The 281,771-nt window shown below is 42.1% G+C and overlaps 16 protein-coding genes across 21 annotated transcripts; 9 read left to right on the top strand and 7 right to left on the bottom strand.

Moving 5' to 3' along the window:
- Nucleotides 1-8,533: 8,533 nt before the first annotated feature.
- On the top strand, nucleotides 8,534-28,914 carry FNDC4 (fibronectin type III domain containing 4). Its single transcript, XM_032214941.1, has 6 exons — nucleotides 8,534-8,612; nucleotides 14,596-14,711; nucleotides 14,995-15,199; nucleotides 15,741-15,830; nucleotides 22,611-22,744; nucleotides 28,879-28,914. The coding sequence occupies exons 1-6, from the start codon at nucleotides 8,534-8,536 to the stop codon at nucleotides 28,912-28,914; spliced, it is 660 nt and encodes a 219-aa protein (XP_032070832.1).
- A 2,956-nt stretch (nucleotides 28,915-31,870) lies between these two features.
- On the bottom strand, nucleotides 31,871-38,970 carry LOC116508154 (low density lipoprotein receptor adapter protein 1-like). The gene is made up of 8 exons (XM_032216664.1): nucleotides 38,844-38,970; nucleotides 36,898-37,040; nucleotides 35,413-35,525; nucleotides 34,034-34,148; nucleotides 33,764-33,836; nucleotides 33,410-33,519; nucleotides 33,179-33,222; nucleotides 31,871-33,013 (listed from the first exon to the last, which is right to left on the bottom strand). Exons 1-8 carry the CDS (start codon nucleotides 38,938-38,940, stop codon nucleotides 32,962-32,964), a joined length of 747 nt encoding a protein of 248 aa, XP_032072555.1. The 5' UTR covers nucleotides 38,941-38,970; the 3' UTR covers nucleotides 31,871-32,961.
- Nucleotides 38,971-43,044: 4,074 nt separating this feature from the next.
- Nucleotides 43,045-78,596, top strand: IFT172 (intraflagellar transport 172). 2 transcript variants are annotated; one of them, XM_032215554.1, is made up of 48 exons: nucleotides 43,045-43,131; nucleotides 43,366-43,509; nucleotides 45,652-45,764; nucleotides 46,086-46,125; nucleotides 46,519-46,584; nucleotides 46,796-46,875; nucleotides 47,450-47,537; nucleotides 48,717-48,931; nucleotides 49,017-49,140; nucleotides 49,278-49,373; nucleotides 50,479-50,640; nucleotides 51,786-51,839; nucleotides 52,041-52,144; nucleotides 52,246-52,331; nucleotides 52,428-52,540; nucleotides 52,675-52,842; nucleotides 53,036-53,172; nucleotides 53,442-53,549; nucleotides 54,595-54,679; nucleotides 55,152-55,244; nucleotides 55,340-55,417; nucleotides 55,499-55,747; nucleotides 57,295-57,373; nucleotides 58,414-58,534; nucleotides 58,957-59,101; nucleotides 59,177-59,266; nucleotides 60,627-60,724; nucleotides 60,980-61,115; nucleotides 61,185-61,301; nucleotides 62,392-62,534; nucleotides 62,865-62,958; nucleotides 63,041-63,105; nucleotides 63,192-63,372; nucleotides 65,725-65,834; nucleotides 66,119-66,248; nucleotides 66,741-66,839; nucleotides 67,636-67,745; nucleotides 67,915-67,978; nucleotides 68,383-68,469; nucleotides 69,485-69,601; nucleotides 70,075-70,185; nucleotides 70,521-70,640; nucleotides 71,695-71,790; nucleotides 73,136-73,195; nucleotides 73,280-73,378; nucleotides 73,584-73,737; nucleotides 75,271-75,362; nucleotides 75,510-78,596. In XM_032215554.1, the coding sequence occupies exons 1-48, from the start codon at nucleotides 43,093-43,095 to the stop codon at nucleotides 75,597-75,599; spliced, it is 5,250 nt and encodes a 1,749-aa protein (XP_032071445.1). In that variant the 5' UTR covers nucleotides 43,045-43,092; the 3' UTR covers nucleotides 75,600-78,596. The 2 variants fall into 2 exon arrangements, with proteins under 2 accessions (XP_032071445.1, XP_032071446.1); XM_032215555.1 differs by lacking the exon at nucleotides 75,510-78,596 and having other exon boundaries at nucleotides 73,588-73,737; nucleotides 75,271-75,321.
- On the bottom strand, nucleotides 78,153-100,473 carry NRBP1 (nuclear receptor binding protein 1). Its single transcript, XM_032215557.1, has 18 exons — nucleotides 99,773-100,473; nucleotides 99,254-99,493; nucleotides 92,783-92,905; nucleotides 92,347-92,448; nucleotides 92,170-92,259; nucleotides 91,781-91,821; nucleotides 91,243-91,337; nucleotides 82,655-82,738; nucleotides 82,485-82,543; nucleotides 81,070-81,168; nucleotides 80,840-80,972; nucleotides 80,107-80,209; nucleotides 79,852-79,902; nucleotides 79,564-79,699; nucleotides 79,429-79,482; nucleotides 79,214-79,277; nucleotides 79,082-79,137; nucleotides 78,153-78,967 (listed from the first exon to the last, which is right to left on the bottom strand). The coding sequence occupies exons 2-18, from the start codon at nucleotides 99,470-99,472 to the stop codon at nucleotides 78,869-78,871; spliced, it is 1,608 nt and encodes a 535-aa protein (XP_032071448.1). The 5' UTR covers nucleotides 99,473-99,493; nucleotides 99,773-100,473; the 3' UTR covers nucleotides 78,153-78,868.
- Nucleotides 100,474-101,826: 1,353 nt separating this feature from the next.
- On the top strand, nucleotides 101,827-109,017 carry PPM1G (protein phosphatase, Mg2+/Mn2+ dependent 1G). The gene is made up of 10 exons (XM_032215556.1): nucleotides 101,827-102,056; nucleotides 102,403-102,472; nucleotides 103,326-103,411; nucleotides 103,821-103,956; nucleotides 104,512-104,960; nucleotides 105,157-105,273; nucleotides 105,429-105,663; nucleotides 106,922-107,051; nucleotides 107,670-107,772; nucleotides 108,300-109,017. The coding sequence occupies exons 1-10, from the start codon at nucleotides 101,937-101,939 to the stop codon at nucleotides 108,492-108,494; spliced, it is 1,641 nt and encodes a 546-aa protein (XP_032071447.1). The 5' UTR covers nucleotides 101,827-101,936; the 3' UTR covers nucleotides 108,495-109,017.
- On the bottom strand, nucleotides 108,983-119,084 carry LOC116507436 (E3 ubiquitin-protein ligase RNF19A-like). 2 transcript variants are annotated; one of them, XM_032215558.1, is made up of 8 exons: nucleotides 118,188-119,084; nucleotides 114,686-114,894; nucleotides 114,374-114,521; nucleotides 113,184-113,346; nucleotides 112,906-113,020; nucleotides 112,596-112,748; nucleotides 111,311-111,494; nucleotides 108,983-110,921 (listed from the first exon to the last, which is right to left on the bottom strand). In XM_032215558.1, the coding sequence occupies exons 1-8, from the start codon at nucleotides 118,652-118,654 to the stop codon at nucleotides 110,759-110,761; spliced, it is 1,602 nt and encodes a 533-aa protein (XP_032071449.1). In that variant the 5' UTR covers nucleotides 118,655-119,084; the 3' UTR covers nucleotides 108,983-110,758. The 2 variants fall into 2 exon arrangements, with proteins under 2 accessions (XP_032071449.1, XP_032071450.1); XM_032215559.1 differs by having other exon boundaries at nucleotides 112,596-112,733; nucleotides 118,188-119,083.
- Nucleotides 119,085-131,401: 12,317 nt separating this feature from the next.
- Nucleotides 131,402-135,141, top strand: ZNF513 (zinc finger protein 513). The gene is made up of 4 exons (XM_032215876.1): nucleotides 131,402-131,526; nucleotides 131,926-132,075; nucleotides 132,681-133,262; nucleotides 133,706-135,141. Exons 1-4 carry the CDS (start codon nucleotides 131,487-131,489, stop codon nucleotides 134,356-134,358), a joined length of 1,425 nt encoding a protein of 474 aa, XP_032071767.1. The 5' UTR covers nucleotides 131,402-131,486; the 3' UTR covers nucleotides 134,359-135,141.
- Nucleotides 135,041-140,456, bottom strand: SNX17 (sorting nexin 17). Its single transcript, XM_032215877.1, has 15 exons — nucleotides 140,255-140,456; nucleotides 138,887-138,961; nucleotides 138,336-138,453; nucleotides 138,128-138,192; nucleotides 137,941-138,051; nucleotides 137,599-137,689; nucleotides 137,366-137,453; nucleotides 137,181-137,250; nucleotides 136,992-137,084; nucleotides 136,653-136,856; nucleotides 136,315-136,437; nucleotides 135,911-135,988; nucleotides 135,712-135,786; nucleotides 135,588-135,629; nucleotides 135,041-135,496 (listed from the first exon to the last, which is right to left on the bottom strand). Exons 1-15 carry the CDS (start codon nucleotides 140,318-140,320, stop codon nucleotides 135,377-135,379), a joined length of 1,419 nt encoding a protein of 472 aa, XP_032071768.1. The 5' UTR covers nucleotides 140,321-140,456; the 3' UTR covers nucleotides 135,041-135,376.
- Nucleotides 140,457-142,054: 1,598 nt separating this feature from the next.
- On the top strand, nucleotides 142,055-149,469 carry EIF2B4 (eukaryotic translation initiation factor 2B subunit delta). Its single transcript, XM_032216894.1, has 12 exons — nucleotides 142,055-142,385; nucleotides 142,507-142,648; nucleotides 142,814-143,020; nucleotides 143,106-143,188; nucleotides 143,501-143,592; nucleotides 144,138-144,252; nucleotides 145,711-145,787; nucleotides 145,876-145,978; nucleotides 146,458-146,585; nucleotides 147,441-147,618; nucleotides 148,400-148,580; nucleotides 149,234-149,469. Exons 1-12 carry the CDS (start codon nucleotides 142,344-142,346, stop codon nucleotides 149,431-149,433), a joined length of 1,548 nt encoding a protein of 515 aa, XP_032072785.1. The 5' UTR covers nucleotides 142,055-142,343; the 3' UTR covers nucleotides 149,434-149,469.
- A 3,415-nt stretch (nucleotides 149,470-152,884) lies between these two features.
- On the top strand, nucleotides 152,885-171,286 carry GTF3C2 (general transcription factor IIIC subunit 2). The gene is made up of 19 exons (XM_032215908.1): nucleotides 152,885-152,987; nucleotides 156,103-156,506; nucleotides 157,200-157,569; nucleotides 158,069-158,348; nucleotides 158,542-158,636; nucleotides 160,051-160,128; nucleotides 160,730-160,828; nucleotides 161,178-161,405; nucleotides 161,883-161,994; nucleotides 163,049-163,166; nucleotides 165,359-165,390; nucleotides 166,086-166,215; nucleotides 166,318-166,462; nucleotides 166,743-166,904; nucleotides 168,298-168,385; nucleotides 168,485-168,613; nucleotides 169,596-169,742; nucleotides 170,180-170,284; nucleotides 170,488-171,286. The coding sequence occupies exons 2-19, from the start codon at nucleotides 156,161-156,163 to the stop codon at nucleotides 170,701-170,703; spliced, it is 2,880 nt and encodes a 959-aa protein (XP_032071799.1). The 5' UTR covers nucleotides 152,885-152,987; nucleotides 156,103-156,160; the 3' UTR covers nucleotides 170,704-171,286.
- A 2,802-nt stretch (nucleotides 171,287-174,088) lies between these two features.
- On the bottom strand, nucleotides 174,089-182,225 carry SLC30A3 (solute carrier family 30 member 3). The gene is made up of 7 exons (XM_032216940.1): nucleotides 182,075-182,225; nucleotides 181,624-181,770; nucleotides 179,119-179,272; nucleotides 178,095-178,299; nucleotides 177,332-177,437; nucleotides 174,893-175,027; nucleotides 174,089-174,234 (listed from the first exon to the last, which is right to left on the bottom strand). The coding sequence occupies exons 1-7, from the start codon at nucleotides 182,223-182,225 to the stop codon at nucleotides 174,089-174,091; spliced, it is 1,044 nt and encodes a 347-aa protein (XP_032072831.1).
- Nucleotides 182,226-199,752: 17,527 nt separating this feature from the next.
- Nucleotides 199,753-211,727, top strand: LOC116507877 (uridine-cytidine kinase-like 1). 2 transcript variants are annotated; one of them, XM_032216250.1, is made up of 15 exons: nucleotides 199,753-199,831; nucleotides 199,977-200,403; nucleotides 200,968-201,074; nucleotides 201,236-201,406; nucleotides 204,389-204,460; nucleotides 204,677-204,866; nucleotides 205,673-205,734; nucleotides 206,155-206,171; nucleotides 207,406-207,504; nucleotides 207,765-207,858; nucleotides 208,082-208,144; nucleotides 209,308-209,430; nucleotides 209,537-209,644; nucleotides 209,893-210,049; nucleotides 210,689-211,727. In XM_032216250.1, exons 2-15 carry the CDS (start codon nucleotides 200,076-200,078, stop codon nucleotides 210,760-210,762), a joined length of 1,665 nt encoding a protein of 554 aa, XP_032072141.1. In that variant the 5' UTR covers nucleotides 199,753-199,831; nucleotides 199,977-200,075; the 3' UTR covers nucleotides 210,763-211,727. The 2 variants fall into 2 exon arrangements, with proteins under 2 accessions (XP_032072141.1, XP_032072142.1); XM_032216251.1 differs by lacking the exons at nucleotides 199,753-199,831; nucleotides 200,968-201,074 and having other exon boundaries at nucleotides 200,231-200,403.
- A 3,076-nt stretch (nucleotides 211,728-214,803) lies between these two features.
- On the top strand, nucleotides 214,804-234,854 carry DNAJC5G (DnaJ heat shock protein family (Hsp40) member C5 gamma). Of its 2 annotated transcripts, none has more exons than XM_032216183.1 (6): nucleotides 214,804-214,902; nucleotides 218,790-218,908; nucleotides 221,149-221,362; nucleotides 221,507-221,660; nucleotides 225,775-225,858; nucleotides 232,820-234,854. In XM_032216183.1, exons 2-5 carry the CDS (start codon nucleotides 218,796-218,798, stop codon nucleotides 225,852-225,854), a joined length of 561 nt encoding a protein of 186 aa, XP_032072074.1. In that variant the 5' UTR covers nucleotides 214,804-214,902; nucleotides 218,790-218,795; the 3' UTR covers nucleotides 225,855-225,858; nucleotides 232,820-234,854. The 2 variants fall into 2 exon arrangements, with proteins under 2 accessions (XP_032072074.1, XP_032072076.1); XM_032216185.1 differs by lacking the exon at nucleotides 214,804-214,902 and adding an exon at nucleotides 214,938-215,296.
- A 1,982-nt stretch (nucleotides 234,855-236,836) lies between these two features.
- On the top strand, nucleotides 236,837-258,357 carry TRIM54 (tripartite motif containing 54). The gene is made up of 10 exons (XM_032217145.1): nucleotides 236,837-237,682; nucleotides 245,770-245,942; nucleotides 250,088-250,259; nucleotides 251,690-251,785; nucleotides 252,468-252,701; nucleotides 252,932-252,954; nucleotides 254,356-254,480; nucleotides 255,796-255,903; nucleotides 256,337-256,390; nucleotides 258,138-258,357. The coding sequence occupies exons 1-10, from the start codon at nucleotides 237,515-237,517 to the stop codon at nucleotides 258,146-258,148; spliced, it is 1,164 nt and encodes a 387-aa protein (XP_032073036.1). The 5' UTR covers nucleotides 236,837-237,514; the 3' UTR covers nucleotides 258,149-258,357.
- Nucleotides 258,358-260,598: 2,241 nt separating this feature from the next.
- UCN (urocortin) lies at nucleotides 260,599-261,009 on the bottom strand. The gene has a single exon (XM_032215365.1). It carries the CDS (start codon nucleotides 261,007-261,009, stop codon nucleotides 260,599-260,601), a length of 411 nt encoding a protein of 136 aa, XP_032071256.1.
- Nucleotides 261,010-267,374: 6,365 nt separating this feature from the next.
- MPV17 (mitochondrial inner membrane protein MPV17) lies at nucleotides 267,375-278,066 on the bottom strand. Of its 2 annotated transcripts, XM_032217072.1 has the most exons (8): nucleotides 277,956-278,066; nucleotides 276,811-276,900; nucleotides 271,814-271,929; nucleotides 271,503-271,595; nucleotides 270,958-271,053; nucleotides 267,991-268,023; nucleotides 267,660-267,712; nucleotides 267,375-267,531 (listed from the first exon to the last, which is right to left on the bottom strand). In XM_032217072.1, the coding sequence occupies exons 2-8, from the start codon at nucleotides 276,881-276,883 to the stop codon at nucleotides 267,462-267,464; spliced, it is 534 nt and encodes a 177-aa protein (XP_032072963.1). In that variant the 5' UTR covers nucleotides 276,884-276,900; nucleotides 277,956-278,066; the 3' UTR covers nucleotides 267,375-267,461. The 2 variants fall into 2 exon arrangements, with proteins under 2 accessions (XP_032072963.1, XP_032072964.1); XM_032217073.1 differs by lacking the exons at nucleotides 276,811-276,900; nucleotides 277,956-278,066 and adding an exon at nucleotides 273,086-273,385.
- Nucleotides 278,067-281,771: the final 3,705 nt, after the last annotated feature.

The following is a 281,771-nucleotide window of genomic DNA, read 5'->3' as shown; positions in this document are numbered from 1 at the left end:
TTTATACCTTCTTTGGGCTTTGCATTTGAGGTTCCTGTTCCTATGCAAGAACATGTCCTTTAATATTCTATTGGCTGTTGTTAGATTCCTATGGGGTCATGGCTGGCTCTATAGCAGTGATGGCAAACCTTTTATCCATCAAATGCCCAAACTGTGTCCATGTGCATGCCCAAACTGAAAGGTGCGAATGCATGCATGCACAAACATGCATGCATGCATGTGCAAACATGTGTGCATGCACAGCAGAAACCTGAAGACCAGTGGGCTGATGGGAAGGAGGGCATCCCAACCCCGCCGCAGGAGGCAAGATTTTTTTCTTTCGTGAGTTTTGTTTTGTCATTTGCAGAGAAACCGAAAGAAACACCACGGAGATCTGACGTGGAGCAGCGAGGGCTCTGTGTGCCACCTCTGGCACATGAGCTATAGGTTCGCCATCACAGTTCTACAGGCAAAAGGGGAAATGCAAATCCTAGGTGCTTGTCTGAGCTAATTTTGTCAACCTTTTGTTTGTTGCTTATCTGAGTTTCTGTCTTGACTCCGTTTTTCTGAACGGACTACCCAATCTGCATTTCTAAAAGCTGGCCTCCTCAGTTTCTGCTTGGGGGAGGGAAACTGGGGCTGGCTTCTGCCTCCCTTAATATTTTTTTTATTTCTCCCTTTAAAGTAAAGATTTTATCCTGCTTTTTAATGTTTCCCAAAATATTTCATTCCTTGGGGGTGGGACACTTCCTACAAGAGAAAGCAGAGAGAGGAAACTTGACCGAGATTACCTTCAGAGAAAGGAAGGACAAGGGCATGTGCTCCAACCACCTCGGGAGGCCAGATCAGCCTAAGGCTCCACCTCATGCAGAAATCCTTTTCTACTTTCTGTGGGACTCAAGCTCAGCAGTGGAAAAGCTGGGCCAGGCAGAACTAAAGGGATTCTAAAGATGGGAAAAGATATGAGTGGAAATCCAGAGGGCTTCATGCAGTAGCTTATGAAGGAGGCAGTAAGCGTGAAGGAGGTGATATGGAAGGGGTTTTTTTTTGCTGTAGGAGGGAGGGAGGAAACTCAACAAAAAAGTGTGTAGGGAGCCTACCTGAAAGTTCTTTTGCAGCTTTGAACAAATCCCGTGTGTGTTTTCTTGTTGCTTAGTGCCCGGGAGTGGGTGGAGCCAGGGGGAGGAGGGAAGAGTGGCTTTCTTTCATACCCATCTGGTGACTCGCGAGCTGAGACTGAAAATTCAGCCTTCCAAGCTGTCTGGCTCACTGCAGCAGCTGCTCCTAAGCTGAGGTGTTGCATGACAATACATTGCTGTACATACACAATAGATATTCAGCCCGGCCAGCTCTTACTGCTACAGCAACATTGAGGATGAAGGCTTCATGTTCTTCTTGAAGACTCTCCATTTGAGTGGTCTCTGAGCTTGGTTGCTTTCATGCAGAGGTTTCGTTGTCTAAATTACCGTAGGTAAAATTGTCAGTGCTGCACTGCACTGCACAGCCCTGATGATGTTACCTAGTTTGGGTAATGAAATGCCTCCAAGAAAACAACCAAGGGCCCCTCATTTCAGCTCTGAGCTACCAATATCCTCCTTTATAGGCTTCTCCATCTGTTCAGCCTTTTGTTGGAAGGTGGAGTGAAAATCTCCAGTTTTAGTAATCTTTGATGAGGTGTTGGCAATGAGAGTGAGTGCTTTGATTATATACTGTATTTAACCAGATCAACTTACACATATGCATGATCCCCCTCTCTCCCTCTCCATCTCTTTCCCTTCCCCTTATCTCTCTGTCTCTCTCATATCTCTCTGTGGGTTTCTGTCTCCCTCTGTGTGTATGTGTGTATGTGTGTGTGTGTGTGTGTGTATCTCTTTCTCCTTCTCCCTCTCTTTCCCTTCTCTCTCTCTCATCTCTCTGTCTCTCCCAGCTCTCTGTGTGCGTTTCTGTCTCCCTCTCTCTGTCTGTCTCTCTTTCTCCTCCTTCTCCCTCTCCTCTCCCTCTTTTTCCCTTCCCCTCTCTCTTATCTCTATGTCTCTGTCTCTCTCATCTCTGTGTGTGTGTGTCTTCTTCTCGCACAAACGGCTTCAGTAACAACAGCTCTTTATTGCAAGTCAAGTAAACATCCGGCTGAGGAATGATCGGGCAGCATCACCTTTTAAAGGGATCTGTCAGACCCTTTGACCAATGGGATTAAACCTCTCTTCCCACAGGAAAAGAGGACCTTGGTGGAAACCTCTGTCAGTGGGGGAGGGGAATATCTAACACCCCTCCCCTCTAGGATGGAACAATCTAACTGGTTAGAAGTAGTGGGTCTTCAGTGTTTGTTGTAGTGCGGACCAGGACACTGCTTGTAGTGGGGGGGTCAGTTCCGAGAGGTTTTTCACCCTCTTGAACACTTCCCGGCCACAGTAACCGAGGAACAAGTTCTTTTGGGGGGCTTCTGGAACGCCCGTGAGATCGTTCGCTTCCAAGAAAACTCGAATCGTAGCATGTACGATTCCCAGTGTTCGGTAGCTGGGTTGGTGGGGTGTGCATAGCCATTCCAGTTCTCTCTTGTTGTTCCAGGATGGCTTGTCTGATGCCTCACAGAATGCTCCGGGCTGGAAGTACTTACAAGGCTTCGCTCTCTTTGTTTGCCTAGTTGCCTTCCCATCCCATCCTCATCACCAGTGTTAGATCGGGTAAAGGAGACACAAAAGGCTTCAGTAAACAACAGCTCTTTATTGCAAGTCAAGTAAACATCTGGCTGAGGAATGGTTGGGCAGCATCCCCTTTTAAAGGGATCTGTCAGACCTCTTAGCCAATGGGATTCAACCTCTGTTCCCAGTGGAACAGAGGACCTTGGTGGAAACCTCTCTCAGTGGTGGGGGGGGTATCTAACACCCTCTTCTCTCCCTCTCTCTCTTTCCCTTCCCCTCTCATCTGTCTCTGTCTCTCTCATCTCTGTGTGTGTTTCTGTCTCCCTCTCTCATATATCTCTCTCTGCCTCTCTCTTTCTCCTTCTCCCACTCCTCTCCCTCTCTTTTCCTTCCTCCTCATCTCTCTCTCTCTGTTTCTGTCTCCCTCTCTCATTTCTCTCTCTCTCTGTGTCTCTCCCTCCCCCCCCCTCTGTCTTTCTATCTCTCTGCTTCTGGGAGTTGTTGAGAGTAGAGTTTAAGGCCCTCTTGCTTTCAAGAGGTACTCTATGTTGCAGGATCTTTTTAAATATTGATATTTAAGACTCCCATGAATATTTAGGGTTCAAATGACTACTGGAAAGAAAATTGTAAGCCCCCGTGACTATGGAATAAAGACTTGTGCAAAGTTGACAAAGGGATTTGAAGGGCACCATCTGTCACAATAGGTAGTGGATAAATCAATATAATCCTTCCAGCTTTGACATTTACAGTCTTGGATTGCAGTGTGTTTTTCCTTTTTACTAAAGTGCTGGAGTCCGGCTCCCTGTAGGCTGGCAGAAGAAATATTCCATTTGCAAATTGCAATTATTCTAGCACCAGGTGATAATTCTTATAGTTAATTTATATTCCTGTTCTAATTCATTCTTAACAGCAGATTAAGGTAGGATTCCTTTTTCCCCTTTATTCTGTTCATTAAGAGCTTTGGCATTTTCTTGAGCTTGTTAGCAACATTATCTGATTAATATTTGATGTAATTTTATCTAAGCCTCTTTCGTGGTGGTTTTAAATAATCTCCAGCTACTCAGGAGAAATGTCAGTCTTTTAACTCTCCTTTTCTTTCTTTTGAAGCAAGTACTTTAAGAAGTTCCTTCTATGATTAGCAATCACATTAATCATGGCTGGTTCCACCATGGGGTGGCAAAGATTTCTTCTAGTAGAAATACTTAAACAATTCCACTATCAGCTGATGTAGCCATCAAAGACCCTCCTGCCAAAACTTCCATCTGCTGTTTCAGAAGAAACTAGGTGTCCAGAATGAGCTTCAGGTTACATACAAACTCCTTCTGGGCAACACTTCCCCCATTACCTACACTACAAACTTCATCAGAAAAGAGATATTGGAAACTAGATGGAAAGTGGTCAGGAATGGCTGAGTTCATGTAGGGTTCTTCAGGAGGTATGCTACTTTCCTCTTCAAGGCAAACAATGTTATTCAAAGAAGCATGAACAGCCTCCTGAATCCAGCTTACCCACAGTCTACCTGGAAGAGACAAGAAAGGCAGGAGTCAAGCCAAGTGGAATGTGGCAACATTGAAACCATAGGAGAACCTCTCCACTTCTTCTGATACTTCATGCTCAAAAGAACCACAGATGATTCTACAGGACATTGTTCCATGCATCACAGGAGACTCTGTCCAGCTTGTTTCCAAATGAGAGCGGATATGAGCATCTTTATCTGCTAAGAAACCAGCAACATTAACTGTGGTTTGGAATTGTGGTTCGCTCATCCTTTTCCAGAAGGGTCTGGGGTTTCATGGAACAGGTTTGTGGGTCCAGAGTCTGTGGATGCAATAAGTGCAAAGAATTGATATTTTTTGCTCTTATTCTACTTTATAGATTCAGACATGAGCTCTTACCAGTGTTCAGTGTCCACTTCTGGTTGTAAAGAACCAGAACCACTTCTGGTGGTACAGTAGTGGTTGCAATGTAGTACTGCAGGCTACTTCTGCTAACTTCTGACTGCCAGCAGTTTGGAAGTTCAATTCTCACCAAGCTCAAGGTGGTCTCAGCCTTCCATCCTTTCGAGGTGTGTAAAATTAGGACCCAGATTGTTTGGGGCAATAGGCCGACTCTGTAGACCACTTAGAGAGGGCTGTAGAAGCACTGTGAAGCGGTATATAAGTCTAAGTGCTATTGCTATTGCTACATTTGGTTTGATGTCCACCTTCAAAAATCTAAAATTGCCCAATAACTTACCAAAGTCACATTTTAAAAGAAGCCCTTTTGCTTAGAGCTTAATAGCCCGTACCATTCTGGATTCCCTTTGCATAAATTTGCAGTAATGTTCAGGCTTTTTAATCAAGAGGCATACAAAGGAGGCTTAAAATACTCTCAGACTCACTCTCTCTCCTCTGCAAGGAATAAAACAATTTATGTGTAATCTGTATTCAGGGAATTCTAGTAAATGAATAGCTTATTAATAAGGTATTTGTCACATCTGAAATGTAAACTCAGAACTGACTCGGGACATTTTTATGCCTGACAGAGTGGTAAATAGTGTCTCTATCCCTCCAACATTAAAGTAACTAGTAACTATAAAGTTACTTAATATAATATATACTGAAAGAAATTATTATATTTAGCATCTTTACAGTTTACAATAATACTGAGAAACAAAGAAAGCTATCCAATAATTTTAATGCTAAAAGCAACTAATCTTATGTTTTGTTATTTATAATTCTAAGTTGTAATTGTGCTATACATAATAAATAAATAAATAAATGAATATTAAATGCTTAGCCAATTTTATCATGATGAGTTTGCAACAAAGCAAAGCACCACAAGCCCATTACAAGGGAATCTGGTACTGCTACTGGACAATCACCACCACATGGTGCCCTGATTCCATAATGCACCAAGAGGTGATTTGAGGCAAACAGCATATTATAGAAATTGGGACTTCACACAGACATGGAAGGGTTGTGTAAATATAGAAAACTCAGTAGGCATTTTTGCCTTTTAAATTAAGTATAATTGTTACAGTCATAATTAACAATTTGCTGTCTTTTATCTGTTAGGTCTTTCATTAGGTAAAGTTGTCGTTTTAATGTGTCAGAAGAGGGGGGAAATATTAAATACTTGTGGAGTATATTAACTGTATTAAGAGAGCCTGAAATCCATGGAGCCTGAAATAACTTATAGCTTTGTTAACCTTCTTAAAGCTTTCGTTGATCACTAACAGATGCTGAGACAACAGCTCTCCCAATCATTCTTTGCATTGAACTCTCCAAGGTCCTGAAAGTGTTGCCTTCTGCTGAATTTAAGATACTCTGTGGCTGGGTTCACGTATATTACATCCTAAAACTGGCTGAATGAAACATTTTATCTGTGTCAATATAACATACTAAGCCACCCCCTAAATAATTGTAATAGTGGTTTGATATATACAGTATGACAAGGTAACTGCTGGATTCTCACAGCATATTGAATCATGAACTACCCAAACCTATTTCAGCTTAGTCTCATGTGCGGTGTAAATCCATAATGCGAGAATCCAAATTATTGATAGCTGAGATTCCTCTGACTCCTCAGCCACGCCAGGCTGTTATTTCTTAATGACGTCTCTGCACCAGCTTGCTAATATAACTATTTGTTGTTGTTGTTGTCACCAGAGGGCGCAATACACCCAAAATTACTGTTTATCCAAAAGGATAGGCTTGATCAAGAAAGAAAATGAAAATGATTTGAGCAACCAGAGATCTACCCTGCTAGCTTAAGCAAGAAAATAGAAAAATTCTCCTAAGTAAGTAACAAAGGAAGAAAGAAGGAAGGAAGGAAGGAAGGAAGGAAAAGAAGAAAGAAAGAAAGAAAAAGGAAGACGGAAAGAAAGAAAGAAAGAAAAAAGAAAAAAGAAGAAAGAAGAAAGAAGAAAGAAGAAAGAAGAAAGAAGAAAGAAGAAAGAAGAAAGAAGAAAGAAAAAGGAAGAAGAAAGAAGAAAGAAAGAATAGAACTGTCATCATATCAGTCTTTGCAGGGCAAAGCATTTCCCTACCTCCAGTCAGCTGACCAAGGGGATAAAGGATCATATCACTAAGCCACTTCTTGGTTAATCATTGATGCTTTGAAAGATACTGATCAGAAATCATGCCCTTTCAGCTGCTGCTTAAAGGAGGATTGGGCAACTGAGAAGACCTGTGGAAGACAGACTAAATAAGACAATGGCTTTTAAATGTCTGATTTATTGCCTGCCTGCCTGCCTGCCTGCCTTAATTTGCTTTAGCCTAATAGTTATTAGAGACATAATATCAGTTGCTGAAACTTCCTTAGCAGCTCAATTGCCTCTTAGCAAGAAATAAACTGTACTGATGGAGACCTCAAAAATCATGTAATAGTTTACATAGGTGGGGAAATGTATACATGTACAATATCCAGGAGGATAATTGCTGGAGGTGTACTACATTCTGACAAGAAGCACAGATACATAACACATTCGTGTACATGTGTACATACACCACACCACCTTCACACAAATGCACATATAAAATTTTGGAAAGATGTGTATATGTGTAGGCAACAGCTTTTAAAAATAAAGTTGCTATAAAATGGGTAGAGAAAGATATAAAGCTGTCAAATGTAACAAAGAACAGGGTTCTTCATTGAGAAGATTGTCAGAAAAGACAAATGTGTTTTCATGAAGCTTTTCACTTACAGTATATGTCTTGAATTGTTAGGATAACTTGCGTAAGGTTATTTCATTACTGGATATAAATGCTTTATCTGTTACACTACTTTGCATGGTTTTTCTTTTTGCTGATTTCATTTCTCAAATAATGCTATTTTATTTTATTTCTTCACATGTTTGTGTCCATGTGTGCAATTGTTTTTTTTAATCCTCTATAGTTCTTTGGCATCCAGTGTGAAATCAATAGAGAACATGTGTAGCTCAGTGCAAGGTCCTATGGGCTCTCTGAGCTTGGTTGTTTACTTGCAGATGTTTCATAACCCAACTAGGTAACACGGTGTAAATCTTTGGTGTTAAGCAAACCTGTGCCTTGCTTTAACAGTTTCCATGTGACACCTCCCACTGGCTGATAACAGCTTCAGAGAAGGCAGAAGCAGATGGTAGGGCATCAAGGTAAAGACAGACACTCTGCCCCTTTTGTCCCCTCCGGGCATCTTTGCCTTCCAGAGTGCAGGTCTCAACAAGTGAGTCTCCCCTGACACTTCTCTCATCTCAAACGACGCTCAGGATTTCTCCCCATTCCCGACGCCTACTCCAGATGTGCCCTGCTGCAAAACAAAATACTCCAAGAACACCTCAGACATGAACTGCAGGGGTCGCTTTGCTCCATAGGCGGCGTCTTCTTCAGTGCAGCCCAGCCTAGCCCAGCCCTGCTTGTCAGGGACGGGCTCCTGCCGCCTGGGTCTCCCGCAGACTTAGACCAACCATTCATTCCCGAGAGGCGAGGGCGGAGCGCCGGCGCGAAGCCAGGAGGAAGAGGGGGCGTCCAAAACGACAGCATTCAGCGGTTCATGACTCGGCGTGGCTGGCAAGAGCGGCGGAGTTGAATCGACGACGTCTCCTCCACAGACCTTGTAGCGGATTTGGGTTGCAACAGCAGCATCAACAGCAGCAGCATCGCGGAGCTCCGCGGAGATTCCCGGCGGTGTTGGGCCCGCCTGATGGAGCCGCCAAGCGGCGGCGGAGCAGGTGGCGGTTCGGCGCCGAGCTCCGGAGCCGCTGCTGACTGGGGGAGCGTGACGCTCGTCCCTGCGGCGGACACTGCGGTTCCCTCCGCGCGTCCCTCGCCACCTTGAGCGTCCCGGAGACGGCCGTCCAGACCCTTTTGTCGCGGGAAGGGGGCTCCCGACGAACCCGAAGCCGCGCCGACACCCCCGCTCGACTCGATGAGCAGCTGCTGCATCTGGCCGCGGTCATGGCTCCGATTCCCACGTACCTCAATCCGGCCGCCGTCCTGGTCCTGGTCAGCTGCGACCTGTGCCTTGTGCGCGCAAGTAAGTGTAGGGGATGGAGATGGGGGTGGAAGAATCTCCCCAGTGGATCCAGACCGAGATCCCCACCCTGAGATTCCCCTCCCTCCCCCAAGGGCCACTTCTTCCAAAGCTTCCCCTTTCGGCGCCCTTTCAGACCAGCCCACTTCTCAGTCACTGGCCTTGGTGCTGAAGTAGGTCTCCCGTGCCTTCCTGCTTCAGGGACCAATTGTACAGTGTGACTCTGGTTTAGGGAGAGGGGCTCAGGCCTATTGGCCTGCCCGTGTTTCTACAGTGGCATGGTGAAAGACAGCTGTGTCACTGGACAAAAGAACAAAGTCCCTTTGGGACAATTCAATTGTGTGAGGTTTGAAAGCAAGAAAGACTCTCAATGCTTGAGTTGCATTGTTCTCTTCTCAGAACTTCCCCACACCACCTTTCCTTTTGCCCAACATCAAAATCCCAGCCAATTTCATTAGAATAAAAGCTTGACTCAAGGTTGTTGCCATTTGGCCTTGCTAGGTCTTCTCTGAGGTCCTTGTCCAAGTGCTCTTGCTCTGCCAGCTGCAAAGTTGTTTTTTTAAGAAGTATGTACTTGGCACCTTGCAACAAACACCAAAGCCCATTCCCCCATTCATTTCAATTCTTGAGCCACACAGAGTAAGAGAATCTGGCACTTGATAGAAAGGAAGCAGTCATTTGCTCCACTACACTAGCCTGAGATGCTAGCTCAAGGCCCCCATGAATCACAACCTCACTCACATACATAGTAGTACATATTATTGGTGCTGATTAACTTGTATTTTTTATAGATGAAATGCTATTTGCTGCCTTTAAAAGGTGGGGATGGGATGGGAAAACAGAAGTATGTGCTAAGTTAACAGTTCAGGCAGTGGAGGGAAAAAATGTCTAGATGGTATATCAATGCATTCTCCCTATGTAGGGACATAGAGGCTGAGGCCAAAGTCCTGGCTCTGTCAATCATGCATAGCCTTTTATATCTCAGAGCAGCATTTGGGTTAAAGGGTGCCCACTCCCATTCAAACAAATATATTCTGGAGTTATTCTTCTTGCTTGTTCTGTGCTCATTGCCAAATATATCTTCTTGATAGTGTTAACATTTTTATGAATGCAAACAAGGTAAAGTAGCACTATTCATATGGGTTTATAGCTTACAATAAACCATATGCAATCTGCTAGGAAGCTAGCAGATTTTGGTTTTCTAGCATAGCCATGTTAGATACACGGGATACACTCAAACTTAGATAAAATTGCAAAGCATCTACATTAGCAAAGCAATTATACCCCTGCCTGCTGCCAGCCAGGAACCTAGTACAATTTTCAGGATTTCTGGTCCACCTTAACTGCCCAAAAACTCTGGAAGTTTTAGTAATACACATCTGGAGATCACAATGTTGTAGAAATAACTGGATTGACAGTAAAAACCTAAGAAATCTAATTCCCAATTATTTATTTTGTAAATCATCATGTTGTAGAAATAACTGAATTGACAATAATAAGTTAACAATTCCCAGGTATTAATTTTTGGATAGTTATATTCTAATTGGTGTCTTCAAATGCTTTCTATTTATAAAAATAGAGTTAAAAACCAGACATTTACAAGCCTTGCAAATTTGGCCAGCTAAGCCAGGGATTCAATGAAAATGACCACATGGTGAGATTGAGAAATTCAGATGGACAGGAGCTGGTAACTTAAGTGATCAAGTAGGAATAGGACAAGGACCAGCAAAGGGACAAAGCCGGACAGAATAGTGGTGCAAATAGCTTCGTTAATGAAACGTGTGAAATATGAGAGTGTAGCAGAGTTCAAGTAACAGAGCTGATGGGTGTGTTGCCCCATTTGTCAGAAAATCAGCAACAGACAATAAAGTGAAAACAGCTGATGCAGTATACGTGCTACAGGCCAAATTTGCAAGGTTCTTGGTGTTAGTATATTTCCATTAGGAGATCTGGAAAGAATCCAAACTAAGAAGCAGATGAAAAAAGGCATTTCTAACCAACATATTGGATCTCTCTCACACACAGACAAAACACACACACACAAGCAGTGTGAAGCCTTTATATAGTTTCCTCCCAGCATTTCCTTCCTTAGCTTTCACTTCCCTCTAAAGAATGTTGACATCTGCTGCATTTGGTTACTCTTTCTGTCTTTCCAAGCAAATGAATTAGAAAACTGAATGAATTAGAAAACAAAAAGCTGCTAGAAACATTTTGATATTTGGGATTCAATGATACAATGTGATTCATAGGATAAAATTTTGAAGGATACTCTTAAAAAGGCTGTTCTGATCCAGGGTTCAAATCAGACAGATAGTCAAGCTCCCGTTCACCCACCCACCCTGTGCCCACCAATCTATTCACATTCAGGTTTTCAAACTCATACTGAACAATATGGTTACTAAGCACATTCAATGCTCATCGTTTTTTATGAATTTAGAATTTAGGAAGAAAGGATTTCTATCCATTTCTGCTCTCAATAGACAATGTTCCTGCTTAGCTTCTATGTTTCTAAACATTCATCACATTAATCTACTATTAAAGGGATATATTTAAATAATGTGATTTGCTTTTAAAGAAAAAAAAAGTGCTGTTAAATGTATATCCTGGGTTTCACAGTCATAAAGCAGCCTTCCTTGTGACAAAAGAAACCTTTTTTATTGAGGGTCTGCCCTCTGGAATGTTCTCTCCCACCATCACCCCAAATAGGCTTTTAAAAAAGATTAAAAACTCCGGTTTTCCCTTGGTGTTGGGGCAAGGTTGATTGGAGATACTGCTGGAAGGATGTAATGTATCTTCTGGGTTTCTGATTACCTATTAATTACAGGTGAGATTTTAACTACATTTGTTTGGCTTCTTGTACATTTCCCAGAGTTACAGTTGTCCAAGTTGACTAGCCATATAAATCCCTTAAAAAATGTAACTCGAAAAACAAAAAGAAAATGTCTTCCAAAAGAAGGAAATCAATTCCATCAGGTTTTGCCTTTCCCTCGGAAGTTCCTTTGTGGGCCCTGGCAGAGGATACTCCATTACCTTGCTTTTAAGGCAGTTTGATCAGACTTTGCTGCTTCTCCTCTCCAAACTCCATCTGTCTTTGACAAGGAGGTGTCAGAGGAAGAGATACAATCAGAAGTGGTATTCAGCCGGTTCAGACCAGTTTGCCTGAACTGGTAATGGAAATCACGGGTCCATTTGCCCACCTGCCCTGGGTCTATGCCGTCCTATTTAGGCACGTTTTCAAACTGCACTCATGCATGCAAGTCACTCGCGTGGTCAAAGCGCATGTACGGAAGGCCAAGCACATGCATCGATGCATGCACGCTCACATTTGCGAACCGGTAGGGAAAGTAAGTTAATACCACCCCTGGATACAATTCATTGAGACATTAAGAAAGGGCACCCGCACATTTTTTGCGAGCCTCACAGAAGCCTCTCTGGCAGAAGGGTAGGAAAACAAATGTGGCAAATAAATAGAAACTACCCTATTTTTCGGAGTGTAAGATGCACTGGAGTATAAGACGCACCCAGATTTTGAAGAGGTAAATTTTTTTTAAAAAGTTTTTGCACTCTGCAGACGTCCCAAACAATCTGCACGCCTCATTTTTTGTGAAAAATGGGGCATGTAGAGAGTTTGAGAGGCCTGCAAAGTGCTCCTGTAGGCTGGGGGAGGCAAAAACAAGCAAAAAAAGGCCTGTTTTTTGTGAAAACAGGCCCATTTTTTGCAAAACAAAAGGACATGTGTAGCCTTTAGGAGGCTTGTAGAATGCTCCTGCGGGCTGGGAGGACCAAAACACAGCCCATTTTTGCTCTTTTTTGCCCTCCCAAACCCTCTGCGTGTCCATTTTTGTGAAGGAGGAGGGGTTTCGGGAGGCCAAAAATGCTGTATTCAGTGTATAACATGCACCCAGATTTTCATCCTCTTTTTTGGGGGGGAAACTGCATCTTATACTCCGAAAAATAAGGTACATACTCAGTATGACAATACGAGATGCAGTATCATTTATTGACATTCATAATCAATTCCCGTCAATGCTATTGCCAGGCGGGCAATATTTCTGGAACTCAGCTTCACGCCTGCTCAAATGGTAGAAGCTCCTGAGAATGCCTGGGTGAGTGACATCTAAGAAAGGCATCCCTGTTCCCCATGGAAACAAGGGTGGGGCACCCTCCTCTGTCCTGGATTGGCTAGTGAAGGGAGGCCCAAAGTTTTCTTCTTCTGGGAGCTTGGAAGGGTCCAGACATTCACCAGTAGCCTTACTTCAGATTCTCAAGGTCAGCAGTGCCATGTCCTGAGAAGCTTTAGCATTCTTTCAGTGAAGAAAAATCTCCTTCTCCTTTGCTCCAGCCACAGCATCTTTCTCATCTGAAAAGAGGGTAGAGAAGGAACAGCCACCCAAGTCCAATGAAGGCTGTTGGTACAAGTTGGCTGCTGGCACTGCTGCATCCCTGGCTGGTACACCATATGCTGCTGCCAGCCTCCCATTAGCAAATTAACACTTGCTGGAGAATAGAGTTGACCCCCACCTATGTCCTTGGCTTGGCAGGCTTGCACTGGCTGCTATGGGCTCCTAGACAGGCTGATGGCTCTTGGCCATGTGCAGAAAAGCTGAATGCCATGAATATCAAGTAACTTTGATAGTAGCTGGATGGGTGGGATCTTTAAAAACTTTCCTTAAGGAACCATGAGGCCGGCTCTTACTTCTGGATCAGTTCAAGAAGGCTGTGTTTGCGCATCTTGCAAAAGTTGGCTAGTGTTAGCCTTGGTTAGGCTTTCTAGTGGCTTATTGTGTGGTGCAAACCCACCCTGATTCTTTACTTTATAATTGTGCAAATCTAGAAACTGGGTTAATCCAATAACCAGGTTAAGCATGCTATGTGGAGTTGCTTGGGGCAGAAAGGAAATTGCATCTCTGCTCAGACTGCAGCATTCTGAAGTTAAGTAGAGCCATGGTGGCTCAGTGGTTAGAGGGCAGTACTGCAGGCTACTTCTGCTGACTGCTCGCTGACTGCAATTTGGCAGTTTGAATCTCACCAGGCTCAAGGTTGACTCAGACTTCCATCCAGAGGTGGTATTCAGCTGGTTCAGACTGGTTTGGGCAAACTGGTAGCGGAGATCGCAGGTAGGCCTGCCCACCCACCCCGGCTCTATGCCATCCTCTTTAGCCAAATTTCTGAGACTGGGTGCATGTGCAGAAGGTGCGCATGCAAGCAAAATAGATGGGCAGAAGGCACGCATGTGCACAAACCGAGCATGAACGCATGCGGTGAACGAGTGGTAAAAATAAAGGAAACCCACTGCTGCTTCCATCCTTCCGAAATCGATAAAATGAGGAGCCAGATTGTTGGGAGCAATATGTTGACTCTGTAAACCGCTTAGAGTGGGCTGGAAAATGCTGTAAAGCGGCATATACCCTGCTTCCCTGAAAATAAGACCTCCTGAATAATAAGCCCAATTGGGCTTTTGAGTGCATGCGCTAAAATAAGCCCCCATCCCAAAAAAATAAGCCCTCCCCTAAAATATTTAACTGCATGCGCAGCCAGTCCCTGCCATTTCCTGGGGGGGGAAGGTGCGGGACATGCCTCATGTGCCCCACATGTACCTGCCATCCATGTGGAATGGCCATACGGAGGCTGCTCTTGCAAACCCTAGCTACCGCACCCCTTCTCTTAGTGGCGGCCGCAAAAAGAACGGCAGGCCAGCAACACTAGGGCTGGCAAGAGTGTGCCAGAAACAGAGACAGAATGTCCGGCCCTCTCTGGATCAGCTGATCCGCAGGCAGAAGGCTGAGGTTAAGGGGCCTTCTGCACCACAAAAATAATAAGACTTCCCCAAAAAGTAAGGCCAAGTGCTTATTTTGGGAGTCCAAAGAAAATAAGACTCTGTCTTATTTTTGGGGAAACATGGTAAGTGCTATTGCTATTCATTATGAGCAATGGAAGGGAGCAGCCAGTAAGGGTTCTCCACCCATCACTTTCTTGCATCCCACAGATCGGCCCCCATCTCCCGTCAACGTGACTGTTACACAGCTCAAGGCAAACTCGGCCACCGTCTCCTGGGATGTGCCAGAAGGAGACGTCATCATCGGCTATGCTATTTCACAGCAGGTGAGCTTGCGTTGAGGCGCTCCTGGAAGAAAGCCTGTCAGGGGACCAAGTAGCATCAAACCTTTACGCCCCAACCCAGCCGGGGCCTCCCATTTCTAACCCCTCTGTGGGCTGTCCCTTGCTTCCGTTCAGATGCCTCCCTCCCAGATTAGGACTAAACCGTCCCTTAGCGTAGCAGTAACTCTCCTTAAGCCGCCTGGTGGAAGTAGGCAAGGTGAGCCTGAGGGCTTGTCCCACAGCCTGGCTGGCCTCCAGCTTTTAACAACCTTCCTGGTTCTGGCAGCGACAAGATGGGCAAATGCAACGATTCATCCGGGAGGTGAACACCACAAACAGGGCCTGTGTGCTCTGGGATCTGGCAGAGGATGCAGACTACATCATCCAGGTCCAGAGCATTGGCCTCCACGGAGAGAGTCAGGCTAGCAAGAGAGTCCATTTTCGCACGTTAAAGCAAAGCGACCGACTTCCATCCAACAGCTCAAACCAAGGTAAGCGAGACCCTTTTGTTCATTAGTTTGGTGTCATCAAACCCAGGCTTTGCTCGTTGTAAACAACTGTTTGCTGTATCAAACGTAGTGCAGCAACACCTCCTATCTTATCCAAGGATATGTTGGCAATTTCTTTCATTCCCATCTGTCCACTTTATCCGTTGTCATCTTCTTTTTCTGCTGGCTTCAACTTGCTTAGCTTTTTTTATGTCAATCATTTGCTAAAGTTGGCCATGGGGGCCAGATTCTCTCACTAGCGTCCAGCTCATCCCAATGAGAAACAAAGCCCAGCAATGTCAACCCATCGCCTCCATTGGCTACCTTGCAAAGTTCTCCTCCTCAGTCCCCAGTTGCGTATCCATAATTCTTACAAGCCAAAGGCTAGTTAGTGAAAGATGGTCTTTCCTAGCTCCCTGTCACTCCAGAGAGCTGACCTGCTCGAAATGTGAAACAAAGCAACCCTGGAGGTGCTGAGGAATTCTCGTCTGACTTAGTAACATGAATGATCCCCTTGCCAAGTTCCAGCCTTGTGTTTCTACAGGAGACATCACAATGGAGGGGCTGGACAAAGAGCGGCAGCTGCAGACCGGGGAGATAATTATCATTGTGGTTGTGCTGCTTATGTGGGCAGGTGAGTTCTCTTGGGTTCTCTGGATTTAGGCAGGATTGTGGCTGGAAGACTTGGCCTGCACAAAAAAGGTACTTTTCTGCAGTGTGTCTTTAGGATTGGCTATTGGCTTTTGGAGCAGCAAAAGAAATGTCTTCTATGAGTTCCTGAGGGCAAATGTTTGCAAAATTATTAAGGTATTTGATGTTCAGTACATGTAGGCCTTAAATGATGACCAAAATTGAGCTCAAAATTTCTATCGCTAAGCAAGACAATGGTTAAGTGAGCTTTGCCCTATTTTATCCCCTTTCTTGCCACAGTTGTTAAGCGAATCCCTGTCGTTGTTAATTAGTAATTACGTCAGTTACAGCCCTACCTGAACCGGGAGGCTCTCACAACAGTCACTCGAGCCCTTGTGATCTCTAGGCTGGAATACTGCAATGTGCTCTGCATGGGGTTGCCCTTGAAGTGCATCCGGCGACTGCAGTTAGTTCAGAATGCAGCCGCGCGAGTGATAGCGGGCGCACCGCGGTTCGCCCACATAACACCCATCCTCCGCGAGCTGCACTGGCTACCTGTTGATCTCCGGGTGCGCTTCAGGGTATTGATGACCACCTTCAAAGCACTCCATGGTAGTGGATCTGGGTACTTGAGAGACCGCCTTCTGCCGATTACCTCCCTCCGACCGATTAGATCGCACAGACTGGGCCTCCTCCGAATCCCATCTGCCAGTCAATGCCGACTGGCGACTACACGGAGGAGAGCCTTTTCTGTTGCAGCTCCGACCCTGTGGAACGACCTCCCCGTCGAGATTCGCACCCTCACCACCGTTCAGACCTTCCGCATAGCCCTTAAGACCTGGCTATCCCATCAGGCCTGGGGATAGGTTCCCAATTTACCCGCCCGAGTATTGACTGCTGAATGCAAGTTGTGTCTTATCATTTTATTTTGTTCACATATTGTTTGTTTTTGTATTGCACCCCCTTCCCTACGATTGTAAGCCGCCCTGAGTCCCCTCAGGGAAAAGGGCAGCCTATAAATCCCAATAAAATGGAAAAAAAAAAAAAAGTAATGCACTAAAGCGAATCTGACTTTGCTTGTCAGAAGGTTGCAAAAGGTGATCACATGACCTCAGGCGATTGCAACCATGATAAGTCCATGCCAGTTGCCAAGCGTCCGAGTTTTGATCATGTGACCATGGGGCTGCTATAACTTTCATGTGAAAAACAGACATAAGTCATTTTTTTCATTGGTACTGTAGTTTCAAATGGCTACTAAATGAATGGTTGTAAGTTGAGGACTAACCATATCTGTTAACTCCTAAAGTTGTCATGGTGAGGAAATGGTGGGGGGGGGGGCGTGCATTCCATGCATTCTTTCAGCTAGAGTCGGATCTCAGATTACTGCAGCAGGCTTGGGAAGGTTGCACCTCATTGGGGAATGTGATTCATGATACAGATTGAGGGGAGGGAAGGAACAGGGGTAAAGTTCAGCTATAATTCAACTAAGGCTAAGATCTGACTGCCAAAAGATCTTGCCAAAAATAAATGCTCCTAATAAATGACTAATTTTCTTTTGAAGTTTGGTCGGAGGCTCATGAATCAATTAGGACATATTTTGGAAACCTGACAGTGTCAACATTTGATATCTCGTGAATTTTGCTCAAACTGCCAACATTACACATTTATCATTGCTATGAGTTCTGGCCCATGGACACATTTAAAATCTATAACATACCATAGAAACTTTAGATCAAAAGTATCCGAAGGCTTAGATTATTCACAGCACACTAAGAAAAATTATCACAACTATTAGATGCATTTGACCAATTTAGATGCTAAACCTAGAAATATAAAACCCATTTTTAAAGCACAGAAAACAAAAAGGAGTAGCTGACTGTCAAATTATGAGTTCTTATTGTGTTCTGTACAAATTCCAGCTCTTTTGTAGATTTAATTCTGTCATAATATAGAACAGTGGATGATATTGTTTGTTTGTGTGTGGGTCTCTCTCTGTGTGTGTGTGTGTGTGTATGAGTGAGTGAGTGAGAGAGAGAGAGAGAAAGAGAGAGGGAGGGAGGGAGGGAGAGAGAGAGAGAGAGAATGAGAGGCTTAGAGTACTGCACAAACCAAATCTGCTCAGTTTTATTTGTGGTTTAATGTATTGTGTAAAACCCAGAAAAAATGGGTAAATTCAGTAATGAGGATAAGAACGTTGACAGAGTTGATAAGGAATGTTTTTCCAGGCTGACTACACTGCTTTAATTCAGTGCATTTTTTTTTCAAGGAGTATTTTTCCATAACATTTTTAGATTACTGCTTATTCACGTCCTTAGTTTGCAAATTAAGTAATTTGAATTTTTGAAGCATCTCCGTGTGTTTCTTTTGTTTTCTCTTAGTTGCTTAATTTCCCACCAAACTGCCAGATCCTATTTGAAGAGCATGTTTGTTCTTTTCTCTCTAGTACGTTGTCCTTGTACGGCTTTTTGCATATTTTTACTCTTATTTATTATATACAATTGTCTGTCTTTGAACAATGATTTTACCAGTCATGATCAAACATTATTTAATGCTTATCTGACTTTTACTAAACATTGCAAATGTTATTTTTAAAGCGATTCATTATATTTGCATTTTGAAAGGACATGGGTAATTTGAAGAAATACTATTGAACTTTGGAAATTGCACATGAATCCCCAGATCCATCTTCTATAATTTCTGCATGCTTTTCGTATTATTTCTGCATGCTTTTCATGCATGTTCAGTACTTGCATCCTTGTTCCAAACATTAATCCATTGTTTACATTTGTATTACACATCCTTTAAATGGGCAAATTACTTTTGAGATAGCCGTTAGCAACTCTGTCCAGTATACTACATCATGTTCTGATTTCTTGTGATTGCATCCATATCAAAATAGGCCTTATTTGGTCTCCCCAGTTTTGAAGGGTGACATTTTCCTGTGTCACACAATTCATTCATAGTCCTTATGAAAAGAAGGACTAGGGGGTGACATGATAGCAGTGTTCCAATATCTCAGGAGTTGCCACAAAGAAAAGGGAGTCAAACTATTCTCCAAGGCACCTGAGGGTAGAACAAGAAGCAATGGTTGGAAACTAATCACGGAGAGAAGCAACTTAGAACTAAGGAGAAATTTCCTGTCAATTAGAACAATTAATCAGTGGAACAACTTCCACTTCCTCCAGAAATTGCAAATGTCCAACACTGGAAGTTTTTAAGGAGAGATTAGATAACTATTTGTCTGAAGTGTGTAAGGTTTCCAATCTAAGCAGGTGGTTGGACTAGAAGACATCTAAGGTCCCTTCCAACTCTGTTATTCTATTCTATTCTATTCCATCCCATCCTATTCGTTGCAGACACTTCAAAGGCTGGTTTCTTTTGACAAGTCTGTATCTTTCTCCCTCCCGCCCTCTCTTCCTCTAACTATGTTTCTTAATCCTCTCCCCACCCATAAAAGTCCAATACAATTGGCTATTCTTCCTTGTAAATTGACAGGGAAAGGGCCTCTGTTCAGAACTTTCATTTTAGAATATTTTAGGTAATGGATTAGCCACTCTTGGAATCCAATGCTGTAATAACTAGTGCAGTGATTCTCAAACACTGAACTAGTGGTTCACAGTGATCTAACAAATGTTAATGGGGAGTGAATGATTGGATACTGGTGTGAAAGCCTCCGCTTCAGAAAAAAAAAATCAGCTTCTATTTTTCTGACCTTTTATCTGATTCCAAAAGGAAAGGGTTTTTTTCCCAGCTGTGACTGGTGTCTACAGCATTCATCTTAGGAATGGCCAGTTCATACGTCACTTAATTTCTGGAGATGTTAATATTTATTATAAAAAGAATGGAAGCCAGAATGGAAATGAAAACAATGTATGCTTTTCTTCAGTTGCAAACTCTGCAAATGTAAGGTTAAACAAACATTTCTACATTAATTCAAACCCATTTTTTTCCTTTTCCAAACAGAAATATAATACAGATAGTCCTTGACTTATAACCATTAGCCAATTGACTGTTTAAGTTACAATGGCACTAAAAAAAAGTGATATATGACCGCTTCCGCATGACTGTTGCAGCATCCCATGGTCGAATGTGACCCAAATTCGGCTGGTTAGCTGCTGGCATGTATTTATGACAGTTGCAGTGTCCTGTGGTCATGTGATCATCTGTTGTAACCTTCTGACAAACAAAGTCAATGGGGAAGCCAGATTCATTTAACAACCTTGTTACTAACCGTATTACATTTAACTGCAGTGATTCATTTAGGAAACATTATAAAATTGGGCACTATCTAATAAAATGAAATTCAATGGTGAAAAGAGTAAGGTTCTACATTTACAGTATAGGTGGTACCTTGCTCAATAGTAGTAACTGTGAGAGGGATCTTGGAGTCCTAGTGGACAACCATTTAAATATGAGCCAGCAGTGTGCAGCAGTTGACAAAAAAGCCAACACAGTTCGAGGCTGCATAAACAGGGGGATAGAATCAAGATCACGTGAAGTGTTAATACCACTTTATAATGCCTTGGTAAGGCCAGACTTGGAATACTGCATTCAGTTTTGGTCGCTACGACGTAGAAAAGATGTGGAGACTCTAGAAAGAGTGCAGAGAAGAGCATCAAAGATGATTAGGGGACTGGAGGCTAAAACGTACGAAGAACGGTTGCAGGAACTGGGTATGTCTAGTTTAATGAAAAGAAGGACCAGGGGAGACATGGTGGCAGTGTTCCAATATCTCAGGGGAAGCCACAAAGAAGAGGAAGTCAAACTATTCTCCAAGGCACCTGAGGGAAGAACAAGAAGCAATGGGTGGAAACTAATCAAGGAGAGAAACAACATAGAACTGAGGAGAAATTTCCTGACAGTTAGAACAATTAATCAGTGAAACAGCTTGTGTCTAGAAGTTGTGAATACCCCAACACTGCAAGTCTTTAAGAAGATGTTGGATAGCCATTTGTCTGAAACAGTATAGGGTTTCCTGCCTAGACAGGTGGTTTGACTAGAAGACCTCCAAGGTCCCTTCCAACTCTGCTATTGTATTGTATTGTGTAAATGGGGCAAAACTCACTTAACAACTTTTTTGCTTAACAACAGAAATTTTGGGCTCAATTCTGGTCTTAAGCCGAGGACTACCTGTATGCATCTCATGCTTCTAACGTACAGTACTGCACTCTAAAAGCTTCTTTGTTCTTTAAGTTGTTGTCAACTCATTTCCCAGGTAACAGACAGGGGAAGAGAAAAGCTAGGCTAAAGGTTTTGAACTCGTAACTTGGTAATACATAATGGAAATAAAATTAATATGGATGATAATTCCCCATCTTCTTATTCAAGACCATGCCAATTTTTTACGCTCCAAGATTCTCTTTAAATGAGAAGCTAAACAATTCTCAAGGTCTTTAGAAGCAGATGGATTTTTCTTCTTCTAAAACATTTTCAGTTTAAAAGTGCTTCCACAGAAAGAGGTATGTGATGGGGGAAGTTATTTAACCCCATTCAATTTCTGTTTTCACATCATTTACTCGCTGTTCTGACATAATGCTTGTGTACTTGCCCCTTGAAAGACTAGTTGGTGATGAAGATTGGGGTATTACGCAGACCCATGGTTTGTGTTTCTCTCTGCCCATTTCTAAATAATTATTACAGGATTTTTCAAAAGTGTTTACAATCACGATCACTAACCTCTACATTTCTGTCTAAAAGAAAACTTACGTAGGTGAATAAGCAGTTTTATAAACCTACTAGCTGATAACCCTGCATTGCCTGGGTTGTTATAGATGTCAAAATGTTTGTCTGACAGGGAGCCCATGCGCTCCTCTTTCCCGCCCCGTCTACGATCCTGACTCTCCCATGTGGTCCTCTTCCCCCCCCTCTACGATCCTGACACTTTGCCCCAAAGTTTATTTGATAGGAAGCCATTGAGAAAGGCCTTTCTTCCCCCTACTCCCATGCTCATCATCCCTGCCCTCTCCCTTCTTCCTCCCATGCGCTCCTGTTTCCAGTTTGCTTTGGACAAACTGTTAACATTTTAAAAAGAAGAGTAAAGCAATACTGTACATTCATACAGTATGTGATAAATGAAAGTTCTAGGGAATCAATTATCAGGTTTTGCTCTCTCTATGACATTGTTCTATCAATTAACACCCTGGAGGATTGCACCTACTCTTGACTGGCAACATTTAATAGGAAGAAACATGTGAACTCTCAAAAGAGCTTTCACCATTTCAAATTCCTCACCTGAGACAGGCTCAAGTGTCCGTGTAGATGTCCTTCCATATCACACTAAGCTATAATATTGGCTTTGAACATCTGGAGAACCTGGCCATTGTAGTTGGGACACATTGGATGTGAATGTTAATAAGCCAGGGTTAAAATTATAATTCAGTGTAGTACATGAGTCCAGCCACAGCTTGGCTAACATTTCCCCCTCTTCACTACATGACTCCACCATTTGTCCCCCTCTCCAGGCATTCTTAACAAATCATACACACACCACACAAACATTTGGGGATGAAAGAATTACTCCAAAATTGGGGAGTGTGTTTTTTGTATGTTTGTGTGTGTGTGTGAGAGAGAGAGAGAGACAGACAGACACACACACACACACACACACAAAGAACCAGAGAAACACTAAAATATTTTAAAAGAAAGAGCATAGCTTTTCAAATGAAGAAAATGCTGGAATTTGAGTTTCCCGTGTTCATCTTTCCTTCCTTCGTTCCTTCCTTCCTTCTTTCCTTCCTTCTTTCCTCCCTCCCTCCCTCCGTCCCTCCCTCCCTTCCTTCCTCAGCTGTGATCGCACTCTTCTGCAAGCAATATGACATCATTAAGGACAACGATTCCAACAATAATAAAGAGAAGACCAAGCCTTCCTCAGAACATAGCACTCCAGAGCGGCCCACGGGGGGGCTACTACGTAGCAAGGTAAATACTGTTACTGGGCAAAGGAGGGGTGAGTGAAGGGTACAAGACTGATCTTATTTCAGATGGGTTGAAATTGGCAGGGAGAGATTCCCAAGCACACTGGACCATGAAGAGGACCTGGGACACAAGGTGAAAGGCTTTACTAGAGGTACCAGCATCATTCTTTACTACAATTATTATATGCCACATTCTCAATCCTCACTTAAGCTACAATGCAGTTTTTTCCCTACTTAGGATGTAATATGAACCTTATTGTATAAGGATACAAAGCTTTTAAGGATTAACATTTATTGTCAATTAAATCTGTATAGCCTCCCATCTCCCCAAAAATGATTCTATGCCAATTCAAGATCCACTGCCAGTTGGTGCCTAGAATTTTAAAGAATATAATAATGATAATAAATAATAACATACTCTCAGAACTATTAGAATACCAGCATGGCAATATATTGAATGGAAGTGGACATCACGTAAGACATGAGGGAACGAAATCACTCCATCTTTCTATTATTTGCAAGTAATTGGGCTACATCTAGTAACCAAATATTATCAGGCTCTATTTTATGAACTTAGGATCCGTGTTTCAAGCTCAGCACCAGGAAGCGCTGTTGTGTTCTGCCTTTTCAAGTCAGGCATAGGAGTCCGTTTTTGAAAGACAAAACTGCTGCAGTCAGCTTCATAATAAAAAAATCCACAACAATATTGGACAGCCATTTGTCCAGGATTCAATAAGATCTCCTACCTTGAGCAGTGGATTGGACTAGAAAACCTCCAAGGTCCCTTCTAGCCCTCTGATTCTATAATTCTATGAAATTAACAAGAAAAATTATGTTACCCAGAATTACATATAGTTTGTAATGGTAGATAAAATGGATCATTATGTTTATCAGAGTGTTTACAGCTTGCATACGTCATTTCTTCACAATAAAGCTAGGCTGAAAGGAAAGAATGGCTCAAAATCCCCTAGTGAATTTTCATGGCTCAGGGTGAAACTAAGTTGAACTCAAGTTTTCCAGTCTCTGTTCAATAACATAACAATTATTTTTTCCATACAAAGCCCTGGTTGTCACATTCTTTTTCAAACTCTAAGGAAATCAGAAACTGCATGCCTGAATGCTTGAAAGCATTTTACTCATATTAAAAAGTTCTTCTAAATCTTATGTAAAAATATTAAAATGTAAATATCTGATTATGTGAAATGATACAGGCATTTTAACATCAAATGTGTCAGTAAACAAAACAGGTTGTTGAAAGAATGTTGACGTACATATGTCTATGAGAGTGAGAAAAAGAACACAATGGTTAATGGTCTCATACATTAAAAATGAATTTGAACATTTTTAGTCCTAGGGAGAAATACCTTTAAATGGGCATCCCACCATTAGGAGAAGTGTTAACCTAACCTTGATTCGCAAAACAATTGTAAGGGGGAAAGTTGTTGTTCATTGCGAAGTTGTGTCCGGCCCATCGCAACCCATTGTCCAGCCCATGGACAATGTTCCTCCAGGCCTTCCTGTCCTCTACCATCCCCTGGAGTCCATTTAAGCTCACGCCTATTGCTTCGATGACTCCATCCATCCACCTTATTCTCTGTCGTCCCATTCTTCTTTTGCCCTCAATCGTTCCCAGCATTAGGCTCTTCTCCAGTGAGCTAGTGCAACAATTTAACTTTCTGATCAGCTTAATTTCAATAGAAAAAACTGGTGTGTCTAGAAAATATTTTTCTAAAATGAAGACAAAAGGATTACACAAGATTCCCTTTGGCAGAGAAATTTGGGCCTTTGTAGAAATATAAAAGGGATGTGGTGGCTCAGTGGCTAAGACACTGAGCTTGTCGATCAGAAAGGTTGGCAGTTTTGCAGCTCGAATCCTTAGTGCCGCAAAACAGGGTGAGCTCCTGTTACGTCTCCTATTACTTGTCCCAGCTTCTGCAACCTAGCACGTAAAAAAATGCAAGTAAAAAAATAGGAACCACCTTTGGTAGGAAAGTAACAGCGTTCTGTGTGCCTTTGGCGCTTAGTCATGCCAGCCACATGACCACGGAGACATCTTCGGACAGCACTGGCTCTTCAGCTTTGAAATGGAGATGTGACCGCCCCCTAGAGTCAGCAACAACTAGCACATATGTGTGAGGGGCTCCTTTACTTTTACCTTAGGAGAAATATCTAGCCTGAGCTTAATGCAAACAAAGAGAATTTTGTTCCCTTTCCCCATTCCCTGACATAGGAAACAATTTTTAAGAAGTTGGTTCAATTATTGTTGAGAATCAGCATGCATATTTAATATATTATGATTGACTGCAGGCAACCAGATGTTTAGATTGGGTTTGGCATTTTTGTCCATCTATTGGGTCCTTTCCACAGATTTGGGATAGGCAGATTTTTAATAATATTAAGAGTTGTCATGGGAACCAAGTAAATCTGCCTTTGAAATTGACTGATGATGATTTCATTCAAGTAGTGCCTCAGATGTTTTTGAATTGTACCAACAGCACCTATCCTGTTTCCCTGAAAATAAGACCTCCATAGATAATAAGCCCAGTCAGGCTTTTGAGGGCATGCACTAAAATAAGCCCTCCCCTGAAAATATTGAAACACAGCAGCAGGCATGAGGTGACCACACTCGCCACCTCCTGCACCTCAAAAATAATAAGACCTCCCCAAAAATAAGGCCAAGCACTTGTGGGGGGGACCTTGTCTTATTTTCGGGAAAACATGGTATAACTATTGGTACTACCTTTGTTTTCTTTTGCAACAGTCATTCTATTTCTACCTTTAGATGTTTTGTGATATTTATCTGTGTTTTCTCCAATTCTTTCTCTTCTATTATTATTCAGTTAAAATATGGTATGATATGTTGGAGGAGAGAAAAAGAAATGTTGCCTAAAAATGAACTGTCGGAAAACTTCTCTGGCCAACCATACAACAAGCAATATATGGTTAAATATTATATAATATGCTGGTTTGGAGAGTTAAAAAAAAAGAATATCATATGTTATCAGAGTAATCTACCGAAATACAGGAAATTGTGTTATATCAAGGTAGACTGTTGTGTTGCCATTGTGGTTAAACATCTGAATGGACACTTTTCAGCTTGGATGAGTCCTTCAGTCATTGAGCAACTTGTTCTGACCCAGGCTTCTCCAGCAGCACAAAGCCGAGTCCTCGTCCCAATAAATCCCCTTTATTTAATTTACAGTGAATTGTTCTCCAGCAAAGTCTTTCTTCTCCCACGGTCTTTCAAGATAGTACACAATTACTGACCTTTATCAGGCTTGGAGAGTGGCCAGGCCAATATCTCTCAGCGCCACAAGAATGCAGGAATGAACTAATTGTCTCCTGCAAACACCCATCCCCTTTCTCTCCTCTTTTATTCCCTATGGGAAGGGACATTCACCGTCCACCTGTGGCCTTACTCCCAAGTTGACCCTTGTTCCTTAGCTGTTCCCTTCATCTAGCAACATTGCACATGCGCACACGGGAACAGGCTTCAGCTGTTTGTCTGCCTCACTGATGTCTGACTCTGAAGGCAGCTGATAACTGTCAGATGGCCCTGGCCCCCACTCTGCCTCAAACACAGAGCACTCGTCAGAGCCTTCCCCAGACTCCAGGACTGGCCCATGTCCCTCCCCAACCTCCTCACTGTCCGAATCTGCTGCCAGCTCCACTGGCCACTAGCGGGCCACAACACAACTTTCCCCCACCCAGTTCAGTGTGCCCAGTAATAATAATGGGTGATAAGAGTTGCTCTGAAATGAAATGGGCATAGTGGAAACAACTGAAGAATAGGAAGAGATTTAAAGTAAGAGGAAAGCATGACCCTTAGTATAAACAAGGCAAACATTGGTTTAGTTCTAGGGGAATGTAATAAAGGCTTCTCAGAAAAGATGAATTTTGAGAAGAAATCTGAAAATAGGAAGATAACATTTCCAAAACAATTATGGAGTGAGGTAGAAAGAGTGAAATGTCTCCTGAACCAGTTTCTGGAGTGATTATCCAAACAGCTTCCACAGACTGGCAATAGCAGTATGTTGGAGGAGATGATTTTTAAAAATGTTGGTTGTAAATAATTTACAAGTTTCCCTCCCCATCTACACAATACACAAGAAGTATTTGACTCATCATTATACTGTAACATTAAAAATCACAGTTTAATTAGCCAAATATAATTAATTTTACCAGTATATAAAAAGAAATTAATACTTTACTCAGTTGCATTCTTTCGTTACCTTCTTCCATCTTGGAAATAAGGAGGAAAGAATCTTTTCAATGTAGCTAGAGAGAGAAAAGGACAGCAAGATGGATACTTAAATGTACCAACGGAAGATAAGAAAATGTATTATAGGAAGAAGTGGCAAAGGAGAGGAAAAATAATAAAACTACAAAGGAAACACTTCTTTTAATATTGCAGGATGAGAATGTACTCATAGAGTGGAAAAACTGTTGTTCTTTTCTTATCCATTATTAAACATTCTTCTTCTTAATTCTATCAAGATTGCCTGAAGAGAATCAAGAACCACCAGTATAGGAGAATAAAGGATAAGTTTTTGCTGGCACATGCTTTGCCTTGTACTTATACCTGTGGCCCATGTTCAGCCTTTCAGGTTAAGATAGCCTCTTACCCATACTTTTATACAGTTTTGAAATTTGTGCAGTCACTTTCATTAGTTTTGTATTATCATATATTATCTATTATACCATCTATCATTATCTTTACCAGAGGTGGGTTTCTTCCAGTTCGGCCCGGATAGAACGAAGTGGTAGTGACAGCGGTGGGAAGCTCCACCCACCTGCCCGGAAACTTCTGCGCTTGCGCAGAAGCGTCGCAAGCACATGAACACGAGCAAACTAGTAGTAAAATAAATTGAAACCCACCACTGCTCTTTACCTTATCTTACCCCGTGTTATTTTGTTATTTGAATGCTTTCAAATGGTACAATCATTTTGTATCGGCCCAGAGAATATTAGCTATTGGATGGATAAATAAAATAGCATGAGAGGGACACTGGATCATATTAAGAGCCTTTTGTCCTGCATTATGTTGCCAGAGCAGCCAGGCATATATATGAAATGGATAGCAGAATATGAGGGCAAGCAAACACTCTCTCCCATACATTTGAATATATTGCTTCCCAAACTGGTTGGTTAGGCACAATCCTTAGCAGCCATAGTTTAACATCTATGAATATGTAAAATCAATTTTACAAGTAATCTATGTTGGTAACAAATCGGTTCATATTTGTTTGAAAATTCCATGTTTTCATTTGGTAAGTAATTAGTTAAGATATCACTGAACTGGGCTTGACTTCTGCTAGACATATACACAAACATTCCATATCTCAACTTGCTTTTAGTAACAGCATGCACATGATCCAGGCACAACATTGCAGCAAGCTACAGTCATGTGATCGCCATCTGAAGCCTCCCCTGTCATCTTTTCACAAGGAAAGTCAATGGGGAAGCCGGCAGGGAAGATCATATTGCTCCTATAAGTGACTCCCACCCTTTTTTTCCCCAAGGACACCCACTGTGGAATACAAGATCCCAGGGATTCTCTACCTGTCCACACTCCGTAGCAGCCCCTGCCAGCCAACCTGTATCTGTACGGTCTGGCTGCAGCCTCCACTCCAATGCTCAGATGTGCCCACCTACAGCCCCTTCCAGTCCACTCATGCTTCGCAGTGTCCAGCTACAGCATTCCCACCCATGATCCATTGTCTGTCCATGGCACCCCTTACACACACACACACACACACACCTTACTTGAGACTCCCGCCTTTTCCCACTTTAGCAACCTGAGGTTATGATGGCAACCAGGACTGCCAGCATTGCGGTCACTAAGCAATGAGGTCCCATGTCATTGAGGTTTATGACCGCATCACTTAGCGATGGAAATGCTTGGGTTACAATTGCCATTGTAACCCCAGGACTCCTGCTATTCTGCAGTAAGAGTTTAGGTGGCTTTGACCCTTTGACAGATTCTCTTCATTCCAAACTCTTCTCTTGTTGAGCACAACAGAGGAACGGAATCAAAGAAATCAAATGGACAGAAAGGGAATAGAAAATGGAAGTTTAGAGGAGTTACCACTGCACTCTTTTTTAACTTATTAGTATAAACATCTCTCTCTCGTACAGAAGAAATCACCATCTATCAATATCATTGAAGTATAGCTGTTGCCACACAGGCTCGAAGCACTCCAGAAGGCTGCTGGAACATTGCTGGGCCCTGGGTCTGGCTCTTCACCTGCATGCAAAGAATTAAAGCTTCTTGCCCTGAAGGAGGGATCTGCATGGAGCCAGCTGCCAAGACAAGGTGCATGTAGAAGCTGGCCTCTAACTAATCTCTCGTCCTGAAGTTGTAACAGAAACAAGCCTGGGCCACAAGGAACAGCCAGCTGCAATGCCTTCAAACCAGCAGCAGGAAGTGCCGCAAAGTGCTAACCTGGGAACAGACTTGAGTGAAGATTTCCTCCCTGCTGATGTGGGAAGCAGAATTATACTGGGCCACGTTTTCCTTCAGGCCTGAATGAGAACCTAAAGCATGGCCTGCAGTCTTACAACCCAGGCTCCGTGTCTCCAGCAAGTGGCAGAGAAACAGACTGCATCTTGAAACGAATGGTGGATACAAGGAACCCAAAGGGGTTCAACCTGTCCCAGTAGTCTGCTTTCATCAAGGAGTGGAGAAAAAGATGAACTATAGACTGTACTTATGCCCCCATACCAACCATTAGTGAGTGACTTAATTCCAGAGCCTATTGGGAAAATATCATGTTACTCTGAAGAGCAGAAGAAGAAAGCAGCATCATTGTGAGTTTCTAGAGCAGGGGTCCTCAAACTTGGCCACTTTAAGACTTGTGGACTTCAACTCCTAGATTTCTCCAGACAGCTATGCTTGAAGACCTCTGTTCTAGAGTTACCTTCTTTCAGAGTACCATCTACTGTCAAGAATTGTCGTAAGCTGCTATCAATTCTTTGTAAAGTCTTTTTGCTTCTGTAATCTCCCTTGTGCCAACAACTCTTCCAAGGTGGCGCAGTGGTTAAATGCAGCACTGCAGGCTACTGCTAGATCAGCAGGTCAGCGGTTCAAATCTCACCGGCTCAGGGTTGACTCAGCCTTCCATCCTTCCGAGGTGGGTAAAATGAGGACCCGGATTGTTGGGGGCAATATGCTGACTCTCTGTAAACCGCTTAGAGAGGCCTGAAAGGCCTATGAAGCGGTATATAAGTCTACTGCTATTGCTATAACTCTTCTGCCATCAATGTGCCAAACATCCCCAAATCTATACTCCAATTGAGAAGGCTATTCCCTGTCCCCGTCCCTCTATCCTTCCTCAGAACCACAAAGACAGGTGCTGAAAGAATGTCATCTTATGTACTAGTGGGAGAGCCACGTTGATACAACATTCTCCCCAGCCAGCATTTCCTATCTGTAACAAGCTCTTAGTCAAATTGTTAATGCCAGCGGAGAAGTAGGTCTCATTCCCAAAACCAAGCCTGAAACCAGGAAGTAGCCACATGAATCACCAGTGACAGAGAAATACAAAGCAGCATCCTTTGTCTTCCAAGAATCCTAGCCTGAGTATTGTGCTCTAGAGAGTAGACTCAAGGCATGATTACATAGGAGACCAGAAGAGCTATGGAGCCAACACACATTTATCCATGTATTACTGACTGTAGGGTCAGGAAAATGTGCCATTCTGGTATTCTGCCATAAAAAAGCTACCCAGACACCTGGGGAAAATGAGGCAGAATTACCTTGTACATTGGTAAGAGTGAACATTTTCACTGCTAATGAGTTCTCTGGTAATGGTCATAGCTGAGCTGGTACCCAAAATCACATCAACATTTACATTTGACAAAACTAAGACAGTTGCATTGCTATAACACCCAGAATGACCACACACTGCTTTTTATAGCATTGAAGCCATGGACATACTGTTATGCCTTCCCATCTTCTCTTTTGGCTACAAAATAGTGTGGGGGATTTCTAGTGAATTAAAAACCTAAGAAGTAAAACCCACACCTGTGTTTAAACAACAGACACCAAAAATTACCAACATAATTTCCTCCCAATCATTTATACAAAATCATATGATTAGTTGTGGCTTACCAGGAAGAGCAAACCTTTAAAAAAATGAGGCTGAACCACAGTTTGCTCAATGATGGATGATCATATTCTTAGAACATATTTAATATAGATTCAAATAACTTATTTTCAAAAGGCAGGAGGAACTTTGACTTTGGCTACGAGAGTCTACCTCAAACAAGCCTCAAAACTAGGAAGAAAAAAATATATTTATTATCATGACCATACTTGTGCGCACACACTCCTCTTTAGAAATTGCTGCAAATGGTCCAACTGAAATGTAGTGTGGCAGATGTAGGGGGTGGAATTGCTTGGTCCACAACATTCTCCTTTTAGTTCCAAACAGCTTGACCGAGCATCTCCTTTTCAGCTTCAAGTAATGAATGACTTGAAATCGAGACTTGATAAGGATGTTCATTATCAAACCACATTCATTGTTTTATTGCTTCAAAGTACCCAGTTAACATAGAGCTTATACAATTTCTTGATGATCCCCTCTTGGAAGGAGGCATCCATGCCAAGACTAGAGGATTTATCAGGACTCTGAAAAGACCCCTAGGTTTCCTCTCCTGTAAAGATTCAGAAGACTACTACCTAAAAGGAGCAATTAGAGAGGGACTGTACAAAGAACTCACTGAAGAAGAATCAACTCTGGTTGGAGACACTAACAAAGACCAAACGATTTCATTTCATGTTGACCAAGATACCCATGACACTTGTCAAAGGCCAGATGCTGCTGTTTCCATCAGAATGGTCAAGAGACTAGAGAAGAGGGAATACATCCCTCAAAGTATTTGGTTTAGGGATAGAAAGCAATCTTTGTGATATGGAATATTATGCAGGAATTGACTCCCAGGGGACAGCCTTCCCAACACACACACCCTCTCCCTTGTACATCAATCTAAGATGAAGCAATTGAAAGAAAAAAAATGCCCCAAAATACAATTGTAGAAATATTTATTTACCTTTAAAAATGACATTAAAAATTAAATCTTTTACTACAGTTGTGGTTTGGCAGTGATGAGTAACTGGGGGCAAGGGATCACCCTCGCAAGTAAAACAGAAGCCAGAACTTTTCTACATCCACAAGGCTCCCACCCCCCACCCCCAATTCGACGAGGCAAGAAATGAATTACAAATCTGATTGCTTTTGCTACAAAGCACCTACCTCTGCATTCAGGGCAATGCCCTAGTATAAAAAGTGTATCTATTGCCTTTATCAAGCACAGGAGTTCTGGCATCCTTGTAGAATATAGGTTTTTGAGTAGAACCAATGAAGTCCCTGGAGAACTTTGGGCACCTTGATGCTTTCAGGAGGTATTGACTTATTAAGTTCTGAACAATACAAAGTTATTCAAGGCAAGGGGGTCTGTGGCTGGAGAGGAGGAAACCAGCCTTGTTCTTATGCATTGCAGATGACAAAATGGTGCTGGAGATGAATAGTGATGGCAGCAACAGGTGATTTAGAACAGTGTCCCTGGAGGCAGGCAGTTGCTAGGAGGACTGCATCCCCAGGCTGCCACTGAGTGGAACTGTGTGTCTGGGGAGCTCCCAAAGGTAAAGCTCCCTGAATCTGAAATACAAAGTTAGCAGTAAAACGACTGGAGGGAATGATGCCCTCTTCCAGTTCGGGCATACAGTGGGTAATACAAGGAAGAACAAACTTCAGAAAAAGGGATTAGAGCTCTTTCACTAAAGTCAAGGAAGGCCAATTACGAACATCATGGACACGTCAAAACATAAATGTTAGCAGGTTTCCATACTCCCAATTGTTATAGAACAGTGATGGCGAAATTGTTTGATACCGAGTGCTGAAAAGGTCGTGCGGAAACATCGCATGCACGCTCGTCAGGGCTGCACTCCGGAAAAGCTGAACTTTCGGGTTCTAGCGTGCATGTGCACCCAACGATCAGCTGGCTGGCGCACATGTGCACACCAGTTTTCGGCACTGCCACACACGAGGAGGACAGCTGATCGTCACCCAGGCATGCGTGCCAGAAAGCCGGATGACAAAACAGGCAAGGCCATGCGTGCTGGGTGACATGGCTTCGTGTGCCACTTTGGGCACACGTGCCATAGGTTTGCCATCACGGTTGTAGAAGGTTTCATCTGGGAATGTGGTGACAGCAAAGTTAGACGGAGAGATCATTACCTGCGGTGGGGCAGCCCCCCTCCTCCGTGCAGCTTTGAAGTGGGAAACAAATACATGTTAGGTCTAACCTACCCTTAGCCACCCAGGCCACTTAGCATTGTAGCCACAGGGGATTCCAGTCACGCATTTCCCAGCCATGAGACATCCTGGGCTCTGGCTTCCCAGTCTGACCCTGACATGGGCTTCAAATTGCCTACCTAGAGAAGGTTTCATTAAGATCTCCTTCCTCGTCATCTTCATCCTAGAGAAAAGGATTATTATGAAGCTTGGACTCTTCAATTCTGCCTATGAGGTAAGTCTGACCATGGATCCTTTCCTCTGACGTGCTCACCTGTTTCCAAAGTTGGGAATCTTTCTTGGCCATCATAGCCAATACACTGCATGCAAAATAAGGGGAAAATGAGCTAAGGACATAAACTATACAATACCTCAAAGTCTGTTTTGAACGGGGGGCTGCCCAGAGGTGTCCTGACTGGCTGACAAGTGGTGTCTATAGGGCACGTTGGCCTTGGAAGATGCTTTTCTTCCTCCCTGGAACCTGAAGAGAAAAGAAAGCTTGCAACTAATTTTCATTTCCAACTTAATAATAATACTAAACGTTCCATTGAGGATGTGAAGATTCCCCCTCCTTCTCAACACCGTCCATCCTTTGGCTAGCCAGATCTTACTCCTGCATCTTAATTCCTTCTGCATTAGAGAAAGGCAAGGAGTTCAGTCAAAATGGGGTGCGGGGAGAGAGAGAGAAAATTGTAACTACAGGAATGTGCATCTATCAATCATACCTGCCTGTGTAGCTTGCCAGAGATCCAAGGCCACTTGGAAGGCCTGTGCCACAGTGAGAGTCACTGCCTGGGCCTACAAAGTGAGAAGAGGAGAGAAAGCATGGCAAAAGAAAATACACAGGAGGAGCAGGTCAAGCAGAAACCAACATGAAAATTCCCCCCTCCTGAGGAACAGGCATCCAGAGCTGTCTCCTCAAGACAAACCACAGAATTCGGATGAGCCCGAGAACAAATCCTTCTCCCTCCCCACTTGAAGTCACAGGAACTCACAATCTTCTTCTTAGGTGATAGAAAAGCATGGCATTCAAGGGCACCGCTTTGAGGGTTCTGTGCCACATAGGCAAAAACTTTGTTCTGCAGCTTGTCTGTGGTACAATATGAAATCCTGCAAAAAAGAAAAGGCTTGGGCTGGTTTCTTAAGAGCCTGCACAAAAAGGGTAGAGGCAGTCTATGCCTAAATCAGGAAAGGGCTCAGAGTAAGACATATTTGCTAATGAAGACACAATCAGAATAGGAAGAAAGAACCACATGAATTGACGGGGTATGGATAATTTGCCAATTAAAGGTAAAAATAAAGGTTCCCCTGGCACATATATGCTAGTCGTTTCAAAGCCAAAGAGCCAGCGCTGTCCAAGATGTCTCCGTGGTCATGTGACTGGCATGATTCAATGCCGAAGGTGCATGGAACACTGCTATCCTCCCATCAAAGGTGGTCCCTATTTTTCTACTTGCATTTTTACATGTTTTTGAACTACTAGATTGGCAGAAGATGGGACAAGTAACGAGAGCTCACGCCGTTACATGGCACTAGGGATTCAAACTGCCGAACTGCCAACCTTTCTAATCGACAAGCTCAGCGTCTTAGCCACTGAGCCACCACGTCCCTTTAATTTGCCAGTTAGGCAAGAGCAAAAAGTAGGCTTCCACAACTGACATGAGGCCCAATGGTTTGTGGCAAGACTGTTCTTGAATTGTTACTGAGGTCTTGGGAGCAAACATTTGGGAGGGGGTATTTGTGGCTTTTTAGAAAATACGTTAAAATAGCAACATTCTGAGCCTGTTACGTTTAGCTGTGGCAGAGGTTAATGCCGTGGAAGAGGGTTCTTTAGATTTAAAAAATCTTTTGGTAGAGCCTTGCCTGTTTTTCAGCCCTGGCTTGACCCACTTCTCACAGCGCATCTCCTATTATACCATTTCAACATCAAATACAGCCCTCAGCATAAAAAAAGTAGGTCACTTCTTGCAACAGCAAAGGATTCCTAGCAGAAATGAGCAACAGAAGTTGAAATGCAGGAAGCCCGTGAAAAAAATGGAGAGGAAAATAATTTCCAAGTATGCAGATATAAAAATCATACTTCCTAAATTAGCAATAAGAAAGGTAGTAAGTCCAGCCAATAAGGTCCTCTGCATAGAAATGCATTTTTAAAGGAAAGGATATGCTTGTGGGCAGGCCCAGGAGAGCTTCCAAATTAGCCCCAATTTAGTTTCTTATGCCATGATTCATGTAGTTTCTGCATGAGCTTTAGCCAGTCACTGATGCTTCTTGATACATTGCAGAGGAATAATGAGAACAAATGAGCCATTTAGTCATCTCTCTGTCCATCGGCAGTGTTCTACCAGGAATTCAGTCTTCCTGAATGAACTCATACCTGTAAATGGAGATGGTTTCAATTGTTTCCTTGCTCTCAGCATCTTGCAAAGAGAGGCCCCTAGGCGACACAGTCAGAATCATCTTCTGGAACTTCTTAGGTCCTACCCGAGCCTAAGGATAAGAAGAAGTAGATCAAGAAACAGTTGTGGATGTGAATATAGACCTATCTCTTTCTGGGTCAAATCCAGAATTCAAATCCAGAAAACTGTTATGAAGTCATGCATCCACAAAGCCCATGTCCAGATTTAATTACATTCACAGCTAGTCCCTGACTTGCAACTGATCCTTAGCGACCATTTGAAGTTAAAATGGACCCTGAAAAAGGGACATGATCCAGATTCAAAGTTCTGATGTCCACTCCCCCACTTACCACAGTCATGTGACTACATTTTGGATGTTCAGCAAACAGCCTGCATTTACAGTCATTTGCCACATTCTGCAGCTACATGACCACAATTTATGTTTCCAGCAGAAAGTGCTCCATAGTGAACAATGGATTCACTTAATTACTATTTTGTTCGCTTTACAACCACTACATTCGCTTAACAAGCACCACATCAAAACATAAAATAGGCAAAATCATGTAGTGACCCACTTTACCACTATCATGACTTAATTACAGGCTCAATAATTTATTTATAATATGCATTGGCTGCCCATCTTACCATAAGATAACTCTGGGCAGCATGCAGACATAGAAATACATCTACATTAAAATAAGAGCAAATTAAATTATGATCATAACTCCAGGATTTAAGATTAAGATTAAGATTAAGATTTAGTTTATTTGTATGCCGCCCTTCTCCGGGAGGGACTCAGGGCGGCGAACAACTCAAAAGGGGAAAGGGGATACAAACACAATACACGTAATTAAAATACACAAGAGTCATACAGCCATACAAGTCGAGAGGGGAGGGGAACTCATCAACCCCAGGCCTGCCGGCACAGCCAGGTTTTCACGGCTTTCCGGAAGGCCTGGAGAGAGGTGAGGGTCCGAATCTCCGTGGGGAGTTCATTCCAAAGGGCCGGAGCTGCTACAGAGAAGGCCCTCCCCCGGGTGGTAGCCAGATGGCATTGGCTGGTAGACGGAACCCGGAGGAGGCTGACCCTGTGCGATCTAACGGGTCTATGGGAGGTAATTGGCAGCAGGCGGTCTCTCAAGTACCCAGGTATTCACCGCTACCCTTCAAATTCTATTCATACATTATATGTGAATTCAGATCTGTTTAGCTAAAACAGCTAATATTTTACCTCTAAACTTATGAAGAATTTAAAACATCAAAACATTAATCTACAAAGCTCATAAAAAGAATGGGAGCTGCCACCCATTTTCTCCTTCACAGTTTGAAGAGTCAAGCTTTAATCATCCCACCTCTGAGCACTGCTTGTTTATGAAGTCCTGAGACATACAAGTCTTTGTAGTTCTGCCAGCCTGTATTACAAGAAGAGAAGAACACGACAAGAAGAGGAATTCATCTTTTACCATGGCAATGATCCGGTGGATGGCAGCTGCTGCCATGTCCTCCCCTTTGGGTTTCTCCACCAATGTCATGCCTAGGTACTTCAGGGAAAAACTCATGCCCTCCAAAAGGGGTTCACGCATGTCAGCCCAGGATTCCGGGAGTTCTGCAAAGCAAGGCAAAAATAATTTAGTAGAGATGAAAAAACAAAGCCATGTCAACCTCTCAGTAGCAGCAGGTATTTTATCACGACTCTACCTATAAAATACAGAAGCTTTATCTAGAAGACTTTCTGGGTTTGGCAAACTTTTGGGCCCTTCAATCTTCCTCATATGTAGATGGGGCTACAAACAGAAAAACAATTATATACTTCTTCCACAAATCATGTCAAGTTGGAACTGAAGGCTTCTGTAGAATCCACCATTTTCCTCAAAATAACAAAAGTAGTCTCAGGTTGCAACGTCTAGCTTCCAACATTATGCACAGACAAAATGGATGATGCAGCACATTGATACATGCTGCTTTTGGCATCTGTAAATATCCACCTTGTGAACATCTCTGGTTGGAAATAACTAACAGCTGGACCAAATCAAAAGTATTTTAGGGGCTGTATTTCTATGTTTCCACTACTTGCAGGCCCATTTTCTACTGCCCCTCTCACTATGCAGGGCAGATGAAGAAGCTCAATCAGATATAACTACCGTCCGCAGATGGAAGCACTATCATAAGTTTTAAAAATTAGAAAGCATCTTCCTATCTTTGCTCCTACCTCCCTCATCTGACCCTCCACAGAGTTTGGTTCCACTCTAAAAAAAAGTCTTTTCCTTGGTGCAAGATAAGCATCAAAGTCAGCCTTGATGAAATTTTGAAGGATGCCATTTATTCCACTGTTTGTGGAATCTAGGAATAAATATTAGTGCCTTTTGGATTTTAAAGTCACAAACACAACAAGATAATAAAGTAGGTTGAAGGCAAAGGTTCCCCTCGCACATTGTTCCCAACTCTAGGGGGCGGTGCTCATCTCGGTTTTAAAGCCAAAGAGCCAGCGCTGTCTGAAGACGTCTCCGTGGTCATGTGGCCAGCATGGCTAAACACCAAAGGCACACAGAACGCAATTACCTTCCCACCAAGGTGGTCCCTATTTTTTCTACTTGAATTTACATGCTTTCGAACTGCTAAGTTGGCAGAAGCTGGGACAAGTAACAGGAGCTCACTCCGTTATGCAGCACTAGGGATTCGAACTTTCTTATCAATAAGTTCAGCGTCTTAGCCACTGAGTCACCGCCTGATAGGTTATATTAGTATTAAACTGTTGTTTTCTTTAAAAACAAAAGCTATTGTAGCTCAGGAGGGAAAGTGATCTGAAATCAAAGCTAACCAAACTGTGCCTACTGAGCAAAAGTCCTGACTGATGGTGTCTTGTACAAACCTGGTACAACACTGAGTAGCCCAGCTATCCAGCCCAGGGTACCAAACATTGAATAGGATCGGAAACCCCAGCAACAAGGATAAGCCTTAGTGTGTTGGGGAGGAGTCTGCCTTGGTTCTTCCATTCAGGTGGCCCAAGGGAGGGGAGGAGGGCTTAACGTCGGTAAGTAAAACGCCTCCTCCCTACAATCTCCTTCCCTCGGGGCTGCAGCTCAGCTGGGGAGGCTGGAGCGCCACTAATTAATTTCGCGCTCCAGAAAAAAAGCAGCGCCCTCCCCTCCAACTCCAGTCTCCACCACGAGGTCCTGGCATCGTTCCCCGCCCTTCCAGTCCCGTGGACATTGGCGTCGCCGGGGCAGGCTCTCTACATGCGCGGGGCGGAGAGTCCCCCGAGTATCCCACGAGAAGGGAACCAAGGCAGCGCGGCCGTGGGGGAAGGAGCAGCAGCAGCAGCAGCTTCGTTGCGCGTCCTGCTGTCTCCTAGCAACCGCGGCGCTTGCACCTGCAACGCCCAGCAAGTAAGGCGCTTCCTCGCACTAACCTTGTCTGTGGCGACGGAGGCGGGCAACGCCCAAGCGGTGGCGGGCGAGGCTGGGACTCCGGAGCACCGCTCGTCCCGCAGCCCGGAGCGCATCCATCAGTAGAAAAGAGAGGAGCCTCGGGCTGGGTCTGTGGACGCTCTACTGGCGGTGGGTGGGACTTCTCTTACGCCGATGCACCTTGCCTTCGGGTAGAGCCAGCACGCATGCGCTGCGATCGAGACCAGGCGACACAGATACAGTAGCTGTCTATTAAGAAGCACCTGGGGAAGTTGTAGTTGCAATTTTTTTGGCCCCCCTCCAAGGAGATCGGGAAGTAAAAACTGCATATGCGAATCTTGGGAGCAAAATGACAATTTTTAGTGCTGTGATTCGGTAACAGCGAGCAACCGCAGTCTTACCCCATGGAATTTAAAGAAGAGTATAGCACTCAGAACGTGTATCTTGTTCTTATTAAAAAATACAACACTTCCCAAACTAATAATGCGATTGTTATGAACTGGTTTGCTGCCCCAGAATTGGAACATGTCATTTAGGCCACTATTTCTAAAGCAGGTTAACTTTAATACGAGTGGACTTCAACTTTCAGAACTCCCCAGTCAGCAAATGGATTTAGGTCATCAATTCCAACACCTTACTTTGGACAGGATCCTCCTTAAAGCATACTAAAGAGTAGGAGCATTTTTACTCCATTTGAACAAATCCAATGAAGAGGAGACCATCAATTCTGAATAATAGGTTTCACTATCAAGCTTACTATTGGGATGTTTCCTCCCCCCCCACACATTTAATCAGAATTTGCCTCCTTGTAACTTAACTCTACTTTTCTCTGTCTTGTGCTCCAGAATCAGAGATAACAAATCGTGTCTCTGAGCTTCTTTTATATGATGTCCTTTCAAGTATTTGAAAAATGTTATCGTATCTCTTTCAGTCATCTTTTCCCTAAGCTAAACTGTGTTCAATTTTTCCCCATTCAATAGTTTCCCATATCTTGGCTATCTTCATTTCCCCTTTGAAATGAACCCATTTCAATTTCTCTGAATATAGAACTGGACTCTGTTTCAAGTGGGATCTTACCTAAGTAGAACAGATAGTTGGGGTTAAGGTTTCTTGTGGGAAACAGGGTGGTGTGATAAAGTTGAGGTTAATATAGACTTCAAGAATCACTATATTAGAAGTCTCATGTTGAGAATATGGTACAGATATATATCCATATTGTGCCAAATACTTTTATGGGTTCTCAGCACAAGAAGCATTTTATGTGAAAGAAAATTGTTAACTTATCAAAAGAACAGCAACATGGAGAATATAAGATGAAACCAAAAGAGCAATTTGCTGAGAAGGATTTAGTTTTCAATGGCACACTGTCAATGTCCATATGTATATATGGTTAATAAAATATTTGGAGTTGAACAGAAAACAAAATTTAAAGTTGAACTATGTACAAATGATGAACATCTATACATACAAATGTATAAATTTTTATCAAAATTTGAAATGGAAAAAGTAAAAGATAGTATGAAAAAAATGAGCTAAGAATTAGAGAAGATACATGAATCAACATCTTCAAAGAAATAAAATTCAGAAGGCAAGAAGAAAGCAACATTAACCTTTCTAGATATCCTAATCAGCAGAGGGAATGGCAGCAAATTAGAAACAGAAGTCTGACTCACATTAGCCAAGTGCTCCATGACCAAAGTAACAATCTAACTTCTGACTAGAAGAGCTGTATGTATATTATCTGGACAAGCACAAATACAGTGCAACAGCCAAAAACATCAGAAAAAGTAAACAGACTGCTTATGCAACATCTTCCAACAAAATGGAAGATAATATTTGTAGCTAGGGTTGAACTGTCGGATGCTAGCATTGATGATATTACCTAATTAGGTGATGAAAAGTCTGCAAGAAAAGAACAAAGCTTAGAAAACTTCAAGGACCCCACAACCAATGCAAGCTATGGAAAGGATAACAATATCATGCATCAAAAACATCTCAGAAACAGTAAATAGACTGTTATAACCACACAGCATCACCACAGCACACAAACCAACTAAAGTCCTCAAGAATATCTTAAGTAAATCAAAAGACCAAGTAAAAGAAAAAACAGGAGACATCTATAAAATACAGTGTAAGGACTATAACAATCATTGTGTAGGACACACACATAGAAGGTGATGTGTAGTTATAATCACTAGCAGATGTAGTAGTAGAGTGCATCCATGAACAATTAACAATCAAATATGATAAAGATTTCTTAATTTCTCAATACATGGACAGACAACTATAATTTCAACTGGGAAACTGAGTATCCTAGAATCTCTCTCCCTCTCACCTATGTGGTCTTTTTTCCCAGGACCTCAAACCATTTGGTCCTGTCCAACATTAAACCATCTTTTGAAGCAGTCTCCATGTTTCCAGTGTCTTTCTTCCCACTTGGAGCTGAACCCAGATGGTCATTTCTTCAACACAATGTTCATATTTATCCCTTTTTATTTAGTGTCATGAAAGCTAGGATTTAACTTTCTGGGAAAACTCCACTAGTGATAGAAAAAATATATACTTTATGAATCTTGGAGGGTTCCATCCTGGGCATCTCCAGTATAACTCAAACCCTAGCTAGTTTGGTCAGTGGCAAGCAACTAAGAAATTATTTGAATGGTGTCTGCTCGCTATTCTGAGGGGAGTTGAAAAGGGCTGCTTGGAGACTGGGAGCTGTCATTCAAGGGTGACAATTAGATAAGAACTACAGAATAACAGAATAGTATTGGAAGGGATCAGAGGTCATCTAATCCAACCCCCTGCTTGAACAGGACAATCTAGTAACATTTCAGATAAATGGCTGTCCAATCTCTTCTTGAAAGCCTCCAGTGTTGGGGCACCCATAAATTCTGAAGGCAAGCCATTCTACTGGTTGATTGTTCTCACCATTAGGAAACTACTTCTTAGTTCTAGATTGCTGCTCTCCTTGATTAGTTTCCACCCATATATCTTTGTGTCAACTCCTCAAATATTGGAACACTGCTATATCTCCCCTTGTCATTCTCTTCACTAGATTAGACATACCCAAACCCTATCACCGATTTTCATGTTTTTTTCTCTAGTCCACTAATCATCTTTGTTGCTCTTCTCTGCACTTTTTCCAGAGTCTCAATATTGTTTTTATATTTTAGTGACCAAAACTGGATGCAGTATTCCACATGTGATCTTCTAAGGCTTTGTAGAGTGGTACTAATACATCACATGATCTTGGTTCTATCATTCTATTAATGCAGCCTAGGGTTGCATTGGTTTTTTGGCTCTGCCACAACACTACAGATAGTCCTCAACTTACGACCACAATGGAGTCCAACATTTTCTGTTTTTAAGTGAGACATTTGTTACATGAGTTTTGCCCCATTTTATTACCTTTCTTGCCACAGCTCTTAAGTGAAGCACTGCAGTGGGTAAGCTAATAATACGGTTGTTAAGTGAATCCGGTTTCCCCACTGTCAGAAATTCCCAAAATGTGATCACATGATCTTCAGACACAGCAACAGTCATAAATATGAGTCAGTTGCCAAGCATCTGAATTTTGATCACAGGATCATGGGGATGATGCAAGGTCATAACTGTTAAAAAACGGTCATAAGTCACTTTTTTCAGTGTTATTGTTACTTTGAACAGTTACTAAATGAATTGTTGTAAGTCAAGGACTACCTGTACAAACTCATATTTAAGTGATTGTGCACTTGGACTTCAAGATCCCTCTCAAAGTTACTCGCATTAAGCCAAGTATCACTAGTCTGTACCTGCACAGTTGGTTATACTGAGTATATCTAGCCCAGTCAGTATATAGCAATTATATGTAGCTCAGTATATCTAGCTCAGTACATAGCAATTATATGTAGCTCAGATTATCTAGCTCGGTATATCTAGCACAGTATATAGCAATTATATGTAGCTCAGTATATCTAGTTCAGAATATCTAGCTCAGTATATAGCAATTATAAGTTTTCCGCGAAGTCCTAAAAGGCGAGATGGAGTTGTGCAAACTAAGTTTCCAATGGTTTCTATTATCAGTTTCTCCCCCCGCCCCCCGGCTTCCTCAGTGCAGATTTGAAGACTGCTCCCACAAATAAGTGTCTACTTTGGCGTATCTCTATGGTCCGCGTGGCTCTCCTTTACGTTTCACGCGGAGCCCGTGACGTCATCAGAAGGGGACGTTACTCGGGGTAACAAGAGGAGACGCGGCAATCTCCGGCGGTGGCGATGCAGCTGCGACACGTTCGGACTCTGCTTACTCCGCAGGTTACTTGAGCCGAAGGAAAAACCAGTTTGGGGAAGGAGAAGTTCGAAACCTGGGGAGAAATACCACACCTCCAGTCCCTCGCCCATAGACTGAACCGTAGCATATTTTCCCTTCCCCGGGGAAACATTGGGCTGGCAAAACGGGTCATTAGACCTGAAGAAGTTCTCCTCTGGCTTGGTGGAAGTCTGCCTGCATGTCCTACCTATAACTTTTCTTGCGTTTCTTTCTTCCAGGATGGGGCAGCTAAAGTTACCTGCATGGCCTGGGCCCCAAATAATGCCAAATTTGCTGTTTGCACTGTGGATCGCGTGGTTCTCTTATATGATGAACAGGGCGAGCGTAGGGACAAGTTTTCCACCAAGCCTGCAGATGCTAAGGTAAACTGTTATTTGAGTGGCCGAGCTGTATGAAATCGTATTTCAGAGTTTGTCCAAAGTTAAGGTTTGAAAAAGGGAGTAATAGGTTGTTCATTTGGTATATTAGACTCAACAAAGGGGAAGATTCATTCCCTCTCATTACATGCTGCCCTTCTGGATGTTGTTAGTCATGAAGTCGTGTCCCACCCATTGCGACCCCATGAACAATGTTCTGCCAGGCCTTCCTGTCCTCTGCCATCCTCTGGAGTCCATTTAAGCTGACACCTACTGCTTCAGTGACTCCCTCCAGCCACCTCATTCTCTGTCATCCCCTTCTTTTGCCCTCAGTCTTTCCCAGCACTAGGCTCTTCTCCAATGAGTCTATTCATCCCTCTGGATGAATCAGTGTTAATTATTTAGTACTTCATTGTTGTTGAGAGAGGAAAAATGCACTCTATTCTATGAAGATTTCTCCTAAACCGATCTTCAGAAGTTTTCAAAAATGCATTTACATTGGAATTGCTTGAGTAATGTTTTACAAGATAGTCGTCAGATTATTCTTATACAAAATACTTATTAGAAATGATGAATGCAAACATGAAGGAAAGAGACAAATTTTGTAACTGGCAGCAAGTAGCATAATTCAATATACCAGCATCATTTATGTATTGTGAGTTCTTGTACAGAAGCTCAATTATCTCCCAAGGCTTTAAAAGTACAGTAAAACGAGAAGAAATCATTTCAGGAAATAATTAAAAATCAGTTTCACAATGTTGCAATGAAGCAGAAACCATACTAAACCACAACTAAGGTCCCCCTGAAGGACGGAAATACTACTTGTTCCTTTTAGTCCAGTGGTTCTCAACCTGTGGGTCGGGACTCCTTTGGGGGTCGAACGACCCTTTCACAGGGGTCGCCTAAGACCATCGGAAAACACATATTTTCGATGGTCTTAGGAACCGAGACACCAATTTTATGTGGAACTGTATTAAAGGGTCACGGCATTGGGAAGGTTGAGAACCACTGCTGCCTTTTCAGTAGCAGCTCCGACCCTCTCGAACGATCTCCCCGTGGAGATTCGTACCCTCACCACCCTTCAGACCTTCCGCACAGCCCTCAAGATCTGGCTATCCCGTCAGGCCTGGGGGTAAAGAGTATAATCCGCTCCCACCCAAATGTTGAATGAATGTTGCTCGATTTTAATTATACATTGTGTTATATGTCATTGTATGTTCCCCTTCCCATATAAGTTGTTAGCCGCCCTGAGTCCCCTCAGGGAAAAGGGCGGCCTATAAATAAACTTATTCATATTCATATTCATATTCACTGTTTTAGTCGGAGACCCAGCCATAACTCAAACAAATGTCAATTTCCAATTTCTACAGTTGATTTTTTTTAACTAAAAACACCACTCATTTACATATTTATATATGTCAAAATCACAGTCGCGGAAAAATTATACCTCTTTCTGGATGATGACTCCAAAGCACTACAGTTTCCACACATTTTTATATTTTTTAATGATTTGACCAGTCAATTAAATTGGGCCAGTTTTATTTTGGCATCTATCACAGACCTGGTAATTTTCTACAGAGTGTTGTCTCATTGGTTCTAGAAAATAGCCTTTTTTGTAGGAATTATATAACCCCACAACTTTTGTCCTGAATAAACTATTTCACATTTTTGGCCTAATTTGCTGGATTTCACACATATTCCAGCTTTCATGCATGTCCATAATATATGGCATAAAGCTGCACATTACTAGTGACACATTGGCATCAATATATTGATACATGGTTGACATATTCTGGATATATTCTCAGCCTGTAGTAAATTGTATAATCTCATAGCTTTTTTTGTTGGTCTTGTCTCCTATGTATATTATTGATATTATTTTTTAAATGCCCCAGAAATTTCTTTCATCTCTTATTGTTTGTATTTCTGTTTTGTAAATCTGGGTTTCTTTTTGCCTGCTTTGTTTGCAAAACGCTTCCTGCTCCCTCAATGAAATAACCTTTTCTTCTAATAGTTTTCTTGGTGCACTGATGTGAGTGACTTTTTCAGTCATGATGATACCTCTTGATATACAATTTTTTGGGATTATGATTTTGAATAAGCATCAGGCACATTATGTTACAACCTTTACCTTTCTTCTTTTTCCAGTATGGCAGGAAGAGCTATGTGGTAAAAGGAATGGCATTTTCCCCAGATTCTACTAAGATTGCTGTTGGGCAGTCGGACAACATAATCTTTGTATACAAAATTGGGGAAGAATGGTAAGTGCCTTTGGGAGGATATAATGAAAATGGAAATTCATTCTTTTAAATAACAATAGATTGTGTTGAATTGATAGCCCTTCAGTTGACATCTGGTGTTACTGTGGATATGGATGAAGAGGATTCATTTCCTGCTTCTTGGAGTTCTAAATTGCAAGGACCGTCACATTAACCAGGAGACTATGGGCATACTCTGGGTGCCTGTCCCCTGCTTTACTGGCACTATTCCTATATTACTTCATCCATCTGGATCTCTTAGGGGAGCTTTGTAATATTTGTTGGTCCTTGACAGTAATATTGTCTCTGTTTATTCCTGTCCAGGGGTGACAAAAAAGTGATCTGCAACAAGTTTATTCAGACGGTAAGTGTCCTTGTAATGAGAGACCTTATACATCCTTGCCTACTGTCAGGTCTACTTTTCTTTTTGATTAATACGAGACAGGTGCCTGAACTGAAGTTTGGGAGGGAGGGAGGGAGGGAGGGAGGGAGGGAGGGAAAGAGCTGGATATTGGATTTGCTACGCTGACCAAGATTTGTGAATGGAATAAACAGAAAGGGAAGACAATCAGAATAGCTCTGCCTAATTACTATCATTTTTCACAGTTGCTAAGAGGAAGTTCAGCCGTGGGAGGAGTCAGCATTGCCACTCCAATTTCAGAAACAGACCATTCAGTTGACAGATTTCTTTGTCTTCATGCAGAATAGCTTTTTTTCTTCTGCTCCTGATTATCCTGTTTACTTTGTTCTTTATTAGAGCGCTGTGACGTGTTTGCTATGGCCAGAGGAGAATACCATTGTGTTTGGACTTGTTGAAGGCAAGGTGAGAGAAGCTGAGTCATAGAGTCTTTTTGGGAAAGGAACTGGGGAAAAATACACCCACATCTAGATGCTGCTGCAGATTGATTCATCTTAGATGTCATTGGCTGTCCCCAAAGTCTCCCTAAGCAATACAGATATTGAGGGGTGTCTATTCTGGTTCTCTTCTTGCTCCCTGATTGCTGTGTTGACCTGATTTTTTTTCTTTTCTGAAGATTCGTTTAGCTAACACCAAGACCAACAAATCCTCTACCATTTATGGAACAGATTCCTATGTGGTGTCATTGGCCTCCAAGTAAGTGAGGGGATGGGAGAGGTGCCTTGACTGCTTAGAAGTTGCTAGCTCTGATTCCTCTCCTGGCCAGCTCTGGCCAGGAGCGTAGAGCACAGGTCCCCAATCCCCAGGCCCTGGCCTGTCACTGGGCTGCGGCATGCCAAAAACCAGGCCATGCATGCAAGTGAAGGCCCATTGGCGGGATGCAGGCAGCACACAAAACCATGCCTCCTTCCGGTCTGCAGAAAAACCTCTCTCCACAGAACTGGTCCCTGGTACCCAAAAGGTTAGGGGCTGCTAGCATAGAGTACTAGTTTATTGTAAGTACCTGTTTTTAGGCTGCAGTTTAGGAGTAGATTAGCTACATGATACTTAGCACATCATTGTAACACTGTTGTTACATCATTGTAACCAGTGTTTACAAGCACTGTTGTTACATCATTGTAACCAGTGTTTACAAGCACTGTTGTTACATCATTGTAAACAGAATTACAAATGATTGTGGAGAATCTTTTCTCCACAAAAAGTGGAGTGGCTTAAAGAAATGATTCCCTGCAATGCCATATTGATCACTCCTTATATATCCCCTCTGCAGTGTCTCGGGGAAGGGTATCCTCTCTGGACATGCAGATGGAACCATTGTGCGTTACTTCTTTGATGATGAAGGCTCTGGGGAATCACAGGTACGAAAAAGTTTGTCCTCCTCCTCTAACCCAACTAAGCCTGTAAAGAGGTGAGTGTAAAATGGAAAGCAATTATTCCTTCAAGATACAGTGTTACTCCTGGAGTGGCAGCTTTTTTTTAGCCTTATTTCATTCTTCTGGAAAAGATGGATACTTCCCTAACAAGAATTTCCACTAAACTGGAGAGGTAGTTTAGAATGAGGTGAATGGAGCACCTCTTAGTTGGAGACACGAAGGTTGCTGTGATAGTCTTCTTATATAGAGAGATATTTGTGTGCATACACACACACACACTGTACATTTTCTTTTCTATTTTGTGAAAGATTTTGTATACTGTTCCACATTTTCATATACTTTAAAGGCAGTGGAGTTGTACAGTTCATACAGTCTTCATTTTTTCTACCAACGTCATCTCGTTTCCTGATTTTCTGCCTTTCTTTCAAGTTGATGCACTCTCCCTACTCTTCTTCCCCTGGCGTGTGAAGAAGAAAGTAATTTAAAATATCATGGTATATCCCCACCCCATCTCCTCTACTTTGGCCTTTTCCCTGCAGTACTGGGTAGAATAGGAAAGCAATTTGTGTGTACTACTATACGCAGAAAAGGATATTTGTATGAGGAAATGAAGGAATGATTTCCCCCTGGTATTTTATGTTATGAGCAGGAAGTTCTCCTTAAAAAATGGAAAAGTTATCCTATCCTAATAAGGTTATTCCTTATTGCATCTATCTAGTTTGTTATATTGGCTGTGTTTGTTTTAGAACAAATGTGCACTTGGAGCCCAAGCTAAATTAGGCTGCTGAAGCTCCCCACAGCGGGGCGGGGGGGGGGAACCTATTGCATTTCCTGTGCAGATTAATAAGCTTATACCTGGAATTTAACAGAGAAAACAAGACTGCCTTTTTAGGCGAACCTGGTTGTAGAATTGGTCTTAAGAGGAATTAGTCTGATTAAAATAGTTTTTCAGTATAATGTCTAGGAAAGGATATCTAAAATGCCATTGCGTATCCAGTTAATGGATAGAAGAAAATGTCATGGGTCTTCTCAGCAGCATGATATTTTATGTTAGCTTGTGTTAAGTATTTGCACAACCTTTATTGAGAGCACTGTACAGTATTTGCTGTCTGTTGCCACCTACCTCTTTCACCTCTCTCATTTTTGCTTCTGGATTTTCAACAGGGCAAATTGGTGATGCACCCCTGTCCCCCTTATGCCTTGGCATGGGCATCCAACAGCATTGTGGCTTGCGGCTGTGACAAAAAGATCGTAGCCTATGGGAAAGAAGGGCACGTGATCCAAACCTTTGACTACAGTCGAGATGCTTCAGAGAAGGAGTTCACTGTCGCAGCCGCCAGTCCAGGGGGCCAGTCAGTAGTAATTGGCAGTTTTGACAGGTGTGATGCTCGAAGATGGAACAAGGGAACCGATTGAAGTAGGGCAAACCTCTCCTGGCTACTCACTCTATCTTTGATCTCCCAGGCTGAGAGTGTTGAACTGGAGTCCTCGTCGCAGTGCATGGGAGGAGGCCAAGCCCAAGGAGATTTCTCATCTATATACTATCACAGCCTTGGCCTGGAAACGAGATGGCTCACGACTCTGTGCGGTGTGTTTCCCCTCTCTGTGGATACATGTATCACGCCAATGGATACAATTCCTGGATGGCCTTGTGTTGTGATCTCATGTTCTGGGTTGGAGGGCTGGTACACAAAGGATACCTGAAGGAAACTTTTGTTTGCACAGGGTACCCTGTGTGGTGGAGTGGAACAGTTTGACTGCTGCCTTCGCAGGAGCATTTACAAGAACAAATTTGAAATGACGTATGTGGGGCCAAGCCAGGTATGAGTGTGAAGTTTAGAATACAAGAACCTTTGCTCTTGCTGGCGTCAAATACCAGCAGAACTGGAACTAAAAAATTGTTTTCCAAGTGGTATGGACAGTGATAGTTTGTTAGTCACAAAATTGATGCTATTGCCTTAGTGAATTAATGCATACAGTGTTATAACAACGTATATGTGAATGTTGTATGTGTACCTGTTTTATATATCGCTTCAGAGTGCTTTACAGCTCTTTCTAAGCGGTTTATAGAGCCAGCATATTGCCCCCAACAATCTGAGTCCTCATTTTACTGACCTCAGAAGGATGGAAGGCTGAGTAAACATTGAGCTGGTGAGAATCGAACTGCTGGCAGTTGGCAGAATTAGCTTGCAATTCTGCATTCTAACCACTGCTCCACCACAGCTCTTTTATGCCTAATATGTGCAACACACATTTATGTTGTAGTAATGACAATAGCACTTAGACTTTACAGCACACTCTGGCTGGTTTACAATGTCAGCGTATTGCCCCCAACAATCTCATTTTACTGACCTCAGAAGGATGGAAGGCTGAGTCAACATAATGATATACATAGTGCTACTAAAAGCACATAACAGGACATATCCATTTCCATCCATACCCAGTACTTTTCCCCCTAAAGTCTAAAAATCTTTGATTTCACCTGCCTTATGACACTGGCATATCACTTAATATATTCTGATTCCTACCTTTGATCAGGAAAATACGTTGCCTTTAAAGTATCTCTGGCAAACTAGTGATTTGTGGAGATAAAACTTGAAAATGTATTATTGGAAGGCAGAGGCAGAAATATTAGCATGGTATGAGGCTGTGCTATTGATCTGTATAGTCTTCTTAAAGTTCAATGTAATAGTGAGTGAATACAAAATGACAGAATTTGATGATTGCAACAATTTAGCTAATAATGCTAGGCTGTCTTACCCTCCGGGAAACCAACTTGGCTTTCTTAGGACCAGCTAGTCTCTAATGAGCTGTCCTCATCTTTTTGCTCTACACATAATTCTACAGATCACCCATATACATGTATATAGGTTGGGGGAAAGAGAATGCTGCTTTGCTATGATATCTTTTGATCTATATATGCCAGGTCATCGTGAAGAATTTGTCCACTGGTATGCGAGTAGTTTTGAAATCCCACTATGGCTATGAAATTGATGAGGTGAAAATCCTGGGAAAGGAACGCTACCTTGTTGCCCACACCTCAGATACGCTGCTTCTGGGTGACCTGAGTTCCACCAAACTCAGTGAGGTAACGTGTTTTACATGTAAGATGGTGGGCCAATAGATTTTGGGAGACTGCATAAGGTCTGTTTCTGAATTAGTTGCTGCCCATTGCATTCAGTTAGATACAGTGATTTATTTGTTCAAGCCATAGATTTAGGCTTCACGCATTAAAAAAAAATTCCAAACAGGCAAAGCCTTGATCATACCATTGTGGCTGCCATTTTGACTTTTTTGACCACACTCTGCAGACATCCCTGATTCAGATGTCTTTTTGGATTCCTCCAGCCAGGCTTGTTTCTGTATCTCCAACCATGATTAATGGCAAGAGATCAAAGCTCTCCCTGAGTGCCTTTGGCTGTCCTCAGGCTTTCAATTCCCCTGAGACCTCTGCTGCTTATCACTTTGGCTTGAATTGGCTTTTCTGCAGCTTTTTTGGCTGGAAGGATGGTTGTTCATTCATTTTTGCTGGATAACCTTTAAAGAAATGGATGTGAATCTCTTTTTCCCCACCCGTTCTCTCTTTTTCCAAATGTCAATCTTCAGTGCCTGGGACTTCACCATTTTCCTGTGATTTCCCAGAGAGAGACAATAGTTTATAAAAGTCAGCTTAACCTTTTTGAATACATCTGTCTCTTTTCAGTCATGGCACCTTAAATTACCGGCAGTTGGAATATAAAGCCAGTCCTGACACTGCTTGAACAGGCTGGTTATTTATGGGTGAGAGTCTGCGGACTGGGGCTTGGCTGACAGAACTTAATCACTTTGTAGAAAGTTATAAATGATGTGAGCAGCATGCATGCTGAGAAATGGGTGTCAAACTGGATTTCTTCGAGGGCCGGATCAGCACTGTAGTTCTCTGCAGGTGTGTGTGTGCGTATGTGTGTAGACTGGACAGCAGGAGGCCATCCAAGCCAAAAACAGGGCACGGGGGGCTGAGCATGGGCCCCTGTGCCCTGTTTTGACTGCTAGCAGTACTGTGGGCCAGTCCTTTGCTATTTCCAGGATGACCCTGCAGGCAGATTAAACCTTGCGGGCCTTGAGTTTGACACCCCTGTGCTAGTGGAAGCATATTATGTAAAGAACAATCTTGTCAAATTGTATCAGACAGGTGTGAATGGCGTGAGCAAGGTAAGATTGTCTGATTTCATGCACACTGTCTCTTCTTCTCAGGTGGCCTGGCAGGGATCTGGTGGGAATGAGAAGTTTTTCTTTGACAATGAAAATGTAAGTCTGTATATGCTACCCATTTGAATCTTGCCAGTATTTCTGTTGCTTCACTTTTTGTCTGCAAGAGCATGATCTACTCTTCTGGTTGACACTTCTATAATATTGGAAGAGGAAGAAGTATGAGAAACCATAAGGTTTGAAGGCCCTATGCCCCTTTTCCCTGCCATTCAGGTGGTCATGTTTCCCATCTCACTCTAGGTCTGCATGATCTTCAACGCAGGAGAGTTGACTGTAGTGGAATACGGGAGTAATGAGATTTTGGGTTCTGTGCGCACCGAGTTTATGAACCCCCATCTCATCAGGTGAATAATGAGACCTTTTCCTGCTGTTAGAACTTGAAGAGTAAAAGCACCTGCCCTCCCAACAAGCACATACATGTTCCCATTTTTGTACTTTCTTTTAGTGTCCGACTCAATGAGAGGAGGCAACGAGGCACTGAGGAGAACAAACGCCTAGCTTATTTAGTTGACATTAAGACCATTGCAGCAGGTGAATGACGTTCCTATTTTCTACCCAAGCTTTGACTGCTGGAGGTTGACCTCAACTTTAATTCTCAGCCTTGTACCTTTTTTCCCCTGACTATAGTGGACCTTGTGGCCAGCTATAATATTGGCACGATCAGCCATGACAGCAAGATTGACTGGCTGGAGCTGAATGAAACTGGTCATAAATTGCTTTTCCGGGATAAAAAGATGAAGGTAACAGGAGGAGATAGAAGGGGAGGGAATTATATACCCTAAGTGGAAGGAACAAGGAAGATAGCATGAAAAACATGCCTCTGTTGATGCTGTGTTTCTTTTCTCCCACCCACCTCACCTGTTATAATTCCCAGCTGCATCTCTATGACATTGACAATGCTGTAAAGACCACCATCCTTAGCTACTGTTCCTATGTGCAGTGGGTTCCAGGGAGTGACGTGGTGGTTGCCCAGAATCGAAACAGTCTCTGTGTATGGTATAATATTGATACACCAGAACGAGTGACCATGTTCCCCATGAAGGTAATATTTGCTCTCCACCTGCTGGCATCAGGCCAACAGACTGGCTTAAGTGCTTAGTTGGAAAAGATTAGCTGGAGTTTGTGAGGCTGCAGAGGGTCACAATCTCTCAGCTAGGGAAGGGAAGGGAAGAGCTAGCCTGGCAGATTGTATAGTGTGGGAAAAGAACTAAGTTTTAAAAAATTGGCTCCTGCAGGGTGATATTGTGGACTTGGAGAGGAGCAATGGAAAGACAGAGGTGATTGTGACTGAAGGTGTAAATACCGTGTCCTACACTCTGGATGAGGGGCTCATTGAGTTTGGCACAGCAATTGATGATGGTGACTACCACAGGTGAGAGGCTGAAATGGATTCCAGAGAGGCTTAAATTTCCAACCAGGTGAGCATCTGGAAGCAGCCACCAAGCAACATCCCCAGAAAAGGTGGGGATTCATAAGCAAGCAATGTCGGTCCACCCTTATTCTTGAAGGGAGGAACCTGCCCTTGCATGCGAAGCCTTGATGGAATCTACAAAGAGTTTGAAGAAAATCTGATTTCTTAATCATTTAGTGTCCCATTGTGATGGGTGACTGGTATTGAGCCCCTTTGCTTTCTGCTTTTAGAGCTGTAGCTTTCTTAGAAACATTGGAGATGTCTGCTGAGACAGAAGCCATGTGGAAGACACTAAGTCGACTAGCGTTGGAGGCCAAACAGCTGCATATTGCTGAAAGGTGAGTGATTTGGTACAGCAAGCTCCCTAAAAGTATCTGATAGAGCTGAACTGGCACTGTTAGCCAGAGAATCAGGAACCTGGTTTTAGATAAACACATTTTCTAAAAAGGCACAAGCTTTCGTCAGCTGTATTCCCTTTCAGCTCCTGACATGCATAGTGGCTAGGCTGATGTAGATTGAAATTGGGGTGAAGCAGAGGAGGTGATGGTGAAAGACAAATTGGTTATATGGATGCAGGTTATAAAATAACTTAGTTGGAAAAGATGATGACAGACTCCTGTTTTTTTTGATACCATAGATCAGGGATGTCAAACTCTTATTTCATTGAGGGCCGCATCAGGGTTGTGTTTGACATCCAGGAGGCGGTCTGTGTGTGTGGCCAGCTTGACAGCACTCGTGTCGGGGGCACCTGTGGCGGCGCGAGTGTTTTGCCAGTGAAAATGGGCTCCCAATCTTCTTTCCAGCTGGGATGGCCTCCTACAACCCTCTGCCAGCGAAAATGGAGCTCGGGATAGGAGTCCAATTTCACTGGCAGGGGCACCATAGTCTGGTCCTTCGCTGTTTCCAGGGCAGACCCATGGACCAGAGCTAAGCACCCCGTGGGCCTGATCCAGCCCGCAGGCCTTGAGTTTGACACCCCTGCCATAGATTAACTTAATTCTCCCACAGGGTCACTCGGAGAGCAATCCACTTAAACCAAGGAATTCTTTTTGATTCAGTCTGCCATCTTTCATGAAATACCTTGATTGGATTGTCATTTCTGCTTGTTAACAGTCTTGTTACTTACCTTTTTAATAGTTATATTTTTACGAATTTCCTTTAGCTCAGTTATGAGCTGGAAGACACTTTATTCTGCTTCCTATCCACTTCAGACCACAAAAACCTGCATCCCTTTGAATTTATACATTGATTGTTTGCTGTTTGTATTATTATGTATTTTTGTTGTGCACCACCCAGAATCACCCTGTCTTGAGTTGGGTGTCCTTATCTGGAAACAAATAAAATTGCCAAAATAAAATAAACCCTAATAATATTTTCTTCTAGGTGTTTTGCTGCTCTTGGACAAGTATCCAAGGCTCGATTTCTCCATGAAACAAATGAGATTGCTGACCAAGTGGCCAAGGAATACGTGAGTGAAATGCAGAGCTTGCTTTTGCTCTTTTAATTCTCCTATCTCCTAGGTTTCCCTATCCATATTCCTGCAATTCCCTTTTCCTTCAATCTGGGATTCCTAAATTGAGGAGGTACAGGTAGAGTTCTGGGTAGGCCGAAGAACCTTTTAGTTACATTGCTACCATAAATCCACCTTTCCCAAAGATTCGTTGTATTGTTTATATTGTTCATTTTGGTGTTTGGGTTTTGGGGTGAGGTATATGCATTAAAATTACTTTAAAGGGAGATGTGATGGCAAAAATGTCTAGGAACTCTTGCTTCAAAGGGAAAGAAGAGCCTACTAATCCAGTAGGGCACTTGTCTCATCTGGGTTCTCCTTGCACTTGGTAGTTGCTTAACTTACATGGATGGAGTTGGATGGGGGGGAATCTATTTTTCCCAACAGTTTGAGAATGACATTTCCTCCTCTGTTTAATTGCTGGCTTCAGGGAGGGGATGGCACAGACTATTATCAAGTCCGAGTCCGCCTGGCTATGTTAGAAAAAAACTACAAACTGGCAGAGATGATCTTTCTGGAGCAAGTAAGTCTGGGAGCAGGGATTGCTTATTTTGAACACTTCAGTCCCCTACACCTTTCTGTACCCTAACCCATTATTGTAATTTCCCCCTTTTTTAGAATGCTGTGGAGGAAGCCATGGAGATGTATCAAGAGCTTCACATGTGGGATGAATGCATCTCAGTGGCGGAGGCCAAAGTAAGTGAAGCACTGAAGCCTCGAGTTTCCTGGATAGTGTGGTATCTCTTCTGTTGTCCTCTCTCTCTCTCTCTCTCTTAGAACCATCCTGCACTAGAGAAATTGCGTCAAAGCTATTATGAGTGGCTGCTGCAGACACAGCAGGAGGAGAGGGCTGCTGAGGTGCAGGAGATCCAAGGGGACTTGCAAGCAGCCATTGGCCTCTATCTGAAGGCTGGACTACCGGCTAAAGCAGCACAGCTGACCATGGACCGAGAGGAGCTGCTGGCTAATACCGACCTCATCAATCGTATTGCTACAGCCCTCGTTCGAGGAGAGCTTTTTGAGCAGGTGAGGCATCGATTACATTGCATACAGTAGATACAATATATTTACTGTATTCAGTAGATATACAGCCTCTTTAATTACACTACATTCCTCTTTTGAAGGAGACGTGCATCACCCAGTGGCAGTGGTGGGTATGCTTGTTACCTTCCTTTCATTTTCTTCAGGGCTGTAGTTGATAGCATTTTGGCAGATCTTCCCAGTGTTATTTAGGCCATAGATGATAACCTACACAGCAGTGAGCATAAAGAGTGGTAGGAGTGGCTAGATTGCCAGAGTTGGGAAGGAGATAGGGCTTATACAATAATACAATAGCAGAGTTGGAAGGGACCTTGGAGGTCTTCTAGTCCAACCCCCTGCAGGAAACCCTATACTGTTCCAGACAAATGGCTATCCAACATCTTCTTAAAGACTTCCAGTGTTGGGGCATTCACAACTTCTGGAGGCAACTTCTGTTCCACTGATTAATTGTTCTAACTGTCAGGAAATTTCTCCCCAGCTCTAAGTTGCTTCTCTCCTTGATTAGTTTCCACCCATTGCTTTTTGTCCTGCCCTTGGGTGCTTTGGAGAATAGCTTGACTCCCTCTTCTTTGTGGCAATCTCTTTGTGGCTTGCAATAAACAAGTTCATTGCTTTTAGAGATTGAAAGAAAAGGGATCTATGTGACAATGAAGGTGATGATGGAATAGGAGGAAGGCCTAAGCCAGTAGTCCCAAACCTGAGTGGCCTGGGTGGGTGGGTGGGAGGAGTGGAACTAGCCCGTGCAAGTGGCAGACTGGCCCGTGCTCAAATGCGCACACCTCAGTTCGCATGCAGCTCAACTTAGAAGTGTGTGTGTGTGCATGTATGCATGAGTGCATGCCACCCTGCCACTCATGCAAGTTAAGCTGCACACATATGGGTAAGCCTGCCACTCGCATGGCCCGGTTCGAAATTGGCCATAACCTGGTAGTGGGCCGCAGCCTTGGGGTTGGGGAACCCCGGCCTAGGCTATCGGTTGCTTTTGTGTTCAGCTCATTAATTTCAATATGTTTCTAAGGATTACCCATATTAGTGTCTTTTTGTCTTGAGTGTCTTGAGCTTTGCCTCAAGATGAAAAAAAGAACCTTTACTAAGAGAAAGGAAAGTTCTTCTACAGGTCAGTCTAGAAGTTATACCCTATATTTTAATTCATTAAATCTTGCAATTACTCTCTAAATTTGGTTACTCTTTCTCCCAAAACACCCTTTTTTAAAATTATAAATGGGCTATTAGTATGAGTCCATGTAGTTGTTCAATTTTCAAGGCACTTCAAAGTCTCCGGTTCTGCTGCAGTGATTTTCAATCTAAGGACTTTTGTGAGGCCTTGGGGCAGTGAGATGTCATCGTTCCATGAGAAAAATACAATGATGTAGGGAGTCGGTTGGGTCGTCTGACAGCAGGAGGGAGTTTGATAGACCTCACTTTGCTTACAGAATACTTCCCTGCAGTGGTTCTGCCTTTGAAAATTGGGTATTGTTGGGCAGGTTTTCCTCTGGTAAACTTTCAACCGATGCATTTCTCCCCTTTTTCAGGCCGGGGAGCTCTTTGAAAAAATTCGTAACCCACAAAGAGCTCTGGAGTGCTATCGCAAGGGCAACTCCTTTCTGAAAGGTAAGAGAGGGAGGGAGGCTCCTCTCAGGTTGCATCTTGACTGTAAGTTCTCAGATGTTTTCATTTAATTTTGTATGGAGTTTTTATTGAAAAATGTTAATATTAGAAGGCAGAACAAAGTCATTTACAGGGAATCCTTTTTTAGCAACCACAATTGGAATCAGCAACTCAGGTTACTGAAGCAGTCACTAAGTTAAAATCATGTGATGATTTTGGCGAGCATGCTTGTGATTTCACTTCAGCTTTCCTTGGCTTCTTGCTACGTCCCTCAGCCAAACTGGGCTTCTATCCTCCTTGAGGATATTTTGGTAGGAGATAAATAAGCAAGTGAAAATAAGAGCAGAGAGGCGACATGAAGGTCGTAAATGGGAGGTCACTAGGTTGTTTTAGCATCGTTGTAACTGTGAAGGATCATTAACAAGGCAATTACTAAGTGAGGACTACTTATATAGCAAATCTTGTTTATGGCAAAAAAATATATCTCAAAAAGTAAAAAGGACCAAGGGAAGAGGGTTCACCGACAAAAAGACGAACGACAAAACCGCGCCCAACTAAACCGCGATGACAAAACCGTGTGTTCTAAAGCGCTCCGACGAATGAGCGCTGAATCACGCCGACAACAGCACGGCGACAGAAGCGTGCTGTAAAACTAAACCTAACCCTAAACCTAACCCTAACCCTAAACGTAACGCTAAACCTAACTCCAAACCTAACCCTAAATCTAACCCTAAACCTAACCCTTACCTTAAGTTAAATCGGCTTTCTGTCGACGCGATGTTATAAAGCACCCTTCTGTCTCCGCGCTGTTGCGGGGCATTGATGATGTCGCAGTTTTAGCGACGTGGTTTTGTCGGCGTGCTTTTGTCATGCGCGCTTTTGTCAGGTCATGGGGGAGAGATATTTTAAAAAGGGCATTGTTTCTCCCTCCCATCCTTGGATTGGCAGATTTAGATTCTGCATGCTTCTTAAGAGACTTGCTTGCCCCAGATCTGGTCCTTTTAGTTCCTCTTACATGCTTTTTGTTCTTCCTTTCCCTGCAGCTGTAGAACTTTCTCGTTCAGTTTTTCCAGCAGAAGTGGTAAAGCTGGAGGAGGGCTGGGGAGACCACCTTGTACAACAGAAGCAACTAGACGCAGCTATCAACCACTACATTGAGGCCAGGTCTGTGGTGGCCATACGGACTAGACTCTTTGGGGCTACCTTTCTTGTAGTTACTGGTATCCTGAAAGTTGTATGTTGGACTGGCACTTGGGATCAGGGTGGGTCCTGTTGCAGCTTGCTCTAAGGCCTATGAGCTGGATCCAGCCCGCAGGGCTGCCGTGTAAACAACAAAGGACTGGCCCGCGATGCCTCTGCCAGCGACAATGGGCAACCAAGCTCCGTTTTCAGCTGGGAGAGGGTTGCAGGAGGTCATCCCAGCCGAAAACTGAGATTGGGAGCCTGTTTTTGCTGGCAGAGTATCCAAGCAACCACAGGCGCCCCTGACACGAGTGATGTCAAGCTGGCCATGCCCCCTCCAGATCAAACAACCCTGATGAAATCATGTTTGACACCCCTGCTTTAAGGAATGTGATATTTTCCAGGTGTGCTATCAAGGCCATTGAAGCAGCCATTGGGGCTCGGCAGTGGAAGAAAGCTATATACATTCTTGACATGCAGGATAGGAAAACAGCAGCCAACTATTACCCCAAAATTGCCCAACACTATGCAGCCTTGCAAGAGTATGAGGTAACAATTTTCTTCCTGCACACACTCTCATCCATTGACACGATCGAAAAAGTAACAAGCTGTTTGTCCCTTCAGATAGCAGAGGAGCTGTATGTTAAAGGAGACCACATCAAGGATGCCATTGATATGTACACCCAAGCTGGACATTGGGAAAAGGCACATAAGGTAAGAACATTCCAGGAAAATGCCCTTTTGTGTTCAGTGAATGCCAGAAGAGCATAGTAAACACTTCTCAACCAATTGTTTCTCCCATCAAAAAAACCTTCAAGAAGTTTACCATAGGGACAATTACAGGTAGGCCTTGCTTACCATGGTCATACGTTGAGGCACTCATATGACTGAATCCACTTTTACAACTGTTTGTAGGGTGATTGTTAAGCGAATCACACAGTCCTAAGCCTAATCCATTCTCCCAAATGGCCTTTTTTTTAAACCATAAATTGGCAACAAATTGTGGTCATAGGACCACACGATGTTGCAGCCGGTCATAAATATGAGCCAGTTGCCAAGAGCCTGGAAATAATGGTCATGTGGCAACCTTTTACGTTTTACAACGGCTAGAAGTGCTTCATGATCTGTAATGCACCTTTTCCAAGGCCATCATGACTCCCAATTGGTCATTAAAGGATTTTCTTACTGATGTCATTGCAATATTCTTCATTGCATTTTAAACCTATTGTCTCTTCCCTTTCCCTCTGGAACAGCTGTGAACTATTATGTCCTCCCTCAGTCTTCTCTTCTCCTAGCTAAACAAAAATTAAGGCCTCCAGGCATTGCAGGTAGTCCACAAGTTATTACAGTTCATTCAGTGACCGTTCACTGGTCACTAAATTACAACAGCACTGAAAAAAGTGAGTTGTGACTTTTTTTTCATACTTTTAATGGCTGTAGCATCCCCATGGTCACATGATCAACATTCAGATGCTTGGCAACCAACTCGCACTTATGACACATTGCTGTGTCCCAGAATCATGTGATCCCCTCTTGTGGCCTTCTGACAAGCAAAGTCAATGGGGAAACCAGATTCAATTAACAAACGTGTTACTAATTTAAGAACTGCAATGATTCACTTAACACGCGTTGAGAAAAGTTGTAAAACAGGGTAAAACTCACTTAATAAATTTCTCACTTAGCAACATACATTTGGGCCTCAATTGGGGACGTAAGTTGGGGACTACCTATATTCATACGTTTTTCCTTTCAGGCACCTTATCTGGACACATTCTCACTAAATGCATTTCAGCTTGTCAACTCCTTCCTAAAATGCACCTAGAATCGGATGCAATAATCTACTGTAGGTGTATTCTGGTCAGCCCAGAGCAGAGGGGAATGAGGCATCGAATGGCCATGTGTTCCCAGTTCCAGAAAGTGCATTTCAATAAAGCTTGCAATGGGAGGGTGTGAAGAAATTTGCTTTGGTTATCCAGAAGGGTTCAAAATGGGGTATTGTACATCTCTTGTGGATATTTGGAGAAGGGGAGTTTATCCTTTCATGCCCAGGCCTTGCTCCCACTTCTCCTTGCAGCTGGCATCAAAATGCATGAAGCCAGAGGATGTGTCAGTGTTGTACATTACACAAGCTCAGGAGCTGGAGCGACAGGGAAAGTACAAGGAAGCTGAGAGGTGAGAAGTGTTTGAGTTCTGTATCTTTTAAACCAGAAGAATGGAATTTGTAAGAGAGGCCGGGGGAAGAAAGCGAAGAGAACCTTCCAACTGGTGTAAACAAACTATTAAGTAGAACTCTTGGGGGCATGTCAATGAATCCCACAGACTAATTTTTTTTTTTTTGCTAAGTTATATGTATCAGCACGGTAGTTTTAGGTGGGATCCTTATTTGGGGATGCAACATTTTCAGTGCCAAGTTTATGCTTTTTCCAGGCTCTACATAACTGTGGATGAACCAGACTTGGCCATTACGATGTACAAGAATTGCAAGATGTATGATGAGATGATTCGCCTGCTGGCCAAATACCACAAGGATCTGCTGAGCGATACACATTTGCACTTGGGCAAGGTAAAGCATTTGAGGAGAAGTAACAGGAGAAAAGCAGGTTTGGTGGTGACCTTCTGACTTATTTTTCAGGAACTGGAAGCTGATGGGCATCTGCAGGAGGCGGAATATCACTACCTTGAAGCCAAGGATTGGAAGGCAGCTGTTAACATGTATCGTGTGAACAATATGTGGGATGAGGCCTACAGGGTAAGAGCAGCATATATAATTCCTTTTGGTGCAACAGCTGGGGCATGAGCTCTCCAAGCTGTTCCAGGCTGAGCTTAGGAGCTAAGTATGTGATCCAGAATCACATCACTAGCATACTTCCTACCTGTGTGCTTACTACATAGCCTTAAAGAGTAGAGCATTAGGGGGTGCCAGAGGTATGCATCCACAAAGAAAAGACTGAAGGAAGGACGTACTGTATTTTTCGGAGTATAAGACGGACCTTTTTCCCTCAAAAAAGAGGCTGAAAATCTGGGTGCGTCTTATACACTGAATACAGCATTTTTTGCCTCCCGAAACCCCGCCCCCTTCACCAAAATGGCCGTGCATAGCCTTTAGGAGTCTTGCAGAGTGCTCCTGGGGGCTGGGGATGGAAGAAATGAGCAAAAAATGTGCCATTTTTGTTCAATTGTGCCCCTCCCCCAGCCCCCAGGAGCACTCTATAAGCCTCCTAAAGGCTATGCATGCCCTTTTTTTTATTTGATTTGATTTATTGCATTTCTATGCCGCCCTATTCCCAGAGGGACTCAGGGCAGCTCACAAACCAAAGTAAGGAGGGGGAATACAAACAGGAGGAAAAACAACGGACAAACAACTACAAACAATTTAAAAAAACACTCAACAACCACACAATTCGAGCGGGGGCAGGGAACCCGTCAGCCCCAGGACTGTTGGAACAACCAGGTTTTAAGGGCTTTGCGGAAAGCCTGAGCTTGACAAAAAATGGGCCCATTTTTGTGAAAAACGGGCCATTTTTTGCTCATTTTGGGGGGGCACCCCCCCAGGAGCACTCTATAAGCCTCCTAAAGGCTATTCATGCCCTTTTTTTGAAGAAAAAAAAACGGGCCTGTTTTTGGTAAAAATGGGCCATTTTGGGGAGGTCTGCAAAGTGCAAAAACTTTTTTAAAAAAATTTGCCTCTACAAAACCTTGGTGGGTCTTATACTCCGGTGCATCTTATACTCCAAAAAATATGGTACTCATTAGTCTTGGAAAAGTCACGTTTGATGAGCAGCCACAGTAAGCTGCTTTAGGTTCAATTGCCTTTTCACTTCTGTTTTGATCTGAGACAGGTAGCAAAAGCTCACGGTGGAGCAAATTCTCACAAGCATGTGGCCTTCTTGTGGGCAAAGAGTCTTGGTGGAGAGGCTGCCATGAAACTCCTCAACAAATTTGGACTTCTGGAAATGGCCATTGACCATGCAGCTGACAACAAGTGAGCAGCAAGGAGAGAAAGACTTACTGGTGTATCCAAGTAAGGTCTCCCATTGCAAAGGAGGCAAGATCCGCCAATGCCTTGTCTCATACCAGAGATTCTCAAGGGGTAGAACCTGCCCATAGGTTTCCACAAGGCGTGGGGTTCTGCAATAACTACGGGTGCCCTTTCTTGTGTGGCTTGAGTGGGGTTTGCTTGCTGTGTTTCTTTTGTAATCAGGTTGGTTTTAACCTCATGTGATAGTTGCCCAATAGTTTTCACTGCTGAAATTGAAGTGGTTTGGGATGGGAGACCTAATTCCTCCTTCCACCTCCTTTTCTTCTTCCATAGCATTTTTGATTTTGCCTTTGAGTTGGCTAGACTCTCCCTGAAGCAGAAACTACCTGAGATCCACTTCAAATATGGCTCTTTCCTGGAAGATGAGGTAGAATCCCTTGTGTTCCTTAATGGTTGCTCTCCTTCCTGGAGTAATGCGGTAGTGAATATGTCACTCTTGTTAAATGCAGGGCAAGTTTGAAGAGGCAGAGGTGGAGTTTGTGAAGGCCGGGAAGCCTAAAGAGGCAGTTCTAATGTGAGTGTACCTCCACTCTCCTATGATACTCTTGATTTCTGCCTCTGTCCTATTCCAGTGGTTTCATGTGCTCCCCACTCACTTAGGTATGCTCATGCCCAGAACTGGACTGCTGCCCAGCGAGTAGCTGAAGTCCATGACCCAGAGAGTGTAGTCATTGTGCTAGTTGGTCAAGCTGATGCTGCCTTCAAGCAAAAAGAGTTCCAGAAAGCAGAAGCTTTGTTGCTGCGGGCTCAGCGACTTGACCTTGCTGTGAAACACTACAAGGTAAATAGAAAAAAAACGCCAGGACTGGTCTATTTGACAAAATGTTTTGGTTGGGTTGGGAGATGTTTAGTAAACTCTGGTCCTGCGTGAAATTTACTGTAGATGGCTTTGAAACCCTGATTTGTTATCCAGTTGTTAATTCTATGGCCGTGAGGAAGCCATTCTATTTAGACCAAATACCATCTTATTAAAGCTTATTAAAGGGATTTCCAAAGAAGTTCCATTTGACATTTTCTACAACCAAATTGTGATCGAAACATGATAGCATTTCTTTGGTGATGGGAGCTGTAGATGAAATTGAATTTCAGAGAAGCATGCTAGCTTCTCCTCCTGTTCTCCCTAGCAGTGCCAAAGATGCTGGTGGCCAACAACATGGGACATTGGCTTAGTAAAACAAACTGAATTATTTTGAATAATCAATTCCAAATTAAATATGATCCTTGCAAATTAAATATGGTCTGATATATCCTTCAGTGATCTGGCAAGGCAAATTTCTGCTGCCTTCCCACAACCAATGTAATGGGAAAGCCAGCAGGAAGTTAAAAAGGCTAGGCCAGCAGGCAGGTAAGTAGCTGCTGCTGGGTGGGGGAAGTGAGAGGGTGCATGGGAAAGGCACTACAATAGTTGGGGAAGGTTTGCAAGGGCGTGTGTGAGCACGTGAGTTAGGAAGGGTACATGAGGGTGCAATACAGATCAAGAAGGAAGCATGATGTACAGCACCAGTCCATGAGGAGGTGCAAATGGCTGGCCTTGCATGAGCACAGAGGGGCTGGGAGAGACTGACCAGTGACCAGTGACCTGCAAGCTTCCTGCTGGCTTCCTATTGACTTTCTGGGGAAACTGATAGGGAAGATTGTTAATGATGATCACAGGGCATTGTAACTGGTTGTATATGCAAACTGATTGCCAAGCACCAGATTGTGACCATGATCTACCAAGGATGCCATAACCTGTCACAACTGCTATTCATTCAGTACCATTTGTTAGGTAAGCTCCCTGTTGGGAGAGCGAGTACGTTCAGAGAAGCGTTGTGAGAGTGTTGTTGGAGAACACACAAACCAGCATAGAGAGACACTGCAGTTTAAATAGGCTTTTACTTTCATGGAAATAAGAGATAGAGTCCATCAAACAGTCCAAGTCATACACGCAAAAGACAGTCAGTCATCAATGTCTTTCAGTTAAGGGATAATCCAAATAACATAGTCCAGTATCATATAATCAGTTCGGTATTCAAAGTTTGCTAGCAGTTGCAAAACTTACTGTATATACTCGAGTATAAGCCTAGTTTTTCAGCCCACTTTTTGGGCTGAAAAAAGCCGCCTCGGCTTATACTCGAGTCAGTGAAAAATTTGCCCGAAATGGAGGAGAAAAAGGGGCGGGGCCATGCCGCTGGGTGACACTCGTGAATGGCCCAGTGCCCCTGTGAGTTTCCCCTCCCTCTGTGTCAGTTTGCCGCGCAGCGCGCACCGCACCATCCCCCCTCCTCACGTTCTAATGTAATGCAGGGCTGTCTTACGATTCCCCTTCCTCCCCCTCCTGCCGCTCTGCAACGATGTCCCACCTCCTCCTTGTTATGGCAAGCAGCCACATAGCGATGTCCCACCTCCTCTGGTACAGTGATCCAATGATAGGAATCACTGTGCCGTGTGTCATAGGAGGCGGGACATCGCTCCCGCGGCTGCACGGGACATCATCATCACAGCGGGACATCAGCATCATGAGGTGAGTGAAGTATTTCATTGAATACACCGCTAGTTTACTGTTTTTCTTTGAAATAAATATTCAAAAACATTATTGGTATCTATTTTTATTTTTGAAATTTACCGGTAGCTGCTGCATTTCCCACCCTAGGCTTATACTCGAGTCAATAACTTTTCCAGTTTTTTGTGGTAAAATTAGGTGCCTCGGCTTATATTCGGGTCGGCCTATACTCGAGTATATACGGTACAATAGCTCATGGCACTTCCAGCTTCCAAAAACATCAGATCAGATCAGCCCAGTATCTAACAAACAGAGAGAGCTAACAGTCATTCTGGCTCTCTCTTATGGCCGATTGAGGAAACAACCAATCACATTTTACAGTATGATTTAAAGAAACAGGTATAGCATTGTTACATGATTTATATATTGCCAACCCAACCGTTAGATTATATTCCTAACACCATTGTCACTTTAAACAGTTGCTGAATAAATAATCCTGTCAAGGACTATCTATAGTTCCTAAGGCTGGAAGTTATGACAATTATAATTATTACAATTGTTCTTTTATTTACGGGGAAAAAAAATAAGTAGAGGGGGTTTTCCCTTTCTCCTTTGCCAAGTAAGGATACTTTTCATGATTCTTTTCCCAAGGAAGCTGCTATGTGGACTGATGCTCTCCGAATCTGTAAAGAATTTCTACCTGGAGATCTGGAAGCTCTACAGGAAGAGTATGAACGGGAAGTGGCTAAAAAAGGACCCAGGTATATAGGTCATGAGAGGTATGGGAAAATTGGCTTGCAAAAGTCACTTAGGCAAGTCACTCAGCCCTAAGATTAAGGCCTGATTTTTCAAAGACCTAATCACTTAACCTTCTTTCATTGAGGTTTCTACAACTAATTGCTTCAAAAGACCAGGATCTCCTCTTCAAGCTATCTCTGGGACTATCCTAATTCTATGGGATGGGATAGATTGGAGTTTCCACATCAAGTTGTAGGGAATCTCCTGGTCCTTTTGTGGCATCGACTAATATTCTGTTGATTGGTAGGGGCATCGAGGGCCTCCTGGAGCAGGCACGTGAGTGGGAGCAAGCAGGCGAATATGCCAGAGCTGTGGACTGCTATCTCAAGGTGCGGGACCCCAGCAACAGTGCACTGATGGAAAAATGTTCCATGAAGGTAGGAAATTGCTCGAGGTCCACCTTGCCTTCTCTGTTTATAGAATTTTAGTTCAGTTGGATGCACACAATGTACTTGAAGGAGAGAAATAGAGAAAAGTTGGAAATTGAAAGACGTGTCTGTGGGGGAATTCTTTTGGCAACTGAGACACTGAGCTTGTCGATCAGAAAGATTGGCAGTTGGTGGTTCAAATCCCTTGTATAGGTCTCCTGCATGAGCAGGGGGTTGGACTAGATGACCTCCAAGATCCCTTCCAACTCTGTTACTGTTAAATCAATTGCGCCTCTGCTTCCTTCTTACATTCGAGCTAGATTTGACCTTTGATTGTCGTTGATCAATTGCTCATTTTCTAAAAGTTCATAATTCCCATTCCAACGGGTCTCTGATAGAGTCTTGTAAGCTGTAAATCATTGTGGCAGGAGTCTCTGCACAAAGAAAAAAATACTGTACAGGGGACATTTCTTCATTTGTGAATGCTTCTTTTCATGTCAGGCAGCTGAACTTTCTATCAAGTTTCTTGGCCAGTCTCGGAGCATTGAGGTGATGAGGACAGTGGGACCACAGCTTGTCAGCATTGGCAAGTTCAGCGTGGTAAGAGTAAATCTCTGAAGGGCAGTTCCGTCTCATCTGTGTTTGAATAAACAATTCTTTCCCAGTTTTTTTTTTTTTAAGATTAGAAAGAGGACAAAGGGGATAAAAATATTCCAGTAAAACATTTTATTTTAGAATACTGAAAGAAAAGATAAATGTTTTCTATTGTTATAGGAAGACTTTTATGTATACAGAAGAGAAGCTGTGCAGCCCAGGTCTCTGGTGCTAATAAAAAATGAATTTCTGTCCCCAGAGGGCAAAATGCTATTTTTATCAATGAAGAAAGGAGAATTTAGTTTCTGTGAAACACTCTGTTTCTGTGAAAAGTCAATAACTGTGGCTGACTTTTATATAGAGGTTGGTGGGTCAGTTGACTAGCCTCAAAGGATAAAAGAAGCATAAAGGAATGCCAGAACAAATGTTTTAAAAATCTTTAAAAGTAAATTCAGTTATTCAAAGTAGTCACTGATGAAATTAGTTTTACATTTAAAAAATATTCCAAGCATAATTGTATGCAGAAACATGTCAGACATATTCTCCTGTACGTTTTTAACTTAGCCAAGTGAATTTAAATTGAAAAAATGTGGCATGCAAATAAATATTGCATATATTTTAATTTTCCCCCACATTTCCATTTTTTGAATAGTTTTTTTTACCGTAGTTTCAAAACTCCTGGGAAGTTTATCTCTTCTCAGGCCAGACATGCAATGAGCCTACAACCTCTCTGTACAGCCCCAAACATCATATCTACTTCTATTTTAATATGCAATAGAAATTTTTTCATTTCTATCCTCAGGCGGTAGAGCTATACCTCAACCTTGATCTAATCAAGGAAGCCATCGATGCCCTCATGGAGGGGGAAGAGTGGAACAAAGCTAAGTGTGTGGCCAAAGAACTTGACCCCAGGTACTAAACTCTGCTTCTGAGAGTGATTTGCAAATAATACACTTTGAATAAGAATATATAATGCTGCTTAGGTGGAAGGCTGTCAGTTTCTCAGGTCTCCTGTTGCATCACCTTATTACTAAGGTTGCCTTATTACTAGGACAGAAATGACAAATTTCCTTTCTGGCAGATATGAAGAATATGTGGATCAACACTATAAAGAATACCTCAAGAATCAAGGCAAAGTAGATTCGGTGAGAAGGAATCTTGAATGGGATGAAGGGGAAAGTGGGAGGCACTGAAAGTTGGGAGAGAACTTCAAGTAAATTGTTTGAAGAACCTTTACGTCTACATAAATAGAAATGTGACAGATTTTTGAAGTGCAACTTAAATTGAATACATCTGTCATTGTTCTATCAATATTTATTTTTGAAAATGTTAAAAATTGTGACGGGGGAGTCAAAAATCAAAGGCTTAGGAAAAAATAGTGAAATTTAAATCGAAAAGTCTTGATGCAGCCAAACATATTATTTGGCAATTCTAGAAGGAGACTAGAGAATATGAGATGACATTAAATGTACAAAAGATAGAACAGGTTGGTACTGCTGTATCATTATTGTTTAAAGTGACTGACTTATAACTGATCTCTCTTTGACAGCTTGTGGGTGTGGATGTTATGGCTGCCCTCGATATGTATGTGGAAAGGGGGCAGTGGGAAAAGTGCCTGGAGACAGCTGCCAAACAGGTATATAAAAAGTCCAAGTGGTTCTATGAAAAGAGCCAAATGTTGTCTGACCACACACCCTAAGCATCTTCCCAAAAGCTATCTAAAACATTGAGTTTGAAACCAGATGGAATTGAGTCCATTTTCCATTCACCACTGCTTTAGTTAGGGGCCAAAGATCTGTCTGCAAAAGAGACTGAAAAGCAATTGTTAATTCAACAATGAAAGCCAGTTTGATCTAGTGGTTAAGACAGTGGGAGACTGTGAGTTCAAGTTACTTAGCCATGAAAGCCAGCTGGATGATCTTGGGCCAGTCACTCACTCTCAGCCCAACTCACTTCACAGAGTTGTTATGGGGAAAATAGGAGGTGGGAAGTGAGTTGGATATATTTGTGGCCTTCGGTTATTTGTAAAACTAATAAAGGCAGCTTACAAATAAAGAACAAGCATGAGATGGATAGTTATGTAAACCAAATGTATAAATAAATAAATAGCTATCACCCTGCTGGCACTCCCGAAAGCCTTAAAAGACCAGGCTGTTCTCTCAAGCTTTGGGTGGTTGCCTTCACTCCCTCAGATTGCACATGGTTAGAAAAATACACCATCACTTCTTGTTTTATTTTTATTCTGTTGGTTGTATGGCATGTTGCCCTGAGCCAGTTTGGAGATGGGTATTAAATTCATTTAATTGAATGAATTAAATCATCAATCAAGGCATCATGCCGAGCCTTCAGAAGTAATTGGCATTTCTGTTGGAGTTATACTGACATTGTCTGTTCAATGTAGTGCTGCCTGCCTGCGCAGAATTGATTGGGATAAAATTGGATTTCAGAACTGATGAATGGAGTATCAGTTTGGACAGAATGCAAACAAAGGCATGATTTGTTTTTCCCACTAAGAAATGGGAAGCACTAAAGATACATAGTTCACCCAGAAAGGAATTTCCCCACTTGACCAGATCATTTCTCATAATGGAAAACTGCTATTTGTTTTACAGTTTTCCATATTATTTTGTTACTCTTTTGGCTTTTTATAGAACTATAAAGTGCTGCATAAATATGTGGCTCTTTATGCCACATACTTGATCCGCGAGAACAATTGGGACAAAGTCTTGGGCCTCTATGTTCAGAATGGTGCTCCCGCCAATGCCCAGGTAAGATATAGTCCCAGCTGGCTAGGAAAATTTGCTTGCTTCTTTTTAAAAAAATAGAATTTATTTTTATTTTCAAAACAAACACATAAAATCTTCCTTCTTTACATACTCTAGAAAGTGTATCAGTTGGTTACAAAAGGTTTTCGTGCATCTCTTCCACAGTCATCAAGCATAATTCATATTAACTCAAGTATTTTAACTTTATACCTGTTACCCTTATACCTCCATTTTTATTTGACTATAATTAAACGTCCTTCATCATAAAATATACCAAAATTTAATACATAAACACATACTGGCATGTCATTTAATATTTCTAAAATCCTCCCAATAACACTGAATCCTTATGTCCTATTCAAGCTAAACATCCATAATATTTAATAACAAACTTTTCTAATCTTCCTTTCCAAATCGCTGTTGGCAATTTTCATCTAAAATTTCATAGTAAAGCTCTTCCCACATTTTCTCTTCAGAATTTCAATATCTATAAACGACTATTTGTGGAGATGGTGAATGCAGCCAATATGAATCGCTCAGAGGCTTATCACAGCTGGGCTGATTTGCGGGACGTGCTTTTCAACCTGGTAAGTACGGCTTAAAAGTAAATTATGAGGTACCATTGAATGTAAAGTGCCTGATCTTCATTTTACTCCTCTGTGCACTGCTGCTAATACCACACACAAGTTTTCCTAAGTAAAGCTGCAATGCAAAATATCTGTGTGGCACCACTCTATATTTTCAGAGAGTAGCTTTTTCATTACTCAGTCTCTTTGGTGGGGTGAATAAAATGTTTAGCTGGCCCTAAATAAGGTGAGGTGTTTCTTTCTTTTTAACAAATATGTAAGATAAAGATCTTTCCCCCCCCCAATTTTAAGTGATTAAGATTCCAGCAAACTTAACATGATCCCCTTTCTTACAGTGTGAAAATTTAGGGAAATCGAGTGAAGCTAATTCGCCAGCTCATGAGGAGTTTGAAACCATGTTGCTTATATCTCACTACTATGCTACACGATCTGCAGCCCAAAGCATCAAACAGCTGGTAAGAGAAGGATGGCAGCAGGTCAAAGGGATTTAACCAGTTTTCTAGTCTCTGGCTTGTTCCTGAACACCAGCTTTCTTACTATTTCACTACTCCAAGCATGGAGTTCTGATTGCATTATCTTTGATACAGTATTCGCCCTGCTAGTACAGCTTCAGACTTAGATGGCTACAAAGTCTGTGGGCCTTGTGCAACTGGCAACCAAATCTGTTTGCTTAGGTTTGCCGGTCATGAAAGAATAGTTCTTATGACATCTCTGAGTCATTTGTTTACAGCTTAATTTTCTCATGAAGAGTCCTATTTTCAGAACTTTTCTACTTTTTAGATTCATTGTGTACTAGCTGAATACCCGTGTTCCGCTATGAAACTATGTGAGCGGGCTTGATCAATTGACTTACAACTTGAAAATTAATGAGTAGTTACTATCAGCCTCTCCTCTCACCTTCTCTCCCTTAGGCTTGCCTCACAGAAGCCCCACCTTTCTTATCACCTCCTCTCCGACAGGCTCCTCTCCAAACTCCCAGCCAGCAGGCGGATGGGCAGCATGCCCATGTCCAAGTTTTCAGGTTGGGAGGGAGAATAGAACGTCTAACTTCTTAGCATCAGAGCGTGTTAATAATAATATACAAAATACTAAGATCTGATAGTCATTTCAAAAAATCCTTTGTTAACGAGCACCTAGAAGCCAAGAGGAACATATGTGCCAAATTTCAAGTTTGTAGGCTTTATGGTTCTGAGATTTCGTGATTCCTGTGTGTGTGTTTTCGCGTTTATATATATATATATTTCACTCTGTGCAAATATCAAATTGCAATCCTTGATAACCAAGTTCTTTTCCTGAGACTTTGGAGGGAGAGGGTGACTCTCTCAACTCATTTAACTTATGACTTATAATTACAGTAGTATTTTTAAAAAGAAGGCAAGGGTGGGGCAACTAGCTCCACTTGAATAGACTGCCTTTGTCTGAGAAGGGCTGGTTTGCCAGAAGACGTGTCATCTCTTAAGAATGGAAGCTAGGGAGCAGAGTTTTGAGTTTGTGGTTTTTCGCCTCCAGGAAACTGTGGCAGCCAAGCTCTCCATCTCTTTGTTGCGTCATACTGAGATCATTCCAGCAGACAAGGCCTTCTATGAAGCAGGAGCAGCAGCTAAGGTGAGGAACAGGAAGCTCCTGTTTGTAGGTCACATCAAGGTAGTTGGTGGGGAAAATATGTGGTCAATTAATGCCAAATAAGGCAAAATGGAAAATGGCTGGTTCCTTGTATGCCTGGTAGTAATATGACAAACTTGCTGTCAGCTCTGAGACTGACCTGGCTGAAGCCGTTTTTTTTGTGCCTCATAGTTGCACAAACTTTAAAGGGGGGAAAAGTAGACAGACAGGCTACTTGGTCAAAACAAAAAGTTTTCTTGTGGTAACCAAGATCAACCCAGATGGCAGAGGAGTGACCAAGCAGCCTCCCAGTTACCTTCATTGAACAATGTGACACCTGGGGAGGGAATATTTGTTTTTTTAATTAGGGGGGAAACTGCGGGAACTGTTAGAGTTGGTTTTCACTAGCTGTGCCAATTTGAAGTGTCCAATAAACATGTTCTTTGAGGAATATATCTGTCTCTGAGTTCTGCTTTTGGTGGATGCAATACTTAGAATCCTGACACTTGCACTGACTTCCTGAGGATTCCACCTCTTACATTCAGAATCACCTTTAGATTTTACCTTTCAAACAAATGATCTCCAGAAAATGTTTAAAAGGGTTAAGACATTTTACAGTATAAGAATGACCAAATGATCAAGAGAACTGAAGCAGTGTATCTACCATCTCATTCCAGATAGACTCTAGGCAGAGACTCGAAGGAATTAGTTGGATTCTTGAGCATGGTAAAAGGAAAGATGGGATACAATACAATACAATACAATACAATACACAGCACTAGTAAAGTGGAGAAGAATCATTGTTTTCCTTTCTCAAAATATTACTCATGCTCATCCCATTAAAGTTAAATAGTGGCAGATGATTGACACAGTGCTCATTTAAATTATGGAATTTACTTTCACACTGTAACAATGCCTGCCAATTTAGGTACCTTAAAAAGAGGATTCAACAAGGTTATTGTGATGTTTATAAGTTTCCCAATCAGTGACCTTATTTTTTACAGGTCTTGCAGAAAAAAAGTCTTTTTTTGTTCATATTATGTTTGGCAGGCTTTATAGTTGCATCTATCCTATCAGATTACTGTTGAATGAGAACATTAGATTATCAAGTCTTCATCCCACAGATAAATGTGAGAGAGTGATTATCGGTCTCCTTTGATTCTAATTAAACTTTTTTTTAAAAAAGTAGTACTTTTGTGGAGCACAATTTCCAATATGCTACTCAAAAGTCCAGCAATCATAGCTTGAAAACATTTGAACGCTCTTGCCATGTTGAACTGAAATCAGATTTGACTTTTGGCAGAGAACTGGGAAAGATAGTTTATCTTTCTCTCTTTCCTCTTTCCAGGGTGTTGGTTGGCAGAACATGGCTTTTATCTTCCTAAACCGTTTCCTTGATTTGACTGATGTGAGTTTTATCGGAGACTCTTGAGAGGTGGTGGGGGGAAAAGGATTCCATGTTTTTCCTTTCTGATGTTATTTGCTCTCCTAGGCAATTGAAGAGGGCTCCCTTGATGCTCTAGACCACTCAGACTTCCAGAATACAGATATCCCTTTTGAAATACCACTGCCTGCCAAGCCACATATCTCTGTGAGTGTGTTCTCATATGCATACACAATTTCAATCCATTTGTATTATGAGCAGAGAGATAATATTTCTAAGGGGCCTTGGAAAAAGGACATTCCTTGCCCAATCCCCAGTCCAATTGACTTGCACACTTCCACCACCCATCCCAAGTATTACTGCTGCCGCCACTTTTCTTTCATTCTGAGCATCATATGTCTATCCGTGCTAGGAAGACCAGCGTGAGGAGATCCGTGACTGGGTTCTCACTGTCTCCATGGATCAGCGGTTGGAACAGGTTTTGCCACAAGATGAACGTGATACTTACGAAGCTTCTCTGGTAGCGGCGAGCACAGGTGTGCGCTCTCTGCCCTGCCTTATCACAGGTGAGCAGAGCAGTGTGGCATTTCAGCATGGCTGAAGCCATAACACAACATATTCCATCTTCTTTCCTCCATAAGATTTTCTAACGGTGCCTCTCCCCCACCCCAATATAAACGTCCATTTTTTCAGACCCTATTCTCTCATCCACTGTGGGAGAAAAAGTATTTAAATTTTTGTCCCATAGTTGTTTAGAAAGTCCCTCTTCTTCCAAACAGAAAAATATATGATGCTGCTTTGCTTACATTCCGAAGAATGTTAAACTTAACCTCTACTCTCCATTTGATTTCTTTTAATATGCTGTGCCTTTAACTAAGACACTTATCACTATTCAATTTTTTGTTTTGCCTAATATATATTTTAGCATTTACTTCTGTACATTTTAACTTGTAAGTTTTTATCTTGAAAGATTATTTTAAGCATTTCATATTTTTAAAATCATATCTAAGAGTTCTGACTAGTGATGAAGTTTTCTCACTAAAGAAAGCTAATTTGTCCTGGCTGAATCCATGAGTCCATTTGTAGTTATCTGTAACTACTCTACTTGTTTTTAAAATTGTTCATTGCGTTACGATAGGCAATAAAGACAATTACAGCATTCAGAATGAATTAATCTAACTATAAGGATTACTCACAATTTTTCAAAACAAAGATATAGTAGAGTAAAATAATAAAACACAAGGCACCATGTATAATTTAGGGGAGAGGTGCATTCCAGACCATGGGAGTAACCACGGAGAAGGCTTGACAGACCTTATTCACACCCTATGAATTTCACAACGGAAAGAATTTCATCAGGACACTCATAAATGTTTGAACTGGATTGGATGGATAGAATCAATTTTTTAAGTGTTTGATATCTTAACCATTACACCAGACTGGTTCATTAGTCATGTCTGATATACTTTGTTTCATGGCTGATACAATTTTGTGCTATGCACAAAATATCATATGTATATACTAAGGCTACAAGGGCACTTACAGCTAGTCCTCCACTTCTTTTAGTGATCATTCAAAGTTACAACGGTGCTGAAAAAAGTGACATAGGTTTTTCACACTCAACCACTGCAGCATCCCCCGTGGACATGTCGTCAAAATATAGATGCTTGGAAACTGATCCATATTTATGACAGTTGCAGTGTCCTGGGGTAATTGTTTTTTGCAACCTTCTAAAAAGCAAAGTCAATGAGGAAGCCAGATTCACTTAGCAACTATGGCAAGGAAGATTGTAACATGTGACAAAACTCAATAGCTGCCTTGTTTAGCAATGGGAATTTGGGGCCAATTCTGATCTTAAGTTGAAGAGTACCAAGAGTATTAAGGCATTCAATATTTAAAATAGTCCAAATTAATCTCTAGTGTAATTAAGAAGCTACCCTGAGGTTCAATAGAATACATAGAAAGATTTTGTGCTTGCCGAAATTTGAACAGAGAAATTATTTGCTGGCCAGGAACTTGCTCCTTCAGGTGAGTTTTACAATATGTGAGACCCTCTTTATGCCCTTTTAATATGTTTTGTTTTCCTTCTCCCCACTCAGGTTATCCTGTACTAAGAAATAAGGTGGAATTCAAGAGTCCTAGCAAAGAAGCAAACAAGGAAAGCTGGAATAAGTTTTTGATGGCAGTCAAGGTGAGGAATAGAATGAAGGTATAAGAAAGAAAGCTAGCAATCATAAGAGAAGAGGGCATAGGGCAACAAAAGTAGGCAAGCTTGCCCTATAGCCTAAATCTATAAACTTTGATCTCAACCCTAGCTTTACTCATGCCTTTCTTGCAGATGTCACACAGCCCCCCCTGCCAGGATGTTCTCAAGTTCATCAGCCAATGGTGTGGAGGGCTGCCCAGCACCAGCTTCTCCTTCCAGTGACCAACTCAACCAAAGCATTTCCTTAAGTCTTCAACCCCTTTTAGATATTTATTCTCCCATATTAAATATCTTGTTTATATAACGTCTGCCTTCTTTCATTGATGTGGCATTTATTATAGGTATGTCAAATGTCCTGCAACTCTAGAGACAAACTCAATGGAGATGACCAAAGATAACAGGATGAAAGGGGAGAGTGGAAAATTAGATTATAGTGGTCATGTTGCATTGGAACAAAACTCACTTTCGCATGAGATTACATTTCAAATGGATTCAATAGGCAACTGCCTCCAATCTGTAATGGCTACTATATCTATTTGGCTACTGTGAACTGTTGAAGTTTGTGGTTTTATTCCAATGGATCTAAAGGCATTAGATGAGGAAGACTATTTAAATATTATTTATTTTCTCTAAAAATCCAAGCAGGGTCAAACCTGTTTGGTACTTGCAGTGGAGGCCACTAAGACATTTCAAGGCTATAAGCTAACTTGGATTTTTTTTAAAAAATCATCCTTCAAGAAAGCATTAATGAATGAATTCATGAAGGCATCTGGAGTTGAGTTCAATTTACCTTGACTTGGAAAAGGTGGAAGGAAAGAGAAGGTGATGACCAGTAGCAAGATCAATGAACTCAGTTACAGTACTGATGAATGCACCTTTGGAAGTTCCGAAAAAAAACAAGCATTGGTTGTCAGGGAAAATGTCATTAGGAGTCAAAAATGATTTGATCAATCAATCAAAGCCATGTGTAAATATCAACCAGCACCATGAGATGCAGTGGGAAGCTAACTGCAAAGACATAAGTAAGGGTCCTTCTGGCATGGCTTCTTAAGAGATGCAAATTTACCAAGAGCTTCAGATGACAATACTTTTTCCCTCTCAGAAAGGGCAGCCCCATCCAGATCTAAAGCTGGAAAGCTATTAAAAGATAAAAGAACTTGGAATCCATATCCAGTGTTGCTTGGGTTGATTCCAAACCTGCTCCTCACTATTCAGATCTTAACAAGCTCCAAGGTATGAGAGAACTGTGAGTTGGTTAGCCGAAGCTACACATTTTCTTGATCCATTATTGTAAGTCGGGCATTGGAAGCCTTATTTGTAACTTTGTTTAGTCCCCACAACAAGTGTTTATGCCTCCTGGTGAGGCCAGTTAATCCCTCAGAAAGTTGCCAATTACTAAGTGACAGTACTGTCATTGTGCTATTCTTAAGATGGCAACAAAGTGTACTGGTTTTAGGTGGTTGGAGAATATGGATGTGCTAATGAGAGTTAATGTTGTTCTGTAGTTTTAAGGTGCAGAATGCAACAGAACTACTTTCCCCCCATGTTTAAACACTTCACCCATTTCATTTAGAAAGCAGTGATTATCATGCTATGAAGAATAAGTCTGAATTCAGGGCAAGTGTTTACATTCAAAATTCATTTTTTCATTCCAATCTGACCATGTGTTCCAACCTTAGGACACTTCCAAAAAGACTAAAACTTGCTCTCTCATTCTTGAAGTCACTTAAATTCAAACTGTTTTTCATACCAAGTGCTGATGCAATACTCCTAAGCCTCTTACACTTGTTCTAATTAAGAGGTTCTAATTAAACCGAATGATACAGGTAAGGACCCCAAACACCTGGTCCCCAAATCAAATTCAGCTGACTGATGCAACCCATGTGATGCTGTACATTAAAAGGGAGCAGGAGCCTGCAACTTACAATCTGCATATTCACCATTAGATAGATAGAATTAATAAGTACCTTTTATCTGCATCAGGAACTGTCTAAGGTAAAAGTAATCAAGTACTTAGGAGCTGAGGACTTGGCAGCACAAGGAAATAACAACCAATTGCCGGCCATCAATATACCAATCAACCAATAGGAAAGCACCACATAAATAGGAAACAGAATAACTTAAAGCACATATTCTGGTAGAGAGGAGTTCCCTGAGGATGGGCTCTAACATGAATCTGAAAGCTCGGAAGACTAAACCTCTGGTCCCAGTGATGGACCCAGACTGGATCTTGCAATTATCCTGGGACACATATATTTATTTGCCTTCATTAATAAAAGCAATAAACTCAGAACTATGGAAGATTTTTTCCTGTTCAACACAGAATTGTTAACACTGGAAGGTCTTCAGATATCAACCTACATAAAACCTTAGTACTAGGATCTTTTCCAGATGTTACCTAGACATAAAAATGTCTGCAAAAAACCCAAACAGAGAACTCACACAACCTAGAAACCAATAATATTTGCCTATAGAACGTAGTTCCCAGACACCAAGGGAGCATTTTTCTTCTCTTTTTAAAGCAAAAGTTGTGAGCAATTTTTTGGTGACTAAGCAGAAGCCAAAATGAGGTTCAGATTCAACCTAGATGCAGTCAGTGGATGAGAGAATACCTTTAAAAATATGAAAGCAGAGATCAAGAAATTTCAGGAGTACAAACAGCCCAACACCAACCACTTGTACCCTTTCCCAAGAGTAGGAGATTGCACAAAGTGGCTCCTTTTAACTCTTGTGATTCCGATTCCCAGATTCCAATCACAAACAGGTTGCAGTTAATTATTTACAAAACAATTTATTAAAAATAGGAACAGAAATGACACTTGGAACAGCACCAGCACAGGAAGGGTTGAATTTCTCTGATAAACTGGCTCCAAGCCTGCAGGCATTAGATAATATCCTAAAGGAAAAGATGGTTTAACATTGCCACCTGCTATCTGAACTGGAACTTCCTATCTACTTCCTCTATTGACCAGAGTGAACCCTCACACCACACAATAGATGCAGCCAAGGATACTGGAAGCAAGGCTGGTGCATGTAGGAACTGTGGAGAGGAGGAGAGTCCATCTGGAGGGGATAAGGCAATGACTGTGGGGCTAGAGAGTGCATGTGTAATGTGGAGGGCCAGCATGGGATGGGGTAGAACTTAACTTCTCTATCCCCCCCCACCCTTTTAAATAACAAGACAGACATCTGTGCTGTGCAAAAAAAAACCTCTGTACAATTCAAGCAAAAGAAAACTCCATGCATGTGAGCCCAAAAAGAGGGAGAGGGAAGGAAGGCCATTGGCCACAGGGAAAATAATACTGACAAGGCACACAGCCCTCCCCCCCACCTTGCCCCCCCTGCCTTTAAGACTGGCAACGATTGTCTGCAGGACCTGGCTATAACACATGCGGGAGGCACATCCAAGCTGGCAACGGTGGTGGCAGCGGCTTAGAGTAGTACCCTACACAGATGCAGAGCAGGTACACCTGCTAGCAGCAAAATAGCCATTATGATGATACAGTGACAGCTGCCAGTGCTCCATTCCGCGAGTAGAAGAACTTGTTGAATGCCTCTTCAAGTAAACAGCTAAGCCGGCTTTGATCAGCCTAGAAAAGAATGGAGGGAAAACACTGTAAGAAAACCTGCCCCTATAGTCTTACTGGCTACAATGAAGTTCCCCGAAAAAGAAGAAAATAAGTCTTTTGATGAACAGGACTGACCTCACTGATAAATCCTAACTGAACCAATTCAGCTGCCAGTTCCTGAATATTGTCACCTAAGGAAGGAAAATGAGAGAATGTGTATGTTCTCTACGATGAAAAAAAAAAAGAGAGAGAAGAACGCACACTTACTGGGCAGTAGGTCACAGCTCAAGTGCCGATTCAATTTGTCTTCCAGTTTCAGCAGCAGTGTCAACTGAATGAAAGGTGGGGCATAGAAGAAAAAAGGAAATTGCATTTTCACCTTCAACACTAGGTAGAATTCTGCCCCAAAAGGGAATAGGCCATTGTAGGCAAATAAAAGCCCTAGACTGGTATAAGTCACCCAGCTTGAGGCAGGTACATACATGGTGCTTCACACCCTCCTCCACTGATTCAATGTTGCACTGCATCAAAAGCACCTGGAATGATAAAGGAGTGTGATAAGGTGAAGCTTTGCTATTATCGACCAAGGAGCTGCGGATTAGCGACCAGCTACTCACTTTGCGAGTCTCCACTTCTGCTGGCTCTGGTGTTGGAGTCTTTACTGATGGGGGGGCAATGGGAGATTTCACCACCTCCTGCTGTGGCTGCTGAGGTCTGGGCAGGCCAAAGGCAGTAAGTGGATAAATTCCATTTCTGTAGAACCACAAACGGAATAACTCAACTCTACGTATTGCCTACTAATTCAGTGTACTAACAACAAAGGGGTCAGGTGGGTTTGGCCAGGACACTAGGTAGCTTCAGTAACAGAATCCCACTGAGAGTCATTATAGGAGAAAGGAACATACCTCACATCTTCCAAGAATTTGTCTAGTTCCAGCGCTGGGGACTGTGAGAATCTAGGACAAGGCAGAGCACCAATTTAGCTTTTACAACAATGTACAGTCACCCTTTAATGAGCCAACTGTCAGTTGCTTCCCATTCCAGCTAATATTCTGCTGACCTCAGTTCATTGCATGGAACCAGAGAAACTCAATTCCAAAACTCCACACTCCACCTCAAAGCTCTCTCCCGCCCATCAGTTCCCAACTATTCAAACTCACATCATACGGACACCATCGCGGTCAGCATGGTTGATTTCAGCCAGTACAGCACTCATGTCCAAGTTCTTGGTCATTTCTTCAAGTGCATTCTCAGGAATCATGTCTATCACAAAATAAAAGCTGCACATTACACTATTTTTTTTCAATAACCCACTGTTATAACTAGTGGGTTTCCTAAGCATGCTTTCCATTTTTCCCCTGAAGAGTTTTAAAAAACCCGAGATTAAAAAAGCAGATTTAAGAAATACAGCAAAGGACTAACTCGTGAAGAAAGAGGGGAAAAAAGAAGCATGGCTATCCAGAATGCTGTACATGTGCCATAGAAATTTTAAAAAGAAATACAATATAAATATTTCAGAACCATACATCTCCCTCACTTATCTGAGAATGGAAACTCAATCTTGAAAAAGTAGATTGCTAATGTCTGAATATTAGACTGTGAGGTACTGGGAGAAGATACACGAGAACATCCAAAACTCATTTGTCAGGCTGATCAATCTTGCTTAGGTACAAAGGAAGCTATTATGGACTTCTCTGTACATCTTGGCTGCCTCCTTTTAGATGATTTGATTTTTCTTCTGCTTTGTAATTTCATTTCGGGGTATTTCTGGATATATTATGATGTATTAATTATTGAGCTACACATTCATTTCATACAAGATATTATTTTTATACACTAGTGAAGGGTTTTGCTCTTAACACTCGTCCACCGACTTCTGTTGGCTATACTCACGCTGATGGCCCACAATGCAATGGGCTGCCAAAAGTTTCAGAGAGGGTACTTCAAACAAAGCCTGATGGAAGAGAAGCTCACGAGCTGTGGGCCGTTTGCTAGGTTGTGGCTCCAGGCACTTCTGAATAAACTCCTAGGAAGGAAAAAGGAAACCAAATTTTGCATTAGTTCTGAGAGCCAGGAAAAGAATGGAAGAGGAAAGCAAGGAAAAGAACTGAGGACAGTCTTACTCGTTGTAATGGATCCTCGAGCAATTGGATTGCATTATTAATAGCTTCTTGTGGCACATAGGAAGATTCGCCATTTCCCTGGATCTCTAGCACTGCCATCTATCAGCATAGAAACAGATGTCAATGGGTGATATCTTTAGACCTTTTATTAGAAAATTTCATCAGCCACCACAGAATTTTGTTTCTCATCATCCTACATGTGAACCAAAGCAACACCCCTATTTTTAGCTTTCCACTAGATTTTTACTATCAACAAAGAAATTGCTTTCATTTCAACCATTAATATTCCTTCAGACAAGAGCCGATCAGGATTCAAATCATATAAGGAATTTAGAAACAGTCTTAATTGGAAGAGAACAAGAGAAAAAAATAACGGAACCCTCTCTAGGCCTGTTCTCCAAACCCTGAACTTTTGTTCAGTTTTTGGGGTTGTGGGGATAGTTTTTGTTATAAACTATCCCCACATCTTCTTTGTTGAGTGAGGAAGATGACCTTGACAGAAATACAGAGAATAACTGCCAACACAAAGAGGGCTAAAACATTCCATAAGTCCCAAGAAAAGATAATATTTGGAAGAACATCAGGTAAATGATTCACTGAAGTACAAGTAGTTCCGATTAACAACAATGTGAGCTCCTCGATTATGTTGGAGGTGTTACTTGGAACCCTGACACAATGATTGGGAACAAGCAGCGGGGTTGTTAATAGGCAATGCTGTGCGACTGTGCCAATTTACAACAGCTCTAGCTGTAGTCATTAAGCAAATCCCACACGCAGGTGTTAAGTGCAACATCACACGACCACCACTTGCAACCTCCTGCCAGTTTCCTGACTGACTTTGCCCATGGGAAGCTGGCAGTGAAGGTTGCAATGGGTAGAACAAGAAGCAATGGGTGGAAACTAATCGAGAGGAGCAACTTAGAACTGAGGAGAAATTTCCTGACAGTTAGAACAATTAATCAGTGGAAAAGCTTGCCTCCAGAAATTGTGAATGCCCCAACACCAGAAGTCTTTAAGAAGATGTTGGATAGCCATTTGTCTGGAACGGTATAGGGTTTCCTGCCTAGGTAGGGGGTTGGACTAGAAGACCTCCAAGGTCCCTTCCAACTCTGCTATTGTATTGTATTAAATAGAAATCGCACGACCACTGGATGCTGCAGCTGTCAAAATTGCAAGGCAATTGTAAATTAAAATCACACAATTTCAGGGGACGCTGCGATGGTCACAACATCTAGGACTAGACCTAAGTCTTTTCATCAAGCACCACTGTAAATTCAAACAATCACTGAATAAATGGTTGTTAACCAAGAACGACCTGCGTAAGAAAGAAGATAAAGCACCGTCCAATTTGCCAGATAGTCTTAATATGTACAGGTGGGGCTGACATCTTCATATACTAATTGTCCTCCACTTACCTCTAATGCACACATTCCAAAGGAGTAGATGTCTACTGCTGTAGTGACATGTGCAACTTCTGGAACAAAGAATAATAATCAGAAGCTATCTCTAAGGCAGAGAGAACAGACTGAGCACTTTTTCTGCAGTTAATACAGAACTACAGGTCCCAATACCCTCGTATTCGTACCGCCATACTCTGGAGCAAAGAAATGCAGGTTCTTCTGTTCCTCACGACATGTCTTCACATGATTGTTGATGGTATCCGGGGCAACTATAAGAGAAGAGAGTTGCAGGAGATCAGAGCCCATGCCTCTCTTTCCTTTCTGGTACATGGGACTTGAGGCAGCTCCATCTAGTCCATCTCTGCAAGGAACCCCAAACAAAGAAGCACTGCTCTTGTCCGGCCTCCCCAGCTTTCAGGCAGCACCACATCATAAGCGAACTCAGAAGCAAAAAGAAGGGATGCCTACATTCTTTTCCAGAAACCCCAGGACTTTTCTGCGTCAACTCAAAGCCAGGCAAAGCATCTTTCTAAAGAAACGGACATGAGAAGAAACTAGATTCCGTATGTGTACACACATACACACACACACTATTAGAATAGGTGAGCAGCTTTTGTCCGCTGATGAAAGTAAAGGAGCCCATTCTCCCTAACATATTTTTTTTATTTTTGATAGTTGCACCAAGCCACTATTTTTCCAGGCAGGCACAGATGCAGGCAAAGCTCAAAGTAAATCCCCAAAGCTGGTACTTTACCCATCACCTTGCAGTCTTATGCAAAGAAAGCAACTTCCCAATAACATGCCCAATTGTTCAACAACACTTACCCCCTATTTTTTTCACAACTTTCTCAGTTGATACCGCAAACAAAGCAATGCTTCTGGCAGCACCTGAACATTTATAATTTCTTTTAAAATATATTTAACTTGCTTATTAAAAGTCCCTAAACTGACCAGTAAATAAAGATAAACAAAACGGACAGTGAATGACTACCACCAATTCTTAAGAAGCTCCTGGCACAACAAGCCTCATTTTAGCCAAGATACAAAAATCATCCTGAGAAAATTTGGAAACCAATAAAGATCCACTGCAGACGGGGTATAACTTCAGCTGACATAAAAAAAAGAAAGAAAATAACCTAAGCCAGCGTATTTGCCATAGAGAACTTTTTGTCTGCTATGTTCTTCCAATATTAATTAGCTCAGTTAAAAAACTAGTGGGTGCCTTTGCACAATGTGCAAAGCATGACTTTTTTTTGCTTTTGTATGTGTGGCGTAGATATTCTGCAGTTAGTCTGTGTATTTAGTTTACTGTTATTTATATTGCATAGATCCAGGAAATGGATTAATTTATTAACTAAGATACATGTATTGTACAAATCCAGCCTTAGTCTGAAGGACGGTGCAAGCTAATTTATTCTATTTAAGCAGTGTTAAGAGATTTTAGCTCATGCCTCAACTTTTGATAAGTAAGAGGAATAGATTGAAAACGCCAGTTTTCAACAGCTGTTAGACCCTATTGACACGACAGAAAACCAGCATAGCAGCAGAGGGTGCTTAAGACTAATGAGAAAGGTCAATGACTTCTGATGGAAGAGAATATTTGTAGCTCAGAGTTGAACTGTGGAGTCCTTGGTGCTCTGAGTTTGTGGTTTCCTTGCAGACATTTAATTACCAAACTAGATAACATCATCAGTACTACAAGGGAGTGAAGTATGCTCCCATTTTATATAGTAGTGGTTTCCTGTCAGTGTTAGTAGGAGTGTCTTGGTGGTTCCTTGATTAGGCTATTGTTTACTGTTAGTGTTTTTGTCCAAGTTGGTAGTTTCTTCATTATTGGGGTAATCTTGGTATTATCTCTATTCATCTGGGTGTTGATTGTTAGTGAGATGTTTTGGGTTTTTTGGTTTCCTTTTTCGCTTTTTGATTGTCTCTTTTGAATGGTATGTAGATGTTGTTTATCTGTATGTGCCTGTTGATATTCCAAGTTGAGAGAGAGCACCAAGGACCCCAACACAACTATTTCCACCGAGCAGCCAAAAATGCTGGCAGGACCAGACTGAGTCCGTATACCTTAAACCACAGCCCAGAATAAAATTGATCTAGTAGCACCACTACTGTAGTCAAACAAATTAAAAATATGTTAGCTTTAGCTTAATGTCAAAGTCTACTCTCTAATTAAGTATTTCCAGGTATTTGCTCCCGTCTGAAATTTTCCTGCCATACGTTGCTTTCCTTACATCCATATACTTTCTGTGTCAACCAAAAATCTGATAAGTGCTTGAAAACAAGTTGAAAAAGCTTTTTACCAAGCAACCCTTTTTAGGTTCTCATTAAATAAAACCTTTTTCAGAATGAGAAACTGTAGTTGTAGCTCCTTCCAGTGATCACTGTTAGAAATTTTCATTCTATGTGTGTACTATATTGCTTACCAAAATAGAGATGGAGATAAATAACAATAAAAATAACTCATTTTCCCATATTATTACCATTATTATTAATTATATTAATTTCTTGCTAATTATTTAAATTTATTAGCTGCCCAACTCCAGTGAATTCTACTTGTTAAAAAAGTAGTACTGTAGGGAATTACAGTTATTTTGGTATAAACTTTCATGTACTAATTTTCATTAATACTATTATAGTTCTTTAATTTGTTATACTTATGTTTCAATTTCTTTCTATACAATTATTAGTTCCTTTCATAACTATCTTTCTTTTCATTAATGCTATGGTTTACATACAGTTCTGGTGTTTTTCAGTATGCCAATAGTTAAATATGTACAATGTAACTTTGTTCTCAACAGACTAAAACTAATGCATACTCTGTACTTCTGGATGAACTCACTAGTAACTCCATCTCTTAACACTGCTTAGAGACTAATAAATGATTCTAGAGTTTTAATGTTGTAAGCTGCTCAAAGTCACTGCGTGTTGAGTTGTATACATTTATTTAATAAAATTTAAAAAATATAGTGTATTATAAATATACTACCGTGGTTTCCTGAAAATGACATGTCCTCATAATATAGCCATGCCACATTTTTCTGGCGGGCAAAAATATAAGCCCCCTCGCATATAAGCCCCTGGACAACCCCCCACATCTGGCCAGGTAGAGCGCCACTCACCAATCTAGCAGTATCCCGAAGGTGCCAAGCCGCGGGAACCTGGGGGGAGGCAAAGGTGATTGCGTTGCTTGGCGCCTTCGGGATACCGCTAGGTTTGTGAGCAGCGCTGTGCTCAGCTGAAGAGGGGGGGTTGCTGGGCGGCTGTTCTCTTGCGAGCGGGCTCCCAAAGAGCCAGGCACAGCCTCATGGGCGAATGGCTGTGTTGCACTGTCGCAGCAGCGCAACACAACAGCCATGAAGCGACCACGCTCACGAGCAGCCACCCAGCAAACCCCCTTTGCAGCCGGGCACAGCGCCATTCACTGACCTAGGGGTATCACCACGCTGCCTGAGTGCCTGTTTGCCGCCGCCTGGCTCCTGTGGCTTGGCGCCTTTCAAATACCAGTGAATGGCGCTCTGCACGGCTGGAGAGGGGGGGGGGTTGTGCGAGTGGCTGTTCCACTTTCATTCACCCGCCTCCCAGCCTCACGATGATGGCTCAGTAATGAATGGCGTTGTGCCTGGCTGCAAAGGAGGTTTGCCGGGTGGCTGCTTGTGAGCATGGTCGCTTCATGGCTGCAACAGCACAACACAGCCATTCGCCCATGAGGCTGTGCCCGGTTCTTTGGGAGCCCGCCCACAAGAGAGCAGCCGCCCGGCAACCCCAAAACAATAAACCCTCCCCCCATAATAAAGCCCAAGCCATATTTTGTGGGTAAAAAGAAAATAAGACCCTGTCGTATTTTCAGGGAAACACGGTACTTATTTTAATAAATGTAGGCTAGGTTCACCATATCTCATTTTACTACTGATTAAGGATTAAGCTACAACTGGATTTTCGGGGAAACACGGTACTTATTTTAATAAATGTAGGCTAGGTTCACCATATCTCATTTTACTACTAATTAAGAATTAAGCTACAACTGGATTCAGGAAGTCTAAAATTAACTATATTATCGCTTAGCGTGATGTGTAAATCCAGATAATGAAATGAAAGTGATTCCATCTTTGTCCTATCATATGCACAGCTTAAGCAAAAGAATAGTGCTTCCTTTTCATACTGCCTCCATTTGGCAGCCATCACTCTCCTCTCAGCAGTGTATGGCATCTGTTTTTTGCAATCTTCTGAACTTCCTAGACCAAGGACCACATGGACTTGGTACAAGGTTCTTTTCAGTCCTCATTATTGTTGGACATACAATTATCCCAAGGGTTCCTCTCAGCTGGAAACTCAAAGCCACAGTATCATCATCAGCATCTCTCTTCCATCCAAGCTTTTCCTTTCTTTTAATCAGTCCCCAAGGCTTCTGTTTGCCAGACTTGGCTAAAGTTTCACCGGATGTTCATCTTCATTGCCAGCTCTTTCCTGGCAACCTGTCTTATTGTTCAGTTTCAACCACTCTACTCTGCCATAAACAGAAAGGCTGGCTTACCTGTTATACCTAGCACTGGGATAGGGAAGGCAAGCAAACCCCCAAGGGATCCTTCTATAGCTGAAGGGAATTGAACAGTTCCAAAGCAGAGCCTAATTTTCTGATTCAACTAGAAACCTCAAAAGGAATTCAACGTTATGTCCCTAAACTGGACAACATTTTAGCACTCTTATAAGCCTCGCCCATTATCCCTATAAACAGTTGGCCGCAGCTCAGGCCACAAGCAAGCAGCAAGCAAAATCCCAATCATGGCCGCAAGGGAAGGAGGTAGCAGCCGCTCCTCAGACAAGAGCAGTTCACATGCAGGAGGAAGCATGCAGCAGGACAGAGAAAACACAGACCAGAAATGAGAGAGAAGGGCAGGACTCCTCTCCAACCAAGAGCCAAGGGCAGGCGCAACTATACTAGAGTCATAAGCAAGGGACACTGAAGGGAAAAAGGAGTTTTTGTATATAATACATATATATATATATATAGATGATGCCATTTATGTGTATATATATATTATTATTATTTATTTTTTTTAGAAAGTCACAGTCACATCACAGAGCGGAGAGATTTGCTCACCATTAGCAAAAATCCTATGAAAGACTGTTGGCAAAAGAGAAAGAAAAAGAGAGAGGCAGCCCATCAGCAGGAAATAAAACTCAAGAATTGATGGAAGAGCCAGCCTTTCAGCTAAGCCACTGTACCTCCAGTAGCAATGGGACAGACTGTGTTTGTTTCATGAGGACAGAGGAGGTTTTTTTAAATCCTGAATCTCTATAAAAATCCACAAAGGAGGTCAGTGCTCAGCTGTTTTGGGTACACAGTCTCCATATGAATTGAGACAGGAGCCAAATATACCACCTACATTTGGCCATCCATCACCTGCAAATTATCTTCTACTTCTCAGAATCAACTTCTTAGTCCACAGCCATCTTTCCACCCTCTACCACTACCCATTCTTTCTCTTGACTTGCTGTTGGGTGGCCAATGAAACAAACAAAACGTTAAAAGTTTTGATATTTGTGTAGTTACTTACCAAGCACATCTAAATTATATTAAATTAGCCAAAATTTCTTTACCATCCCCAAGGCATGTCACAACTTTTGAGCACCCCTAATGTTTGGAAATTGAAAGTTGAAAAATTTGACACGCCCTAGGTCACTGGCCAAGTGCCTTTCCTTGGAGGAGGAGAAGAGAAAAGGTTCAGATGGAGGATCTGCCTGAAAACAGAAAGCCTTTCTTGCATTTCATTCACTTAGGATATAATACCTCTGGGTGATTGGTTAGAAGAAAAATGCTGTTCATCTAACTCCAATTCCTTCAATTTTCAAAAATAAAGGTGGATTTTTAAATATTTTAGCATTCTTCCAACTATTCCCAAGGAAAGAATATATTCAATGAATTGCTACTCTCTACCTGGTAAATCCCTATCAGAGATTTTCTAAGTTACATTCCAACCGTTTTCCTTCTCCATCCTTTTTGGACTACACCTCATTGAGAACTTGTCCTCTGAGTTAGTTATTCAATTTCTCCAACCTCACCTCTGTACCACTGCCTCTGGACTCCTCAAGGGTAGCCTCTGGTGTTGCTGAGTTTGGAAACCTACTCGGATGCATTTGCCTTAACTATGGTAATAGAATGGGGAAGAGGAAGAAAAAGCAGAATGAAGATTGGAAGAATGGGAAGACCTCAAAGAAACAAAATTTGTTTTAAGGGGGAGAGAAAGAATGGAACAGTATTTCTTAATAAATTAGGACAAAGATAGAATTAGATCCTCATTCACCCACTACTGCACTCTTATGCTTCTATAAAGCAGTTAGGGAAGCTGTGTGATCCTTTAGATAACTCCTGAGACGGTTCCATGCAGGATGGGTTCCCTTTCCTGCCATTCAGCACCCTAGCTTCCTTCTCCTCCCTATTCTTCAATGGGAGTTCTTGCAGGAAGTCTTCCCCACTTCTGAATTGGACATATTTCTGCTTGCTTTCCTTCTCAAGATTCCATCAAATAAGCAAAAGGTGGGTGCATTAAATTTCCTTTCAAAATATTTAATTATATTTCAATGGCACATATCATTTACCAGCTGTGATCAATTTTTCATCATTATAGTATTTTTAATAATTGTTACTAGGATGCTGAGCAAAGAAAGGAAAAAGCAGGTGCTTATTTCAAATAGCTATTTGAAGAATTCTAACTTCACACAAGTGTTCTGGGAGGAACACAGAATTATTCCTTATTCCCAGGGAAAAGCAGTCCTGGAAACACAGCAATCACAAAGCTACTTAAGGTTGCTGCATGTCAATTTAAGCTGCTATTAGTCACTGCAAAGCAAACTCTGCTCAGTCTGCTTATTCTCAACTCATGTGAATTACCTGCTCAGAACATGCAGATTCTAATCCATGCACTCTTTCCTCAGACCAACAGAACTATCCATCAAGACACAACACAAACTACACATAGTAGCTACTGCTCTAGTTTTGTTCTTCTGTAAGAGATGGCCAGTAAACATGACCCTCCATTCAAACAGTGTTGAGCTAGGTTTGTTTTAGGTTCACTTCTTGGGTTTAATTATGTATTAATCCTAACAGAAGATAATTACTACAAAAATGTCCTTCAGATACAGTGATAGATGTCTGTGAACCCAACTGCAGAATCAGTAACTTTTTAGTCCAGTAAATATTCTTCCTCTATCTCAAAAGGCAAGGAAACACTTACAAGGTCTTTCTCTCGATTAATTTTATCTAGACTAAGATTAATTTCAGAATTAGAAATCTTTTTTTTTTTTTTGGAAGAATTGTTCCATTACATACCTCTTGGAACTACATTTTTGTTATTTGGAGGTTTGAGTTGTTCCAATGTCCGCTTCTTTCAAGAAGATATATCTCATGTAAGTAAGACTGACACTAAGATCAGTTAATACAATAACCTACTTCAAGAACTATCTTCACTTTATTACTGGTGCTTGATTCATGGAGTGTGTGGTATGCCTGGGTGTGTGTGTGTGTTTCCTTTTTACTTGGATTTTGCAAGCTTTGAAAGGTTCTCAGAGTAGTTTTATTTATTTGAGCCATTTTGCATTAAACCCAAAGACACTCACATCATAAATATTGTTATTAATACTTTATATTATGAGGAATTTGATTCCAATATATTCATTATGCCCACCTCTAAATACTTGGAAACTGAAATTTGAAAAGATGCTATTCTTATGGCATTAAAGGTAATCAGATAAATGTTTGAGGAACTTTTTACAGTTACTAAATATGACAGCATTGTGTTATTTTGGATACTGGGGCAACCTATTTACATAAAGAACATGATGTATATTAATCACTAATTTCTGAGAGTTCAATGTGGCAGGATATACAAATGTAATAAATAAATAAAGTAATATGAGAAGCGTATGCTCATATTATCCAGCTTATGGACTTCCCCCGGCATCTAAGTTGGCTATTGGGGAACCAGAATTATGGGTTTCTGAGACCAACGTAACTATTATATTTGTATTAATTTTGTTTTTTCCCATAATTGGCTATCCAGAAACTATGTTTATATCATTTGTGGCATTAACATAACCATGGTTAAATCATGATTAATACTGTCCCATAAGCTTCAAAAGTAATCTTGAGAATTTTCATGAATTAAACCGGCATAATTCATTGAATAGGACATAAGCAGCACACAAAAAAAAAATGAGATGAATTGCTAAGCATATATTTGTGAAAAATGGAGCAGCCAACAGCGATACTTTGCTTTGTTTACTAACAGCTCACTAACTAAGACTGGCCACAAGAAACTGACAGCCCAAGAAGCGAAACAAAGAGCTCTGCCCATCCTGCCTTCCCCTACAATTCTGATGAATCAGTGTGTTCAAGTGTAAAACTGGCTTGGAAGCAGCCAAGAACAAGCAGCATCCCCAAGGTTCCAAATGTTTGAATGACAGAGATAAAAATGAGTTGACAGCAGAGTTTTCTGCCTGCAAAGGAGTAAACAGAGACTCTACAAAAAGAGGATAGAGCAGCCTGCAAGTGGCAAAAGGTCCAGGAAGTTTCCAGAGGTCAACAACAACAGATGTAACGTAGAGGCACCAGTTGCAACAGAGTCCTGCTTTACAGACATAATATATGCACCAAGCCCTAGAGATTTCCTTGGACTTAGATAAAGCTTGAACCAATATCAGGGAACAAAGCAAGCCAAGAATGGAATTTTAGTATACATTAAATCACAAACTAATTCCACAACAGCCTCACCTGATCCAATCTTAATAAGTCCATTGTGCTGGATGAAGATGGTATCACAAGTCAAGTTTCCATGAATGATGGGAGGATCACAGGAGTGAAGGTAACTGGAATAGCAACACAATAGAGAGTGAATCACAGCTACCAGGTATACAAATGCATCGTTTACAAAATTAGTTTGCAGAGAGAAGGAAAATGTATTTTTAGTAACAGAAAAATAATCCTCATTTCTATTATTTCTGGTGTCCAAAGAATGTAAAGTTGTGTTGGTAGTTTATGTTTGGAATCCAAGTCTTTTTTTTTTTTTTAGCTTTCTAAGGAAAACTTTACTGCGCTCTGAAACATATCATACTCCAAAGGCTCTAAAAACCAAAGTAAGCAATGGAAGAAGCAAAATTCTTCCCTTTACTTTCTCCAAAGACCTTTCTTATACAATAAATAAAAAAAATATAGATATTCCACTGAGCTTCTGAAAAAGTGTAATCATTTGTACACCAACATTGTGCCTAAAACCATTCTCCCTTTCAAATATGTAAAGGCACATACATACCTGAGAGCAGAAAGGATTTGGGTGCACCAACGCTTCCAGGCCTGCAATGCAAATGGAATATCACCAAAAAGCTTTCAGCATCTCCTGCAAAACTAAGTCATCATCTGGTGTCTCTACAGTGCCATTTCTATTCTACTTACTTCGGGGCACTCTTGATTTGCAAATCACAGCTGTTTTCCTTTTACTTTGCTCCAGAATTGGATGGATTAGCTCAGGACTCTCAGGCAGGAATCAGGCTTACTAAATAGCTAGCTAGTCTTTTTTCCCACGGTCTTTGGCAGAAAGGGTAGTAGTACCTTGGCCAAGGACTACACACACACACACACACGAATAGCACAAACACATATTTAGGGAGTTGGGAAAAGAGTATGAAGTTGGGAAGAAGTTACCTTTTCATTCATGGTCTTGTGGTTCTTCTTTGTTTTCTTCAAAAATTGCTTCAGGCTACCAGAGGACATGTATTCCGTAATGAAGATAACCTAGTAATAGGGTGGAAGTTATCAACTGCTGGTGCTTCATATTTTTCCACACTAAGATAAATGACAATCACACAAAATTCTACGTACCCTGGCTTTATTTTCTTTCACATCTGCCCAGTATTTATGGAATTTCACAATATTCAGATGCTCCAACTGGATCAGGTTGTCAAAGACAGCTTTGACTTTTTCCTGCAGCAGCAGCAAAGCAAAACAGTGTAAACAACTCAAGAAAAGGAAAATGCCATTAGCAGAGTTTCAGCACAGCCCGAAACTGAGCTCATCTACTTCACACACAGCTCTTCATCTACACTTATGCCCAAGGCTGCAAGATGGAGGGTAACACAGGCATTGGTTAAATTTAAGTCAAGCAAGCAGACTAAACAATAGAAAATAATCCTACAACTCCTTCATTCTCATCTGCTTGATTCCAAGAAACTTATTCATAGTCACACCAAAATTTGAGTCCTCATGCAACAGATATCTTGTCTGCCTTTTCACAAATCTTCATTCCAGTTTCACCAACCTCTTGAAGCTTAAAATTCTTGCGTTCAGAGAACTGGACTTCATTCCAAACCACCTCCACACCTTCTTCTGTATCCATTGCCAAATAGGCACTATCAATTCCAGGAACATTGCGTTGATTAACCTAGATGGAAATAGACAAAAATAAAAACCAAATTTCAGGCAGACTAAAAAGGTTGCTGTATCTGCAACTTATTGCTATTTGAAGATGAATCCTGCTGGATCTGACCAAAGGCTATGTAGACGAATCTCACAAAACAAACAGGTGAATTTGGTAAAATAAAAAGCAGGACATAATAAATGTATTGCTCTGTTGCTCCTCCGCAACTAGAATTTGTCTCCCTCCTTGAGGAAGATGGGAGATCTAGAAACACTAAAGATGGAAGGATATTTACCCACTACAGATATATACATCACACTATTTTCTTTCAGGATCAGAATGAAATATATAGTATGCCAAAGAAATTTTTTTTAAAAGATGGGAAAACACAAAAGCCAGCATAGCTAGAATTAATTTAAACTAACACAATTTATATTGTATTTTTCCATAATTTTAAATCTTAAGCAAACCATCCTTGCTTCCACCATGTCTATACTCCACATCATAGCATAGTGTCTGTGCTATTTCAAGATAACCATATTTTAAGAGCCGAGGCGGCGCAGTGGTTAAATGCAGCACTGCAGGCTACTTCAGTTGACTGCAGTTCTGCAGTTCGGCTGTTCAAATCTCACCGGCTCAGGGTTGACTCAGCCTTCCATCCTTCCGAGGTGGGTAAAATGAGGACCCGGATTGTTGTTGGGGGCAATATGGTGACTCTGTAAACCGCTTAGAGAGGGCTGAAAACCCTATGAAGCGGTATATAAGTCTAACTACTATTGCTATTGCTATAATTCATGGTACTGGTTATCACCTTTAAAGCCCTACATGGCTTGGGGCCAGGCTATTTAAAGGTCTGCTTCTCTTTTTTTTTTAAAGAGCCGAGGTGGCGCAGTGGTTAGGGTGCAGTACTTCAGGCCACTTCAGCTGACTGTTATCTGCAGTTCAGCGGTTCAAATCTCACCAGCTCAAGGTTGACTCAGCCTTCCATCCTTCCAAGGTGGGTGAAATGAGGACCCAGACTGTGGGGGCAATATGCTGACTCTGTAAACCGCTTAGAGAGGGCTGAAAGCCCTATGAAGCGGTATATAAGTCTAACTGCTATTGCTATTGCTATTTCACCTGTCCACTTCTTTTTTTCAGAATCCCATCAACACTGCCCTACATATCTATTGAACTTTCTCGTCCTCTGAATCCATTCACTCATTTTTCATATTTCGCAATCTGATTCCCAGTCATCCTCATTTCAATGTCTTTTCATACTGGTCACTCATCACATTCATTCAATAGCCATTTATTCTTGGTCCTATTTCTTGTTTCACCATATAGCTTCGTTAAAACCCAATTCCACTACATTCGACTTATTGCTACATTTCTTTTAATATATCAAACTCTCACTTCCACATAACAAAGTGGAAAGAACCACACTCTTATAGCTTATGAGGAAGTGTGGGAAGAAAATGGAAGGTAAGGAGTTTAGGTTTATGTGAGAAAAGACATAAAAACCTGCATAGCAGATATATGGGAAGAAAATGTAAGAGAGACTTTATCTCATCGTAATTCTGGCTACAAATTATTCTCACAGTTTTAAATATTACCTCACATTAAGGTTAAAGTATTTGCCAGAAACCTATTTTGTTTTTACAGGTAGTCCTCAGTTTTCACAATTGGAACTGAGAATTCCATTAACAAACTACAGTGACTAAGTGAAATATTCCATGACCCCAAACTTATATCTCCCACTCATAGCTGTTAAAGAGAGTCACTGTTGGTCGTTAAGCAAAAGATCACATGACTATAACCCAGGGGTATCAAACTGATGCATGAGGCACAGGCCATGCCCACCCCAGCTCCGTGAAGGGAAAAAACAGTGTGAAACATCATATAAGGCAACGTGATGCCATTAGAATGACACCCGTGCTGTAACCTGCAATTTTACTTCTGCCACTGTCAGAAACTGGTTGCGAAGCTCCCATGTCAACCATGTGACCCCAGGGATGCTAAGACGGTTATAAATGCAAGGACTGGTCATAATATAACATTTTAGCACCCTCATAACTTCAAAGAGTTGCTAGACAGGGGCAAGGTCTACCTGTATATTTCTAGTTTGCTATCTGCAGCAGGCTGAACACAACTATAGACAGGATTTTTTCTAAAATGGGTTTAAATGACAAGAAAACACATTTCAACTGAAGATCAAGAAAATGTCCTAAAATGAAGAGCTGTTCAGTAACTAAACAGACTATCTTCAGATTCACCTTTGTTGCATACATGCTGTATCTGTCAGGTATTCCTGTATTAGACAGGTGACTGAACTATGTGTTCTCTTTCTTAAAGTATCAAAGATTTTTTCTCACATTCTTTACCAACTTCTCTTACATTTCACATCACAATCTTCCATGTGTCATCGTCGTCACCAGATAGATCCATAAATTATTGATTATGGCTCGATGAGTCATGAATTTGTCCAATCCCCCTTTGAATCTGTAAACTGGTAACTATCACCATATTTGAATTCAATTAAAAAAGCTGAGGTGACGCAGTGGTTAGGGTGCAGTACTGCAGGCCACTTTAGCTGACTGTGATCTGCAGTTCAGCGGTTCAAATCTCACCGGCTCAAGGTCGACTCAGCCTTCCATCCTTCCGAGGTGGGTGAAATGAGGACCCGGACTGTGGGGGCAAGTTGCTGACTCAATTTGCTAAAAAAATTGTAAACCGCTTAGAGAGGGCTGAAAGCCCTATGAAGCGGTATATAAGTCTAATAAATAAATAAAATAAATAAATATTGGGCTCATATAATACTTTTAAAATAAAGAGAGATTATAACTCAAGATCAAGATGCTCTGTGAACTAGTGAACTAATTTTGATTATACTACGCAGTATATATTGTACACATCCAGTCAACTGTAATTTGTTCAGTGAACAATAGTTGTACCTTAAAATATTTCTAGCTTTGATTCTAAATCACCTGTATTTCACTTCAATATAAAGACCTATACATTTCTTACCAACTCGAGGAGTCTCTTATATCACCCATGCCTGAGATTTTCTGAATACGGAAGGAAAGTAAATTCTGCCATCACAGAGCTGCAGGAGGAGAACTGTGCCTATGACAGAAGTCTTCTTAGCATTATTGTGTTTCTGAGCCACTCTTATTTTTAGCATTCCCTTGACTTTAATTCTAAAGCTCAGAGCAGCACCTATTCTTAAGGCTTATAATTCTCAATTCTTCTAAGTTCAAGCTTCCTGTGCCAGTTGTTTCTTCAAATTCCTGTTTACTTTATAATGGTTAAATCCAAGAGAAGGCAGCCTGTAGCCTTAACCCCACAAGTTGAAGCTGCCAAAATTCAGTGGATAAAACCAAAATTATAGTATAGAGAAATGATTTTCATTTTTAAAAGAGTACTAAAATATATGTATTAAATTTCAAGTAAGAATGCATGTGTTGTATTAAGGGGCAGGAGCACAAGAGATGAAAAGTTTGCTCTGACCTCTCCAATGATATTACCAAAACATTCCGTAAAAGAAGTCATTAAAAATATTTCCTAGCATAACTATTCTAGTCCAGTGATTCCTGAAGTCTTAGGTAAGACGGTATAACAAAAATTACACAACTCATGTTAGGGAATCACATGTCTCTTTTGTTGCCCCTCCCTTTTCTTGATGTGTAGCCAAATCATCTTGTGGGTCAAGCCAGCGAGTCACACATCATTACCAAGCCAAGAGTCAACCTCATTATGATCTCAGAGATATTTAAAAGTATACACTGCTCCTGAAAGACAGGGGGATGGGGAAAAGTGAGAAGATCAAACAATGGCATGACCTAGAAAACAGCTGCAAACAGCAGAGGATGTTAAAGTGCTGAGTCAAAAATGTATACAGAAAACCAGCAATACAAAATCATCCAGCTAAAGTGCTGGTGGCATGGTTAGCAGGCTTTAGCAAATCTATTTTAAGAAAGGAGGAAGAAAACAAGGCAAAAGACAAAGCAACCAAAGCTCAGGACCGGACAAAACACTACACTCAGTTATGGACCACAAGAGGGGAGGAGATAAAGAGTGTTAAACAAAGGCTACAAAGAGAATCTGTAAAGGAAGCTAACTTGATTTTCCCTCCAAAGTTACTAAAGAACATATTAGCCTTAACTTTTTAAGATGAAAAGAAATTGAAAATCTTAATAAAACTGCTATGGTATATCAATGTCTATGTTTAGTTCACAAATAGGAAAATATAAAAGCTGTCCCCCTCTTCATGTTCTCAACTGATCTTGTCAAATATATTATTCATAATAAAGGTATATACATCCATAATGTAGCCATTAATAGCCTAACCCAGAAGCAATAAATCTACAGCCCTCTTTTTCTGGCCTTCGGATTTCTCTGGGTGATTGCTTCAAGGCATAATTTTCTGTTTCGAAAAAAGTACTGTACTTTACAAATATGTATTTGTTTATAAAAAGAAAAACTGCTTCCAAAACTAGTTGTGGCTCCTACCCACTTGCGAGTCTTCAGCTTTTTCCAAATGTTAAATTCCTGATCAACAAAAGGCCATCCAGCCCAAATTTAGTCCATCAGTAGTCACCATCATTACATTTTCTGACAGAGAACTCCATAGCAGAGATTGTGTTTTCTTTTATTTTAGTAACAGTGATAGTCACAGAAGGAGAAGGGCATGAATCTTGTCTTTCTGTATTCAGCAAAGGAAAACTATCTTGTATATCTAAAGATTTATGTATTTGCATATTTAAAGGAAAGTCTTTCCAATGCATCCTACACTGGATTTAGGGTTGAATTAAAAAGCAGAAGACAATACAGAATTAGCCAAGGGTCCCTCACAGCAAAATTTTTGAAATAGGGACTACTAGCATTCAATCTTCATGACAGTTTATTGAAAATAAATCATCAGGATGACTAAATCAAGACTTTCAATACACAAACACGATAACATTGTAAATATCTATGCTAGCCCAGCTAAGTCAATTTCTCCTCAAAATCAGCAATGATGGCTAGTTTTTTCCCCAGCCAAATGACCCATTATCCCAACACTCTAGACTTCATAACCTTCAGGACTTTCAGGACATTAGTTTTCACAAAAAGGGACACAGCCTCTATTCAAAAGGTTGTTCTAAAATCTTCAATATAAAGTTATGATCTTGTTAATCTCCCATGTTCAATCACCTAAAATATCCAAAATACTTTCTAACTCATAAATAACTTCCTTAATAGCAAGAGATATTGTCCTGTATTTAAAATATCAAGGAAGAGGACACTTCCTCAAAACACACCCCAATCAAGTTTCAGTCAAGGAAGCAGGAAAAAAACATTGGTTCTAAAGGACTGAATCCACATCAGAAAACTGAAGATGGGATGATATCCAGAGCCATATATTACTTAAAGACCATTCAACAATTGCCAGGCATATAGGAAAGGTCTTTCTCACATGTTATTCCCATGCTATAGACTACACATTCTTGGAGCTATGGCAGATCATTTCAGGAGCTGAGTGAAGGCTTTTCTTTTTAGACATGTCTTCAGTTAAAATCCCCTTTGAGTCAAACTAAACTTCTGGTGATTTCATGGACATGTTTGTGCTGTTTTCTTGGCAACAGTAAAAAAAAAAGGGGAGGCTTCCGGGACTACAATCTACAATCCTGGCATTAAAATCAGTTTCTATTATTTTGATTCTGAAATTTCAAGTGTTTGTTTTGTATTGGTAGTCCCCTTGGAAATCATCTGGGGAGACCAATGAAACAAAAATAGCAAAATAAGTAATAAAACCTCAATAGATTTCTCAAGATGTCTTTAAAAACTGTTTTTCTCTTTGGGCAAAAAGAGTTTCTTTATAACAGCTGTAAAGCACATAATTTTCGGTCAAATTCCTTAGTTCAAGTCCCATTTTCTATTGATAAGGTTGGAAAAAGAAATCCTAGCAATCCAAACAGACAAGTCACATCTGGCTAGACATACAACTGCAAAAGCCCCAGATTCCTAAACAAGAAAATATCGGATTGAAATGCTGTCTGGATTACTTTGATTATAAACAGAGGCACTTCACCCCAAACCTACCACCGTATTAAAATAACTACTACTTTTTCTGTCTCTGTCTAAGTCGTCCTAAAAACCGCTCATGACTAGTCAAATCTCAACTTCCACACTATACGACCCAACTGGCCCTCTCACAGTCCTTGACAGCTGTTTATCTACAAACCTCTGCAGCGTGGATCCCAGGAGGCGGCACCCAGAGCTCTCGGGGAAAGGAACTTTTTCTATAGCCCCAGCCTCCTCGGGATTGCTCCCTTTTTTGTGCAGGCCTCCCAAAAGCGCCGGCTTCGAGTCAGCCGGAGACGGTGGGAACGCAGGGGCTTCGTCACCTACCTCTTCCCGCCTCTTCTGCCAACGCCCGCAAGGTGATTCCTCCAAGATTTCGGACTCGTCTTCGGACTCGTCCTCTTCTTCTTCCTCTTCCTCCTCCTCTTGGGTGGCCGTCGCTAGCGGCGGCGAAAGGGAGGTCATACCGGATCCCGCAGACGCGGCCTCGGGTTTGTGGTCGGAGCCGATATTGCCCGATACTTGCTTGGTTTCGCCCTCAGACATCGCCGCGACGGAGGAGGCGACCTACACGTTGGAAGAAGAGACTCCTCTCAACAGGAGGGCAGGAGGGGCGGAGGCCGTTCGTGACGCAGCACCAGGACGACGCGCTTCCGCCAGAGTTACGCAGGCCCGTCCCCCCCCCCCCCCACAGTGCGCGGGGCAAACGGGGGAAGCCGGCCCCTCGCGCTCCACCAACCCGGTGTGACTGACAAGGCCTCGGCGCGTCCATGGCCATCACCCCGGCGACGGGAGACCGCTGTCCCCCAGCCACGACAACCCCGCAGCCACGAATGTAGAACTCACCGGGGCGCAGGTCAGCCTCCGCCACTGCTCACAACCTGAAGCCCAACTAAGAGACGACCAGCCGCGCCGCGACGGGAGGCGCTCCACCAGGGACGGCGGAGGCAGGATTTAGTTCGAGCCAATAAGAAGCCGACCTGCGCATCAAAGGCGCGTTGGGATTGGACAGATTGCTGCAAGGCGGGCCCCTCGGTTGTTCTCATTCAACTCCAGCCGCCCGCCGAGCTCCGGTGGGACGAGGCGACGGGGCGGGGCCTTTATGGCTGCAGAAAATGGACCGAGATAGTCCTGCGCACGTTGATTACTTTTGAATGCGCGGGGCTTTGCGTGACCCACAACCAGTCCGCGCAGAGAGCTGCTCTATATTTCCAAGCGGTCTGCGGAGCCAGTGCGAGAAAGTTTGCTTTCTGATCGCTGCGTGAAGCAAAGGGAGAATTGGCTGCGCCTTAGTTCCTCTTAGATTCATCATGGAAACGCCGCTAATTACATACATGCCTAAAAAAAATCTCCCTCTGATCGTAATAGTTTCTTGATAATAGTTTTTTTTTATCAAGACAGCCCTTCATAATAGTTTTGAACATTGGTAATGGAGAAGAAAACTTAACGCACCAATTAACAGCTGGTTCCCACATAGCCTGAATGTAGCCATTGTACACTGAATCATAGTTGAGTAAATCAGAGTTTTGTTGGAATTGGCCGGAAACTACACAAACCTTGATGTATGTGGTTTATCTGAGATGTGATCTAAATAAATTAGCATATCAAAACTTTTCTAATTAAAGCTTCTAATTCTTCAGGTGCTGGTATTGAGATATACATTATCCCCAGCTGGTGGTTGTCATTCTGGTTAATAGGCAATATCATGAATTTGTGTAATCCCTATCTCAATGGGTCTCAAACTTCCTAATGCAGTTCCTCATGTTGTGGTGACCCCCAGCCATAAAATTATTTTATATTTTCCGTATTTTTTCAAAAATGTGTTTTCTGATGGTCTTAGGCGACCCCTGTGAAAGGGTCGTTGGACCTCCAAAGTGGTTCCGACCCACAGGTTGAGAACCACTGCCCTATCTAAAGCCATCAAAACTGGTTCAATTGCTACAAGTGTAAAGCCTAAATTCGCCCAGTCAGTTTCCACAGTTGACTGTAGACTTGAACTTGAGTCTCCATTTTTTTTACAAGTATTTGCCATTAAATTGCTGTCAAGTCCTAGCAGCCACAGATTTTCTTCATGACTATTTTAACTACTCCATCACATTTTGTTACCCTAACTCTACATATCCTTTTTGAGTTATAGTGGATACAATTGCACTCGTCTAATTTAAGTGCACATAAAGTTGTGTAAAGGAATTTATTGGCTGTTTGATTTTCAATTCCAAATGATTTTCAGCACAGAATATTTTATTTCAAGTTATATTTATTGCCTTAAAATAGTTTATTAGTAAATGTGACTATATAATTTTCATACCTTTTAACTGCCATTTTTCTAATATAGGGAATCCTTCATTTCTAACCCTTCTCTTTTTAGCGTAAAGCTCCCTTAATATAATGTAATGTCTGTTAAGCAATGCGACAAATTACCATTTTGATACTAGATTGACTATGCACTGCCTCCTATTCCCCCTGCCTGACATGATGGAAGTGGCTCAGTACTATTTGGGGAGGGGGGAGGAAGCACCTCTGGAACAACCATGACTTGGATGACTGAGAATCTCCGTAGATATTCAGTACTGTAGACTTGGGTAGGAAATGAAATACTGCAAAAGAGAAACGCCACTTCGGTAAATAGAAGTAAAATACCTTCCAGGCCTTCCCCTTCGTTGCTGGGCAACCAGTGCTACGCCCTTTCTTCCTCATAGTCTATGATTTTGCAACATCCCGTCCGGTTTTCTCCCCTCCCACTCTCCCATTCATTCCCTTCTGACGTGCCACGGCCTTTAATTTCCCTCGCCCGCTCTAGCGGCAACCGCTCTGCTCGGAAACGTCTTTCGTTCTTTTCTTTTTTTCCTTCGTATCATTTATCGGCGTCACATCCGGTTCCCGTGGTTCCTCGGCGGGGACTCTATGGTGTCTTGTTTCCGGTCCCCAAATCGCCTTCCCCTCTGCCGTTCGCTTTCAGCCTTTGCCGCTCTTCCTTCTTCGGCTCGGCGGGGCCCGCGCCTGCCTTGCCATGGGTGCCTACCTGTCGCAGCCCAGCACGGCCAAGAGTTCCGGGGATGGGGTCGGAATTGGGCCGCGCCCGCTTCACTTCGGCTACAGCGCCATGCAGGGTTGGCGGGTCTCCATGGAGGTGAGGGCGGGACGGACCGAGGGCGGGAGAACGGTGTCTTGCTGGACGATTCTGCCCTGCGGGAGGCCGCAGCCTCGTTCCTTATGGCGGCTTTCAATGGGGGAAAAGCGTTCTGGTTATTCTCAGGGCTAACGGCTAGAGACACACGCACACACCCCGTCATGGAGTCCCCTATACTGGCGGAGGTGTGGATAGTTCGGTGCCCCACTGGCCCCGGTAGGCTGCGGAGGACCGTTGCGCTTGTGTTATCTGCCTGCTTTCTTTGGCCTCTTCTGAAATTGCTGGGAGTTTCCAGAACTTGGTCCGCGCTGTTTCCTCCTTTTTAACCGATCCTTCTCTTTTTCAGGATGCTCACAACTGCATTCCCGATTTAGACAGCGAGACGGCAATGTTCTCGGTATACGATGGTCACGGAGGTAAGGGTTACCCAATAACCACGTGTCCACTCGTTGAAGGACATCTGTTGGGACCCGGCCTTTTGAGAAGGCTGTCTTGTGGATCCTTACATCCCCACCGCTCGAGGAGGTTCATTGCCAGTGCTCTTTATTCTTATGATTAAAACATAGTATAGCCTTTATTGTCATTGTATAAAATAAATACAACGAAATTGGTTATGCAGGCACTTGTTTCTAATTGAAACTGACGAGGTTGACCAGTTACAACTAGTCCTCAACTCACCACCGTAATTGGACTCAAAATTCCTGTTGTTAAGCAAGACATTTGTTAAGTGAATTTTGCCCCATTCTACAACCTTTCTTGCTTCAGTTGTTCAGGGAATCACTGCAGTTGATAAGTTAGTAACCCAGTTGTTAAGTGAATCTGACTTCCCCCTTGACATTGCTTGCCAGAGGGTCGCAAAAGGTGATCACATGTTCTTGGTACACAGCAACGGTCATAAATACGAACCAGTTGCCAAGCATCTGAATTTTGATCACGTGTTCATGGGGATATCGGAATAATTTGCAAGTGCAATAATTTTGAATGATCACTAAGTAAGTTGAGGACTACCTGTATTATTACAACATTGCCTTTGTAGGAAGTTTTGATGGTCTGACTGATTAACCTCTCTGGATTTTGTAAATGATGGATTTGTCAATGCTAGGGTCCTAACTCCTGTGCGCCTAATAAATGGATCTTTGCGTTATTTTGGTGGTACCCAATTTGTTCAGCTTGGAGATGCTAATACATGTTTTCTCTGAAACAAACATGAGGTTGTTTTTGAGATGAAACGAGACTGTCAGTTTCTAACTCTTGGCCTCTTTGCTGTAGGAGAAGAGGTAGCCCTGTATTGTGCCAAATACCTGCCAGAGATCATCAAGGATCAGAAAGCATATAAAGAAGGCAAACTACAAAAGGTAAGATAGAAAGGCTGTCTTTCAAAACTATAGAGGAGCATGCCAAAGAAGTACAGCTAATTCTGTGAAGGATTTTGTTTCATGATTCTTTGCCAATCTTTGCCATCTTAATCTTTTTAAGATATTTTCTTTCACTATGTTGTAAAAAATCTAAATTGCTTATTAAAAACTAGAGTTTAGTGTAAATATGAAGCCAATTCTGGTTATAAATTGGCTATTTTTTGTATAACAACAAAAGAGAAAGTGACAGAAATTATTTGGCCACTGGTATCAATTGTGGTGCAGTATAGTATTAGCCTGTTTATTGGGGCTATTAAGAATTGTATCATATCTCTTGGATTAGTTGTTTTTAAATTATTTCTAATATTAATGGTGGTCACAAAGAAATCCTTTATTTTTTTCTTATTAGGCACTTGAAGATGCTTTTTTGGCCATTGATGCCAAGTTGACAATGGAAGAAGTGATCAAGGAATTAGCACTGATGTCAGGGCGGTCTCGAGATGAGGGTGATGAGAAAGATATGAAAGTGGCAGATGAAGATGATGGTGAGTGAAGCAGCAACTTGCAGTCCAGTGCAGATTAGAGGCAAAAGCCAAGTACCACAAAGAGAGCTCTTATATCAACCTTGTATATAACTGAGATTAAATGCCTAAAGTGGAAGGATGTCTGAGGTCACATTCCCTATATTAAAGGAAACATAATTAACTGCCAACTTTAAGAAAGAGCCTAGACAAAACAGGAGGTGGAAAACTAACAGTTCTAAGCCAGCATTACTGGTGATTGGGGTAAAGGGAATTGTAATCCAGCATCATGTTTGCACTTACACACCCCAATCACTTGCAGCTTGGTAAAAACAGTTTATATGATTAGGAAAACTAGTGTCGGGCCCAGTTATAGTGACATGTGACCTTAGGGCCGGCAATTTGTAATGAGAAATATGATTCCATCTGTATTTTAGTAAGTAGATTGATGCCATATGTGTAAAATTCTGTTCCTTTAGTCATAAGAAATGACTTTCCTGAGCTATGATTTAAAAAAGGTAGGTATCTGGATGTGACATTGAGACTGGCTGCACTTTCTCCCCCAATACTCCCATGCAGTGGACAATGAGGAGACTGCCTTGCTGCATGAGGAGGCTGCAATGACTATTGAGGAGCTTCTGACTCGATATGGGCAAAACTGTGTCAAGGGCAAGCTGGGCCCACCAGGCAAAGATGTAACCCAGGAGGATGCCCGGGAGCCAAGTTTGAATGGTGAAGTAGATGCGGAGGAGCCCTCGAGGCGTCATAAAGAGGGTGAAGAAGAGGAGAAAAATGGCAAATTGTGCTCTGAAACCATCAGTACCTCCCATGGTCCAGATGTGGCTGGTGGAGGGGATGCTGGTACTTGCCAAAAAAAGATAGCCGAGGGAGCATCTCCTGCCAGTGGTGAGATGGAGCCATCCTGCTCGTCTGCAAGCAAGAGCCAGCAAGTGATCAAGTCAATGTTCTTTGAGGACAGCGAGGATGAATCAGAGGATGCAGAAGAGGAGGAAGATGACGATAGTGAGGTACCATCACATCATTTGGGCAGTGGGGGGAGGTGCATTTTGTCCTTCCATAACTGAGCTGAAAAAGCAGAATTTAGCCTTCTTTACAGATGAAGGCTAATAAAAAGATACCCCAGGTCCTGCATGCAGGATAGCAGCCAGAGCCATGGGGTCCATTTTATTTTTGTTACGGGTGGATGTATTACATTTTGATTAGGAATGCAGTGAGGATGAGGATAGCTACAGCAGTGAGGAAGAAGAATATGATACTGAAGAAGCAGAAGAGGAAGATGATGAAGACATGATGCTCCCAGGAATGGAGGGCAAAGAAAAGGTCAGTGTTTGTGAAGAAAGCGGGGAAGAAATAGGGGCACCCTGGTCCTTACTGAGATTTGCTGAGCTTTTGCTCTTACCCTGGTTTGAGGCCCACTCTTTCAGTAAGTCTTGTGCTTCCGCATGGGCTCTCCTCACAGTTCTCTTACTCTCCAGCCCGGCTCAGACAGTGGCACAACGGCGGTAGTAGCGCTTATCAGAGGCAAGCAGCTAATAGTAGCCAATGCTGGAGATTCCCGGTGTGTGGTGTCTGAAGGTGGAAAGGCTGTGGATATGTCCTATGATCATAAGCCCGAAGATGAGGTGGAATTGGCCAGAATAAAGAATGCTGGTGGAAAAGTAACCATGGATGGCCGGGTAAATGGTGGCCTCAATCTCTCCAGAGCAATTGGTGAGTAAACAGGTATGCATGTGCTAGAGTTATAGGGCAGTAGCCACTACTGACAATGAACACCAAATCTTCAACTCAGCCTTCGATGACGAAAACATCACACATGGCAATCTTTTGCCCTGCAGCCTCCTTTTCTTTGAAAAAGGAAGCTATTTCTTCAATCATCTGACCTGGAGCTATTGAAGTGCCTTAAGTACAAAATGAATTATTTCATAGTATTAAAGAATAGAACAATCTAAAAATATAGTATTTTATAATGCTTCTTGTTTGCAAATCAAATCTTGCACTAATGGGACTCATTTTTATCAATTGTCAGGAACCAGCTTTTGAAAACTCAGAAGCAAAGGGCTGACAACTTTTCTTATTGAATGTTCCAGGAACAATTAGAAACCTAGCTCCAGGCTAAACTTTAAAGCTGGCTTAATTGTGGACATGCCCATTCACAAGAATAGGTTTTAAACATGGTACATATGATTGATGCCATCTGTGACTTGGCTAAACAAATACAGCATGTATGAATGTGAAATGTAGAGTGAAGTAAGAATTTGTTGCCAATAGTGAATCCTTTGGCTGAAAGTGGCTTAAATGTTGTGAATGTGGTATCAGGGGGCCACAGCCACCGGGCCACAGCCTACTGCCGGGCCATGGCTGGTTTGGGAGTGGGCCATATGAGCAACTGGTCAATGCATGCACTCATGCAGCTCATCTCGCATGAGCAGCGGACCAATATGCGCATGCAACTCAACACATATGAATGGTGGGCTAGCACACATGCACCAGCCCACTACTTGCATGGGCCGGTGTCCCATCCTCCCCTGACCCCTTGCTGGGCCACCAAGCGTAAAGTTTGGGGACTAGATTAAATGGTCTTTTAGCCAGCTCACCCACATTTGGGGGAGTTATTTTCAGGAGGATTTAATGTTGTGGTTTGTCTATGGGAGCATGAAGCTCAAATTGCAGAAAGACCTCAATGAATATTCGTTATAAAGCTGGTTTGACTTGATCCATCATGCAAGTGAATCCCAGTTGATTGATTTGGAAGAAATGGCATGTGTAGCTAAGCTTCATACAAACCAGAAGTTAACTTTAAAAACTTGATATGTTGAAGGTGTGTTTGAGAAATGCCTTGAATGTTCTGTTATTTGCCAGGGGTAGGGGGTTCAGTTACTGAGCATAGCCCAACTTTCTCCTTGTTGCTGCACTTTTCTCTAGGACAGTGAACCCTCAAATAAATATCTTGATCATTTTTGTATCTTAGGAGATCATTTCTATAAACGTAACAAGAATTTGCCCCCAGAAGAACAGATGATCTCAGCGCTGCCAGATATCAAAGTGCTGACAATCAACGATGACCACGATTTTATGGTCATTGCCTGTGATGGCATCTGGTAGGTGGAAATTGAGCTTTGGGATAAACGAGAATCCTTACAATGGTGCTCAGCTGAAGCTTAATTTTTTCAATATACTTGGGGAGTAGAGAGTGCTGATAACTTGTACCAAATCAAGACCTGGAAGGGATTATAATTGAAGAGATGAGGGCAGGTTGATGTAATTGTGGTTCCACCACAAAACCGCGGTAGACTAAAGCGCGCTCGACTAAAGCGCGTACGTGACGTCATCACAGCGCGACGAAAACAGCACGCTGTGAGCGGTAAACTTAAAATGAACGTGTAAATCTAAACCTAACCCCCCCAAACCTAACCCTAAGCCTAACCCTTAACCTAACCCTATACCTAACCCTTAACCTAACGCTAACCCTTAACCTAACCCTAACGCTTAACGTAACCCTAACCCTTACCTTTATGTGAATCGGCTTGCTTTAAAAGCGCTTTTTAAAGCGCCCTTTTTTCTCCGCGGTCGTATTTGTCGCACTGCTGATGACGTCAGGTACGCGCTTTAATCGGGCGCGCTTTAGTGGACCGCGGTTTTGACGGGTCATGGTAATTGTAACCTATCCTAGTCTTACATTTATTTTTCATGATCTCTCTCTCTCACTCCTAATCCAGGAATGTCATGAGCAGCCAAGAGGTGGTGGATTTTATTCAATCCAAGATCACACAGAAGGGCGAAGATGGGGAGTTGCGATCTCTTTCATCTATAGTAGAAGAAGTGAGTTGGAGACTGGGAGATGTGACATTTGAAATTTAGGAATAAATTTCTAAAGCATATGGGAAAAGACATTCAGCTCTTAGGTTTAGGATATTTTTTTTAGGCTGATGTTCTATTTGATATAGAAAGATTGCCAGGAGACATGATCTGTTTGGGGCTCTAAAAAGTTTCTCTTTGAAAGCACCTAAGAAGGACTGGATCTTGGAATGCAACAGGCATACATTGTTTACTGACTGGGTCCCAGTTGGTTGATTAAGCCTGGGGAACAGTCACCTATCTTGATAACAAATAATCTTCAAGAACTGAAAAATGTTACCGGATAATCATTAGGTTTGTAGTCCACTTCTAGTAAATCTGGTTTGGTTTACACAAAGATTCCTTCCTGCAAGTCTTATTTACAGGCTGCCTGGCAGGTATCTGAAACCATCAGACTATTGCCTGAATTTCTCTGTCTTTCTGATTTAAGGGGTGTGTGGCAGAAGGTGAACTTCCTGCTGAAGTCATTCTCTTAACTTTTATCTAAACAGCTCCTGGATCGCTGTTTGGCTCCTGACACATCTGGTGATGGAACAGGCTGTGACAACATGACTTGTATCATCATCTCTTTTAAACCACACATCAATCAAGGCTCCCCTGCTGAGAGCAGCAAACGGAAACTGGAGGATAGCACAACAACTAGCCCCACAGAAGAGGGTTGTAGCAAGAAGGCCCGACAGGACTAGCAGCCAAGTTGGGTAGGGAATTGCCCACGCGCTCACTGGACTCTTGTTTTCTAAACAAAGCTGAACTTTTGATGCCTGTTTTAGGCTTTTTTATCCTTAGGGAGGCCCATTTTGTCTTTATTATTTGGAGGGAGAAAAGGGATTCAGGGTGGGCCCCATTGGTGTTTGAAACCATTCCAAAGAGTGAATGGCAGGGAGGGTCATACTCTGACCAAAGCCCAGAAGGCAGTTCTACCTGCTCAAACACTCTCTGTCACACACACACTCACACACACAGAGTGAGAGACCACTGCAGCGTTTCTATATGGTTGTTGCCATTTCCGTGCCTGTGAGTTTTCTGTTGGCAGGAAGCAGTTTTACAATGTGGAGATTTCAGAGCTGCAGTTTTATTTAAGGCCTCCACTTTTTTTTAATTTTGTGGGACTGATTGCCATAATTCCCCCCACCCCATGGCTACCAAGCCCCAACTCTGTGTCATTCATTTTCAACTGAGATTTTTTTCAAACTAAAAACTAAAACTCTTTATCAGTGACTGTGTACTTTTGTAAAATTGTGAGGGAAGGAAGATGAACTGAACTGTTATGCCATTCATTGATTCTGTAGTCTCTTCCCTTTTCTTGCTCATTCCAATTTCTTCCCAATTCCAAATCCTTTCCCACTATGAATTCCATGCCTGTGACTTGCAAGGTCTTATTCTGCCAAAGCAAACTAGGACCAACAATACATTGTCTTGTCCGTGGAAACTTTTATCTTAGGGGGTTGGACTAGGTAACCTACAAAGTCCCTTCCAACTATTATCTGTTCTGTTATGATTTCCCCAGGAAAAGACAGATGTCCCCAATTCATTGGGGGGGGGGGGGGTTGTGGAAAAGTAGGATTCTTTTCTCTGAAAATAGGGGAACCTAAATTTAGCCACATGATTTTTTGTTAAGACTTGAGTGCAAGGCCATGAAATATAGCACTCTTATTTTACAGTCATAAATTTAAATTTGAATTTGAAAAAAAAAGTGGGAATTGGAAGCCTTTGAGAGACAAATCTTTGGCTTCCATTGCCACCCTTAAAACTCCCCAAACATGAAAACAAGTTGGGCACCGTTATTTTAGCCTCCCGCAAATGAGCCAAAATTGTGGATGTCACTGAAATACCCCTTTCAACAGGTAGCAATGTAGTTCGCCAGCCCATTGAAAGTTGTTTGCCCTTTTTTCCAAAGTGTTTTTTTTTTAATAACAGCTTTTTCCCATTTTGTTGCATCTTTTGTTCCTAAGCCATAGATTGGTATAAGGCTAACCCAAAGTTGATTTTCAACCTTTCTTGCCTCAGTCCTATGGATTATAGGGTCATAATACTACCAGACACTGAAGTTCCTTCAGTTTCAATATTGAGGTAAAAATTTAAGTAACCTTTAATTACTTGCTGCTTTAAGTGGAATTACTGCTGTTCCATTAGATTTCTGAGGAATTCCTTAATCAGGGATTTCATAGGAGCTTATTCTATAATAATGGCTTTAATAGCAAGTCTCCTGTGGGACTTGTTATAAAGCAATCCATAATGTAGTCCAGAATCTCTCATAAGTTCTAGCTTAGCTGCAAGTGCACCCTTTTTCCTCCTACCCTATGCCCTTCCTTTGATTCTCTGAAATTGGCGTTAGGCTTTCACTTGAAGATTTTCCAGTTTCCCCAAATCTCGATCTTCATCCAGAAGATTAACATATGTAGCTATCTTATCACAACTGAAACTCTGGCCTATTTAGATCAGTGCTTTCCCCTCCACAAGTACTCTGCTCAAAGTGGTTACTTAAAATCATTTAATCAGAGGTAGGAAATCTACGATTCAGGAGATCTAATCCATATGGCCAATTATGAGTGATGCTTGAAGTTGTAATTCAACATCTGGAAGATTAGAGGTTTCCCAAGCCTCCTTTAATGTGAATCTGGCCTCAGTTGTTCTCTCAGTGGTTGTTCAGAAATTTAGCCCCATCTGGCAAAACCTCTTCCCACCACCTAATTAGGTAACGCATGGAGTTCCATCCCTACATATTAAAAAGGGAGGATCCATTAGACTCCTCTGATAGCTGCTATTTATTATCTTGAAGCACCAAAGGTCTTAATTAAGTGGAAGGCAGAATGGGGGCTAAAAGATGCCAAGTGTTTGGGTAACCGAAGTGAGCAGTGATGAATCTTGCATGGGCTGTAGACAGACTTGGCTTTCAAGCTAGGAGAGCTTGGATCTTCAGTCCATGGTTGCTTCTGTGTGTTATGTTGCTTTACTCTGTCATCACTCCCGCCAAACTGCAGCCATCACTTGTATAGGCGAGCGAATCTGCTGAAAAGCTGTGGCCTGATGCAGCACTACAGAGACTGTGCTCCCCAGCAGCCTGTGGCTGAGTTTCAATCTCCACTTCCACTTCCACCGTATTCAGGCCATCCCTGCACAGGAGAAGAACAGCGCTACTTGTGAAGCGGGTGGAATATGGCTCAGAAAAACAGGGTAGAGAATTATAATTCACAAGATTGCACTAGAAGGCAAACTGGGAAGAAGGAATGTGTGGGGGTTTTTTTCTTCCCTCTACGCTACTGTATTGTTTCTGAAATGAAAACAGAATGAGGATGTCTGCCATGACTGAGAAACTGGAGGTAGCAGTGAGATGGAACTTCTCCCAAACTGGACTCGCAACAGCCCAATAAAGCAGACCTGAGCCAACACTGCATGTTCAATAGGTCTTCCTTTCCTGCTCTTGCCTTCCATCCAGACTTTACTCATAAGGGGTAACTTTGCGTGGGACGCCCTCCAACCCTCCCAAATCCACTAGACTGACCTGTGAGAAGTTTCTTGAGCTTCACTCAGCATGCTGCCTGCCAAGGCTACAGTGCTGGCAGATTTGCTTTTCCGATCTTTTTGGCATGGCTCTCCATGTTGACTGTTACTTGAATGGGGGATGGAAGCAGAAGCCCCCTTCTCAGGCACCATAGGGGTAGGCAGCACAGCCAGCAGTTCGTTCACTGGTATGAAGAAAGAAAGGATAAACATGGCAGCATCCCCTTTCTTGGCATCAAGAAATATCTTCACATATCTAAGTAGCCTCTGCAAGGTTTCCTTAATGGAAATATTGATTTCATGAAACCTAATCGAATAAAACTATCTGCAACGGTAGAGAGCGAGCAAAATTTTCAAATGGTACTAAAACAGAAAAGAGGAACAAGGGGGTTTATAGTCACACAGTTTTTAAAAAGCTCATAAATTCTGAATATTAAATGTCAGTTTTAGAAAGCTGCTCTGTTGTGGTATTTCCCATCTTGTTACTACTCATATCTTTCAGCAATTGGAGACAATATGAGTATGAGATACAAGTATCTAGCTATTATACAAAGGGAGAAATGCAAAAGTTAGGGGAATTCCTGAGACATTCCCTGATTATGTAAAATAATTAAAAAGAATCACTTCTGAGTTTTCTGGGACAATTAGAAAAAATGGCATTTTAAGAATCCTTGCTGTGTAATCAACTGGGTCAGTTAAACTAGTTTTCACGCAAAGCCATCAGAGCCGTCAATGGAAACAGGCAAAGGGTGAAACTCAATGGGAATTATAACACTATGACATTTCTGAAATAATACCAAATAATACCAGCTATATAAAAAAACCATAGGAAAATAATGTCAAAGAATTGAGAGCTGGTTGGCTTTCATTCATTGATAACTAAATTTTATAGGAACAGACCACCTGAAGCCCAGATAGGAAGCTGTAACATAACTCATCAAACTGACATGACAGTGTTCTTCCATAAACAGAACCAAGAGATATCCCATTACTAGAATGGTTGCAAAACAAAGATATTGTTCCAATGTAATACTATTGGAACCTATATGTAATTGCAAGCCTTGCAGGTTCAAAAACCATGGGCTGCTGTATTTGCTGTAGACTCTTCTCTCACACCTCAAAGCGAGATATCAACTTTCTAATGGCAAAATTAGAAGAAATTATTTTATGGCTTAAAGGGCAAAGCCAGAATGTATTAAATGAAAGCCGCTTGTGATGTGCCCCTCCCCTGGACTAAACTACTTTGCCTCTCTTGACTTCAGCACCACTCACAACAACTCACGTACATTTGGCGAGGTTCTCCAGTTCCACTGTGCTGAGCTCCCCAGCTTTCTTTCGGGAGTTTCCACACCCCCAACGATTCCGGCACAGAGAGAGTACCACGACCCCATACACGTAGGTGAGCATCAGGGGCACGCCCACCCCTGCAGGCAAAGAGCCTGTTGTAAGAACCACCTCTGTTCAAGGACTGTTCATGCAGCCATGCAATTCATGAAAGGCAGAAGATTTCCCTTTCGGTACAAAAGCAAAAAAAAAACCACAACAGCTTGTGGATCCACACGCACCCTCCCATCTCGGTCTCCTTGTGGCTCTTACCAACAGTGACAGCTGTGATGACAGGGGACACAAAGAGAGAGAGGAGAATGCTGCTGGCAACAGAAAGACACTGCTGGCAGCCTGACAGTTTGCTCTTGCGCCCATGGCTCAAAACCTGGAGGAAAAGGAAAGACAGAATAAAGAGATCCCCAGAAAAACTACTTTTTAATTTGTCCTGAAGAAGTTGCATTTCCCATGAGCCTACAAGAACATCCTGTACACATTTTAGGGGCCTCTGTGATTAGGAAATGATATGGCCTCCGTGCAAGTCTCCTTACCTTCTTCCCTGTGTAAATCGGTATGCCCAGGGTGATGACCGGCACTGCGATGCCAGCAACAATTGAGATCACCATTGGGGCACCCAACACCATGCCCAGCTGCCATAGGAGCTTCCGGGTTCGAGACCAGGGCTTCTTTCCCCAAAAGGTGCAGCCAGAAGGACTGAGGAGAAAACAGGAATCCGTTATGAAAAAAGGGGCATTCAAAAGTACAAACTGCAGATACCCTTAATTTTTCCTGTTAGTTAACACACGGCTTGCTACCATGTACTTCCAAAGCAGTTTTTGCAGCGTCAAAAACCAGGAAGTTGGTTTGGGTTGTTTCTGAAAACCAAGTCTCTTTCCCAGAATTAAACACTCACTTGTGAAATCCACTACTGTTGCTCCCTAACATCTACTGGACTTGATGTAGCCCAGTCTCTTTGCATTCCATATGTACAAGATGTGGATCTCACTCATCTAGAGAGAAGTATAAAGCTATTATTTCAGAAGTTCAAGGCTTTCTGGAATTCTTAACCTGTTGCCAGTAGTTTTTTATTTATTTGTTTTCAGAATTCTATTAAAGTTGTTATCCACTTGACTGTTCTTGATATACTCAACTTAGTTGTGAACGTCTATGTCACTATGCGACTTTCTATGGTAGAATAGCAATAGGTAAGTTTAATGTATGGCATATTTATAAACACATATTTATATTAATTGTAAGATGAAAGATTAAAAACTAAGATATTTAGAAGAAAAAGGAAGGGAAATAAGAACTAAACCAAAATTGCAGGAGATAATAATTATAAAGAAATGACTTCCAATTTTCTTTTACAGCAGTTAGAGGTAAATTAACCTCTTACTCTATGGTTATAATATTTTTATTTTTAAAATGGTATGTCTGTATAAATAAATGGTGCCCTGGATTCTAATTCAATCATAAAACCTTATTTGCCTTCAATGGCTCATCTTGTCCATGCCTATAAATGTATACAATTTAATTTAGTGAGGCTTACTCCCCCATAAGTAGATAGGGGCAATCTCATCATCTAATCCATATTATTCAAAGTACTTCTTTGAGCTCTCATAATTTATTTCCATTTCTACCAAGCCTTTGATCTGCAGCTCCATTCCCTGAAAGCCCTGATGGACAGAATAAAAGCCTGGAGTGGCCAGATCCACTCCATTTCCCTCTCCACTTGCAACACCTGAGGAAATGCACATCCGTGATTTCTTGCATGCAGAGCCAGCAGAAAAGGCAGCCACAGACAGTGCAGTTCATACGGTTGCAGCTCCCATCGTTGATCTTCATGATGAAGGCACCACAGCGGGGACAGACCTTGATGGTGTCAGAGTCTACGAAAAGCAGAAAGAAGAAAACGGCTTAAACTAATGCAGCTGATCAGGCCCCAACAGACATACTTAGGGGCAGAGATAGGAGGGTTGTGACAGAAAAGATACAGGCAAGGAAGAAACCCAGTGCTGAGAGAAGGCAAAGAGGTACCATTGCCTCAACTCACTGTGAGCTGCTTCCTCTTTCCAGATCAATTGCGTGGAGAGTTCCACAGCTCCCAAAGGGCTCTGCTGCTTCCACTCCCGCCAGGCCTGCTCACAGGAGGAATTGGGGTGCCAGGGCTGCCGGCAATGATAGCAAAATTCTGTCTTGCAATCCTGACGACCACAAACAAGCCGGGGGCATTCAGCACAGCCATATGCAATCACGGCATAACTGGAGGAGGAAGGGGGCAAAAAAAGCAGGAACATCAACTCAATAGCGCTCACAGAATTCATTCTCCTAATTCAACCTTTATTTTTATTTGTATTTACACCTGACCTACCTTTCAGCAGCTGAAGGCAATATACCGTGTGCTCCTTCTCCAATTTTCCCCCATAACAACCCACTTGCGAGCTAGGTTGGGCTGAAAAAGAAACTGGTCCAAATTTACCTAGTAAGTTTCCAAGGCTAAAGACGAACTAGAGGGATTTCCTTAGTGCCAATTCAATACATTAACCATTATACCATACTGATTCTTTAAGCTTTGACATTTGGCCTTTTATTATCTATATTATTTTATTATTTATTTTATTAATGTATAAGGCTGCCTTTCTTGTCCAAGCAACTCTTGTGAGTTTAAGGATTAAAACTAAAACAGTACAAATCTAAACAAATAGGAAATGGCAGCTGAAAATAAAAATCTCAGAGTAATAACAAATCACCTGAGTTTTGCTAACTTCCTGACCGCCAATGCCAGGGCAAATAGCCACTCTTAAGCATTTTCTGAAAGGCCAGCAGGTTGTGACCAATTAGATCTCTTGGTAAAGATGTTCCAGAGGACAAACACCGTGATTGAAAAGGTCTTATTTCCTGGGTCTCGCAAGTTGGTATTTTTTAATTCAGGAGTCCTGTAACATGTTCCTCCTGCCAGATCTTAATATAGCTAGTCCTCCATTAACTAGAATAATTGGGACCAGGATTTCTGTTTCTAAATGACAGTAATAAAACATGATGTCATGTGACCACACCATTTAGCAACAGTTCTAGCAATCCTTGTTGCCATTGATAAGCAAGGACCATGAAGGATGTTAAGGGAGGACCTCACATGACTGACTTTCTAGTGGGAAACTAGGGAATGTCTCAAATCGAAGTTATTGTGGGATGCTATGTGAATTATGGATTGATCACCAAGTGCTTGAATCCTGTGATTGCACTGCTATGTGCCAGCCCTCCCTGGTAAACCAAACAGGAAATATGACCAGATGAGCTAATTCTATTTTATTACACGGCTGCATTAACAGAATCTTGTAAGTCTAAAGCTACAAATTTCCTGGCACCATTTTTATCCATTGGAACAACTCGGATATGTCTTTCCTAAATGTCATCCTTCCTCTGACTGTTAAGCCACTCTGTCTTGTCTGATTGTTTCCTAGGCACCCCTGCCACATACTGCACCATTGCAATCTAAGTATGCATACCAGATTGGTGATGAGGACAGTTGTTCAGTACCATTGTAAGTCAGTTGCTGAATGACTGTTATGCAAGGACCACCTATAGGGGAGTAACAACAACTGGGGAAAGTAGCCCTTCAGTTATCCTGGCCACTACTACAAAATGCTTTATAAGTAACAACCTGCATTTTGAGTTGCACCTGGAAGCGTATTAGGAGCTAGCGCAAATCACTTTCCCATTCAATCCACTTCCTACAACTTGAAACTTCTTTTAATTCTTTTCGAATTAAGAGTTTTATGATGGCAGCCATGATCCTGCCACCACCTCTATGTAACATTCCCATTCTCCATAGCACCATAACTCTATCCGTTGAGAGATAGACATGGCTAGGAATCACCAGACAGAAATTATCTGCATCTTCTGTACATACTTTTTGTAGCATCAATGGGATTTGCTTCTGTGGTGGTTTGCTTAGCTTCAGCATCTCCAGATTTTAATCAAGCTTTTCTATCCTATCACCTTAGGGTAGGGGCTGACAAAGCAAATCTATCAAGACAGCCTTATGTCTTGTTCTCCCCGATACCTAAATAAGCAAGGTTGCAAAGAAGATTTTTTTATCTTTAAAACACTGTTGCAGAAGGGCAAGAGAACAGTTCAGTTAAATTCCTAACCAGCTATCTGCATCAAATCAAATGCAATCAGCGCCTAACAGCACAGTGTGTGCACTTGCAACTGTGTCTTCATAAAGAAGGAGCACAACCTGGTAAGATGGGAAGGAGAAGAGTGAAGCCAGGAGAACGGCAAGGGAGAACGAAAAAACCTGATCTCAGGAAAACAGATCTGCTGGATAAAGTACGAATGGCAACCATAGAATAAGCAGGTACAGGGTCTCTCTGGGTACTCTCGTTTATTTAGAATCCTCAACTTCAGGTTCCCACTGAAGTTTTCACTTAAATCTACCATGTAGATGAATTCACTTTATTTAGAACTGGGACCTCCAATCCAGTCTTATACTAACAGGCCAATTTATTAAAATGTCTTCCAAGTCAAGAAGTCAAGTTACCATGCTCTAACACCAATGTTTTGAAACTGAAATCGTCTGCAGGTCAAGTGATGCTCTGTCTCAATGAGCTCTGGATCTCTGCATCAGTCCCACCACCATCCAGGATGCCAAATAGACCCAGATCTGTCTGCAACTGGAAAGGGAAAGTTGGTGCAGAAAGTGAGTAAATGAACTGATTGAGAAAATGGATGCACGGAGATCAACAATGGCTGCCCAATCTCAACCATCTTGTATATTAACTCCACTTCATCTTTTCTCCATCAAAACATTTACTCTTTCCTGCAGGTTGAATTTCAGTTTAATGCAAAACCTCTTCTTCTCTGGCTGTATGCAGTCAACCTATTAAAGCACTATGGGCGGACTTATCAGGGGATTGCCCATATAAAGTTGACAACAAACAGAACCAAATACTGTAAGCCAACACACCAGGAACATGTACATTCACACAACTAACTTCGATTGATTTAAAATGTGGTTAAATAGTTCGGGTTTTGTGTTTGTTTTTTGGTGACTTAGCCTGACTATTATCCAAAGCACCTGAGGGTAGAACAAGAAGCAATGTGTGGAAACTAATCAAGGAGAGGAGCAACTTAGAACTGAGGAGAAATTTCCTGACAGAACAATTAATCAGTGGAACAGCTTGCCAACATCTTGTTTTTAAGATGTTGGATAACCAGTTGTCTGAAATGGTATAGGGTTTTCTGTTTAGGCAGGGGGTTGAATTAGAAGGCCTCCAAGGTTCCTTCCAACTGTGTTATTCTATTCTATACTATATTATACTATTCTATTCTATTCTATGATGCCAGTACATGCTTTAGCCCAGGAAACAGATCAATTGGGTAAGAAGATTGGGCATGCTTTTGAAGGGAGCCTCTGAAAACACTTAAAAGAGAGCACCACAGTCCCTTAACCCAGCTCAGTCTGAAGCATTTCTCTAGTGAGATTTCTGCACCTGCTCAAGGTTTCCCCTCCTGCCCCGCCACAAGGCCTCTGAGCCACCCTGCACCCCCACCTGCAATCAGGGGCCGGGCACCAGCGCGTGCCAGGGTCGGCAACTAACAGGCGTCTCAGCAGGTACTCTTCGTATTTGTCGCGCAGGCCGGCCTCAGGCAGCAGCTGGTGAATCTCGGCCGGTTGCAACAGAGCCGGACAGTGCGGACAGGCCAGTTGGACGCGGCTCTCGCTGATCTCGATGCGCAAATACTGCTGCAAACAAGTGAGGCAAGATAGGTGGGCACAGGAGGAAAGCGCGGGGAAGGCCGCCGCGGGCTGGGCCAGAAGGCAGAGCGGGCACTCTACCAGGTCCTCCCGGTCCTGGTGGTCCTCATCCTCTGGAAGCATTAAGGCGACTCGGGTCTCCTCGGCGCGGTCTAACGGGGGCCCCTCCGGCTCCCCGAGCGGTTCCGACATCGTTTGGGATTTCCGTCCAAAGAGGCTCATGACACCGAGAGAGGAAGGGCCCACCCTGGGTCGCTTCATCTGGACCGAAGATGCTCGGAGACGCGTCGGGCGGAGGCGTTCAGCCCATCGCCCGGCTCAACCCGCAGAAAGGCCGGAGAAGTGGCGGCCGAAGGGCTCCTCCTCCATCCCCGGATTCAGAGTCTCCGATGGGCCGCGGTCTCCACTTTTCAGCCGCGCTTAGCCATCGGCTGCCTCCTGCTCCAACCGCGCCTCTAATTTCCTTCCAAGAGGGCAGGAAAGAAGCCAGCAGCGAGGGCGCAAAGGCTGGACCGCTTTCCCCGGGCTTGGAACCGAAAACACCCCCGCCGCGAGGGAACGAAGGGGGCGTCGCGGGGCTATTGCGGAGCCGGCGAGCTTCCCCCAAGGATAACTCGCTAGCCACTCGGCCACTTTGTCCTTGGAAGAACCAGCGAAAGGCGGGGACTCTGCGCCTGATTCGCTTGTGCCCCGCGGTGTCGCCACCTCTTGGCTCTCGCTTTAGCGCACTCGCCTCCCTCCCCCCAACCCCAACCCCGCTCGGCAGCCTGGGAAGTGTAGTCCTCCAGGAAGAAGGAGCGGAACAAAGGGAGCGTCTTGCGAGTCCTGCTCGTTCTTCAAAGTTTTTTTCTTTTCTTCGGCCCCTTTTTGTGAAGAAAAAAAAAGAGTCGTCACACCGGGATGAAAGCAGAAACAGCACATCAAAGTTGCACGGGGATTCTGAAAGATCTTGACGGGCTTGAAACGGTGGGCCCTCCCCTCTCCAATTAAATGCAATCTCAGGGGTGAGAAAAGTAACGTCCTACAACACCTAGACAAGAAAAACCAATTGCACGGCTATCGAATACATGGTGCCCGGCTCAACAGGAGCAATTGCGAGAGGGATCCTAGGTGTCCTAATAGATCGCCACTTAAGCATGACTGAGCAGTGTGCTGCAACTACCCAAAAAACTAATGCAGTCCTAGGTTGCAACTTGCAACAACGGAGGGATAGTTTCAGGATCACGTTGTACTGTTTTATGCAGCACTGGTGAGACGACATTTGGAATACTGTGTCCAATTCTGGTCAACCACAATGTGAAAAAGATATTGAGACTCTAGAAAGAGTGCAGAGAAGAGCAACAAAAATGTTAAGGGGTCTGGAGGCTAAACCATAAAATGAAAAATTAAGAGAACTAACAAAGAGAAAGACTAAGGGGGGTGTGATAGCAGTCTTCTAGTACTTGAGGGGCTCTCACAGAGAAGAAGGAGTCTCAACCTATTTTCCAAAGTACCTGAAGGCAGGACAAGATCATTAAAGAGAGACAACCTAGAACTAAGGAGAAATGTCCTGACTGTGAGAAGAGTTAATCGGTGGAATAAATAATCTGCGGAAGTTGTGGGTGCTCCATTACTGGATGTTTTAAAGAAGAGGCTGGACAGCCATTTGTCTGGAATAGTATAGGGTCTCCTGCTTGAGCAGGAGGTTGAGCTAAAAAACCTCCAAGGCCCCTCCCTACTCTATTATTCTATGTTTTAAGAGTCTTCCCCTGTTAATGGATTTAGCCTCTCTATGTCACCTCAGGGGTCCTTGAGAGATTTTTCAGTTATGGAATGAAAAACGTTGGTGCTACTTTTTACATGACTGAGGACAATCTCCCATAGCACGTTGAAGTTAGTGTTTCTCAACCTTGGTAATTTTAACATATGTGGACTTCAACTCTGGGTGTTGAGGTCCACATATCTTAAAAGCTGTTGAGTGTGTGTATGGGAAAGTGTGTGCTAAAGTCTCAAATTGCATGAACAGACCATTGTTGTCTTCACAAATCATTCAGTGCTCTAACTAACCAACCAGATTGTGGCTTAAAAGGATAGCAAGTTCCTACTGCATGCTAAAATGATGGATAAGTTCTTACTACGGTACACGCTAAACATATGTTTTCTATGGGCAGGAAATACTGCTTTGGAGGGTATACAGCAGGCAACTTGCTGTTTACCCTGCTTCAGAAGTTTTGATCTTCAAGACCCAGGAGTCCTCTTAGTGTGGCCAATGGCATAAGGCTATATATATTGAAGCCTAAAACGTAACAAGCACTAAATTGCCTCTCCCTGAGACAGATCAAATACTGGATTCAAATTGTCAGTAAATATCCTCAGAAAGCAAACATATACATTGTCATCATCATTATGATTACAGTACCCGCAAAGTGTTAATCATATAACTTCAGCTTGTCTACTTTGCACAACATGCTAGCCTAGGTTAAATGGGCTTTGGCAATTTAGGGTTGTATATTACAGAAACTTAGCCATTATTTAAATATGTTGTAGATCAGGCCATAACATTTAAAAAAGGGTTTATTTACTTGGGGTTAGTGCTATGTTACTATAGCACTTAAACAACTGTGTTTTGTTAAACCATGTTTAGCATTTAACATGCTGAACAAACCCAACTGTTGAACTGGTTTGCTACTCACAAGACAGAATAGCACCTGAATATTGTGTCTTATTTTAATTTAACTGTAGACAAACACAAAGTCGTTTAAGAAGTAATAAACGTAACAGGAATGTGAAGACTATTCCTGTGTCACGCATGCAACTATAATCACTGGACAAAGTTTATAAGTACTGATTGCATTGAGATCAGGATTCTCAGAGAGCTCAAGGGAACTGATCTTGAAACACTGAGAAATCAAAAACTCTGGAGGAGAATTCCATCATCTTCCTGGGGTGAGAATTCCTCTTAAATAAGAAAGAAAGACTCATTCAAAAGAAGGAAAAAAATATCCCTCCAAATGTCGCCCCTTCCATGAGATAATAGGCATGTATTTACTTCCAATAGGTCTAGATTTCCAGGACTTTGGATAAACTATCATTGCTGAAAACTGTTGGGTTTTCTGACAAACCTGAAAACAGCATGGTGAATTAATTGTCTAATACTCCTAGAATGCTGGGGAATTCTGGGACTTGAAGTCCACACATTTTAAAATTCTGAGGTTGAAAAATACTGATCTAGTACAAAGGTTATAGATACTCCCTGTTAGCAGATAGTGCTGGAATGAAGTCAATGGTCATAGTGCATATTAACACATTTGCAAAGGAAAATATGGACATGAAATTCTGGAATTTAAGTTGCTAGTGAATATACTGAAAGCCAGAAGCTCACAAACTCCTCTTTATTTGTGCAAATCCAAGGGACTTCAATGTGTGATAATGAGGTTAGTTTATGAATAAATGTGTTACTCCAGTGCAAAAAATGTTAAATCACATCCACATTGATTCTAAAGAAAGTACAATCTGCTTTTCCATTCCTGATATACCAGATTCACTTGGAGGAAACTTACAGGAAGATATGTGGAAAGGCCCCGTGTGAAGATCTGGACTTGGAGGTTAGACTTTAGCCTTGTGTCTAAAATGATTGTACATGCAACCCACTTCTTAGGCAGCAATTCCCAGCCTTTTGCTGCATCATAATTAAAACCTTTGGAGAACCACCAGCTAGGATTGGCACTTTCATGCAGTTTAGCCTATATCATTCCTTTATCTGGCACCCTGAAAATTAATTCAAATTTAAAAATAGATAAATATCATGGTTTTTTAAAATACATATTTATGTATTTTTAAAATACAATAAATTCAGGATGCCAAATGAAGGGATGACATAGACATATAGATATACAGACATACAGATATACAGACATACAGACATACAGATATAGATATAGATACAGACATACAGACATACAAATACATAGATATATAGATTGCTACATCTTTTCCACTGAAAACTTATAAGAATTTAGATGAGAAGAAAACCATTATTTTGTGGGAATTTCTAGACTCCTGAGTTTCAGAAACATCAGTTGGGGAATTTAAAGCATGAAAACGTATGGCATTAAAACCTTTCACCTCTAATAGGCAAAATAAGATCTCACACTTCATTAGAGTCCCAGTCGCTATCCAGAGAAAGCTTATTAAAATCAGCAACCGCAGCTGTCTTTTCTCAATTATTTCTACTGTTTCTATTTTGTTTTGTTTTTATTTTGCTCTTCTATCCTGGGCATCTGGCAGCTGTGAATATTTGACAAATAGACTTTTTTTGTTTTAGGTTTTCCCATGATTACCCCTTAGAAATTTTTTATGGTTATTTTTTAATTCATTGGTAAGAGTTGCTGGGTGTCAGGTGGCATATAAATCACCACCACCACACATAATCTAGAAGTTAGTGGTTATTTAGCTTGCTTTTTCCACTGAAGGCATGTGTAGGAGAAATTCAGTGGAAGCACAAGCAGGAAAATCTTGGGGGAAGGTGGGGGGGGTTTCAATTCAAGGGCTGAAATGCAAGGAGGAAACCTGTGGGAGTCACAGTACTTAGGTAATTATCTTCACTAAAAGACATTGTAGGAGGACAGCCATGTTAGTTTGTAGTGGCAAACAAAATCAGCAATAATCTGATAACACCTTTTCTAATGTAATTAAAAGCTCTAAGCGTTTTTAACTAATAAGCACAATAGAGAATATTTTATGATAATGGTCAGAACAGATCCAGGCTGACCGTAGTATGATCTGTTACCCTTTTGAGGTAGCCAAGACAAGAGGCACAACAATGCATATTAATTCTATCTTTATTGTAAGGTTTCATTACAAGAATTTTGCAAATCTGAAAGTATTCTTCCCCTTCTTCCCTTTTACTCTTTGGGAAATTAGGGAGGGTTCCTTCTGAAACACTTCTCACATACCTAATCAGGAACAAACATCCCCAAAGAAAATGGTGATCTAGTAACAAGCATATGCCCTTGTCCTTTTGATCAATTTTCTCTTGATGTCAGCCCTCCAAGGGAACCCAAATTCGGAAATGGAAGACATGCAAGCTAATGCAGTAGTTATTATAATAAGGTTATACAGGCAGTTCTTGACCTACGACCACAATCGAGTCCAAAATGTCTGTTGTTAAGCAAGACAATTGTTAAATGAAGTTTGACCCGTTTTACTATCATTCTTGCAACCGTTGTTAAGTGAATCACTGCAGTTGTTAAGTTAGTGACACAGTAGTTAAGAGCATCTGGATTCCCTATTGACTTTGCTTGTCAGAAGGTCGCAAAAGGTGATCACATGACCCCAGAATACTGCAACCGTTATAAACATGAGTCATTTGCCAACCAGCTGAATTTTGATCACGTGGTATTGGGGAGGTTGCAATGGCCATAAGTGTGAAAAATGGTCATAAGTCACTTTTCAGTGCCATTGTAACTTCAATGGTCATTAAATGAACTGTTGTAAGTTGAGGACTACCTGTAATAACAGAATCTTTAAGGTACTCCTCCCACCTCATGAGCTGGTTTCCCTGCATCATGAGATGGTCATGTCTGAGGTGCTTTCTCAAATTACATTTCTGCTCTGGACTCAGATTTCTTTTATCTGACCATTGTCTTGGTTATAGCTAGCTATTTCTCCAGTTCCTCAGTTATTCCATCTGCCCATTATCATATTTTTGGAGTATAAGATGCACCTTCCCCCCCCCCACAAAAGAGCATGAAAATGTTGGTGTGTCTTATACATCGAATACAGACATTTTTGACCTCCCAAAGCCCCATCCCCGCATCCCATTTTTGTGAAAAATAGGTGAAAATGGACCGTTTTCACAAAAATGGAGGCTTTTTCGCCTTGCCCCAGCCCTGCTGAAGTCTGCAGAGTGATGCTGGGAGCTGAGGGAAGGCAAAAAAGCCTCAATTTTTGCGAAAAATGGCTCATTTTTTGCCCGTTTTTCACAAAAACAGGAACATTTTTGCCTCGCCCCAGCCCTGCTGAAGTCTACAAAGTACTACTGGGGGCTGAGGGAGAGCAAAAACTTTTTTTTCTTACTTACCACTTTGAAATCTTGGTACGTGTTATACACTGGGGCATCTTATAGTCCAAAAAATATGGTACATAAGATAAATATTGAAGGATGAAAGTATTTAGAAATGGAAATTTTCATTTACCTTTAATTCTGAGCATCAAGATATAAAAAAATACAGAGAAACAAATTAAAGTATTCACGTCTGTTTCCACTGTAGGCAACATACTTTGAGAAAATAACAATTAAAAATAGAAAAAAAAACCCTCTGTCTTTGCAGGGTCAGAATAATTGAAAATCTGCCCTGGCATTATGCATTGGTGATAATACTGATTAATTAATTAAAGGAAAAGTAACAGTAATGGTTCCCCTCACACATATGTGCTAGTCGTTCTCGACTCTAGGGGGGCGGTGCTCATCTCCGTTTCAAAGCCGAAGAGCCAGCACTGTCCGAAGACGCCTCTGTGGTCATGTGGCCGACATGACTAAATGCAGAAGGTGCACGGAACGCTGTTACCTCCCCACCAAAGTGGTCCTTATTTTTCTACTTGCATTTTTACATGCTTTCAAACTGCTAGGTTGGCAGAAGCTGGGACAAGTAATGGGAGCTTACTCCATTGTGCAGCGCTAGGGATTCAAACCGCCGAACTGCTGACCTTTCTGATCTACAAGCTCAGCATCTTAGCCACTGAGCCACCACGTCCCTTGATTAATTAATTATATGCCATCAAATCAATGTTGACTCTTAATAGATATATCTTCTCCACTTGGCCTTTCGTGTCTTCTCGTGATTATCTTCACTGCTACAATTGCATCCATCCAGCTTGCTATGAGTTATTCTCTTCTTCTCTTTCCTTCCACCTTTTGCACCATTATGGATTTCTCAAGGGAGCTGGGTCTTCACATAATATATCCACAATATACTAGTGACTGTATACTGGTATTAATATACATAATTGATTAATTAATTGACTTATACATAGTTAATATAGTTTACCATACTATTCCCCTTTGGTTACTTTATATATAATGATATCACTATATAAATCAATAAGACTCCTTACTACATAAAGCTTGTGTTCTAAGATATAAATGCTTTATTTTTGTTTGCACTTCAATAAAAAGGATTTAAGTATAAAATAGTGTGTATAAGAATAACATTCATGAGTTTTGTAACAGAGACTAATTGTTGTACTGTTTTTAATTAAGAGACTTGGCAATATCATTCTTCATAGTATTTACACAATGTAGCAAAGCTTTGTTTAGGGCATTTCTCCTGGATTTATGACAATTGCAGAAGTTTTCTTCCCCTATATAGTTTTTGGTGCTGTACCTTGAAAGCGTATCTGCCCATATGGCTCATAGATTGGGGTACAATACCATTTTTTAGAAGCACTGTATTATTTTATGTCTAAAGGTTAATGCCCCACGATAGAATAACATGTGCCTTATTAATTGCTATACATTTGTGCCTTCTTAATTACTATACATTTCAAATTAATGAAGAAGAACTCAAATTAACTCTTGCCAAAACAAAAGATTGGAAGCCTGGACTCAGTAGGAAAAAAGCATTTGTATTTTTTTTGCAAACCTCTTTCATAAAATTCCCATTTATTCTGTCCAGGTCTAAAATAACTTATGGGAGTCTATAATAGTTCAGTTTTTTCATGGTTGCCAGGCAATAATCTGTCAACACTGTTGCTTGGAGATATCCAATCCACATATTTTTTTCATATAAATGAACTATAAATCATACGATGTAGTATAATAATTTGCAATGTAGTAATTGATTGCCTGCAATTCTTGCATAGGAGAACTATTTAATACTGCACAGATTATGTTAACTATTATACATGGGTGTTGTTTAATGTTTATATGACAGGTTAATGCCCCCCTCCACATTGTTTTAAATATTTTCATAATTCCTTAAATATTTCTAGAATCCATACTGCAGTCAGACAATGCTATTTACAATAATTGCCTGCATCTCCTTTTTTCAGATTCAATCATAATTTTACTTAAAAGCTACAGATGTAAATTTTCCCATTTCATTTTTAAAAGAATACTGCATCCAAGCTACCCTACTATAACCAGTTCTGATATAAAGTTCTCTCTGAATGAAAATAATTATTTGGATTGTTTAATTGGGGTTTTACTTGGAATATCGTACTGTAATTGACTAGCAGCAAGGTGGATGGACTCAGCTACAATGATGATGGGTGCACTATTGCAAGACCAGGTTAATCTATCTATATAATTACTAAGCGTCTATGGAGATTGTCAATCATCCAGGTCATGATTGTCCCAAAAATGCTTTCCAAAAGCCAACTGCACTTTCTTGTTTTTTTTTCCTTGAAAACATTTTGTGTCTCATTCAAGAAGCTTCAGAACTGAAGAAACTTCTTGGATGAGAAGTGAAACTTTTCAAGGAAAAAAACAAGAAAACCCAGCTGCCTTTTGGAAAGCACCTTTGGGGTAGTTGCTAAGAGTTAACACTGGCTTTATGGCACATAATCAATTGTATATTCCTTATATACCAAAGAACTGGAAAGTGACCAATGTACCATTATCGTTTAAGAATCAATCTGGAGGTAAAAGGTCTTGTTTTATAAAAACTCATTAGCTTGACTTCTAATCTGGATAAACATCCATTTTATAAAAGCTACACACACACAAACCTATGTTCTCTCTCTCTCTCTCTCTCTCTCTCTCTCCATCCATCCATCCATCCATCCATCCATCCATCCATCCATTAATGAAATTAACACAGTAGCTTCTATTAAATTAACATGGACCAAGATTGTTGGGGGCAATATGCTGAGTGACTCTGTAAACCGCTTAGAGAGGGCTATAAAGGACTTTGAAGCAGTATTTAAGTACCAATACTAAGGCTATTGCTATCTTTAAGCAGAATCTTCAAGCAGAATGTTACTTGTCCTAAACAGAAGGACTGTTATATTCCATGTGCTCTATAAAACTCTGAGTTCTGTGAACATGTGGTTAAGATGTACCTGCATAGGTATATGTATGAAGCATAACTCTATTGAACTTTCCATTGTCTTATATAGGGCATTCTCTGCTCTGCTTTGGGGAAGATGATTGCAACTTAATACATACTAAGAGAAATTGCTGTTATTTCTCTGTGTAACTCATAGCAAGATGGGAGCTTTGAAGGAATTTTATCCATAGCCCTTTTTACAGCTTTTCTGTTGATACAGTATGGATAGGAACATCAAGAGATATTGGAATACTGGGTGCTTTTAAGAAGAGATTTGTTTCCACATGAAAACTGCTTGATGGTGTAGGTTCTCCTGCTTGAACAGGGGGCTGGACTAGAAGACATCCAAGGTCCTTCCAGCTCTATTCTATTCTATTCTATTCTATTCTATTCTATTCTATTCTATTCTATTCTATTCTATTGAATGTAATTTTGACTTTGGGTTTTATATATTAGATTGATAGATCTTTATAGAAATGACTTATTCATATTATTATGGAAAAATAAAAAGCTGTGATTTGATGCTAATGCCTTATTTTATTGCAATAGAGAGAGACGGAAATCAATACTTATTTTTCTTTTCCTTTCCCTACCTTTCCTCACTTCTCTTCCCTTTTCCTTCCCTCCTCGGTGTTATTTATTTACTTTGTATTTTTTATTTTATAATACTTAATAGTCTAATAAAAATGTTTGGGAAAAAAGAAGAGGAGATTGGGCAACCATTTGTCTGAAATGTTTTTCCTGTTTCAGCAGGGGGTTGGATTGAAGACCCCAAGGTTAGAAAAACTGGAAAACACACACACACACACACACACACACACAACCATGAGAGGACAAGAAAGAAATTGAAAACTAATTCTGTGCTGCCATTTATTGTTGGTCATCCAGATTTTTGCAGTCCAGTTCTTACAGTCCTAATCTAGGTGCATTTCTAAAGGCAGAAATTATTGGTGAAGGAGGAGCTGACGTTGCAACGACACGACATGCAATGTTGGAGACGGTGACAGGGAAGAGTACATCCTGCTGATCTCAGGGACACCGCAAAGTCCCTGACTGATCCAGGAGAATCTCTTTTTGCCGACGACAGAAGCGCAACCATTGAAGCTGCTGAAGTTGGGACAGCTTCGGAACGGGAGGAAAACGGAAAGAAAAAATGTGTCCATCTGGTGAGGAAATCTTACTATTATAAAAGAGACTACCCCCCCCCCCCAATAAAGCTAAATTAAATTTGAAAACAGAAGAGAACAAGTGGCAAAATTAAGCTACTAATAGACAGTGTGTGGAACTTTTTGCAAATGTTTCCTATTCTTTAAATTGAATGGATTAGTTTTTCTTCTTCCACTTTTTATATTCTTTTTTTTATACCTATGGATTAAAATCATTTTCCTTATTTTTATAATGCTGAATTGGATAGGGTTTTTATTTTTTGCTCCATTTAAGGATTTTGTTTTCTTTAAGACTGGAATACAAAGAAGATATAAAAGGAATACAAAGAGGGCTATAATAACTGAGGGAAAGGAAGTAACACTGCCACTTAGAGGCTGGAGGCTTGGAAGGCTTGGAAATATTGTCTTTTCTTTTTTCTCTTTGATCATTTGACTTTGCATTTCAAGGTTCCTCAGCTTGTTTACAGAGAATGATAGTGAGAAGAGCATGGGTTGTTTATACAGGTGCTCTTCGGGAGCTTTATTGGCAGCTGGAGTGGAGTGAAAACAAAACCTTGTCTTGAAAGATTATAAATGAACTTGCTTTAAATTTAATAAAAAGTTTTGAATGCCAGAGTGTCAGTGTTTACAAGTTGGAAGAATGATGCAACATGAAAAAGAAACTTTAACATTACAAAAGATTATGCTTGAAATTCAAAAATTATTAGAAGTAACAGAGAAAATTGAGAAGAGATTGGAGAATATAGATCGTAGAACAGTAAAATTTGATAGAAAAATTGAGGATGTTCATCAAATGAAGAAAGTGGAGGTCAGAGTTCTAAAAACTGAAGGAAAAAAAATAAACAGAGACAAGAAAATTGTTGATACTGACACTGAACTGAGCATGGTTGGGAATAGAAAGAGTGGAATATGGAAAGGGGAGATAGATGGACTGGAGCTCTATCCCAGATTTCAAAGTATAGAAGAAGAAAAGAGAGAAGATTTAATGGAACTAAGGAGAGAAATTTTGTCAGATGCACTAGTGATAGCCAAAGATAAGCTGATCAAAGAAGCAGATGGAGGGTTTCGAGCTTATACAAGATATGCAATAAGCAATAAGTTGCGAAGAGAAGTCCATACAAAACTTACTAAGGAAATAACCAGAATACTAATGCCACAAATGGCAAGAGACATAAGACTGCACTATTACTGGAAAGACACAGGTTGATATAATAAAAGCTTATAATAAAAAATTAAGTCAAATTTAGTTAAATTTAGAGCATTATGTATAAAATGAAGTGATAATGGATACAGTTAAATAATTGATTGATAACAATAATAATGCACATATATGTATATGTATTGGTTTGATAAGAGGAAATTTGATATAAATTGCAAATGATGACTACGAAAGGAGGTTTAGAAACTGTTATTAAATATAACCAATTTTTATTTAGAACATGTTATAAAGATGTAATGTTACTGGATGATATTGCCATTATATGGTTTTGCTTTAAATCTTGAATATTTTATGTAAAAGGACGTAAAAACAATTATAGCTAAATGAAGGTTGAGGTATGATGATAGTAATATAAATAAATATATTTGATTTAAAATATATGATTTGATATGAATTGTAGGTGATGACTGTGGAATGCATGGAAGTTTTTGTAACCAATCGACACACTTTCTACAATTTGTAATAGAAGATGATTTTGTGGTTTTGTGTGTCTGTGTGTGTTTTGTCTGTTTGTGTTTATTCAAAAATAAAAAAAAATATTTATAATAAAGGCAGAAATTGCAATGTGCCATAAACTCCATGAGTTTCAGAAGGATGAGGAGAAGAGAAAGGAAATGGCTATTCTTGTTGTCATCAACTTTTTTTTAGATTTTTACCCCACCTTTTTGCAATTCGAGGCAGCATACATACCAGTACTCCTTCCTCTTCCTCTTTTCCCAACAACCCTGTGAGGCGAGTTGGGCTGAGAGACAGCGACTGGCCCAAAGTCACCCAGCTGGTTTTTCATGCCTAAGGCAGGACTAGAACTCACCAAATCCTGGTTTCTAGGCCAGCCCCTTAACCATTACACAGAACTGGTTTTTTATAACTGGCTCCACCTTGGCCAACAAGTAGCAGTGGCAACAGTGTTGCAAAGTAAAGCTACTTGATCTTTTACAGATTACTGTTTATGTTCAATATAAATATAAATATAACGCTTGCTTTACATTTTTTAAAGTTGCCAGTGCCAGTTCAGGCAACTAAGGCTTCATTCAAATGATTAGGGAATTTAGAGGCACTCCTCAGGCTACATTAAGAATACAGTTCCGTATCTTCATTTTTAAAAGTATTAGCTTCGTAAAACAATACTTTTCTGGAAAGGTGTTAAGTTAAACATTCTGGCAGGCTACTCCAGTACAGATTTACTGAAATCCTTGTTCGGAAATATATATATATATGTACATATATATATGGCAGTAGGAAGATACCACTATCCAATGATGGCAGACAGAAATTTAAAACAAACGCCCAATGTAAGCTGCAGTTATTTGTAGAAACAATTGTTTACATCTTCGCAGAAAACTCGGAAGAGAGGTTTACAAGAATGGATCTAATTAGAGGCAATCTTGGGGGGGGGGAAGCGGGGTGTCAAGGGTTCTTGCGGCCTTTCTTGCCCTTTGTAGTTCAGAGGAAAAGACTCCACATCCCGTCATGCAGCGCGGGAAGGGACCGGAGCCGGAAGCGTTGGCTATTCTGCCGTCCGCCCCGCGGATGGGCGGGAGCGCCGGAGGAGCGGCGGCTGTCGGGGCGTCGCGAAAGAAGAAGCGGCTTCGCCGGTGGCGATCCAGGCCGAGCGGCCCGGAGGGGGGGAAGGTATCCAGGGCTGGAGCCGCTCCCAACCCCCCGTGCTGCGGGGCAAGATGCCCCGCCGGAAGCAGCGCCACCCGCAGCCCGTCAAAGGTCAGCGCCGGGTTGCCGGGCTCACCCTGGGGACGCTGTGCCGCATCTCCGTCCGCCTGGCTTGTGGTCTGGGCGGCGGGGGCTTCGGCGGTCCGTCTCTCTCCCTAACCCCGAGGCTCCGGCCTGTTGGGGGGCTTCTAGGCGACGGGCTCCCCGACCGACCCCTGGTCTGAGCTGACCGCTGTGCTGGGCAAGGGAGGAGCCCCGCCTCTTTCGAGTCCTTCCTCGTTCGGCGGGTTGGATTCCGGCCACAATCGGGGCAATTAATCCGCCCTCCCCTTCGAAAGGGAGGCAGGGCGACGCCACCGGGGTGCCTGGGCGACGCCGGCCGTCTCTGCGGAGCGTTAGCGGGGGGGGCCCGGTTCTCACACGGCCGCATTCTGCTCTGTCTCATTGTAGTGGACGTCCCTGGTGCTCCGGCCGAGCCGTCAAGAGAGGAGAGCCCGGCGCCGCAAGCCAGCTTCCTCTTAAAGCAGGAGCTGTCCCTGTCCCTGGAGGACGAAGAGGACAGCAGCGCTCCGATTCTGGCCTTCGAAAAGGACTCCGAAGGTGGGTTCGGGTCCTGGCTTGGGCAAAGTCGGAATAAGAGAGGGGTGTAAGAGGGGTTTGGATGGGAGACAGGGAGGGGGAGGGTGGGGAGTTGTGCCTAGGAAGAGAAAGGGCCTCTTGGATCCTCCCATTCGAGTTGCCAGGAATTGGATCTAGTCAGCGGGTCTAGTCAGTGGTGGGATTCAAATAATCTATGCCCTAATGACTTCTTCCAACAACCAGTTCACCAAACTGCTCGGAAACTTAACTGGTTCTCCCGAAGTGGTGCGAACTGGCTGAATCCCACCACTGGGTCTAGTATGCCAAGCCAGCACCAGTCTCTCCTCCACCATCTTCTTACTTTTCAGTACTGTTTGGGTGTCATGTTTTCTGAGTGGGCAAGTTGGGTGTGTTTAGTACCAGGCAGAGCATCCCCAGGAGAGGGACTTGTAGCTGATAGAAAGGCTTGTAAATGAGGGCAAGGATTTTAGTTGTGAGGAAAAAGGGTCCTGGAGTTTAGCCTCCCCTACACATGGTAACCCCCTATTGTACCAGCAGGCGAGGGAGAGGACAAAGTGAGGATTCCCACAGCTGCCCACCTGATGTCCCCTCCTTGTGTGCTGCAGACTCCCTCGGGGGGACACCTGGACTGCCAGCTTACACGCTGAGTGATGAGGATCTCCCGTCTCTGTGCCAGGCCCAGGACGAAGATGGAGAGAATGAAGGGCCGGGCCGGGCTTGCCAGCATTGTGGCCTGCCTAGTCCTGGTTCTACTCCCTGCTGCCCCTCTGAGGTAGGGGATGAGGAAGGCTCCCCTAAGGGGCGTGTAGTCTTTTCCTGCCAACTGTGCCCCTTTGCCTCACACTACTCCAGCCACCTCAAGCGGCACATGAAGACTCACAATGGCGAGAAACCTTACCGCTGTCCGCATTGCCCGTATGCCTCAGCTCAGCTGGTTAACCTGACACGCCATTTGCGAACCCACACTGGTGAGAAGCCCTACCACTGCCCCACCTGCCCCTTCGCTTGCAGCAGCCTTGGCAACCTCAAGAGACACCAGCGGGTCCATGGCCAGGAACGTCCAGTGCGCTGTAGCTCCTGCAGCTGCCACTGTGTCCAAGGGAATTCCCTCCAGCACCACAGCGCGGGGATCCAGGGGGAATCGGAGGCAGAAATGGAGGGACCACCCATTGCAGATCAGGAGACAGGTACATGATGGAAATGGCAAGGTAGAATTCCTAGCCTTGCAAAGGGAGGGAATATACATAAAACTTTCAGTGGGGGGGGAAGAGGGAGAAACTTTACAAATGTTGATACACATAGTTCTCAGTAGCTTTTGGAGTCTAGCAGAGTTGAGGACCTGCAGCCTGATACTCTTTGTGTCTGCCACATTATTAGCCTAAACCAGAGCATGGAATTTGTGTGCCAAGGAAGTGTACTGACCCTTGCTCTCTAGGGGGGGTTGGTTGCCCCTCCTCTAATTTCAATTGTAACAGCAGTATTCTACACTGGGTTTGTAGTACATTAGTTAAGGACAGAGGATTATGCAAATTGGTCTGCACTCTGTATGGCAGTGAAGGAAGTAAGTTACATATGGTTCCAGTAATATCTGTGTAGAGCATTTCTACTTATTGCTATTTTTCTTCCACAGAGCCACCACCATTGCTGCCTAGCTCCCCATTTCTGCAGGCGGAAGACTCTAATACGGTTCTTCCTGAGCTGCTCTTCCCGTTCACGTGCAGGGCATGTGGATTGGTGCTACAAGCTGATGAAGGCTTGGGTGAGCCAGTATGTGGGCGTTGCAGCCTGGCAGTGCTGGGGGCTGAACCGGCCTCACCAAAAGGCTTCTCCTGCCAGTTATGCCCTTTTATTACCACCTATCCTAACCATCTGGCCCGTCATATGAAGACACACAGCGGAGAGAAGCCCTTTGCCTGTGCGCTCTGTCCATATGCCTCAGCCCATCTGGACAACCTCAAGCGGCACCAGCGGGTGCACACTGGTGAGAAGCCCTACAAGTGCCCCCTATGCCCATATGCCTGTGGCAATCTTGCCAACCTCAAGCGCCATGGACGCATCCATTCGGGGGACAAGCCTTTCCGTTGCCGTCTCTGCCCATATTCGTGCAACCAGAGCATGAACCTCAAGCGCCACATGCTGCGGCATACAGGTGAAAAACCCTTTCAGTGCCGCATCTGCCCCTACACTACTGGCCACTGGGACAATTACAAGCGTCACCAGAAGGTGCATGGGCAGGGCCTGGCAGAGGAAGGAGGGCCTGGTCCAGACAGTAGCCTGACCTAATGATACTGAAAGACTCCTTGAGCTTCCGATTCTCCTTATAGTTGCCTGCTGTCAAGCCTATGTAAAAGATTGACTGGGATGTGCAGGAGGAGGAGCTGTGTGTACTTGCAGGAGCAGCAGTACCAACTTACTTTTTAAGAAAGTATTATTTCCTTTGCTGAAAAGCACCTTGGGGCCTTGCCCTAATCCAGTGCTTCTGTCCATAGGAAGAAAAAGGCATCTGCTCTGCAGACCATTCTCTGAAACTGTTGCTCTGTGGGACAGCTGAAACCTGCAGAGGAGCTCCTTTGTCCTCTTTTGTCTTTTTTGTGCCTCCCCTCTCTAGTCCTTTAATTGTGGTTGCTGCTTGAATCTGTGTAATTTATATGGTGTATTAATGCATTAAACTGTTTTCTTATCTGGCTTTATTTTGGCTGGCAAGAGCAGCTGGAGACTAACTGGCAAACCTGATCACAGTACAGTTGTGCTACTGCTGAACTGGCCTGTGTGAGCATGTTTACGGCAGGCACACTGTGTGCCCTCTTCACCATCTTATTTTCAGCAGGAGAGGAACACCGATAATATGGTTTCAATAATGTGGCCTCCATAACCGCTACCGTATCATTTTTGCTTGAGTAGGCGGCTCTAGTGCCAAGATGTTGGATCAAGAAATTGGACGCAGTAGAGAGAAGGGCTCACAGGATTTATTTCCAATCATGATTTATTGAATCATTGTCACAAACATTTGTTAATGTTCAGATGTAAACAGCAGGTAGATAAACAAGATTACAAGTCTAGCGGTTATAGTTAAAAGTCTACTGTGAGCATCAGAGTTGTGTTTGCTCTTTGTGCAAATGTCCACTCTACCCTAGTTTGGCATGTATGAAGCTGAAGCTTTACTAGTCAGCTCTGCAAATTGCCTCTGTAGACAGAGACTCTGGCAAAGGACACACAGCCAGCTGGGGGCTGAGGCACATCAAGATCAACCCACAAGCAGGTCATACATTCCACAAAGACCTTTTTGGGCAAAGCAGGGCATTTAAAGGTCCTCATCGCCAATGCCCTCAAAGGCGTAGTTGCCATGGAAATCATTCGCCCCAATGTCATTTGAAGAGCTGGAATGGCTGATGGCCCGTAAGCTGACAGAGCCCAATTTGCTCTAGATAAGGGAGAGAAGAGGTGCAAATTAGCAAGAGCCATGCCATGGTAGATCATATTTTTCCATAAGGATAAGAGGAATAATTACTCACCGAGACTCTTGTAATAGGGTCCCTACTACCATCAGGGGAATCCTAGCAAAACACAGAGGTATGTTAAAGGAGAAAAACCAATTGAAGGGAAAAGGAGGAAACAGAGATAACAGGATTTACCTACCAAAAGAGGAGGTGATTTCACTGCTTGCTGACTGTCTGAACGCTGTAAGGCTCCAATGGTTCGTCTGCGGAACATCTATGAAAGAAGAGACTACTGAGATGCTTGGAGGCACCCATCCTAAGACACTGTTTTGTACATGATCAGGAAACAAATTTGACCTAGCCATCTACACCAAAGGGATAAGAAGCCTGAGTCTCACCTTACGTATGCTTCCTCCAGATTTCTTTACCATCAGCTCATCCACCATGGACTGCAAGCAGATGCTCAACATTATAGCCTAAGATATGAGAGAGAAATGCTCTTACTTCTCTGCAGTATTATCCCAAACTGACGGAGCCTTGATTTTGTAAACTTAGGATAGAAAAAAAAAACAAATTTGATACTGGAGTTATGATTGGGAAGCAAATAAGAATAAAATTGAGCTTGTTTCCATTTGTGATATTCGAAGTGCATTATTTGTAAAGAGAATAGATTAGATCAGTAAAGGAATCTGCATTGAGTGGGGTAGCGGATTAGATACCCATCCAGTTTACTAGTTTCAAAGTTCAAAATGTAAGAATTCATCCAGGATATAATTCACACACACACGTACACACATTCTACCTGTGGACTGGTGATGGTGACCCACTGCAATCGGTCCTTGCTCATCAGGTACTCAAAAGCTAATTCCAATTTCACCTCTGACTTGCCAGAACTTGTGCCCGATGTCCCATTGTGCACAGGAACCTAAAAAAGAGCAGTCTAATGATTGCTTATTAGTGAAGCAGCGGGAGGGGAATATTGAGGCTGGAAAACTCTTGGTTTGCCTGCAAATGTCAAAGCTGCTTCTCCAGCCTCTAAGAAATTTCCAGACACAAGGGAGGCACAGAGAAAGTACTCCTCCCTCAAAGCAGAACAGGCCATCCTCAACAAGGCAGAGACTGATTCATATGTTAGCTCACCGAGGAAGTAACTCGCCAACAACGCATTCGTGTCACTTTGAAACTCCCTTCCTTGATCTGGTCATTGGGCAGCTTGACCTGGAAATTCAGTTCACTATTGCCTGCTCCAACAATGACATGACAGCCTTTCTCAGGGAAATCCGTAATACAAGGGTCAAATTTAAGATAGCCATAATACTTGAGGGTTTGCGCCAAGCGGATGAACTATAACAAAAGAGAGAACATTCACTGGGAAGCTTGTGATTTTTTGGATGTATAAATTTCATTACAGCTAGCTGGGAATGAAAGAAGGTAATGTAGATTGATTCACTTCATAGTAAAGGGAAAATGGAAACCTACCTCTTTTTTAGAGACTTTTTCCTGTAAAGATTTAAGCTGACGGTGCTGTTCCTTATTGGCAAGGATCCAGCCCCGTTCAATATCTGCAACTGTCTGTGAGGAAACAGAAATAGAGGAGGAGAAGGAAATGCTGCTGCTTGTTTGCCCACCTCCCATCTTCCTCCCTGTCACTCAACCTTAGTGTCTGACCTGGGCATATAGCAGATTTAGTCCTACCCGCTGCTCCATGACATCATCATCAAAGGCAGAGTCCCAGTAGCTGGGGTGGAGGAAGAGGAAAGAGATGGCAGAGGCAAGCCATTAATGGGTCTTCACTCAACTATTATTTGGCTGGGATTTATTATATTGACTCCTACCCTTTGCACATTTCTTACCTCTTGCGCAGCAGAATCTTGTATTCAGGGTTGCGGAGGCTGGTGACTGATACATAAGGAAGCTCAAATTCCTGCAATTTCCGGATGACTGTAAAAGATGACAGTTCAGAGCCAACCATGCCTCAAACTTATCCCTAGGCACACAGACAGAAACACATGCCTGCCCGCCTTTCCTGACGGGCAAATTGGTTTTTTTCTGCCATTATAGCAAGCGCAGCAAGAGGTTAACTCACAGGAAAATGCTCCATCCTTGGCTTCACGCACAAGGAAGAGATGGAAGTATCCAATCAAATCCTCCGGCAAGTCCAACTTCAAGGCCACTGCCTACAAACAATGGAAAGATAAGCCCGATGCTGAATCCTTTCCTCTTAACAGCAACTTGGGGAAAGGCTACATTAAATATTGCCACTGCAGGGGGGCTTCTTGGTAAATGCCATTAGTTCATGGAATAAAGTAAATAAAGTCTGTCACACTGAGTCTCACTGTAAGAAAAGGAGAGAAAGTACTATGGGCATATAATCTCTCCTCCATTTCTTTCTCAACATGAGCCATTCTCATTTCTGGGAAAGCCTTACCTCCAGAACATCTTCTGTTTGGTCTGAGGTAAGAATTGTGACTTTCACCTTCTGCCCATTGGATAAGAGCACATCTAGCTGTACCTCTTCAGTTGGGATCTGCTGGGTTTCCTGGAAATACACAGGACTCCAATCATTTTCTCCACCTGGTATATACTTTGCACTCTGCATTTAGCTATCTCCTTACCTGCTGGGCTTTTCGCAGAAAGCTATTGAAGATCTCACTACCTCCCAGCAAAGGATCCTGCCGTACTATGGATTAATAACAGAAATATCAGCTTTTTTTAATGCTTATGATTTTAATATTTTGTCAATAGGTGTTCCCTGTGCATAGAGAACACTTGCTTGTAAATGCATGCATACTATTTTCCCTTGATTTGCCCAACAAAACCTACCTGCTTGCATATATTTTTCTAGTTGTTCCCGCCGCTGCTCCACTTCCCCTGGAGTGAGAGTAAATATCTTTTTTGGAGGAAAGGCTGGTACCACGTTAGCTCCATATTCCTTCCTTAGCTGCAGAAAGAAAAGCAGAGGTCATCTTCAGGCAGTAAAATCCCTTTTTGCTACTACTAGAATTTTGGTAATGAGATATATACACCCATTTTTTCTTCCTAATGTTTTTCTGCAAGTATAATTTGCAGCTATACCATTGGCTATGATAGGAATTGACCAACCAGACTGTAACCCAAGGCTGATATTGTGGGTTGAGAGATAATGACCCAAGGTCACCTCACCTAGTTGGCTTTCATGCCTAAAAGGGGACTACAACTAACAATCTTCTGGTTTCTAGCCTGGTCCTTAACCACTAGACCAAACTGCTTTTCTTAGTTACATAAATTAATTGAATTAATAAAACACGCAAGACTTTTAGTGAAATACTGTTCACTAGGAATACTGTCCAAAAAGGAACAATTCCGGCAATTTCTTACATGCCTCCATGCCTTACCTGTTCATGCAAACCAAGCAGCTGGCTGTATCGCACCTGGCAGTGCAGAACACCATTCACATGAATGCTGTAAGCCTGTTGGGAACAGATGGAAAAGGCATCATTAGGGAATCTGTTTATGAGAAAGCCTTTAAGCTATCCCATTCCCAGAGATACAATGGGGAAAAAGTATAATCTGGTATGAATCGCAAAGTACTAATTCCATAGCTGCATGAAGATTCAAAGAAGGAACAGGTCTTCTAAACTAAGGATTCACTAATTCCTTTGTGGTCCTTAAGAATCAATTATAACACAAAAACAGTCTCTTAGGTTATCCATCATCCAATGCAGAAAATCTGCATGATGCAAAAGTTATAAATCTTAGTGAAGGAGTATTGAGGCCTGAAATAAATATGCCTTTCGATAACATTTAAAAAATTAAATTTTGTAAGCAAGATTTGATGAAATGATACTACAACTGTACTATAAACTGCAAGCCTTAAGTTAAGGAAATGGGTTTCGGTAAGGTAAGATGTATGAGCCCATTTATTGAGCTCTATGGCTTTGCACTTTATTCAAAGTAGCCCTTTTGTATAGAACAGAAACAAAAGACAAATTGCATCTACAATGAAGGGATATCTGGGTTTGCTCCTGGACTTTGTACATAGGAGTAGTTATAGAATCCATAATTCCTGGTTATGCAAGGAATCTTTCCCATGCCAAAGGACTGTTAATAGAAAGTATCTCTTCTTAAAACAGTGTTTATGATTATTTTTCTGAAACAGCCAAAGCCTTTTTAACAGAAACAAAAGATGAATTGTTTTGAAACACCCAAACACCCTTTTTAACCAGAAAAAAACCCAAAATAATTCAAGGAGAGACACTCTAACAGAAAGCTTTTCAGTGCCAGAATGCCTCTACTTCTACATTTTAATCTTTGTTATGGCCTTTGCGTCCTCCTTGGGGGAGGACAATGATATATATTTTATTTTAATTTGAGTTGGAAAGAGAGACGACTGAGATTTGGGTCGTGGCTGCCTCACAGCTGGCAGCTACAACTTCCTCGGGGGGCCCATCCTGGCGCCTGCTGTTATTTGGCTTCAAGACTCAGCGCGGAGGGAGAGGTAAACTAAACGGAGTTTTTGCGGAGGAGAAGCGAAACCACCCATTCCAACCGGGTGCTCTTCCCACCCACCCCCGCCCACTCCGGCTTCTCCTGAAGAGCCCGAAGGCGCCTGCAGATGCTGTAGGAAAAACAGCCGAAAGGCACCAGAGCGAGTCGCCCAGGGTGCAAATCGCACTTCGATGCCCTTTCCAGATGTTAATCCCAAGGGAGGGGGAGGCTGCCCGGGGAACTCTGCGCCCCGCCTCCAGGGGCTTGACACTCGCCACGTAGGCCGCAGCGCTGCCGCCATCCCCGGCGCGGGTCTCGGTCTCGGGGATGGAGAAGTGCATGGCCGCTTCCAGCTCCTTCTGCAGCTGCTGTCGCCGCCGCCGCCGCCGCCGCTACCTTCGACTCGGGCCGGAACTGGGCTCCGATGTAGCCGCCATCTTGCGGGCGGAGAGAGGGAGGGAGGCACCACTGTGGGCGGAACGGAAGGAGGAGGACCGGAGAACACTCTTCTCTCCCTTCCCTTTTTTTTTTGTTTTGGCCGCCGGTCATCCCCCGGCCCTCTGCGTGGATGGTCTGACCCAGGAAAGACCAAGTGCTGGCCATAAGAGGGAAGATTGAAAGCGAAGATGTCTCCGTTTTGCCCAGGTTCACTTTTACCTCGACTGTTCGGAAACCCCCTCACCCCCATTTGGAATAAGGGAGCTGAACTGCCCCCCCCCCCAAGGCAGCCCGTGGCACGTAGAAGTTAAGCGATACAGGCACAACCAGAGAGCAATATTGGTCTCTAAGAAATCTCGGAGCCTGCTTTGCCCTGCGGCCGGGCAGGGTATCAAGGGGTGGCCAGCTGCCCCCTTCTCTCCTCACCTTAGTCGCACTACGCTGTCCGTCCAGCGAGGTGGGTTAGCAGCGGAAAGAACAAAACCTCTATTAGGGATGGACGGAGGGACTGGACAGGGCTACCCGGCCACATAATGGTCGTCCGGATTTTTACCATCCGGTTTCCCCTTTTTTTAATGCTTATACGTGGTAATCTGGGTAGCCGCTAATGTTACCTGCGAGCTGCAATAAGCAGGATTGCAGGGCCCGACAGGTCTCTCCGTCTCATCTCCATCAGCTTACGCCTGAGAGCTCGGGTGATCAGTGCGAGTATTTTATTTTATTTTTTATATTTATTTATTTATTCATTCATTCGTTTACAAAATAATAGGTATAAGAGTAAATATGAGTATGAATGAAATGGGTACAAATAAATAGGGACAGTAGGATAGGGACGGTAGGCACGATGGTGCCCTTTACGGACCTCTTAGGAATGCGGTGAGGTCAACAGTAGACAGTTTAAGGTTAAAGTTATGGGGATTTGAAGATGTAACAAGAGTCGGGTAGCGCATTCCCGGCATTGACCACTCTGTTGCTGAAGTCGTATTTTCTGCAATCGAGTTTGGAGCGCTTTACCTTGAAGTTTGTATCTGTTGCGTACTCTTGTATTATTCCGGTTGAAGCTGAAATAATCATTGACAGGTAGGACGTTGTAGCGGATAATTTTGTGTACTACGCTTAAGCCCAACCGTAGATTGCACCACGCACCTAAGACGCTAACGGCGTCAGCAAATCGTAGAAATGCGGCGGCTGTCTTTCTTTAAATACTACGTGGTGGGGCGCAACAAAATAAGAATTCCCTTGGTACTGCATAATGCAGCCATTGTGATGTATTAGCCCGAGCATTTGCGCGGTGTGTGGAGCGGGACAAAGACACGCCTGACCATCGGCAATTGTCCTCCGCATCGCAGCAGCAGACTTGCCTGCGCAAATCCTTCGGTTGGCGGACACCCGCGGGGCGAGCTGCCACCCGCGCCGCGCTCCCGACTTGGTTGGGTGTCGTCCCGCTCCCCCCCCTCCCCACTACAGTCCGCTGGACAAAGCGCACCATAAGCGCATGAGCCAGGGGTGTTCAAATTTGGGGACTTTAAAACTTGTGGACTTCAACTCCTGCTGGCTGGGGAATTCTGGGAGTTGAAGTCCACCAAGTCTTAAAGTTCCTAAGTTTGGACACCCCTGGCATAAGCGCACCAGAGTGCCTACCGTCTCTGTCCTACTGGCCCCATTTATTTGTATCCATTTCCTGTGTTCTTATTCCTGTTTATTCCTGTTATACATGAGTGAGTAAATAAATAAAGGAAGGAATGAAGGGGTGGCTTTTCGGTCCTCTGCCCAATCAACTTCTCCCCGTCCTCCGTGAGACCACAACTGGGTGCCGAGACAGTGGAGCGAAGGCGAGATGTTCCCTACCGATCCCGTCCTTGAGCAGCAGGGGGCGCTGTCGCTGTCGCTACCGGCTGAGGTCAGGGCGGAGCCAGCGAAGCGGCTATGGCGGAGCCGGTGAGCCGCGAGGCCCCGGAGCGCAGCCAGGTACTTGGGGAAAAGGGGCCGCGCTGTGGGATCGGAGCAGCACCTGGATGGTGGCAAGTGATGGGGAAACGGCAGCTCTCTCTCTCCCCCTCGTCTTGCTCCCTCCTTCTCTTCCGTGCAGGCGCCCAGAGCGGAGGACAAGTTGCAGCTCCGGAAAGAGAAGAAGCAGCAGAAGAAAAAACGCCGCGAAGCGGAGCCCAAAACGCCCCCAGATGGGCTCGCCCAGCCCGCTCCCGCGCCTGCTGGGCAGCTGCCTCCGCCAGGTGCCAGAGGGGCGAAGGACGAGGGTTGGGAAGTCTCCCCCCCCTTTTTTTTCGCAGTCTGAGCTGCAGAGGGAGACGCGTCGCCGGAGCCCCCGGGCGGAATGGACGGCCGGGGGTAAAAGCAGCGCTGGCCTCCGCTTACCTCGTCGTTTTCCTTGTGTTTAGGGCCGGAACCTACCACGCCGGGATCTCCTGACAAAGCCTGTGGTGGCGAACGGACGGGCCCGGGCAAAAGTAAGGCTGAGCTGCGAGCTGAGCGCCGGGCCAAGCAGGAGGCCGACCGGGCCTTGAAGCAAGCTCGGAAGGTTGATCCGAGTCAAACAGCCGTGTCTCCCAAGCCTCGGGTTGGAGGACCCACGGAAGCCCAGCCAGGTAAGGCTCTGTCGTGAAGGAAAGGTTGCTGGTGACCCAGCTAGAAAGCTTCATCTTCTGAGCTTTGCCGCCTTCTCTTCCCCAGGGGTCAAGAGGCTCCCAGAACATGTGCAGGTGGATGATCCAGCTGCCCAAAAAAAGCTAGCCAAAAAGTTGGAGCGTCAGCAGGTAGGGCTCCCGTCCCTGTGGGGAATAGTGGTTGGAAGAGGTGGAGGTAAATAAGCTGTACAAGTAGGTCTTGATTTATGACGATGATGGTCCAAAGGTGCTTACTGCCACTTCTTGAAGTTACAATGGCCACATCCTGCTGAAGTCACGTGATCACATTTTGGGAGCTTGCTTGGCAACCAGCTTTTACAACCATTTGCAGCATCATAGACACAGGACTCCAATTTGCAACGTTTTTCCTGGTTTCTGACATTTCTTTCTAATTTCCTTCAAATTTCCATGCTTAGACTGGCTTATTCCCCATGTCTGCAGGTCCCTATGAGGCCAGATTATGGTGCCAAAGTTAGTCTCTTCTCCCACTTGCATCAATATAGTCGCAAAGAATTGCTGACACAACAGATGAGGTGAGTGCCTGTGAACCAAGAGAAAAACACTGAACCCAAAGGGGCTTTATCACAGCACTTTGAAATGTTCATAAATAATGCTGTGAGGACATTTTCTAGGCTATTCCTAGAGAAAAGAAGGAAGAATAGAGGTCACAAAACCAAGAACCATGTTCTCCGCTTAATGAAATTGGCCTGGTTAGATTGGAGCTTTGTTCTTGCTGCCCTGCCTTGGGAAGTTTCCATGCTTAGATTCCATCCTAGTACAAAGTTTTAAGGCAAAGTGCTTTGGTTAAAGTTTATCTTCCTCTTTTCTTCCTCCGAAAGTGCTCTTCAGCTATTTCCGGACTTATATTCATCATTCTTTACAGTTTTATTTATTAAAATCCCCTCTCCTTTATGGTATTTCAAAAAGATGGGAGAAAAAGATGAACAAGAGTAATATTTTTTTTCTTGAAAGTAACTTGTAGTTGGGCTTTGGTATGATGGACGATGTGCAAAAAGTGTCAGTTTTATTGGGGAGTGTTGAGATGATATGTAATAACGCAGAACCTTTTTGCCTGCAGCATCCCAGTCTCCACCATCCATCCTGCAGTGGTGCGTCTTGGCCTCCAATACTCTCAGGGCATCATCAATGGCTCCAATGCTCGGTGTATTGCACTCCTAAAAGTTTTCAAACAGGTACTGCTGAAGAAGGGAGTTAGTTTAGACCAGTCCAGATTTCTTCCCATTGGAAAAACTGATACTGAAAACAGCAAATAATTAAATGATAAACATGTCTGAAGCATCTTTATTTTCCTTAGTTTACCTAATGTGGTAGACTGTAAGATAGTCTCTCTTGAGTCAAGATCCATTCCTCTTGACTGTATGGTCAAGAGACACCTATGTTGTCCTCCGGACAATAGTATCAAAATACCGTGCTCTGGGCGGACACTCTATGGTTGTGTGCCAGCTGCCGGCACAGCGTACAACCCTAGAGCGTACACCCAGAGCGGCCACTGCTGGAAGACTCGGTTTAGAAGCCGCCGAAAAAGCCAAACTGGGATGGCGGTGGTGGCGGAGGTACCCTGGCTCTGCAGGGAGAGCTGGACCAGGGCATCGTGAGGCTGGGAGGTGCGTCAGCGAGAGCGGAAAAACCACTCACGCAACCCTCCTCCAGCCATGCAGAACGCCTTTCACTGGCATTTTGAAGGCGCCAAGCTGCGAGAGCCAAGCAGCAGCGAACACGTGTTCTCGTGGCTTGGCAATACCCCTAGGTCAGTGAATGGCGCTGTGCCCGGCTGGAAAGGAGGTTTGCCGGGTGGCTGCTCGTGAGCGTGGTTGCTTCATGGCTGCTGTGTTGCGCTGCTGCGACAGCGCAACAAAGCCATTCGCCCATGAGGCTGTGCCCGGCTCTTTGGGACCCCGCTCAGAAGATAGAAGCCGCCCGGCAACCCCAAAACAATAAACCCTCCCCTCATAATATGGCCCAAGCCATATTTTGTGGGTTAAAAGAAAATAAGACCCTGTCTTATTTTCGGGGAAACACGGTAGTGTGTCAGTCACCTTATGCGAATTTTTTAAACATTTATTTTATTTCCACTACTGCTCATCTCAGCAAATGATTTTGGGTGGCTCACAGTCCAAAACATACATTTGCCAGCTGCTCGCGCAAAGAGGATGTGCACACTCACCTGCCACAGCTGCGGTGGCCCAGTTCCAATCAGCTCAAAGCCTGATAATGGCCATGGCCCAGGGGTGGGGGACCCCTCATCTAAAATTCCCAAGTAGGTAAATACAAGAACATAAATATAGTAGCCATTCTGCAGGTGGAATAGTCATAGGCTTGGCTAGTTTAAAAATAATTTAATAAATTCTTGGAGAAAGAAGGGGTCAATGGCTCTATGCAGCTTCTCAGCTCTAACAGAACCTGTTTTTCTGGGAGCACAAATAATACTGTAGAGAATAGCAGGTGTCTCCATTGTTTTCAGACATTGTTTTCAGGCTCCCACAGTAGTCTCTGATCGGCTAACATGGGAAACAAGTTGCCAGATGTGGGTAAACTCACCTTGACTTGATCCTCCTGCAGGACTCCTCTGCTGTTCACGTTGAGGTTTTAACCTTGCAAGTTTGCAGCTTCTCTTTTATCCTGTCCTTCAGGTAATTAGAGACTATACCACTCCGGCTAATGAGGAACTTTCACGAGACCTTGTAAACAAGCTGAAACCGTACATCAGGTGATTATGAAGAAGGGATTTCTCCCTTTGGACATCTGGAGGTGGAAAGGTGCTTTGATGCTGAGCTGAGTGTGCCTTTCTTCTGCAGCTTCCTGACCCAGTGCAGGCCCCTCTCTGCCAGCATGGGCAATGCCATCAAATTCCTTAAGAAGGAGATTTCCTCACTGCCAGGGACCATACGAGAAGAGAAGGTGAGTTCAAACTTATAAACTTGGGTGCTGGTTGAAATTCCTGAATGTAGCATGCAATCCATTTTTCTTCCACTTTGCTCTCTTTTCTGGGAATGTCCTTAGAAATTTGGACTGGCATAGATCGCTAGCCATTTATCTTGCCTATGTTTTGGTTCTTTTCGATTATTGCCCCAAAATTTATTGTTCAGGCTTATCTCTTTCATTTTTCAAAGAGATGTTGCCATGCTCAATAGCACAAGGTGGGAAACCAGAGCTTTTTTCTTATTCTCCAAGGGATAAGCAGGAGATCCAGCTTAGATACTGTGGGAAAGATTCATTTATCTACTGACAATTTCAAAATAATAAAATAACAAAAAATAACATGCCCAAATCAAACAGTTTTAGGAAGTTTATCCATTATATGAACTGCAAGAAATGAATCCAGCTGAGTATGCAGGGAGGGGACTGACCACACATGACCAACTGTCTCCTGGGAATAGGCCAAGGAGCAACTTCAGGAGACAATTGACAAATATGAGCGGGAGAAGATTTTTCTGGCAGCCGAAGCCATTTCCAAATTTGCCTTCGAGAAGATCAACGATGGCGACGTCATCCTTGTCTATGGATGGTATGGAGTTGTGCTTGGGGGTGGGGAAAGAAAAACAAAATTGTTCTTATCTGAATGATGCTTTTCAGAATCTAAGCTGCTCTCCTGGATGTGAAATGCTGGTGGGAATGAAGAGAGAAAGGGTCTGGCAGGCTTGCAAGACAAAGCAATAGTACTGTTGTGCAAAAAATGGGTGATTGTAGCCAGGGCGGCAATATCAGGACAGTTCAGAAAACTTTATCTGTAAAACATAAAATGACTTCGGTGGAGATATGCAGGAATGGGCAAAAGAAGCTAAAGCATTTTTTAAGTCCAAAATTAGATAACATTCAGAGGTAGTTCAGGTAGACATCTGCCTAACTCACAGAACTAGTTCGTGGGAGAGGGGAGGTACAGCACAATCAGATTTGGGAAATTGTGTTATTATAGTTAATCTGAACCAGAGGTGGTATACACCAGGTTCTGACCAGTTCTGGAAAACCAGTAGTGGAAATTTTGAGTAGTTCGCAGAACTGGTAAATACCACCTCTGATTGGTCCATCTATTCTCTGCGTCCCAAGTCCCAGCTGATCAGAAGGGAATGGGGATTTTGCAGTAACCTTCCCCTGCCATGCTCACCAAGCCACACCATGCCTACCATGCCACGTCCACAGAACCAATAGTAAAAAATTGAATCTCACCACTGGTCTGAACAAAAGCAGTTTCAACTCTCCTGATTTGATATCACCTTATATTTGAGTTAAAGTAAGGGAAGACGAGGCAAAGATTTCCAAGTCTGAGAGCAAAGGCATTCTGAGTTTCCAAAAGTTGGCCAAGTGAAATATTGTCTGGGTTAAGTTCCTCATCTGTTTATCTCTGCTCATGTTTGCTTGGTAGTTCATCCTTGGTGAGCCGCATACTCTGTGACGCTCATGCCAATCATCGTGCCTTCCGAGTGGTGGTAGTGGACAGTCAGCCACGGTTAGAAGGACGGGAGACACTGTGCCGCCTGGTGAAACAGGGAGTCCGCTGCAGCTACGTGCTGATCAATGCCATCTCCTACGTGTTACCTGAGGTAGGAACTTTGAAATGTGATATGGGTAGAGGAGTGCTGTTAGAAGAACTGAAAGGACAATTCTATGGGGTAGGGTCAGAATCTGGAGTCTGAAAAGAGACTAGCAGGTTCTGGTTATTATTTTTTAAATTTATATGCTGTCCCACTCATCATCCTTTCCTCCAGTTTCCATGTTACCAACATGTGTCTTAACTAAGCTGGGGATTCCCTTGGAGTTCTTAATCATTGGGGATAATGACACATTTTCTGCATCAGATGAAAAGAGAATATCTTTCTCCTACTGTCCTGGCCATTTTTTACAGAGAGCATTTTCACAAATTGCATTGTTAGAGACCCCACACACCCACTTCATGGACTGTTTCTGTTGCTCCGCTCTGGGAGGAGACTTCAATGTATTTCTAACAGGACTACCAGATTCTGTAACAGCTTTGTTCCCTATGCCGTCTCTCTGGTAAACTCGCAAGATTTGTTTTGCTCGCCATGTACATGTCTATATCCGAACTAGACTGTGTTGTTTCTCTGTATCATATGATATATGGGGTATAGGCATAATTTTGTATTTATTTATTTTGTCATGCTTATATGGTGTATATTGGAGGTAGAGACCCTTTGAGAGCTGTATGCAGTGAAATTTCATTTTAATGTATACCAATTAGTGTACAGTCAAAGTGACAGTAAAGTTATTCTAAGTTCAGTTCTAAGAATTATGGGGATCTTTTTAGTAAATGAAGGCTACAGGTAGTTATAAAATAAGTGAAAAGCTCTCATTCTCTTTTGGCAGGTTTCCAAAGTGCTGTTAGGAGCTCATGCACTATTAGCCAATGGGTCAGTGATGTCACGTATGGGCACCTCACAAATTGCACTGCTTTCCAAGGCCTATAATGTGTCTGTACTAGTCTGCTGTGAGACCTACAAGTTCTGCGATCGGGTTCAGACTGACTCCTTTGTCTCCAATGAACTTGGTATGTCTGGTATCAAGCCTCGGGTATCTTTTTGGATGACAGACTTTATTGCACAACGTTGCAAATGCCAAAAATAAAGATTTGCCATTCTTAATTTTAAAATATTGAGTTATCTGGAAAAGGCAGGTTTGATTATTTTGTGGAATGTTAGCCATTTTTCATATAGATTCCTGGAAGTAATTGATAGTCTTTTGTTGATCTGAACATTTAGACTAATACAAGTAAGAGAACCAACAATTGTCCCTTTAATGGGAAAAGCTTGCCTAGAAAAGTCAGGCTACCATTTTCTATTTTGTTTCATGTGGTTTTCATTCAAGACCACTGAGAATTGAAGCAGATGCTTATCTCAGATCAACTTTATGAGCTAGATTGGCTTAGGGGAGTGAACAACCCATGATTAGTAATTGAGCGTTGAAATATTTAGAGGAAACTTGACAGATATTGGAATGCGGAAATTGCATCCACTGCTTCTCAGTGCAAGATGTTACAAAAGCACAAACGCTATAAGCAAAGTAAGCATCAAAATGTGCAGAAGGAAAGTACAGGAAACAATAGCTTCAGGACTTGTCCAACATAAGGGAGAAATCTTGGCCCATGCTGCTTTGAGAAAGAACCAATGCTTTTCTAACTGATCCCTATTCCTATATTTGCAGATGATCCAGATGACCTGATTGGGTCAAAAGGAAAGAGCCGTCCATTATCCAACTGGCAGGAAAGCAAATCGTTGCGCCTTCTCAATTTAGTCTATGATGTGACCCCTCAAGAATTGGTGGATCTGGTCATTACAGAGTTGGGGATGATCCCTTGCACTTCTGTTCCTGTTGTTCTGCGGGTCAAGAATGTAGAGCAGTAATGTTGGAAGAGTGAATAAACCTGTGTGTCTCTGTTCTATGCCTCTGTTTATATGTGTCATTGTGTGGACTTTTGAGTGAAACAGGATTCCCAATTTTGGGAAAATCAACCTAATCCTTGTCCAGCACTTAAGTAATTTATATTTATCTGTTTATTTACTTGGGACATCCTTGTTATCAATCTGTTGCTGCTAGAAATGGAGTCATATTATAGAATTTATCAATGCCTTTCTGTTTATTCCAACACTCCGTTTAGAACTAGAGGTCCAATCTAGAATTTATTCTAGTAATAATCATTAGATACATTATCTTTCTTTAGCCTTGAGTGTGTTATATATTCAAGTAGACCTGAGACCCAGAACCTTTTTTTTCCTATTAACTAAGGCATTGTGAAATATCTCATCTTCTATACATTTCTTGCAAATGTATAGATCTGTCCCAAATCCCCTTGCACTTATTTGTGTTTCCTTACGTGAGGCAGTTCTGAAATAGCTGAGTTGATGTCAGTGGGTTCCTACATGGTACTAAGCCAAAATATTACTTGTTTGGTTTCAGCTTAAAAACAATGTATGAATGTAACTAGTAAAATTTGTTAAGCGTGATTTTATATTTTAACATCTATGAGCAAGGCAACTTAATTAGCAAACTAAGTTTAAAATCAATTATGGCTTAATGCAATGTGCAAACCAACCAATGTGAGGACAATTGGAAACTGATCTCATAGCAACAGTAACCTGCCTGCATAATATACCTCTGATTCTCCCCCCCCCCCCAGCTAAACTACTAGTCCCTATCATACATAGCATGTTACTTGGTGCCTCATTCTAGCCACCCTAGAGGTACCTGTCATGAAGTGAATCATATTTAAAATATTTCTTACACTTTTGTTAATAGATGTTTGGAGATTAAAGTTTCCAGAATTCCTAAAATATTGCTGTTGGTATTTGAAGGGGGAAAGCAGCTTTAGAGCAAGGTATCAAAAAGCTTGATTTATTTATTTTTATTTATTTTCCCCACTGCTCTCCCTAATGTGGGGAAAATGACACTGGGATATTGTTACAGGTGGAGCAATAATTGTGCAGAAAGAGTTTGGTCATGAAAATGCCCAACAATTATGAATAAAGGAACTGGCCTAACATGGCCTAGCATTCTGACCAGAGGTGGTATTCAGCAGGTTCTGACCAGTTCTGGAGAACCGATAGCAGAAATTTTGAGTAATTTGGAGAACCAGTAAATACCACCTCTGACTGGCCCCATCCCCATCTATTTTCTGCCTCCCGACTCCCAGCTGATTGGGAGGAAATGGGGATTTTTCAGTAACCTTCCCCTGGAGTGGAGAGGGAATGAAGATTTTACAGTATCTTTCCCCTGCCACGCCCACCAAACCACATCAGACCCACCAAGCCGTGCCCACAGACCCGGTAGTGAAAAGTTTTGAATCCCACCACTGATTCTAACCTCTAAATATTATTTATTGCACAACTTGTATCCACCACATTCAATACTCTCTAGGTATACCATTAAAAATCAAAAGCTGCAGACAACAGAAGAAAACAGTTTAAAAGCTGATGCTAATTGTAAAAATTACATTCAACAAAAATACATCCTTTGTGTTTTCCAAAAGATTAAGGGTATGGGGCTTGGTGGGGGAGAGAGAAATATTTGGAGCTTAGGGATCAAGCTATTTTAAAGAATCAGAGGACTCACAGAAAAGGTTCCAGAATTTTCACCCTTCTAATATTTTCCAAGAGATAATCCTCATCTGATATAAGATGAGCAGATGTAATTAAAAGAGGTTTTTAAGGTAATTTAGACCCAAACAAAGAAGTACCAAATAACATCCCTTGTGCTCAACACTCACAAACTCTAGGACCCTGATGTTGAGAATTCTAATGGTGGGAAGAGAGCAGGATGCAGTATAATTTAGTCCAGTGTTTTTCAAATTTGAAAACTTAAAATGTGTGGACTTCATCTTCTAGAATTCTGGCTGGGGAATTCTGGGAATCCACACCACAGTAGGTTCCAAATAGTTTGGCCTCTCTGGAAAACCATATTCTGGCATACCCTATAATTTGACTCATCTTCCAATTTTAGGAATTTCATTAAAGCACCCTGCTTTTCTTTCAGCTTTTAAATTTTACACATTTTTTAGTCCTGCGCAATTTGTTTTCTTGGATATTTTCTCCCTATTTACACAGTAATTTTAATTACATTAGCACCCATTGTTATATGACAACAGTTCTTTTTTCTTGTGTTCTTCATTAGCCTTTTATTATTTTAGCACTGCTAAAATTTGGTATCCCTAGATAGTTACCTATTTGATCTTAGCTTAAGCCACCTCAAACATCTTTAAACATGTTAAAGTAGCTAAGCTTGAAACACACTGGTTTAAATCCCCAGATTTAAATCTAAGGGAGTGATCAATGCCATTTTTGTCAAGATAATTTGCTTCATCCAGGTTTTCAAAAGAGTGAGACAAAATATTCAGACATCCATTCATTAACAATTCATATTTGAAATCCCCCCCCCAAATCTAGTGTAGTCCTTAAGTTACGACCACAATTGAGCCCAAAATGTATGTTGCTAAGTGAAACATTTATTGAATTTGCCCCATTTTACAACTTTTGTTGCCACAGTTAAGTGAATCATTGCATTTAAGTTAGTAACATGGTTAAGTGACTCTGAGTTTCCTATTGATTTTGCTTGTTCAGAAGATCGCAAAAGCTGATCACATGACCCCAGGACACTCCATCATAAATATGAACCAGCTGCCAAGCATTTGAATTTTGATAATGTGACTATGGGGATGCTGCAACAGTCATAGGTGTGAAAAGTGGTCATATAAATCAACACATTTAAAGATTAAGAGAGTTGGAAGGGACCTCAGGTCATCAAGTCCAACTCCCCCTCCTCTCAAGCAGGAGACCCTACACCATTTATGACAAATGGCAGTCTAATCTCTTCTTGAAAGTCTCAAGTGATGAAGCCCCCCCAACTTCCGAAGGCAACTTCTTTTGTTCCATTGGTTGATTGTTCTCACTGTCAGAAAGTTCCTCCTTATTTCTAGGTTGAATCTCTCCTTGGTCAGTTTCCATCCATTATTCTAAATGAACAGTTGGGAAGCTGAAACTTAGACCTTTTGGGCAGGTAAGGAGAAGCAGGGATTCTCTGAAGGAAATCCTGATGCTTGGAAAACCAAAGCCAATAGGAGGAGAGCAAAACAAAGCAGCATCCGCCAACAGATAATGACACCCATCACTAAGAGAGGAGACCGCAACGTCCCACGAATGACTACTGTTACTGTAACCTCTTCTGGGCCCTAGCGCCGTCCAATACTCCGACAGCGGCATTTCCCAGAGTACATCGCGGCGCAAAATTTTTCTCTTGATTCTAGAGTTCAGGCAGGGGGCGGAGACTGACCGTTTTCGTCACCAGCTGAGGGAAAGACCAGGTACCGGAAGTGACGCCAGAACTTCGGGTCATCGCTATTATCCTTGTAGCGTCCGCCATCTTTGCTGCTCCGGCCAGACACCGGTTTCCATGCGGGGAGAACAAGGTGAGGCTCAGCCCGCCTGCATCTGGCAGGCCACCTTTCAAGAGCCTTTCGCTCGTCACTGTGGGGAGGGGTGGCTGCCCACGACGCGGTCCCTTGTGGTCACCGCCGTAAGGGCGTGAAACCGCCGTCAGGGCGTGAAACAAGGGAACAAAGACAGTCCAGAAGACACACTTCCCCTGGAGCCCCCACCCCGCTTCCCGCCTCTTAGTGCGAAAACTCAATTTCCGCCTCTGGAGAAAAAAGAATATCCTCCTTTGGGTGGAGGAAAGATCTGGGTCGAGTCCCGGCTGTGCATTGAACGCTTCTCCGCACTTTGATGATTTAAATTCGTGCTTTTTTCCCCTCTACTACAAGCGGATGGCAGCTCCCCCTCCGTTTTATTCACTTTAAAGCCTTGTAGATTATCCTAATTGAAAGGTCCTCTTATAAAACATCATTAAAGCATTGCAGAAGCCAGAAATCACGGGGGATTAAGCCAATGGCCCAGAGATTTTGAAACTAGCAGAATTGTAAGAATGTTCAGCAAATTTTAGAATACTGTTAAAACGTGGCTTCACATAGATTTTTCAAGCCGAATGAAAAGAAATCAAATGGTGTGGGTTAAGGTTGGTTTTTTTTTAAAAAAAAGCAGCTGCCTCTTTTAACGCAAAAGCAGGGATTTTTAGCAGCAGCCTCAAACTATTAACAAAAGCCGGGCACGTCATTTTGTTTACTACATTTCTGTTTTACTGCACTCAATAGTAAACAGTAACAGAGTGGAAGGGATCTTGGAGGTCATCTAGTTCAACCCTCTGTTCACGCAGGAGATCTGTACTAGGGATTCGAACTGCTGACTTTTCTGAACGACAAGCTTAGTGTCTTAGCCACTGAGCCACCTAGTATGACTCTTGAATTTTTACATGATATAGAGAATAGTTAAAACATCCACAGTGTCTATTTTAAAATGTATAAAATAAAATAAAAACCCTGATCAATCAATAACATACACTCTTCCCAATTTCACTCCTCTTTGCTAGAAGTAGACTCTTAGCTGCTGTCCTCAGGATGGCCAATTGCAACTGAATTATGAAGAGAATTACAAATTTTAAATAATATGTATATTTAATTTCATTATTACTGGATTGTATTGTCCTGGAGTATGCAAAGACTCTGATAAAATAATATAATTAATATTACAGTTATTTCAGCTCATTTTTTATCCATGTTATTCAAGCAGTTAACAATTTATAACAATGCACTGATCAAAACTATTTAAATTATTAGCAGTACTCATTGAAAAACCTGCTCAAAAGTCTTAGCTGTTTACCTGAAAACAGAAACTGACAGCAAGTACAATTCCTACAAAGATGCATTCCATAGCTTTAGAGTAATTCAAGAGAAGACCAAGTAAATCTGATAAAGAACCCCTGAAAGTATGGACATCTTTAAGATACCTCTGCTGTTCTTATAAGGAGATAGATTCACAATTATTTCAAACTGTAGAAAGCAACACTTGAACTTTGCTTTAAAAGCATTTGGCAAGTAGCGCAGTCTTTCATTATGGCATAATATAATACCATATACCTGTATTTGATAACAGTGTGCATTACATTTCTCTTCCAACACCCTGGTTTTCATTGATTTGGAAGGACTGATTTAAATAATCAACTCCAGCCCCTTGCTTAGCACAAGAATCCAAATTAAAGCACCTATGATAAAGGCTAATCAGTTTATGCTTTAGCAGATTCAACTAAACAAAGCTCACTTTTAGTCATTAGTTCCACGGTTAACCTACTTTTATTGTTAGGAACTAACACACACGCACACACACCCAAAAAATCAATGAGAATCTGCCTTCTTATAACTTAACTGTTATTCTATGTCCTGCTTTTGGGATAATATAAAATAATCATCACCTTCTATGCTACATTTGTAGAAAAGCAGTATTATATTCCCTCCCTTGTTTTTCATGGGTAAAGTATGTACGGTAATTCCCCAGGCTTTCTTCCCTACTTTTCTTTTTGCCCTTTTCTGAAACTATTTGAGTTAGCCTAAATGTTTTTTAAGTATAATACCTACAAGTAAATTGGAGTTTTGTTAATGGAGAGTATTGTGGAACTATTAGATACTGAATTTGGGAAATCTATGCTACATTGGGGATTCATTGGTAGCTTTTGTTCATCTACAGTTAAAAATAATTTTCACGAGTATGCTGGGCAACCCATTGTTCTATAGCGGCATTCTATTCATTGGTGAAGAACATTGCATTTGTCCATTTTATTCTATTATTTTCAGTCAATTAACTATCAAATATTTTAATCCTTCCATCTTCTATGAATTATTGTTTAATTGTAGCTATTAAGGCTGTACAGCAGCCTTGTTGTGGAAGGAAAAAAATGATGTAGGTTTTGCAGATATGATACCAACCAAGTGTTGCTTTTTTCTTGAATACATGCTGAGTAAAATCCTTTTGGTGACAGTTTCATCTTTGTCCAACACCTTACAGGAAAAAATGTAACTGATCCATTTTCTGTGTGTTTCAAAATGAATAATTGACCGTTTTATTTACTTTTACTTGATTACACTGAACTTCTCTCATTTAAATCAATGGTTTAGAAGTGTTCCGTTTTCATTACATTATTAGTTTTAACTAATATGATTCTGGGATTATTGACTTTGAGTCTTTTAAAAGTATATAATTATACAAATAATATAGCTACAAAATATGCAGTGCTTTTGCTATGCTGCTTTTAGCCAGAACAATAATCCTGAATTTAATCCTATTTTCTAAAACTCCACACTCTGACACATGCTATAATAAACATAAATCTTTATGAACTCAACACCATAACTATATTTATGGTATTTTAAAATAATAAACACTATTTGTTATTGGAACCACAATTTACCTCTACTGTATGGCTGTCTCAATTTCTATCATAGGGTTTGAAAGTCAGGCTACTTCCATTTCTTTTGTCCTTGTACCAATTGCCAAAATATATTAACAAATTAACAGAGTTGGAAGGGACCTTGCAGGTCATCTAGTCCAACACTTTTTTTAATGTTCACATGAGTAACAAGGATTTCCCTTGTCTGTTTTTTGTTTTCCTTTTTTCATCCTATTTTTTTTTTGCAGGCCAAGTGATGTGCAAGATGAAAAAAGTGGCACCTGTCTGAGGAGCTGTGGTGTCTTCATGGAACCTTGTCTCACACCAAGCTGTGACATGGGAATAGTGAGGGAAGCCATAGACCAACATGATGGAAGTATCAGTCAGACTCTGTGCACAGCATCTTGCTTGAGAAAACCTCACTGGGATGGGCAGAATAATACAGTAGTGGAAGGATTGGCTTCAGCAGATATAGGTTTAAGCAACACAGACCCAGCAGTTGTCTCTGGTGTGGAAACCTGTCTTCAAGAAGAGTGGCCAGAGCAGCAAAGCTCTTGCTACAAGAAAAGATATCTAGAAGACGTGGAAGAACAACTGCTTCCTAAGCAGCTGATGAGAGAAGAAGGAGAGATCAGTCATGTGGAAATGCTTGGTATGTTTTCAGATGCATTTTTGGTTGCCATTGTCTTGGGAAGTGTTATATGACACTCTTAGGTAAATGCAAAATAAAACAACTCATTTTTTTTCCTTTCTGTTTTCTTTCTGCATAGTAAAGAAACCACTTCTTGGTATTGGGAACCTCATTAAATATAAAGTAAGGGTTGACGGGGAATGGGCAAGCCATAGCACCAGCCAATGACATTGAGGACATTAGAGCCTTAATTTCCATTTCACTGAATGGAAATGAATGTACCACATCTCATTTGTCAATGGTTTACATACCTCAGAGCTAGAGGAAATCTAAATAGAAATCTAGTCTGCAAAGAATCAAGAAAGCTTAGATATCTTCCAGTGTCTTCAAACGCGCTTTGGCCCATTAGAATGAAAGAAAGAGTCTGTGGAACTGAGCTCACCAGGCTCTTAAGGTGATTTGGAGACTGCAGAGGCAAAAATTTTGAAGTATGGAATATAGCCAAGGAGTATGTTGGGGTGCAGGATGATCTGGAAGCAGTTGCAGGATTTTGCAGTTGGTCTTCCTGCTTAAGAAATAGAGGATAGTAACAATTAAGTTGTGTTTCAAGCTGGCCCATTGTATCTTCAGCATAGGACGACATCTAAGACTCTTTCTTTCTTTCTTTCTTTCTTTCTTTCTTTCTTTCTTTCTTTCTTTCTTCTTTCCAAGCAGATGAATCATGTCCTTCCCCAGTTCCAGTTTCCACTCTTTCCAAAGAGGTTCCATCAGCTATCCCAGCCATAAAGAAGCATTCCCGTGGGCGGAAACCCCGAAAGAAAGTCTCTGTCCGCAAAGATTCCATTCCCAAGGGACCAAGCGAAGGCCCCGGGCCATCTGAGAATGGCTCCTCTCTTCCTCTTAAAGTGCCAAAGAAGCGAGGACGCAAGTCCAAACAAGAGCTCTTGTTACTGAGGCTAGCTCAAGGACTGGACAATCAGTCGTCAGAGTCCCTTTGTCAACAGAAGTCTCTGTCTAGCAACGAGGACCTTGATTCTCTTGAGACCATGCCTGGTGGACGACCAAAGCGCCGTGCAGCTAAAGCGTAAGTGAGGGAAAGAACCTATCCCTGAATTCTGCTGGGTAAAGTACATGTGTTATACGGTTATTTTAGGGTGGAAATAACTAGCTTGCTTTTCTTTAAAAAACAACCCTGCTGGAACGTATCAGTAGTTATAACAAATTATACTAATTGTAATTAGTATCATAAATGTTAATCAGATTATTATTAAATCCAAATATATAAAACAATGAGAGGGCAATCAGCATTGTAAACCTCCACCGCCTCTATTGTCAAATTCAGCAATAAAATTGTCAACTGAAGAATTTTTCCTCTTTTGGGTACTTATAAGAGGTACTGAATAAGTGACTTTGTTATGCCAAGGAGCTTGATGCCTATGATTCTGACCTACCCACCACTGTTCTTTTGGAGATTTGGCAATTAAGATTATAACTGTTCCTGTCCTTAAGGCATTAGAATGGAGCCGATTCTTAACCACAGCTCAAGTTATGAACTTACGTTCTCTTCCCTTTCTCTTTCCAAGAGCCCTTCTGTACCTACAGGAACTGGCTGAAGAATTGACATCTGCATACCAGGCTCCTCCTTGCAATGAAACCCCAAAGGATACCCCTAGAACTGAGGAGCCCAGTAAGAAACGACGAGGCCGCAAGCCAAAAGAACAGAAGTTGGAAAATGAGGAAGACGTGGACTTTGTCCCCTCGGTAGAAACTTTTCTGCAGGAGGAGGAGGAAGAAGAGCATTATGACCTAGTGATGAATGAGGCTATGAAGTCTGAGAAGGAGTCCAGCTCATGCAAACCAGTGGTAACCCAAACCTGAGATGGCTTCATTGTATTTCTGGGGGGATTGAATATTTCACCTGGTGGTATATTAGAGGGAACACCACCTGAAGAAAAAGCCCTAGTCTTTTGGAATCCGTTGGCTGAGATTCTTGTTGCCAGAAATTGGGAGGATGGGCTTTGGGGCCTCTGTTTTTGACTTCCTTTTTTCCCCATAGAGGTCCAAACCTCAGCGTCGAGAATTTGGTCCCAGTGGCTTGTACAATTCCATGATCGGCCCTATATGGAAGTCTTTCTCCATCACTCACCACGTGTGAGTATTAAACTTTCCTCAGTGATTGGGAGAATTGAGGAAAGGAATGGGTTTGAAGGGAGGAAAGGCAGGTTTCTGCTGCATTCTTTTGTTTCCCGAAAGTTCAGTGCTTCAACTAGTTCTGGTTGGCTGAAGTACAAGTGATTGATTTTTAGTACCTGCTGTCACTGTTTTAAAGAATGGGCTCTCCAGCAATCATCAAACCTTGTAGGTGAAGTCTAAATGAGTGTGGATTGGGCAGTGATAATGAGGCCTCTGGATGTTCAAGCCTAGCTGCCTTGCTAAAAAGAGAACCAGGTTAGTTCATGAAAAAATATTTTGCCTAAGTGATTGAAGAGATGCTACTTCTTTGAGGAAATAAAAATGTTGAGCCAAGTTTGACCAAGGATGGTAATGGTTTAAAAATCTCTTTGAAGGTGAATTTAGTCTGTGATCAAAATTGAACATAGAGTCTAAAGCAGTGGTGGGTTCCGGGCAGTATGGCCTGGTATGGGAATACCGATGGTAGCTGGGAGCAGCGGCCACCGTACCGGAACAGTAGCTCATTTGGCCTATCCGCCCGCCCGCATTCATTACCGCTTTTTGATGCAAACGGGCCAATTGCACCTGCACGCACAGCGTGCAGCGCCTGTGCAACCTGCGCCAAGGAGCTGAGTGTCGCTGGACGGTGGCGTGCGTGCATGCCCAGTGAGGCCGGCCTGCCCCATCACAGCATACCAGTTGTGATGAGATCCGGAACCCACTACTGGTCTATAGTGTATCCTCGTTTAAATGGATATGAAGATAACGAAGGGTCTTGAAGAGAAATCCAAGAAAAAAATCAAGCTAATTCTTTTTAAGATCCAGTCTGGGTCGGTCACCAGGACCAAAATTTAATTCCTTTTAATTTTGACATGTTTTAAAAATCTCAGAAAGAGAAATATGACAATTCAGTTCCTGATTTGTAAGACTGAAGACTTTTATGACAAAGTGCATGTGTGCAAGACAGAGAAATAATAGTTTTGGCTGTGTTGGCTTTGTTTAGGAATGCTTGGAATACTTGGAAGGGACTGGGTTCTGTGAGATCTCTGTTCCTTCAGGGAAGGATGCAACTTCTTGGCACTTTCCTGGATAGATGGGCAAAGATTAGACAATGCCAAATAAATGTTGCAGAGTTGCATTCATGTAGCTATGGCAAAATAAGTTGGAAAGAAATTTCCAAAGTACTCCTATTTTTGAGCATTCAGATTGATGCAAGTTCGAAAGACTCAGTGTATCCAGTATTTATTGAGTGTGCTTTCTTATTTTGCTGTGCCCACTATAGTATTCAATCAAACCACAGACATCTCGGTTGTTGTACTGTTCTGTTGTTATACTGATTCCTGTTATATAAATTGCATTTCTGTGATGCAGTTGTACTTCCTTTGTCCCTTAGACGTGAGCAGAACCATTCCTATTGGGAGTTTCCAGAGTGGATTCCCTCTGCCCAGAAGTGGATTTTTCTCTCAGAGAGGTGAGTGTCCTTCTGACAAAAGAATAAAATGTGACATACCTAGAACCAGATAGATAATTAAAGGGCACATATGCCTATAAATGATAAAGTCTCATTTAAGTTGACACAACTCCCAGTGATTTCTTTCATATGTCCATTTAGATTCTTAGGTATAATACAGAAACGTTTTGTCATTGTCTCCGGGAATATTTGGTTTGACTCTCTTGTCATTTCCTACATTTCCATTCCGAGCTGTAGTCCTGGTAATTCCTTAAGCTTTTAAGAGAGAGGCCACTGGTAGTCATTTTTTCTACTTCAGGGGTGTCAAATTGGCGGCCTGGGGGTGGGTGTGTCACGCACAGGCCATGCCCACCCCAGCTCCGCAAAGAGGAAAAACATCATGAAACATCACGTGACGCCGCGGGTTTGACACCCGTGCTCTACATTAATGCAGCATAGCGTGTAAGATAGCATGGCAAGATCAAGAATATTGCCACCTGAAAGATTCTATGTATCCTCCTTTGCACCCTAGTCTGTTTTCAGGCATTTACATGCTAATGATTTCTTGTAACAAAGTGAACACCAGATGAGCTCCCATTCTGTTCTCTTCCACCTTCCAAAGTGAAGCAGATAAATTCCTTCCAGCTGAGACCAAGTCCCCACTCTTCTCTATCAAGAGGGAAGGTTTGCAAGAAAGCAGTGTCTTCTACCGGATTAACAGGTGTGTGTGCTTGTGCAACTAGTTTTGTCCATGAGGAAAAGCTCATGGGAAATACTACATTTAGGAAATCTCTGGGGAAATGACTGCTAGCGGGCAGTTAAGGGGGGCGAACCTTACTTTGAAGCTCCATAAGATGGATGGGGTACCTGAGAACCTGAGATTTCCCATGCTTACTTTACATCAATACTAAGTCTTTGTTCCATCCTCACTGAAGAATGTTACCATCTCTATATGGTCTGAGCAATATGATGTTTTTTTTCCTTTCCAAACTATCCAATAAAGTTTATGTTAGATGCTGAATGCAAGGTCAGGTATTATGCAGTGGTTCCTTTCTTTTCCTACCTGGCAGATTTAATGCCTTACAACCTCATGATGACCGCTTAGACATGACTTTCTTTGTCGGGGGTCCTGTCTGGGCTTTGGAGTGGTGCCCAACCCCGGAAGGCTCTATGGCATCCCAGTATGTGGCTATCTACTGCAATCCCACTATGAACGGTCAGCATTCTTTGTCACAAATCCATACAGGACCAGCTCTGCTTCAGCTCTGGGAGCTTGGACCTATCCAGGAAGACAAAGGGTGAGTTATAAGCAAACTTTGTGTTTGTTATAAAAACATAGTTTTGTTTCATTCCTATGGAACTCTTGCCTCCTGCATTGTAGCTGAGGATTTGTGGCTGAATTAACTCAGATTCCAACATCTCTAGCAATTAAATTGGGGCACATCATTAGGGAGTTTCCTGAACTAGGGTTTTATGGGCAGAGAACAGCTTTATTAGATACATTGCTTCCTGTAGAGCTGTTTTTCTGTGTCTCAGATATGTTATATTTGCGGTATGAGATAGTACAAGAAGGAGCAAGACACATATAATAAACCAGGAAGAACCAAAATGCAGAAGAATCTACTCTTAATTATCCTTTCAGCCTAATCTTCAAAGGTCCTTGTATCTTCTGCACTGGGAAATATGCAAAAGAATTGTGCATTTACTAGGACATGGGGGAATGGCATGACTCAAAAAGCTTTGAATATTTTTTTCCCCTGCATTCTTTTTCCCAGGTGTGTTACCAAGCCAGGACTTGCATATGCAATTGCCACTGATCATGGTTGTATTTGGGACATGAAATTTTGTCCCAGTGGAGCTTGGGAATCCCCTATCACTCAGCGCAAGGTGAGAATTGGAGCCAAGAGATTGTTTGAGCCAAAGGTTTGCATGGACTTTAGATATTCAGTGTATATGGCAGGGTTAGTGTCTATGACAGGGGGTTCCACCACAAAACCGCGGTAGACAAAAGCACGCTCGACGAAAGCTCGTATGTGACATCATCACAGCGCGACGAAAACATCGCGCTGAGCGGTAAATTTAAAATTAAAGCGAAAACCTTACCCTAACCCCCCCAAATCTAACCCTAAACCTAACCCTTAACCTAACCCTAAACCTAACCCTTAACCTAACGCTAACCCTTAACCTAATGCTAAACCTAACCCTAACGCTTAACGTAACCCTAAACCTAACCCTAACCCTTACCTTTATGTGAATCGGCTTGCTTTAATTTAATTTTAATTTCAATTTAATTAATTTATTTATTTTTCGTCGCGCTGCTGATGACATCAGGTACGCGCTTTCGGCGAGCGCGCTTTTGTCTACCGTGGTTTTAACGGGTCACGATGACAGGGTCATGTGATAGTGTTTTTATCTTCAACATTTTTATTAAGCATTCTCTTTCTGTCAAAGTTATTATCAAATTCACAGATGATACAAAACAGGGTGAGATACAATAGACGTTAACGGGTAATTTCACAGAAAAACAAAAGCAAAGTTCAAAAAGATCTTGATAAATTAAAGAATCAAGCTGAAATTACACTGCAATTTAACAGAGTTTATATTCTTTGCCCAAGAAGTTGAAGGAATGTCACTCAGAAGCAGGATATGACATGTTCTCTATTGTCCAAGCCTGAGGATACAGGTAGTCTTATGTTATATGAAGGAAGCTTTTTGTTGAATGTTACATAAAACATCCTAATGATAGAACCTATTGATGAGGGAATCATTGAAATCCTCTTAGCTGCCTGTCAATCTGTCTGTCAGATGCTTTAAAGTGGAAGCTTGCACTTAAATCACTCTTCAATTCAGTTCTTTCATATTTGTGGCTGGTGGAAATGGAAGCTTTCCAAATGGGACATGAAATATAATTACCTTTCATTTTGGTTTATATCCTGTGCAGCTCCCTCACATGAGTCGGCTGGGACTACTGGCTGTAGCCTTTTCTAGTGGCAAAGTGTTGCTGTACAGCCTTCCCCATGTGGAAGACTTGAATGCCTACCGAAGAACACAGGTAACAGGTAGGAATAGCTAAAAAATGGGAAGAAGACAGGCAGGTATCTGCATTGTTGGATGTTGTCTGTTCAGGTTGTCTCACCCAAACAGGAAAGGAGGGGTACTGTTAGAAAGATCACGTATTCTATAAAACAATGGGAAAAAGAGTTAGCATTAATTATTATGAGAGGCTTTGTCCTACCATAAATTATGAGAGAGATGGTTCTCTGTGGTGCCTTACGAAATATACATGTGCTACGCATAAAGTCTTTATTTTCATACAACTAGCACTCTGCCTAGAGAACTCATTCAAATTTTAGTCCAAGGAAATACAGAGCTAAAACCATTTAAGAAAAGCTACATGCTTTTCTTCAAATGATCATGAGGAGATTTGCAGGCTTTATCTGAAGTGCAACATTATCTGATAATAAATATATCTTTTCACATTTCACATTATCTCAACATGCTAAGTTAAAGTTGTGGGTTTCTAATTATGATTTTGTTCTTTCACAAAATCAGACCTTTTTGTTGAAAGAATCTTTACAGCTTTGTTGAAACAATGTTCTAATTTAGCTTTTGTTCTTCCCGAGAAGATGTATGGTCATTTCTGTTCTTGCGTGCATGCAGTGCAGGGAGCTATATGGGCAACAAAAGCTACTCCATGTCCGGATACATGCATTTTGGGGCCTGGTGCAGGGTGTGCAAGCTGTGTGCTTAGTCAACCATATAAATTAATGGTGCTTGTAATTACATCTGTCTGCAAGAATGATTGATGATCATGAGGACTGGGTGTGCAGCACTGACCTTTTCAAAGATGATAGTGGAAAATTAGTCCCAAGAGAGTCGAGTTTGGACTCTACTCCTTTTCTTCCATTCCTTGGTATCAGATTATGTTGAAAGAAACACACAGTCATTGTGTTTTACTAACCTACTTTTCCATTTGTCCCTGCGATTAGTAAAAATAAATTCTAAAAATGAACCAACTGACTGACATACTCATTTATTAGTAGTAATAAATCAGTACTAATTTATTTGTTTACTATTTTTCATTAAAAAAACAAAACTGGTTTTACAGAATTAAAGTAGAGATTCAGAACAGCAGTGATTTTTAAAAAATCTATACAACTCTATATGAACACCTCCTTATCTGTGGCAAAACACATTGAAACAAACCTTAGCTTTTATTTGAACTCTGGAGGATGCTTGCCTTATAGTGAGGGCACCACAACACAAAGCTCTTGCCCTCTCAGATGCTGCCTATCAACCATGCCCTGGGCATTCCCCCCCCCCTTCCTCAAAATCTCTGCATGACTACATCAGAATAGTATTTTATCAAAATTCTGGGCCAGTACTATTTTGAAGTAGGCTTGAAGTCAAATAGACAATAAGAACAATTATCAGATAATATGTGTAATATGATTCTGTGTGTTCCATTCAGTAATAAAATTGTGGCATTCTGCACCATGGTTCTCCAAAATATTTTAGTAGCAGCCTCATTACTTTTACTGTACTTTAAGCAAATTACCCTCATTGAAAAATCATTTAGTGTACAGCTGGGCCTTCAGTAACAAAACTAGTATATCTTCTAATTAAAAAAACAAGAAAAACCTAAATATTCTTTAAAAATATCAAAACCATATCACTGAACATCCCACAGACACACAAAAATCATGGCCTTGCAAGCCTCGCCTTCAATCAAAGCACACCATCCTTCTGTGCTACAGGTCTTGCCAGTTTTGCTAAAGCCCAGGAATGATTGATTATTTGGAACCAAGCTTTTTCTGTGGAAACTGCCTTATAAACAGTATTAGCTACTCTGTTGGATTAGTTTAATCGAGAGATCTTGTTAATTTACATTGATGCCTTGATAGGTTTATATTTAAGGAACTATTATACTTTTAACTTTGCAAGTCAGAATTTAGGAGGAATAATGGTTCCAAGATTGTGTGTTTCTGTAAGTTGAGTTGTGAGTAGCACTGTCAGCTGTCCCAACTTGGAAAGAAAGGCTCTCGACTCTATCACTAATGAAAGTACACTTTACTAAAGCCAAGTGGTTACAGCATAGCAAAGCTGAATCGTGCCCAAAGCATCTGTTTAACTTTCCCCTTCTCCCCCACCTTTTCCCGTGGATATTTCCCCTTGTCTAATTATATTCAAAGAGAAAATGTAGAATGAGGTATAGGTATTTCTGCTACAATTTGATTGTCCTCTCTTCTAGGTGGACCTTCCCCTCGGCATGTCATCTGCAAGGTATCTTCTATTATTTCCTTGGGGGGGGGGGGTGTCATTTAAAACCAGGGTATATATTGAGTTCCAAGATGGAAGATTCCCATTTGGCAAGGCGATTTTGAAGGCTTCCCAGATCTGAATCCTTTCTCATTACTTATATAAATACTTTAAAAAAGATGCTCTAAAAATAGCTCATTTTCATTCTCCCAGCCCATTCAAGAAGTTAATGTAAGATACTGCTATAAACCACTTTCTGCCTTTTTTGAAATCTAGCAACTTTATTTATCCTGATTGGCAGTGATTCTATAAGACTTCAGATAAGCTAAATAGGGTTTCCCCCCCCCATTACTTGTAACATTGAATATCAGATGTGTGAAATTAGTTATGGAACCTTATGCATCTAGAGTAAGTGATTTAGCAATAGCACTTAGACTTACATACCGCTTCATAGTGCTTTTACAGCCCTCTCCAAGCGGTTTACAGTATCAGCATATTTTCCCCAACAATCTGGTCCTCATTTTACACACCTCGGAAGGATGGAAGGCTGAGTCAACCTTTAGCCGGTGAGATTTGAACTGCTAAACTGCAGCTAGCAATCAGCTGAAGTAGCCTGCAGTACTGCACTCTAACCACTGCGCCACCTGGGCTCTTTACCATGGCTTAGGCTCTTCCATTATTGTCTTTTCTTAATATTAGCACTATCTTGTTCTCTACAGGTCCAGTATGTGGCCACTTTGCAGGTAGGCTCCATTCAGGCTGGGAATTCCTCTGAATGTGGGCAATGTTTCAGCTTGGCCTGGATGCCAACCAAGCCTCATGAGCATTTGGCTGCAGGTTTCTATGATGGTAAGAAAAAAAATCCTTGGAATGGAATAAACCTAGAAAAATTGGGGAAGAATTATATTGGTTCACAAATCTAGCATAATGCCTGTAATCCCATCTCCTCAGGTACAGTGGCTCTCTGGAATCTGCTCACCAAGTCTCTGTTACAAAGAGTATGCCAGCCTGATGGCTCCCTCAAACTGTATCCATTCCGTTGCTTCCTGGCCCATGACCATGCTGTGAGCAACATCCAGTGGTGCAAAGCAAACAGGTGGGAAGGATGTGAAATATCACTGACTGATGAGAACTAGTCTCTCATCCTTTCTGACCATCCTGGGCGTGTTTTTTTCCTTCTCCCATCCCCACAAAATTTATGGATGCAGATTGGACCAGACAACTATCCCATTGTACATGCTGTTTGTTGTTGGGTCACAGTCTTGGGCCAAGGCATTTACTTGGGGTAGTTTGACGGATATTTCTGCCAGGGATCTGGGACTTCTCTGTCAGATGTGTTCTGCCAGTGAGCTCTGGCCTGCCTGTTTTATTCCTAGCAATTTCATGGTGACTACAGGCAATGATCGCAAAATCAAATTTTGGGACTTGCGTCGACTGCATGAACCTATCAACAGTATCAAGCGTTACTTGAGCACAGAGATTGCCTGGCTGCTACCCTACAGTGGGATCACAGTTGCACAAGATAGCTGCTATGCCTCGTGAGTGTGTGTATACCCTGTTATTCTTAAAATAATGGACTAACTGTTAAGTACTCCAATTCCAATTTGCCTTGTTACTAAAGTTGACGTGAATTTGCTTCTGCACAGAGTATCAGAAAAATGGACTTAACACAGTTTGGGTTCCTTGAGGACAGAGAAAGAGTAGAGAAAATTACCAATCAGTTCCTGAAGCCTTTAAAAAGATATGCGAGCAATTTTTAAAAAATCTGCATTAACCAAATCATGTGTCCCACCTCTCTTACTATTTTAAATCAAATCAAGATTCAATAAAGGGTCATGGCTTGTTTAATTCATTGCCATTTTCAGTTCTAAATTACCCTTTGATCCATTTGCAGAACAATCTGAAATATCACCCTGTTTTGCCAAAGGATCAGTCATTGCTGGATCCGGATGACCTGTCCTATCAAACCATCCTGGCTTTCTCTCAACCAGACCCTGAGTCTTTCTCATCCTAACTTCTTGCAGTTCTTTTTCTCTTGACTATTTGAATAATAACATCCCACTCTATGTATATTTCACTTAGAAGAAAATTAAATGCTTCATTTTGGAACTGATTTATATGACATTGGCCTTGATTTCTTGGTACATACAGATGTTTGCCATGTTTACTGTAGAACCTGGCACATTCTTAGGAAATATGACAACTTACTGACTTTCAGATCTTCTCTGATATGGTAAATAGCTGCTCTGTTCTCACAAAATGTGATTTCCCCAGAAAAGGTGACTTGAAAAATCTTCCAACTCAACATCCACTACTCTAATGTCTAGAGTACACTGTAGCTTGTAACACTTTGTTATTTTTCCATATGCCAACTTGATTTGGGCTCATAACTTGGAAACTATGAGGGCCTTGGGCCATTTGCTAAATAATGCAGAATAGATTTACCTATCACAGTAGCAATTCACCTGGTCCTTTAAACTATTTTGGGACACATCTTAAATGTCAAGGTCTAAGTTAAATTATATATCATGCATTTATTAATTGTGGCAGGAAAGATTCTGAGCAGCGGACCAGTAACCAGGAGATGAGACTGTGATGGATTTTCAAATATTAAGTATCTGAAATTGAGATTCTAGACGTTCAGATCTCTCAACTGACCAGGATTCGTTTACAAGAAATGTTCTAAGTAGCAATAGAGGAAGCAGCGAATCCAGAGAACTGGACAAACACAATTTTTCCACTTTGCCAATCGTATTTCTCATTTAGGAATCTTACATTGCAGATCAATTGGTAGTATTGTTTCCTAAAATGCTGCATGACCGTCTGTGCCAATGTTGATGCTGCTCTTTATTGCAAGTGTCAGAGTTGTGCTACATTAACTTGGAAATATATCCCGGTGTCATGCATTTTTCTTACATTTCTACATTGCAGGTACGGATTAGGTGGTATCCACTATTTGGATGCTGGCTATCGTGACTTTCGAGCCTATTTTGTGCTCCCTCGCAAAGGCACCGTATGGGTAAGTTATACATCCCCAAGTAAAGGAGGAGGGGCTAGCGTATGACCTATCCCAAGGGCATTGAAAGGTGGAAATGAGGCTCATGATTCTATTTTGCAGAGCATCTCTGGATCTGACTGGCTGAACACAGTGGCTGCTGGTGATATCGCAGGGGAATTGGTGGCTGCAGTGATGCCTGATCTCTCAATCAACCCACAAAATGTCAAGCGGCCATCAGACCGTCGATTTGTAGGTTTTGCTGGGAAGGCTATGGGAGGGCCACAAGCTTCATCTCCAACCAAACAGGGTAGAAAACAAGAATCGAGCCCTCTGTCAACTCTTTGGACAGATCTGAGTGGAGAAAAGGGAAGCTTATTGATGCATTAACTGTAGCCAGTTGTGCAAAGGGAGGAATGTCTTCCAGGAGACATTCCAGCACATTGTTTGGGTGGAAGCATATTCTCTTATTGAAAAGGAGAAAGAAAAACAGAAATGTCTTGGTTAGTATTAATAGTGTGGGTATTTAGTTTCCTGAAAGGGACACGATGGCTCAGTGGCTAAGACGCTGAGCTTGTCGATCAGAAAGGTCAGCAGTTCAGTGGTTTGAATCCCTAGCGTCGCTTAACGGAGTGAGCTCGCATTACTTGTCCCAGCTTCTGCCAACCTAGCAGTTCGAAAGCATGTAAAAATGCAAGTAGAAAAATAGTCATGTCAGCCACATGATCACAGAGACGTCTTCGGACAACTCTGGCTCTTTGGCTTTGAAACAGAGATGAGCACTGCCCCCCTAGAGTCAGGAATGACTAGCGCATATGTTCAAGGGGAACCTTTACCTTACCTTAGTTTCCTGAGAAAATTAAGGGCACATAATTTGGGGATGTGAAGAAGTTCGGTTCTGTACTCCAAATCACAAATATTAGAGTTGTATGGCCTTTGAGACACGGGAAAACAAATTAATGCATATGAATGAGGCCAAAAAAAACCCCATCAACCCTTCCCTGAATTTAATGACAATGAGAACTTCAGTCACAGTAGCAAAGAGGTTTCTGAAAGTTTGGGTCAGATCAATTCCTTCAGCTGTTCAGTATCTAGGTTTAAGCTTTGTATCGCTGCTTCTTAATCGTCATTGCACTTGTCCTCTGTGTTAAACCATTGACTGGAATGCAACATTTCTTATCTCCGAGGCCATTGTCTTCTTATCCTTAACACTTATTTCCCTTTGTACCTTCAGCTCATCTGCAAAGCAGTTGTACAGCCAAATGACCCACTTAACAAGATCGCAACAGAGGCAACAGCCTATGAGAAGCCACAGGCAGTGGGCAAAACATGCAGTGAATCGGTGGCCCAGAATGTCATTCTCTTCCAGGATGCTGATTTGGTGAGGGCTTGGAAATAGCAGAATTCTGGTTCTAGAAGAATAGCAATTACAACCTTGGAACACGGGCGCCCATTTCAGCTTCATAAATATTCCAGGCAGGACCCTTTATCTATCAGACCAAAGATAGCTATTGATGTGGATCTGGCACTGAATATATTGTATGCTAACAAAGGCAGCAGAAACTGTGGTTATAATGATTCTACTCTCCTCCCTGTACTAACGTCAAGATGCAGGGTTCCCACTCCCAATTTCTATGTAGCGTTGAATGTATCAGGCCCACCCATTCTGTGGTGTGTTTCAGAGTGATAAGGCTCCATCCCAAGCCAATCAATCACTAGTTGACAACTGTAATCAAAAAAGCCTTAATGAATGATGCGCTTCATTTTCTTGATCTACCCAGGCCTGCTATTAATTCTTATTTTCCCTGTCTTTCGTAGACATCTTTCAAGAGCCTCTTTAGGCAGAAGCCCCTGAAACGCATGCCAAAAGAATTAAAAGAAGGAGCTGTCCTGGGCCAGATGCAGCTCGAGACTGTACATAAGGTAAACATAAAAGGAAAAAAGTCTGTACAACTCGAGAGGAAAGAAAAACAAATGCTACTTCACAGTATCTCTTCCTTTGTGTCAAACTGTGGTTCCCCCATCCTCCCTGAAGCTTCATGGATTTGTGAGGGAGATATATCTGGATGGAGATGGGTGGGTGAATGATAATGTCATCATCATCCTTCTGTTTCCTCTCTTGGCAGGTACGCTTCAGCCCAAACCTTGACAGCCATAGTTGGATAGCGTCTGGTGGTCAGTCTGGCCTTGTGCGACTTCACTGTGTTCAGGCATTGCTTTTCCCCCGCAGCCACAAGCTTCTCCTTGACTGTCAGGCCCATTTTAATTCCATGTTTGATTCAGAGAGACAATTTGACTGCCCCACAACCATCTCATCTGAGGTGCACAGTGCTGTCAGCTGAATATCACCCAGGGCAGCTCAATTTGGGGCATCAGCATACATGGCTGACACATTGAAGGCCTTTTGTGAGAATCCTGGAATTATCAGAATACACAGAACACAACCAAACATGAAAAGAAAGAGGATGTTGACTGTATTGAAACAGATAAGCTGAAGAGAATGACAAAGACAAGAGTTTGGCCAGATGAATGGCACATACTGGAGCTTCTAACAGCACTGGAAGTCAACTCCTGTTGTGGGAGAAAAGGCAGTGACGAGGAATAGTCCATCCTGCTGTATCTCTGCCATGTGGTAATACTTCTTTGAGCTCTCCTGAGATTCTCTTGCATGGCACAAAGTTCAGAAGGAAAGAGGGATTTGATCTCCCTCTAGCTAGTTTGGTGGAATAGTATCTCATATTCTTCCTGCATAGATCTGGAGATTCTCCTGAAACCTAGATCTGCTCTGATTTTAAAGCATCAACAAGACCTTATTGCCCCATTGCTCATCTTGCTTCTCGCAGTCTTGTTGGTGACAATAATTTTGCTCATATTGAGCCATTTTGTTGTCTTGACCATTATTAAAATGTGTTTTGATTTGTAAAAGTGCTTTCTTTCTTTGGAAAGGGCTTCAGATGCCCCTTTCCTCCCTTGGTGATAAATAAGGAAGTAAGCCTAAGGAGTCCTTGGTGCTCTCTGAGCTTGGGTTGCTTGCTTGCAGATGTTTCATTACCTAACTAGGTAACATAAGTGCGATTGATAAGCCTATGTGCATCTTTGTCTTCAAAATAAGTTAAGAGTAGTGCATTTGAGTTACTCTCTTAGGAATCTGTTTTAATTTTAAAGAGTAAATTTGTACCATTTCCTTTATCGTGGTAAATTGCACGTTTGTAGTGTATTGTTTCAAAGGAGATCTTGGACAAGACTCAATCCATGTCCTAATCTGTCTTCCATGACAAATGCTACTCACATTCCTCCATCAGCTGTCAACACCAAGGATTTCTTTCAAACAACAAAGCAGGTATTCATAGATTGTATAGAGACTCTCCAACTAGGCTGCAACTTTTAGTGGTCTCCCATAATTTTCACTCTTGTGGAAAACTGAGTAAAAAGACTATTTGATCTCCTGAGTATTTAATAAAATTGATCTCTTTCCCCTACCACCACTAAATTCTGGAAAATCTCATCTTTGCCAACTCACTTGATATGGATCTTCTCACTCTGCTTTACCATCTTACCTGTTATAGTTCTAGTATCAAACAAGCTGTTAACTCTAGCTAGCATAAAGAGACAAGTCAGCAATAGAATGCGTTCACACAAGCTGTTTTAAGACCTTTGAGTCAAAACCTCAGCTCTTAAGGATTTGTTTGACCATCCCCTTTCCTTCAACCCCCTGCTTGCACTCTAGAACAATTTGTTCTAGATCTCTACAACCGACATGCTTTTTCCAAGCCCCAGTAAACTAGCCTGGTGTGGTTGAGCAGGTTACTTTATTGGAATCGCAGATATTTTCAGCATTGAATTAAAATAGTTAAAATACCATCTGGATACACTGTAAAAAACACTGTACAGTAAAAATATACATACACTACACAAACATACACAACACAAAATAATAGACTCAAATTGTGAATGCAAAAATGATGGACTGAGCATATGGTGGTAGTATGGAAATAAGTTCAGATAGCAGTAGCAAAAACCTTTTTTTTATTGGTCACTAAGATTTTGGAGCCCTTTTACTTGGCCTCTGGAACAGTGGCTGTGAGGAGCAGCTACTTTAACTACTTTAAGCACCAGTATCAGAAACGATACATTTCTCATACCAATTGCTAGTGAGCAGTCAAAAGGATACTTTTAGACTTCACTATTAGGTTGGGAATAGAATATCTACATCTCTTCAATAATAATGTATGCTGCAATTTGTTTTAACTTTGGGCTATGGGAGGGAGGGAGGATTGGACTCTTCAGCAAGATTTTTGGAGGCTCAAGAGAAACTAGTGGTAGCTGCCTGGAGAACACATTGGTACCTTCGGCTACTTTGCAGAAAAAACAAACTGCCATGGGGACTATCATTCTCAGCTAACCAGCCACTTTACTCTCAAGCTAGATGGAGCCTGGGGGTAGGTGATTTCACTGAACTATTTCTACCCTTGATACTGAGAACTGCCTGCCTGTTGAAGAGCAGCTGCAATGACCTTAATATTTTTTTCCCATTCTCCCCACAATCTTCCCTGAATCTTAAAAATGGATAGTAACTGTAGTCTTCCAAGTCAAATGAAACAGGAATCCTTTCATCTGGTATTTTTATATATACAACATTATCACCAGTCTACACTTAATTCCTATTTTTCTTGTCCAGATCAATAGAACAATCCCATAGAATAATTTTGAGAATCTACACTTTTGCCTCTCCAAGTGAGGCTTGGATCACCATAATCTGTAAGCGAATACAGCATCCTGGCTGTCATAGTGCGTAGTTTCTATATGTGCATAAGTTTTGAAGTCAGGTCTGGTCGTTATTTAGATGAGAAACTTTCAGGGAATACCAAAGTAGAGAACATGAAAAAAAACCACCCTGAAATAAGACAAAGAGACATTTCTATACTGTGGCTAAGAAAATGACAAAGAGGGATCCATGGAGTCACCAGGAGTTGAGATTGGCTCATATGAGAGCTGACTCTTTAAAGCCTGGTTTAGATGGCAAAACTAATGCAAATAACGACTTTTCTCCAGGAAAAGGAACAAAGATACTTCAGCTGGGATGAGGTGGTGAAATCATTGGGACAGAAGTCATTTTTGTGGCTAATTTTGTTGCTTGTTTGTTCTGCAGGCAAAATTGCTCTACTTTTGCGGTATTAATCACAATAGGAGGTAGAGTGGAATAATGTTGCTCCACCCATGCTTTCATCATTCACATTCATTTTGAGAACACTTTGTTACTCCTGCAACACATGCAAACACAGAGATGGTCACAATAAAAGCCCTGAACAAGCACCAAGCTTCCCAGATTGAGGGGGAAAATGACTGCTTTTCATTTCGGAGGAAAGGTGTTTAAAGACCTTTCCACCGGATCCCCATTTCTGTTGGATTTATACATCAACACAATTAGCAAATGAACATGAGAAACAGCTGTGACCCCACATGACTGGAGTGCAGTATGAAGAGGCAAGGCTGAGCTTGGAATGATGCTCGACCACCAGCAACTCTTCCACAGAGACTTCCCTGGTTGGGCAGACAATTATCCCTGGTGCTCTGCCATTTCCTGCATATGCTGATTAAACATGCATTGAGAAGAGGCTTCGGCTGTGAATGGCAAAAGTGGCTGGTCCCTGCTTCTGGCCCTGGACTTCCAGGCACCTCCTGGGACTGGCAGTTGAAGAGAAAAGTAGACAGGGCAGCACTTTCCCCTTAGTCCTGTGGATCCTGGCACTGGTGGCAGGTGGCCATGTCATCCAGGTAGTGCTCCACCTGAATGGTGCATGAGAAGAAGCCAAACTTGCTTTGTAGCAGAGTTGTGGCTTGTTGTAGCACAGCCTCCATGTCTGCATCGGATTCTGGAAGCAAAGATCAAAGTAGGGTCAGTTGTAAACTGGTTCAGACTATCTCATGCACTCCCCTACAGGGGAAATAAAAGCTATTATTTGTATGTAGTTTCCAGGCCAGAATAGCAGGGATCCTATTTCACATCTCTAGTTCAAACCTCTGCGAGTACAAAAGACAATTTTCTCAAAAAGCTCAAGAACACCACAGGCGGGGTAAGATAAACAGTAAAGGGTTCCATTTTATAAAGCCAGGAACCACCAGTTTGGGGGAGGAGGGGTTTGTGGTTGAAAGTTTTAAAGATGAAATGAGGGCCTTATATATCTGCAAACAAGATTTGAGATAGTTTCAAAACTTGAAAACCTCTAAAGTATTCAGATACTTGGTTTTCCTGGAGGTAATGACAATAGTAGCAATAACACTACCACAACCAGCCACACTAGGAGAAAAGAAAATCTTAAAGGCTTTGTATTTTTGGTCATGCCTTTTTAAAAAACAAATCGGGGGGTTTCTTCCACTCTTGTCTTTCCAGGGTCCAGAAATGTGATTCCGCCACAATCTCTATTTTTAAGCCTGTATGCTCCTTATAAACCAAGTCTGAAAGCCCATGAAACACTGCATATTTCCTGCATGGTCTACAGCTGCTCAGAACAAAGGAAAAAAAGTACTCACCAACAGCTAAGTGTACAGCCACAACATGATGGCTGAGCGTTAAAGCCCAAAGGTGCAGATTATGGACCTGCTTCACACCTTTGACAGAGAGCAGGGTTTCCTTAACTGCTTGGAACTCCACACCTCGTGGTGTCCCTGAAGGACAGAAAGAAATGGCACATTGAACTGGGTCCAATTCAATCCCCATTTAAAAGCCTCTGATCCCTGCTTGAATTGTGCACAGTGATGGCCTCTTACGTAATCCAAACCTACCATAAAGCAGCCATTTTATGCACAGACCCTAGGAGGAAGCCGCAAGATGCAGAAGAAGAGAGGTATCTTCTATGCAATTTCCTCCTAAGCTAAGGAAAGCCCTTTCACATCAACTGTGCAGCTCAGCACGCAGACATTATTCCAAAACCAGTCTTGAGAAAACACAGTTCCATTTATTTTTTTTGTACTGAAATTTGAGAGGTACATCATTTAATTTTTTGCCTTGATCAGAAAAATCACCTTCCAGTTCTGCCTCCCTCTTCCAATGGAGAGCATAACCACTTTCTATATATACAAGTTGCACAAAGCCTTGATTTAGTTAAAATTTGGTGAATAAGTCAACTTAATTTGGCTTCACATAACACATACTTCAATTGATTAATGAGTGTGTGAATGATTAAAACTGAATAAATGATTAATGAGTGTGTGAATGATACCATTTAAAACACACACTTGATTCTATGTGGCTCTTTTATCAAAGACAAGTACCGGTAGTTACCTGAGACTCTGAGCGTCCAGCATTGCTGAATTGTGAAAATTAGAAATCTTTGTTTCAAATTCTAGTTTCCATGATGGCTGCATAGATTTGGACAGTATAACAAGCCTCAGGTAGGCTATTGCCCGTATTTTTAAAATTGTGGCTCATACACATTTAATAGAAATCCCATAAACAGCTTGCATATCCTAACTGTGGTAATCATATGTTGGGAAAGCATTCCAGTAGGGTATAATAATCTCTGATGGCCTTTTTATCTAAAACTGCTGTTCCTGACCAGAGGGACATTGATGCTGTTACTAATCTAAAAGCCATTATACAATTCTTGGTTTGTTACTGCAGTTTGAAAAGAGCCATGGCTAATAGTCAGACTCTTAGAGTTACTTTGAAACCCAAGCCATAAGTGAGCCTCCCTTACCCTGGTATGGGGCCTTCGCCATTTCCAGTAAATTCCATAATACTTTCAGAATTTTTAGCTGTAATCATGCCATCTGCAATCCAGATGGATTCAGTTATGGGTGTACCACTGGAAACTCTGAAAACCCAGGCGAGAGATAGATCATTACGGAGAAAACCTATCTATGTGGTTGCTAAGAGTCGACACTGACTTGATGGCACCTAAGCAATCAATCAAATCAATGCCATCTAAGTGCAAACATGAGTGGCAAGTGTAAACAGGATTTGAGGTAAATTAGGACAAATGTAAGGTAAGAGAAGCTCTTAAGAAACTTCAAGGTTTGCAGAAGGATAAAGAATTTTTTATTTAACACACACACACCCCCGCTGCCATCACAATTGGTGAAGTTTCTTGAATGAGAAACAAAATATTTTGTTCTTCCTCCTCAAGGAAAAAACAGTCCAGTTGCCTTTTGAAAAAGCACCTTTCAAACAACTATGACCTGAATGACTGAGAATCTCCAGAGATATTTAAATGGACAAATCAACTAAAGAACAGCACAGCAAGGACTGAATATCCTTTGGTACCACAGAATGTCAAATGCCAGGTGGAAAATTTAAAAACAACAATAACAGGAAACTGGAATAGACTACTAATTTGATTTTTTTGCAGCCTAATATCTTGCAGTAGGTATGACTACCACAATTGTCAAGAGCTCTAAAGTGGAGCATTTCAATTGAACTGTGTGCAGCACAGATGCAATATTTTGTTATAGATCCCACTGGAAATTATCCCACTTATTGTATGGTAATTAACTGTAGGTAGTTGATTACCACCATCATCAATTTCTTCATCTTATTACTTCGATCAACACAGACTTTGCCTTGGTTATTTTCTTATTTCAAAAGTCTTAATAGTTTATTTCTAAACATTTACCACTTGAGGCAAGATATCTAAAGGCCAACATATGAACAGACCCTCAGGTGGTTTCTCATTTCTTCACCTTTTGATATACATAACTAAAGAGATTTGTGTCATTCTTTCTTCCTCAATGTACTTGTGTACAATGTACGAAGGAAAATTCCTTTGCTCTTGCCATCATTGCCCATAGCTTTAAATGCATTTATACCATCCACTTACACTGTTAATTATACATAAACCATTGTTAATTAATAACTTCCTATAATAAGGTTATTTAATAAAATTGATTATCTGCAAGAACAATTCTAGAATTATTTTAACAATGCCCATCCCCCTGTAATCCTCCTCCTTGCAGCTGTGAAAGACAACTTACCTTCCATCAGTACTCGAAAAACATCACGAAGAATGGTTAAAGTGGAGCACAGCACAAAGACTGAGAAGAGGAAAGTACTCACTGGGTCAGCAATCTTACACTGGGGCTGCAAAAAAGGAGAGGGAATGGCAGATAGTATGAAGCATTCTGGTACTTATCTCCTGATTCTCACACCCCGAGTTGGTTTTGCAAAGGAAAAGGACAAGTAGTCACACAATCCCCCCTTTTTAATAGCCAAGGTTCTCAGTAGAATGTTTACATATTTTGATCTTTGTTAACATTGTTATATCTGAGCTATACAAATTCATATGGCCATTAAATAGCTGCCATTCTGATGGACTGGTAGCCCAGATAGAGTACAGTAGGCCTAAACTTAGCGTAGACAATTCCTCTGAAGATTTTCTATGCTATATTTAAATTTTGTTTTATGGTTATTTTAATTCTATTTAAAAATATTTTGCTCTCTTTAAACACACATGCATCATTACATTCATTGGTAAATGTGTTTTCTTTTAGATTTCTTTTATACAATTTGATATTCCGTTACTGGCCAGCCAATCATGGATGCACATTTTGTGGGTGTACCTTAAAATTCCAAAAGTGTCCTCTACACGCGCACAGAAAGTATTGCCATTATGTGTCAATGAGTATAATTGCTAGGGAAAGTAGAAGTAATGGAGGGAAATCTTCATAAGGGAGGTCTTCGTTTACAGAACAAGAGAAACGATGTATTAAGTAAGTATCATACCCTGATCCTTCATACCTTGAAATAGATGACAGTGGCAGCCACAAAGACCCCAATGCTTTGAAGTAGGTCCCCCACCACATGTACAAAAGCTGCTCGGACACTGGTGTTGTCATGGGTGGGTATGGAGGGGACATGAGGGCTGTCCTCAATCTGTTCATAGCCTCTTGTGCTGAATCCATGACTGTGTGCAGAGCCTGACTGATGCAGAAGGTAGACCATGCTGTGAAGAATTTCAAGAGTGGTCACTAAGATCATCTTTGTCTCTATTTCTCACCAAACAATTCTAAAAATCCCATCCATCACAGCAAACCCACTTCTACCCATACTTCCTATTCCTTCACCAATCGTACAGACAACTGGACTAGCATATACTGTATATCATAGTCATAGCGGCGATATTGTTTGATTATAAAATAATTATAGTCAAAGTGTAGTAGCTATAGTATAGATCCTTAAGGGCATCTCCTAATCAGTACTTTTAGAGTAACCAAGCAAAATAGGAAATCTTTCAAATATGCACATATTTTATTTGGATACATAGTTGTTTATCTAATATTTTAGAATTGCTCTGCAGGAAGAGAGACAGGCTAGGTAGAATCCTGCCTGATAGGATTAGCAATGGTTTCCACATAATCTCCAGCATCTTGGAGGATTAAAAAGCAACAGCTTTGGGAAAAGTCATTTTGTAAAGATGACCAGTTAAGGGAAGTGGATTCTAGCAAAATCAGATAAAAACATCACCTGAAGTAGAAGTTCATTTTGAATCAAACCAGCCAAATAATTCTGAAAACATCAACAAACCCCTCAAATACAGTGGCACCTTAAAGAGAAATAGAACAAATTTCTTATGGCCACAAACAGGGCCTGCCTGCTCATAATAGACCCCTTCAACATGTGATCAGTGGAAATATATGGCTGGCAGCTTGTAATAGAAATTAAGCTTGTTTAATCGGTCCCACATAGACATTCTACCTGATAATCAAAGTTACCTCCTCACAGAGTTAATATTCAAATATTTTCCCCATCTAGTAATCCTTACATGATGTTCACTCCCACTGCACAGGCTGAAGTGCCCAGCATCACAGAAGCTTCAATTTCATAGTCGTTGCTAATTATGCGGGCTGAAGCTAAGTAGACCAGCACTCCTGTAACGATCCAGATAGAGAGGACAGAAGCCAAGGCACCCAGTGTTTCTGTGAGAAAAAAGAAAGCTGCTGTTCAGGTTCCCTGACTATCTTGACAATTGTCTTCCTGATCTTTCTGCAAGCTGCTTGGGGAATAATAATGCATACTGGCATTAGACTGGTATTAATTGCACACCAAAAGGGCCAAACCTAGATCTCATCTTGGCTCTGTTCAAAATTATTTGGAGAAAAATTGTGGAGAATCTACAGGCTAGTTTAAATCTTCACACTGGCTGTCAGGGTAATGACATTTAATAGCTGAGCAGCTCCTGTAAGGCTGTAAACTGAGATGACATGAGGATGAGTCAGCAGAGTTACTGCCACTTTAAGAAGCTGTATATATAAGGGAGGCTATGTGAGGACGTCTCCCTCTCCTAGTGTATCTATCTGATAGATAGCAAAAAAGGCAAAGGAGCATTTTTATGGCAAAGGCAAAGGCATTTTTATTATTTTCAGGCTTTTAATTGCACAGTTCATAACAAAATATGTGTATTTATATATGTATGTATGTACGTATGTATGTACGTACGTACGTACGTACATACATACATACATATATATATGTATGTATTCAGCCATCTCATTTGGCTATTTTAGAATTTATTTGATGATTAGGCAGTAACAATTAAAACAGAATAAGATGCAAGTAAATGACTCAATATTGGAATAATTGAGAAAAGAGTGTACCAATACTAGACTTTATTTAATTTTCATGCAGAATATATCATGAGAAATGCTGACAGTTGAAACAGAAATAGAAATTAAAATTCTTGGAAGAAATATCAACAGCCTAGAAATGTTACTGATACCTTGAGGTCTTGAAGTGAGGAAGACAACTCTTGTTAAATCTCTTGTGGAAAATGAAAAAAGGAAGTGCAAAATCTGGCTGGATGCTCAATATAAGAAATCCCTAAGGTTTTATCAAGAGGCAATGCTAACACAATGCAAATAGAGAAGAAGTTGAAGTAATAGCATATTATTTTCCTAGGCTCAAAAATGTTCAGAGATGGTAACTATAGCCATGAAATCAAGAGATATAACCACCTTGGGAGAAAGACTTTAGGCAAAATAGTAATGTGAAGAGATAACAAGTCTGTTTTATCAAGCCCATAGCTCTCCAGTGATGTAGTTTACAGTGAAAGCTGTAAACATTGATTGGGAATACTTTGGATAGCAAGAACACATCATTCAATACCACAGGAAGTAAAATCAGACTGAACGCTGAACACAGATTAATAAGAAAGTTAATGTTGAAATAGATAACACAATGTGAAAAGACTTTTCTCATAATAGAGAAAATCCTGATAGTTGGAAAAATCAAAGGCAATAAGAAAAAAAAAAACAAGAAAAAAATACTATCACAGATTCTATATACTTGCAATAACTCAAAGAAGCAGTTATGAGTAATTTTAGAGAAGCCGCACACAGAAGGGCAGTACTCACCAAAAGTATCTTTCAAATGGATTCCATTATTGTTCAAGGAAGTAAAACAAATAAATATAAATATATGCTAGACTATTAACTTCAATAGATAAGATGGAGATACCCTAGCACAGGCTATCATGAGAAGGAAGAAATGCAGCAAACATTCTGTCCCAAACAGTGGTAGGTTTCCAGTTCTTTTACTATTGGTTCGCTTGTGTGCACACTCATGCTTGCATGCACACATGACACTTCTGTGCATGTGCAGAAGCTTCTGCGTATGAGCAGAAGCATCCGGGTGGGTGAGTGAAGCCTCCCGCCGCTGCTGCTATTGGTTCGCCCAATCTGGGCGGAACTGAGAGCAGCCCACGTATGGTCCCAAACCAATACCAATCTTAAAAAAGAGACTGATCAGAGGAAAATCTTATAACACAAGATCAGAAGGATTATCTTTCAGCATTCATTCATTTTGTCAATGGAAAATAGGCACAGGTTGGTGTGAATAGCCATCAGATGTAGCACAAATGAAACCAGAGACAAATGTCTTGGTTCTAAGGACTTTTTCATGAACCAATCTTTTAGAGTTTTCTAGAAATGTACATTCCATTCAGACTTTCTTGTAAAAGGCCAATTCAGTTATTCTAATGTCCTCTCTAATTTCTTCAGGCAAAATCGTAACCTTAATTCTCAGGACATGTACTGAAAGCCATGTGTAGCTGCTTATTAATGCAACCATCTCTCCATGACTCTGATTAAATCTAAACAAATTATTCTAGATTGTGTGTCAATTTGTAGAGAAGGACTCTAGCTTCCAGTATAAAAAACATGCTTCAGCTTTCTGCTAACGTAAGAAAGGGGTTCTAACCTGTTTAAATGATGGGAGGTGAGATACTGTACTATAGGAATGTTTTCATTGGTCAGCTATTGAAAGAACCTACCTGAGCGGTGCCAACCAAAGCTCATGGTTTTGGTGGCTGGGCGAGTAGACACCCAGAGTGAAAAGAGGCTGACACCCATGCTTCCCATATCTGTCAACAGGTGGGCTGCATCTGTCATGATGGCCAGGCTATGTGCCAGGTATCCACCTGGAAAGCAAACAGACCCCCCCGGGGATTTTAAAAGCATAGATGGAGACAGGTCAATTAAAACCTAGCATAAATATGTGCACAACTTGCTAAAATGGTTGATGATAAGATAATCATGTTTTATTGTATATCACTTCATGTGTTATACAGACAGAAGCCTTTTAGTCAGTTTATGTTTTAATGAGTTGGATGAATCCAGAAAAGGAATTAATTCAACAACCAGGTTAGGTGTGTTTAGATGAATGCAGATGATTAACAAATTAAGAAATAGGGCAGATCTATTATATCTTTTGACCAAACTGACCTATAACTTCTCCCACCATGAAGAGAAAGCAGATTAGACAGGCAATGCTGAGTTTCCGCTGAGCCTGTAGTTTCTGTTGACTTTGAATGGTGGAGCATGGCACAAGATGACAATGGGGGACCACACGCTGCTCCACCTTGAGACCCATCATGGATATATTTGCATGGCCATTTTCTGAGGGTAGGTTGGGAAAGACATCTTGAGAACCTGAAAACAAACTGGAAAAATATTGGGCCATCAGAAGAACCCTCCATCTGAGTCAGATGCCAGAAGTACTAATAAAGGAGAATATTTGTAGCTCAGGGTTGACATGAAATGTCTGGAAGAAAACAAGCAAGCTCAAAGAGCACCAAGGAGCCCTGATGCCAGAAGTTCACATCAATCCCCCACCCTCCGCTCCAGTGTTACAATGGTGTTAATCCAATATCCAGCAAGAATAGAAAAATTGCAAGGAAAATATAATAAAGGCTTGAGCAGAAATCATGAAGGTGCAGCCCACTGGATTCTGGTGAACGCAGTAAAGATACATGTTCATATTTTGGTTTTATGGAGAAATATCTGTCAATTAAAACCAAGAACAAACCACAAACAAATGAGCAATATATACAGTATTGGTTGCACATGTTAATCTGTTGATACAATTAACTTATTTTATGAGATTGCATAATACTAAAAGGGTGGGTTTGAATAACATACTACCCCCTTTCCTTCCTCCATCCACAGATAGTGTACAACAAGTTTATCAGTTATAATGTTCTACAAACTATATTAGGTCTTGAATTGCCCTAGTTAAGGTACCAAGCAAATTGAACCAATTAGGAAGGAGATGGATGCATACCAGAAACAAATTTACTGAGAATGACCTTCCTGACCATCCATCTTTGGCAGTGGAGTGACCAAGGAGCACAGCAACGTTCTATCAACAACATATTTTTTATGCAGTCTAACGCTCATGGTGACAGTTAAACAAAGCTGTCATGGTAATGATTGCAACTTGACTAGTCAGGCTGACTAGAACTTCCTGCCCTGTTTGTGAGTCTCTTGGAGATATTAGCCTGACCACTGCAGGAGGCAGAATGCTGGATAACATGGAACAATTTTGGCCCGATCCCTGCAGAAACAGTGATATAAGACAAGTGTAACTCAGCTCTGATATTCACCACCCTATATTTATTTGGAACTTGGCAGTGTCTTTCATAAGCACTCAGCCAGAGAAGACTGATGCTAATAATACATTCCAGTCACCCAGATGGATAATTAATAGCAAGGGATGGCTCAGTAAGCACTGAGCATCTTCTACCAATTTTGAGCCAACTCAGTTCTGTGCCCCAACAAGAGATGAAAATCCCCAATATAGCTCATGAGGCTTTGCTATGGCAGCTGCACATGGCAAGGGCTCTTTTAAAGAGTTTATTTGACTCAAGAGCAGATGCAAGCAAGCCTCCAGCAAAACTCTCAGCATGCTTCAACAGCAGGTCACCTGGGCAGTCAAGAGGGAGTGGAAGGACTCAAGCCAATCCTTATCACAAACCACACATTTTGCATTCCTGTCTCATTTCATTTTCATTTCATTTCATTTATTGAATTTATAGGCCGCCCAATCCCGGAGGACTCCGGGAGGCTTACAGAAATGAAAAATATTAAAAAAGGATTAAAACAATAAGATACAACAAGATTAAGAAGAAACACAACATGCACCCAATCAAAGGGGGGCTGGACCTCAATCAAGATTGTCTACTCTATCCAATCACTTTCACACCACAGGAAGTTCTAGGCAACCTGAGTAAGGAATATGCTCATATGTTCCTGTACTCAGGGGTAGCATCTGAGGGATCCCATCTCATAATACCTGTGCGGTCAGAAGATTCACTGCATTTCAGGTGTGTTGGCATTCACGTAGAAATCAAGACTTGGAAGATGTGTTGCTCAGATAGGTTTTGGATTAGCTCCAACAGCATATTCGCATCATGTCACATAGAGACTATCTTCTGCCCAGGACTTTCTATGGCCATGAATCAGGCTTAAGTGGATCTGATTCAGTTAATGTTAGTTTGGCCACTTCTCCCACCCCTCCCCACTTTCTTCTTGTTGACTCTTAGGGTAGGCTTTGGATTAGCTCCAACTCCTTTACTTGCATTAAGGAGGATGAAAACATGCTTAATATGCCATTTTTTCCTCTTTCTTTTTGCCCTGTCCCCAGAACTTTGCTTTCTTCTTTCCTCAGTAAGATAGGCTTAAGTCATATTTAGCTGGAGAAAATTGAGGGAGCATTTTTCTCCTTTGTTCAACAACTCAGAAAAATCAGATTCAGGGCATAATATCTGCTAGGATTTGTTGCCCAGGAGTTTAGAGGGGGAGAACCAGTTTGTAGAGGTTAAGGCACCAGGCTAGAAACTGGGAGACCTGACCACTATCTCCAGCTTAGGAAGCAGGCAATGGCAAACCACTTCAGAAAATGTTCCCAAGACAAATGCAGGGACTAGTCCAGGCAGTCACTAGGAGTCAACACTAACAGGGAGGCACATGCTGTACGCAATACACTTTAAAGTAGCCTTACGATTTATATTGATAGTTTCTTGATTGCTTCTTTGTACCCTATGATTATTATTAAGTGTTGTACCTTATGAATGTATCTTGTCTTTTTATGTACACTGAGAACATATGCACCAAAGACAAATTCCTTGTGTATCCAATCACACTCGGCCAATAAAGAATTCTATTCTATTCTATTCTATTCTATTCTATTCTAAAGGGAGCTGAGATACAGATGAGTACCGAAGACCAAAACTGTCCTGCTGGTATTGTTTGCTGTGGGCTTCTTGCCCTTCTACAGGGAATGGACTAGGGCCTCTAGTTGGCGCCTTTTTTCCTTCACCCCTTTTGCCCCTCATGGTCACCCATCCAATAGCAGGGAATCTGTGGAGAAATACTGAAATGAATCTTGTCATTCGATCTTAATGGGTTTCTTTTTTAATTGATCCCATTCCCTCTGATTATTTCAGATAATTATACTTCGGAAGGGGCCTCCTTCCCTAGTCAGCCTGGAGCAAGATCGTCCATTTCCTTCCCTCACGCTTCACAGCTCAGGCTCGGAAGTTTTTATGGGCCCAGCGGGACACAGGGCCTGCCTTCGCGGGCAGAGCGGCCTAGTGAAGGGAGTTTGGAAGCCCAGATTCAAATCCTACCCTCACCCTCACAAATGCTCAGAAATCTCAGTGGCGGGTTAGCCCAGTTGCGCTCGGTCCTCCTGCGCCAGAGAGGCCCCCTCGTCTCCCCCTGCGGCCTCACTTTTTCTTCCGGAGAGCTTCCCTGCAACGCCCGACCCCGCTTCAACTCCCAACGCCATTTATTCCACAGTCGGCCGGTCGGAGGAGCCGCAGCAGGCGGCTAAGAAGCAGCACCTAAGGAGAGTCCCCGCGCCCCCTCCCGCTCCTTTTGCATCGAAGCTGAACATCCGACGGGTAGAAGCCTGGCTCGGGGACTGGAAAAGCCTCGTCGCCGGTTTCGGACCTTCCATACCAGCTTAAGTTAAAAGACGAATTCCCCCGTCCCGGTTCTTTGCTCAACGCTGCGAGACCGCTCCAAAAAATGAATGTGGCAAGGCCCTCCTGTTTCTCTAAGGCCAGCTAAAGACCTGGCATCAGCTGCATCAGCATATTAAACTAAATAGGATAGGGGGTTTCCTAGGATTCACTTTGGATAGTTTTATGCGTAATAGTGTTCGTTTATTTTTAAGTCCTGCCTTTCAGGATTGGTTAACTTAGGGTTCACATACTCACATGCCATAAATTAATTCCATTGTTGGTTGTGTTTATGTAGCCAAAAAGTAGTAGAAGTAGATAGTGTCTAAGATACCAAAATTCCATTGCCTTTAAAGCACCAGAACAGTTTAAAAGGCTTGATTCCAGTTACTTCCAAGTCCAGAGTTATTTAGCTTTTCCTCATAGCTACCGGGACATAATAAATTCAAATAAAGAAATGCATCAACTAACCTTTTCCTGGATTAACTTATTTTGGGGGACACTCCTATATATTGGACCATAACTGAACTAAGTTGGCTGAGTTCACAATTTAATGCCCAGGGAGTTTTAACAATAAATTAACCAAGGTTAGAAGTAATTAATGTAGCCCTTGAAGTTGCCTGATTAGGGTAAGCATGCTCTGTGAAAAATTCATATGATTGTGTATGGGGGAGGTAGAGAAAAAATATTATTTGAGGTGATAATCAAGGGGAGCTACACTTGCAGACATTGCTGTTTTTTTTTTTAAAAAAAATTTCAAACCCGCACCCCTCAACATCTCCAATGCTAGCATTTGCCTTGACTCTAATTATCCAATAGGCCCTATGCATTAATCGGGATGAGAGCTGTGAAGCATAACTTCTCAGCATCTAATTAAAGGCCGTGCCTTGCAAATTGGTCACATTCTGATGCAATGATGTCAGAGGCTCAAGACAGTCATAAGGATAGAAATTATTCAACATTTTCCCTCAGTGAAAGGGAGCACATCCATTCTGGGATTTTAGTACAACCGGACAAGGGAAAAGAAGGCAGAAAGTCAATGTTACTTTTTGCAGGAAATCCTAAGTTCTGAATGGGTTTCTTTCCATTAGAAAGCAAATCTTGTAATTCATACTGTATGTTCTGCATAGCTTATAACAGTGGGAAAATAATAAATTTTATATCATGGAATCACTGTGTCTGTCTCTGCTAAAGGGGTTGGATAGCTGGTAGTTTAGTGTACAAACCATTATCTTCATGTATTGTAGAGCTTCCTTTTTTGTGCTCCCAGTAGTCATTATTGTTGAAAATGAACAATTCAACTTGCTGCTAATTTGAGGCAGGAAGTCACAAAAATGGCATTAGCTATTCAAAGATGTAGAAATCCATAGAGTTTTCCTCAGAACACCCTGGAAACAGAAAATGTCCATGTATGTGATGTGGCGTACACAATTTGCCTCCTCAGCTTGAGCCACAGCCAATTTTTCTGCCTCCAAATGAGATTCATTGAGGAGATGGAAGAGATGGTCCTGTCCTTCCAGGACAATTGGCCCTAATGACCTTCAGAGCTTCTTTCTCTGACTAGGCCTGGCTAATCTGAAGAAAGGATGAAGGTTGTTGTTGGGTTCAAGTGCCTGCCCCTCCTCAAATGCAAGTAAGGAAAGAAGGCAGAAGGGAAACAATGACAGTCCCAAAGAGCAGACTTTACCAGCCCACTGCTCAGCTGTGCCTGGCATCCAACAGAAATATGGAGGCAGATTGGTAGAAAGCTAAGCAGCCACCCTGCCTGCCAAAGGAGCAACCAGAACAAGAACAAAAGAAGGGATAACAAGTGAGGGATAACTCACTAACCTCCCCAAATTATCCCTGGAAGCTCTTCCAGGTGGCCTTCCATTCCAATGTAGTTATACTGAAGATCTGTGTTTACAGTAGCCAAAGTAGATTGAATTAAAAGAGAATGGCTGCATTTGTGCAACCTATGGAGCTTGGTTACTTTAAACTTGATGTTAATGTTGCTTTTTTTGTTTTGTGCAATCTTCGTGTATTATGCAAATATAGCCCCTTTATGCTTCTAGTATTATGTCATTCATAAAATGGGTCATTTCAGCTGGTCCAGCTAGTCAGTGGTTCTTCTTCTGTACAGAGCAGCACGCAAACAGGATTCCCCCCCCCCCCAGCTCAGTCAGCAGCTCAATTCTGGAGCTGTGCCCGCCAAAATCTTAGGTGAGATTTTTGAAAGGGGGTCTTGTCCACTGAGGTGAGGGCAGAGGCAGCAAAGGAGCAGGGAGAATTCATTATTCCTTCTTCCCACCCCACTATCCCACTGAGCAATAATCAACTGCTTTTGGTGCAGGACAGGAAGAATAAGGGACATTACTGCAGCAACTGCAAGAAAAAGCCCCTTGGAGCTTCTGGACCCCACACTAGGAGCAGATTCATTTTGCCCCCTTCCCCCCCTGCCTTTCCATGGGCACACTAGAAAACAGAAAAGGCAGGCAGGAGGGGAAAGGGAAACCCAAGCTGCAGACCAAAGCATCCGCCCAAAGCTGCCTTCATCTCCAAAGCCCTCCTCCTCCCTTGATCTCTTCTGCCTGGACCAGTTCTTCTCCCACCTGTAATGAAATGGCGCTCCCTTCCCCTGCATCCCACAAGTAGGAAGCCATCAAGGGCGGGTGGGGGATTAGACAGCAGGAATCAGGAAAGCACGTCCCGTTTTCGGAGGGCTGCAGGGATCTCAGAGGAGGAGAGCAAAGAGAGCAAGCTGAGGGGTGGGGGGGTGGGGGAAAGAGTCAGCTGCCGTGAGAAGAGAGGAAAAAGCTCCGGGCGAGCAAAGTTGTCTTTAGCCGTCCAGGAAAAGCGGAGGGGACCAACCGAGGATGGAAGAAAAGGAGGGGGCTCAGAGTGAGCGTGATGCACTCACGGGACGTAGGGGGACTGGAGGAACCCAGGCGTCGATAACCGGCCGCTTGCTGGAAATCACGATCCCTCCAAGGGAGCGATGCTTCTCCACTAACAAGAATAAAAACGAACGTCCTTCAGAGAACTCCGGGCCTGCCTAAAGATCAAGGGTTTTCCCACCTTCCGCTTGGCTCTGATGGGCGCCCACGGAGTCCGGGGCTCTCTGGCAGGACAGGGGCAGGCGGGGGGAATAGCGGGCAGGAGGATCGGTGGCAGAAGGAGAAGGGCTGCTCTGCGGGGCTGCCTCACCTCTTTAGGCGGAGACTACTGGAGCTGCGGCTGCTTTGGCTGCCCACCAGGCGGGCGGTCTCGGAGGGGTCCCCACTGGCTAAGGCAGGGGGCTCCATCGCCAGGAAGGTTGGCTGCAGCGGGCAGAACTTGGCGGGCCCTCAACGGCAGCTCTTCTCGCTTGGGCTTCTGCTGCCGCTGTTTTCGCCCTCCAGAGGTCCGGACTACAGCAGACACAGGTGGGTGGAAAGGAGGGCTGGGGTTGGCCCCGCCCAACGCCCGCAAACTCCTCCCCCTGCAGGCAGCCCTCTGCTCGACACCCCCCCCCCCACCGCCTCCGGACCTGCCGTTCCCATCTAGCGCGGGTGATTCCCACTGAGCCTGCCAGAAGTGGCGATCGGGGGGAAGCAGAGGAAGTTTCTGACCCTGGTTAGCACCATTCTCAGTGTCTTCCTGTTCCCGGGAAGCGTTCGGACGATCCTCTAAGCCGACCTTCCGTGGTTTGTGGGGCAAAACGTGTCGACTCTTCGGCAGAATATGAGGAGAGAACCAGCCCGGCTGCGAAAAGGCTTCCATGGAAAAGCGCTCCTGTTCGATTCAGCCGAAGGACCGCACGGAGAGCCTTTAAAGCCATACCCCGATCGCTGGGTGGATGCAGTCCTCGAGATGCAAAGCAACATCGCAGCCTTTCCTCGGCGACGGCCGGCCGCCTATCTTAGAGGGATGATGGAATGGGGAAAGCCGCTACCGCGGCCGCCGTCTTCCCTAAAAACAGCGGGGAAGATGAGGAAAGCCGGCTGGACAGGATGAGCTATTAACATAAACGTCTTCTCACTTTCATTGGAACCGCAGCGAGACCCACCATAGGTCGCTGTCGAAGGAAAAAGCCAAGGGAAGAGCTAGGACGAGTTGGAAAACCGACGATCGCTCTGGGAGGGAGAAGCAGATCACATTTTGGAAAAAAAAAAAGATTGAATCAGGGGGATCGGGATTTTTTCAGGTTCGCAAGCGAGAGTTTTCTCCGAGCCAAAGAGGGATTCGCCGGAGCTGCCTTATGGCACAGGAAGATCCAACCTCTCCTGCCTCTAAGCATTCCGACTATCAGCCCTGCGAGGTAGACCAAGACATGAAACCATCTGCACAAGTTCGACTAGAACTATGGAGTAGTATAGAAACAGAATCGTGAAAACTTGACTGCGTTTGCCCTTCCTACCTGCTACTCCAGTGAATTAGGGTGAAACTCATTTCTATTCCCGGGGCTTAAATCTGCTTTTGTTTCTGTAAGGTCTCTGCATATTTGCAGTCTTCCAGGATCGTCTCTGTGGTCCTCTACCCCAGGCGGCTGGGGCAGTAGCCCTTCCCCTCCAGGAAACAGAGCTGCCCGTCTGGGCTTCCCTTCCCCATGGGCCCTCTTGCTCCTCTATTTCCAGTTTAGTCGATCCAGAAGCTTCCCCAGTTGGGTCGGTTACGGTGGGACACGAGAAGGACAGGCGGTGGGTGAGCAAGGCTTCGTTTGCTCTCTGAAGGAAAGCTGAGATCAGGGAGCATTTTGGCACTGGAGATGCTGGCAGATGCTCTGTGGGTCTCCCTTCACAGCTGCGAACAAGGGGCACGGATCATCGGGCACCCAAGAGGAGGATTTCCACAAATCGCGAGGGAGCGTCATCCCGCTCTCGGAGCCACCACCCAGTGCTTCTTTCCAGGACTTGGAGCGTCGGGCGGCCGAGCAGGAACGCCAAGCGCTGGAAGAAGAGCCGAGCTATCCGAGGTGAGTAAAGGCTTCTTGCCGCAAATAGAGCGGCCGATCCTGCGGGGAAGTTGCTGAGAGGTTGTATTTTGGGGGCCAAGATGGTTTGGGGAGCGTTTCTGAAAAGATAGGACTCAGGCGAGGACCAGATGGGACGCGACAGAGAAAGGTTTGCTGATGGGGAGGCAGCAGTGTAGTACCGCAACCGAAGCCATCAACGGAAGAATCAGTGGGGCTGTGGCGGTGGGGAGGGCCTGGTAATCAGGGGGGCGTTGTGCTTCGGTTAAGCCCCCCCGCCCCAAGTTCTGCATCGTTGCTGTGGGAGAAGGCGCGATCTCTTTCTCGGAAGGCATTGCTCCATTAGTTGGTCGAATTAATGGACCAAGAAATCTTACATTGACCGGAGCCCTCCCAGGCTTAGCCGCGCTGGATGCAGCTGAGCAGCCGATGCCTCCTGGGTGGCTGTATTCCCACAGCAGCCTTAACCCAGTCCAGGAAAGACTTAGCAGCCTTCTTGGCAGAATATGCTGAACTTGATTGGCCTAAGCCAATTAGGTTTTCTATTATTATTATTATTTATCATCATCATAACCATCATCGTCGGTACTTAGTGTGTGGTGCGAATCTAGTGTGTGTAATGCTTTTTTAATGGTTCAAGGCCTTGAGCAAATCCGGAGATTGAGTTGATGCAATAACCAGGAAGATCGCATTATGCCACTGCATCCCAGGATAGCTCGCAGGAAAGACGGCTTCCTTTTTCTACAGAGATTTTTGAAGTCAGACCTGTACCGCATTTCTCGACACCCCTCCACCCCTCCAAAGAGGACGCGAGGCCGACCCACCTTCAAAGTTGGGATTCAAATAGGGCCAACCGGTGAAAGTTGACCCAGCTTGGCAGACCTTTGGACATCCCCGGGCAGCGGCGCCCAAACCCAAGGCTTTTAGGACTTTCGGCTGATTCCTCTCGGGCTCTACAACCCTCAGTCCGATTGCATTTTAGGAGGACTCGCGTCGGTCGGAGCGGCCGTGCTGAGCAAGTGCCAGGAAGATTCGTGCAATAAGGTGCTTTTTTTTTTAGGCCACCCGTCCAAAAGAAGCTTCATATTGGAGAGAGCCGTTGGGGGCTACTAGAAGGACAGCCGCAATCGAAAAAGCCCGAGCTCCTGGAGACCCGGCTGGCCAGGGCAGGGAGCCCGTGGCGCGAACGAACCAGGCCACCTCTGCTGCCGTCACGGGCGACTGGGTGGCAGAAGCGTGTCGGAGAACGAGCGCATTGTCTTTGGCACGAAAGCCATTGTCACTCCTTGCGCCGGCGAGGGCGAAGAAGACGGGAAGCCAGGCTCTGGATTGCAACTGCCGGGGCTCGGCTTCAGCAGCCTTTGTCCTCCTCCTCCTCCTTGCCTGGTGAAATCCGACGCCCGTCGCCATCGGATAATAATTCTTTATAAATGAGGAAAAGAGCGAAAAGATATTTCTCCAAAGGGGGAATGTCCTCCTAAACCTTTTAAAGAGAGTCTTTTTTCTTGCGACTGAATAACGTAGGGTTTTTATCTAAAAGACTTTTTTTTCTTAAGGAATAAAACCCCAGGTACGCAAACAATTATACTCCACCTGTAAAAGAACAATTTAAGCCAACTTCTTTCGAAAATCATACCTTTAGTTAAACAAACTCCAATCTATTTAAACAATTTTAGTTTAATTCCTCTTTTCCATAAATGTTTCTAGACGCAGATCTTGTTCCTTGCAAGTGAGTTTCAGATAATCTTTTTCCACTGAGAGACCATGAGAAATTTTCATGCTTTTGCTGATAAAACATGGAACATAATTTATATGTTTTAACTCAAAATATTGTTGAAGCCTACGACATAATTTCAGAAGTAATTTTTTTTTATTTTTTGTCCTAAATTTTGTTAGGGATATTAAAATAATTCAAGAACTATCAGCCTGGGAATAGTTTTAGCAGGGAAATGTACCTGTTTTAGTTTTTGAATTATTTTGGATATTTTTATATCTAATGGGGAGCAGCTCCCTGGAGAATCTGTTGTGGTTCATATAGTTATTTTATATATTGATATTAGTACTAGTTTATATTTACCTAGAAATTAAATCTTTTAAAAAGTTATCAGTAATCTACTTGTATTTATACTTTATGTATTGTTTTCATAAAATACTTATTTTTTACATTGCAAAATAAATTTATATCTATATTCTGATTATATGATATATCTTAGAATATGAGCTTTCCAAAAGAGATAATTACAATTCTTTTCTCCAGTTACTGAAACCTCCTTGGTATCTTATTCTTTGAAACTCTTTTCCATTTAGAGTATTAGTGACACAAGGGGAATGCCTGGCAATTATATTCTTTGTGCTTTAGCAGATTGATTGCAATTATATTTTTCATCTCATTAATTTGAAATCTTTAAACATCTGACCATTTTACTATATCTAGTCACATCTCTTATGTAGTGATATAATTTGATATAGGTAAGCTATTCCACCAAATTTGAAGCATGACAATATGATAATTGGTATTTTTCTCTTATCCCTGAATGTTTTCTGTCAGTGATTTTGGAATTGGAATTCAGGATTTTAAAGTTCAATACCTAAGCAGTAATATTTGAGCTTCATTCAATGTTTTTGTGAAAAGCTGTGTAAGAGAAATATCAATATTTTCAGGAGACTTTTATTGGGATTCATGAGATCCTAGTTATAAAAACCAGTATAAGAGCCCAATTTATAATAATTAAGACATCTTTACCATAATGACAGAGAAAGCTAGGAAAAACATTAAATTAATAAACCCGTCCTAAATACCTGCATTTAAGGTGCCAATGTCTGGATTGCTCTCTTGCAAACACCCATCTTAATAGGTGATCTTTTAGATTTCCCTATTATTTATATCCAGAAGGTTTGCTGAATATATGTGTTTTGTCTATTAAATTTGTAATCAAGGATACTATCCAAGTAGACATATTTTTATGTCACATCTTTAAGATTCCTGCCTTCTCATAAATGTGAAAATACTAAAACAAAACGTATTGTATTTCTTAAAATCCCTTTAAATTATCCACTTTAAATGTTCCCCTGATTTATGTGTGCATTCATTTGAACACTGAAATCAGGAAGGAAGAATTGAATACAATGAAAGGAACAAAGAGTGAATTCTGTTATGAATGAAGGGCAAAACCTATATCCATTACACTGGTTACATAGGATATTAAAGGAATGTTGGACTACCAAATCAATTTATGTTGATGCAAGCTTCTTCTTATTACATGATGCCTGCTCCTTTAATGGATAATAGAGTTGCTCTGTCTTGTTCCAAACAATAGTCAGCATACTGTAAAGACAAAATAAGCATAAAGCAAAGGAGGAGGCTATTTCAGATCAAAATTATAGTTCACACCTGTTCATGGCTGCCTGCCTAATCTTACTGGAGGAAGGCTTCCAAAATGCTTTTAATATATAAACTGGCTGTGGGTAATAATAATTCATTTGGGAAAGGTCAACACAGGACAGCAAAAGGCATCCAGCTGGGAACAATTTCCAAACTTTGGACAATAATGACAGATCTATCCAGGCAATGCAACTCAGTCAATTCTCAATTCTACAGAAAGATCTATTGTCAGATTTAGATTAAAGTTATTTCCCCTTCTGTGGGGATAAAACCTGCCAGATACCAGATAGATAACTCATGGAGTTGTATATATTTAAAATAAACTTATAACAATTATGTATTTAAAATAAGAAATGCCAGGATGGGTGAGCACTTTCTAAGTAAACAACTGACAAATGACAGAAATATAGATCCAGATATATCAAATAAAAGCCCAAGTAAATTTAATCATAATGTTTGCAAGAAAAATCCAAACATGAATCAGTTAACATAAAAAAGTGTGACATGATAACAGTGTTGTAATATCTAATGGGCTGCTACAAAGAAGAGAGGAGTCAACTTATTCTCCAAAGCACCAGAAGGCAAGACAAAAAGTAATGGATGGAAACTAATCGAGGAGAGAGAACCAACCTAGAAGGAGAAATTTCCTGATAGTTAGAACAAGACTTGCCTCCAGAGGTTGTTGGTGCTCCAACACTGGAGGTTTTTAAGAAGAGATTGGACAACTATTTATTTGGAAATGTATAGGGTTTCCTGCTTGAACAGGGCACTAGACTAGAAGACCTCCAAGTCCCTTCCAACTTTATTATTCTGTTATATACTGTATTAAATTAAAAACATCACAATTCACTTACTGGTTTCATTGTGTCCTCTCTGCTATGGCACAAAGAGACTTTAGTAAAAAAAATAGAGGGCCCCATCCTTGTGATGTTGCCTCCTTCTCATTCTTAAGCCAGCTGCAGAGTCGGTCAAGAGTTGCATTTAGTTTTTCCACTCTGGAACCCTGTTTTCCCTTCTTCTCCTAACACAAAACTTTCCATGCAAAACATTTAGGGTGGTTCAGGATTGAACTTGAGGATGTTGAAGCCATGGAGAAAGATGTGTTCAACTCCTATTTATGCATTTATTTGATACTTATATAGCTGCCTATCTCACAAATGTGACTCTGGATGGCATAAAATAAAATCAAACCAAAGAAAGAACAACATTTTAAAAAATTCATAGTTAAAAAACCATCAATATTATAAAAAAGCTACCACAGCAGAGAACTTATTAAATGTTACAGGCAATGTAACCATCTCACCAATTCACCACTTCCTTGAGACCCATAATCCTGTTGACCCAGCATGTTTTGAGGGACTTCTGGAAGGTTACTAAGGATGGTAGTAGACCATAATAGATAGGAAGAATGATGTTTACAGGGTAGGAGCCATGGCAGAAAAGGTCCATCTTCTGAGTTTCATCAGATGTAACTCTTTTAACAGATGGGGCTTGCAACTTACCTTTTCTGCTAGACCTAATGGGATGGGCAGATTGGAAAGAGACAATCCTTCAAATATAAGTGGCCACGACTGGCAGAAATGCCTTCAACCTGTCTAGTTGCTAAACACTGTAGTCCTATGTGTTTTAGCTTTGGGTAGGAGAGCCTGGATACCTAGCCTTGTTCTCTTTGCACTACAATAGCAAATTCCCAGATACATCTGTCATCAAGGGATTCAGCCCTTTGGTGTGTGTGTGTGTGTGTGTGTGTGTGTGTGTGTGTGTGTGTTATAAATGAAAGCTGGAGAAAGTAAAGTGTGAATGGTGTTTGAGGCATACACAGAGATGCAAAATGTGAGTGGATGGGTGAGGGCTATTTTCCTGACCAAAATCAAAGATCCAGAAAACACCGAGAGCTTTCTATGCTTTATAATCAAGCAGGCTTTTAGGGTGGCATTCAGAACAAATATATATTAATCTTCTATTTTTTTCTGACTGGACTATCATATGAATGAAACAAGCAGGAATCTATCATTGGCAGCAGTCAGCTGGGTGATTTTGGACCAGTCATGCTTTCTCAGCCTAACCCATCCCAGAAGATTGTTGTGGCCTTGAATTAGCCAAAACCAACACTCAAAGAAAATAAAATACAGTAATCTCTGAACTCCCAGGAGTCCTATCAGAAGCAGCAGACAGTAACTAATTCCTTAAAGCTAGATAAATTTTTAAGAGTTGAACTCTCAATGTTACCCTATCATACATTGAAGGGAGCAATTAATGACTGGTTTTCCCTTTGGCAAGTAATGCAGGGTTGGAGGGTAGAGGACAGCAGTGAATCTATCAATTGCTACTATGAAATTAAATTATGTGAGTTCAGAAACACTACTTGGCTTGGTGCTGAGGTGCAGTAAAGATTCTGAGGCATGGCAATTTATGCCAATATAGTTTTCTCTTGAATGAAAGATGGAAAAAGCACACTAATCTTACTATGAGGAAGACCCCCCTGATTTGTTCCATTCTTGTGATCTTGCTCAGATGAAATACTGTTATTTCTTTTTTAAGTTCATTATACAGTGATAGCCAAAGTGAACTTTATAATAGCATCCCCCATCCCTTAGCATTAAAGAGTATGTTTCCCTCCCAGGCATTGTACTTGGCCTGTTGTATTTCTCCCCCCCCCCTTAAATGTATGGGTATTAAGCATAGGTAAATACTTAATAGAACACCATTAATAACAATAGCACTCAGTTGCTAGAAAAAATAATTTGAATGTGCTTTGAATATGTATGATATGGTAAATATTTTTGTCCAGAAAAGCTTTTTTAATACAGTATTCAAACATGTTGCCAATCAGTGTTTATTAAACTTGTCTGGTCCTCAAAAATTTTATCTAGTGATTAGCTTCAGATAATATACGTAATCAGACCAATACAAACGCTAATATTGTATTTGCATTGTATCTTTACTTGGTATTAACCTTCTCATAACACATTGAACCCTATTCAATCATAGGCCCGCAGATTCATCTTTCTATGTTGCTGATGATCAAACCATTCAGACAAAAGTTCTTCACTCCATTCTGAGTTTGTAACAGTATAAATGCAAATGGATTCATCCCTCAAAGCCCAATTCCTTCTGCAAGAACCTCTTTTATCCTTGAATTTTGTCTTCTTCTCTGGATCTCACTCCCACTCCTACTTTTTTGAGTCAGTAAACATATGGCTACTAGTTTACCAACCTTGAAGATTTGTTCCAGTGCCATCTGTCCCTTGTTTACAAAATGGTTGTCACTGGTGTGAAAATTAGAGATTTCTACCTAATCAGCTTCAACATTAGAGGAATAATAACTTCTTTCAATATATTCAAAGCATAAAACAAGACAGAAAAAGTGGTCAGATATCAGATGCTGCCTTCAAGTCAGTGCTGACTCCTGGTGACTGCCTGTATTATGGTAGTCACTGCAGTTTTGTTGCAAGATTTCAGAAGTGGTTTGTCACTGCCTTCTTTCTAGGCCTGTGAGAGAGTAACAGGCCCAGGATTACAGTTGGCTTTGTGCCTAAGGCAGGACATTTTTCAAGAACCAAAATCAGTGAGGAGGCTATAGCAGGAAGTTGCAAGTCCAAACGGTTTGCAAGTATTTACCAAGAAGTTCATTACCTTAGTAAATTCTAGCTAAACCTCTTTCTCGATTGGTAATCTGAAAGATTATTGTTCATCACCTCTAGGAAAAGCCACTTCTTCTAGTAACCCCCCGCCCCCAATCTTGTATGCCAAACAAGCACCTTGAATTTAATTTGGAAAAATATGTGTAAGCAATATAGTTTTGCCAAAATAAATGAAAATGTTGAGAAGCATCCAACAAATCATGGTTGTCCCAAAGGTGTTTTTCAGAAAGCAACAGGCCTTTTTTTGTTTTGTTTTTCCTTGAAAATATTTTGCTTCTCATCTAAGAAGTTCAGAACATTTTCAAAGAAAAAAACAAAAAATTCCAGTTGTCTTTTGAACAGCACCATTAGTATTCCACTCAATCATAACAACTTCATTTCACTATTAAAAATATGGAGGATAGAAATAAACCTTGTGACACTTAACAGCTCAATAGATGGAACACAGTCATAATATTCAAGACAATGTTCAGGAAACCACCTTTGAGATAGGAGTAAAAACGGTGCCTTCAATGTCCAGCTCCTCAAGACAGTGCATGAGAATGATATAAAATGGTAATTAGACATCCAGAGAAATAAGCTTTGCTGAAAGAAAATTGGAATTGTATCCAGGAAGAAAAAAAATCTTATCTCACCAACCTTTAGAGTGTTTTGAAACTGTTCCCAGGAATATAGATAGAATAATTATTGGTACTGAAAATTCAATTTGCCTCTAGTTTGAGGCCAGCATGCCTTAAACCAGGGGTGTCAAACTCACAGCCCCACAATCCATGCCCACTCCTGGTTTAGCAAAGGGGGGAAAGTCCCAATACATCATGTGACGATGTCTGATGATGTGAGTTTGACACCCCTGCCTTAAACTAGTAATTGCAAAAGAGCAATGTAGGGATATATCTAAGTCTGCTGCTTGCAGTACTCCAGAGGTAATTTGGTTCGCTAATGTGAGAATCAAACCACTGGACTTAGATATGTCTTGCCCTGCTCCATCATGGTTAGCATGTAATGATATGGAAGCTCAAGTCTTGCTTAAGAAGAATGAACAAGTTTTTTCCAAAAGTATCCTTCCTTGTAATCAATTGAAATATCAACAAACATGATATTGGATAGGATCATACACTGTGCATAATGCAGTGCTGGCTGAAGGATTCTGGGAGATGACACATCTTAAATTTGCTGAGGTGGAGAAACAGTGTCCTAACATTTGCTTGGTGTTCTCCCATTATGATTCAATGTTTGAAATAATGCTTTGTTGTTGTGCCAAAATGAGGGTAGACTTTATAACACTTTATATGACTGGATGGTGCTACGAAGACACCATAAGTTGCTAGCAGCCTTAGTTACATTGTTAGAAATTTATATAATTATGGCATGAAGTTGATGATTACAAGCTACCGTTTTAGTTCAAGATGCAGTAGCCTGGTTGTTGTTAGGTGCAAACCACTGCTATTTAGACTATTACTACATCAATGCTGCAGGCTCTAATAACCAATACACAGCTGCATACAATTCAAAATACTGATTATATCAGTATATCTCTATCTAGCTTAGCACCCAGATATCTGCAGGACTATCTGCCTCAAATAGACCAGGGGAGAGCGGTCATTTATACTTTCCCTTAACAGCAACTACCATATAGAACATTTTTCCAATGGATGGCACAATCGCCCCTTTCGGGAAAGCAGTTAAAATGGAAAGAATGGTAAATATTTCTTATTTTACTGCTAACTGCATCCCTTATGGCTGTCCCTACAGATAACCTTCGCTTCCCTTTCATACCTAGCTGTGACATGTCTTCCCCCTCCCTTTTTACACCTAGCTGTGACATGACACTTCTTTTTAAAAATTATATTCCGTGATTTAGACGAAGCGGGCGGTGACCCAGGAAAGTTACACCATGTGTGTTCATTTGCTAGCAGGCATTTTGGCTGTCACTCAGAGTGCCGGCGGATGAAAGCGGGTCGGCTTCAATTCCTACTACAAGGAACGACCCGCAATTCCGCACAGATCTGGAAAATGGCCTCCCCAAAGGGGAAAGCTCCGAGTCTCGACAATAAGGTCCGCCTCCACCCCGCCCCCTCGTCTTTTCTTCTCTATGGTCTTCCTGGAACTTGACGTTTCGCAGTGCAGGGGCGGCACCGGCCGCGCCAAAACGGGGGCCACGCCTCGGCTTTCTCCCGGCGAGCTGTGCGGCTGCAGGCAGAGGACTGGCGGGAGCGTGCTCGAGATGGCGTCTGCCGACGGCGTGGTCGACGAAGCTGTTCCGGCTACGCGGCGCAGCAGGTGAGGAACCGGTGCGGGGAGAGCGACCCGGGTGGGGGCATCGCAGGCGGATCCCGAGCCAGTTCGCGGCCGTCCCTTGTCCGGCTCCCCTTGGAAAGGTTCCCCCCCCACCACTACCACCCGGTTTAAAATTTCCTCTCCACAGTCACGGCCACGTACTTCTTCCGCCTCCCATTGCATTGCTTAGCTAAGCCCGGAGACACGTTGGGAGCAGCCGAGCCCCGGATGCTTCCGGAGACGGTGCATGACGGGGTTGGCGCGGATTGCAGGTGGCCGGGATGAAGCGCGGAAGAAGCTGCACCGTGCAAGGTTTGCTTTGTCGGGCGGGGCGAGAATAGCCTTCCCTAATGTGTCGGTTTCCCTCCGGCTCAGCGGGAGCAAAGGAGCCGCCCTGAACGGCCTTGTCGGCCGCTTGCCGCTCACGCCGTCGCTTTCCCCACGGAAAAGAACCACCAGCCAGTCGAAAACGGAGCCGCCGCTGCTTTGGACCAGCAAGCGCACCATCTACACGGCTGGGCGGCCGCCATGGTACAACGAGACGGGCACTCCTTTCAAAGAAGCCTTTGTCATTGGTAGGGGAATCGGTGGCTGTTTCTTTTGTCCTATAGGTGTGTGTGGGGGGGAGGGTCTGTTTGAATTTTATAATTTTTTATAAATTTCCTTATGAAATTTATCCAGCAATTGGGAGCTTCCAACTAAAATTTATCCCAATAACTGGAAGTGCCAAGTTTCCCTGCCTTTGGATACCTACCGGGTTCTAATTTTCTGTACCATATTTTTCCTCCCTCCTTGAAAAGTTGCAATTTCTTGCATAGAATGAGAGTTATAGGCTGAAATAAGTTTTTTTTTTAAAAAAAAAATCAGGTATTGTGCTGTTTTTGGCCACATTGGTAGTACCACGCCTGCCGGGTTTAGTTGTAATGTGCTATGTGGGCCACATCTATGCTTGCCACTCTTGAGTATGGCTGTTGGGTGAGATCTGCATGCTGGCTTCTTTCCCACTAGGGAGGTTGAAGGCGAGGTCATTGGAAATCCAGGCACACTAGGCAGTAAAGAATAAGAGGAGAGGGAACATGTCTTAGGACTCTTCCTCCAGATTGTCCTCTTCTTGTTAGTGGTGTTTTCGTCTTTCCCAGGCTTGTGTGGTGGCAGTGCATCTGGCAAGACTACAGTGGCCAACAAAATCATTGAAGCACTAGATGTGCCTTGGGTGGTGCTCCTCTCCATGGATAGCTTCTACAAGGTGGGCTGGTTAAAATATCTTGGCCCAATTCCCTCAACTCCACCCCTCTCAAAGGCAGAGATGGGAAGAAGTGAGACAATTGAAGTCTAGGAAACCACCTCTACAGTACTGATCCAGTCTGTTCTTTTCCCTGTTTTCTGATGTCTCTGGTGCTCTTCCAGGTGCTGAACAAAGAACAGCAAGAACAAGCTGCTTGTAATGAATACAACTTTGACCATCCTGATGCCTTTGATTTTGACCTGCTCATCAGTGTCGTACGAAAGCTGAAAGAGGGCAAGAGCGTTAAAGTTCCTGTTTACGATTTTACCACACATAGCCGAAGCAAGGAGTGGGTATGTAGCAAGGGTGAAATTCAGCAGGTTCTGGTAGTGGAAAGTTTGAGTATTTCGGAGAACCGGCAAATACCATCTCTGGCAGGTCCCAGAGTGGGGTGGGAATGGGGATTTTGCAGTATCCTTCCCCTGGAGTGAAGTGGGAATGGAGATTTTGCAGTATCCTTTCCCCTGCCACGCCCACCAAGCCACGCCCACCCAACCGGTAGTAAAAAAAAAAAAGGGGTTTCACAAGTGGTATGTAGGTACAGGAGGATGTCCTGCTATTCCTAGCAATTTATAGAAATTAAAAGACTTCCCCTCCGCTCTTTTCTGTGAGGCTGTATTAGCTCCATAAGGTATTCATGACCTGGTATTCTGCAGTTGGCTACAACTGCACAAATACATAGAATCTTGCAGTTGGAGGGGTTGTTATAGGCCAGGTGCAAGTCACCCAAGCTCCTCTAGAGACTGCAGAATCATAGCTCCAAGGATCGCCAATAGTGAAAATTTCTATGAATGGTTCCCATGTGGGAGCCTTAGATTCCTCATTCCTGAGGTAGGTTTTCTGTTCCAATGTGGAGCTGCAATATCTCCCTAAAATGACTGTATATTTTCTACATAAAAACATTAAATTGATCTGCCTCACAATGTATCTCAACTGTGGACTTCAGCTCCTAGAATTCCTCATCCATTTCACACATTTTCAAATTTGGTTCAAATTTTATCAGTTTAGTTTCTCCAGCTATAGGAAAAAAGAGTTTTTCACAGTCAGGAAAAATAATGCAATCTGATTCTAGCCCTGTTTTTATAAAAAAGAACTATTTGTGCACATCCCATTTATTTCATTAAAACTTCTTTCGATGGGTGAAAATAATGCTGCATTGTTTAAATTAAAAAGGTGTTCTTTATGTTAGGCTGAACTACATTTGCCTGAATTGGCAGACATTTCTTCTTCTGGAACCTGATGAGGTTCAAATGCTGCAGGATCTTTGGAAGGGAAACTGCATTTGACTCAGTGTACAAATGGTCTTCACAGAACGTCTCACTTTGTATTTTCTGTCCTAGTTCATGTAATGAATTCCATCTGGCTTTTTGAAATGCAAGTTTTTCTAAAGCAATTTCTAAGTAAAATCTAAATAGAATAGAATTTAATAAAATCTGAAAAGAGAGCTCCCCAATTTTTTTCTTATGTCATTAGTTGATTTTCTAATGTCAGAGATCCATCTGGAGTAGGCTATGCTGTTTTTGCTATGATAATATAGTAGTCATTGAATGCCTGATCTGTTTCATTTTGGGGACTGAAGAAAGATAATAGAATTATAGTTCTGCTCATTAGGTGTCTTATTTCACTTGCTTGCTAGTGTAGGGGGGGGTCTATAACTATTTTTAGGTGGAGGAAGTTAGCAGACTGAGGAGGAATATATTTCATTCATTACAAGAAAGGTGGCAAATAAATTCAATAAATAATATTTCTGGAATAGAGTGGACCCTTCCATTTTGGTTTAGGAGAAATGACTAATCACCCTTTCCTGAAAGCTGATGGTTGCAGAATGAAAATGGTGCTGCTAGAGACTTTTTTGTCTCCATAGTTGCTAATGGAGTAGAACAGTGGTTCTCAACCTGTGGGTCGGGAACCCTTTGGGGGTCAAACGACCCTTTCACAGGGGTCGCCTAACACCATTGGAAAACACATATTTTTGAAAAAATACAGAAAACATAAAATAATTTTATGGTTGGGGGTCACCACAACATGAGGAACTGTATTAAAGGGTCGCGGCATTAGGAAGGTTGAGACCCACTGGAGTAGAAGGTGTAAAACTCGTCGTCATGTGACGTATCAGGACTTTTTTTTCTCCTTCGCTAAACCGGGCGGGGCCAGCACATGATGCATCCAGCCCATGGGCCGCGAGTTTGACCCTCCTGCCATAGGTGATTTGAGGGCTATATTAGATTAGATTAGATTAGATTGCTTTTATTTATAGGCCGCCCTTTTCTCTGAGGGGACTCAGGGCGGCTTACAACCTATAGGGAGGGGATACACGTAATGACATATACAGACAATACACAATTAAAAAATAGAAGCAACATTCATTCATCATTCGGGTGGGGACGGATCCCAATCTTTAACCCCAGGCCTGGCGGGATAGCCAGATCTTAAGGGCTGTGCGGAAGGTCTGGAGGGTGGTGAGGGTACGAATCTCCACGGGGAGGTCGTTCCAAAGGGTCGGAGCTACTACTGAAAAGGCTCTCCTCCGCGTAGTTGCCAGTCAGCACTGGCTGGCAGATGGAACTCGGAGGAGGCCTAATCTGTGTGATCTAATCGGTCGCGAGGAGGTAATTGGCAGGAGGCGGTCTCTCAAGTACCCAGATCCACTACCATGAAGGGCTTTATGGGTGGTAAGTAGCACCTTGAAGCGCACCCCGAGATCAACAGGTAGCCAGCGCAGCTCGTGGAGGATAGGTGTTATGTGGGCGAACCGAGGAGCACCCACAATCACTCGCGCGGCCGCATTCTGGACTAGCTGAAGTCGCCGGATGCTCTTCAAGGGCAGCCCCATGTAGAGCACGTTGCAGTATTCCAGCCTAGAGGTCACAAGGGCACGAGTGACTGTTGTGAGAGCCTCCCGGTTCAGGTAGGGTCGCAACTGGCGCACCAGGCGAACCTGGGCAAATGCCCCCCTGGTCACAGCCGACAGATGGTGATCGAAGGTCAGCTGTGGGTCCAGGAGGACTCCCAAGTTGCGAACCCTGTCTGAGGGGTATAATATCTCTACTCTATTAGCAACTATTACATTTGAAAGCTTTGTTATATTGTGGAGTCTTATGGTCCAAGAAAGAACTTAGTGTGAAAGGGAGGGCATCATATTGGAATTGAGCTTGGTTCCTTGTAAGTAAGAGGTTTCCCTGTACCCAGGAAGAGTGTCTTAGATCTGGCTTTCTTCTGGGTTCTGATTTCTCTCCCTGGCTTTAATTGACATATTATTTCTCCTTTCTTTGCAGAAAACTATCTATGGGGCCAATGTAGTTATATTTGAAGGTATCCTGTCATTTGCCAATAAGGAGCTTCTACAGGTACTGAACAGGGAAAAGATAACACACATGGGTAGGACTTGGACTAACTTGGGTAAATGGGCTCCCTATTTAATTTGTATCATAAATGAATCTGTTTTGTGGGAAGTAACTTGTAAACAGGTCCCTCAAAGATGCAGGCATTTGAATAAATTCTAAGATAAGACTTTGGCCAGATGCGGTGTCTCTAGTTTTTCCCCTTCTTTGTGACTTCTGCAGCTCTTGGACATGAAGGTTTTTGTGGACACAGACTCAGATATACGGCTCGTGCGGCGGTTGAAGCGGGACATCATGGAACGTGGGCGGGACGTGGGAGGTGTCATCAAGCAGTACAGCAAGTTTGTGAAGCCAGCCTTTGAGCAGTACATTGAGCCTACAATGCAGGCGGCAGACATTGTGGTGCCTCGAGGTGAGAGGAGGAAGAGGAATGGTTCTTGATTTGTTCAAAGTGCAATATTGGGCTGTGTTACATGCCAATACTCACTGTAGGATACTCAGGAATTTTGAGTTTGAGCACAGACAAGAGTGCCTGTTTCATAGTCTAAATATGACTACAATTTAGTCTCCTGTTTTCCAGCCCAGCACCTTAGCCACCACATCAAAAATGGTTCTCATCTGAAAAGTAACTAGAGATTACAAACAAATATTAATTTCTATGAACAAGGGAACCATTTGCACCTTAAAGATCTTTAAGGGTTAACGGTAAAGGTTCTCCTCGCACATATCTGCTAGTTGTTCCCAACTCTAGGGGGCGTTGTTCCTCCGTTTCAAAGCTGAAGTGCCAGCACTGTCTGAAGACCTCCATGGTCATGTGGCCGGCATGACTAAATGCCAAAGGTGCACGGAACACTTGTTACCTTCCCACCAAAGGTGGTTCCTATTTTTCTACATCAATTTTTACATGCTTTCAAACTGCTAGGTTGGCATAAGCTGGGACAAGTAACGGGAGCTCACTCCATACATGGTGCTAGGGATTCAAACTGCTGAACTGCCGACCTTTATGATCAATAAGCTCAGCGTTTCAGCCACTGAGCTCTTAAAAGACCTTTAACGAACGTTAAAACCAGACTGATTGATTTATGGAATATAGGAATTTTTTTTAAAAAATGGAGACCTGCCATTCAGCTATGAATGGGAATGAAGAAATATTACCTAAAATGCAGGTATCCATACTTCAGAACCTCTTTGGCTTTTCAGACCCTTTTTTTTTTCCAGGTGGAGAGAACTTTGTGGCTCTGGACTTGATTGTTCAGCATGTTCATAGCCAATTGGAAAAGGTGAGGAGAAACAGTCTTGGGGAGGGAAAAAACATCACTGCTGCAGAAAGCCCCATTCCCACATGATTACTCCTCCTTGTTGCCCAGTATCTGCTTTTTGTTATTATAAGCCCAATGGACTATTCACTCCCGGCCAAGAGCTATATCCTGGAAAGGCATCCAATTCCTGGCTGTGGTTTATGGGTGTCCTTAGAATTCTTCCACTCCCGATGGCTCCACCTACCACATGGTTTTTGTCCCCCAATTAGTAAGCAATAGGGAGATGGGGAAGAATGGCGCCACCATTTTATTATTTTAGGCTTGGCCTTGGGGCAAATGTTGCTGTGTGCAGTGACTGGCTGTTCTGTTTTGTTTCACTTCCCACTACTCCCTGCCTTGTAATACTGCCTCCCGGTGTGGGCTCCTCCTCCTACCGCCCAGCGTGAAATCACAGTCAGGTATGGTGGCACCCTTAAAGAAATAGAGCTAGATCCTTTCTCCTCTCCTCTTCTCTCCCCCACCTTCTTCATCTTAGTTATTGTTCTCTTGACACCCACTCAGTGGGAGAGCAGCTGGGTGTTGGGGAAGAATTGCTGGCAGTTTCTGGTGGGAATATGCAAGGAGGTCAATACAGGCAATTGCTTAGGTTGAAGATTCGCTAATGGGCATGTGCAAAACCTCTGGCCGCTTTGGAACCTCACTAGAGCATGTTAGAATTCTGCTCTTTTCACTGAGAGTTCACCTTTGCCGTCTTTCTTTAGAAGCAGTTGTCTACGCAGAGCTCTCAGGAAGGGTGCTGCTTGTGAAAGTCTCACTTTCTCCTCCACGTCAAGGAAATATTCATTGCCAACACTATTCTTTTGTGTATAATAATATACACAATAATATATGGGGCTATATTGAATGGCGTTTCAATACATTTTTACATTCCAGCCACATTTCCACAAGTGTAATTTGCACACCGAAATGGTATACCTTTCAGCGAGGTTGGGATGGAGAAGAGGAAGTTGATTCAGTCGTTTAAGACTACTTGCAGTGAGCTACTGGGATCCCAGCTGCTCTCCCTTTTGGTACTGTGGGAGCGTTCTGCTGTTCCTCTGCCCCATGTCTCAGGCAGGAAGCTGCTGCCTTGTTGCCCCTCCTAACGCACTCTGTCTATCTGTCTCTCTTCTGTCCTGCTGGGCCTGGGCACCTGCATCAGAGGAAGCTACGCTGGCATATGTGAGGACACTTGGTCTCCTTTGGCTATTTCCTGCTGCACCTTCCTCTCCTTGTGTACTGTGTTCCATTTTGAGGGGGTGGTGGGAATAGAGCAAGGCTAGGGGGGACGGGTGTCTTTCTGCTCCTGTGCTCCTGTTTTTTAATCCAGTAGTAGAAAGATAACTTAGCTGTGCCTGACTTTCAAGAGTGGGCATTGGAAACCTTGGTGTGCTGTAATTGCTGAGTGAAGAGCAATTTATAATTGCTCCTAAGCTGTGTCATGTCCTAGGTTACACTATTTGTCTTATTAGAAGACAACCTGAATATTCAGAATTTATTTTGGATCCAGTTTTCTTTCTTTTGTGCACAAATGTTGGGAGGGAGGGACCATATGAGCAGAAATGATGTTTTGCATGCAGAGCTGTTATTGTAGGCCCAGCAGATGCATTGGTTCTTTCTTCCATGTGACTCATCATCCTTATTTTTTCACAGAGCAGCCTTGGCCTCTGCTCATCAGGGACAACCATTGCCAACAACCTTAAGTGTCTTGGAGAGCACACCGCAGGTTCGGGGGATGCATACTATTATCAGGTACTAGGCAAGATATGTCAGTGGGAGTATGCTTGTCTCTGAGACAGGCTATATAAGCCTTTGGAGAAGGAAAAGTCCAATGGTCTGTAGCAGCTAGAGAGAAGCATCAGTTACTTAAGGAAAAGATGAAGGCTTGGGTTTCATAGGCAAATTCAGAGCTGTCAAAAGTCAATGGTGACAGGCTTGCTTTAGATAAAGACATTTTCTGGATGGAATCCTAGCATGGAATAATATTGCTCTTACTTCTGTTTGCTTTGCAGGAACAAAGACACCAGCAGGGATGAATTCATATTCTATTCCAAGCGTCTCATGCGGCTGCTGATTGAACACGCCCTTTCCTTTCTACCCCTCAAGGTATGGGCTTCTCCCACTCATTTAAGACCACACACAGACACACTCCACTTAATTTAGAAGTGCCAACAGAGATGCCACAGCCCATCTAACCTGCTATGTGCATATGGGGTGATTCTTGTAGTTTTTGGTTCAAGCATGCCTCAGCAAGTAGCCCTGCGTGATTACTGATTTGGCCTTGTCAGCTCCTTCTGTTCCAACCGGCAATTTTTCTTGACTTTTTCAGCCAGTTACTGTAGAGACACCACAGGGGACAATTTATGATGGAAAGAGATTTCACAGGCAGCGGGTGAGTGATTTTTTTTTTAATTGCCTCAAAGGGTCTGTGGGGTAGTATCTTTGTAGGACAGAATAGGAGAAAGAGGTCAATAGTCTAATAGAATAATAATAATAATAATAATAATAATAATAGAGTTGGAAGAGACCTTGAAGGTTGTCTACCAACCCCCTGCTCAAGCACATACCATATTTTTCAGAGTATAAGACACATCTTTTTCCCTCAAAAAAGAGGCTAAAATCTGGGTGCGTCTTATACACTGAGTACAGCATTTTTTTGCCTCCCGAAACGCTGCCCCCTTCATCAAAATGGCTGTGCATAGCCTTATGGAGGCTTTCAGAGAGCTCCTGGGGGCTGGGGAGGGCAGAAATGAGCAAAAACGAGTCAATTTCTTGCTCAATTTTGTCCTCCCAGCCCCCAGGAGCACTCTATAAGCCTCCTAAAGGCTATGCATGCCCTTTTTTGACAGAAAATGGGCTGTGTTTTGCTCATTTTGATGGGGGCTGCCCCCCCCAAGGGACACACTACAAGCCTCCTAAAGGCTATCCATGCCCTTTTTTGGAGGGGAAAAAAATGGGCCCGTTTTTGCAAAAAACGGCATTTTTGGGAGGTTTGCAGAGTGCAAAACTTTTCAAAACTTCTCCAAAACCTTAGTGCGTCTTATACGGTATACCATTTCAGACAAATGGTTGTCCAATCTCTTCTTAAAAACTTCCAGGGTTGGAGCACCTACAACTTCTGGAGGCAAGTTGTTCCACTCATTAATTGTTTTGTTAGGAAATTTCTCCTTAGTTTTAGGTTGGTTCCGTCCTTGATTCATTTCAAAGAATTGCTTGTTTTGCTGCCTTCTGGTGCTTTGGCGAGCAGGTTGACCCCCCTCTTCTTTGTGGCAGTCCCTTAAATATTTGAACACCGCTATCAGATCACCCCAGTCCTTCTTTACATTAAACTGGTGAAGATCAGTCTGTTTTCTACAGATTAGGCCTTTCAGTGAATCTTGCTTATAAAAGTTTACTTTGGTTAGTAGCTGCAGGAGATGCAGCTGGGATTTTCTTCATGCAATCAAGGCCTCTCTCTCTGTATTACAAACACATAGCCATGTTTTTGCAGCACTAGATATAAGTGGTTGCTTATTGACAAGGATCTTGGAAGAAAACTGTTTTCCCCTTTCATAGATCACTGGAATCTCTATCCTAAGAGCAGGGGAGACCATGGAGCAGGCTCTTACAGCTGTCTGCAAAGATATTCGCCTGGGAAAGATTCTCATCCAAACCAACCATGACACAGGGGAACCTGAGGTGAAAAAGATGGAATGGGGTCTTTTAAGAGAGAGTTAAATAGTTTTGAGATGGGGCTGAGTTGTGGATAAGATGATTCTCCTGAATTTTTTTCTGCTCTTGCCAGCTGCATTATCTCAGGCTGCCCAAAGAGATCAGTGAAGACTACGTCATCCTGATGGATAGCACTGTCTCTACAGGAGCTGCTGCCATGATGGCTATTCGGGTGCTGCTGGTAGGTTGAGGACCAGTTAAATGAGATAAGTGGTTGGCTGGTTGGTTGGAATTCTTCTGTTCTTGATGTTGTAAGCCAAGACAGACTGGTGAGTACAACTAATATGGATTGGGATTGCATGCATGTCAGGGATGGATGGTTAAAGTTGTCATTGAAAATGGTTTGGAGAATTCAGAATAATTTGACCTGCAGTCTGGATGGAGTCTCTGGGTCATATAGGGACTGCTCACATGTGCTGTATCTCTCAGGACCACGATGTACAAGAGGATCGGATCTTCTTACTGTCCCTGCTGATGGCAGAGATGGGAGTCCATTCTGTGGCTTATGCTTTTCCCCGTGTGCATATCATCACCACAGCTGTGGACAAGAGAGTCAATGAGGAATTCCATATCATCCCTGGCATTGGTAAGCAGTTGTGGTTTTCTGACACTTAGTTTTGCTCTGGCTGGCTTGGTGAGCTGGAGTGGCACAGATCAGACACTGTCTAGCTCAGTGATGGTGAACCTGTGGCACGCATGCCACAAGTGGCATGTGGAGCGATATTTGCTGGCATGCCAGCTATCGGCTCCAGTGCACATTCCCAAACTTCTGTTTGGTTCGTTGGGGCCGTTTTTATCCCTCCCCAGCCTCTGGAGGCTTTCCTGAAGCCTGGGGAGTGGGAAAAATGGCCCCAGTGGGAAGTTTGGAAACGATCTGTTTACGGCTTTCAGTGGGCCGGGGGAGGCCGTTTTAGCCTTCCCCAGGCTTCAGGAAGCCTCTGGACCTGGGGAGGTGTTGTGCACGCAGGCATGTGGGTGGGTGTGTCACGCAGGCATGCGCAGGTGGGTGGGGAGGATTAAATTGATGTAGGTGTTCAACACACCATAAGTGTTCTGATAAGTGATTTTGTTCAGCTGATTTAACAATCGTTTTTGTCTTAGGTGAAGACATTGTAGTCTGCGAGATTAACACTTTTTGTTGCAGTGTGGTGGGTATTTCCATGGGCCAGAAAGAAGTTCCTGAGCTGCTTCTATTACAAGCATGTAATTCTTTTTTTTTTTTTAGGGAACTTTGGAGACCGTTATTTTGGCACAGATGGCACCATGCCCTGGTATGAGAATGACGACATGGATTGCTGACCTGATTCTGCTGGACAAGGCTTTATTTCTTGACTTGACTACAGGCATGATGCTATTGCCCTGGTCCTTTCTTTTCATAATTACAAGCTCTCCTAGAGTGCTCAGCAGTGGTGCAATTTTATTAGCACTTCCTGCTATAATACACCAACTGGAATGGAAATATTGCTGCTGCTGCTGCTACCTTCCCATTCACAGTCTCCTTCATATTTATTGGTATTTATTAGGGCATTTACTCCACTGTAATACTGCTTCCCATCTTTTCTTTTCTTTTAAATGCAATACTTTTATTATAAAATAATATAAAGAATATCATCAACGTGACTGCATTGTGGGCAGCGGCATCATGGGCGCAAGGGGGAGGCTTCCAAGGCGTCCGGCTCCATTCTTCCTTCAGGGACCTTCCTCTTGGATTTGACTTCACGACGCTCCATGAAAGGATCTCTTTTGGTCACATGGTTGCTTTCACTCAGCTTCAATGTGTAGCTTCATCAGCATCTTGTTCCCCTATCAAGGATGCTGTAAGAAGTGTATCCCTGCAAATCCATTGGATTTTTCACTGTGCCCTTTTATATGTGTTTCCTCACTGGCTGATGTGCAATGCAAGCAGGCTTCTGCACGTTGATCTGGGGTTCCTCTCTAAAATAATTTGAAGCTGACTTATTCAGGATCCTGTGATCTCGTCAGCTGTGTGTAAATTGCACTTGTCCTCCCTAATTTATGACTGCACAAGCATTTGGGACCATAGTGTTACTATAAGGGACCTCATGCTAGAGGCAAGTGCTCTACACCCAAAGTCTATACTACTATTAGTGAAAGCCAGAGCTACATTTGCCTTCCAAACTAAAAGTAGCTATTGGCCTCACGTTAGGCCCCCAACCTGCATTCCCTTATCCTGATCTGTTTTTCAGTACTGTACACGTCTGACTTATTTTTTTTAATGCCAAAATAAAAGATTGACAGTGCTATTTGGTTTTGATCTCTTTGTAATTGGGATCTCTTAGTTGGATGTCTTCCAGGTGAAGAGAGAGAAATACGGGGATGCCATTTACATCCTATTTGCTCAGTGCATTTAATTTCAGAAAAAAAGATTGAAAGAATCATAGTATCAGAATAAAAATTAAATCATGCCATACCACTGAATTATAGAGTATTTTGGAAGACCTACAAATTACAATTAGTGCCTGGGTGAGGTGTTGTACTGTTATCCAGCTCTATGGCATCTAACATTGCTGCCAATATTCAAAGTTTGGTAAACTGAGGAGAGAAGGACACAAGTACTTGGTTACTAGATTGTCATTGGCAGGATCTGTTCAGCAGGAACAAAACCATTGCAAAACAATGTCCCCAATCCCTACCTTCTTAGTCCAGAAGGAAGTCATTATATGGAGTGCCAGGAAAGCAACACCCTCTATTCAAATACAGACGGGTAATACATTGGAGCAATAAATATTTTCAATTCCATATCCAAATTGGGAAAGGACCAAAACAATCCACTTCAGGATTATTTACAGATGCAATCTTTATGACCTCAAAAAAAAAAAAAGATTTTCAAAGCAAAAGGGGGTATCCTCAAAAGGGTTTGAGGGATTCATCACTGTTGTTCTCAAGACAGAAGTAAATTCTCTCAGATATTTAAGATTAAAAAAAGGTAAAAGGTCATGTGGCTGCTGCGCATGACTATACACCAAGGTACACAGAACGTTGATACTTTCCCACCAAAATGGTACTTATTTGTCTACTTATATTTGCTTGCTTTCAAACTGAGGTACTTAACCACGTCTCAAATTCAACACACACAGCTACCTGAAAAGCCAAGAGCAGCACAGGTTTATCCCACAGTAGCAGAGCTGCTACTAAGAATTTTGTCCATAAGATCTAAAAAAGCCAAAGTAACCCTACAAGATGTCCCAGTTATGCCACTTGTTCCTGCTAATGGTAAAACAAATGGTTTTGTCGGCAAATGGCATGCGAAAATATCAAAGCATCTTGAAGAGAGATCAGTCACCGCCCATTCTTTTCTAGTAAGGTATGGGGATCTTAATGTGATCAGATGGCATTCTACCAGCACAGTAAATGGAGAAGTACTGGCATTCAACTGCTGTTACCTCTGGTATAGGCCTATGCCTATATGTATGTTTCATCAAATTCCAGCTTCTGCCAGCAATGTTCAATGCATCACTTCTGTGCTGTTTAGTAAAACAGAGAACTTTCCAGGGTCTGCGGAGGCCACTTGGGGGCAGCTGCATCTGATGTCCTCATAATCAGAGTCTAGTCTTTGTGATGGAACTACACAAATTTTATGGGATAATTCTCAAGCGCATTTTTTTTAAAAAAAAAGATCCATAAAGTGACTAGAACAACTTATTCACCTGCTGCCCTTCTGAAAGTCCGTGATACTAATAAGATGGATATGATAAAAGTCAAACCCAATTCCTCTCTTTGCCCAATTCCATTAGACCCAAATGGACCCACCTTATCCCAGATAAAGGCCCCCTGCAATCCCATCTAACCAAAGAATAGAACCAACTCACAGTACGGCCCAGGAGTAACCCTTAACAAGGGAATTGCAAGACAGAAAAATCCCAATTTACCATCTTAGCTGCTAATGACCTCAGCATTCCATCTCCTTCCCAATGGACTTCCCCCACTGTGTTCCCCTCCTGAAAGGCCCACTTTGTCTAATAGGGACAGGATAAGGATCTACCTAGTTATCCAAACTGGGCAGCTAAGCAAATCTCAAGGACTTTCTCACCTACAAAAAATCAAAACATTCCCTTGTTCAGAATCTTCCTCTTGTAAAGCTGCTTCCCAATGATCCTTGCAATAAACCTATAGCAGTTCTCAATGTTGTGCTCTTTTAACAGACTGAATCCACAACATAGAGAACATGGTTTAACCACATGCTTTGATACCAGGCAATATACCTACAATTATAGTTTATTGCGGATAATTGTTTTGTTTGGGTTGTGACTGATTTATTTTGCTTATAGGAGATCTCTAACATATAGTAAAAATGGTGGTGCAGGTAGTCCTTGATTTATGACCATAATTAAGCCCAACATTTCTGTTGTTAAGTGAAAAAAATGTTAAGTGAGTTTTGTCTCAATTTACAACTTTTTTGCCACAGTTGTTAAATGAATCACTGCAGATGTTGAATTCAATATAGATGTGATAGCGGTGTTCCAATATTTGAGGGGTTGCCACAGAGAGGAAGGGGTCAAGCTATTTTCCAAAGCACCTGAAGGCCAGACAAGGAATAACGGATGGAAACTGATCAAGGAGAGATTCAACCTAGAAATAAAGAGGAACTTTCTGACAGTGAGAACAATCAACCCAGGGAACAGAAGAAGTTGCCTTCGGAAGTTGTGGGGGCTTCATCACTTGAGACTTTCAAGAAGAGATTGGATTGCCATTTGTCAGAAATGGTGTAGGGTCTCCTGCCTGAGAGGTGTTGGTGTTGGACTAGATGAACTATGAAGTCCCTTCCAACTCTGTTAATCTTTAATCTTAAACTTAACCCTTAAACTGTCCACCGAGGACCTCACACGTTTCCTAAGAAGTCCCTAAGGGAGAGGGAATGAGCACACCAGCGTGCCTACCGTCCCTGTCCAACTGCCCCGATTGATATGTACTCATTTTATGTGTTCATGGCCATGTTATACTTATTTATATCCATCTAGTTGTACCAATCTCTTGCGATAATGTCCATGTCTATACTAATACCTGTTACCTTGTACATGTTGACAAATAAATAATGAAATAAAATAAAAAATAAATAAAAATAAATAAAAATAAATAAAAAATAAATAAAAAATAAATAAAAATAAATAAAAATAAATAAAAATAAATAAAAATAAAAAAAATAAATAAAAATAAATAATAAAAATAAATAATAAAAATAATAAACAAACAAACAAACAAACAAACAAATAAATAATCAAGCTGTAATCGGACACACGAGCATCCTGCGAGCTTCTTACCGGACGTCTTCAAGGCAGGAGCTCCAGCGGAATTCCTCCCGCCGCGCAAACTCACCATTGGCACTTTTTTCATCCAAACACTTCCGCGTCTGCGCAGTGAGCACCCTGGAGGCCGGGCGGCCGGCGGTCGCTTTCCGTGAGCGGAACTAACGAGCTAGCGGTAGGTGGGCTCGAGAGGGCCGGTCTGTCTGGCGGGGGTGGTGTGGGGTGGTCAAGCAGCGAGTGGCGGAGGGAGACGTGGCTTCAGCGCTCCAGGCCTTCTCTGAATCTCCCGGAGCGAAGACCTGTTTTATTATTATTATTGTTATTATTATTATTATTCTTTTCCTTGTTCTCCGCGAGACGCGCGCCGTGCAGTTTAGGGAGTTGCAAACTCTTGATATAAATCAGTGCGGTTGACGGGCGGAAATAATAGGATTTTCTGGAAGTGTTTAGGCCCAAGAGATTAAGCGAGCGCCCTACGAAGGAAGCGGCTACTGGACTGTAGGTAAAAGGTAACATTAAGACTTTTAAAGGACGCGACTGAAGAGAGGCGGATCCAGGGCGAAAACCAGGTTTGTAGTAGGACGGGGGATTATGGTTTTCCCACCCTACGGCTGGCAAAAGCGAAAGTGGGAAAATGCTGCGTATACTGTTTCAGTTTGAAGGGAAAGTGTAATAAGAATATAATATAGTGGAACACTATCTGGGACCTTACAAGTTATTGACTTGATTTCCATCACAATCATTTGGCGCTAAAAGAAGGGATTGAACAGGTCAGATGTTGTGAAAATGAAATGGTGCCATGCAAGGAGGGAGGCGACCTGCCAGAGCATTAAAAACAGGAATCGAATGCGAAAAGTTATTGAAGCTGCAAACAACAGAAGTTTAAGATAACCTGGGTTACGGAAGAATAGAGCCTGGTAAATCAGGGGGTTTCCAACTCTCTTTAAAGACTCTGGAACCTGTTTTGAAAAACAAAATCCCCAGAACTCCTGATCAAGAAGCAAAGCTCCTTGGATAGAAAATTGCCTGTTTCGGTAAACTTCCCCCCCCCCAAACTTTATTCTCCAGTGGGAAGGGAATGCCATGGAATGTAAGTTTGAAAAACTGTACCATAAATTATGCCTTGGAGCATAATTTAAATAGTTCTTGGCATGGAGAATGAGCCGGGAAGCAGGTTGTCCAAGAGGAACAGGCACTGAGACTTTCCAATAACAGTTTTATAGCTCATCTATTTTCAACCTATTATGAGTCAAGCCACTGCCTATTTTGCTATCAAAATATGGGAGCTCTCTATGGAGTTGGTGTAGGGGAATAGGGAACTTTGCATATTTTTATCAGTGTAATGGAAAAACCTTTTCATTACAATTTAGAAGCTAATCACAGTTTAATTATAAAGGCTGTGTAATAATAACTGATCAATTTGGGATATCCTGAACAAGCAGGTTAATCATGGGAATGTCTGATTCCTTTGGGTAGTGCCAGCAAGAAAGGAAATAAAGATTTCAGCTGCTTTGGTGCATCCCCTTTTCTTACCAAACTCAGGCTGATAACTGAATGATGGGTGTTTTATTTTGTGTTAATTTGTCCCTTTAAGAAATTCAGCTATCAAACATCAGCATATTTATTAGGTAAATTTGGTGCTGTTTAGATAATTGATGATTGGTTTATGATGTGCTTATTTCTATTCTTTGTAATCTTATACAAGGAATAATGGAGGAAAATACCTTTTGAAGAGGTTGTTTGTCAGTTTTGCGTTTAAAAGAATCTATGAATATTGAGAATGTGACTGTTTTGGAAAGTGTGATATGCAGAATCCCCACTTAGTGGGAACTTGCTATTGTTCAGGTGCAACCTAGCAAATTTCTTTAAGTGATAGAAACTTAAATTTAGTCTAGATATGGAAAGTAGATTATTTTATTTCCTGAATAGACAGGGCCTTCTCTGGGAGTAAATGTGAATTGTTTAACAGGAGGCAGGAAATGTTTTTGGCATGCAGAATGCAAAAGTAAGACTCTTGAATTGTTATTGAGGACACCTCTATTTATTTAGGCAGCTTTAGAGAAATAACATTTTGAATACTGAGTGCAGCTTTTTACATAAGTCTCCTTTGGGGATTTGTACAAGTTCTCACCAATGTGTTCTTCTGTAATGTATAGTTTTATTAAATAAAACTGTGAGATTTTTAGTAGATGGAAGTAAGGTTTACTTTATATTTACTGCTCTGGAATAAAAGAGGAGGAGAAAGGAAGAAAGCTCCATAGTTTTCCTTATGTGAAGATCTCATGCAGTATGATGATGATGATGATGATGATGATGATGATGATGTCCCTCAAGTAAGGTAACTCAAGTGATAGGATTGATTGTATCTGTTTGGGACACACTAAAGCCTCCAAACAGGGAATGCTTTGTCACATTGTTATTTGTGTTTTTGTTTGTGGTGGCAGGGAGCAATTTGAGTTATGCTGTGTCTTTTCTTATAGGGGTGTTAAGATAAAATAAGCTCTTGAGGTTGAAAACACACACGGGATGGACCTAAAGGTGTATTATTTCCTTCTTTGAGTTTTGAAACTGGAGCTGCTCTGGGAAATGAAGTCAATTGGAAAGCTTGTAACCTGCAGGTCTTGATTTTATCTCTCCACAAGCTTTTGAAACCAAGCACCAACATTTTATAACGTTGGCACAAACTTTGGTTTGAAGAAGAAAGGGTATCTTTTTCCCAGGGCCTTTCTGATCAGTTAATTAAATAGATTTCTGCGTGTGAATAAATATTTTTGTGGCCCATGAATTAAAGGAAACAAGCTGCTTTACACATACTGATTAAACCAATCAATAAATCAATAAACAAGGCAACCAGCAAAATGTCTTGAAAGTCGTTAGACATATATACCACAACTCTTGCTTAGGAAGTTAAATAATAGAATCTTACTTTCCTTAACTTCTGCTCAGCAAACACTCATTGTTTACTGTTCTGTAGGCTAGGAATTCAGTGCTGGCTAATGGCTATTGCAGAAAACTCACCCAACCTATACCTGGTGCAGGACAGGCTCATCCAATTGGCATTTCAAATGAAATGACTCAGCCTTTGGGGGATTAATCTGACTAAGACATTCAGTCTTGCAGAGCCTGCTCAGGCTGTCTTAACTTTGCTCGCCTGGAAGCACAACAGGAGGGCCTTGCTGTGTACTACTAGGGAGGCTGGGCTTAGAGGAAAATCCTGATTTAAACTAGATGAAGCTGCAACACAGTACTTGGAAAAAAGCTGAGCCACTGCCCTGCAGGGTTAATAAACAATATCCATTTTGGCCCCAAATAATAACCATGGCCATAAAACAGATCAGCTGCTTCCGTTGACATAGATGGCCATGTCATCATTTTCTCCGTTGAGCCAGTTCAACTGAGGAAGAAAGATCAAGGCTAGAATCAAAATTGAACCTTGCCCAGTTTTGTCATCTGGTTCCACGAATAAGCAGCCTCAAAGCACCAAGAAATGCTGAAGCCTTATTTGAGTATTAGGCAATGGATTGAAGGTTTCTGTTCTTATAGTGGAATGAAATGGGATTCAAAATGCACAGGTTCAGTGACTTAAGGCTAAGTCTTTATTCACCAAAGTGGGAGGGCAAAACATATCTTCCCTCCCGTGGGCCTGCATTGCTTTGTATAAGCAGCAGGGCAAAACCTGGCATGGTTATTGCTTCATATTTTTCTTCACTTTCTGGTGAATAAGGTATCTGTTTACTTGGCAACTTCCCCATTTTTTCTCTTCATACCAAGGCAGCTTACTAAGGGCAACAGAATTAGGTTCTATTGCAATAAGCTTTCTTTTCTCATCCTTTTAGCAGACTAAGATATAATCCTCAAGCAAAGGACATGAGCAAGAGGTTTCCACAGTACAAGATGCCTTCCCTGAATATTCCCAGATCCTTGCTTCCTTGACAGTGGGGTGTAGAGCAGGGGTTATCTGCACCTCTTTGTGGCAACAGACATTCTGATGCATTTACTGTCTTTTACAATGACACCCTTTTTGTGCTATAACTCAGCCCTTTGTGTTGCTGTTTAATTTAGAACAAGATGGCGGAAGGAGGACGGCCACAGAGGAAGATGTCACGGGCTGGAGAGAGCTTATATCACATCCTGGGCTTGGAAAAGGGTGCTTCCCCAGAAGACATCAAGAAAGCATACAGGTCGGGTACCTATTCTGTCTTTCTCGGATTGGGTTTTAAATTAAAAGTAAAGGTTCCCCTCGCACTTATGTGTTAGTCGTTCCTGACTCTAGGGGGCGGTGCTCATCTCCGATTCAAAGCCAAAGAGCCAGCGCTGTCCAAAGACGTCTCTGTGGTCATACGGCTGGCAAGACTAAACGCTGAAGGCGCACAGAACACTGCTACCTTCCCACCAAATGTGGTCCCTATTTTTCTACTTGCATTTTTTACATGCTTTCGAACTGCTAGGTTGGCAGAAGCTGGGACAAGTAAGGGAGCTCACACCGTTATGGGTGCTAGGAATTTGAACCACTGAACTGCTGACCTTTCTGATCGACAAGCTCAGTGTCTTAGCCACTGAGTTTTGATCCTTTTGATAGTTAGAGGCAACCAAAAACTGCATATAAAACAATGAACAGATTGTCACAAACAGAGATACAGAGTGCTTTGCATTCTTCTGTGCCCAAGAAAGAAGCCAAGCAGGGAACTTTCATCATCTAACACCAGAGGTCTCCGATAAATCCTTAGCAGGCTAGCACTGCTAAATTCTGTGGGGATATTTACAGAATTGACTCGCATACCCTTAGCTAATATGTTGCATAGAAATTACGTTTCTGGAGTACATTACTCATTAAGGTTTACACTTTAGGACACGTTGCATTATTCTACAGGCTGGACTTCTGCAGGGTAGTCTTTCATCTAGTAGTCCTGGGGTATCAGCTGTGTGATGATGCAAAATGCAGTAGCCCTGGCCCATAGAATGGCACCTTTACTCTGCAAGCTGTGTGCAGAAACAACTAGTTTTCAGCCCCATTCTTTCAGTTTCCTTCCATGCATGGAGGCGAGCTCAACTCCTTTGGCAGGCACTCTTTCAGGCAGCCTCCAGAGACACAAGCAGCCGAAACCCATGCAGAGAATGGAGAGTCGGTGTGGGAAGGTAAGGAGTGCAAAGTGCCTCAACTGGGTGGCAGAGACCTGTGCGGGCTGCACGTAAGTGTTTCTTTGCTCAAGGACTGAAAATCTTACTTGGTTTTTGGAAGAAAAGTTATTCAGCTCCCAAGTGGATCTTTCCAGGGCCTTCTCGCTCCCCTGAACATCCTGCACTCCTTACCTGGGAATCTCCTTAATGAACCATGCAGTTTTTTAATGAAAAAATCAAGAATATTGGGATTTTGGTGATTGACCAAAGCAGTCATATAGACAGTGTTGTCTATCTTAAAACTCTTTTGCTTTGCAGCTGAGATTCTGGTCCCAATTGCTATCACAAGGTGAGGATTATTTGTAAATTTTAAAAAAAATAAAAATCATCCTCTAAGTCATACACATCATAGCCACAAATGGCCTCTGAGTCCTCTTAGTAATCATATTGATCTACTAAACTGGTAGATGAATGTTTCTCAACTAGGGCATCTATGTTCAACTCCCAGAATTCCCCAGCCAACACAGCCATTGTTGAGAATTTTAGGATTGAAGACTATACATCTGGAAGTCCATTTAAATTATTTTTTTTTACTTCATTGTATTTATTCAATTTGGATAGCTGCCCATCTTACCAACTGACTCTAGGCATCAAAAAGAAATTGTATATATTACAAAAATTAAAATACATAGCAACCAAAAATAAATCACACAACATCATCATTAAATTCCACAAGAAAGCAAAAGGACCTTAAATATACCCATCCGACCTAACAGGATTGGTTCGCTAGAAACCATTGAGGGGCAATGGTTCCTCAAATAATCTAATTCCAAAAGGTGACAACCAGCACCTGGAATTGCATCAAAAGCCACACTGCTGGCAACCAGTGCAGCTCACAGAAAATAGATGTTGAATGCACCAAATAACTTGTAGTGCTGCATTTTGCACCATTTGAAGCTTCCAAATGTTCTTCAAGAGCAGCCCCATGTTGAGGACATTGCAGTGGTCCAGATGGAAGATCAAGTTGCTAAAGCTAAATCAACCTGTCTACTGATGGTATTTGAGGACTCTGCTGTTGCCCACGACACTTTTTTCTAAGCCATTTGACTCTAGAGCCTCTTTCTGTGACGTGTCACTGGTCTTACTAGGAGAACAGAAGGAGAGACTATGAGCCCAGTCAATAGCTCTTATTATAGAAGGAGTTGTTGACTTTCTTGAGCTTTGATGGCTCATAATCTGTTAACACTGTGGAGGATGTTTGCTGATGTAGTTTAAATATATATTCCCACACCTTTCTCCCCAGGAAACTGGCTTTGAAATATCACCCAGATAAGAATCCTGATAATCCAGAAGCAGCAGAGAAGTTCAAGGAGATCAATAATGCCAATGCAATTCTCAGCGATGAGAACAAACGGCCTCTCTATGATGAATATGGCTCCATGGGACTCTACGTGTCTGAGCAGTTTGGGGAAGAAAGTGTAAAGTATTACTTCCTCATGTCCAAGTGTTGGTTCAAGGTAGGTGGCTCATAGAAGAGGAACAGATACACACAAACCCTTTTCTCCAGCTATTTTTCTGCCAGCTATTGCTCTGACAATGAGTGTCTGTAACTGACTACTCTTAAGAGGAGGCTAATTTTGTCTTTTGCGTCCCTTCTCCAGACATTGGTAGGGTGCTGTGGCCTCTTAACATGCTGTTGCTGCTGCTGCTGCTGCTGTTTCTGTTGTGGGAAATGCCGCCCACCTGAAGATGATGAGTCCTACAAGTATGTCAATCCTGAAGACCTGGAGGCCCAGATCCGTGCAGAAGACAATGGTGAGATTGTTAGGGCAAACACTGAGATGAGGATGGAGTTCAGTTTCATGCACTGGCTGACCCCCAGATCCACAGGAAATGTTAGTGGAGTTTTTGGCATATGCATCTCTTTCTAGGGCAGTGGTTCTCAATCTTTCCAATGCCGCAACCCTTTTAATACAGTTCCTCATGTTGTGGTGACCCCCAACCATAAAATTGGTGTCTCGGTTCCTAAGACCATCGAAAATATGTGTTTTCTGATGGTCTTAGGCGACCCCTGTGAAAGGGTCGTTCGACCCCCAAAGGGGTCCCGACCCACAGGTTGAGAACCACTGTTCTAGGGTACGTCAGATGCAGCCAGTATGACTCTTCACATGCACAGAGCATGTTTACATGAACTCTGCCCTTTTGTCCCCTCATTTCCTGTCCTCCAGGGACCTCCTGCAAGCACTGACTTCTTGCTAGCTTCTGATCTCCAGGAGATCAAGTAATTAGCTGGGCAGAAAATATTTAATTTCTGCAACTAATGACAGGAAGAAATCAATAATCTTTTTCTGCTGTTTTTCTGCTGGTTTCCTGATTTAATAGGAAAATGGGAAATATTCCATACAGACTATGCTTTGAATGACTGAAAATGGCATACAATGCTGACCCAAACTTGGTCAGCACTATTTTTCAGTGATTTGAACAGGAAACACACAAAAAGTATCTGCATTAAGACAGAAGTATAACGAATGCAGTGTAAACCCTCATGTGGTTTGCTCATACTTTTCACATTTCCTCAGAATGTGTTGATAAAAATTATTTTTTACTTAAAGAAATCTGGGGGCTTCCTGGAGAGGGGGGGTTAAAATCTGTACACCAGTACAAAAGTCTGGCTACTGACATTGTGGGTTTATCATCCCTGAAGATTTTTAAGAAGCTGGATAATCATCTCTCAAATATAGCTTAATTGGTTTTCCTACACATGGCACAGGGTTGGACTAGATGATCTATGTGTCTCTTTCAAATCCTCAACTGTGTGATTCAATGATTTTTGGAATTTGAAGAATGTAAGAGAGCTAAAAAGCAGAAATGTGTAGCATTTCACCCTTTAAGAAATGCAAAGAATTTAGGGTTATGGCTGTACCTGTAGCTGGTAATACTCACCATGCTATGCAAAGTTTCAGCATAGTCCTTGAGCCAATGGAAGTTGTACACACTAACCTTAAAGACAAGCCTAAAACTGTTTTTTTTAAAAAAAAAACCAAAAGCCTGAGGATCATCACAAAAATTATAATAAAATCCCAGGGTTTCTTATGTGTGATTTTATTGTATCCATTGCTTTAATCAACTTGAAATGGTGCAATATGGACAACACTGAACCAAATTCTCTCTGGGTATAGTAGATGTGCTGATGCCCTCTATATGTGGGTCAAAATACCATCACCAAATTATGATTGCTGCGCCAAAAAACAGTCTATCCAACATAGTGACAGAATGCCAAAATGGACCCTTTGAGGTTCCAGACGGAGCTTGGGGTTATTCCTGATACCCTCGCCCACAGTTCGGCGGAGACTCTGGCTGCTGCCTGGTACTCGGCGGCATCGGAGTCTCTTGACCGGATTGCGCCACTACGGCCCCTCCGGGTCAGCGGATCCCGGAGACCTCCTTGGTTCACCGAGGAGCTCCGGGAGAAGAAGCGCCGGAGGAGACGCCTAGAGCACTTGTGGAGGTCCGATAAGTTCGAGTCGACCCGAGCACTCCTAACAACTTGCACCAAGGAGTACATCAGGGCACTTAGGGCAGCAAAAAGATCTCATATTGCCACCTTGGTTGCGTCCGCTGAGTCCCACCCAGCCGCCCTGTTTAGGATAACCCGTTCCCTCCTAAATAGGAGGGATACGGGGGAACCCTTGCAGGGTAGAGCTGAGGATTATGCCCAATTCTTAGCGGACAAAGTTGCTCGGTTTCGGTCGGACTTGGACTCCACCGCTGCAGATCCAGCCGGGACACAAGAGGATCACTTGGCAAACCATCTCTGGGTTGAGTTTCAGGATGTTGCCTCTGGGGATGTGGACAAGGCCATTCGAGCTGTGAGTGCCTCCACCTGTATTCTGGACCCGTGTCCCTCCTGGCTGGTTGCCAACAGCAGTGAGGTGACACGTGGCTGGATCCAGGCGGTTGTAACCGCCTCCCTTCGGGAGGGGCACTTCCCCGCCGCACTTAAAACGGCGGTGGTGAGACCCCTCCTGAAGAAACCATCCTTGGATCCAGCCATTTTAAATAACTACCGTCCTGTCTCCAACCTTCCCTTTGTTGGGAAGGTTGTTGAGAAGGTGGTGGCCTTCCAGCTTCAACGGGCCTTGGAGGAAGCTAGCTACCTTGACCCCTTCCAGTCCGGCTTCAGACCCGGTTACAGCACAGAAACCGCTTTGGTCGCATTGACCGATGATCTCTGGAGGGCCAGAGATGGAGGCCATGCGTCCATCCTGGTTCTCCTTGACCTCTCAGCAGCTTTCGATACCATCGACCATGGTATCCTTCTGCGACGACTGCGGGAGGTGGGGGTGGGAGGCACTGTCTTGCAGTGGTTCTCCTCCTACCTCTCGGACAGGTCGCAGTCGGTGTTGGTCGGGGGGCAGAGATCGTCCCTGAGGCCCCTAAAATATGGGGTGCCCCAGGGTTCGGTCTTATCCCCCCTACTATTTAACATATACATGAAACCGCTGGGCGAGATCATTCGGAGGCACGGGATAAAATACCATCAATATGCGGACGATACGCAATTGTATCTGTCCGCCCCGTGCCAACTCAATGAAGCGGTGGACGTGATGAACCAGGGTCTTGAGGCCGTTAAGAACTGGATGAGCGCTAACAAACTGGTACTCAACCCGGACAAGACCGAGTGGCTGTTGTGTTTCCCTCCCAACAATTTGGCTAATGTTCCATCTATCAGGCTGGGGGGTCAAATTTTATACCCTCAGATAGGGTTCGTAACTTAGGAGTCCTCCTGGAGCCACAGCTGACTCTCGACCATCATCTGTCGGCTGTGACCAGGGGGGCATTTGCCCAGGTTCGCCTGGTCCGCCAGTTACGACCCTACCTGAATCGGGAGGCTCTCACAACAGTCACTCGAGCCCTTGTGATCTCTAGGCTGGAATACTGCAATGTGCTCTACATGGGGCTGCCCCTGAAGTGCATCCGGCGACTGCAGTTAGTTCAGAATGCGGCCGCGCGAGTGATAGCGGGCGCACCTCGGTTCGCCCACATAACACCCATCCTCCGCGAGCTGCACTGGCTACCTGTTGATCTCCGGGTGCGCTTCAGGGTGCTGTTGACCATCTTTAAAGCCCTTCATGGTAGTGGATCTGAGTACTTGAGAGACCGCCTTCTGCCGATTACCTCCCTCCGACCGATAAGATCGCACAGACTGGGCCTCCTCCGAATTCCATCCGCCAGTCAATGTTGACTGGCGACTACACGGAAGAGAGCCTTTTCTGTTGCAGCTCCGACCCTGTGGAACGATCTCCCCGTCGAGATACGCACCCTCACCACCGTCCAGGCCTTCCGCGCAGCCCTCAAGACCTGGCTATCCCAACAGGCCTGGGGATAAGCCTCTAATTTGCCCCACCCGAGTGTTGAATGTTGAATGCAAGTTGTGTTTTTATTATTTTATTTTGCTCACATATTGTTTATTTTGAATTGCACCCCCTCCCTAATGATTGTAAGCCGCCCTGAGTCCCCTCAGGGAAAAGGGTGGCCTATAAATACTAAAAAAATACTAAAAAATACTAAAAATAAAGCCTATAATGGAGACTTTGCTGATTTTCTGGCTGCCAACAAATGAAGCAAAAAATTCTATCTGTAGTCTAGACATATAGTTATCATATTTTAGATTTTATGTTTCATATTTTTATCGTGGGTTTTTTGTATCAAAATGTAATGTAGATGTTCCATACAATAAATAATAACCTGAAAGCCCCCCCCCCCCATTCAGACTCTCTCTCCTCCCCCATAAGGTAGCCAATCTCAGGCCTAGGGCATAATAATTACTGTTAATGGAATATTGAGAGTTGTCTTTTCCTTCTGTTCCTCTGCTTCAAACTCATGAAGCTGCTGTTAATGGGTGTGTCATACTGTGTATCTTCCCTAGGTGGCGATGCTATCCGAATGCAGCCAACAGCAAATGCAACATTGCACACTACAGATGAGAATCAGCCCCGCAAACCATGACCTTGTAAGCAGGGCACGATCGTTGATGTGTGGTGGGGAAGTCATGGGGAGACTTTTGGCAGCTGGTGGTGTTTAGATTCAGAAGGCTCTAAAACAGGGGTGTCAAACTCACATCATCATGGCGGCATCATGTGACGTATTGGGACTTTTCCTCCATTCCCTAAACTGGGCGTGGGTGTGGCCAGCGTGTGATGCATTCAGTCCACGTACTGGGAGTTTGACAGCCCTGGTTTAAAAGAAGCTTTATGCTACTGGAGTTTGTGGTCCTTTTCCTCACCACCATATGTTACTGCATAGCAGCCCCTTCAATGGATCCCCCTTTGTTTTCTGAAATGTATTACACCCTTGGCTACATCTAGGATCTTTCTGCATCAGGGGTGAGCTTTTTCCAGAACGTCACTGATCTGTGGAAGAGCTGGTGGGTTAAAATCTGCTGTGGAATGGAATTCTGCTTTCTGTACTACAGGTGAAACTCGAAAAATTAGAATATCGTGCAAAAGTTCACTTATTTCAGTAATGCAACTTAAAAGGTGAAACTAATATATGAGATAGACTCATTACATGCAAAGCAAGATAGTTCAAGTCGTGATTTGTCATAATTGTGATGATTATGGCTTACAGCTCATGAAAACCCCAAATCCACAATCTCAGAAAATTAGAATATTGTGAAAAGGTGCAATATTCTAGGCTCAAAGTGTCCCACTCTAATCAGCTAATTAAGTCATAACACTTGCAAAGGGTTCCTGAGCCTTTAAATGGCCTCTCAGTCTGGTTCAGTAGGAATCACAATCATGGGAAAGACTGCTGACCTGACAGTTGTGCAGAAAACCATCATTGACACCCTCCATAAGGAGGGAAAGCCTCAAAAGGTAATTGCAAAAGAAGTTGGATGTTCCCAAAGTGCTGTATCAAAGCACATTAATAGAAAGTTATGTGGAAGGGAAAAGTGTGGAAGAAAAAGGTGCACAAGGAGCAGGGATGACCGCAGCCTGGAGAGGATTGTCAGGAAAAGGCCATTCAAAAGTGTTGGGGACTTTCACAAGGAGTGGACTGAGGCTGGAATCAGTGCATCAAGAGCTACCACACAAAGACAGATCCTGGACATGGGCTTCAAATGTCGTATTCCTCTTGTCAAGCCGCTTTTGAATAACAAACAACATCAGAAGCGTCTTACCTGGGCTAAAGAAAAACAGACCTGGTCTGTTGCTCAGTGGTCCAAAGTCCTCTTTTCTGATGAGAGCAACTTTTGCATCTCATTTGGAAACCAAGGACCCAGAGTATGGAGGAAGAATGGAGAGGCATACACTGCAAGATGCTTGAATTCCAGTGTGAAGTTTCCACAGTCTGTATTGATTTGGGGAACCATGTCATCTGCTGGTGTTGGTCCACTGTGCTTCATTAAGTCCAGGGTCAACGCAGCCATCTACCAGGAGACTTTGGAGCACTTCATGCTTCCTTCCGCAAATGAGCTTTATGGGAATGCTGACTTCAATTTCCAGCAGGACTTGGCACCTGCCCACACTGCCAAAAGCACCAAAACATGGTTCAATGACTCTGGGATTACTGTGCTTGATTGGCCAGCAAACTCGCCTGACCTGAATCCCATAGAGAATCTATGGCGCATTGCCAAGAGAAAGATGAGAGACATGAGACCGAACAATACAGAAGAGCTGAAGGGCGCTATTTTTTTTTTTATTATTATTATTATTATTATTATTTAAATATATTTTATTCAATTTTCACATTCCATTTGCAATCATTTATATACAGGGTATTTACTATAAGAAAAGAAAAAAAAGAAAAAGGGAATAAAACGAACAAGTAAAAAGGAAACACAACTCATCATTCACAACCCCACCTAACCCTTCCATCCTCCATACACCCCATCTACCCCCTCCAACTTTCCTTTCTCCCTCTAACACTCCCCTCCTACTTCCCTTTCCCCTCAAACCTTCCTTCTCCCCTTACTCCCCGGACACCCTCCTTACATTCCCCTTACTCCTTCCTTACTCCTCCCTCTTCTTTCCCTCTACCTCCCTCCTTGGTGTATGCCTTTATTCGAGTGTTGTTTGATCTGATAAAAGTAAAATGAACCAAGGAAAAAAAAAAAAAAAAAAAAAAGGAAAAAAAAAAAAAAAGAACCACCGTATATAAATACATTCTTGTTCTTATTAAGACTATGTTAACACCCCCCCACCCCACCCCCCACAATCCCCATCCCTAATCCTCCCGACTTCCCAGGGCCCACACCTGGCACTACCTTCTGTCTAAAATATCTTGTATACATATGGATTAAAAAATAAAAGTAATATATCAAAAGAAAAAAAAAAAGCAGAGAAAAAAAAAGGAGAAAATAAAAGAGAAAAGAGAAAAAAGAAAAAAAAGAAACCACTCTTTGCGTTGATCTCAGCCCCCCATCTTTATCTATGCTTAAATAGTATAAATCATTCTATCTATATTTTATTCTCGTCTCTTACTTCTTTGCTATTTACCCCAACCTTCTGTAGATTCTCCCGTTCCTCTTCCTAAACCTCATGATCCCTTCCAATAAAATTTAAGCAACGTGGTTCATGCCATATATTCAAATATAACTTTACAGACAAGTAATCAAACTTTCCCTTCTAGTAAAATTTAAACAGCGTAAATGATCTTTCTTTACCCCCTTTTCAAACAGTAATTCAAAATAATCTAACCAAACTTCCCCTTCTTAGTAAAGTTAAGCAGCGTAGATCAGATATTACTTTACACAGGAATCAATTTCTATCTTAAGATAATTCCAACCGACTTCCTCTTCTAATAGGATTTAAATAACTTAGTTCATTCCACATGCATTTTACCCTCATCCCTCACTTGTCTGATATTTACCACTATCAAATTTATACTAGCATTTGTTTAAAATATAACTCAGAGCGATTTAAGTAGCATGGATCATTCCACATATTCAAATAATACTTTCAGCAAGAGTCAGTTAACCTTCTATTTTAAGGTAGTCCCTTCTAACAAAGTTTAAACAACATAAATCATTCCGCATTCTTTTTACACTTATCTTGAGATAATCCCAAGCGGCTTTCTGTTCTAATAAGCTTTAAACAACGTAAATTTTACCCTCATCCCTTGCTTGTCTGATGTTTACCACAAATAGCGTAGTTCATTCCACATGCATTTTACCCTCATCCCTTACTTGTCTGATATTTACCACTATCAAATTTATACTAGCATTTGTTTAAAATGTAACTCAGAGCGATTTCAACCAACTTTCCCTTCAAATAAAAGTTAAATAGCATGGATCATATTCAAATAATACTTTCAGCAAGAGTCAGTTAACCTTCTATTTTAAAATAGTCCCATCTAACAAAGTTTAAACAACATAAATCATTCCGCATTCTTTTTACATTTATCTTAAGATAATCCCAACCGGCTTTCTGTTCTAATAAGCTTTAAACAACGTAAATTTTACCCTCATCCCTTGCTTGCCTGATGTTTACCACTATCAAATTTATGCTAACGTTAATTTAGAATCTAGCTCAAAGTAGTTTCACCCAGCTTTCCCTTCTGATAAAAATTAGTCCGCTTTTTCTACCGGAGAGAGGTCTCAAACCCCCATTCAGTCCTCAACTTTAGCAAGCATTTTGAAGTGTCTAAATTCTCGATCTCCGTTTTTCTGCTTCTCCGAGGGAGGAGGGGCTACCCCCTCCATCTTGCAGCCACATGGCCAGCCGCTTGCCTTCTCCTTCCGCTTGTCTCTCCTCTCTTCCAAGCGCGTCAGGAAGTCCCGCCTTCAGAATCCTACAATAGAAATCTTGAGCCTCCGAAACAGAGTTAAGACGAAATCTTTGATTCTCAAATGTAACCGTGATACCGGCAGGGGCCTCCCATCTGTATCGAATCTGTTGACTCCTAAGCTCCTTAGTTAAAAAGGTGTAGTCCCTTCTTGCCTTCAGCATCTGAAAAGGAATATCTTTGAAAACAATCAGGTCCTGGCCGTCAACTCGGAAACTGTTATTATGAAACTTTTGCACAATCGCATTTCTAGATTCTTTTGTAGAGAAATGTATAATTATGTCCCTCGGGAGCTGTCGCTGTTCCGCTATCAATGAGTTCTGGCGATAGATTTTCCGAATCTGCCAATCAAAGTTAAGTCCCGGGCTTCCCAGCACATGGCTGAAGGCTTCAGCAAAGGTCTGTTTCAAATTCTCTTGCTCCTTTTCACGGAATCCTCTGACTCTTATTGCAAATGCCTTCCTATTAAAATTTATCATCATAAGCTGTTCTTCGTTATCTCTAATTTTTTGTTGTAAAATTTGAATATTGGTAGTCAAATTAAAATTAGCCTTCTCCAGACTTTCCAATTTGTTCTCTATTTCAGCAGAGTAATCTGACAGGGCAGACACGGCTGCAAACGTATTCGCCTTCATTTGATTAACTTTAGATTTTAGATCATCATAAAGTTCCAATACAAATTCCTTAATTTCTTGCTTAAAGGCATTAAACATTTTAAAGAGATATTCCTGTGTTAAAAATTCTCCAGTAGAGGGCGTAGGAGACAAAGGCTGTGTTTCCAGAAAAAATTCTTTAAATTCTTTAGACACATTTGTAGCAAGACGCTTCTTTGATCTGGGTGCCATAATAAATAAACAAGTAAGCAGCGCTTCGCTCCCCTCTATTTCCAAAGAAGAAGAGTTTATTTTGTTAAGGAGCGGTCTGCAGGAAGATAAACCCGGCTAAGTACATCCAGTAATCATCCACGGAGAGAAATCGCCATTTTGAGGTCTATTTAGACAAAGAAGTCTCTAAGACGAATGGTGCTGGTATTTAAGATAGTAATAAAAGCATAAATCTCACAGGGGTGGTACCCTCCCGTATCAATTCTAGCTTGAAAAAACTTTGTTTTGTCCTGGGGGGGGCTAGCCTGTCTGGGGCTGCCAAAAAAAAAAAGGCAGCTGAGAAGAAATGGCTGGAGATAAAAGCTCCGCTTCGGCTGGATCTAATCTCTTTCCACAGCCAAAAAAAGAAAAAGGCTGTGGCTTACGAATAGACCCTAGCCTACGGAGCTATCCTCCCTGCCCCTTTCTTAGCCAAAAAGGGGTGCTATCTATGATCTTATTTAGATATACAAACCAGATCTCTGAGGAGCTCGGTGGAGCCCTCCTCGGCAACAGGCCAAGAAGAGCTGAAGGGCGCTATTGAAGCACCCTGGTCTTCCATAACATCTCAGCAGCGCCACAGACTGATAGCTTCCATGCCACACCGCATTGAGATAGTAATTGCTGCAAAAGGGGCCCAAACCAAGTCTTGAGTACATATTCATGCTTCTACTTTTCAGAGGTCCGATATTGTTCTATGTATAATCCTTGTTTTATTGATTGCATGTAATATTCTAATTTTCTGAGATTGTGGATTTGGGGTATTCGTGAGCTGTAAGCCATAATCATCACAATTATGACAAATCACGGCTTGAGCTATCTTGCTTTGCATGTAATGAGTCTATCTCATATATTAGTTTCACCTTTTAAGTTGCATTACTGAAATAAATGAACTTTTGCATGATATTCTAATTTTTCGAGTTTCACCTGTAATACAGGTAGTCCTCAACTTAGGGCCACAACTGAACCCAATATTTCTGTTGCTCAATGAGACGTTTGCTAAGTGAGATTTGCCCCATTTTATGACCTTTCTTGCCCCAGTTGTTAGGTGAATCATTGCAGTTAAGTTAGTAACACAGTTGTTAAGTGAATCTGGCTTCCGCGCTGACTTTGCTTGTCAGAAGGTTGCAAAATCACATGACCCCAGGACACTGCAAGGGTCATAAATGTGAGTCAAGTTCCAAGAATCTGAATTTTGATTCAGATTAACCAGTGGGGATGCTGCAATAGTTATGAAAAGTGATTGTGTAACTTTTTTCAGTGCCGTTTTAACTTTGAATGGTTGCTAAATGAACTATTGTATGTCGAGGACTACCTGTACTATAAATGAGGATACACACTCAGAAACTTTCTATTGTAACGATTGGGCTTGTTGAATGTTCATAGAACAAATCCCTTGCCAATCAAAGGCCATGTGGATAGTTTGAGTTGGCTAGTTGCTGCCTAGTTCACAAAGGAATAGTTACATGCCTGAAATTGATCTGGATGATTGATGCAGCTGACTTCACGTGGAGATGGGCAAAGTATAAGATGAGGGAGCCATGGCCAAGAATACCTGTAGCCGATGCAGTCATTCCACATTAGTAGCAATATTGATATTCGCTTAGATGGAAATGCTACTCTAGACAAGTGTCTAATGTCAGGGTTCCAACTAACACCCCTAACGAAAGAAGACTCTGAGGCCTGAGTTTCCTCAAAGTTCCATTTTATTAGAGATGTCATATTGGCACATCTGGGAAAAATGGAATCTAAAAGCTTCCAGGTTTTCCCCACCCAAAAGAAAGTTCAAGTCCGTGCCCCGCACCCACATGTCCATCACATGGTCCAATCAGGCATCGTCCCAACTGGAGATGCCTCCCAGTCACACCACTCCAGGTGCAGGGTAAGATGTCCTTGACACTCTCAGAAAGGAATGTTATTTAGACTATATATCTCCCATACTCCATATAATTCCCCCCTCCCAATTTCCCAGCAGAAAATGTGGCAGGCCTGAAGGGCCAGTGTAAAAGATGGCTTCCAGGCCTGACATCTAAGGCTAAGGCCACCCTGAACAATTGTTTTATTTTATGTGTCGATAGTTGGCTTTGTCTCCCACTCAGTCTCTTCTGTTTTGGTGACTGATTCACTGGTTAGTGCTGGGAGAGATTATTCAGAAGAAGAAGAGGCATCCTTTTCTCCAGATCATGAATGCTGTGCACAGACCAACAGCAGACATTTCTTAAGCCCAGTACAAACATCTGTCCATTCTAGTAGGCAAACTCGCTTTAGAGCTTTCTATCTTGCTCCTCCTTTTCTAACCTCACTTTCTCTTCCCTCCATCAGAGCTCGGTTTCCAGTCACAGCACAGTTCCTATTCCAGCAACCATTCCAGAGACATTCTGCCCAGTCCTGAATTACCAATCATTTGGACTCTGGACAAAGAGCTCCCTCTCCAGTTGTGATGCTGTGCAGTGATTTTGGTGAGGGTGCCTGAATGCCTGCTTCAGAGTCATAAATCTTCTCAGGGAACATGGCCACAGGCATACTCAGACCTTGCAAAGGGGCTGGCTTGAAAGAAAGAGAGACACTTTAGCTCCGCCTCTTTGGGCCCAAGGAACAGCTTCCCCTTCTCCAGCAGCAGAACGGTTCTTTGTTTAGCCTGTATTATTCCCCCAGCACTGAAGGAAAAGAAAAATGGATGAATGTTGCCAGCCCAGCAGTCTTTATTCCCAGTCATTCTTTCTCCTTCCAATCTTGGTATTTTATGTTTTTTAAGCCAGCCATATTGTGCCCTTGTCAAAGCCTAACTCATGATGGAGGAGGGGATATTGGGCTCCCTGCCTCCCAGTGCCAGGGAGGCAAACTGCCCTGCCAGGGCTGTCCCCTGGCAACTGGGACTGCCCTTTCTGACCTATGCTTTGGTGCCAAGCTGCATTTCAGGGTGTAGTGTGAAGTATGGTGGGATTTGGAGTGCCTGCCTGGTAAGTTGGTGTTGCCCATCATCTCCCACGATGAACTGCTGCTCCAGGGAGCTTTAGTTGCTGTGTAGCATCCTGCCTCTTAAGCTGCCCCGAATCCTTTTCTGTGGGGCAGTACTGGGCAAGGGCATTTTTCACACTGTGATTAAAAAAGAAATTGTTAGGATTTTATCAGCACAATTAAATATTTCTGAAGGAAAGAGCTGGTTTTTTTGTTCATGTTTCCTTAGGATGTATTCATTCATACATTCCTGGGAATATTGGGGTAGGTCTTACATATTTTGCATTCAATCTCTGCTTGGTCTTTCAAGGATATCCTAGTTTTCCCCATATGCTGAAATTTTTAGTAGAACAAGGCAAGTAACAAATTACTACTTTTAATACTACTTTTAATTTGTGGGCTGGATTATGCTATTTAAGGATCAATAGCTGGCCTTGCAACCGTACCAACAATGAGTATTTAATTTGCACATTAACCTAGATGGGAATGTGTGAAGTACATTAAGTTCTGTGTTAGATCTATCCTATTCAACGTTTTTATAAATAAATAGGCCCTAGAGAGGAATAAACATTGTGGGCTACCTTGGAAATCAGAATCAATATTTAAACCCCATTTAAATATTGATATTTAAATGATCAAGAGCGCTAAATCAAATTTACAAGATATACATAGATATTGATCAAAACATATATAACTGATGGAAATGATCTTAAGTTATAAGATAAGCAAGTGATACTATAGAAATTTACTTTTTTAAATATTTTGTCATTAGACAGCACAGGTTGTGAGAGCCCTTTCTCTCTCGCACACATTGGGGTGGAATAAGGTGCCAGCAACATATAAATAATGTCAGCGGCAACCGCCGCATGTAAAGATCCAGGCTTCTGAGGAGAGGTTTGATTTCTACTCTTCCATGTCTGACTGTTTTGCTGCAGTCATATTTTATTCTTAAATGCTTCAAGATCTTTTAAAAAGACTGTTACATAGGAAATAAAGCTAATTTGTTCCTTTGCCTCAGAGCAGTGTTTCTCAACTTTGGCAACTTTTAAGATGTGTGAACTTCAGCTCCCAGAATTCCACACTTTAAAAAATAGCCAAGTTGAGAAATCCTGCTCCAAAGAATGTATCTTAATCATATGAACTTTTTGACAATAGAATAGAAGCAGGAGCTGAATAATTGTCAAGAGGAGTATAACAAATGGGTATCTGTATATCAACAGGAACTTGAATTTTTGAAATTGTGTTTTTATAATTTAATTACAAATGTGCCCTATTCTAGAACTTAACATACTTGACCCAATCTTGCCTAAAAACTGCATAGTCTCTTCAGTCTAAATGGTATTATATGGCTTACGAATGGTGACTTTGGTACCAGTTTGACTACATCTCCTTCCGTCTTTAGCAGAAAAATAAGTATTAGGAAGTGACCATTCTCTACAGTTGGGAAAATAATAAATGGGTCAGGAAGACATAATCATACATATTTTTGCTTTGAGAATCAGATCTAGGTCCAAAACAATGTTTCCTTTTATATATTGTTTTATCAAAGATCTTTTAAAGAATAAACAAACCTAACATAAGCTAATATAAAGAAAGAAAAAGGAATCAAAGAGAAGTGCAAGAAAGAAACATATAGAAAAAATATAAAGCAAACGCTTAGAGAGGGCTGTAAAGCACTGTGTAGCAGTATATAAGTCTAAGGGCTATGACTATTGCTATAACTTTACCTCCATGGTTACAACATACCTCTCTTCTTTCTAATCCCTTCTGTTTAATCATCAAAACCATAAATAATGTCCATTTTTTTCTATTTCATACAAAAAAGTCTGCAAGGGATTTCCCATTAGCAATAATTGTAGATATTTCTTTTCCCTAACCAAAGAAGTGAACTTAGTCAGTTATATCATTTTTACCAACCATTCTTCCATTGGGGATAATGCCGAATCCTTCCATCTTTATGCATACAATAATCTTGCTGCATATAAAAAAAATCAATTTCTTTTCCAACCCTTTGTCCATCAGTCCCAAAATAAAAAAAATCTGGTTTCAACCGTATATTAATCTTTTAAGATTATCTTAATCGGTGTATGTATTTTAATGCAAAAATTTCTAGCTTTTTCTTGCATATCCCAAGCATACCCCAGGCTCTGTCCATTGCACCAATGTCCTGCGGTGTTTAATAGTGATTATTGGTGATTTGTTTTCTGCTATCTTGGACATCAGTGATAAAATCTTCTGTTTTTGTTGTAAGCTGAAAGTCCACCCACATCTTTTCTAAGAAGCCTTTCCAAGTATTCTAATCCCATACAGTATGTAGCATTTCAGTGGGATGGATTCAGTCAATGGGTGAGTGCTTTTCCTGCAGAAGCTACCAAATTCATCTTTTGGCATTTCATTTAAAAGGATAATAAGTAGCAGGTCTGGAAAACCGAAATCCTGGAGAAATATGATCCATCTGAAGAGGCAAGAATGGATGGAAATGATGTGTTTCAACCTGAGGCAATTAACAAATGTTTGTATAGGTATTAATGTTTTGTTTTTTTTAAATATTATATGCGGAAAGAAGAAAGAACCTATACAAAAATAAAATTGTCCTATATACTGAACCTAATTACTCAAATGTTTATTCCATCCATCCACCAGGCTTTACAATTGAAGTCAGCTTACATTTAAGCCAGTTAGTAATAAAAACTTTGGGAAATATAATTAGTAATATATAGCCTGAATTTCTACGTAGTTTCCCAGTAAAACGTTTATTCAGATAAAGAGGCTTAAAATGATTGTGTAATTAGCAGAGAATACTTTCCTCCCAAACTACACACTGTCCATTTTAATGAGTAAGAGTACACAATATCGATTTCTGTTTCTTTATAGTAAAGGTCCCAATTATTTTTAAGCAGCCTTATTGCTCCAACCCCAGTTGGAAACCATCCAAATCTGGATTGTGACTGCTGGAAATCCTGTTTGGAAGGTTCCAGGATCTGCAAGGCTGGTTTAGATATTTATGTTGTTAAGACTGGTTAGTGTGATTCAAAGCAATGGTTTTTTAAGTATCCTTGGCTAATGGCTATAAATTGCTTTGAATGTCAAAGTTGTAAGACTTGTTTATTTTGCAAAGTGTTTATGGGAGTTACCTTTAAGTCTATTGTAATCTTACATGTTTCCCCTTAATATTTTGATGATTCGTTTTGAATGTTGAGAAGAGTATGCTGCTTAATGTGTCAAGTACAATCAAACCAAGAGCCAACACCTTAACTGCACTTGCAAAAAAAAAGAGACTGAGCAGCCACTTACATATTCACAGCATTCCTTGACTTCATAATTGCAAACTCTGTTTGCAATATTTCATGGAACCTGTCTGAAGAAATACAAATAAGAGAATTCATTTTATTCCTTAGTAGACGCTTGCAATTTGAATTGTTATCTGGTTCCAGTCAGTTACCTGACATCTGGTTATACTTTAGTGGAAGGTCTTTATTTTTATCCAATATGTGAAAAGATTTAATTCTTTTCCCCATCAATACTTGAATCTTACAGTTTTGGATGTAGCACACGAGTATGCCGCTGGCTGCTTCCCCCCAGTCAGCCAGCCATCTTCTGAAGGTGTCATAGCTTGTTGTGGAGTAATGACTAAGTGTCACCTGATCCCGTTGACAGCTGTTGCTTTGCCCCCCCCAGCACCCTTTACTGAGACAAAAATGGCAGCTGGGATTCCATTAGGGTCATGTGGCTTACTAAAAATAGCCCTGTAGGCTCAGGAGAGGGAATGATGTCAGAAAGAAGTCAAGATCTGGACAGGCAAACTAGAAAAAGAGAAGCAAGCTTGGTGGACGGAGGGAAATTCCCCAAGTGGAAGTAAAATAAGAAGAGGCCAAGGTGTAAAAGCCAGGAAAGAGAGAGAGGCCAGCACTGCCAAAGGAGGAGAGCTGAAATAGGCAGGCAGAACAAGGCAGAGAGAGAAGAGATTGGCAAGACAGGCATAGAGACTTAGGGAAAGCTGAGGGGGTCATCCATCCAGCCCATTGGAGTGTGCTGTGGGCAAGAATCGGTGTTGCGGGGATGAACTTTGCCGTGGGCTTCAAGCCGATGCTGGGGACTTCACAGAGCATGGATAACCTGGAGAAGCAGCTTATCTGCCCCATCTGTTTGGAGATGTTCACCAAACCAGTGGTCATCCTACCCTGCCAACACAACCTCTGTCGTAAGTGTGCCAACGACATTTTTCAGGTGAGCAAGAAGCCCAGGAATCTGCTCTGGATAAGCATAAGATGAAAGGGATTCAGGTCGATCTGGGTGATTCCTTTCTAAAATCTGAGCCATTTCTGAGTGAAGGAGTTTTATGATAATTACGTAATAAACGTTATGGTGTACTATCTGCTTATACATACCCATTGATATTCATGATGCTTCTTGAGTAACATAAATAAAGGGAAATATCTGCCTCCCAAAACTTAAAAATGCCAGTGGGGAGGGGGGAATGGAGGAGCAATAGAGAATTTAGAAGCATGAATAATTGCAATGCCAGTTACATCTTGTTTTGTGGAAAAGGACTGGAGTATTTAGGCCAGTGTGTTTGTTGTTTAAGGGAGGGTTTGGAAGGCAAGGGATAGGAAAGACGTGTGTTGTGTTGATCAGGCCCCCCAAAATGGGAGGAGTACAAGACTGGTTGTGAAATTCAGGATAGAATGGCGACACCTTGTATCGGCCTGGAGAGGCCATTACAAGCAGGCCTGAAGGAGGAGGGGGTCTGTTGCCTTTATATGTATCATCAGTGCAGGGAATAAAATTGATGCAATGAAATGCCTCTTCCTACAGTACATTTTCTATACATTCCAACCTTCTGGAGCCATTAACAATGAGATAACCCCATTTGCCCTGTACCCACATGGCTAATACAAAAAAGAACCAGAAATGGAACGAGAGCTGGATGATGAAATGGAACATATATAGGAAGGGGGGGGGGATATCTTACTGATTAAAGTAGGATTTGCGTATGATGATTTTTGTGAGTTGTCTAAGTAGGAGACCGCTGCAATTATCACTTGTTTTATTACACAGTTTGGCTAGGATCTAAAGAAAGTGTAACAGGAGGTGGGCAATGAAAGTTTTAACCAAAGGAAGTGTCTTCAGTCTCATTTAGTTACACATTGACTACATTTATACAACTATGCTGAACTTAGAGACAGTATGGTCTAGTGGTTAAGGCACCAGGCTCAAAAGCAGGGCATCTTGAGTTCATGTCTTAGCCATGAAACCCAGTTAGGTGACTTTGGGCCAGTCATCATTTCTCAACCCAACCCACCTCCCAGAGTTGTTGTGGGGAGAATAGAAGAAGGAAAGTGTGTTGGATATGTTCGCTGCCTTGAGTTATTAGTAAAAATAATATAGGATAAAAATTTATAATTCCTTTTCTGGATTCACACAATACTGCACTCAGATGGATAAAGTCTGTGAATCCTGCTAACTCACAAGAAACTAAACTTTATAACTAGCCTATATTATGCAGTGGCGGATTAAGGCCCATTGGTGCCCTAAGCACTGACAAATCTTGGTGCCCCCCACCCCCTTTGTACATACTGTACAAATCTTCATTGCTTTTTTTTCTTTATCAACTTTGTGGTATCCCCTTTTGCCTGGTGCCCTAAGCACGTGCTTAATCTGCTTAATAGGTAATACACCACTGATATTAAGCAAATGCAGTCACTTTTACCAGGGGGCAACAGAACGGAAAATAAGACCATGACCAACTGTAGCCCTTCCAGATGAGAAGAAAGGGTGGTTTAACAAATGTGGAAATTATGTTCTACAAAAACGATGGAAAGAGCAAAGTAGCTTGGAGAGAATAAAGGATATGGGGAGATTTATAATGTCTGCAAATATAGTATGTAATGATTTATCACACAAAATGGAGCAGACCTTTTGAAGTAATGGGCTGGTTGTTATGATGTCATAGATCTTTTAACTCAACCTGAGGAGAAATATTCTAGTGAGAGTTATTTCATTGTGATAGGCCAGGAGTGTCAAACTCATGGCGTCATGTTGTCGTTACGTGACAACTTTTTTCCCCTTCGCTAAACCGGGGTAGGTGTGGCCACCACGTGATGCATCCTGCCTGTAGACCGCGTGTTTGACACCCCTGCGGTAGGCTTTCTTTCAATGGAGACAAACATTTGTTAGGGATGCCATAATTGATCTAAATCAGATAGCTTCCTAATGGAAAGCTATCCAAGTGATTTCTAAGACAACAGTTCTAAAACTCTGAGAGGGGAAGACACTATAGTTATCCATATTTTTCGGAGTATAAGATGCACCTTTTTTCCTCAAAAAAGGGGCTGAAAATCTGGATGCGTCATACATTGATTACCACACTTTTTGCTTCCCGAAGCTCTGCCCCCTTCACCAAAATGGCTGTGCATACCCTTATGGAGGCTTTCAGAGAGCTCCTGGGGGCTGGGAAGGGCAGAAATGAGAGAAAAATTGGCCTTTTTTTTTTGCCTCCACCCCCCAGTCCCCAGCAGCACTCTATAGGCTTCCATAAGGCTCGGCATGCAATTTTTTTTGACAAAAAAACAGGCTGTTTTTTTGCTCATTTTTGACCTCCCCACCCCCCAGGAGCAACTCTGCAAGCCCTCCCAAGGCTATTCATGCCTTTAAAAAAAAAAAAAAAAAGGACCAGTTTTTGCGAAAAACGGGCCATTTTTGGAAGGTTTGCAGAGTGTAAAAACTTTTTTTCCCTTTTGGAAAGTTCTTTAACTGATTGATGAGAATTACATTGATCAAGTGCTGTGCCAACAGAAACAAAGTCTTAGGTGCTGTAGATTGTCAGCGATTCCCTTCTCCAGCACTACTGTATTTCTCTCTCTCCCCTCCCTCCCTCCCTCCCTCCCTCCCTCTCCCTATCTACTATATTTCTCTCCCCCCTCCATCTACCTACGTACCTACCTACTCTCTCTCTCTCCCTACTTATCTACTGTATTTCTCTCTCTCCCTCCCTCCCTACTAACCTACCTACTCTCTCTCCCTCCCTCCCTATCTACCATATTTCTCTCTCTCTCTCTCTCTCTCTCTCTCTTTCTCTCTATCCCTCTACCTACTAACTTTCCTACTCTCTCTCTCTCCCTATCTACTGTATTTCTCTCTCTCTCTCTCTCTCTCTCTCTCTCTCTCTTTCTATTTCTCTCTCTGTCTCTATCCACCTACCTACCTACCTACCTACCTACACACACACTCTCTCTCTCTCCCTACCTACTGTATCTATCTTTTGGGCCCAGTACTCTTCAACATCTTCATCAATGATTTGGATGAGGGAATAAATGGGGAACTCATCAAATTTGCAAATGACACCAAGCTGGCAGGAATAGCCAATACTCCAGAATATAGGCTAAAGATACAGAAGGATCTTGACAAACTTGAACATTGGGCACTATCTAATAAAATGAAATTCAATGGTGAAAAGAGTAAGGTTCTACATTTAGGCAACAAAAACGAAATGCACTGGTACAGTATAGGTGGTACCTTGCTCAACAGTAGTAACTGTGAAAGGGATCTTGGAGTCATAGTAGATAACCATTTAAATATGAGCCAGCAGTGTGCAGCAGCTGCCAAAAAAGCCAACACAGTTCTAGGCTGCATAGAGGGACAGAATCAAGATCATGTGAAGTGTTAATACTACTTTATAATGCCTTGGTAAGGCCACACTTGGAATACTGCATTCAGGTTTGGTCACCACGATGTAGAAAAGATGTGGAGACTCTAGAAAGAGTGCAGAGAAGAGCAACAAAGATGATTAGAGGACTGGAGACTAAAACATGAAGAACGGTTGCAGGAACTGAGTATGTCTAGTTTAAGATAAAGAAGGACTAGGGGAGACATAGCAGTGTTCCAATATCTCAGGGGTTGCCACAAAGAAGAGGGAGTCAAAACTATTTTCCAAGGCACCTGAGGGTAGAACAAGAAGCAATGGGTGGAAACTAATCAAGGAGAGAAGCAACTTAGAACTGAGGAGAAATTTCCTGACAGTGAGAACAATTAAACAGTGGAACAGAAATTGCCTCCAGAAGTTGTGAATGCCCCAACACTGGAAGTCTTTAAGAAGATGTTGGACATCCATTTGTCTGAAGTGGTATAGGGTTTTCTGCCTAGGCAGGGGGTTGGACTAGAAGACCTCCAAGGTCCCTTCCAATTCTGCTATTGTATTGTATTGTATTGTATTGTATTGTATTGTATTGTATCTCTCTCTCTCTCTCTCTCTCTCTCTCTCTCTCTATCTATCTATCTATCTATCTATCTATCTTTATATCTTTATATCTTTATATCTTTATATCTTTATATCTTTATATCTTTATATCTTTATATCTTTATATCTTTATATCTTTATATCTTTATATCTTTATATCTTTATATCTTTATATCTTTATATCTTTATATCTTTATATCTTTATATCTTTATCTACCTACCTACCTACCTATCTACCTACCTCCTCTCTCTCCCTACCTATCTACTGTATTTCACTCTCTTTCCCTCCCTCGCTATCCCTCTACCTACCTACCTACTTTTTTAAAAAATTGCCTGTTCAAAACCTTATATTCTGCTTCATCTTATACTCTGAAAAATACTGTACTTAATGCTGAAAGGCATTTTTCACTAGCTCAGAGAGTCTTTATTTTGTTTTAAAACTGAGCCTTGACACTGACAAATGATGTCAATCCTGAGTCCAGGAGGTACTTAGTTGTATAGTTTCTGAAAGCGATCACTTTCATCAAGAAGAAATATGCTTGGGTGATAATTCTTTGATTTGAGCCAAGCCTGGCAAATGGCATAAGCTTGCCCACTGCTTTCCTGCAAAAAAATTACTATTGTTGGAGGAGGATGGTTCCTGGTGTGTCTGGCCTTTAAGAAGTAATATTGTATTGATAGAATGGTGGCTTAGTAGGTTAGCGCTTTGCATTTGCTATCCCAAGAAAGTTCTGTACCATTTTTAAAATTAATACAGCTTTCTGTAGCTCACTGGGAGAGATTGAGGGCCATCTGAACAGGTTCAGATGCTACGCATAACTGAGATCCTCAAACTTGGCAATTTTAAGACTTGTGGACTTCAACTCCCATAATTTTCCAGCCAGCATAGCAGCTGGAGAATTCGGAGAGTTGAAGTCCACAAGTCTTAAAGTTGCCAAGTTTGGTGACACCTGACATATAAGATTAAAGGCATCTTTTACCTCTAAAAATAAATCAGATTTAGAACATTTTGTGCAATACAGATATCCCGCGGCTTGCAAACACTTGTTTAGAAACTGTCCAGAGTTACAAATCACTGAAAAAAGTGACATACGACCAGTCCTTGCACTTATGCCACCACAAAATCTCTTTGGTCACGTGATCAAACTTTGGACACTTTATTTATGATGGTTGCAGCATCCCAGGGTCATGTGATTGCCATTTCGCACCTTCCCAGTTGACTTCCAACAAGCAAAGTCAATGACGGATGCAGGATTTGCTTAATGGCCAAGCAATTCAGTGATTTGCTTACTAACCATGGTAAACAAGGTCATAATGTTGGGTGTACTCACTTAACAATCAAGGTCCCAATTGTGGTTGCAAGTCAATTGTACACACAGTAAAACAGCCAGGGCTTTTCTTCCTGACTTAAAAGGGAACACTCTACAGCAAACAACAATTGAAATCTGCCTAGAGTATGGGTGGTGTGTGAGATGAAAGCCACATTATGGGGACACAACAGAAAAAGTGGTTAGCTGGCATTGTTTATTGATGGATTCTAGTAAGGAATGCCATGCTTACCATCCTTGCTAGGATTCTGTATCTAGAAAATTCTAGAAAATCTAAATCTTGATTCTTTAAAACCTGTTGTGTACATACCCATCAACACCATCTGAGTTGTGGGATCCCTTTAAGGCCAAAAAAGTAAACCCTTTTCTGAGAAAACTAAGCAATTTAGTGCAGGGGTCTCCAACCCTGGCCTCTTTAAAACTTGTGGACTTTAACTCCCAGAGTTCTGGGAGTTGAAGTCCACAAGTTTTAAAGTGGCCAAGATTGGAGACCCTTGATCTAGGATATCTCTAAAGGCCAGACACCAAGCTATAGTCTTTAAATTCACTAAGCAAAACAATTTTTAACAAAACTAACAAAAGTGCATGTTTTGCACTTTTACAAAAATAAGGAAAAAAGTAATGTTAATTAGGAGAGTAAGACTACTTCTTTGCAGAGGAAGAATAATCTGTGCATGACCAGTGCCACCTAGAGGCCATACATAAAATATATTGTGTAAGATTTTGAACTTTTGTTTGGTTCACTCTACTAATAAGCCAAATTCGGTGTGTTGCAGGAAGCAGTGCTAGCTTTTTTTGTTTTTGCTTCCTTATATAAATATGCCCAATTCTTTCAAAGTTGACTTTTTTTAATCTGTTCAAATATGCTGCCTTCTTCTTGAAATGCACCCCAAGCAACAAAATAGAACTGGTTTGTGATCTGGACACACAATAATCTTTTAAAGCAGATGTGTGACTTTACTACTCATCCTTGGCGCTTTTACCAAACCAAATCCCCATTTGCTTATGACTTTATTCATTTACACCTAAATGCAGTACTTTAAAGATCTGGTAAATTTCACTCTTGGTTGGGACCTTAATTCCTTGTCTACGCAATAACTCCTTGAATCATAATTCTGTCTTCTCTAGTATCATCTGTTCTTCTCATCTGTGTGAAGGTCCACTTTGATGACAGTTTCTTGCTCAATCTCTAGGTTAAAGATCTTCTGAATGTTGCTTTTTAATGCAACTAGGGAAAAATGAATATATGGAACATTCTTATACTCATTGCATTTAATTCACATAGAATAGAATAGAGTAGAATAGAATAGCAGAGTTGGAAGGGACCTTGGAGGTCTTCTAGTCCAACCTCCTGCTTAGGCTGGAAACACTTTTAACTACATTGTGTTAAAATACAATGAATTGACTTCTTGCTTCCCCCATCCCGCCCCCCCAAAGGGCTGTCCCTGGTATAGCATTCACAAGTAAGGAAACTCTACACAAAGTTTTCATGCATTTAAATAGGCCCTCAACATATTAATTTATAAAAAAAGATTGAACTGTGTCTTGCATTGGATAAAGGCCTACAGCACTCTTTCAATGTCTTTCCTTCAGAAGAAAAAATGTATTAATTTGTTCCTTTGAATTAAATGGAGTATGTATTTTAATGTAATGTATTTTACCTACAAAATTACTTACAGAACTCAAACTGACAAATCAATGCTTTTATTCCGAAGAAATCTGTTTCCTGGCTCAAGTTTCACTTCAATGCTCTTTGCTCTAATATTGGAGCAGGAGAGTCTATAGAAGCCAACTGACCCCCGAAGGCCCCGTGTGACATCCAAGAGTTTTCAGTGTAAACAACAACAGTTGTGATTTTCAGACTAGGATTTTATTTTTTAAAAAAATACATTTTATAAAATTTCTTCAAAAGCTAAAATAGAAAAAACAAAAATAAAATTTGCATTAAAATGTTTCTAAGAATGTTCCTATTTGTTTACTTGTTTTTATAGTTTATCTATCTATCTATCTATCTATCTATCTATCTATCTATCTATCTATCTATCTATCTATCTATCTATCTATCTATCTATCTTACATGCTGCCCATCTCAACAAAGATGATTTTAGGCAGCTTACCAACATTGAATAAAAATGCCATATAAAACATTGAAATGAATAAATGGATAGATATCTTAAAATTCAAATTTAGCTAAAATTAAAGTGACCAAGATGGAGACCAAAGCAGGGAGCAATTTGCCCTCAGGGCGGAGATGGGATGTAATCTAATTTAGATGTTTATTTATTATTTAGAGGACCTCTTTCTTCAAGTGCCCTCATTTTATCCAAACTTTTAAGAGCCCTATTGAAGGAGTGAGGTTGTCCCATTTAACTGTTGCACTTCTTAGTCACTAAATCATCATCCAGCTGTCTGAATATAACCTAGAACTCACATGTGAGTTGGAGAAGGAGTTATTATGCTATGCATATGGTGAGTTACTCTGGCAAGTTGGACATGGGATGGCTGGGAATAATCATTTGCCAATGTCTGCCTATAGCAGTGATCTCTGCAGTTGCCAACTCTTGTAATAGTAGCTGGTAGAGGACCTATTTGCATGACCTGTCCTGGGACAGAGGAATGTCGTTGGTGTTCAAATGCCTTCCTGGGTTTCTATTACTGATTCCTAGAAGAGCCACATTTCTAACAAATGGGTAAGTAAGTAGCACTGAACCTCAGAAAAAATCTCAACTTTCCCATCGCCTCCTTGCCAGGCCTCCAACCCCCTGTGGCAATCTCGTGGATCTACTTCAGTGTCCTCAGGAGGCCGATTCCGGTGCCCATCCTGTAGGCATGAAGTGGTGCTGGACCGGCATGGAGTTTATGGCTTGCAGCGCAACCTTTTGGTGGAAAACATAATTGATATCTACAAGCAAGAATCCTCTCGGTGAGTTACGTGTAGAATCCCATAATTTCTGTTTCAATACTTGGTGGTAGTCATTCTGTACCTAAGATGTGTGTGTGCTCACACACTTCTGTTGCTTCAAAATCTTTGTGTTCCAAATGAAGAAGCAGAACCAGAATTTTCCTTCTGATCACTTCAACTCTCTTTCCTCCCTCAAGGCCTGTCACAGATTGAATCCTTGGCTGAAGCTCTCAGGTTTTATCCTTCCTAATTCCTCCTCATCTTCTTAAATGCTTTTCTTGCTTTCATAAGCATTTTTCTACTTAATACATCTGGATGTGTATCAACCAGTACATCTAATACATTGTTGGCTCTTTCTCGGGGTGGGCTTCTAAAATTTCAGCAATGGATTCTCTGCTTGGTTGCTGGGTGGGCATGACCATGTTGAACCTCCTACACCACAGCGGGAGGCCCATTTTTCCCCTCCCCAAGCCTCCATGTGGGCCCTGCACTGACCTCGCATGCAAAATGGGCCGCGTGGAGACTCCTGGGGGGGGGGTGACGGGGGAAGGGCATGGTGGGGTTTGGAGGTTCTCCGAACCGGCCATAATATTAGCTACAGGTTCTCCCGAACCTGAGCAAATCCGTAGCAGCCCACCCCTGCTCTTTCTAGAGCAGAGTTCAAAGTCTGTGAAAGTTAGATAGAGCCATCTCTCCAAAGCTAGAACTTGTTTTTCAGAAAGGTGTGTTAATACTGATATCATTTCTCAGTTCTGTATTTGCATAGTATTTCAATATTACTGGATTATTGTATTCATAATCTCTGGTGGCAAGACCAGTTTAAAGGTTAGGCTTCTTTCACATTCCTGGCAAGCAAAATTTTCCTCTCACTTTTGCAAATATTTTCTCTTTCATACACTATTCCAAAAAAAGGGAGAAAGCAGTAATAATAATGATACAACATAATATGTGATATTTTTGAAAAAAATGAAGGCATATCTCTGCCCCCCCCTTTGTCATGTTAATGACGTATTACAAGGTTTTCTTTTTAAAAATAATTTCATTAAGCATTACAATTCTATAAAAACTGACTACCAGAACTTAAAAGAGTGGAAAAATAAAAAATGTAGAAAAAGAAAAAAAATAAGAATACAGCAAAGAAAAAAGAAAAATATAAACAAGCCCCTTCCCCTCTTGTCATAATCAGTACAAACAATTTTAATAATTTATCACCTCTTAAAACACAACAAACAATTTCTTCATTCCATACTTCGTCTCGTACATATAACAAATCCTTTGGCCTCATCATTCAGTCTTGGTTAGCAAAAGTCTACTAAGGATTACCAGAAATGACAATTTATCTCTTTTAACCTTGATCAGAGAAATCCATTTTATCTATAAATATTGTATATCCTTAAATCTTGGCAGTCAGTCCTAGTCAGCAGAAATCCATTAAAGATTATAAAAAATAACAAATCTATTTTAACTTTGATCAAAGAAACCCTCTATTCCATTCCTTTTATTTTTAACTATCTATAATCCCATCAATGTCCTATGGCTTGTTTTTTTTTCTTTGTTGCTTCTCATAAAATCCTTCAGGTCTGTTTTGTAATTCCAATATAAGAAATGTATCCAAGTTGTTTTTTATTTGCCATTTATACATCCCTTTTAATTATTGAAAAACTGAATTAATTTGTATATCTAATGTAATATTTTTTCATATCTTTTTTGAATTATTTTAAAATCCACTTCTAGATTGATATCAATCTTGTCCAGTTCATCTTGTTCCTCTTCCATAATATCTGAACACAGTCTATCTATAGTGGCAGACACTCCTAAAATTAATTTCTGCATCCATTGTTCAAAAATATCCTTTGATATGTTTAATGTTGTTTTGTATTTTACACCATTCTGAATCGCAGTGGCACAGTGATTAGAGAGCAGTACTGCAGGCTACTTCTGCTGCCTGCCGGCTGCCTTCAATTTAACAGTTCAAATCTCACCAGGCTCAAGGTTGACTCAGCCTTCCATCCTTCCGAGGTTGGTAAAATGAGGGCCCACTTTGTTGGGGGCAATATGCTGACTCTGTAAACCGCTTAAGGAAAGCTGTAAAACACTGTAAAGCAGTATGTAAGTCTAAGTGCTATTGCTATTCTGTGTGAGTAAGTCAATTGTAATTTTTAATTGTAATCTTTAGTTGCCTTTGGTTTCCTCTAGAGTCCCCTCAAGCTCCCGTCTTATTGTATTTTCTTTTAAGAATTTAAAAACACAGAATTTTCTCATGGGAAGGATTCTTGTAACAAATTTCAAAATCTGATTTCAAATCCATCTGTACCTTTAGTCCATTCACTGTATAACATTCTAATTGCTGTTCTGCTGATTATCCCTCCCTCCCCCCACAACAATTCTTTTGTTCTTAAGCTTATCTTTGAAACTTATTTTGTTGAGGATTAAAGGGAACTCCCCCAAGTGCATGTTATAAGACCTTTCGATCAGAAGGTTCTTAATAGTTGAAAAGCAGTAAAAAAGCAATTTCCATAAATGTTTAAGAAATGAGCCTTGGCAGAACTTTGTGTCCATAATATAGACCGGTGATGGCTAACCTTTTTGTCCTTGTGTGCTGAAAACACCTACCCACAATGCAATGCATGTATGACATACACCCCATTCATCCCGTACCCCTATGCATCAATGTGTGACACCCCACTACTACCCCCGCACATACACACACACCACCACCCCGTGTCTCATTTTGGGCCTAGCAGGCCTCCCTGAAGCCTCCTGGGACCAAAAATGGGTCATGGGTGGGGTACCGCACTCTCTCCCCACGGCCCGTTTTGGGCCTAGCAGGCCTTCCTGAAGCCTCCTGGGACCAAAATCGGGGTATGGGGGAATACCCCCCTGCGGTCCCCCCGCCCCCCCCATGCATGTGCGCGTGACCCCTCTATCCCCAGGCATGCACGTGCCCCACCCACATGCGTGGCAGAGACCCCAAAATCAGCTGGCTGGCGGGAGGCACACGTGCATGTGCGGTGAAGCTGAGCTGGGCGACGGTTCACGTGCCCGCAGAGAAGGCTCCAGGTGCCACCTGTGGCACATGTGCCATAGGTTCGCCATCACAGATATAGACTATATTGTGGCGGTGAGCTTTATGGAAATCCCTCAATTCCCAGCCACCCGACTTATGAGCTAACTGAAGAAATCTTAGTTGCTGCAGTTTACCCATGAGGAGCATATGTCCACATTGGTTGATGTGGCAATCTCTTTGTCTCCAGAGAGATTTTGCTGGCCAGAATTCAACCTCTGGCAGCTGATCTGTAATATTATCTCTGATCCTTCATATATACGTATCTAGTTTACTATGTCCTCAATGGAACTCATCACCTACCCCAAGGCTTACACAAAATGCTGGGCAAGGAGGTGAGAGAAGAGCCCATCTGGGTGCTCCTTCAAAAGACTGTTCCCCTGACATTGTGATCTTCAAAATTGCCTTTGGATTTGGTTCTTTTTTATGCACTTACAAAGAATATAATTCTCTAAATGCCTAACCTAATCTAAACACAGTGCAGAGGTGTATTTAGCCAGTTCTCTCCAGGCGAACCTGTAGCGGCAGCTGCGGGAGGCTCCGCCCACCCACCCTGATGTAATGAGCAAGCACTGCGCATGCACAGAAGGCGGTGTACATGCACAGATGTGGCACATGTGAGTGAAGTGCACGCACGCACACGCTCACATTTGCAAACCAGTAGGGAAGGTAAATAAATCCCACCGCTGACGCAGTACCAAGAAAATGGCTAATCTCATCAATAATTTGAATCACATAAAAGCTATTAACATTGTATTGCTACCACTAGCCAAAGGAAGAATCATGGTAGCTAGGTGTTGATGGTAGAACCAATGGCTTGGTTGTCTCTTGATCACTGTATGTCTTTTTTGGAACCAAGCTGAAATCCATCTCCATCTGCCCACTTTCACCTAAACTTCTGTTTGGAACACTAAGAGCTAAAGTATTTTCCTTTGGAAATAAAAATTGGACCTCTTGGCATGCTGCACTATATTTCAAAAAGGAGCACATCTGTTCTCATTTGACATGATGACCTTAAGAAAACTAGAAAGGTTTTGAGCCAGGATAGGTCATTTTCCGGGGATTCAACATCCCTCTCAATCTCTGTTTATGTTGTGGCCAGGCCTCTCCATGCCAAGGCAGAGCAGCAGCTGATGTGTGAAGAACATGAAGAGGAAAAGATCAACATATACTGCTTGACCTGTGAGGTTCCAACCTGCTCTATGTGCAAAGTCTTCGGAGCCCACAAAGACTGTGAAGTGGCTCCTCTGACCAACGTTTATAAGCGCCAAAAGGTACAAGGAGTGATGGTGGGGAGAGAAAGAAGGGAAATGAAAGGAGAAGGTCCTGCCTTCTTTCTACTCATAGTTTCTATTTGGGACAACTAGAGCAAAACCCTGAGTTGGGCAGTTTGAGTTTTGTGGGGGAGAAACATGTTACACATGTTAGATGCTGGTGCCCAATTTAGCAGTTAACATTATTGTGATCCTGGCCTGATATTATGGCTTAGAATGTTGGTTTCCAAGTTAGCTGGCACACAGAGGAATTGCTAGCACCATAAATGACCTATTCATGCATCAGGTGTGTTTATGGGTGTGGAGGAAAACGCCTGGCTCATGAGCACCAGGTAGTGTTGATTGGGGCTGTTCTACTTCTCTGCTACTTCCCTCCCTACTTCTTCCTTGTTTTCTTGGAGTAGAGCCCATCCAGGGTGGGGCTTTCAGTTGCCTTATGACTTGCATTATCCTCTTCCTTGATCTCAAGAGGGAAAAGATTCCCTAAAATTACTCCATCTGACCGGTTAGTCATTATGTTGGCTGCACAATCATGCAATAGAAGCAGAAACATGTCCATGGGCCCTGCACTGTCACTTTCCTCTCTTCTTGAAGACCTACATAGAGGCTAGACTTTGGAGGAAATGGATTTTGAGACTAAGCCCTGATGAGCCACAAGATAAGTTCATGCAGCCTATGAGTCTATAGCTCATCAAGGCTTCGCCTCAGAGTCTAGCCTCTGTATCTTCCAGTGAGACATTTCAAGTCTCAAATGAATTTGAATAGTTTGTGATTTGGAATATTTCCTTAGTATGTAATGTGATCTAAGCATTACAATATGTCTATTACAGTAAGCTTGTATATTTGCTAAGGCATGACAGGCTTTATGTCAGATTTCAATCATTGCATTCGTGGCACGACAAAACCGCGGTCCACTAAAGCGCGCCCGATTAAAGCGCGTACCTGACGTCATCAGCAGCGCGACAACAGCGACCGCGGAGAAAAAAGGGCGCTTTAAAACGTGCTTTGAAAGCAAGCCGATTCACGTTAAGGTAAGGGTTAGGTTTAGGGTTAGGGTTAGGGTTAGGTTAAGGGTTAGGGTTAGGTTTAGGGTTAGGTTAAGCGTTAGGGTTAGGTTTAGGGTTAAGTTAAGGGTTAGCGTTAGGTTTAGGGTTAGGTTAAGGGTTAGGTTTAGGGTTAGGTTAAGGGTTAGGTTTAGGGTTAGGTTTAGGGTTAGGTTTAGGATTAGGTTTCGGGGGTTAGGTTTAGGTTTAGGGGTTAATTTTAGCTTTAGCGCTCACAGCGTGCTTTTTTCGTCGCGCTGTGATGACGTCAGGTACGCGGATTCGTCGAGCGCGCTTTAGTCGACCGCGGTTTTGTGGTGGAACCATTGCATTTACATACCGGTAAGTAATTTGAGCTCATTAAGTGTCACCTTCCTATTTTTGCAGGGGGAGCTGAGTGATGGCATTGCCATGTTAGTGGCAGGGAATGACCGTATCCAAGCCATCATCACCCAGATGGAAGAGATCTGTAAAACTATTGAGGTGAGCATTGTTTTTTGGGATGCTCTCAAGCGATGTTAATTTCTTCAGGATTTGCCAATACAGGTAATCCTTGATTTACAATTATTCACCTAGTGCAGTGTTTCTCAACCTTGGCGACTTTAAGTCCTGTGGACTTCAACTCCCAGAATTCCCCAGCCAGCTGGCTGGGGAATTCTGGGAGTTGAAGTCCACAGGACTTAAAGTCGCCAAGGTTGAGAAACACTGACCTAGTGACTCTTCAAAGTTACCATGGCACTGAAAATGTGACTTATGACTGGTTGTCACACTTACTACTCTTGCAGCATCCCCATGGCCACATGATCAAAATTCAGGTGCTTGGCAACTGGTATTATTTATTCACTTAACAGCTGCAGTGATTTGCTTAACAACTTGGCCAAAAAGGTTGAAAAATGGAGTGCAACTTACTTAACAACTACCTTGCTTAGCAATGAAAATGTTGGACTCAACTGTGGTCATAAGCTGAGGGCTACCTGTAAGCTTCCTTCTTTCTCCCGTATGAAAGTTGGAGAAAAGTTGGAGCCTTCTGGGAGCAAATAAGAGGCAAAGCAGGAAAACATACACTTGCAGTACTTATTGACCTCATGATACCATTTAGTTAACTTTAACCTGTGGTGGAAATAGTACTTTTAAAATAATAGCTCACCTGTTCCCTCCCTGGCAGGATAATGCTCGGCGACAGAAGCAACATCTTTGTCTGCGCTTTGACTCTTTGTATAGCATCCTGGAGGAACGCAAAAAAGAGCTGTTGCAAGAAATCGGACGAGAGCAGGAGGAAAAAGTCCAAAGGGTGCGCGGGCTCATCCGGCAATATGGGGACCACCTTGAGGTCTCCTCTAAGCTGGTTGAGTCAGCCATCCAATCCATGGAGGAACCCCAGATGGCCCTCTATCTGCAGGTGCATACAGGTGTGACAGGACAGGGTGGGGGAGCAGGGTAAGCCTGGAGCCAGATTAAATCAATCAGCAAGAAGCGGGATATGCTGTCAGATTTCTTAAGGATGGACAGGTAAGGGAGGAGAAAAGCAGGACCCTGCTTGCAACTTGGAAGATTCAGTGGTTTAAAACTTGGGGATATCCTTGTTTTCTGCTTCATTGATGTTGAAGATTCTCTCTTTTTTTCCTGCAGCAGTCAAAGGAGCTGATCAAAAAGTGAGTAGAAGCAACAGGAGCAAAAGTCCAGGCCTTGAGTCTTAATATCAACCTTCAGTGGCCCAACTGGCACTCAACAGCACCACACGAGATATCAGAGATCCACTTTTTCTTGTGTATTTTTTATTTTATTCACAAGATTAAAATACAAAATGCAAAGAAAAATTAACAAAGGCAAAACGAAACTAGACAAAAGCATTTTAAAAATTGTAGTTAAATGGACAGAAAAACAAAAAAAACCACTCCTAGTTGTACAAATATATTGCAACAAAAATAGTTTTCCCTCTTGTGAAACAGGCCCAGGATTTATACCCTTCCGCATCTATTTGCAACTCAATCTGATGTGTCACACATTATATACATAGAGAAAAAATAGTTAACAGGTTAATCAACAGCAATGTTAAAGAAAGATTCACTTCTGATTTATCCCTACTTGATTCTTTGATCCAGTTAGGCTGGTGTCTCTCTCTCCAAAACGCACAAATTTGTGATTTGTTAGTTTAGGCTCATTGGAATCTTCCTCTCCTTAAACAACCACAGCAGTGGGATTCCTTCTGGATTCAGGATTACAGCCAGTGCTGTAGATTTTTCAGGTTGATATGTTAATGTTATTCCAAAGCATATCCATGCTTAGAATTGTGGAAGCCAGTTTCTGAGTCACACGGGAATCTTTCTCACCATAGATTTTTGTCAGCTAAATATTAAGCCCAAGACTGAAGAAACAGCTTCTGTTTGCTTTCAGTAAGATGCTGCTGTAAATTAGTATTTAGATTAAACCACACAATCTCTCGATAGGACAGAGCAATACAAACAACAGCAGAAAACATATTTTCTTATCGCTTTCAAATATTTGTATCCTACACAAACATTAACCAATACTTTATATGTTTTGAAATAATAGGGAGCTCTTGCTTATGCTTCTTCCCTACCTCAGTTTAACTTTACTTGCATTTATGGAACATTTCGATGGAAGTCACAATTGGCAGCAGTAAGCCATGATACCTGGCCTTTTCCTCAATTCCCCCAAAATGCTATGCACAGCTGGGATGCATACTTTCCAGGATCTTGATGGGGACAGTTTTGGAAGCCATTTCAGCTGATGTCTTCAATTCATTATTTGCTGGAAGCCAAATGGACAAAAATAGCCAAACACATTCACACTGTTGTCCATTTTCCAGGATCTTGATGGGGACAGTTTTGGAAGCCATTTCAGCTGATGTCTTCAATTCATTATTTGCTGGAAGCCAAATGGACAAAAATAGCCAAACACATTCACACTGTTGTCAGTTTTGGAGAGAAAGGAATCTTTTCTTGCCCACTGCTGGTTCCCATCTCTATTTATTTTTTGGTGAAAAGAGACATGCATCAGATAGATTTCACCATGCCTCTTATTTTCTGCAGGATCACAGACATGTCCAAGGTATCCATGAGTAGCCGGCCTGAGTCTGGCTATGAAAACATGGACCATTTCTCTCTCAATGTAGATCACGTTGCTGAAATGCTGAGAACTATTGAATTTCAGACAGGTGAGAGTGGCTGGATTGAAACATCTTGCTGGAGTGAGGGGAGAGGATGCATCCACTGCTGTTCCTTCATTTGGGTGCCATTCTCTTTGAGTTTTTCATTAACTTACACATTCCCTGTCTAAGAAGGTATTTGACACTAAGGAATTGAAACTCTAACTCTTAACTATGTAGGGTGGAAAAGTCTGTATCTAAGGAAGAGGGCATTGAAATGAAGGATATTTGAAGACTGGAGAAGAAGGAGCCATGGTATTATTGGTGGATGGGGATAGATTGAATTATTTAGATTATCTCAAAGAGAATGACCCAAACCATTTTGAACTTGACTCAACAAAATCCCTCAGCCTCCTAAGTAGAAATAGCATAAAATGACAAGTCGTTTTTTGGACCATTCAGTGGTTAAACATCAGGCATTTGAAAGCAAGACTGATGTGTAATCAGGTAATTCTGCAGACCCACAACATTTATATAGTTTGGGGTTTGAAGGAAATTCATATTTGGCTCATGGTGCAATAATCAACAGCAACATCAACCCAATAAAGAATTTTGTGACTTGTTCAGACAACATACCCAAGAAAGCTAAAACCCTAATGTCTATATCTGAACAAGATATAAAACTAGCATATTAGGCAAATCCAGAAAACAGACCAGTAACCAGGTGATACATGCAGTCCTACATGCTGGTGTATTTGGGAAAAATAAAACAAAGTTATTTTACTTTAAACTTTTTTTGTTGTAAATTTGTATCACAGTCTCTTTTAAAAGTGAATTTCTGCATGTCGTAAAAGGATATAATTGAGCTAGATAGGATATTAATTTGGACAACAAATTTACACTAAGACTAAAGGACTTTCTTTATTCAGAAAGATTAAAGGATTTGGTTTCCCTTTTGCTTGTAGCTTAGAGTTGTCTTCTGAAAAATGTATTTGGAACACGTATGACTTAGGAAGAAAATCATACAAAACCTATACAGTAATCAATCATCATGTGTGGAAGAGGCGGATTGCAAATTCCAGCACTACCGGTTCGCTTTTGCGCGCACATGATACTTCTGCACATGCACAGAAGTATCTGGGTGGGTGGGCGGAGCCTCTCATCGCCGCCACTCCTGGTTTGCCTGATCTGGACCGAGTCAGGAGGAACCCACCTCTGATGTGTGGGGAACTGAAGCATATTTTTCAGAGGTCTGTCTACATAATGGTAGCGTTCAGAAAGCATATTGGAAAATCTGTGTTTAGAGATTCAAGATAGATGAATAACACAAAGTTGTCATTTTCACATATGCCTGCTTCCCACCCCTACCCTGCTTACCTTTCAGATATTTCTGGAGAGGAAACTGAGTCTGAAGGAATTATCCCAGAAGGAAGTGGTGAAGCTGGAGAGGAGGACCATCCAGAAGGATCGGAGGGGCCTGAAGGAGCAGAAGGTGAGTTGAAAAGCTGAAATGAGAGTTGGGTAGGGTTGTAATGAGTAGCTCTGACCTGCCTAGGGATGCACTGAGATTTTGCTACTACAAGACCTTGATGAGAAAGTCCAAATGATTTTTTCTTCCCACCTGTCCTGTTAAGCCCCAGATTTCTTAGAAATGTCCTCATTATAATCTACCCAATATTAAGAACCTGCAGAAGAAAACATCCTCAGAAATTATTTTAATATATTTAGCTTACTTAAGCACAGGTGAGCTAATAGATTAAAATAATGCCTGAGGGATGGAGTCACATATAATGGAAGTGGGGCTATTTTCGCTTGTTATTTTATAATCACAGTTCTGAGCCCTTCTGTCCTTTCCTGTTGAGTTAACCTCAGCCTTAGCTGTGAAATGTAGAATCCTAATGTCATGCATCTTTTTCTCTCTCTAGATGGAGAGAACCTGTCTCGATTCAGACCAAAGCCACCTAATATACAACCTCGGGGTAAGTCTCCCCTTCTCCTGGACAGTTTCTTTAATTGGCAGAGAATGAGAGTGCCAGGAGGAATTTGAAAAGGAATCTTCAGGAATGAGCCCCAACAACCAGATGTTCTCTTGATGGGATGCTTACATAGAAAGTTTCTAGGGATGATCTGAATGGAATTTTCTACCATGTGGTCGATTCTTTTGTGTGCTTTACCTGGCACCGTGCTATAGAGAAGACAATCGTGACCCGTCAAAACCGCGGAGGACAAAATTGCGCTCGACGAAAGCGCGCATGTGACATCATCACAGCGCGACGAAAAAAATTAAAAATTTAAATAAAATTAAAATTAAAGCAAGCCAATTCACATAAAGGTAAGGGTTAGGTTAAGGGTTAGGGTTAGGTTTAGAGCATTAGGGTTACGTTTAGCGTTAGGTTAAGGGTTAGCGTTAGGTTTAGCGTTACGTTAACAGTTAGGTTTAGGGTTAGATTTAGGGTTAGGTTAAGGGTTAGGTTTAGGGTTAGGTTTAGGGTTAGGTTTGGGGGGGTTAGGGTAAGGTTTTCGCTTTATTTTTACATTTTTCGATCACAGCGCGATGTTTTCGTCGCGCTGTGATGACGTCAAATGCGCGCTTTAGTCGAGCGCGATTTTGTCCTCCGCGATTTTGTGGTGGAACCGAAGACAATAGCCTAGCTTCTTTTAATCATAGTCTTTTTCAATGACATGAAAAAGGGTGAGGTGGAAACACAGCGAAAAGAAATACATCCGTCAGCCAGAATTGGAGGAAGGGAATAGAGCAGGTTCTACTTTTTCCAAAGGAGCAGGAAATAATTTTGCTTCCCAACCCAGAAAAAGTGGGCAGAATTCTGGTAACTTATGACTGTTTAAGGGGACGTGGTGGCTCAGTGGCTGATGCTGAGCTTGTCGATCAGAAAAGTTGGCAGCTTGGAGGTTCGAATCCCTAGTGCTGCATAATGGAGTGAGCTCCTGTTACTTGACCCAGCTTCTGCCAACCTAGCATTTAGCAATAGCAATAGCAATAGCAGTTAGACTTACATACCGCTTCATAGGGCTTTCAGCCCTCTCTAAGCGGTTTACAGAGTCAGCATATTGCCCCCAACAATCCGGGTCCTCATTTTACCCACCTCAGAAGGATGGAAGGCTGAGTCAACCTTGAGCAGGTGAGATTTGAACAGCCGAACTGCAGAACTGCAGTCAGCTGAAGTAGCCTGCAGCGCTGCACTCTAACCACTGCGCCACCTCGGCTCTTTGAAAGCACATAAAAATGCAAGTAGAAAAATAGGAACCACCTTTGGTGGGAAGGTAACAGCGTTCCATGCACCTTCATGGCCACATGACCATGGAGACGTCTTCGGACAGCACTGGCTCTTTGGCTTTGAAACGGAGATGAGCACCGCCCCCTAGAGTCGGGAACGACTAGCACATATGTACGAGGGGAACTGTTACCTTTACTTTTATGATTGTTGATCTTTGGCTATTTTGGATCTTCTTTCCTGCTCCTCGGCCTTTGGGTTTTCCCTGGCAAAGTTTCTCCCAGCGTTCACCCTCTTTTTCCTTCCCCCAATTCTTAGCTTTCTGAGTGTATAAAGGAATTAAAAGAAGAGGATTTGTTACCAGGAAAGGATAGTGTGCCCATTAGTGAGTTTTCTTGCTTTGACTGGGACATTCACAAGACCTGGATCAGCTGGGGAGCACTCTGGTGCATTTTATTTCCCACTGGATGTGTATCTTATTTTTTTCCATCAGGCCAACACTGAAAAATCACTTGAAGACAGAAGCAACTGGAGAATGTTCCGGTCAGCCCCAATCCTATGCTTCTTCCTCGTCTCCAGCAGACTTTTTTTTTGCTTCACTAAATTTTCTTTCTCCGTGCATCTTTTTCTTGCTTCCTTCTATGCTCCTCCTCTCCCTATTGCATTTGGCTTTTCATTTTATGGAGATAATAAAGTTGTGAGTTATTTGCTAACAGCAATTCTGGCAAGGTTCATTGGGTAAGAGAGATTCTGTTGGACCCCTTTCTTTGGCGGAAAAAATGAAATTAATAGGCATGGTTGGTGAAATTTTCCATAGGGCGCTCATTCATAAACGTCAGCATTTATCATTCACAGAGGCTACCTGCTCTAGTTCTTCACTCCCTGTGAAGTGGGGAGGGGGTGTTAAACCACAAAGGGCAGCTTTTCCCCAACTCATCAAGGGCTGGCTAAAATGTTTTCTTGTGTTGGGAAAAAAAGGGTCAGCCATAGGCATGGTTTTATCCTGGTTTAGAAACACTTCACTCTCAACCCCCCCATCCTATTCTGGGGTTAAGAAAGGGGGAAATTGTCCTATCCTTTGAACTTGGATGAATCTAAATATTACTTTGACCAGTTGCAAATTTACACTGAGTGAGGAAAAGTGGCATCTCTACATTTTGAGCACTGACTAGGCGGCATGTACTGGAAGTGGGCGGACAGAACTAGAAATAAAGAATTAGGACACCAGAAGAGGAACAGAATTCCTTGTCTAACTGGGTTGGAACTGACTAAGGAAACACTGATGCAGTATAAAAAAAAAACATAGGAAGAAGGATCTGGCAATCTGTCAAAGGGAAAAAAGACCTCATTTTGCTGGAGAAGTCCTGCTCTGCCTGAAATGTCTTCTAACTGGCTTTTTAGATAGAAGGAATTGGTGGAAAAGTCCAGTTCTTCCATGGATGGGAGGTATGTTGGAGCAGGAGAACATCAAAAGTGGAACTCTGCCTTCTGGTAGATACAACTTTAGTGAGATGAATGGCCATTTACATTATTTACATTATAACAAACTAGGAAGGGAGTCTAATCTGCTTTCCTGACCTGCTGTTTTCAACTGATCAGAGTGCCCTCCATCTAGGGAAAAGGCAAAATGTTGCTCATTGTTAGTATCAGCATCCAGCCCAACAGCACCAGTGAAAAGATTGATTTGGAAGGCACTTACACTTTTTAGCGGGTCTAGGCAGTGCCGCTGTCCATGGTGCTGCTCTTGAAGTTCGAGTACTGTACAGCGAATGCTCCATGGCAAAGGAGTCAAGGGAATTTGTGGAGAGAGAGGATCAATGGGGAATTGAGACACCCCCTATAGTATATATGGTGCTTCCATCTCCCAGTCTAGTTGACATGAAACTGCTCAATTCTAGTCTATATTTTGGGTTGCAATACAGTGTTCCCTTAGATGGAAAGAGTACTCTGGTTCTGAAAACATTTGGATTTTACTTGAGTTTAGCTTTGCATAGGATCTGACCAAAGTTGACCTGGGGAATCAACAATCTGATTCAGGCCGCCTTTGGCCTCAAGACCCAAGTTCTGCCTGCATGCCTGTAAAGCAGATTGAAATAGAGACACATCTGAATTTGTAGTTTCATTACCAAGACTAGCATTTTACTTTCCTCCATCAGCATTCCTTTACTTCTCCAAAGTTGATTAACTTTTAGTAGTGTTGACCTATAGTATCAGGAGATCAATTCAACTTGATAATACATGCATAGCATGGTTCATTTAATTTTGGTTTGATTGCTGGGTTTGCCATATTTCAAACCCAGACGATTTGTTAACACCGGTTATGTAATGTGCAACCGCAGAAACTGTGTTAATTCAGTAAATCAGTGTGATGTAATATGATGCAAACCCTTCTACTGAACTGAAACCTTTTCAAGGAAAAGAATCAAGAAAGTCTAGTTGCTTTTTGGGACCCTCTAGTGCAGGGGTGTCCAAACTTGGGAACTTTAAAACTTGTGGACTTCAACTCCCAGAATTCCCCAGCCAGCTCTCTACCTCCCACAACTTTAAGACTTGTGGACAGTCCACAAGTCTTAAAGTTGTGGAAGGTCGAGGGCTGGCTGGGGAATTCTGGGAGTTGGAGTCCACAAATCTTAAAGTTCCCAAGTTTGGACACCCCTGCTCTAGTGAATCCAACAGTTATATATATCAAGACAACAAACCCTGACACCTCACAGCTCAGGTAGGACCACCAGGGCAGCCCAAGACACAACCTCACCCCTCATCCAACTTAAATCAACAGCCCGCACTCAGAAACCGTTTGACGCCCAAGAAGTTTTATTTCATAAAAACAAATGTCTTCTGCGAAGGCGCCGGAGTTGGGATCAAGCGATGCCGAAGGAAGTGCGGGGCGATTCCGTTGCCGGCTTTGGCTCACAAAGGCGAGGGCGTCCCTTGCGCGCCCTCGCTTGTCCGCTTCACTTGCCTACCGAGTCCAAGAGTTGCCGGTTCAACTCCGCCTGGGCTTGCTGGCTCTGCGCCCGGGAGATCTCCATCATGTGGCGGAGGAGATGGAAGGTGAGGTCGATGGAGAGCGGCGGCTCGTGGCGTTTGAGCCGGTCGCTTAGCTCAGCGAGGCGTCGGCGCAGCTCTCCCTCCGGAGAGAGCCGGTGCAGGGATCGCAGCAACAGGCTCGCCACGTCTGGCTCGGGAGCAGATCGCAGGGTCTGGCCGGATCCGTCGCGGTTTTCCTCGGGGAACCGCAGCCGCAGGGTCAGGTCGCTTTCCGCGCTGCCCTCGAGGTCGAGCGCTGGTCTGGCTCCGAGGGACACTTGCAAGAGCAGGAGGAGCAGCGAGGCCAGGAGGCTGGGCAGCTGCGCCCGCCTCATGCTGAGGCGGTCCGGGCCTGGTAAAGGAGAGAGGGAGGTCTTGGAGAAAGCGAGACCCGGACAGCTGGCACTGCCAGAGTGACCCAGGACAGGGAGCAAAGCCACCCACCTTCCCCCTAAAAGTTGAGGAGAATCTGGGGAACCTGGCTAAGGTCTACTGGAGAGATGCTCTCGTAAGCAACCGGACGGAGGACCACATCCCGAGGACATCTCCAGCCCTCTCTTGGCCAGCCAGTGCCAGTAGGGGGTGACACTGAGCTGGTAGTCGCAGCACCCGAGGGCTGACGGGGGTTGCTTGGAGGATCGTCAGCCTACGCTTCTTCTTTTTCCCTTCCCTCCCGCCTCCCCCTCCTGCCTCAGCCTCAGGTGGAAGGGAAGCAACTTACCGCGATGTGTCCTTGCGGAGCCGGGAAAAGGGTGCTCGGAGTCGCTGGCGGGTTCTTTATATAGAGAGCGAGCCGGGAGATCCATTGACGTCAGTGAGGAACATGGACTGATTGCTGATGGTGCGGGCGGTGTCCCCCGGTAGACCCTCTTGGGACCCGAGTCTGGGTGGGAGAAGGTGTCCTTGTGCTTTGTTAAAGGGTGCCTGCTCTTCCCACTCCCACTCGGGATTATTTCAGCTCTCCTGCAAGTCGTCTCAGAGTAAATTCACTCTTTACAGACCTAGTTTTTCTCACCTGCTTCCCAGGTTCTAAGACTTTGGTCCTAAGAATGCTGGAGTCATTCTCAAGGCACTAATGCCAGGGAGACCAACTGAGCCCCCTGAAAGTGTTTGTGACTCCCTACCCCCTTCCGTGTGTGAGCTCTATTGATAGACCAGCTTTTTGATATTTTCATTTTTTCTCTCTTCATATAATCAGTCTTGATACAAAGCCTCTATCTTCAAACATGCATAAATCTCAACCTTGAGTTGGATGAGTTAGAAGATGCTCCGGCTCTCACTTAAATGAATTAATATAAGCCGAAGCTGTGATGAACTTCAAAACTGATTGACAGACAAGTAATTCTGATTAGTCTGATAAAATTCCATAGGAAAGGGTCAGGAAGCAATGGGTAGGAATGTAAGTGAACGTGTCAGTTTTAGCTGGCAATCTCTCTAGCATCTTTGAATAACAGCATCTTAATAGACCAACCACAGCCCATGCAAGAGAGAAGGTGTTGTGACTAGTAAGCAGATCTGAAGAAATGGGCAGACTTGGCCAGCCAGTTGAACTCTCTTGAGGGGCAGTAAGGTAGGAGAGGAGCGAAAGAGGACATACACACAAAAAAGACACCAAACTATGTCTGGAATTTTAAATATTTAATAAATGTATTATTTAATAAATGTATATGGCTATCTGCTTGCCAGTGTAACTCTGGATAGCTAATTAAAAAAGACAGACATACAATTCAGTTGTCAAACAATGTTTCATCAAAACAGGCACATCTAATATCTCATCCCAAATTTTAGAGAGGAAAAAAAACACGTTTTTAATACCTTATGGAAGGTAATAAGGAGTGGAGGGAAGATTATTTCAGAAGGAAAGAACTACTATGGAAAATGCACAACCATGACCAATGGTGGGATTCAATTTTTTTTTACTATCAGTTCTGTGGGCGTGGCTTGGTGGGCGTGGCAGGGGAAGGATACTGCAAAATCTCCATTCCCTCCCCACTCCAGGAGGTGGTTACTGCAAAATCCCCATTTCCTCCCGATCAGCTGGGACTCTGGAGGCAGAGAATAAATGGGGGCGGGGCCAGTCAGAGGTGGTATTTACTGGTTCTCCGAACTACTCAAAATTTCTGCTACAGGTTCTCCAAAACTGGTCAGAACCTGCTGAATACCACTTCTGATCATGGCCTTGAATTGCATCTTGAAGCTTATTAAGAGATAGCACAGTGCACAAAATAGTCATGTTAAATGGCCATATTGTGATCTGACCCACTGCATTCTGAACCAGTTTGTTTCTGGATATTCTTCTAAGGCAGCCCCATTTAAATGCATTGCAGTAATTTAACCAGAAGGTGCTAAGATCTAAATGATCAGTAGCAGAGACACCTGATCCAGGGGCAGATACAATTGACATATCATTTGACACATCAATTGAAAATCAAAGACAAAAGCCCTCCTGGCTATAACTGCCACCCATTTCTTGACCAGGATTTGGAAGTGCAAGAACAGTTGTCCGGTGAGTCGGACAATTTATCCAAACAAGCTAACAGTAAACAACAGTCCAATCAAGGAATCACCAAAACTACTTTCACTAACATTGACAGGGCAATCCCCTAGTAAATAAAATGTGAGTAACTCCCACTGTCTATTACTACTGATGATATTGCCTGGTTTGGTAATGAAATGTCTTCAAGAAAACAACCAAGCTCAGAGAGCACCAAGGACTAGATGCAGGTCCAGAAGTTCAAATTATCCTTCTGTGGACACTTTATGTGAAGATCTAGTTTTCTTCTCTGAGAAGGCTCTAATACTGACAAAGGTGGGAGGAAAGAGGATGGAAAACAGCAAGGCGGATGAACTCAGTGATGGGGGTGCTTTTGGAAATGCTGAAGGATCAACAGGGACAGAGTATCATGGAGAAAACCTATTGATGTTACTTAGAGCTGACACCACCTTAAGTGCACAAAATTGTGGTTGGACATATTGTGGGAATATGGTCATTATGCCTTAAGACAATTGAGCCACAATAAAGTTTATTTGTTTGGATATTGGTTATGCATGTACAACAATTATATTTTGTTACGCTTGAGCTTTAACACCTCGCATTAAATCTGATAAGCGACCCAATTCTCGGATGTGACCGCCTTGCAACAGTAGGCACCCATTGCCTCCGCTCTGCTATAGAAACTGGCAGGTCTTGTACATTTTCTTTTCAACCCCCAGTTATTATTTCGGGCTCTCTTCCACTGGCTGGGGCACACAGACGGCTGATTTGGTTCCCGACGATCCGAGCTGAATTAGCTTCCCTCTAACTTTCCCCTCCCCGCTTCCCATTCATCTCCTCGTGCTACTTGGCCCCAATAGGAAGGCAAACATCCGCTAGCGAATGCCAGCCTCTGGGCAAACACCGGCCAGGTCCGCCGCCGCGAAGCGAGGAAGCTGCGATGATTGGCTGGCGGGGCGACCCTGCAGAGAGGCTCGACCGCGGGAGCGCGAGCGAGCGAGCCCTTTCCAGAGAGCGCCCAGTGCCCTGGGCCTGCGTAAATAGCGAGCATGGGGAGAAAGAGCGCGCTCGTGACTTAAAACTTTGTAAGAGGAAGGACGGGGCTCTGCTGAGCAGCCTTTCTCCTCGTCCTCGTAGGGTAAAAGCGGTTCTGGAAAGGCGGCGCAGCTTGGCACCCACCTACACCCCCACCCCCGCAAAAAATAAAAATAAAAAAGTGAGAAGTGCTACTTTCTTCTGGACGCTAAAGCAGAAGAGCCCGGTTATTTCACACAGGAGTTGTAAGGGGAGCAGAGGGTGAGCCATTCACTAAAATTCAAGAACATGGCCAGGCAAAGCAGAGGGGCAGCATGGGAGAGCTTCAAAGTCTCCTTAGTGCTGGGTTGATCAATTTCCAGGCCCTCTGGAGTTTTGGCCTGTTCAAGCAGCATGTAGTAGTTTGTAAAAGGGCAGGTGGGCATTACCCCCAAATACAGGTAGTCCCCGACCTACAATAGTTCATTTAGTGACTGTTCAAAGTTACATCACCGAGAAAAGTGACTTATCATCCTTTTTCACGCTTACAACCCCATAGTCACGCGATTCACATTCAGGTGCTTGAAAACTGATTCACATTCATGATACTTGCAGTGTCATGGGATCCCCTTCGGCGACCTTCTGGCAAGAGATGTCAAGGGGGGAAAACAGATTCACTTAGCAACCATGTTATTAATTGAACAACTGCAGGGATTCACTTAACAAATGTGGCAAAACAGTCGTAAAATGGGACAAAGCTGAACAAGTTTCTCACTTAACAAACTTTGGGCTCATTTGTGGTCGTAAGTTGAGGACTACCTGTACAGTCATCAGTGTTTCTCATTTGCAGCCACTTCAAAATCTGTGGGCTTCAACTCCCAGAATCCCCTGCCTTCATGTCTACCCATCTTGAAATTGCTGAGGTTGAGAAATACTGATCTATCGGAATGAAAAGTGAATGGCCATTTGCCAGATAGTTTTCTCCATGCATTTGTCACATTCTCTTTAAAAGCCTGTTTGTCAGCAGGATAGTGACTTCCACACCAACAGTACATTAAATTAATTTATTCTGAACCAGTTTTGAATCTGTCGCACTGGATAATTAGGGGTGCAATTGTCATTATGCTACCAGTGCAGATGCACCAATCTGGCCTTGTAACTCGGCTCTCCGGAACTTGCAAACATTATTTGCTTCTTGAGGAACAATACCCAGGGCTTATTAGATCTGACTTCACTGAAGTTCAAAAGTGAAAACATTTATTCATTTGATTTATATATCACTTTTTGTACAGAAGCTCATGATAGCATATAGTATTCCCTATTTTTCTCTCATAACCACAAACCTGATCAGTAGATTGGCTTGAATGAAAGTAACTAGTCTATATACATCACTTTATGAGATTCCATGGCTGATGGCAGACTAGAATTGGGTCTCCTTGATCCTAGTCCAGAACCTTAACTACTGCACCATATATGTATTCTATATGAATGCCTACTTTGTAAAAAACTAATTCCAGTTGGCTTGGACTAAGCACCCTATTTTTCATAGTAATCATTTTGATTCCTTAGAATCAATCAGAACCCAAGAGTCAATCATTCTTACATGATACTCATCAACAATGGACTTTACATTGGCTACAACTGTGGGCCCTGGATTTTTTCCCTTGAGCTTTAATTTGTTCCTTGTCAGCCAAATGCGTCTTTTGTAGTGTTATAACATTTATCCTATCCAGTCTGCTTAGGTACTCACATTTATTTCTACTTAAGCCTTCTACGTTTAGTTGCAAAATATGGATCCGGGTTTCCAAATTTTTTGTGAGTTCTTAAAAGAACTGTTAAATTAAAAAAAAACATATGCTGACACTTTAAATTTGTACATTGAGGATTGCATGATCTCTGTAGATGCCATATGCATATACTACAAATAAATCAATACTGGAAGCTTCCTAAGAGATTGGTTCAATATATGGAGATACCCTCTAGTTACCATGGCAAATTGCCACTAATAGATCACTCCATTAATTTTCCAAATTCTTTCCAAAAATTAACTTAGCTGTGTATCAGTTGGACCCCCAGCATCCCAGTATTTCAAAAGTGAATTCAGCAATAGATTCCATGCTTTGCATTCAAGTGGCCTCAGACCTACCGTATTTTTCAGAGTATAAGACCCACCAAGATTTGGAAGAGGCAAATAAAAAAAAAGTTTCTGCACTCTCCTAAGCAATGCACAGCCATTTTGGTGAAGGGGGCGGAGTTTCGGGAGGCAAAAAATGCTGTATTCAGTGTGTAAGACACACCCAGATTTTCAGCCTCTTTTTTGAGGGAAGAAGGTACATCTTATACTCTGAAAAATACGGTAGTTCTTGATATGCCAAAGCAAGAGTAGAAAAGTAGCCTTAAAACACTAAAAAGCCATTACAGTAATATTTATAGTAATAGGCAAAATGGAACAAATGTCTTATTCCATGGCTTAGTTACACAGGATGCTTGGTCTGGTTACTGAATTCTCATCAAGTTAAAATTATGCATTAAATTCTAAACTAATTGAAGATTGCTTACATGATACAAGAAGCTACCAAAAAGCTCAATATAGGTAGTTCTCATTTGGTCCTACACTTGGGACTGGCAATATGATCATTAAGCAAAGCAGTTGGAAGTGAAACCGCAATTGTAGTTACAAACTTACTTCAGCTTTCCTTTGCTTTATAGACCTGCAAATTTCATAAATGTAAGGATTAGTTGCAAAGTTGCTTTTTCATCATTGTTATAACTGCTAATGGTTACTGTATAAGGCAGTCGTTAAATGAGAAGTGTATCCTGGCCTCCAGGTATAAAGGAATTTCTTATGTTCCTAAAGAATAGTAAACGTAGCTCAGAGAAATTAGTAGTTTTCCTACAAGGCCCTACCAAACACTCTACAGTCAAGTACCTAGTCCTAGATGATTGCAGCATTTCCTGAGTTCCACTACTACACAGTGTATCTTCAGTTCTGTGAGGCAGCTGTGATAGCTGGTCTGATTCTTTAACGGCTAATAGCAGAGTATGCAGAGCAGATGTTTCTTTTGCTCAATTCTCCTTTTCAGGGAACACTTCGGGCTTTTTCACAAACATGTCTTTGTGCAGTTGCATACGCTGGTTGATTGGGTATCTTTGTGGTTGGCATATGGTATGTATCCTGGGTTATTCATCTGTTTGCATTGCATGAAGAACAGAGAGTAAAGAGAATCTGCAGGTGTTCTAATAGGATTAAGCATAGTTCTCATGTCTTCCCATGCCAGGTTATAGTTTATTGGCTTTCCAGGAAAGATAACTGTTCCAGATAAGGGCAACACACTGGACCACAGGAAGTCTGGAGATGGAAAAAGAAGAAAAAAGTCAAGGACAACAACATTGCCAATTATGGATTTGACTGTTGGCGCATATGCATGTAGGCAGTGTCAGAAGTAAGGGAATTTAGGCAAGAAAAGCAGTCTATACCTGTAGTTCAAGGGGATGAAGTAGAAGTTGGCAAGCTGAACTGCTGGCCATATCTGAAAAACAGAGACAGCACCATTGGAAAAGAGTTTGATGAAAAGCAGCCACCACATCGGCTTTATCCCACCCACCCAATAGGAAAAGAGAAGCTGACGTCTGTAGCAACCATAACAGGGCTGGAACAACTGAATGGCCAAGCAAGTCTACAGGGTCTCTGGAAAATATGGAGGAAGTTCTTTCTTCCACCAATCCGCCTAGCCCTAGACAATCTCTCTGCAGGAATATTCAAAGGAAGGCTGACAAGTCCCAGCAATAGTATCTGAAGGCCACTCACATAGTAGTTGGTGATCAGAGCGTCAGGGTAGTCCTGCAAGAAAGCAGAGGTGAGAAAAGTAGGTAGGTTTGTTGTATGTGTCCAACTTTGAGGGACTTATACTGACAGTCCTAAAAGAGAACAAAAATCACAGGGAGGAGTTTTTGAAGGCTCTAAGGCCAGATGATAGCTCTTCCTAAAGTCAACTCTAAATCTGCCTCTCTGAACAGTTTCTCACTGCCTGCATTCACACACTGTGTTAAGTTGGGGTTTGTTTTACCCGTGACTTAAGGATTTACTGGCCTTACTCATACAACATATTGACAAAGCATACTTTGGGTCCCATCAATTCAACTGTGTCATCTGATGGCACCCAGAAATGTGCCTTCTCTTGTCATAGTGCCTGTTCTCTGGAAAAGAAAAACATTTACCCTGATATTCACATGGTTTCCATCTTAACCTTACTTAAACAAGCCTTTAAAACTTAATTCTACCACAGTCTTTGGGCCAGAATAAGTAATGTTCCTTCATGGGATATTTGGTGTCTTAAATTACATTGGTTTTTTCCCCTGGATTTTTTCATTCTCAGATTATGTATAAAACTATTATTTTACAAAATGAAATGGTCTGTAAATGTCTAGAAGAAATAATCACTAATTCATGCAAATATGTTCACAAGAACAACAACAAAGCCCCACCCGCATGTGCACAAACTTCAATGGCTGGAATTTCTATCTATCACTTTTCCACCATCATCCAAAACATCTCAGACAGATTCCTGTGTGATTGGGAGCGAATTCAGGAAAATAGAAGAGATGTAATGTAATTTCTCCTTTTAGATCTTGCCTTGAGTCAATATTTCTACAGATGGTCTTTCTCAATCAGTCCTTTCCCTCTAAGAATGGGTTCCATCAAACTGCTTGGCAATGTATTCTTATGACTCATCATTGCTTAGCAATCAAAGTATTATAGTACATGCAAACATAAGACATGAGAATTCTTTGCTGAACAAGGAAGAGCAAACAGAAAGCATCTTGCTATGGCATCGTCATAACATGCTGGAGATGCGTGGCCCCTTAACCAAACCTGCACTGTGTGACTCAGAGGGGCAGGCAGGCATCTCACATTGCAGAATATGATGGACCACTAACCAAGGAACAAAAATAGACATTAAAAAAGCCATTCAAGAGTATGACAGAAGTTGGCATAGTTCAAAAGACGGAATCTTGTATCTGAGGCAGCCTTGTGGGAATTAAAGTTGCTATGGAAGCTGTGCATCTATCTTTTTAAAAAAAATTCTTTCCATCAGATATAAAGTATATTGAATATAACTGATCTTTTTTTGTGTGGCTGTTAGTACATGGTGATTACTGGCAACAGTATTTTCTTAAATTCTCTAGAAAGCTTTTCAACATAGCGTTGATGAAAACCAAAGTATTTGTCTAACTTTCTGCTTCTGCATAATAATGGAACACCTTTTAAGAATGAGAGGATAAAGATAATGAAGAGATGAATATGTCACTATTGACCAGTAACGATTTTGAAATTTATAAAAGAGAAAGCAATTCGATGGCTGTAGAGGAAAATTAAACTGCTTGCTCTTCTATGAATTGAATTCCACAATTTAATCATGTTCTATGTTCATTAGTAGCTTCTTTAGTCTATTTGAAATCTTCCCCATTCAATGACACGGGATAATAAAATACTATATTATAAGAGAGCGAGCAAAAAAGCCTATCTGATGCCCCAGGTTTTCTCTTCTTGCTATATTTCTGTTTGCGACTACTCTGCAAAATATTGGGGGGTGCTTTCTTTGAAAAGGAGATTGACCCAGAGCAGTTTAAAAACAACAACACTTGACAACTTCTAGCTGAGAAATTCTGGAAGTCGAAATCCACGCAGCTTAAAGTTGCAATGTTTGAAAAAACACTGTCTTAGAGAATTTCTTCTATATTCCAGATCAAAAATGCTTACCTGCTCTTGTAGAAAGTTTAAGAGCAGCAGCTTTTTTTACTTTGACTTTGTGCAACTTTCAAAGAATCATTTGCATGATGGCCAATTAATTCATTCAGTCGTGAATACACAACTACAGGGAGGATGAGTTTGTTGCATGTTCTTGGGAAACTGTTTGGCAGAAGCCTAATCAAAAGTGACAATGAGACAACATTGTGGAATTGCAAACTAGCTCTGCAACAGGGACACTATGAAAACCAGATTTGTGCTTTTCAGAGTCACTGAAAAATGTATGAATGTGACAAAAATGCCTACTGTTGAGTTTGTTGATTTGGAGAAAAGAAATAGGCTTGAATTAGAGAATGTTTTGCACAAAAACATAGATGGTTGGTTGCTAAATACATAAGACTAGTATATGATGTGAGTAAACCATGCATAAAAATAAATAAGTTGTCTGGCTATGCCATTTTGTTTATTCCTTTACCATATTGTTTTGCTAGTTATTTTGTTGTGTCAGCATTTGTTGTGTTTTATATTGTGAGTCTGCCAGAGTTGGCCTGGAGTCAGGTCTTGCCAAAGTATGTATGTATGCCTTGAAGTTGAGATGGGCGGCAAATAACTTTGATAAATAAATATGTATGTATGAATATAAAAATAAGTAAAACTATTCACTAAATACATTTAGCATAAGATAAAGATGTGTGATAACCCTTTGGCTGGAATGTATTTATAGATACAGATAAATGCATAAGGAATGTTTGTATAAGGTTAGATTTAATTATAGTATATTTTCTTTTCTTTCCTCTTACCTTCAGCCTTCAGTTTCTTTTGCATACTTCTTACTCTTTTCCTGCATTTTGTATAATGCTGTCTATTTGCAGTGGAACAGTGTGATGGATAAACATGCATGTTATTGCACTGTTTCTTTAAGGAAAATTGGCTGAAGAAATGGCAAAGATTTTAGACCCAGTAAGCAATCTGCTTCTTTGAAATCTCTGTACCCATATCTATCTTGATGCTAAATTTGGAACTTACCTCCTTGAGCTTGCTCCAGTTCCGTTCCAAGGATAGACCGTTGAGTGCTCCCGCCAGAGTCAGAAAACAGGCCAGGAAGCAGGGTGCGAATCCAAACTGTGTGAAATATAGATAGGAATACAAGAGAGATTCAGGAAAATAAGTGAAGTATACTTGGCCTATGAAACAGAAAAGGAATAGAAAAAAGATATCTCAAGGTGGAAGGGGCTCCAGTAGATCTTGGTCTTCCCCACCAAATACAACAAAACCAGACCCAGAATGAAGATGATAGCTGAGAACCTGCAGCTTAAATTCTTGATGTGCAGCATTTAGTAAACAACACTTTAATGTAGGGGATGGAGCTATGTATGCACGTATCAAGCAAGATGGGAAATTCTGCAAAAGGTAAGTTGCAAAAATGCAGAGATTGCAATTCAGTCATGGTTTGCTCTTTTGATTCTCAAAATCTACACAAAAAGAATTAACAAGCAGTTAGGCAGCCATTTTTGGGAGGGATGTTTGTGTGTGCCCCTCCCACCACTTGAATTCACGAGGGTTTCCCTAACCTGATCAAGCAGCATCTTCTGGAGTGCAGCCACTCTGGTGTTGCCTAGCACCAAACGATCCAGGACCAGGTACCATTTTCCAATGACTGGGCCCTACAAAGGTTGGATGGATAGCCGTCAGAGACAATATTGAGGCAGCTTCTGCTCCCATCCTGAGCTTAAGTATCCAATTTGTTTTGCATATGTCTCAAAAGAATCAACTTTATTGGTTCAAGGAATAGGTCTAGTCATTGCACATATATCAAAACAGCTGGAGCAGCTGGAGCTCTAATGAGTGCCCCTCCCACTCAGCACTCATAATTTTCACTTACCACAAAGCAAACACCAATGCTCATCATTTTTAGGGTCCGCCAGCCATTGTGCCCAGACAGCCCTCTTCTTTCAATCATCTGCTGTGAAATCACATCTCCAGCACCCATGAGAGTCCCTATAATACAGCATTAATTCAATATTGATCCAATCAATTTTTCTGAATGCCAGAGAACCTTAAAGCTTAAGCCAATATCTGATTTCATTTTTAATGTTTGTTTGTGTGCGTGCGCATGTATGTATGCTTTGAATCAGTGTTGACTCCTGGCAACCGCCTAGCCAAGTTCCTGCATTTTTCTTGGCAAGATTTTGGACATAGTTTATCATTGCCTCCTTCCTAGGGCTGAGAAGTGACTGGACCAGAGTCACCCAACTGGCCCTGGAGCCTTCTCTACACCAAACTGGATCATTGCACCAAATTGGCTCTGACCTTTCCTTTATCTATATTATCTCTGCTGTCTTCTCATTTCATGTTTTCTAATTCAATTAGTTGCTTCTTGTTTGGGGAAACCAGAATTTGCCAGTGCCTTTCAATTTTCTAAACTGAATCCTAACAGAAGATTCCTCCTCTTGTGAGTTCCTAACTATGTTTTACTCTCCATGTTTCGAAGTCCGAGACACTGAGGTCTTCTACACACAGATGAATTCTTGTGCCTAAATAAGAAAATGGGAATGAGTAGCTCAAGCAATTCCTCTTTGACAGTCAGTTTGCACGGTTGGAGAGTGGTAGACAGGCGGAGTTTTGAGATCCTATCACCAAAAAAATGTGCAAGAGTATCTGATCAAAGCAACTCTCCTTTTGATTTACCTAAGAGACGTTAAAAGGCTCTTGCTAACACCCAGGACTAAATTTGGGAAGCTACCCACTGCAGAAATTGAGACAACAGACAACATGAGTCCAAATCACGTCTTTTTTTTTTTTTTTTACTGAAGTCTAGTCTGGGGAAGGGGGCAGAGCATTTGGTCCACTGACTTCCAAACGTCTCTGCCAACAACTCTTGACGTCAAGCCTCCCTCCTTAGGTAAGACTCAGCCAGCTGGCAGAGAAATAAGCCACAATGCCTGGAAGAGCTGTCTCTCCTTCCCTTGGAACTGACTGAAAAGGTGCAGCAAGTGCTAAGAGTCAAGGGCAAAAGAGGAGATCCAGCTAGAGTAAGTACCACTTGTACAGAAGCTGTCTCAGTTTCCTCTATGAGTTTCCAGACTCTCAGGAATCTGCCAAAAATACAAAGTGATTTCTTGGCTTTCCGGATAAATGTATCTGTTTCACTTACTCCATTAAATGAGAGTCATCACATTGCAAAAAAACAAACCCAGATAAAAATTGTTAGGTGCTGGATACTTCAGAAAAGCCTTGTCCAGAGGATGTAACACCACACACAATTTATACCACATAGGGAAGTAACATAATGCATGATGTCTGTGAAACCTTTAGAAACAATCAGGGCAAGTTTCCTCCTGCAAAGTAGAAACATACGAGGAAGTGGAGTTAAGTTCAGGAAAAAGACATATATTGTTGAGTAAAAAAAAAATTGACAAAATAATTTGATTGTTGCTAGGAAACTAGCAACAATACGATAGCTCAGTGGCTAAGACGCTTAACTTGTCGATCAGAAAGGTGAGCAGTTCAGCAGTTCGAATCCCTAGCGCCGCATAACGAGGTGAGCTCCCATTACTTGGCCCAGCTTCTGCCAACCTAGCAGTTTGAAAGCATTAAAAATGCAAGTAGAAAAATAGGGACCATTTTGGTGGGAAGGTAACAGCATTCCGTGTGCCTTTGGCATTTAGTCATGCCAGCCACATGACCACAAAGAAAGTCTTCGGACAGCGCTGGCTCTTCAGCTTTGAAACAGAGATGAGCACCGTCCCCTAGAGTCAGGAACAACTGGCACATATGTGTGAGGGGAATCTTTACCTTTACTTTTATCCTTACCTAGGAAACTAACGATCAGTCTTTCAAATACTGACCACACGAAGGACTAACTCGTGGTATTTAAGATTCTCTTGTTCAGATGCACAAATTTCCTTGGTTGAGATATTCCTCCCAAAAAGATAGGAACCACTTTCTTTGGCTGAAGTATCAGGAACATCATAGCGCTGGCTGAATTTCTAACTCATTCATTGATAAATACACAGCTACTGGAAACAAATGCACTTTCCCTGATCCATTCATTCATTCCTCTATACAAGGTGGGGGTGGCACCTGAATGATGCAGTTGGCAAGCCTGCTGAGTGTAATGGGATGAGTCTCTCTCAATGCCAGCTACATCGCAGAGATTGACGACTCTCTGGGCGATGACTTCACCTACATGGAACTTTGGGGGGCTGCCAACTTTGCTTGCTAGTCACCCCTACAACAAACAGGCAGATTCCATTACACCTGATGGATGGCCCTGGGACGGAGTTGTCAGCAAGAAAAATTAGGGAGGGGAAAGATGCAGGAACAAGTGCACAAGCATTAGCACAATGGTTCCAGAACTTGTTTAGTAAAAGCCAATCTACAACAGCAGCGTATGTTCACATTTAATGAAATTAAATGCAGTAAATTAAATGTGCAAATTCAAAGCTAATCAGATCAGGAAAAGACCTAATTTAATGAAATTAAATGTAGTAAATTAAAAGTGCAAATTCAGACCTAATCAGATCAGGAAAAGACCAAGTACATGGCTTTATAAAATGTTATTTTTTAGTTAATATTAATCTTGGTTACCTGTTTTTGCTTGGCATACTGTGTGAAATCAGTTCACTGGTTAGTTTAGTGAATTATACAACTCAGAAAATGGATTAATTCATTAACCAGGTTTGCATGTATGTAGCCACTGAGGACCCAACAAGTGCAATAAACTAGTATTGAGAACTGACTCTGCTTTGTAAGGAACTCCATATCTGTTCCAAAGGTGCTTTTCTTCAAAGGGCAACTGGACTTTCTTTTTTTTTTCTTTGAAAATATTTCACTTCTCATCCAAGACACTTCTTCATTCTAACTAACTAGTGGGAGATGGAAATTTTTTGTACTCATCCAGTTATTAGCACTCTGAGAGTTGTTGAGGCCACTCAGGGTTTCAGGGTTACCTGAATCAGAGTGCAAACAGGTGTGGAACTTTCTTGGGTCTGCTGAAAAGAGTGTGTTGTAAACAGGAGATCGGTGGTATTATATCGTTTCCTATCTGTTGAGGGAGAGCTGTTCAATTTTAACATAGATGGCCTCTATGACTCCACTTTCAAACCAGTGGTCTTCTCTATCCAGAATGTGAACCTTAAAGGTAAAGATTCCCCTTGCACATAAGTGCTAGTTGTTCCTGACTCTAGGGGGCAGAGCTCATCACCGTTTCAAAGCCAAAGAGCCAGCGCTGTCCGAAGACATCTCCATGGTCATGTGGCCAGCATGACTAAATGCCGAAGGCGCATGGAACACTGTTACCTTCCCACCAAAGGTGGTTCCTATTCTTCTACTTACATTTTTAAATGCTTTCAAACTGCTAGGTTGGCAAAAGCTGGGACAAGTAATGGGAGCTCACTCTGTTACGCGGCATTAGGGATTCAAACCACCGAACTGCCCACCTTTCTGATTGACAAGCTCAGCGTCTTAGCCACCGTGTCCCTTGTGAACTTTAAGCTTATCTTTAGATGCTGAATTATGAAAGTCTCTGAAAAATTATCCATAATGGAGATATTTCTCTCAGTTCCATTTTTCTGCTAGTAGTGAGGGATTTTGCAAGAGGAATATGAAGAATAGTATCCTTGACATAGGTCAAAGCAATTTGTGCAATGTACTATAAAATGTGGCCTGAACAAAAGGCATCAGAAACTCCTTCAGGAGACAAATCCTAATGATTCAGCAATTTTCATTTTCTGTGTCCATACAATACACGCAACCATAAACTAAGGAATGATGAGCCTACAAAGCACAGCATGCAAAAGAAGAAAAGAAAGAGTGTTAAAACTAACCAAGCCTTCCATGCTGTTTACAAAAAGCTGCTAGCATTTACATTAAATGACCAGATTAAGTACGTTCTCAGATACAATCAGCAAAATCTTAACACCAGTCTTTCGGAAGCCACAGTCAATTCCTCTTGGATTAACTTAGTTTCAAAATTGTAGGATAAACTTAAAATTTATACTTTTACTTTAGCAAATGGCTGGAGTAGTAGTAACAGAATGAATCCTCAGAGGAGTGGCAGAAAATCAATTTAATAATTAGAAAACCCTCAATTTCAAGATCCTAATTTCCAAGTTTCATACCCTGTCAGTCTTTAAACTCTGAATAAGCACTGAAGTGAGATCCCATCCTTAGAAAAGGCTGAGGAAAAACCATTTAGATTTTTGCAATAGCAATGTCTTTTTCCTGGCTCTTCATAATTTGCGAGCCTCTTCTATATTTTGCAGTGATGTTATTACATGAATTTTGAAAATTGTTCATTTTATTGGTTTACAATTGTAAGGATTTTATTTGTCTATTATGTTTGTGATCTGTTTATTGATGTAACGGGTAAAAAACATACCAGTTGCTGTTTTATTGTATTATGATTGGCTGCTTTTCATTTTAGCAATTGTGAAATCATTTATGTGACTCATCCTGAAGGTGCTTTTTTTTTCAAAAGGCAACTGGATTTTGTTTTTTCCTTGAAGACGTTTCGCTTCTTGGATAGACATGGGACAACCATGACCTGAATGACTGAAAATCTCCATAGACATTATGTGTTTTATGTAACTTATTTAGTAAGGAAGACATTCTGAAACGGAATATACATGTAGAAACTAACAAAAATGTTTTTTATGCTGCTGCCACTCTCTAGAAGACAGAAGTATACAAACTTTTCTGTTGGAGGCACATTTATGTATGTTAGATTCTTGCTTTGAGAACTACCACAAAAGGAAGTGGCTGTAATCAACTAGCATAATGAACAACCAGAGGAACAAAGGAAGACAACAAGCAGCCAGAGAAGCGGGGAAGCGTCCTATTTCTTTTCCAGGGCTAATGTGCTTTAGCTCCTCTTACCAGCTGTGATGATTTGCACCTTCCAGGGGTGCTGGACCATCAATCTCTGGTAGACTCTCCAAAAGGTTGCCATATCACCTAACACAGCTTCTATAGTACAGAGAAGTGAAAAAGACATTGGAGCACAAGTTCTGACCAACAGTGCATTATGTTTAGAAGCAGTACCATTCTCTATAGTACTGCAGTGAAGAAATATTAGATGATCAAAATACAGTAATGGCCTGTAAAAAGTTGCCCCTTTTCTTCAGAAGTCTGTATATTTTATTTCATATTGTTGGAGCAGTAAAAATGACAGTGGAACTAATGAGCACAACCACTGACACAGGACCCAAGCCGAAGCCAAATAGCTTCACTCTGGATTCTTCACTGAGTATGACATTTGTTCTCAAATGGCTCCTTCCAACTCTAGGATTCTATGAAATACTTTTCTTATGTCTGTAACGCCATGCTGGGCGGTTTACATTTATCTAATAGTTACACTAGTTCAAATATTCTGATTCTCTGCACTTTCCATACATTAAATGTGTTTAACAGCACGATTATCATGCCTGCATACATATTCTTGTTCTCAGGAAGCGTGTTGATGGTATGTATATTTTCCTGGGAATAATTATGTTTATTAGAAAATAAATTACCATGGAAAAAGACCATTATGAGATATGCAATATCTGACCGACCTTGTCACTGATACTCCATCCGTTTGCCTCAGTAATTCAGCTCTGCCTTTGCAGACTGTCAATCAGGCTTTACCAATAAAAGAGACTATTTGTAGATTAGAATAGAACTTTTGGGGTCCTTGGTGCTCTCGGAGCTTGGTTTTTCTCTTGCCGACTTTTCAATGAGGTACCTAGTTAGTAGTGAAACGTCGGCAAGAAAATAAGCAAATCCCGAAAGCACTAAGAACCCGACAAACAGGCATTTTTAAGGAAGGGGAAGGGGAGGGAGGATGAATCTCACGTCATTCTTATTTTAATACATTTTACCGGCCAACATGCGAGCTAGGATCCTTTTTTATGTGCACGCTCGCCTCTTCTAATTTCCCTTCCAGTTTCATGACGCCTCTGAGAAAGTTAACCCATCACAAGGCAGACTACAAACCCCACCGAGGATAGGCAAAGGAAAACTTCCACCACCCTCGCCCGCACCTCGTAAAATCAGCCGCCGAACCTCGCGCACGTCTACTTAAGAGCGACTTTTCTCACGCCTTTCCCGGTTTTGAATAACTCCAGTGCGGGCAGGCACGTGTCTCCACCGACCTCAAGGCAACGAAAGATGACGTACAGCGTTCATGAAGCGCTTATTGGTAGAAAGAATCAAAGGGGCGGAGGGAAGAATATACACGCCTCACAATCTAATGAGTAGAACTACGAATAGAAGAGAGGATTCGTATATGGGAGCTTCACCGTAGAGATTCTCAGTCAACCAGGTCATGGTTGTTCCAAGGGTGCTTTTTTCAGGAAGCAACTGGACTTTCCTTTTTGTTTTGAAGACGTTTCGCTTCTCATCCAAGAAGCTTCTTCAGCTCTGACAGGATAGTGGAGAATGCAAGGATTTATATTCCTTGGAGACAGCTGGTCATTTGCATCCTGGATGAGAAGGGAAATGTCTTCAAAGAAAAAAAAACTCAAGAAAGTCCAATTGCCTCCTGAAAAAGTCTCTTTGAGGCAGCCGTGAACTGGATGATTGAGAAGCTGTACAGACTTTTAGCCGTACAATTTGGGTATATCTAAACACCCTTTGAATGATGTGGGAGTAGGAATGGATTTCCAGAGGAAAAATTGCAGACTACAGGAACCAGGAGCACCACTCTGGTGACCCTGAGGACACAGATAAGCCTCCAAGTGCTTCAACGACCCTAAAAGGATGCAAATTACCAGCTGCTGCAAGCAATTTAAACCCTTCTGTTCCCCACTATCCTGTCAAAGCTGAAGAAGTTTCTTGGATGATAAATGAAACGTTTTCAAAACAAAAAACAAGAAAGTCCAGTGCCTCCTGAAAAAGCACCTTTGGGACTTCACCGCAACCTTTCAAGCTGTCTTGTCACGAAGTTAGAAAAAAAATACAAAAGACACTTTAAACGCCCCAGGCTGTGCTGTAAACACCAGCTATTTTTGTATCCCTCACAAAAAATAAGTTGTTTGGATTTGCATGGGCTGATAGTGCAGAAAATCTCCTTGTTCTGTTTTAATGGTGAGCTCAGTGTAAGAAAGTTCTATGCTAGAAGAAATCATTCAAATAGACTGGCCTTCAATAGAGACAGAAAAGGCTTGGAATTTATGACGAAATTGTAAATTGGACACAATGACAAGATCAGTTGTCTCCTGTTCCCAAATGTAACATATGGCCTCCACTCATTAAGTTTTCTCCGTTTCCCATTTATAGACAATTTGCATTTTTGCCCTAAATACAGCTTCTTCTAAGGAATTAAAAATTTTCTCGCCAGAAATTAAGGCTCTTGAAACATTTTTAAAAATCTCGGTGACTTGGGATTCCAGTGGCAGAGATACTTTCTGCTATTCCTTTGAAATGACTTCACTTCTTCCCAGCAAGACTACATGCTCAGTGCAATACTGTCTGCTAGGTGAGAAGGCAGGCATCCAGCTTATTGGCTTAAGCTGATAAGTGTTTTTAAAAACACCAAAATATGACCAGAACTGTCCTTCATATGCACAGAGGTGTTAGATGTTTCCAGCTGACCCAAATATCTGGGTTCCCTCTCACTTGGTAAATTATTGATATGTTTTAAACTTTGCTTTGAAATTCAAAAGCACTTTTAGTACCTGGGTGTTTATAAAAGCAGGGAGTATAGAGATAGGTATATTCTAGGACAGCTATGCCTGAAGAAATGATGGGCCTGTGATGGCGAACCTAAGGCACGCATGCCAGAGGTGGCATGAGAGCCCTATCTGTGGGCATGTACACTGTTGCCAGCTGCTCTTCAGCTTCTGTCATGTGCATGCGCACTGGCCAGTTGCTCTCTTCCAGGTTATGGCATGCACATATGCACTGGCCAGCTGGTCTTCATGCAAACCCAGAAGAGAGGAACTGGCCAGTGCGCATGCGCATGACGGAACCAGGAAGAGCACCTTGCCGCTGCACACAAGTGCACCGGTCAGCTGTTCTCTTCCGGGTCCTGGGACTCTGGTGCGTTTGTTTCAGCACTCAGTGCCGAAAAGGTTAACCATCACTGCTATAGGTGATTAAACAGACAATGCTGCAGTAGAACAGTAAGATGTGAGTCCTCGCTCATACTACCTGTACTAACAGCTTGGAAGATGCAATTGCATGGAAGTGACAGAGAACTACTTGGTTCCTTTGTAGACTCCGATGAATCATGGAATACTCAGCCCAAGAGTACTAGCCTTAAGCAAAAGGCTTAGGATTTTTGACCAATTTGATCTAGTGGTTAAGGCACCAAGCTAGAAAATAGAAGTTTTAGTACTGGTTTGAGCATGCAAACCAGCTGGGTGACTTTGGGCAAATAAATAAAACAAATAAAATTCCTTGATAAATAATGGGAAATATTTTCCTATAAAAGCAGTCTTTCGCAATCTCAGTAACTATAAGATGGCTGAGGAATTCTGGGAGGTGAAGTCAACATCCTTAAAGGTTGCTTGTAGAAGAATTACATAATTCCTATTGCACTATTGCCATCATTAAATCTTCTTCTGAAACTCTTGATTTGTTTATGGATATAACTTAATGGAATATATGTAGCATATATTCAGTTGATGGGTTGTTCAGAAACAATGGAATAATATTCATTGCTCAGAAAGCTCATCTGAAATTAGTATTTTTTTCTAAATTAAACTATTTTGTTATTGAAAAATTTCAACTTTGATGCATCTTTTTAACTTTTCAAAAGAATCTTCATCATAATCTTATAGAAGTATTCGGATTTAGCATTGTATTTGTTGTGATTTAAATTGCCTAGTGTTACAATATTAAGTAAATTCTTGGAAATGTCTTTCCTAGCCAAACTAGCTATCTGGTTCTTGTTCCCAGCAGTCTTTCATCTAATTAACTCAGAGCAGGGACCCAAAAATTAAATATCTCCATTAGCATCCTGAGTCATTTGACTTCAGTATTCTTCTTTGCCTTGCCCTATGGATTGAAGGATGAGCCCCCAAGGTTTAGAACTTCCTTCCAAGATGGTTAAAATCTATGCTGATAGTTTTTGCTGTTTTCATGTAGTATCATGTATTCACAGTGGTAGGATTTGACCAGTGTAACGACTGGTTTGCTATGTGAGTGCTTTGCCAACACACGCCACTTTGCCCGCACATGTGCCAGACCCGCACTCTGCCCGCGCATTGTGCCTTAAAAAACTTACCTTCTACTGCAGCCCCAGTGCAAAACAGCTGAGGCACAGCAATCCGCTCTGCCGTGCCTATCAGGTAGGCTTCAGAAAAGGGAATATAGGTCAATATAGTGCAGGGGCAGGTGGGTGGGCCTAGCTGATCATTGGAGCAAACCGCTTCGCTCCCATCTGATAGTCAGAACTACCAGTTTGCCCAAAACAGTAGAATTCCACCCCTGTGTATTCATATATGTTAGCAGGATTGGATTATAATCAATAGACTTGATAAATCTTGAAAACTGTCACACCCTTGATACCTGTTCTTGCTTAAAATAGCCCACCTTATGAACCAGTGAGTTTTGCCAGCATTTTGTGTTTCCTTAGCACAGGAACTCAATGGGTAACTGTAGGTCAATTATTCTCTCTTAAACCAGTCTACCTACCCCATATAGTACAATGGTTATTGTGTGGAGAAAATAGAGGAGACCGTGCTTGTATACCACCAGTGGTGGGATTCCAATTTTTTTACTACCTGTTCTGTGGGCGTGGCTTGATGGGTGTGGCAGGGGAAGGATACTGCAAAATCCCCATTCCTATCCCACTCCTGGGGAAGGTTACTGCAAAATGCCCATTCCCTCCTCACCCCACTAACCTGCTTTCT

This window comes from Thamnophis elegans, chromosome 4 (genome assembly GCF_009769535.1).
Source record: "Thamnophis elegans isolate rThaEle1 chromosome 4, rThaEle1.pri, whole genome shotgun sequence".
NCBI lineage: Eukaryota > Metazoa > Chordata > Lepidosauria > Squamata > Colubridae > Thamnophis > Thamnophis elegans.
This window is presented reverse-complemented; position numbering and strand designations above follow the sequence as displayed.

Bases quoted from the DNA above. Each gene is read 5' to 3' on its own strand.
- LOC116507436 (XM_032215558.1), bottom strand. From the start codon at position 118,654: ATGAAGCGACCCAGGGTGGGCCCTTCCTCTCTCGGTGTCATGAGCCTC. The intron at 114,895-118,187 runs GTGGGGGTGCAG...TTCCTCCTCCAG, and splicing joins TGCCCGGCCCCTGATTGCAG to TTATGCCGTGATTGCATATG. The intron at 113,347-114,373 runs GTGTTGCAAGTG...TTTTCTCCTCAG, and splicing joins ACGGATGTGCATTTCCTCAG to TCCTTCTGGCTGCACCTTTT.
- EIF2B4 (XM_032216894.1), top strand. From the start codon at position 142,344: ATGGCGGAGCCGGTGAGCCGCGAGGCCCCGGAGCGCAGCCAG. The intron at 143,189-143,500 runs GTAGGGCTCCCG...CCATGTCTGCAG, and splicing joins AAAAGTTGGAGCGTCAGCAG to GTCCCTATGAGGCCAGATTA. The intron at 143,593-144,137 runs GTGAGTGCCTGT...TTTTGCCTGCAG, and splicing joins TTGCTGACACAACAGATGAG to CATCCCAGTCTCCACCATCC.
- ZNF513 (XM_032215876.1), top strand. From the start codon at position 131,487: ATGCCCCGCCGGAAGCAGCGCCACCCGCAGCCCGTCAAAG. The intron at 131,527-131,925 runs GTCAGCGCCGGG...GTCTCATTGTAG, and splicing joins CCACCCGCAGCCCGTCAAAG to TGGACGTCCCTGGTGCTCCG. The intron at 132,076-132,680 runs GTGGGTTCGGGT...TGTGTGCTGCAG, and splicing joins CTTCGAAAAGGACTCCGAAG to ACTCCCTCGGGGGGACACCT.
- LOC116507877 (XM_032216250.1), top strand. From the start codon at position 200,076: ATGACGGGGTTGGCGCGGATTGCAGGTGGCCGGGATGAAGCGCGGAAG. The intron at 201,075-201,235 runs GTGGGCTGGTTA...GTGCTCTTCCAG, and splicing joins CCATGGATAGCTTCTACAAG to GTGCTGAACAAAGAACAGCA. The intron at 204,461-204,676 runs GTACTGAACAGG...TGACTTCTGCAG, and splicing joins CCAATAAGGAGCTTCTACAG to CTCTTGGACATGAAGGTTTT.
- UCN (XM_032215365.1), bottom strand. From the start codon at position 261,009: ATGAGGCGGGCGCAGCTGCCCAGCCTCCTGGCCTCGCTGCTCCTCCTG.
- PPM1G (XM_032215556.1), top strand. From the start codon at position 101,937: ATGGGTGCCTACCTGTCGCAGCCCAGCACGGCCAAGAGTTCCGGGGAT. The intron at 105,664-106,921 runs GTGAGTAAACAG...TTTGTATCTTAG, and splicing joins CAATCTCTCCAGAGCAATTG to GAGATCATTTCTATAAACGT. The intron at 107,052-107,669 runs GTAGGTGGAAAT...CTCCTAATCCAG, and splicing joins ATTGCCTGTGATGGCATCTG to GAATGTCATGAGCAGCCAAG.
- SLC30A3 (XM_032216940.1), bottom strand. From the start codon at position 182,225: ATGATGGGTCTCAAGGTGGAGCAGCGTGTGGTCCCCCATTGTCATCTT. The intron at 177,438-178,094 runs GTATGAAGGATC...CCTTTTTTGCAG, and splicing joins CCACTGTCATCTATTTCAAG to CCCCAGTGTAAGATTGCTGA. The intron at 175,028-177,331 runs GTAAGTTGTCTT...TCTGTCCTTCAG, and splicing joins TTTTCGAGTACTGATGGAAG to GGACACCACGAGGTGTGGAG.
- TRIM54 (XM_032217145.1), top strand. From the start codon at position 237,515: ATGAACTTTGCCGTGGGCTTCAAGCCGATGCTGGGGACTTCACAGAGC. The intron at 250,260-251,689 runs GTACAAGGAGTG...CTATTTTTGCAG, and splicing joins ACGTTTATAAGCGCCAAAAG to GGGGAGCTGAGTGATGGCAT. The intron at 254,481-255,795 runs GTGAGAGTGGCT...CTTACCTTTCAG, and splicing joins AACTATTGAATTTCAGACAG to ATATTTCTGGAGAGGAAACT.
- MPV17 (XM_032217072.1), bottom strand. From the start codon at position 276,883: ATGGCAACCTTTTGGAGAGTCTACCAGAGATTGATGGTCCAGCACCCC. The intron at 267,713-267,990 runs GTGAGTGGCCTT...TCTGTTTTTCAG, and splicing joins CTCTGATCACCAACTACTAT to ATATGGCCAGCAGTTCAGCT. The intron at 267,532-267,659 runs GTATAGACTGCT...TTCCATCTCCAG, and splicing joins TTCATCCCCTTGAACTACAG to ACTTCCTGTGGTCCAGTGTG.
- IFT172 (XM_032215554.1), top strand. From the start codon at position 43,093: ATGCAGCTGCGACACGTTCGGACTCTGCTTACTCCGCAG. The intron at 47,538-48,716 runs GTACGAAAAAGT...GATTTTCAACAG, and splicing joins AAGGCTCTGGGGAATCACAG to GGCAAATTGGTGATGCACCC. The intron at 73,738-75,270 runs GTGAGCAGAGCA...CTCCCCACTCAG, and splicing joins TCTGCCCTGCCTTATCACAG to GTTATCCTGTACTAAGAAAT.
- GTF3C2 (XM_032215908.1), top strand. From the start codon at position 156,161: ATGGAACCTTGTCTCACACCAAGCTGTGACATGGGAATAGTGAGGGAA. The intron at 156,507-157,199 runs GTATGTTTTCAG...CTTTCCAAGCAG, and splicing joins CAGTCATGTGGAAATGCTTG to ATGAATCATGTCCTTCCCCA. The intron at 158,349-158,541 runs GTAACCCAAACC...TTTTCCCCATAG, and splicing joins CCAGCTCATGCAAACCAGTG to AGGTCCAAACCTCAGCGTCG.
- DNAJC5G (XM_032216183.1), top strand. From the start codon at position 218,796: ATGGCGGAAGGAGGACGGCCACAGAGGAAGATGTCACGGGCTGGAGAG. The intron at 218,909-221,148 runs GTCGGGTACCTA...CTTTCTCCCCAG, and splicing joins GACATCAAGAAAGCATACAG to GAAACTGGCTTTGAAATATC. The intron at 221,661-225,774 runs GTGAGATTGTTA...TATCTTCCCTAG, and splicing joins GATCCGTGCAGAAGACAATG to GTGGCGATGCTATCCGAATG.
- NRBP1 (XM_032215557.1), bottom strand. From the start codon at position 99,472: ATGTCTGAGGGCGAAACCAAGCAAGTATCGGGCAATATCGGCTCCGAC. The intron at 81,169-82,484 runs GTAAGTGGAGGA...CTATGCTGATAG, and splicing joins TTGGAATGTGTGCATTAGAG to ATGGCAGTGCTAGAGATCCA. The intron at 79,700-79,851 runs GTATGTTCCTTT...GTGGTTCTACAG, and splicing joins AAATTCTTGGAAGATGTGAG to AAATGGAATTTATCCACTTA.
- LOC116508154 (XM_032216664.1), bottom strand. From the start codon at position 38,940: ATGGATGCGCTCCGGGCTGCGGGACGAGCGGTGCTCCGGAGTCCCAGC. The intron at 35,526-36,897 runs GTAAAAGATGAA...TCTTATCCTTAG, and splicing joins TCCACCGGATCATTGCCATG to GCTCGGGTAGGACCTAAGAA. The intron at 33,520-33,763 runs GTATGATTGATA...TTTTCTCTTCAG, and splicing joins CTGGCAAGCTACACAGGCAG to GTTCCAGGGAGGAAGAAAAG.
- SNX17 (XM_032215877.1), bottom strand. From the start codon at position 140,320: ATGCACTTCTCCATCCCCGAGACCGAGACCCGCGCCGGGGATGGCGGC. The intron at 138,962-140,254 runs GCGAGTGTCAAG...TGTTCCCAACAG, and splicing joins GCAGCGCTGCGGCCTACGTG to GCTTACAGCATTCATGTGAA. The intron at 137,251-137,365 runs GTAAGAAATGTG...CCTCCACCCCAG, and splicing joins AAGATTCTGCTGCGCAAGAG to CTACTGGGACTCTGCCTTTG.
- FNDC4 (XM_032214941.1), top strand. From the start codon at position 8,534: ATGGCTCCGATTCCCACGTACCTCAATCCGGCCGCCGTCCTGGTCCTG. The intron at 8,613-14,595 runs GTAAGTGTAGGG...TGCATCCCACAG, and splicing joins CCTGTGCCTTGTGCGCGCAA to ATCGGCCCCCATCTCCCGTC. The intron at 14,712-14,994 runs GTGAGCTTGCGT...TGGTTCTGGCAG, and splicing joins GCTATGCTATTTCACAGCAG to CGACAAGATGGGCAAATGCA.